Source organism: Nipponia nippon, unplaced genomic scaffold (assembly GCF_047370975.1).
Source record: "Nipponia nippon isolate SJK-2023a ecotype South Korea unplaced genomic scaffold, ASM4737097v1 scaffold_33, whole genome shotgun sequence".
NCBI lineage: Eukaryota > Metazoa > Chordata > Aves > Pelecaniformes > Threskiornithidae > Nipponia > Nipponia nippon.
Genome location: NW_028262351.1, coordinates 1,508,527 through 1,744,167, shown reverse-complemented (window position 1 = coordinate 1,744,167; position 235,641 = coordinate 1,508,527). Strand labels below are relative to the sequence as shown.

At 43.4% G+C, this 235,641-nt stretch overlaps 3 protein-coding genes, 3 long non-coding RNA genes and 1 other non-coding gene across 33 annotated transcripts; 2 read left to right on the top strand and 5 right to left on the bottom strand.

Annotated features, from left to right (window-relative positions):
• Positions 1-39,394: 39,394 nt before the first annotated feature.
• Positions 39,395-54,862, bottom strand: LOC148054152 (uncharacterized). The gene is made up of 4 exons (XR_015707607.1): positions 54,795-54,862; positions 54,522-54,577; positions 49,288-49,361; positions 39,395-40,598 (listed from the first exon to the last, which is right to left on the bottom strand). It is a non-coding gene; the product is annotated as an uncharacterized LOC148054152 (long non-coding RNA).
• On the top strand, positions 44,313-47,087 carry LOC148054153 (uncharacterized). The gene is made up of 4 exons (XR_015707642.1): positions 44,313-44,582; positions 45,616-45,708; positions 45,790-45,910; positions 46,363-47,087. It is a non-coding gene; the product is annotated as an uncharacterized LOC148054153 (long non-coding RNA).
• A 24,766-nt stretch (positions 54,863-79,628) lies between the features above and the next one.
• On the bottom strand, positions 79,629-99,755 carry LOC104022296 (synphilin-1-like). Its single transcript, XM_087770648.1, is given in 7 exon segments — positions 79,629-79,802; positions 81,785-81,909; positions 84,316-84,430; positions 89,330-89,509; positions 94,393-95,249; positions 98,415-98,468; positions 98,768-99,755. Coding segments are annotated over 7 exon segments (2,493 nt in total).
• A 14,335-nt stretch (positions 99,756-114,090) lies between these two features.
• Positions 114,091-226,471, bottom strand: LOC104019864 (5'-AMP-activated protein kinase catalytic subunit alpha-1). Of its 26 annotated transcripts, none has more exons than XR_015707624.1 (12): positions 209,575-209,952; positions 201,449-201,590; positions 197,584-197,677; positions 196,469-196,613; positions 194,589-194,676; positions 193,464-193,688; positions 190,838-191,324; positions 190,309-190,435; positions 180,748-180,933; positions 118,977-119,089; positions 117,424-117,504; positions 114,091-116,415 (listed from the first exon to the last, which is right to left on the bottom strand). XR_015707624.1 is itself a non-coding variant. In XM_087770819.1 (11 exons), exons 1-10 carry the CDS (start codon positions 209,702-209,704, stop codon positions 118,989-118,991), a joined length of 1,725 nt encoding a protein of 574 aa, XP_087626945.1. In that variant the 5' UTR covers positions 209,705-209,952; the 3' UTR covers positions 114,091-116,415; positions 118,977-118,988. The 26 variants fall into 26 exon arrangements, 22 of the variants coding, with proteins under 22 accessions (XP_087626945.1, XP_087626952.1, XP_087626953.1 ...); XR_015707625.1 differs by lacking the exon at positions 117,424-117,504 and having other exon boundaries at positions 114,098-114,249; positions 116,296-116,415; XR_015707626.1 differs by lacking the exons at positions 114,091-116,415; positions 117,424-117,504; positions 118,977-119,089 and adding exons at positions 157,912-159,938; positions 162,636-162,689; positions 165,859-165,953 and having other exon boundaries at positions 209,575-209,951.
• Positions 123,828-127,062, top strand: LOC148054151 (uncharacterized). Of its 2 annotated transcripts, none has more exons than XR_015707644.1 (2): positions 123,828-126,020; positions 126,674-127,062. It is a non-coding gene; the product is annotated as an uncharacterized LOC148054151 (long non-coding RNA). The 2 variants fall into 2 exon arrangements; XR_015707643.1 differs by having other exon boundaries at positions 126,102-127,062.
• Positions 226,472-230,144: 3,673 nt separating the features above from the next.
• LOC104014269 (large ribosomal subunit protein eL37) lies at positions 230,145-232,904 on the bottom strand. Its single transcript, XM_087770839.1, has 4 exons — positions 232,781-232,904; positions 231,885-232,020; positions 231,596-231,680; positions 230,145-230,260 (listed from the first exon to the last, which is right to left on the bottom strand). The coding sequence occupies exons 1-4, from the start codon at positions 232,781-232,783 to the stop codon at positions 230,191-230,193; spliced, it is 294 nt and encodes a 97-aa protein (XP_087626965.1). The 5' UTR covers positions 232,784-232,904; the 3' UTR covers positions 230,145-230,190.
• Positions 230,362-230,442, bottom strand: LOC148054150 (small nucleolar RNA SNORD72). The gene has a single exon (XR_015707647.1). It is a non-coding gene; the product is annotated as a small nucleolar RNA SNORD72 (small nucleolar RNA).
• Positions 232,905-235,641: the final 2,737 nt, after the last annotated feature.

The window sequence follows — 235,641 nt, the reverse complement described above, 5'->3', positions numbered from 1 at the left end:
AGTTATCTCCAGGGACTAAACTGTATGTATTTGATTTTTTTTCCCCTCAGTATTTAAGTTGGTGTATGTGGCAAGGTTTTGGTAGCAAGCAGGTCTGCAGGGGTGGCCTCTGGGAAGAGACCAGGGGCTGCCCCTGTGCTGGACACAGGCGGTTCCAGATGGCTCTGCAACAGACCCACCACAGGCCAAAGCTGAGCCCATCAGCAAAGCTGGTGGTGCCTCTGAAAAGAAACTAGAAATGCCCTACGTAAAACTAACTCACAGAAATATAGGACTAGAATAGACCTGAGAACTCTCAGTACTGGGAGAGAAAATAAACTGTAAAATATGCAAAAAACTTGTGTAAGCAAATTTTGTGGAAGTTCTGAAATCCAACTGACCATCTCCTAGCAAAGTCTTAAACCTTTTTTGTAAACCTCTTACCTTTTTTTGTAAGCCTTCTCTTATAACTCAGCAATTTGTTCTTTGTGTTATTTGAACAATTTTACTTCTGTCCATCCACTAATCTTTTCTCACTTATCAATTCTGCAGTGTCATGATTTAACCTCAGCCAGCAACTAAGCACCACACAGCTGCTCACTCACCCTCCCCCGCCCTGGTGGGATGAGGGAGAGAATCAGAAGGGCAAAAGTAAGAAAACTCATGGGTTGAGATAAGAACAGTTTAATGATTGAAATAAAAAAATAAATAATAATAATAATAATAATAAATAAATTGTAGTGAAAAGGAAAACAACAACAAAAGAAAAAGGGGAACAAAACCCAGGAAAAACAAGTGATGTAACCGCTCACCACCTGCCAACCGATGCCCAGCCCGTTCGTGAGCAGCGATTACTGCTCCCTGGCCAACTCCCCCCAGTTTATATACTGAGCATGATGTCATATGGTATGGAATAGCCCTTTGGCCAGTCTGGGTCAGCTGTCCTGGCTGTGCTCCCTCCCAGCTTCTTGTGCTCCTGGCAGAGCATGGGAAGCTGAAAAGTCCTTGACTAGTATAAGCACTACTCAGCAACAACTAAAACATCAGTGTGTTATCAACCTTATTCTCACACTAAATCCAAAACACAGCACTATACCAGCTACTAGGAAGAAAATTAATTCTATCCATCCCAGCCGAAACTAGGACATGCAGCTTTCTAAAACTCTTGGGAGATCACCTAAAGTAGCTCTGTTCTCTTTGTTCCAGGGCTGTTTCTTGCTGCTGTTCCCCACCCTTGCTTTATAAAAAAATTAAACTAGGATCCTAGTTCCTTCTGAGTTGACAGTCCTTGTGTTTTTCTGTTGGTGTCTCATTACTGTCTAGATGGAAGACAAGGCAACAGTTAAGGACAAAGATCCTGAAACTACAAGGTAGACAATGCAATGCTGGGCATTGCGTTCTTTCATGTCTGGCCACTCTCTTGCACTGTAGAAATTATAATGCATGGCATATACTCAATCCAGTGCAATAAAGAGGGATTTTCCCTCCTTGGAGAATCTCTTACTGAAAAGGTTGCTGAAACAATCATGAGCTCCTCCATCTCTACATTTCTGTAAAAAAAAAATCATAGAATCATAGAATGGTTTGGGTTGGAAGGGACCTTTAAAGATAATCCAGTCCAACCCCCGCCCTGCCATGGGCAAGGACATCTTCCACTAGATCAGGTTGCTCAAAGCCCCATCCAACCTGACCTTGAAACACTTCCAGGGGTGGGGCATCCACAATTTCTCTGGGAAACCTGTTCCAGTCTCTCAGTACCCGCATCATAAAAAAATTCATTGTAAACAAATTTCTTCCTTATGTCCAATCTAAATCTATCCTCTTTCAGTTTAAAACCGTTGCCCCTTGTCCTGTCACTACAGGCCCTGGTAAAAAAATATCTCTCTGTCTTTCTTAGAAGCCCCCTTTAAGTATTAATAAGGACTGCAATAAGGTTTCCCTGGTGCCTTCTCTTCTCCAGGCTGAACAACCCCAACTCTCTCAGCCTTTCTTCATAGGAGAGGTGTTCCAGCCCTCTGATCATTTTTGTGGCCCTCCTCTGGACCCACTCCAACAGGTCCATGTCTTTCTCATACTGGGGGCCCCAGAGCTGGACGCAGTACTCCAGGTGGGCTCTCACGAGAGCAGAGTAGAGGGGCAGAATCACCTCCCTCGACCTGCTGGCCATGCTTCTTTTGATGCAGCCCAGGATACGGTTGGCTTTCTGGGCTGCGAGAGCACATTGCCGACTCACGTCCAATTTTTCATCCACCAGTATCCCCAAGTCCTTCTCCACAGGGCTGCTCTGAAGCCATTCATCATCCAGTCTGTACTGATATTGGGGACTGCCCTGACCCAGGTACAGGACCTTGCACTTGGCCTTGTTGAACCTCATGAGGTTCACATGGACCCACTCCTCCAGCCTGTCAAGGTCCCTCTGGATGGCATCCCGTCCCTCAGGCGTGTCAACTGCACCACTCAGCTTGGCATCGTCTGCAAATTTGCTGAGGGTGCACTCAATCCCACTGTTTATGTCATTGCTGATGATATAGTATAGGTCCCAGTACAGACCTTTGAGGGACACCACTTGTCACTGGTTTCCACTTGGACATTGAGCCGTTGACTGTAACTCTTTGGACGTGGCCATCCAGCCCATTCCTTATCCATCTAACAATCCATCCATCAAACCCATATCTCTCCAGTTTAGAGGCAAGAATGTTGTGGGGGACCATGTCAAAAGCCTTACAGAAGTCCAGGTAAATTACATCTATAGCTCTTCCCTTGTCCGCTGATGCAGTCACTCCGTCATAGAAGGCCACTAGATTAGTCAGGCACGATTTGCCCTTAGTGAAGCCATGTTGGCTGTCTCTAATCTCTTCCTTGACTTCCATATGTTTTGACGTGTCTTCCAGGAGGACCTGCTCCGTGATCTTACCGGGCACAGAGGTGAGGTTCATAGTTCCCAGGGTCCTCCTTTTTAAAAATGGGTGTGATGTTTCCCTCTTTCCAGTCACTGGGGACTTCACCTGACTGCCACAACTTTTGAGATATGATGGAGAGCAACTTGGCAACTACATCAGGCAATTCCCTCAGAACCCTGGGATGCATCTCTTCAGGTCCCATGGACTTGTGTATGCTTAGGTTCCTCAGGTGGTCTTGAACCTGATATTTTCCTACAATGGGAGGGATTTCATTCCCCCAGTCCCTGCCTTGAGGTTCGGGGACTTGAGAGATATAGGAAGAGTGATTACCAGTGAAAACTGAGGCAAAAAAATTGTTGAGTACCTCAGCCTTCTCCATGTTGGTTGTCACTAGGTCTATCTTATTTATCAGGGATGATAAATTTTCTTCAATCTTTTTTTTCTGATCATTGTACCTGTAGAAGCCCTTCTTATGATTCTTCACATTCCTTGCCAAATTCAGCTCCAACTGTGCCTTAGCTTTCCTGATCCCATCCCTACACACCAGGGCAGCATCCCTGTATTCTTCCCAGGATACATGTCCCTGCTTCTATTGCCTATGCATTTTCATCTTGCACTTCAGTTTGACCAGGAGGTCCTTACTCAGCCATGCTGGTCTCCTGCCTTCCTTGACTGATTTCTTACACGTGGGAATCAAGAGCTCTTGCGCTCTAAGAAAAATGTCCTTAAAGAGCTGCCAGTTCTCTTCTGCTCCTTCATTCCTGAGGGCAGTTTCCCAGAGGGTCCCATCAACTAATTCCTTAAACAACTGAAAGTTTGCTCTCCTAAAATTCAGGGTCCTGACTCTACTCTTCACCTGGTCCATATCCCTCAAGATTGTGAATTCCACCAGGGCATGATCTTGGCAGCCTGGGCATCTTGACATCTCTAGTTCTTCCGTGTTGGTGAGCAACAGGTCCAGTTATGCATCTCCTCTGGTCGAGCTGTCTATCACCTGGATTAAGAAATTATTCTCAACGCTCTCCAAGTCTCCTGGACCACTTACAGCTTGCTGTGCTGCTTTTCCAGCAGATGTCAGGGCGATTGAAGTTCCCCAGCAGGATCAGAGCCTGTGAGCATGATGCTTCCTGTAGTTGAAGTAAGAATGCTTCATCAACAGGATCCCCTTGGTGGGCAGCCTGTAGTAAATACCAACCATGAGGTTTCCTTTGTTGGCTTAGCCCCTAATTTTCACACATAAGTTCTTGACCTGTTCATTGCTCTTTTCCAAAGACAGCTCTGTGCAGTCAATCCATTCTTTTAGATGGAGGGCAACCCCCCAGCCCCTCCTTCCTTGCCTGTCCCTTCTGAACAATTTATAGCCATTGATTGCAGTGCTCCAGTCATGCAGTTCATCCCACCAAGTTTCAGTGATAGCAATTAGATCATAGCTTTCTGGCTGCACAGTGGCTTCCAGCTCCTTCTGCTTGTTACCCATGCTGCATGCATTGGGATAGAGGCACTTCAGCTGGACTATTGACCATGTTACCTTTTTAGAGTAACACACCTTAATTCCTTTGAGGCTTTTCACAGGTGTTTCCCTGTTGGTTCCTAATACATCAGCAGCCCCTGGCTCTTCTCTGTTCCTCAAAACTCCACCCCCTTCCCCTGCTAAGTCTAGTTTAAAGCTCTCCTTATAAGTCTGGCCAGCTTGTTTATTTAGATCAGGGGAGTGTTTTGCAAGGTCTTCCTGGGATGTGATCATTCTTTTCTGTTTCGAAGGAATTTTAAATTTTGAGGTCAGAGCAGTGCTTGGAACAGATTTGTGTCACATCAGATTTTTTTCCTTGTTTAAATGCTGCTAATGTTATTTAGTAAAGCATCTGTATTCAGTATGTATCTTGTCTAGTGCTTTACACTTATAAACAGCAACAGTGCAGAACTGGACTGTTTGTATCTGTTTCTATAACTGTACATATACATAGCAATAAAGTCTGCAAGGAAGTTCAGATCATTGGGGAAAATTCCCCCTCTATAAGCCATACTAGAAACTACAAAAACTCAGTGCTACTGTTACCTCAGTATACTTCTAGCTATGTCTAATTTCTGCCATAAAATGCAAGCTCTTTAAATGTTTAAATTGCTAGATGGATGGCTTACTAAGAGGCAGCTAGATTAGCAGCTTACCTGTGAAGCAGAAAGCAGCACAGGGACAGGAATGACAGGAATGACAGGAATCCTGATCATAGTTCTGGTTCTCCAACCCTAGTCCAGCCCTGTGTCCTCATCTGTCTGTTACAAAAGGAGACAGATGTATTTTTATAGGAGGGAACAGCCATGCAGCAGCCCTTTCCAGAGTTAACTGGAAAGCTTAAAAACTTAAAAAAAAAAAGCTTAAAAAACCCCTTAAAAGCACAGATATATTCCACTTGAATCCTGTCTCATCTGAAGAGGCATGAAGGTAGACTATATGAGCTTGGAAAGTTGGAAAGCTCTTCAGATTTACTAATGACAGAAATCACAGAACAAAAACAGTTTATGTCAGTTATTGCCAACTGTTTTCAGGAACTAATCAAAGAATTGTATTTTTAAAGACGAAATGAATGTTTCAGGGAGATTTGTAGGTGTTGTAGTTTAACCCCAGCCAGCAACTAAGCACCACACAGCCACTCGCTCACTCCCCCCTGGTGGGATGGGGGAGAGAATCGGAAGAGTGAAAGTGAGAAAATTCATGGGTTGAGATAAAGACAGTTTAATAGGCAAAGCAAAAGCTGCGCACGCAAGCAAAGCAAGGAATTAATTTACTACTTCCCATCACCAGGCAGATGGTTAGCCATCTCCAGGAAAGCAGGGCTCCATCATGTGTAACGGTTACTTGGGAAGACAAACGCCATCACTCCGAATGTCCCTCCCTTCCTTCTTCTTCCCCCAGCTTTATATGCTGAACGTGACGTCATATGGTGTGGAATATCCCTTTGGTCAGTTGGGGTCAGCTGTCCTGGCTGTGTCCCCTTCCAACTTCTTGTGCACCCCCAGCCTACTCGCTGGTGGGGTGGTGGAGTGAGAAGCAGAAAAGGCCTTGACTCTGTGTAAGCACTGCTCAGCAATACTGAAAACATCCCTGTATTATCAACACTGTTTCCAGCACAAATCCAAATCATAGCCCCATACTAGCTACTATGAAGAAAATTAACTCTAGCCCAGCCAAAACCAGCACACTGACTCATGTCCAAGCCCCATGAGTGGCTTTTATCTGAGAGCACAGTGCAATGCACAGACTGTCCAGATGCTAGTGGAGGGCAACTTTGGACACTGTCAGAGATGAGGTGCTACAAGAGCCTGCTTGATGAAGGAGCTGAGTGTGAAATCCACAAGTCACAGAAGTAGGCTCTTATATCCATGCAGTCACAGTGTGGCTTTGCACTGCTGTACAGAGATCAGGGTTTGAAAACACATATAGATATAAGGCAGTAGTTTGATCAGAGCAGCCTACTGACATAGTAATATTTCCGGTACTGGAGCTGGCTTGACAATAGCTTTGGCATCTCTGTGCTACTTCCTACTATTGTAGAAAGGGAATCAGAGTTTCCAGTAGACTTAGGCCCCCTTCACAGAATCACAGAATCACAGAATTGCAAAATGGTTGAGGTTAGAAGGGACCTCCAGAGGTCATCTGGTCCAAGCCCCTCCACTCAAGCAGGACCACCTAGAGCCGGTTGCCCAGGACCGTGTCCAGACAGCTTTTGAATATCTCCAAGGAGGGAGACTCCACAACCTCCCTGAGCAACCTGTTACAGTTCTCAGTCACCCTCACAGTGAAAAAGTGTTTTCTGATGTTCAGACAAAACCTCCTGTGTTTCAGTTTGTGCCATTGCTTCTTGTCCTGTCACTGGGCACCACTTAAAAGAGCCTTGCTCCCTCCTCTAAGCACTCTCCCTTCAGATATTTAGACACATCATTGATAAGATCCCCCCTGAGCCTTCTCTTCTCTAGGCTAAACAGTCCCAGCTCTCTCAGCCTTTCCTCATAGGAGAGATGCTCCATCATCCAGATCATTAATGAAAATGTTGAACAGGATTGGACCCAATATTAACCTCTGGGGTACACCACTAGTTACTGACCTCCAACTAGACTTTGTGCCACTGTTCACCACCCTCTGGACCCGACCATTCAGCCATTTTTCAGTCCACCTCACTTCTCCTCCAGCCCATACTTCACCAGCTTCTCCATGGCGATCTTATGGGAGACTGTTGAAAGCCTTCCTGAAGACCAGGTAGACAATATCTACTGCCCTCCCCTCATCTACCAGACCAGTCATTTAATCATCTTTTTCATTTCAAATACATTATTAACTTCTCTTATATTTAACAATATTAAAAAGATTAAACTGTTGTGAATGTTACTGCTTCTCCAGTTGATGAATCTGTTGCAAAATTCTGCAGTGGTTCGTGTTAATGTTATGTTTTTAAAATGACAGAAACTTAGATTATTAGTTTCAGTTATGTAATTCTAATAGCTATCATAGCACATGCTACTTAACATGACCTACATATGATTTATTCTTATGGCTAATGATAATTGATTAAGGATAATTGGGACACTAGTATATATTCTGTTGAAAATATATATTTTTTTAGGGCAAATGATTATTCTGTTAGTAGTTAATTATATTACTGTACTGGTTTTGGCTGGGATGGATAGAGTTAAATTTCTTCATAGTAGCTTGTATGGGGCTATGTTTTGGATTTGTGCTGAAAATATTGTTGATAACACACTGATGTTTTAGTTATAGCTGAGCAGTGCTTACACAGAGTCAAGGCCTTTTCTGCTTCTCACACTGCCCTGCCTGCGAGTAGGCTGGGGGTGCACAAGAAGTTGGGAGGGGACACAGCCAGGACAGCTGACCCCAACTGACAAAAGGGATGTTCCAGACCATATGACGTCGTGCTCAGCAATAATAAACTGGAGGGGTGGAGGTTGGCAGGGGCTGCCGTTACTCGGGGGCCTGGCTGGGCATCAGTCAGTTGGTGGTGAGCAATTGTTTTCTTTTGCATCACTTGTTTTTCTTGGGTTTTATTTTCCTTTCTCTTGCTTGCACAAGCAGCTCTTGCTTTACCTATTAAACTGTCTTTATCTCATCTCACAAGTTTTCTCACTTTTACCCTTCCCATTCTCCCCCCCAACCCACTGCGGGGGAGTGAGCGAGTGGCTGTGTGGTGCTTACTTGCCGGCCGGGGTTAAACCATGGCAATTACTTTTTGCAATTTTTCCTTAAAAAAAACTATCCATTCTAAGGTAGATTGAAATAAGGCATTCCATTGGAGTTTAGGGGTTTTGACATGCAATTGACAGTGTGACAAAATCTCAGCATTTCAGTGCTTTATTGATTGAAACAGTGTTTGTGTGATTTTAAATTAATGTGGGTTTTTTTTTCTTTGCATAATGGTTTTCTGCACAGTCATTATAAATTTTGATTATATTTAGGCTTTTTTCTTCAATCGCAAGTTTAGCAATTTACTTTTTTTTAAATGAAATTTGATTTTCAGGTATATTTGTACACTCATCAATCATAACTTTAGAAAATTAAACATTATTTTAAAAAAAGAAAAACAATCCCCAGACCCAAACATTTAGTAATAAAATTGAGAGTTGACAGTACTGAGGCCACTTAGGCAAGGAGGAAAGACTTGTTATATCTTACAGTACTCAACCTCTTACTAATTTTATAGGTTATTACTTGTACACTGAACTGTGCATAGAAAACAAATTAGTAATTTTGCCAAGGATAAGACTAGGAAGAATGAAACTGGAGGAGAAAGCAAAAAGCAATCTGGAACTGCATGCCAGGACTTGTCATAGATGCTATACCTGGAAGCTATGCATGGGACCATTCTTAATTATGTGCCTTCTGTGCAAAGATGGGCTCACACTAAAAGGAGCCTTCCTATGAGACGTTTTCCAAGACAAAAATCCAAATATGTGATACAGGTTGTATTGTCTCATGCTTTGGGATTCAAGACACTGGACAGATCTGTAAATTATTATAAAATGGTAGATCACATTGTAAGTGTTTGTGACTACATGCACATGTTTTTCCTAGTCTTTCAGGATTCCTTTTAAAAATGTACTTGGTGTTTTGTAAATCTTTTATAAGACAACAGCCTATGGCACTGTCGTGGGTTGACCCTGTGCTCACTCCTCCCCATTGGGAAGGGGGAGAGAATCGCAAGAGCAAAAGTGAAAAAACTCATGGGTCAAGATAAAACAGTTTAATAAGGGGAAAAAAAAGAAAAAATATAAGTAATGCGAAGGCAATCACTCAACACCAGCAGAGCAATGCCCAGCCAACCTCTGAGCAATGGCTACTTTGGAAAAACTCCTCCCACCCCCGCAGTTTTATTGATGAGCATGACATTATATTGTATGGAATATCTCTTTGGTCAATTTGGGTTAGCTGTCCCAGCTGTGTCCCCTTCCAGCCTTTTGCCCACACCTAGCCTACTCACTGTGGGGGGGCAGACTGAGAAACAGAGAAAGCCTTGACCCTGTGCAAGCACTGTTCAGCAATAGCCAAAACATTGGTGTGTTATCAACACTGTTTTAGTCACAAATCTAAAAAACAGCACCATACCAGCTACTATGAAGAAAATTAACCCCATTCCCATCAGACCCAGTACAATCTCCACCCCTTATTCCATACCATTTCCATCATGCTCAGTTCCTCAGTATTCAATATATTCTCCCCACCCCCCACTTCCCTGTCCTTTGACATATACACCCCATAGTTAATGGGCCATCTCCATTCAAATGTTCATTCAGTTCATTTAGTCCATGACTTGGGCTCCATCTGTTGCAGTTGTCATTCAGGACAGGAGAGATGGCTTATGTTGGATTGTTAGGCACCAAAACCAGCTGTGGAAGCAAAATAGTTAATGTCTCATAGGCCTTTTTAGGCCTCACTAGTTAAGAAACATTTGCAGCTAATACTCTTGCCAGTCAGCATGATTTAATTAGCATAGGAGTGGATTACTCCTAAAAGGAGTGGATTATTCCTAAATGGATATACTGTCTAGATCCTTCTTATCTAAAAGATCTCAGTTGGTATTTTATTTATTTATTTATTTATTTACCATACGCTGCTTATCTCACACAGTTTTGATGAAGAACGGGTTGTATAACCTAAAGGTATATAAACTCTGTAACTGCCCCATTTGGGGAGAGTTCATAACAGGAGAGGCTGTCACTCTGCTGCTCTGTGTTCTCTCCTATAGCTATAGTAATAAACTGCTTCTGTTCTGACCTGATATGTAGTAAAGATAAGGGCTGGCGACCGGAAGATCACGTGCTGTACGGAAAGAGTTAAGGGTCGACCCTCCCTTGTCTCCGCCCCTTATAACATGACACACCTACTGCTGGGGGTATAAAGCCCGTGTTGGCTGGAGATCTGGTGGGATAACCTTGATGTGTAGTGTTTGCTACACAGTGGTGACCCTGACGTGATCAGGCAACAGCGATGGAGCTCGCGGAACTCATAAAGGTACTAAAGTCGGTAACGACAAGGGTGCTCAAGAGGGGGTTTGCGGCAAGGCGGCGCCGGCCTGCTGCACGTGGTGTGCTGATGGGGCAGGAATCTCCTGGGAATGAAAAGCCAACAAGTTTAGTTTCGGAGGGGACACAGGCTGGCTGGGAAGGAGTGGCCTGTGGGACACAGACGGAACCGTTGTTACTGGGGGCTGAGCCAACGGAGGAAGGGGAGGTGCAGGGAGACTATGGCGCAGTGGGAACAAAGGAGTCGGGAAAGGTGTTCCCGATACAAGTGGGGAGTTTAGAGCGGCCGCCCATGGAACCTTCGGCACCTCCTGCACCGGCGGATCTGCCACTTCCTCAATACCCCTGGGGCGAGTTGCAACAATGTGTGGAAAGGGAGCTGACTGATAGGTTGCTGGATTGGGTCCCGGGGGCTGATGTGGGATCCCAGCAGTATCGTGAACTACGTGAAGGAAGATGGCGGGAAGGAGAAAAAGAAGGCAAAACACCTGAGGACGCCCCATTGTATCCCAGTGATCGACGAGTGCTGGACACACAGAGAGCGGAGCGCAGGACATCGAGGGGGGGTGGTAGGGCTCCCCCGGCACTGTCAGTGATACCTGAGCCACCAGAGGGAACCCCTATCCCTAGGGCAATGGGAAATCAAACTGGTATTCCCTCACAGTGGAGGGAGCCTGTACACGATTACCCCATGAGCTCTGATAGCAGTGAGGGCGAAGGGGGTGACGAGGGATCCTCGATTGTTGCTCATCCGCCCCCGCTTCCGAGACGGACTAACGAGGTTTCAAGGGAACTCGAGGCATTGATCAGCCGATTGAGAGGGGTGGTGGCAAATGCGGAAAGTCTTATGCCAGGGGGAATGCCGAAAGAGAGGGCAAACGGGACGGATTGGCGGATGATTGCAAAAAATTGTGTCTTGGAAGGAGTGCGATTCCAGGCCCCTCCGATTCAAGCATTTCCTATCCGAGCAGCCCCAGGTGGAGGATATGAGTGGCAACCGTTAGATGCAAAGTTGGTGAAAGAATTGGTCACAACGGTGAAAAGTCATGGATTAAATTCCCCAGAAACCCAAGTCCTACTAGACTGTGTTTTTGCAACGCCGCTTGCACCTTTTGATATCATTCAGTTGATGCGGGCCGTATTGACCCCCTCGATGATGGTATTGTTTAGGGAGGAGTGGAGGAATCGGTGCACCCAAGTTGTTATCGAGGCGCAACAGGCCAACCATCCCATGGCAGGAGTGACTTTAGAGCAGCTGATGGGTGAAGGGCAGTTCGCAACTCCTCAGGCACAGGCTCAGCGAATGCGGGGGCGCGATTTTGCTGCATCTTCGAAAGCTGCCCAGGAAGTGATACGCATCATCGCGGCTCTTGATAAAAGGGAGCCTCCATGGGTCCAAATACGGCAATCGTTAAGTGAGCCCTTCACAAAGTTTTTAGACCGGCTGCAAGCGGCGCTCCAGGTTGCTCGACTTCCTGAGCAGGCTAAGGAGGCGATATTGCTTGACTGTGCACGTACGCAAGCAAACCCACAAACTGCAGTGTTGCTAAGACAGTTACCCATAGGGACCACGCTTTCACAGATGATTCGTTACGTGCTGGAACAGGAACAGGTGCAAAGTATGCAACTGGTAGTGGCTGTGGTCCACGCGGCCTGCCGCGGCGCACGACTTACGTGCCATAAGTGTGGGGGGTAAGGACACATGGCGCGACAATGCCCTTCAAAAATAAACACCCCCGGAACAGGGGAAGGAGAGAGAGACCTACGATGCTGGCGCTGTGGGCGACTAGGCCACAGAGCTCGACAGTGCAAATCGGGGAGTCAGCAAAGGAGACCGGGCTGGGGAAACGAGAAGAGGGGATGGCTGAGGGCCGTGCCATCCCCACCTGCCCCAGTGATCAGCTCAACAGGCCCGACGACAGCAGCACAATGTATGGCACAGGGAGTCTCTCCTTCCCCGGGACCAGCACAGTCGCCTGCGGTCCCAATGATGCAATATCCAACTCAGCTGCCTTGGGGAGATGGGAGCGCGCAATAGAGGAGGCTGGGGATAGAGCCTCGCCGTATGTGGCACTCACCCTAAACATGACCACACGACCAGAAGTAGATATTATAGTTACCCCATGGCTCCCAGAGTTGGGGGGAACACCACGCCTCGTGTTAAGAGCCCTTTTAGATACAGGAGCGGATGTTACAGTAATCCCATCACATTTATGGCCAGATGATTGGCCACTCGAACCGAGAGGTTCGCTGCAAGGCGTGGGAGGCATGCAGACCTCGCATCAAAGCAGGAACCCAATGCAAATTATGTTGAAGGATCCGGAATCTGGACAAGCTAGGGTAGCATGGTGTAACCCCGTCATTGCTGAGTTACCCATTGTCATCTTGGGACGATGTTGCTTGCAGAAGATGAATATAGTGCTGCGTACAAATTTATCATAATGGCCACTGCCTGTGTCTACCCATTAAAACTCACCTGGTTGACAGATAAACCAGTGTGGGTAGAGCAGTGGCCATTGACAGAGGAAAAGAGGGCGGCTGTTTGACAATTGGTACAATGAGAACTTGACGCAGGACACATCAAACCCTCTACAAGTCCCTGGAACACCCCCATTTTCGTGATAAAGAAAAAATCGGGAGCATGGCGACTGCTACATGATCTACGCGCAGTTAATGCATGTATATAAGACATGGGCCCGCTACAAGCGGGCCTCCCTTCTCCGGCCATGATTCCACCTGACTATCGAATAGTGGTTATAGATATTAGAGATTGCTTTTTTAGTGTTCCCTTGCATGAAGAAGATAGAGTACGCTTTGCCTTTACTGTTCCTGAGCCTAACAATCAACACCCGTGCGCCAGATATCAATGGAAGGTGTTACCCCAGGGCATGAAAAACTCACCAGTCTTGTGTCAAATTGCTGTAGCTGCTGCGATACGCCCTATTCGAGAAAATTTCCCTACGGTCATCATTTTCCATTACATGGATGACGTGTTATTGGCGTCCAACCAAGAGGAGTTACTGGAAAAGGCACGCGTGCAGCTGATAGTCAGTTTGGAGCGACATGGGTTACACATTGAGCCTCGGAAAACACAGGTAGGGCGTGCAGTAAAGTATTTAGGTACTCAACTGAGGCCACGAAGCGTGACAGCACAATCATTTGAAATTCGGACTACAGTGACAACACTCCATGAGGCGCAAAAATTAATTGGACAACTATTGTGGCTTAGAAACTTTATTCACCTTATATCAAGTCCTGAAAGGAGGAGATTCCCCCCTAGCTCCAAGGCTCTCGCAGTTATTTTACATTGGCAGGACTGTATGGCGCAACTTGGCATCCCACAAAAAATTAAAACAGATAATGGAGCGGCATATGTCAGCAAGAAGACAAAGGACTTTTGCGCGCGCTGGGATATTCAGTTGAGTCATGGCATTCCCTATAACAGTACGGGCCAAAGCATTGTAGAACGCGCGCACCGCACATTAAAAGAGTTACTCGACCAACTTAGGGAGGGGGAAAAGATAAGCCCAGGAACAGGGGTTCCCCCTCCCCTTGACCCTCCCTTATTTCGGGCACAGCGTCTGTTGACGACGGCACTAATTACCTTAAATCATACCATTTGAGGGAACACCTATAAAACCCAGACTGCAACCCAGGCACATTTCCGGCTCGATGAGAACGAAGGGCCTTACCCTTTGGTTCAAGTACGGGACCTGCAAACCCGTGAATGGGGGGGGCCTTATTCCCTCCGTTGCTTGGGACGTGGGTATGCGTGTGTGCAAACCGAGAAAGGGACGCTAGAATGGGTACCCAGTCGAAATATTCGACCGTATAGACATTAATCAATCTATTGAGTCTTATCTTGACAGGTTACCATTTCCCTATGCATCCTGATGGTGTGGGGGAGTAATGAGGGAGCCGCGACGAACTACTGGCTGGACTGGGCAAAATCTATGAACGTAACGGATGCGTGTCTGTATAAGTCTTACCATATATCGATTATTTTACACGCAGCTTCCCCAGCAAGATCCAGAACTACTGGAGCTAAGGGAGGGAGAAATGTAGTAAAGATAAGGGCTGGCGACCGGAAGATCACGTGCTGTAGGGAAAGAGTTAAGGGTCGACCCTCCCTTGTCTCCGCCCCTTATAACATGACACACCTACTGCTGGGGGTATAAAGCCCCTGTTGGCTGGAGATCTGGTGGGATAACCTTGATGTGTAGTGTTTGCTACACTGATATAAATTCTAATTCTGGTTATTTCCATGACAGAATTTGATGCTGTGACTTGGATTCACACGTCCTGCTTTGCCTCGGATGACCACAGACTGCTCCCTGCTGAAACCCCTTGGCACCACTCAGAAAGATATAGGATCTTTTGAAATTGCTACTGGGGCTTTGGCCAAGGGTCATTGTGATGGGTTAACCTTGGCTGGCTGCCAGGTGCCAACTAAGCTTCTCTCTCATAAGAAAATAAGATGAAAAAGCTCTTGGGTCAAGATAAGGACAGGGAGATCACTCACCAGTTACCATCACAGGCAAAACAGACTTGACGTGGGGAAGATTAATTTAATTTATTGCCAATTAAAAATAGAGTAGGATAGTGAGAAACAAAACCAAAACTAAAACCGCCTTCCACCCACCCCATCCCTTCTTCCAAGGCTCAACTTCACTCATAACTGTTCTACCTCCTCCCCCCTGCCCTGAGTGACACAGGGGGGATGGGGAATGGGGGTTGCAGTCAGTTCATAAGCTTCATCTCTGCCACTCCTTCCTCCTCACATTTTTCCCCTGTTCCAGCATGGGGCCCCTCCCATATGTCACCGAAATCAGGAATAAACCTCTTAACACCAATGTAGCATTAAGAAGCAGGCATTGTCTTTATTGCAGCGCTGGATGCACGGGGGATAGTTCCACCTAACGTGCATGCCGTATGTTGCATCAGTCAAAGCTTATATCCCCCGTTACATACATATGCATTGGATTTCCCGGAATTACTATACATATTCATTCTATTTCCTGGAACTAATTATCATATTTGCATAGTCTTTACACATGCGGCCTGAGTCCCAAGGGCTTCCATGGGGGGTCTTTGATGGTCCCTGGTGGTTCCTAGTGGTTATTGAAGAGGTGTCTCTTAGTGTTCTTTTCATGAACTCTGAGTCTTTTCTTCCAGATGTGGTCTTGTCTTCTCAGGTTCCTTGTCTTGGTTTCAATGGGTTTATCTGCACTCCTTCAGGATATGCCAGTCACAGTTGGAAAGTCATGTCCTTGGGTGCATTCTTGTCTGAGGCCCCTGATAACACATAGGATACAATCCTTCACAAACTGCTCCAACGTGGGTCCCTCCCATGGGGTACAGTCCATTAGGAACAGACTGCTTCAGTGTGCGTTCCCCACAGGCCACAGTTCCTGACAGAAAACCTGCTCCTGTGTGGGCTCCTCTTCTCGGGCCACAGTTCCTGCCAGGAGCCTGCTCCAGCATGGACTCTCCATGGGCTGCAGCATCCTTCAGGGCACATGCATTGCTCTGACATGAGGTCCTCCACGGGCTGCAGTGTGGATATCTGCTCCTCTGTGGTCCTCCATGGGCTACAGGGGGACAACCAGCGTCACCATGGTCTTCACCACGGGCTGCAGGGGAATCTCTGCTCTTGTGCCTGGAGCGCCTCCTCCCCCTCCTTCTTCACTGACCTTGGTGTCTGCAGGGTTGTTTCTCTCAAATTTTTTCTCACTCTTCTCTCTCACAGCTGCTGTGCAGCATTTTTTACCCTTTCTTACCAGCATTGCTGATTAGCTCAGCTTTGGGCAGCGGTGGGTCCATTTTGGAGCCAGCTGGAACTGGCTTTGTCTGACATGGGGGAAGCCCCTTGTCTCTTCTCACAGAAGCCACCCCTGCAGCCCCTTGTGATGGTGTGCTTCCCCCCCACACACACCTTTATCTCCCATAACCTTGCTCAGGTGATAATCACCAGCGATGGTCGTAATGGATGCATCTGGCCATGATGGCTGCATTGGGACACAGATAACACCACAATAGCCAAGGACTGTTGTGCAATGCGCCCACCTAATCACAGTGAAGAAACTAAAATCTGTGGTTGGTATGCAAATATGACTATAAGTCAATCATCTTACCCTCATAAATAGCGAGGAGCCCAAGAGCCCTTTGAGCTCTTCTGCACAGCAGCAGGCTGCACGCCAGGATCTCCCCTTGAGTAGGGATGCCTCTCAAGGTTACTCCTCGAGGTTGAGAGATTCCTTGCCACAACAGATCCTCGGTAAGTGACTAATAGCATGCTAAACTTTGAAATCTTAGCTAAGTGATATAAAGGATTGATTGCGCATATATAATCCTTTAGACATAAACCGTTGACCAAGTCTGGGACTAGGATTGGATCCAGCCGCACCTAGACTCCTCTCTGAGAAGGAGTTTAGAAAGCAAGGGGGTCCTTTCTGAACCTTATGACTCAATGGGAGGGTCTCCCTGACAGTCTTGTCTGACTCTGTCCCCTATGCAGTAAATAATCCAGTGTACCTTGCCATCAAATCTTGTTAAACCACTGTCACATTTACCATTGAACCTTGTTAACTCACTGGTTTATATTACTAAAGTATATTTTAAAGCTCATTCTGGATGTCATCTCTAAGCATGTGGAGGAAAAGAAGGTTATCAGGAGTAGTCAACATGGATTCACCAAGGGGAAATCATGCTTGACCAATCTGATAGCCTTCTATGATGGCATGACTGGCTGGGTAGATGAGGGGGAGCAGTGGATGTTGTCTACCTTGACTTCAGCAAGGCTTTTGACACTGTCTCCCATAACATCCTCATAGGTAAGCTCAGGAAGTGTGGGTTAGATGAGTGGACAGTGAGATGGATTGAGAACTGGCTGAATGGCAGAGCTCAGAGGGTTGTGATCAGCGGCACAGAGTCTAGTTGGAGGCCTGTAGCTAGCGGTGTTCCCCAGGGGTCAGTACTGGGTTCAGTCTTGTTCAACTTATTCATCAATGACCTCGATGAAGGGACAGAGTGTACCCTCAGCAAGTTTGCTGGTGATACAAAACTGGGAGGAGTGACTGACACACCAGAAGGCTGTGCTGCCATTCAGCGAGACCTAGACAAGATAGAGAGTTGGGCGGAGAGGAACCTAATGAAGTTCAACAAAGGCAAGCGTAGGGTCCTGCACCTAGGGAATAATAATCCCATGCACCAGTACAGGTTAGGGGTTGACCTGCTGGAAAGCAGCTCTGCAGAGAAGGACCTGGGAGTCCTGGTGGACAACAAGTTAACCATGAGCCAGCAATGTGCCCTTGTGGCCAAGAAGGCCAATGGTATCCTGGGGTGCATTAGGAAGAGTGTGGCCAGCAGGTCGAGGGAAGTTATCCTCCCCTCTGCTCTGCCCTGGTGAGACCACATCTGCAGGACTGTGTCCAGGTCTGGGCTCCCCAGTTCAAGAAAGACAAGGAACTACTGGAGAGAGTCCAGCGGAGGGCTACAAAGATGATTAGGGGACTGAAGCATCTCTCTTATGAGGAAAGGCTGAGAGAGCTGGGTCTGTTTAGCCTGGAGAAGAGGAGACTGAGAGGGGATCTTATCAATGCTTACAAATATCTTAAGGGCTGGCGTCAGGAGAATGGGGCCAGACTCTTTTAAGTGGTGCCCAGCAACAGGATAAGGGGCAATGGGCACAAACTGAAACACAGGAAGTTCCATCTGAATATGAGGAAAAACTTCTTTACTTTGAGGGTGACAGAACACTGGAACAGGCTGCCCAGAGAGGTTGTAGATTCTTCTTCTCCGGAGATATTCAAAACCAGCCTGGATGTGATCCTGTGCAACCTGCTCTAGGTGAACCTGCTTTAGCAGGGGGATTGGACTAGATGATCTCCAGAGGTCCCTTCCAACCCCAACTATTCTGTGATTCTGTGATTTTTGTTTCTCTTTCACTCCATCAGCGACACCCCCTGATACCAAAACCCTGCCACATAAACCCAATACAGTCTGTAGGCTCCTGCAGTGTTCTTGGACTGCTGAATTCCTACTTTTAATACAGGTTAGTCCAGAACCTAACTGTTGCTGGTGTTCTGGTAGGATTTAAGAGAGGTATGCCAGGAAAAGTCCGGGTTGGTTTCTGGTTTTAATATGGTATGAATGTAGAATGAAAGAACTGGGTTCAGGACAATGCTGAAGCCACATGCAGCCACCCTGAACTGCTCACGAGCTACGCTGGCAATGGCTGGAGTAACTCGAATGCAAGGGCATGTGGTGGAGGTTTGGTCCTTGATTGCCAGTTATTCCCTTTCCTGTGTCTGGTTCCAGTATGAGCCTCCTCAGGTTCCGATGTTAATGACCCCAACCTTGAAGAAGACAGTGGGTTCAGGCTAGACGTTAGGACCAGGAGGACCCCTTGCGTGTCTTTTCTCTTTTCCTTTAAGAATACCAAACCAGAAGTTTGAGACTCAGGAAAAATTGAAAGATGAAGTAAAGCATCTTAAGGGACAGTTAGATAAAACACCCAGCAGCCGCTGAAACAGAATGTGGCTTACCATTTGCCTGAAAACATGAAATCTTGCAAATGTACATTGAAGTAGAGTGGGACGAGTGCGAGTGTGTGTGTGTGTGTGTGTGTGTGTGTGTGTGTGTGTGTGTGTGTTTGGTGCATTAAGCTGGACCAGACAGTGAATAAAAGACCTGTGAAGCAGGTCAGAGGGCCTGGGATCCAGGCAGGGGTACCAAGAGGACAGAAGGGTCTGTGCCAGTCCTCGGTGGATCTGTGAATGTGCTTGTGCTTTTGAGTCTAGAGAGTGGCAAGTGTGTGCTTTCACTAGTGAACTTCTATCTATCTCTATCAGCTGAAGAAGAAGAGGGGGACTTGGCTGTCTGTGTTTATATGTTTTATGTGGCTGCTGTTGATGGCAGTACTTTGTCTATGGCTGTCGGTGTCCTCTGTGTGTCCACCCGCATGTGTGTCTATGTGTGTGTGTCTCTGGGGTAGGTGCTCAGCTTCACTACTGGTTAAACGTGCAAATGAGAAAGTGGCAGCTGCATCCCTCAGCCTGGGCAGAGACCCCCAGGTCCCTGGGGCACACCAGACTGGTCTCCAGTGGCCAGACAGGAGCGGTCCTGGGCCAGAGCTGCTGAAAGAGGCAGCTGCTCCTAACATCCTTTAACAGGTTCATAGTAGGCAAGATCTGGTTGAGTTGTGAGTATTCCTGAGATTACATGTATATAATCTGTATGTGATGGGGGGACTGATCCTTTGCTAATATGCTAATAAATTTGTAACCAAACTTCTAGAGCATTATTTGGACATGCAAACAGGACCTGTGCTAGTAAATTCTTGGGTAAATTGGAATAATTGGATTGGGGGAAAAAAAGTTAGCAGAACATTGGAAGGACAACAAGAGGTGTAAATGGCTCAAACTGCAGGCTTAGTGACCTGAATTTGTAGTTTGGGGGATGAAAAGAGAGGCTTACCAAAGCATGTACAAGACCTCCTGTAAGTAACAGATCACTTCTACCTATCAAATTGATAAATGATATTGGATATAGAGCAGGAGGAAACATGAGAGAATCAGGCTAAAGCTGAGCTCGCTACAATTTGAATTTTCAAATTTGTTTAGAATCAGGTAGAAAAAGGGAAATGCACAGTAGCAGAAGAGTCTCAGCTTACAGAGATTTAAACCTGATGGAGCCGAGTAGTAGACCTGAATAATACAGAGGAGATGATTGGTGAATTATGGGGAAACGAACATCACGACTCTGCAAATAATGTACCTAGTAGAAATGTAAATCTCTTGTGGCTCCTGTCATTAGACAAACGCATACCATCCTACTTCTAAACAAGTGGCTGGACAGGTGTATTGGGTTTACGTGGCAAGGTTTTGGTATCAGCAGGGCTGCAAGGGTGGCTTCTGTGAGAAGACACCAGAAGCTGCCCCCATGTCAGACAGAGCCAATTCCAGCCGGCTCCAAGACGTACCCGCCACTGGCCAAAGCTGAGCCAATCCGCAGTGTTGGTAGCACCTCTGTGATAACATATTTAAGAAGGGGAAAAAAAACTGCTGCGCAACAGCAGCCAGGAGAGAGGAGTGAGAATATGTGAGAGAAACAGGCCTGCAGACACCAAGGTCAGTGAAGAAAGAGGGGGAGGAGGTGCTCCAGGCGCCGGAGCAGAGGTTCCCCTGCAGCCCATGGAGGTCCACGGTGGAGCAGATATCCACGCTGCAGCCCGTGGAGGACCCCATGCCAGAGCAGGAAGATGCCACCGAAGGAGGCTGTGAGCCTGTGGAGAGGAGCCCACACAGTCTGTGTCTTTCAAATGAAGAAATAGTCATCTTTTGGTTAAATATCTAGTGAGTCTGTAAACACAGAGATAAAGACAGAGAAAGAAAACATGGAAACGTAGCCTGCTAGTGGGGAATGGCAAAAGCCAGGCCCTGAACATCGCTGTACTTGGTCCCAGACAAGTCTAAAAATGTGAAAAGGAAATGTGATGCAGCAAAGATATGACTCCACTGTTATGAGAGAGAAGGGAAAAGTACAAAGACTCAAAAGAAAGATAGAGCGTTTTAAATTCTTGATCATTAATCATTTCACAGAATCAGAAATGGTTTAGGTGGGAAAGGACCTCTGGAGGTCATCTGGTCCAATATTGAGGTGTGGCCTCACCACTGCTGAGCAGAGGGGAAGGATCACCTCTATGATCAATATTTGACCAGAATATCTTGATCACCTCCCTCGACCTGCTGGCAACACTCCGCCTAACGCAGCCCAGGACACTATTAGCCTTCTTTGTGGCAAGGGCCCACTGTTGGCTCATGTTCAACTTGGTGTCCACCAGGACCCCCAGGTCCTTTTCTGCAAAGCTGCTTTCCAGCTGGGCAGCCCCCACATATACTGGTGCCTGGGGTTGTTCCTCCCCAGGTGCAGGACTTGGCACTTCTCCTTGTTGAACTGCATGAGATTCCTGTCCCATTATCCAGATCATTAATGAAGATGTTAAACAGGACTAGACCCAGTATTGACTGGTGGGTTAACCTTGGTTGGCTGCCAGGTGCCCACCAACTTGCTCTATCAGTGCCCTTCCTCAGCAAGACAGAGGGAGAAAATAATACAGTGAAAAAGCGTGTGGGTCTAGATAAAGACAGGGAGATTACTCACCAATTACCATTACAGGCAAAACAGACTTGACTTGGGGAAGATTAATTTAATGTATTGCCAATTAAAAATAGAGTAGGATAGCAAGAAACAAAAACAAAACTAAAACCACCTTCCTCCCACCCCTCCCTCCTTCTCAGGCTCAGCTTCATCCCTGACCCTGACCTTCTCCCCCCAAGCACCACAGAGGGGATGGGGAATGGGGGGTGCGGTCAGTTCATAACACTTCATCTCTGCTGCTCCTTTCTCCTCACACTTTTCCCCTGCTCTAGTGTTGGGTCCCTCCAACAGGATATAGTCCTTCATGAACCACCCAGCATGGGTCCTTTACACAGGGTAAAGTCTTTCAGGAACAGACTGCATGGGCTCCTCTCCACAGGCTCACAGCCTCCTTCGGTGGCATCTTCCTGCTCTGGCATGGGGTCCTCCATGGGCTGCAGCGTGGATATCTGCTCCACTGTGGACCTCCATGGGCTGCAGGGGAACCTCTGCTCTGGCGCCTGGAGCACCTCCTCCCCCTCTTTCTTCACTGACCTTGGTGTCTGCAGGCCTGTTTCTCTCACATATTCTCACTCCTCTCTCCTGGCTGCTGTTGTGCAGCAGTTTTTCCCTTTCTTAAATATGTTATCATAGAGGCACCATCAGCGTCACTGATTGGCCTCAGTTTTGGCCAGCAGCGGGTTGTTTTGGAGCCGGCTGGAACTGGCTTTGTCTGACATGGGGGCAGCTCCTCTTCTCACAGAAACCATCCCTGAAGCACATTTCCCCAAAAGCTTGCCATGTAAACCCAATACAACCCCTGGGGTACACCACTAGTTACTGGCCTCCAACTAGACTTTGTGCTGCTGATCACCACCCTCTGGGCCTGGTCATTCATCCAGTTTTCAGTCCATCTCAGTCCAACTCATATATGGAAAACTCACTGTTGACTTTTGGGAAAAGCAGGGGTGGAGGGAAGGTGTTGTTTTAATTTGTCTTGGTTTCACACTATGACTGATCTGTAGACAACAGATCCACAATAAATATGCAAGCACACCCACAGAGTGCTGACTACAGCATTTGTTCTTTACATATAACCAACCAGTGCTTTCAAAATTGGTTCCTTCAATATATTTCCCCATAAATAATGTTTCAAGTAAACATCTAGATATGGTCTATGGGTTGTTCTCCTCTATTGTTTTTTATGTCCCTGTTGCACAGAGATTGTTATTGAGAAAATAACGTGGTGATATAAAATGAGCAGAAATTCCACCTCATAAATCACTGGAGAAAGCAAAGAGATTATCAAACAAGTAAATAATGCAACCCACAGCAAATTATACCAGTAAATCATACAAATCAATTTAAATTACTTAACACTGTCCATATACAATTACACTTGTTGGCTTCCGTGACAGCCTTTAAATGTGACACATTATTTGACATGTATGCAATTAGGGCTTTAAATAAATTTTTTTTTCTATTCAATTTAAAATAAAAAATGTACTGTTTCCAAATCAAATGCTACCTTTTTATTCAAGATGGAGAAGTGATATCAAGTTAGCAGCACCATCTCCGCAGTATAATGCAAACCAATAAGGGCTGGTTTTCTTCGATATTATGGACAACCAAATCCCAGGGATTAATCATTTCTGCACACTATTTATGTCCATTTATTATTCCTATTCAATTTTCCCAGGACCTTTTGTAAAACCAGGATCCAGCAAAAAGCAAAAACTCTAATGCAAAATAACATTGATGACATGGTAAATATCAAACAGGATTTAGCTCTTTCCAGGTAGACATGTACTATAACAGAGGCCTAGCATCTCTAGTGTGTGATCCTATGGGAAAGTGACTTAAGGAACAAACTGGTACAGTGCTGAGCACAGCACTGGGAGGAGGGACACTATTAATATGATACTTGAGGCTATGAGAGTCACATAATTATTTTGCCACTGTTCTTTCATTAGGAAATTCAGAATAATAGTGCTTCCTTATTCAACGCAGAGAAGCATTAGAAGTGTTAACTAATTTCTATGAAAACTTGAACATTAAGGACACTAGAAATGTGTTGTTACACTCACTGGGTGAGAATTGTTAGCCTGAGTCCCAGCTTCCTTGTGCTTTTTGGCTATCCACTGGCACTTGAGGTTATCAAGCATCTCCAAGGCTCTAATCTGACAGTTGGCGCATCACAAAGCAGCCAAAATTTCAGAGAGGCACAGAGATGCAAGCCAATTATTTAGATTTCTCTCTCTGCCAACCTCTAGCTTTTCCTTACTTCTACCTGTTAGAATAATAGAATCATTTAGGTTGGAAAAGACCTTTAAGATCATCAAGTCCAACCATTGTCTCTAACCCTGCTGACTCTCCCCTAGTTCACAGTCTACTGTATGACCCTCCCAAAAGCCCTCCCCATGATGTTATTTTCAGGAATTCTCACCTGCTCCTCCTCCTGGTAATTCCACTTCTGCCACAACTGCTGTGATGCTCTCTGTAAGAGAGACAGATGTCACGCTTACAGAAGAAGGGAACTGACAATAGCTTGGGCAGATGAGAAACATGCAAAAATGAGGGATCTGCAAAGCAGTAACTCCTGTCCAGTCAACAGAACCAACCACACTGTAAAGGCTCTAAGTGTCATGAGCTGCAAGGGGCTGCAACTTTGCTTTCAGCTCTGAATCTCTAGAGAATTTGTTCCTTGGCATAGGAGCACATGAGGGTGTGGTGGATTGACCCCATCCAGCAGCTAAGCTCCACACAGCTGCTTGATCACTCCCCTCCTCCAGTGGGATGGGGGAGAAAATAGGAAGAGCAAAAGCAAGAAAATTCATGGGTCAAGATAAAGACAGTTTAATAAGTGAAGGAAAGAAGGAAAAAAACCATGTGATGCAAAAGCAATCACTCATCATCTCCCACAAGTAGACCAATGGCCAGCAAGTCTCTGAGCAATGGCTACCTCCCAGACCAACCCACCCTGCCACCTCAGTTTTTTATTGCTGAGCATGACATTATACAGCATGGAATATCCCTTTGGTCAATTTCGGTTAGCTGTCCAGGTTGTCTCCCGTCCCAACTTTTTGCCCACCTGTAGCCTACTCACTGGGGGGGGCAGACTGAGAAGCAGAGAAGGCCTTGATGTTGTGCAAGCACTTGCTCAGCAATAGTCAAAACATTAGTGTGTTACCACCATTTTAGTCACAAATCCAAAACACAGCACTATATAGGCTGCTATGAAGAAAGTTAACTCCATCCCAGCCAGACCCAGGAATCCTCTGAGAGGCCTGACAAAGGGTATATCTATGCTGTGCTGCGAGGTACAGCATACAGATGCTCCAGATAGCTCTAAGCAAGCTTTCCTTGATGCTACCTTGTGATGCCTTCACTGACATGAACTTGCTGCATAACTGGAAAAAGATAGGTAGCTTCTGTCTCAAATTCTTGAGTTGTCTTCTGTTTTCTACCCTTTTCCCTCACTTTTCCTCTTTATCAGTCATTAAAAGTTAGTATCTTCCTGTTGAGTTCTCACTGTTTATCCAAAGTAGGTTGTCCTGATAGATAGACAGCCCTGATAATTCAAGAATTCCAACTGAATCACTATTACATGCCCAACACCTTTCTCTCTCCTCCATGTATTTGGCAAAGAAACAAAACCCTTCTGACCCCCAAAAGAACAAGATGAGAAAATTAATCACAAATATTTTTCTTAAAAACAATACAGATGTTTTCCTTATACTTCAAAAATTATATTCATGAAGATCAGTTTCACAGTAACTTGGACAATTCCTGTGAATTTTCCTGTAGAGAAAAAAATGCTAGAAAATGCATGCTGAGCATAGCTTTTAAATAACAACATGATTATTTAAAAACTATGAAAAAGAAATTATCTTATCTTTTATACATAAAAACTCTAAACTGATATTAAAACAGGATTATCTAGCCTGGTGATTTTAGCCCTTCTTTCCCCTCACTGTCTATCTGTTGTCCACACACTTTTAAAAAAAGCAACAACAAAGTATTTTACAATTTCCACACAAATACTTTTCCAGGTCATCATGATTCTTCTTGCCCATTTGAGGAATGAAACATAGTTTATTGCATTGTTCCTCAAGACAGAAAGCCCTAAGAAGTGAGACAGCTGTACATGGTAGATCCAGGAAAAAAATCAACATTACAAGTAAATGAAAATAGCATTTGTTGCTATTGCACTGTTCCTTTCCCTTCTGCTTCTGTCTTGTCTCTAAACTGTAGGCTGTTGGAGTGGGAACTGATTGCCTTTTATGCTAAGGCATACAGTTCTTGTTTAATGAACACTAATGGAATAAATGTGAATTATGCACGAAAATTCTTCACGCTCTTATTCCGGTACAGAACGTGAAACCTCAGGAAATAATAATTACTAAAGCAAACTTTTCTGCAGTGACAGCTGTTATCATGGTCATACTTTATGAAGATAGGGTGTCACAACCAGGTTCCATCACAAATACTTCTATGCATAATCCTGTTGGCATTAATGCAGAACTGTTGGATCAGGTCCAGAGATAAGCTGAATTCTGACAATGAGTGATAAATCTATTCTTCACCTTTTAATACTTATTCTTTAATTCTACATGCAATTAAAAAATTGCTACCTTCTGTTGCAGGTGAATTACTGAGAGAAGTCATCGTTTTGGAGTTAACTAAAAGGTTTTATTAATGATTAAACTATGATCAAATGATAATTAATCGATGACTGATTGATAATGAAATTATAATTAAGTGATAATTGAATGGAAATTAAATGATGATTTAACAATTGTTTAATGATAATTAATTGATAATTAAGCAACAGTCAAACACTCTAATTACTACACTTCTAATAATTAAGCTATAGCTTGATATATATAAATGTTGCTAGCATACAATATACTAGTAGAGCTAATGTAAAATGTTGCTTACCTTGCTGTAGATATCAGATGGCGGGTAAGGGATCTCTCAGTCTTGAGGGGTAACCTTGAGAGGCGTCCCTGCTCAAGGGGAGATCACCACTGTACAAGCTCAATTGCCTTGGGGGGAGCTACAGATATTTATAGCGTAAAGTGATTGACTTGTAGTCAAACCCCCCTTTGGTGTATGTGCAGGTGTGCAGCCGTAGCAGTTTTAGTTTTGTCTGCTCCCAGCTCAGGCTGGTACTGTTAGCTCCTGATAAGACATGGCCTAGATTCCTCAAGGTTTGCACAGCAGGGCTGACTTCAGTCAGGCCTATTTGTCAGTGATGCCTGAACCAAAGTACTGTTAACTCAGAGTGGGTGCATCCATTACACCTTAGTAAAAATTCATTCTGTACTTTGTATTGGTTTCATCCTATATACTTGAGATGCAAAGGGACAATAAGGTGGGAAGCTCTAATTTCATGGAATGTGATTTTTGACTCAGGAAGGATGCAAACGTGCCATTCTAACTTAATTCCCCAGAAAATCAGATAAGGTTGAGAGCATGCCATCTTTTGTGGCTGATGTTCATAGCAATATAAGCTCTAATCAAGACACGAAAAGGAAGCATGAGTCTTCTTGGTTTACATGATACATACATACTCTTCCGAGTATTCTGCACAGTGAGCTTTATGGGATGAAACCCTATGCCTCCATTTTGTACAGTGTCCTATATATGCTATTTTGCAGGTGATTGTTCTTTGATCACAGTAGGATCAGAGTAGTTTAACTGTCAGAGCATGCAGAGACACAGTTAGGAAAGCCAAAGTCCGATGGAATTGAATCTGGCAAGGGATGACAAAAGCAACAAGAACAGCTTCTATAAGTACATAAGTAGCAAAAGAAAGACTAGGGAAAATGTGGGTCCATTGCTGAATGGGGCAGGGGACCCGGTGACACAGGTCATGGAAAAGGCTGAGGTACTGAATGCCTTCTTTGCCTCAGTCTTCACTAGCAAGACCAAACTTCAGGAATCTCAGGCCCTGGAAACTGGGGAGAAATGTGAAGAAAGAAAGATGAACCCTTGGTGGAAGAGGATCAGGTCAGGGAACATTTAAGCAAACTGGACGTTCATAAGCGCATGGGCCCTGGTGGGATGCACACACAAGTACTGAGGGAGCCAGCAGATGTCATTGCAAGGCCACTCTCGATAATCTTTGATCAATCATGGCAACTGAGAAGTTCCCAAGAACTGGAGGAAAGCAAATGTCCTTCCTATCTTCAAGGAGGATCAAGGGAACTACAAGGCCTGTCAGCCTGACCTTGATTCCCTGGGAGGGTGATGGAGCAGCTAATCCTGGAAACCATTTCCAGTCAAATGAAGGACAAGAATGTCATTGGGGGTAGTCAGCATAGCTTCACCAAGGGGTAGTCATGTTTGACCAACTTGATAAACTTCCATGATGAAATGACTAGCTTGGTAGATGAGGGGAGAGCAGTGGATATTGTCTACCTTGACTTCAGAAAGGCCTTTGACACTGTCTCCCGTAAGATCCCTATGGAGAAGCTGATAACTGTACTGGTTTTGGCTGAAGTATTTGCTTGGTATTCGAGGTATTTGGTATTCTAGACTCTTCACCAGCTTCGTTGCCCTTATCTGGACATGCTCCAGCATCTCAATGCTGCGAGGGGCCCAAAACTGAACACAGTATTCAAGGTGTGGCCACACTATTTCTGATACAAGCCAGGATGCTATCGGCTGCCTTGGCCACCTGGGCACATTGCTGGCTCATATTCAGCCAGCTGTCAACCAACACCCCCAGGTCCTTTTCAGCCAGGCAGCTTTCCAGCCACTCTTCCCCAAGCCTGTAGCGTTGCGTGGAGTTGTTGTGACCCAAGTGCACGACCTGGCACTTAGCCTTGTTGAACCTCATACAGTTGGCCTCAGCCCATCGATCCAGCCTGTCCAGATCCCTCTGTAGGGCCTTCCTACCCTCCAGCAGATCAACACTCCCGGCCAACTTGGTGTTGTCTGCAAACTTCCTGAGGGTGCACTCCATCCCCTCATACAGATCATCAATGAAGATATTGAACAGGACCGGCCCCAGTACTGAGCCCTGGGGAACACCACTTGTGACCAGTCGCCAACTGGATTTAACTCCATTCACCTCAACTCTCTGGGCTCAGCCATCCAGACAGTTTTTAACCCAGCAAAGATTACGCCCATCCAAGCCACAAGCAGCCAGTTTCTCCAGGGGAATGCTGTGGGAGACAGTGTCAAAGGCCTTACTAAAGTCCAGGTAGACAACATCCACAGCCTTCCCCTCATCCACTAAGCGGGTCACCTTGTCACAGAAGGAGATCAGGTTGGTCAAGCAGGATCTTCCCTTCATGAACCCATGCTGGCTGGACCTGATCCCCTGGTTGTCCTGTACATGCTGCATGACGGCACTCGGGATGATCTGCTCCATGACCTTCCCCGACACCAAGGTCAGGCTGACAGGCCTGTAGTTCCCTGGATCCTCCTTCTGACCCTTCTTGTAGATGGGTGTCTCATTTGCTAACCTCCAGTCAACTGGGACCTCCCTGGTTGACCAGGACTGCTGGTAAATGATGGAAAGTGGCTTGGCGAGCTCCTCTGCCAGCTCCCTCAGTACCCTTGGGTGGATCCCATCTGGCCCCATAGACTTGTGGGCATGCTGGTGGAGGAACAGGTCGCTGACTGTTACCTCTTTGATAATTGGGGCTTCATTCTGCTTCCTATCTCCATCTCTCAGCTCAGGGGGCTGGGTACCCCGAGAAGAAGTGGTCTGACTATTAAAGACTGAGGCAAAGAAGGCATTAAGGACCTCAGCCTTTTCCTTGTCCTCTGTCACTATGTTTCCCCCTGCATCCAATAAAAGATGGAGATTCTCCTTAGCCCTCCTTTTGTTGCTGATGCATTTGTAGAAACATTTTTTATTGTCTTTTACGGCAGTAGCCAGGTTAAGTTCTAGCTGGACTTTGGCCCTTCTAATCTTCTCCCTGCATAACCTCACAACATCCTTGTAGTCCTCCTGAGTTGCCTGCCCCTTCTTCCAAAGGTCGTAAACTCTCCTTTTTTTCCTGAGTTCCAGCCAAAGCTCTCTGTTCAGCCAGGCCAGTCTTCTTGCCCACCAACTCGTCTTTCGGCACATGGGGATGGCCTGGTCCTGCACCTTTAAGATTTCCTTCTTGAAGAATGTCCAGCCTTCCTGGACTCCTTTGCCCTTCAGGACTTCCTCCCAAGGGTCTCTCTCAACCAGGCTCCTAAACAGGTCAAACTCTGCCCTCCAGAAGTCCAAGGTAGCAGTTCTGCTGACCCCCCTCCTTACTTCTCCAAGAATCAAAAGCTCTATCATTTCATGATCACTATGCCCAAGATGGCCTCCAACTGTCACATCACCCACCAGTCCTTCTCTGTTCGCAAACAAGAGGTCCAGTGGGGCGCCTTCCCTAGTTAGCTCCCTCACCAGCTGTCTGCCTGATAGGTCTGTCCCAGGGATGGTAGGGTGCAGTTCCAGTAGTCTATCTCCTTATCAGACTCCCTGATACTCCTTAACCTACTCACCTCCTCTCAGAGCTCTGCCACTAAGCTGAGGAGTTCCTCTACCTGGGCACACCTCCCACAGGTGTACTCACTATTGCCATCCAGTACTGGCTTAAGAGTAGGGCACACCCTGCAGCCTGACACCTGGGTAGCAGAATGTTCCCGTCAGAGCTCTGTCTGGGAAGCTGCATCAGTTGCGGCAGGTGCAGAGTTTAAAGAGGACATAACCTTCTGCCGGGTAGATACCATTGCTCGCTGTTCGAGCCGGCAGAGCTCCCTTCCTGTGTGCCCTTCTGTGTGAACTGATGTGCCACACCCTAAATGATGCACCACACCCTAGCTGACGCACCACTCCTTAGTCACTAGCACTGCTTCGGGGTTTCCTTTATAGGTGGGGTGGGTTTGGTCTTGGTTGCTCCTGGCCCCGCCCAGGTCTCATCAGCTGCTGTTGTGCGAGCTGTGGGCTCCTGGTGTGTCTCTCCACTCCCCTGAGTTTTCCCCGGTTCAGGAAACCCCCCTGTACACTGCGCTAGAGCACTCGGCTGCAGATCATGCCAGTACCAGAGCTGCTCGCCTCGGCGACTGTATAAATGTTCTCGGGGCCCAAAAATGTTCTTGGCAGCCTGAGCTCCAAGCAATTCAGTCTGTTTAAATTACTCTGTTTTTCAGTGTGCCTATGCTAGTCTAGTGTGGTTTGCCTCATATTTCTAGGGTGAGTGGCACTTTGAGAATATTTTCTGTGATGCTGACAAGGCATCTACTTAGCTCAGGATCTAAGGAATGAAAGGGTGAGAAGCAGGGATAGATGTCTTGTGGGGAGAGGAGGGGGGTCGATAGGTCTCTGGTGAACACTCCCCAGTGGACAGGCAGCCTGAGTCATATGATGGGAGAGTGGCTTCACCCACACTATGGTTATAGTCAATCCTGACAAAAGTACAAAGTGGCGCTTTTAGCTCAACTTTGTCTGCAACCCTGCTCAACTTCTGTAAAGTATGGTCTGGCCCAATCAGGCCACGGATGGAAAACCCAATTGGAAATAGAGCGAAATAAAGACATTCTGGTGGCAGTCCAGCTGACAGGTCAGCCTTCCCTCTGACTAATTACTCAACAATTCTTTATCACCAGTTTTATGGCCATTTAGGGTGTCAGTGCAACTTGCGGTAAATAAATGTTAGCTGTTTTGCAGAGTTCTGCTGACGTCTAGCTCATGGCTAAATTATAATCAGGATAACTTACATGCTTTTTACAGATTCAGCCACAATAAAAAAAATGTATTACCAATAGCAATGTTTGCCCACAGCTGGGGCAGCACATATATGCATTGCAACACCATGTTAAGGTTGTTTTTTTTTTTCAGGATTACATGGTACACAGATAGAAACCATTACCAAAAATAACTACAATATCAATGTAGTTATCAATGCCTTGTTTTCACTTGGCAGCAGATGCAGTTTGTGAAACATAGGTTCAATTTCTCCCAAGTGGGTTGCCTGACCTGATACCAGCTCTAGCACCCAGTCTTCAGAAATATTTCTGGGTACAGTAGACTCTGGTAGTGATAAAGGCAAGGACAGAACAGCTCAAATTCATCAGGCAACTCAATGTAGGGTATAGTTATGAATTTCACATGTACTATGGTCAATGAAAAAAAGAAAGCATACTTTCCCCTGATTCTGCCTATACTGCAGTCAGTGAGTACTTATGCAGCATAGACTGCATACTCCACACACAGATCCATGTGTTATATACACATATTAATAGCTGATCCTTTCTATCAGATCTTAAAGTGTTAATTTTTTGAAAATCATTAAATGGTGCTCTGGTTCCAGTAGCATTCTTATTTTGCTGGTGTACTGGGTCTGGCTGGAATGGAGTTAATTTTCTTCATAGCAGCTCGTATGGTGCCATGTTTTAGATTTGTGACCAAAACAATGCTGATAACACTAATGTTTTAGCTATTGCTGAATAGTGTTTGGACAGCGTCAAGGCCTTCTCTGTTTCTTACACTGCCCCCTGTCACAATCCACCCTGTGACTAAAGTCAATCCATCTTTCTCACAGAGTGGCGGTGTGGTCGCCTCTTGCCTCTGTGCCTATAAACAGAGTAATGTTATATTCCAATTATAATGTTGAGGGAATTTTTTGTTAGTTTCCTTGATTACTAGGATTTAGTTAAGTGTAGCTAAGCAATTTTATATGTATGAGGAGGTTTTTGTAATAATGCTATTTGTCTAACTATTCCCCACACCCTAGCGTATAGGAAAATGTTCACTAACAGACATAGTATAACAAAAGTTAACTAAATCATGGTAGGGTGTAACATCTTGTTCAGTATCCCAGTTGCTGTTGGGGACCATCCGAATAAGGTATCCCACCAGTGATGCTCTCCATCTTCCTTCACTCTTTCCAAGACACGGTGTATCTTCTCTGTATCATGATGGACGGTGATCAGGGTTCTTTGTCCATTGTCCCGAATTTGTTTCAGCAACTGACTCAGGTCCTCGTGTTGCAACAGTTCTTTTACCAACGTCAGATTCATTCCGATGGGGGCAGGCGATAAATCTTGATATGACGTATATTTGGATTGCAGCAATTGATGGGTTGCGACAGGAGCTGAATAGTTGAAGTCACATCCTATGATTTTTGGTAAAATTACAAACACAGATATTTGAATGATTATATATATCTACAGTGGTGTTGTCTATAGATACAGAATCACAGAGGGTTCTCATGCAAACACATCCATTTCCAACATATACAAGTACGGTTTCAGGGGTTTCATTAGGATGTATTTCAAAATGACAAACACTTTGTTCAGTGTCAAGAAAAATGTTGACAAATTTAGATTAGGTGTGGGTACGTCAGAAAGGACGTACGCTTCATTCCACGGCCACCCCGTCGTACACAAACCCCACATCTCGCACTTGGTAATCATGAAGTCAAACAATAGTTTGACACCACGTTTATCCCAAAGGCAGAATGCAAGTATGGGTTATGTGAAGGTGAAATTGTACCAACAATCTGGTTCTGGTATCCTATAGCAAGATTTTTCATTGCTTTTTTGGTTTAGAAAAATTGGTATAACCTATTTCAATTTCAGTGGGCTTTCCGTAGGTGGAGCCATTAATCGCTCAGCACCCTATTTTTACTTCTTCCCCTGGTGTGGCTTGAAGTGACAATATTTGGTGAATGCCATTGCTATTGTGAGATATTCCAATTCCTGTACTGTGTAATGTTTCCCATTCCCATTCCTCCTTTAGGTATGTCTCGTTTCCGTGCATAACTAAAGCAGCAAGGTTTAAGTTTGCTTTATCTTTTGGGGGAATTCCAGCACTTCCAGCATAATTTATTAGTGCATGGTCCCAAGGGTCCTGTGTGTGAACTGTCCAAAGAAGTTGTGTCCGCACTGGAAAGATTCTACTTATCCCAATTAGGAGTAAGAACAAATGGGGGTGCATTGCCATTACTGCTGTCGCCATTGATGTAGATTCATTGATGTACTCTGCAAGAGAAAAGAGAGAAAAGTTTTGGTGGGGAAGGCCGAAGGGGTTACCCCATTAGAAAGAAGGAAAAATCCATTGTGCACTAATTCTGTGTTTCGCACCACTGCTGTCAGTAGCCTCCCAGGCGAGCGGGCCACGAGGTTTAATTAGAGTCATGGGTACAGTGCCAGTTTGTGGTAAATTCACCATGACAGGTTGTCCTGGTTGCAATGTTACCATCTGTTTTTGTTCACCTGGAGGTGGAGGTAGAACATCAAGTCTGTCTTTTGCAAAGAATGCTCAGCTCACAGGGCTCCCAGTGGGCCTTGCATTTATAGGCATTTGAAACTTAGAAATTTTTGTATATCCTTCAGTCAATTGCATTTCTTCTGCTACTCCCGCTAAGTAAGCATACCACTTCCTGATGGTGGGTTTCTGTGCAAGTCCTTCAGGAGGAGTGGTTCCCTTTAAAACTGTTTCTACCACTTCCTGATGGTGGGTTTCTGTGCAAGTCCTTCAGGAGGAGTGGTTCCCTTTAAAACTGTTTCTAATAAGTTAAATGGACCTCTGCTTTGCACAGGCTGTCCCTGGTGTATCTTATCAACTTGTTTAACTGCTCGGACTAAAGACAAAAGTCCCTTTTCCCATTCAGCATATCTCTGTTCTGTCTCTTTAAATGCAGTTGAACTAAATAAAATTGGTCCGTCAGGGCCAGTTTGAAATAAATTACAATAAGTACCATGCTCCGCAGAACCCCATTCCGCTATAACAGGATCGCGGGGGTATACTGGTCCCAGTGACTGGTATGTTTTTAATTCTTGTATCAGAGTCTTGACTGCCTCCGTATGCTCTGCATTACATTCCCATGATTTTCCTTTCCGTAAAAGTGAATACAGGGGACGAGCAAAATAGAAAATCCAGGTATGTGTTTTCTCCAGTATCTCAAAGTACTGTCCTTGTTTCAGCTGGGATAGAGTTAATTTTCTTCCTAGTATCTGGTATAGTGCTGTGTTTTGGATTTAGGATGAGAATAATGTTGATAACACACTGATGTTTTGGTTCTTGCTGAGCAGAGTTTATGCTAGTCAAGGACTTTTCAGCTTCTCGTGCTCTGCCAGGAGCACAAGAAGCTGGGAGGGGGCACAGCCAGGACAGCTGACCCAGACTGGCCAAAGGACTATGCCATACCATATGATGTCATGCTCAGTATATAAGCTGGGGGAAGAAGAAGGAAGGGGGGGACGTTCAGTGTGATGGCGTTTGTCCTCCCAAGTAACTGTTATGCATGATGGAGCCCTGCTTTCCTGGGGATGGCTGAACACCTGCCTGCCAATGGGAAGTAGTGAATGAATTCCTTGTTTTGCTTTGCTTGCGTATGCAGCTTTTGCTTTACTTATTAAACTGTCTTTATATCAACCCATGAGCTTTCTCACTTTTACTCTTCTTATTCTCTCCCCCATCCCATTGTGGGGGAGTGAGTGAGTGGCTGTGTGGTGCTTAGTTGCTGGCTGGGGTTAAAACACGACAGTGATTCTTCTATTTTATTTAGGGTATCTGGCGGAATTGCTGCATTACTTGCAATCCACCAAGTACCTAAAAATTTTACTTCTGTGCTTGGTCCCTGACATTTTTCAGGTGGAATTTCAACTTCTGCTCTGTGTAATGCTTGCCACATTGCTGATGCTGCTTTCCCCACCTTTTCAGGGGAGGTCCCTCCAATTAGGATATCATCTATATATTGATACGGTTTTACATCTCGAGGGAGTGAGACTGTTTGTAAAAGTTCAGCAAGTGCAGCATGAGCTGAGGTGAATGTTTGTATCCATCCCTGTGGGAGTCTGTTAAAGGTGTATTGTACTCCTTCCCAAGTGAAAGCAAATTTTTCTTTGTCTTTTTCCTGTAAGGGGACCATAAAAACATATCTTTTATATCTAATGTTGCCATCCATGGGTGTGCAGCTGGTTGTAGTGTGACAGTTAAAGTTGCAATATTAGGAACTGCAGCTGTTAGTGGGGCTGTGTTTGCATTAAAATGCCGGTAATCGATTGTTAATCGCCATCTCCCATCCGGTTTTCTGACTGGCCAAACCGGTGAATTACATGGGGAGTGTGTTCTGGAAATAATTTGTCGCTTTTCCAAATCACTATTACTTCAGAAATTCCAGCTCGTGCCGCAGCAGAAATTGGATACTGTGGGATATTAGCAATCTTTGAATCAGGGAGTGCTGGAGCTGCGCGGAGCAAACGCACTGTAGCTTCCCAATATTTGTTTGGGTTAGGATTAATATTTGAACTGAAGGACCACACGCTGCCGTTCGGCAAATACCAGGTTCGTCTGTTTAAAACATCGAATCCTAAAATGTTTTCATTATGATCTTTAACTGCAAAGCAAATAGACAACATACGTTTCTCACCAGGGAGCCATAAATTAACCTTAGCAATTTGGCAAATAGCACTTGCTCCATTTACTCCGGTAATTTTAACTCTTTGCCGTCCGGGTCGTATACCCAGCTTCTCAACATCCTGTTGTGTTAATGCTGAAATTTGTGCCCCTGTGTCTATTAGAAATTTTGTCAATTGTTGTTGAGATCCAACGGGGATTAAAATATACGGGCCATTATTATTTATCCATTGATAGGATTCCACTTGCCAGATGGACAGACCCAGTTGTCATCCAGGTGCTATTCATTTTTTGATCTCAAATTTTGGGGAAGGAAAGGGTCATCATCTCCTTTCCAAGTTTGAGTGTTTGAAGCGTCAGCAATGTTTTGAATCACATGAAGTAGATTCTGGATAGCATTGGCAGATTGTCTTTGAAGCATACCTTTCAGGATGCCTCATGCTAGTGCTTGATTATATAGTTCCCTCCACCTTGATTGGCAATCAGTGGGCTTTGATTCTTGCGAATTAGTTTGGGATAATTGTTTAATGTGTCTAATGTTACAGCTTGTATTTCTGGCTTCAACAGGAGGATTATCCCATCCTATCTCTCACCCATGATTTATGATGTCGTGCATTAATGTTGCCCAGGTGGGGAGATCTCTGTGTGCCAGAGCGTCTTCCCATTCCTCAGCACCCAATAAGTCATTAAAATCTTTGTCTCTCCTAATTTCATCTCGTTTAGCCACAAGGTAGGGTTTAAGTGCAGCAGAAGCTCCTCTAATTAATGGTTTTATCATGTCAGGATTTACAGCTGCTGATATGGGGATATCAAGAGCACCACAGTCATGCATAGCCTGAACACAGGCAGCTTTTGTGATAGCTGTAGAGAGTTCCTCCAAGGATTTAATAGGTATTGATAAGGGCTCTACTTTCTCCAATACATTTATACCACCAGCCCAGTATGCCACTCTACTTGTTAGCGAGTGAGGATCATTTGATGGTTCTGGACCGGCATTTAAAAAGACACCAGGACCCCAGAATCCGTTGGCTTCATCGCCACTTAATAGGATTCTGTCTCCTCTCGTTAAACACACTCACCACAAATATTCTGTTTCAGTTTCGCCAGGACTACGGTCATAACCTTCTTGTAAATTGGCCATCTGAAGTGGATCAAATGGAGTTGTTTTTTTGGGTACGATCTCCCGGTCCACCCCGAGGTCCAGTAGTTACCTCTGTTTTTATAATGGGTCTGGCTTGGTATTCAGGAAAATCTGGAGGAGGCAAATCATTTTCCCTTGGTTCACTATCGTCAGGGTCACCCCATATGTCTCCATTCCATTCTTCAGGGGATAAAATTAATTTCCTAACCTGTGCGATGTTAGGGGGATTGGAAGCCTGCATTAGCATCATTTCAACCCTATCTGCCATCCTTTGTATTTCTTCCTGTCCTGGTTCCAGCTGGGATAATTTTCTTAGTAGTCGGTATGGTGCTGTGTTTTGGGTTTAGGATGAGAACAATGTCGAGAACACACTGATGCTTTGGTTCTTGCTAAGTAGTGCTAAGTTGTTGCTAAGTAGCTGCTAAGTAGTGCTCACACTGGTCAAGGACTTTTCAGCTTCCCATGCTCTGCCAGGTACACAAGAAGCTGGGAGGGAGCACAGCCAGGACAGCTGACCCAAACTGGCCAAAGGACTATTCCATACCACATGACATCATGCTCAGTATATAAACTGGGGGGAGTTGGCCGGGGGGCAGCGATCGCTGCTCGGGGACGGGCTGGGCATCGGTCGGCAGGTGGTGAGCAATTGTACAGTGTATCACTTGCTTTGTATTACTATTGTATTATTATTGTTTGTTTTTATTATTATTGTTATTGTTACTATTACTACTGTTCTATTTTTATTTTACTTCAGTTATTAAACTGTCTTTATCTCAACCCACGAGTTTTCCCCTTTTACCCTTCCGATTCTCTCCCCCATCCCACCGGTGGGGGAGTGAGAGAGTGGCTGTGTGGTGCTTAGTTGCCGGCTGGGGTTAAACCACGACATTCCCTAATCTGCCGCGCCTGTTTTTTGTAGCTGTTCAATTTGCAGGGATAGTAATAACTCAGCTTTCTTTCTGCTTTCTACTTCTTCTTTCAGATCTTGTTTCTCTTTATCAGTTTTTTTCCTATCCTGACAGGCAGCTTCTAAGCAGGGACCCAGCATTTTGCAAATAATTCCTTTTCCTTTACCGTCTTTTACATGAGCACTGGCCACCTGTAGTTGTTTTTTCACAGCTTCCCAGTCATGCCAGTTATCACAAGCCCATTCATCCGAGAATTTAGGAAGTGGACTTATTCCATTTTTTTGTAAGTAATCAGTGACACTACTTGCCATCCTGCCGACTACACCAATTTGTCACGGATGAGTGGTTAGGCCGCTTAAAAAATCACCATCAAAGTTATTTGCAAATAATGATTTTAATAGAAATCTATAAAAGTGTGATTTAACAGAGTTCGATGGCAAGGTTCACTCTATTACTTATTAAATGAATGGAATATATATATAAAAAGAGAAAGAAAGAGGAAATCGAGCCTGAAGAAAATACAAGGAGGAAAAGGGGAGCCCTCCCATTGAGTCAGGAGGTTCAGAATGGACCCCCTTGCTTTCTAAACTCCTTCTCAGAGAGGAGCCTAGGTGTGGCTAGATCCACTCCTAGTCTCAGACTTGGTCAACGGTTTATGTCTAAGGATTATATGTATTTAGCAGCAGTTTAAGGTTTGTTTGCAGCAAGGAGAGAATCACAAAAATCTAGTAATAACTACTCATTAATTAATCTAGCATCTACAAAGTGATTAAATGAGGTTTACTATAATATTTGAATCTATTCACACACGCACAATAAGCCTAAATACTCATTACATGCGCAGTTAAAGACACCTATTGAAATATGCGCAGTTAAAGGCACCTATAAAAATTCCCCGCTGGGTTTAGCGGAATACTCACTTTAAATGACTGTCTCAACCAGCAAAAGTCAAACCTCGAGGAGCAAGGAGCGCCAGAGATCAGCTCATGCAAACTGAAGAGTTCGCAGCTCTGAGAAGCGTCCCACTCAGAGGGAGATTCTGGTGCAGCCCACTGCAGTCCAGGAGAGCTCAAAGGGTCTCACTTGGTACCGCTGTTTATAGGGTCATGACATGATTGACTTCAGGCATCAGTAAATTTCCACTCTACTTTCACAGCCCGTGTTGAAGATTACTGAAGTTCTCAAAAATTCCAGTGATGCTGGGACAAGATCCTCCTGAGTTACAGCCTAGATAAGATAGGCCCCACAAGGCTGCCAGGTGGTGACTAGTACAGACGAAAAATATGTTCCAAGGTTGTCAGGGCTGCCTCCCTGGTACAGACAGTGCTGTTCCCACCTCAGCCACGTAAGAGTTTTTGATACAGTCAAGGGACGCTTAACCACCAAACTCATTACACAAAGGCCAAGCTTTGATGGGAGTTACTTGAGATTGTAAAGCATCTTCGCTTCCCATGCTCTGCCAGGTGCACATGAAGGGGGGGGGGGCATGTGCACCACCACACCCCCTCAGTGAATAAAGATTGGGGCGTGCACAAGAGGTTGGAAAGGGACACAAGCAGGCAGATGACCTGAACTAACCAAAGATATGTTCCATGCCATAATAACATTATGTTCAGCAATAAAAACTGAGAGGAGGGGGGGAGTTAGGTACGTTAGCCATCTTTTGCTCGAGAACTGGCTGGGCATCAGTCTACCCATGGGAAGTGGTGAGTAATTGCCTTTGCATCACTTGTTTTCTTTCTTTCTTCTTCCACTTCTCCTTCACTTATGCCCATCCCTGTAGGTATTTAAAAGATGGGTAGATGTGGTGCTTAGGGACATGGTTTAGTGGTGGACTTGGCAGTGCTAGGTTAACGGTTGGACTTGATGATCTGAAGGGTCTTTTCCAACCTTAACGATTCTATGATTCTATTAAACTATTTTTATCTCGTCTCATGAGTTTTCTCACTTTTATTTTTCCTTTCCTTTCCTCTTTCCCTGTCCCACTGGGGGTGGGGGATGGGGAGTGAGCAAGCAGCTGTGTGGTGCTTAGCTGCCTACCAGGGATAACCCACAAGAGCTGTATAGATGGTTCAGCTACTGTTCTTGTGTGCAAATTTGTCTCTGAGCTATGAGGACAGCTAGACCATATCCTGATCTTCTCCACTCCAATTCTCAGGCTAGTAATTACAGGCAACCCTTCTCCTGTTCTCAATACAGTTCCTAGAGTTTCTGCGCCTTAACAAGCACAAGACCAAAATTATAATCACAGGATACTGATACAAAAATTCACGGATGCTTCTCCTCGCAGTCCGAATCCCCCAAGGGAGAAACGGAGTATTCAGAGAGTCCCTGAAATGAAACTCAATAGCAACGAAGTTACTATTAAGCAGGTATCCTTTATTGCAGCGCTGGGCAGCACTGGGGATTCTCCACCATAAGTGCTCCACCCATTTGGTAGACTTTCAGAGATTATATACTATAAAATCCTACATATTCACAGGATTTCTGAGAAATCATTTACATAAACATGAGATTTCCTGGAACTTATTAGTTGTCTCCCATGGTGGTCTTCAGGTGGTCTTTGGGGGTCTTCAGATGAAGGCTGGTAGTCGTCTTCACTGTGTTCGCTGATTGACCTTTGCTTCTGCGCAAACTCAGTCCTAGGATCACATAAACGGTGTCCTTCAAGGCTGTTGTCATTCTTTTGTGACTTCCTATCTTGGTTCATTTGTTCTCCCAAGGCCCAGTTGTCTGAGATGGGATTATCCCGGAGCCCCCTTATCTTACAACCATTCTAACTACTCCCTAAATCACAAAGGCCTTTCTTTTGTTTAGTTAAGTGACTAAGATATTTAAAATGTCCTCCTTGCCCCTAGGCTTTTCAGGAGGCATTTTGATGCAGTGGCTTTGTCTATCTTGGCTTTAACCCTTTCAATCCAGGCAACTGATTTTGGATTAATCTAAATGGGGAGACATCCTCTTAGACGCTGTAGTGATCCTGACCGGAAGACCATTGTACATCGAGGAGTTAGTGATCCGCAATACAGTTAAACTGAGTAGGCCCAGGTGACTGTTGTGCTGCGCTATGCTGCACGTACAGCTTGGCCTCCAGGCCTGTGTTGTGCTGTACAGATCCCTTGGCCACAGAATAAACTCAGCAGCTCATTGTACCAGAGGAGCATGCAGGCAGCTCCCCCTTGGTACTGGTGATTATGCCACCCGCGTGGCCTTGCTGTTATCTAACAGTGCAGCAAGAAGACGTCATGTGAACATCCTTTCTGTTTCACAGTGGAAATAATGAATAAATTGTTTTCTTGTAAGAAAAATCCTATAATACCTCGAATGACAAAAAGGGAAGAATCTCTTCTATGGACAGGGTCTTCCCAGCATGCTGTGCATGGATCAGAGGCCTGTTCAGTGCTACACCACCTGGGATTCCCAGCATCTAAAGGGATGTAAGATTATCTATACTAGTGTTGTGGTTTAACCCTGATAGGCAGCTAATCACCACACAGCCGCTTGGTCCCTCCCCCTGCAGTGGGATGGGAGAGAGAATCAGAAGAGTAAAAGTGAGAAAACTTGTGGGTTGAGATAAAGACAGTTTAATAGGTAAAGCAAAAGCCTCGTGCCCAAGAAAAGCAAAACAAGGAATTCATTCACTCCTTCCCATCGGTAGGCAGATGTTTAGCCATCTTCAGGAAAGCAGGGCTTCATCACATACAACAGTTACTTGGGAAGACAAACACTATAACTCCAAACTCCCCCCCTTCCTCCTCCTTTCCCCAGCTTTTATTGCTGAGCATGACATCATATGGTATGGAATATCCCTTTGGTCAGTTGGGGTCAGCTGTCCCAGCTGTGTCCCCTCCCAACTTCTTGTGCACCCCCAGCCTACTTGCTGTGGGAGCAGCATGAGAAACAGAGAAGGCCTTGACGCTGTGCAAACACTGTTCAGCAATAGCTAAAATCAACATGAACTTGCTGAGGGTACCCTCGGCCCCGTCATCCAGATGATGATCTTAAACAGGACTGGACCCAGGACCAACCCCTGGGGTACACTGCTAGTTACTGGCCTCCAACCGGACTTGGTGCCTCTGATCATCACCCTCTGGGCCCAGTCATTCAGCCAGTTTTCAGTCCACCTCACTGTCTGTTCATCCAGCCCATACTTGAACAGCTTGTCTATGAAGATCTTATGGGAGACAGTGTCAAAAGCTTTACTGAAGTCCAGGTAGACAATATCCACTGCTCTCCCCTCATCTACCAGGCCAGTCATTTCATCATAGAAGATTATAAAGTTGGTCATGCACGACTACCCCTTGGTGAATCCTTGCTGACTGTTCCTGATGACTTTCTTGTCCTTCATGTGCCTAGAGATGGTTTCCAGGATTAGCTGCTCCATCACCTTCCCAGGGATCGAGGTGTGGCTGACCAGCCTGTAGTTCCCTGGGTCCTCCTCCTTGCTCTTCTTGAAGATGGGGGTGGCATTTGCTTTCCTCCAGTCTTTGGGTACTTCTCTCAGTCTCCATTATTGATCAAAGATTATCGAGAGTGGCCTCTCAATGATGTCTGCAAGCTCCCTCAGCACTCATGGGTACGTACCACCAGGGCCCCTGCACTTATGAATATCCAGTTTGCTTAAGTGTTCCCTGACCTGATCCTCTTCCACCAAGTGTACTGTGGTGGGTTGAACTTGACTGGCTGCCAGGTGCCCACCAAACTGCTCTATCCCTCCCCCTCCTACAACAAGATAGGAGGGAGAAAATATGACAATAAGCTCGTGGGTCAAGATAAGGACAGGAAGATCATGCAGCAATTACCGTCATGAGCAAAACAGACATGACTTGGTGAAATTAAATTAATTTATTGGCAATTAATAACAGAGTAGGATAATGAGAAATAAGAACAAATTTAAAAACACCTTCCTCCTACCCCCTCCCTTCTTCCTGGGCTCAACTTCACTCCTGACTTCTCTATGTCCTCCCCCTGAGTGGTGCAGGGAGATGGGGAATGGGGGTTGTGGTCAGTTCATAACGCTTTGTCTCTGCCGCTCCTTCCTCCTCACACTCCTCCCCTGCTCCAGCGTGGGGTCCCACCCACGGGAGACAGTCCTTCATGACCTTCTCCAACATGGGTCCTTCCCACAAGCTGCAGTTCTTCATGAACTGCTCCAGCATGGGTCCTTTCCATGGGGTACAGTCCTTTAGGAGTGGAATGCTCCAGCATGGGTCCCCCACAGGGCCACAGATCCTTTCAGAAAACCTGCTCCACGGGCTGCAGCTCCTGCCAGGAGCCTGCTCCAGTGTGGGCTCTCCACGGGGTCACAGCTTCCTTCAGGGCACATCCACCTGCTCCGGTGTGGGGTCCTCCACAGGCTGCAGGGTGGATATCTGTTCCACCGTTAACCTCCATGGGCTGCAGGGGGACAGCCTGCCTCACCATGGTCTTCTCCACAGGTTGCAGGGGAATCTCTGCTCTTGCTCTTGTGCCCGGAGCACCTCCTCCCCCTCCTTCTTCACTGACTTTGGTGTCTGCAAAGTTGTTTCTCTCACATATTCTCCCAGCTGCTTTTGTGCAGCATTTTTTATCCTTTCTTAAATATGTTATCACAGAGGTGCTACCAGCATTGCTGATTGGCTCAGCTTTGGCCAGCGGTGGGTCCGTCTTAGAGCCAGCTGGAGCTGGCTCTATCCAACATGGGGGCAGCTTCTGGCATCTCCTCAAAGAAGCCACCCCTGCAGCCCTACCCGCTACCAAAAACCTTGCCACGTAAAACCAATACAGGTGCGTCTTCCTTGCTCTACCCTTTCTCCCTCGTCTCTGGGGCCTGGGATTCCTGAAGGCCAGTCCTGCTAGTAAAGACTGAGGCAAAGAAGGCATTCAGTACCTCAGCCTTTTCCATGTCCTGTGTCACCAGGGCCCCTGCCCCATTCAGCAGTGGGCCCACATTTTCCCTACTCTAGCTTTTGTCACCTATGTACTTGTAGAAGTCCTTCTTGTTGTTTTCGACATCCCTCAACAGAGTCAATTCCATTTGGGCTTTAGCTTTACTAATCTCATCCCTAGATGCTCGGACAGTATTTCTGTATTCCTCCCAGGTTACCTGTCCCTGCTTCCACTTTCTGTATACTTCCTTTTTGTGTTTGAGTCTTGCCAGGAGTTCCTTGTTCATCCACACAGTCCTCCTGGCATTTTTGCCTCACTTCCTATTTGTTGGGATGGACTGTTCTTGAGCTTGGAGGAGATGATCCTTGAATATTAACCAGTTTTCTTGGGCCCCTCTTTCCTCCAGGGCCTTATCTCACAGGACAGTGTTAAAAGTCTTACTGAAGTCAAGGCAGACTGTAGTAAAGATAAGGGCTGGCGACCGGAAGATCACGCGCTGTACGGAAAGAGTTAAGGGTTGACCCTCCCTTGTCTCCACCCCTTATAACACGCCTACTGTTGAGTGTATAAAGGTAAACTACTGCGCAATAAACATTGAAGCTGAACACCCACATTGTGTGTGCTGGCTGTTCCTTCCCCAGCCCGGGTCGGCTGGAGATCCGCCGGTATAACCTTGACATGTAACGAACGCTACATAGTGGTGACCCCGACGTGATCGGCTGCAGGTAGCAGCGATGGAGCTCGCAGAACTCGTAAAGGTATTAAAATTGGTAGCAACGGAGGTGGGCGAGGATGGGGCGATAAGGAAAAGGCCCACGGGCGACTGCATCCAATGGATGCTACGCCGGGGAGTGCTCGGCACTCCCACAGAAGTTTTCGACACCTCAAATTGGGGAAAAATACGCAATGAGCTGACAGAAGCGATCATAAATAATGTTGGAGGAGCCAGTGACTGGCTTCGCGCCTGGGGAACAGTAGAAAGGGTGCTTAAGAAGGGGTTTGCAGCAAAGCGGTGCTGGCTTGCCGCACGTAGCGCGCTGATGGGGCATGAATCTCCTGGGAACGAAAAGTCAACGGGTTTAGTTTCGGAGGGGACACAGGCTGGCTGGGAAGGAGTGGCCTGTGGGACACAGACGGAACTGTCGTTACTGGGGGCTGAGCCAACGGAGGAAGGGGAGGTGCAAGGAGGCTATGGCGCAGCGGGAACAAAGGAGTCGGGAAAGGTGTTCCCGTTACGAGTGGGGAGTTTAGGGCGGCCGCCCACGGAACCTTCGGCGCCCCCTGCACCGGCGGATCCGCCACTTCCTCAATACCTCTGGGGCGAGTTGCAACAATGTGTGGAAAGGGAGCTGACTGATAGGTTGCTGGATTGGGTCCCGGGGGCCGATGTGGGATCCCAGCGGTATCGTGAATTACGTGAAGGAAGATGGCAGGAAGGAGAAAAGGAGGGCAAGGCACTATCACCTTCTGAGGACGCCCCGTTGCATCCCAGTGATCGACGGGTGCTGGACACACAGAGAGCAGAGCACAGGAAAGGATCTGAGGAACAAGGAGAACCGGCGTCACAGCTGAGAACATCTGGGGAGGGGGTGGTAGGGCTCCCCCGGCACTGCCAGTGATACCTGAGCTACCAGAGGGACCCCCTACCCCTTGGGCAGTGGGAAAGCGAACTGGTATTCCCTCACAGTGGAGGGAGCCTGTACACGATTACCCCATGAGCTCTGGTAGCACTGAGGACGAAGGGGGCGACGAGGGATCCTCGATTGTTGCTTATCCTGTGTGTTTCCAAAGGTCCCCTCTGGGAAGCAGGGGTAAACCCTCGAGGGTTGCAGCCCAACCAAATATGGCAGTCTGATGTTACGATTTATGAACCCTTTAATCCACGTAAGTATCTGCATGTCACAGTTGATACCTGCAGTGAAGTTATTTTAGCCACTATGCATGCTAAACAAAATGCTCTCGCAGTTATTTTACATTGGCAGGACTGTATGGCGCAAGTTGGCATCCCACAAAAAATTAAAACATATAATGGAGCAGCATATGTCAGCAAGAAGACAAAGGACTTTTGCGCGCGCTGGGATATTCAGTTGAGTCATGGCATTCCCTACAACAGTATGGGCCAAAGCATTGTAGAACGCGCGCATCGCACATTAAAAGGGTTACTCGACCGACTTAGGGAGGGGGAAAATATAAGCCCAGGAACAGGGGTTCCCCCTCCCCTTGACCCTCCCTTATTTCGGGCACAGCGTCTGTTGACGACGGCACTAATTACCTTAAATCATACCATTTGAGGGAACACCTATAAAACCCAGACTGCAACCCAGGCACATTTCCGGCTCGATGAGAACGAAGGGCCTTACCCTTTGGTTCAAGTACGGGACCTGCAAACCCATGAATGGGGGGGGCCCGTATTCCCTCCGTTGCCTGGGACGTGGGTATGCGTGTGTGCAAACTGAGAAAGGGATGCTAGAATGGGTACCAAGTCGAAATATTCGACCGTATAAGCATTAATCAATTTATTGAGTCTTATCTTGACAGGTTACCATTTCCCTATGCATCCTGATGGTGTGGGGGAGCAATGAGGGAGCCGCGACGAACTACTGGCTGGATTGGGCAAAATCCATGAACGTAACGGATGAGTGTCTGTATATGCCGGCTATTGGACAAGCCTCTACCTGTCTATTGTTCACCCCCTACTTCACTAGAGATAAGGAGGACAGTTGCTGCCACAAGTCAAACCAGAGCTCCGCTATCCCAGGCTTACAAAACTGGAATGTTAATAACGTCATAATAGGCAACGATACATTGAATATTTCTAAGAGCCACACCAACGCGCTTGACCAACTATCTGATGCAATACAAGTAAACTCCCTTAATTTAGGAGCTATAGCTAACATAGGCAACAGGTTTACCAATATTCCCAAACCTTTAATAACCGGGCTCATAATCTTATTACTTATTCTTGTCCTTGCTATGCTATTACCCTGTCTATTACGCTTAATTATGCATTCTATGAGTCGTATACTAAGAAGTCTTACCACATATCGATTATTTTACGCGCAGCTTCCCCAGCGAGATCCAGAGCTACTGGAGCTAAGGGAGGGGGAAATGTAGTAAAGATAAGGGCTGGCGACCGGAAGATCATGCGATGTACGGAAAGAGTTAAGGGTTGACCCTCCCTTGTCTCCACCCCTTATAACACGCCTACTGTTGAGTGTATAAAGGTAAACTACTGCGCAATAAACATTGAAGCTGAACACCCACACTGTGTGTGCTGACTGTTCCTTCCCCAGCCCGGGTCGGCTGGAGATCCGCCGGTATAACCTTGATATGTAACGAATGCTACAGCAGACAATATCCACTGCTCATCCAAAACCAGTACACTATGCTACATCTTAAATTCTTTTGATATATACACATTTGAGAGAGAGAGAGATAAAGGAGGAGGTCTAAGTTGCAAGGGTAGAAATGAAAAAATCAATTACTGTTAGAAATGGAATTCTGCTATTTCCGGACTCCTTTTTCTCAACTCCTGTGCTCCCTCTGCTCTCAGAATAAATCCATCCTTTTCCCATATCTGCCTTAACAGTCTGCGAGATATTGACTTTCAGCAGCTTGAAAAGATGCTGTTACAGGCGAAGCATGAATTGGCCTCAACTGCCAAGTACTTCTCTGAGAGATAGCAATAGAGATTCTTAAGAGGCTTACTTTCTTTGCTTTTAATCAACACCACATTCTCTTCTCCTTAGTCTGAGTATGGCCTGGTCCTTATTTTAAAGGCTCTTCAGAGCAGGTAACACCTCTCTTAAGCACACCCAATTTCTGGCCTAATAATTTTCTGTCAAAGTAGAGATCTTTCCTTTATTGTTTTTTAAAAAGCTGGAATAGGCTAAATACCTCCCTAAAGATGCCTAGTATTTTTCCCCACAGTGTGGCAAATTTATTTATCCAAGAAAATCAGAAATTCTAAAAGAGATAGTATTACTAATTTTGTAATAGTGAAAAAAATGGACTTTTATAAACAAAGTTTTAGAATAAATTGGAGTATACATAGGCATTTGTTCCCCATATGGATGTGTTGTCTTTTTAATGATGCTTCATGAAATATGTGCATATTTTATGTTTGTTGTAAAGTATAATAAAAAGCAAAGGAGAATGCTTGTTTTTATTGCTACAGCATTGTCCTGGTTTCAGCTGGGATAGAGTTAGTTTTCTTCTTAGTAGCTGGTAGAGTGCTGTGGTTTGGATTTAGGATGAGAAGAATGTTGATAACACATTGATGTTTTGGTTCTTGCTGAGCAGAGTTTACACTAGTCAAGGACTTTTCAGCTTCCTGTGCTCTGCCAGGTGCATAAGAAGCTGGGAGGGACAATAGCTAGGACAGCTGACCCAGACTGGCCAAAGGGCTATTCCATACCATATGACATCATGCTCAGTATATAAGCTGGGGGAAGAAGAAGGAAGGGGGGGACGTTTGGAGTGATGGTGTTTGTCTTCCCAAGTAACCGTTATGCGTGATGGAGCCCTGCTTTCCTGGGGATGAACACCTGCCTGCCGATGGGAAGTAGTGAATGAATTCCTTGCTTTGCTTTGCTTGTGGGCGTGGCTTTTGCTTTACCTATTAAACTGTCTTTATCTCAACCCATGAGTTTTCTCACTTTTACTCTTCCGATTCTCTCCCCCATCCCACTGTGGGGGAGTGAGCGAGCGGCTGTGTGGTGCATAGTTGCTGGCTGGGGTTAAACCACAACAAGCATAAAAAGGAAATGCTTCCTGTTTCTTTTACTTTGTCATCTGTTGCTCGTTATGCATCTGCTTAATTTTATTCATGTGAATACAGCAAAAGTTTCCAAGGTGGATACTTACACTGCAATCTCTTTGGGAATTTTCTTTGTAGATGTTGTCTTTTAAGGCTTTGAAATACATTTTAAATATCTACCTTTAGCACCCTCAGGTCTGTAAAGACATAGCAGACAGTTCTACTGAAAACTTGGGAATATTATCTCCAGTGCTGTCACCATGTTGATGACAGTTTTCCATCACAGAATTAGTTACCCATGAATACAGTTGACTGTTCTCTAATTATTTCATAATATAGTGGGAAAATAACTTCAGAGAAGTTTAGGAAAAGATGTTGGGGAACAGCCACTGACACATACAAGTGCCTTTTAGTTGAGAATAGTCAGTACTTTGCACCTAGCAGCACTTGCACTTTATTTAAAAGGAGTCCATTTAAAATGCTTTCCTATAAATGTATTCCCAGGAAAAATAAGGGATCCAGAAATTATAGACTATGGATTTTGAGGATATTTCTTCCTATTGTTAAGATTTTTATGGAGTTAAAATACAGTTGTGAACTGTAATATCATCTATAAGAAATGCTCTAAAGGGTATTCTCATTATCAAGCATCTGAGAAAGCAATTTACATAAATACAGCTGCCTCAGCCATTCCCTTTACTTACTGTTTTGGGATGTAGATCTTCACTCTGAGATAAAGTTTATTGTCTCCTCTAGGAGTACTGTTAGGCATCATGCTCTAGAAAACAAAAGAACTTGGGTGATTCACCTGGTGATGCCCAGGTAAATAAAGGACCTGGAGAGACACAGATGTAGCCAGCAATCTATTGGGTATTGCCAAGTGAGACCTTCTTGAGCAACATCAATTAATCAGCCCCTGACAGCAGCAAACAATGAGCAATGCAGCATGTGTGCCACAAAACAAGGTCCCAAGAGAGCTTGCAGTAACTCTAATGGATTTACCCAGTTGCATCTTACAAACATTTCCCTCTGAAAACCAGGAAAAAAAGCCTATCAACAGCCTGTTTTACACATGTGCCTTCTGAGTGCAACTCTTATTTTCTACACACGCCTGGCTCAAATTATTGGTAAAGCACGCAATTGTGTAGGGCACCAGCCTACTGAGGACAGCAATGTAACTGTAGTCTTGCTGCTACTTTGTGGATGTCAGGGCAGTGGAAATGATAGTGGTTATTGCTAAGGGAGAGGCGGGAATGCTTAGGACAGCAGCTATTGCTGAGGATGCAGTTCTCCCATCCTCTTTTCCTCCTAGGACCTGGCAGCAGCAGCAAGTCTGGCTTTCAAGAGCTCTTTGCCAATGCTCAGGCCCAGCGTTTTCACTTTCCTGTACCCTTTTCATGCTAAGAACCCTTTTTCACTGGGATGGCAAAATTAACTTTTTCCTGTATTGCTGAGAGAAGCCATATTTACCTTGTTGATATCCCCAGCTCACTTTTTTATGCATGTCTCCAGAAAGGGAAAGATTAAATCCACATTTCAGCAACAGGGAAGGGAACTGAGGGAAAGGGGTTAAATACAGAACCAGGATCACTCCCAGGATTGCCACTCTCTCAATGTGCACTTGTCCTAGTAGCTTGCTTGGGCAATGACTTCTCTTCACCAAAATGGGCAACTCTAGTTGCTGCTGGAGGCCCTCCCTTTTCACTAAATCTGGACCACTCTCAGGAAGTAATCTCTCTCCTTTTTTCTTCTGTACCATTACTGTGCGTGCAATGAAATTTGAGGATCCTGGAGAAGAACCTTTTCTTATGGTTTCGAAACTTGGCACCCAATGAAAATTGGACAGGCAGCTTTGACCTGTGGAGAAGCAATCTTTACCTGGTTTCTTAATGGACCAGAAATATATTTCAGAAGCTGTCATAATTCAGGCACACATTTTCAAGGGAGCCTAAAGGAATTGTGTGACCTATTAGATTCCTTAGAAAACCCGTACATGGATATTATTTGATCAATGTTCTCAGATAAGAAATGCCATATCACAGAGCTCTGGCAAAATTGCTGGCTGTCTTGACAGTACTATAAAAGGCATGAGTTGTAAAGAATGTGGCAGTTTTCTCATCTCTTAAGCTGATTCTGCCACAACTGAATCACATACCCATTAAAAAAGAGCAATCTGAAAGGGATCTCAGGAGGTCGTCTAAGTTCAACCGCCTGCCCCATGGCATTTCTGATGGTTGTTTATGGCATGTAATTTCTGAAAGCTGTTTGTGACCTGTTCTTTAAATCCTCCAGTTATGAGCCTCTTATATCTTCCCCCAGGCCATTGATCCCAGTGCTATCATTACTTGTGGAAAGTTTTCCTAACACATAGTATTCATTCCCTTTGCTACAGTTCCATATTCACTGCTTGTCCTACACATGGTAGACGATGTGTTGAGCAACAGAGAGGGGCAATTTATTCCTATCCTCCTTTTTAGTTGCTTATGTATTGGGAGACAGTTATCTTGTTTTCCCCAATCTTCTCTTAAAAAAGTAAATAATTCAATTTTTCAGTGTTTCCTTAAGGCTTCACGCTTGTGCACATTTGTGCTTCATCGTTTAACATTTCTTGAAGTTTGCTGTCCATATCCACAGCTGAGAAGAAAAGCATGAAGATTATTGTTTTATCTTACTAATAACACTTCCATTTAGGCAACTAGTGTAGATACATGTGTACGGAGCAGGGCCATAGCTTTTTGCATTGCAAAACCCCTGTGTTGGTCCCTATTCTGCAGTTTTTGGAGGTTCTGTGGATATCTACATGTAAGTTTATGTTTACATCTATATTTGAAGCAAGATAAATTCCTTTTAGGCCTCTTCCAGACTTACATGATTTTATTTCGTCTTTTCTTGGAGCGGGATTACTGACTCTGACAAGATATATATAAAAGCTAGCTCTGTGTTCTAACAGATTCAGTTTCCCAAATATACCCAGAATAATTCTTTTCCTTCCTCCTGTATACTACTTGCTAGTAAGCACATTACCAAAACACCTAGCAGTTAATCATAGAATTGTTTAGGTTAGAAAAGACCTTTAAGATCATCGAGTCCAACCATTAACCTAGCATTGCCAAGTCCACCACTAAACCATGTCCCTAAGCACCACGTCTACACGTCTTTTAAATACCTCCAGGGATGGGGACTCAACCACTTCCCTGGGCAGCCTGTTCCAGTGCTTGACTACTCTTTCAGAGAAGAAGTTTTTCTTAATATCGAATCTAAACCTCCCCTGGTGCAACTTGAGGCCGTTTCCTCTTGTCCTATCACTTGCTACTTGGGAGAAGAGACTGACCCCCACCTCACTACAACCTCCTTTCAGAGGTAGTTGTAGAGAGCAATAAGGTCTCCCCTCAGCCTCCTCTTCTCCAGACTAAACAACCCCGGTTCCCTCAGCCACTCCACATATGACCTGTTCTCTAGACCCTTCAGCAGCTTCGTTGCCCTTATCTGGACACTCTCCAGCACCTCAATGTCCTTCTTGTAGTGAGGGGCCCAAAAATGAACACAGTACTCGAGGTGCAGCCTCACCAGTGCTGAGCACAAAGGGATGATCACTTCCCTAGTACTGCTGGCCACACTTTTCCTGATGGAAGCCAGGATGCTATCAGCTGCCTTGGCCACCTGGCCACACTGACGGCTCATATTCAGCTGGCTGTCCACCAACACCCGCAGGTCCTTTTCCGCCAGGCAGCTCTCCAGCCACTCTTCCCCAAGCCTGTAGCGTTGCATGGGGTTGTTGTGACCCAAGTGCAGGACCCGGCACTTAGCCTTGTTGAACCTCATCCAATTGGCCTCGGCCCATCGATCCAGCCTGCCCAGATCCCTCTGTAGGGCCTTCCTACCCTCCAGCAGATCAACACTCCCAGACAACTTGGTGTCATCTGCAAACTTACTGAGGGTACATTCGATCCCCTCGTCCAGATCACTGATAAAGATATGAAACGGAACTTGTCCCACTACTGAGCCCTGGGGAACACCACTTGTGACCAGCTGCCAACTGGATTTGACTCCATTCACTACCACTCTCTGGGCTTGGCCATCCAGCCAGTTTTCTACCCAGTGAAGAGTACGCCCATCCAAGCCATGAACAGCCACTTAATATGTCAGCTTACCCAAAAAGTTTTTGAAGCAGATCCAACAGCAGCTGGACTGCTGAGGCTTTCGTGCTTCCCAGTGTGATACAGGGGATGCCTGCACCATGATGGATGAAGAAGGATGAGCACTCTCACCATTGGCTAGGTAACTATTTTGCTCATAGAGTTATGAGTTCCAAGTTATGAATTAGAGAACTTGTAAGTGAGAAGCCTTGTGAATTAAGTGATGAATTGGCAAATTCCTGTATTAGACTAGTCTGTACAAAGGGTCTTGAGCCCTTGCTTGTTGTGTTTGTTTATTTCCCTTATGAACTCATAAAATAGAGTTTAATTTACAGAGTATGTTGTCCTGTAAATTTGAGAGATCCAAACAAACCGCAACACTGACTTTGATTCATGCCAAGAGGGGTCTGCCTGGAGGATTATAAACGAAATAGATGGAGTTATGGCACCTGGATTCTCTAGCTACTAAATATATAAATATACAGGGTAACACACATCAGCTAGCTGAAGATCAGAGAATCAGCATTTCTCTAATAGGAATGACATTAGAGCATTACCAAGTGTAGGCTTTGGGGCCCTAGGTAGGAGAGAAACTACAAATTGGTAACAATAAAATTAGCAGTTGAATACAATGTGTATTCATCTTCTCCAGAGATAAACCCCTCCAGACACTACTTTTCATGCTTGCATCAAGTTGACCTTTCTTTTGCATTAGCCGTCTCTGAAACTACTTTCTGCCCCATTGTGCTCAGAACTAAATGAATGGTATGTGTAGCTCACTCAAAACACCCAGGTCTTTCCAGCTGTATTCTATCATCCAATTATCTGGGATTGGAGTCTTTGACACTACATTGATTACCTAGGGGATATCTTTAACCACAAATCCTGAACATCTTCTGGCATTGCAATCCCACCTCATTTAGTAATCTCCTATTGCCCTACAGTACTTGTATAATTTGATTTACCATATCCTATAAGAGAATACATTATGCAAACACTGCAGTGTATTGCTCTCCAGCAGAGAACAGAGGTGACTTTTAATTTCCCAATCTCCTTGTCATGGTTTAACCCCAGTTAGCAACTAAGCACCACACAGCTGCTCGCTCGCTCACTCACTCCCCCACCAGTGGGATGGGGGAAAGAATCAGAAGGGTAAAAGGGAGAAAACTCGTGGGTTGAGATAAGAACAGTTTAATAATTGAAGTAAAATAAAATAGAACAGTTAAATAGGTAAAGCAAAAGCTGCGCACGCAAACAAAGCAAAACAAGGAATTCATTCGCTAGCTCCATCATGCGTGATGGTTACTTGGGAAAACGAATGCCATCATGCCAAATGTCCATCCCCCCCCCCTCCCCCCCTTCTTCTTCCCCCAGCTTATATACTGGGCATGACATCATATGGTATGGAATAACCCTTTGGCCAGTCTGGGTCAGCTGTCCTGGCTGTGCTCCCCCTCCCTCCCCCTGCACCTGGCAGAGCACAGGAAGCTGAAAAGTCCTTGACCAGTGTAAGCACTACTTAGCAAGAACCAAAGCATCAGTGTGTTATCGACATTGTTCTCATCCTAAACCCAAAACACAGCACTATACCAGCTACTAAGAAGAAAATTAACTCTATCCCAGCTGAAACCAGGACACTCCAGAACAGAGAATGTCTTTCTTCCAGGATTTGATAGTACTTAGACATTAGTCTGTTGCAAATCCTTTCACAGAAGTTCAGTTTTATCCCCTGCTGTAGCTAGATATTACAGATGGCTACAGCGGGCTCTCCAGTCAGTCAAGATCACTGCATATGCTTTTACCTTTTTGTCAGCTCAGTGTCCTCTAGAATTCAAACTCTCCTTCAAGCCTTTGTCCGCTGTTCTCACACAAGACAAAAATTTCAGTTCAGACATTTTAAGGGTGTAGTTAACAAGCTAGCAATAGCTGAGGGTTGAGACATTTTCAAACATTACATATTTGCTTTTTTAATTGACTATTTGTCCTTCACAAACCATTATATAACCCCTGCTTCTGTCATTAACAAGATCATAGTCAACAACACACTTCACGTTCTCAAAACACAAATTACTAACTTGTTTTGAGCCTATCCACCAGACACAGGATCTGTCTTTTCTTATGCTCACTCTCTCAGTGCTCTGGCAATTACAGTATATGTTAGTAGTATAGGTACCGCTAATATACAAGATAGGAAGTGGCAGGTGCCCCACCCACCAGCTTCCAGCAACATCAGGGGCCTCCCCTCTTCTGGTCATGTGCTCTGTTGTGATTGGCTGGCAGGACCCACCACCCCTTCCAGTTTACCCGGAAGTACATCAGACCCAGAAGGCCCTTCTCCTATATACACAGGGACTGCCATTTAGTTTTGCACGCTATTTTAGAACAGGGTGCCACTATTACAGCAGGGAGCTGCCATTTTGTTAAATGTCATACTGCTTTGTGACTGGCTAATGGCCATTTCTTGACACCATCATACCCATGCGTTCTCAAGCAGCCCTGTGATTGGCTGACAGGACTAGCTGCCCCTCCCAGTGCACCCAGAGGCACATCAGAAAAGGAAGCCCCTTGTCATTACATACAGGGAGGTTGTTACTTTTGACAGCATCATTCCCCACATTTTCATACTGCATTGTGATTGGCTGACAACCATTTCTTGAAACCATCACACCCATGTGTTCTCAGCCCTGTGATTGGCTGCCCACTTCTTTTGGACGAGGAAGTGCTCAGATATAAAACCATATACATTTCTATGCAACATATACATACATAGAAATATACATATACATACATAGAAATATATATATAAAGGAGTGTACATATATATGTACATATACATATATAGTGTATATGTACATACATATATAGTGTATATATACATATATAGTGTATATATATAAAGGAGTGTACAATATGTATAAATGAAAATTTTATTTATACATAGGTACACTATTTTATATATATGTGTGTGTATATGTATTTATATACATTTATACATTTATAAAGCTATAGAAAATAAATAGGTATAAAATGGATAAAACATTCTTTAATAAGAGCTAATGGAATAAATAGTTAAAATTTAAATGTGAATAGAAAGTAATTAAAAATAAAAGGCCAGGTCGGCGTCCCCTAATTTACCAGGCTACAGAAAAAGCCCTGACATGTCTGAAGTTTGGGGGGAACTTCAAGAGGGTGGAGGGGTGCCAAAAGCGGGGGGGGGCAGGGCATGTACAAGTTGGAATATGCCCAAGGGCTACAGACCCCTCCTAGGAAGCCCACCAAAGGGCCCCCAGCAGAAATAACATCATGTGCAAAGAAGGGCCCAATCCTGTGAGCCAAACTCAGAGGCCCCTACATCGGGGCCTGGCACAACAGGATGATCATGCAGGATTACTAGGGCAGACTTTGGACTTTGCACAGTGCTGCAAGACACAGGCAACGCTGTCTGCAAAAATGGAAAACCAGAACCAGATGCCAACTTCAGAAGAACATGTGCATGGGGACAATAAGGAAAAGACCCAAAGGGGATCCCAAAAAAGACCACACAAAACAGAAGAACCAGCCAATGGCCCTATGAACCGCAAACTGGATTTTGAGGTCAGTGTCACACAGAGAGGGCAGGTGATGGCGGGGGAGCTCCCTTTGCCCATGGTTGTGGGAAATCTTACAGCTACCTGTAAGACCGTTCTGGGGTGCAGGCTGGGGCTATTTGTGTTTCCTTGTCCTTAGGTCAATGCTGCAAATAAGAGACAGAAGACTGAACATGCAATCAAGACTGTCCTGTTAGATTGTCCTGATTACTGCAAAAGCAGCAAGATCCAGGCTTTGGGGCAGAGACCGCAGCCCCATGTTCTTAGAGACCACCACAGCTACTGCAGAAAGAGCAAGCGGATCAGTAAGAGCAATGGGGCTGGTGCAGAGCTGATGTGAGCAGCCAGAAAGGTGGCCTTGTTAGAAGGGGAAAATTGCTGAACAAAATAAAATGCCTGCCAGCCTGGGAGCTGTGAGCCTAGGAACTAGGCCTTGTAACCAGAAACATCCTTGAAAAGTGCAGCTGACCTCTTTGAAGTACAGCTGGGGTACCTAGAAACTTGAGACATCTGCAGATGCCATTGATAAGCACAAAAACAAGGAACTGTAACAGCAAGTTATTGTCTGAAAAGGTGAAAAATAGTCTGGAAAAAGGGAAAAACATCCTGAGAAAGTAAGAATCAGTAACTGCCATTGGCTGTTCTAACTGCAAGAACAGGAAAACAGTCTGGAAAAATAAAAATTGGCCTGAAAGAACAGAAAACATCATCATCTATTAGTTGTTCAAGGCAAAAAATAGAAATTAACAGCATCTATTGGCTGCTCAAAGTGGTGGTGTCCTATGCCCTTATGTCTCCAGGATATAAGAAGGACAATTTTTATCCAAAATGGAGTTTCTCTCTCTGAGCACTTCCTGTGCTGCATGTACTTTTCCTAAACAGGTTGAATTCCGCACAAACTTTCTACGAAATCTTGGATTCTCACCAGGGATGCCTGGCTGACTCCAGACTCTCTGACATGGATCATCTTTGAAGTGGGACTCTGTTACTTTATTGGTCCCCCTCTGGGCCCACTTTTGGGGTCAGTTTGGTTTGTCCTCCCCTCTTTTGGGGATGGTTGTGTCCCCCTCTGGGATTGGTTTGACCTGTTCTGAAATCTATTATCCATATAAGTAATCTTTCATAAGTATATCTGCTCTTATATTGTTGATAAGTTTGCTTCACTAATGATAAGTTTATAGTAACATGTAATAGTATACATCTACTTGGTTGTTACTGTTATTGGTTGTTGCTATAATATTGACTGCTGCCATACTATTGATTGATACTATATTATTGATTGCTGATAGTAATTTGTAATAGCTTGATACATATATATATATTCACTTTATTAATCATAGATATACTTGCTAGTGGTGATTTTTGTGGTATTTGTGGTAATCTGTAATAAATTAGAGAAATTTAGAGGATAAAAGCTTCCGTGTTAGGAACCCAAGGTCACGATCTTCTACACACCCGCAGACCAGGTAACCCTTTAGGTTCTGAGAAGAGCTGAAAGACCGTGATTATTATCTGGTACCAAGGAGTAGCCAGCAGGATGCTGGTGATAAAAGGGCTGATGATGGTGCTATGAGAGAGGCTGTCAGAAGTCAGGAATTGGTCATACAAGTGCTAGCTGTGCTGATAAGGCTGTGGCTATTGTTTATAGGACATTGTAGCAAAACACACAAACAAGGCCATTAATTAGTACAGCTAAACCAGTATTTTGGGGGTGCAACAGTAAGCAAATGATTTTAGCACACAAAGACCATGATTATTTTCAAGCACAGAGGAACAGCAGGCAGGATGGTGGTGATAAAAGAGCTGGTGGGGCTGTTAGTTCTGAGGCCTTGCCTTGAAGGCTAGCAAAACAGAAAAAACCTGTTAGAACAAAAACTGCTAATTAGGAAAGTTAAATGAATTTTGTGTTGCTGTAAGTGTCTTATTGGCAGGAGTTTATACAGAATCATAGAATCATAGAATCATTAAGGTTGGAAAAGACCCTTAAGATCATCGAGTCCAACTGTTAACCTAGCATTGCCAAGTCCACCACTAAACCATGTCCCTAAGCACCACGTCTACATGTCTTTTAAATACCTCCAGGGATGGGGACTCAACCACTTCCCTGGGCAGCCTGTTCCAGTGCCTGACTACTCTTTCAGAGAAGAAGTTTTTCCTAATATCCAACCTAAACCTCCCCTGGGGCAGCTTGAGGCCGTTTCCTCTCGTCCTATCACTTGTTACTTGGGAGAGGAGACCAACCCCCACCTCACTACAACCTCCTTTCAGGTAGTTGTAGAGAGCAATAAGGTCTCCCCTCAGCCTCCTCTTCTCCAGGCTAAACAACCCCAGCTCCCTCAGCCTCTCCTCATAAGACTTGTTCTCTAGACCCTTCACCAACTTCGTTGCCCTTCTTTGGACACTCTCCAGCACCTCAATGTCCTTCTTGTAGTGAGGGGCCCAAAAATGAACATTCGAGGTGTGGCCTCACCAGTGCTGAGTACAAAGGGACAATCACTTCCCTAGTCCTGCTGGCCACACTATTCCTCATGCAAGCCAGGAAGCCATTGGCCCTCTTGGCCACCTGAGCACACTGCTGGCTCATATTCAGCTGGCTGTCCACCAACACCCCCAGGTCCTTTTCCGCCAGGCAGCTCTCCAGCCACTCCTCCCCAAGCCTGTAGTGTTGCATGGGGTTGTTGTGACCCAAATGCAGGACCCGGCACTTAGCCTTGTTGAACCTCATCCAATTGGCCTCGGCCCATCGATCCAGCCTATCCAGATCCCTCTGTAGGGCCTTCCTACCCTCCAGGAGATCAACACTCCCTCCCAACTTGGTGTCGTCTGCAAACTTACTGAGGGTGCACTCGATCCCCTTGTCCAGATCATCAATAAAGATATTGAACAGGACCGGCCCCAGTACTGAGCCCTGGGGAACACCACTCGTGACTGGCCCCCAACTGGATTTGACTCCATTCATTACCACTCTTTGGGCTCGGCCATCCAGCCAGTTTTTAACCCAGCGCAGAGTGCACTTATCCAAGCCATGAGCAGTCAGTTTCTCCAGGAGAATGCTGTGGGAAAGCGTGTGAAAAGCTTTACTAAAGTCCAGGTAGACAACATCCACAGCCTTTCCCTCATCCACTAAGCGGGTCACCTTGTCACAGAAGGAGATCAGGTTGGTCAAGCAGGATCTTCCCTTCATGAACCCATGCTGGCTGGACCTGATCCCCTGGTTGTCCTGTACATGCCACGTGATGGCACTCGGGATGATCTGCTCCGTGACCTTCCCCAGCACTGAGGTCAGGCTAACAGGCCTGTAGTTCCCCAGATCCTCCTTCCAACCCTTCTTGTATATGGGTGTCACATTAGCTAACTTCCAGTCATCTGGGACCTCCCTGGTTGACCAGGACTGCTGGTAAATGATGGAAAGTGGCTTGGCGAGCTCCTCTGCCAGCTCCCTCAGTATCCTCAGGTGGATCCCATCTGGCCCCAGAGACTTCTGGGCATCCAGGTGGAGACACAGGTCGCTGACTGTTACCTTTTTGATAATTGGGGCTTCATTCTGCTTCCTATCTCCATCTCCCAGCTCAGGGGCCTGAATACTCTGAGGATGACCAGTCTGACTATTAAAGACTGAGGCAAAGAAGGCATTAAGTACCTCAGCCTTCTCCTCATCCTTTGTGGCAATGTTTCCCTCCGCATCCAACAAAGGATGGAGATTCTCCTTGGCCCTCCTTTTGTCGCTGATATATTTGTAAAAACATTTTTTGTTATCCTTAACTGCAGTGGCCAGTTTAAGTTCTAGCTGGGCCTTTGCCTTTCTAATTTTCTCCCTGCATAACCTAACAACATCCTTGTAGTCCTCCCTTATGGGGACCACAAGGGCCCTTAAATGCAAACTGTTTTTCTGAATGTGGTGGGCCAGTGAACACGCCTCCCTGAGGGTAGAAGATGACCTGCCTGGAAGGAACTTCCCAGTTACTGCAGCCCCTTTATAGAACAAGAGGCTGTCAAACACAATGAGGATGTTTCCCAGGGGAGGCCGTCTACTGCACTCCCAACTCCTGAGGGGGCATTTGAAAGCCCAGCTTTACCCTCATCCTCAAATGTAGCAGGAGTGGTGGAGGAGGCAGCAGACCTCCCCATGGCTTCCATGGAGCATGTTAGGCAGTGGGTCTGGCCAAACCAGAGGTTCGAAGCTAGACAATATGTAGAAGAATATAGATTTGTTAATTGCTGATGACACAAAACTGGGAGGTGTGGCTGATATGCCAGAGGGTCATGCTGCCATCCAGAGGGATCTTGACAGGCTGGAGAATTCAGCTGACAGGAACTTCATGAAGTTCAACAAGAAGAAGTGCCAAGTCCTGCACCTGGGGAGGAACAACCCCAGGCACCAGTATATGCTGGGAGTCACCCAGATGGAAAGCAGCTTGGCAGAAAAGGACCTGGGAGTCCTGGTGGACACCAAGTTGAACAAGAGCCAGCAGTGGGCCCTTGCCACAAAGAAGGCTAATAGTGTCCTGGGCTGCGTTAGGTGGAGTGTTGCCAACAGGTCAAGGGAGGTGATCCTTCCCCTTTACTCAGCACTGGTAAGGCCACACCTGGAGCCCTGTATCCAGTTCTGAGCTCCCCAGTACAGGAGAGACATGGACATGCTGGAGAGAGTCCAACGAAGAGTCATGAAGATGATTAAGGGACTGAAGCGTCTCTCCTATGAGGAAAGGCTGAGAGAGCTGCGACTGTTTAGCCTAGAGAAGAGAAGGCTCATGGGGGGATCTTTTTGTTACATGTGGGATTCAGAAAAAAAGTTAACCACCAAGGACTGCTTCAAAATGTTAATCATCAAGGACTGCTTAGAAGACAGCTACCAAGGACAGAGTAGAGCTAGGAAGAAAGTTAATCACCAGCATGCCGGCAGAAACCAAGGACAGAGGAGAGCCCTGTAAGATAAGAAGGAATCTCTGAATGAAAGAGTGAACTCAGAACAAAGATAATGGGGAGTCTGAACATAAAACAAGAAACTCCCTGAACATTGGGGAGTGTCAGCTGTGTTCTTAACAAAAGACAACAGCCAAATCAGCATGATTAGGTGGAAAAAATCAACGAGGTCAACAAGTGGACAGCTTGAATTTGAGGATAACGACCATCAAGGACCCCTGAAAGAATCCCCAGAATTAAACAGCGCATGCTCCTGTGGGAGGGGAAATATGTTAATGATTTCTGGGAAATAATTGTAATATTAATGACTTTTCTCAGAAAATTAATGAATATGTATGTTTTAAGTTTGATAAATACCTTGCTGGTGTGACCTATGGCATGCACGATAGGTGGAGATATCCCCCATGCATCCAGTGCTGCAATAAAGAATGCCTACTTTCTAAATGCCAAATTGGTGTTAGAAAGTTTTTGGACTGGTTTGCAGTAACATTTTCAATGTGTATAAATACCTGAAGGGAGGGTGCAAAGAAGATGGAGCCAGGCTCTTTTCAGTGGTGCCCAGTGATAGGATTAGAGGCAATGGGCACAAACTGAAGCACAGGAGGTTCCGTCTGAGCATCAGGAAACCCTTTTTTACTGTGAGGGTGACTGAGCATTGCAACAGGTTGCCCAGAGAGGTTGTGGAGTCTCCGTCTTGGAGATATTCAAAAGCCATCTGGACATGGACCTGGGAAACTGGGTCTAGGTGGTCCTGCTTGAGCAGGGGGGTTGGACCAGATGGCCTCTGGAGGTCCCTTCCAACCTCAACCATTCTGTGGTTCTGTGAATTTAGATCTGGTATCACTACACGAAGCTTATGAAACATTTGTTTGGGGTGTAGAGCAAATTTTTGATCATTTATGGCGGCTGTTCAAACCTAATGAGTACTCTCAGCTCTGTCTTGAAGCTGTCAGCATGCATGACTTTATATTCTCCCACTATTAATGTAAACAATATGAATGCTGTGACATTTTTAGACTGGGTCAGTACTCTCCTGCAAAGGAAGAGAACTGCATTTTGATCAGACTTTCTTCTTGACTGTCATTATTGTGAAAGCCATTTGGAGTGATGTATGCAGAACCCTGCAATCTATCCCCCATTCCAAAATTATAGACAAAAAGCAGTCCTATTTAATTGATCTAAATAACAGTGACAATAATATATGTATTACTGAGAGTCTCACAGCTCTTACAGCAGTGAGGGACCTGACAGATGCAGAATTGTTAAGGAGAGCAAAAGAAGTACATGACAAACTGTGGTGATCTGTACACAGGAAGGTCATGCTGAGTGACATCCCCTTGTCTGAGGACCTGCTGCATGTTAATATATGCATCATCCTCCTATCTGAGGGGACTCCACCCCAGACGATTCCAGTCATTTTCACAGTAGCATTCGATACACCCATGGAAAAAGCACCCATTAAATTCAAAAGCTGTCGGCACCCCATCAATGACTGCATAGCCATCCAAGAAGTAGGATCCTACTTGCTATTCACCATCTTGTAATGATTGATGGATTTGAATAGTTTCCTTTTTTGGACACATACATGAGCATTTGAATAGAGGGGGTTGAATATCTCTTTTTCCTCCGACAATAGCCATCTGGAAGGAGGAGTACTACTGTGTTTGGTTTAGGGAACATAAACTGATACATGGACATGCAAGTAGAGGCCAGTGTAGTATACTGAAAGGGATCTATACAGTGATAAACCTTCACCTTTTCACTGTCCTCTTTCTCATAGAATGTGCGACAGGTACTCACCATAATCTCATTCCTGTATGACAGGCAGGCCTCCCTCAAAATTTTTACATCTTGTTGGCAACAGTAACTCAGTTCTTTTTGCAAGTCAAAAATACCCAAAGCTTGGGGAAGGCTGCTTAGTTTCTTTCTGCTGCTCCTTCCCTCTCACACTTTTCCCCTGCTCTGGCATGGGCTCTCCCAACAGGCTGCAGTTCTTCAGGAAGAAAATCTGCTCCAATGTGGGTTCTCCATGAGCTGCAGTTCCTGTCAGGAAAAATCTACTCTCGCGTGGGTCCTCCATGAGCTTCAAGGAATCTCTCCTCCAGCACCACGGAGCACCTCCTCCCCCTCCTTCTTCACTGATCTTGGTGTTGACACTACTGTTTCTCACACATTTTGTTCCCTCCTCCTCTCTCCATCCAGCATTTTTTGCCCTTTCTTAAATATGTTGTCACAGAGGCGTCACAGAGGCATCACAAAGTCCCTTGACTGAGTCTGCTTTGGCCTGCAGTCGGGCCATTGTGAAACCAGCTGGAACTGGCTGTGTCCAGCACAGGGCAGCCCCTGACCTCTTTCCAAAGAGGACAACCTGGCACTCCCCCTCAAATACCAAAACCTTGCCACGTACACCTAATACATTTAATTTGTATAATTTCAGCATTGTAGTACATTTTCCTTGGGATAAAAAAAATTCTTTGGCAAACTTCCTATGACTTCCCTTTGTTTTATTAGAGCAGTTAGTAAAATAAATCCTCATGTATTAGGATCTTTCTCACCAAGCCATAGCAGTCTTCAAATGGAAACTGATCAGTATAATCAAAATAATTGATTATATATTTGGTTGTCATCGTTTAAGCCCAGCCAGCAACTAAGCACTATACAGCTGCTTGCTCACCCTCCGGTGGGATGGGGGAGAGAATTGGAAGGGTAAAAGTGAGAAAACTCATGGGTTGAGATAAGAACAGTTTAATAATTGAAGTAAAATAAAGTAGAATAGTAATAATAGTAGTAGTAGCAGTAATAATAATAATACAATAATAATATACAAAGCAAGTGATGTAGGATACAATTGCTCACCACCCGCCAACTGATGCCCAGCCCGTCCCCGAGCAGCGATCGCTGCCCCCCCGGCCAATTCCCCCCAGTTTATATACTGAGCATGATGTCATATGGTATAGAATAGCCCTTTGGCCAGTCTGGGTCAGCTGTGCCGGCTGTGCTCCCTCCCAGCTTCTTGTGCACCTGGCAGGGCAGGGGAAGCTGAAAAGTCCTTGACTAGTGTAAACACTACTTAGCAACAACTAAAACATTAGTGTGTTATCAACATTATTCTCATCCTAAATCCAAAACACAGCACTATATCAGCTACTAGGAAGAAAATTAACTCTATCCCAGCCGAAACCAGGGCATTGGCATAAATAAATATGTTAATTAAGGATTGCCTAGTCATCTGATTTTGGATGTTGTTCTGTATGACACACCTAACAGAACGTAATTATAGCTTACAAGAAATGGAGTGAATTCAATAAGAGATTGAAGGTTCTCTTTTTCCAAAAGGTCCAAGTGCATTTAATAAAAGGATCATGTCAACTTTGAGGGAATATGGACCGGGTCTTAATAGATCACTGGGTGATTTGAACAGCTCTGAACACATTACCAGTGTTTGGCAAAATAGCAATAAATGGTAATTTGAAATTGCATTTATGCATTTCTTGATTTCTTCATATTTTAAAGCTGAAAAAGGACCATTAAACATTAAAGCAATTATTTCCCCAAGTCAAGTCCTGGTGCTGGACATTGCCTCGTTATCAAATAAACACCAAAAAGACCAATAAACCACAAAAACTGGAAAGATGGAAGAGTGAAGCATGAGAGGTATCTGCATTCAGTGTTTCACATTAACAGTCTTTATTTCCTTTATGCAAAAAATAGAAACAACAACAGAAAAAATATACTTGAAAAAAATCATTGCTTTTCATAGAATCATAGAATGGTTTGGGTTGGAAGGGACCTTTAAAGATCATCTAGTTCCAACCCCCCTGCCATGGGCAGGGACATCTTTCACTAGATCAGGTTGCTCAAAGCCCCATACAACCTGACCTTCAATGCTTCCAGGGATGGCGCATCCACAACTTCTCTGGTCAACCAGTTCCAATGTCTCACTACTCTCATCGTAAAGAATTTCTTCCTTATATCTTAAAGAATTTCTTCCTTATATCCAATCTAAATCTACCCTCTTTCAGTTTAATGCTGTTACTCCTTGTCCTATCACTAGAAGCCCTGGTAAAAAGTCTCTTGGTCTCATTGAGGAGATAAGCAGGCAGAGTCCTGCCTGAAACTTTTACAGTATATGTCATTGAGAAAGGGAAATAAAGAAAGAACTATGACAATATATCCATGCAATAGAAGAAGTACAAAATGTGTTCTGTAGCCCAATGAACATTCTGGAGGTTGCTTGTATCATAATAATTTTCAAACTGTTACTTTTGCTCACCCATGCCTTTATATATAAAGCAAGCTGTATATGTACAGCTTGCAAACAAGTTACATATACACAAATATGATAAAAAAGTTTTGTATATGGTCTAACTGCTACAAATTAAGGCATCCTAACAGTTGCTGTTTTGCTGGTGAGGAGTATGTCTCATATTAGTGTTTTCCAAAAAGTTATATATCAGGCATTGCAAACAAAGTGAGAGATCATGAGATGTGGTTTAGAGGAAGAATTCTTGCAGCTCTGTCTCTTCAGTACATTTTGAATGTAAGATTTTTGTCTTTTGATGTCATCACACCTGGAAAGAAAAAGAAGGAAATTACTCATGGTAACACTAAGAACATAGAGGGATTTGTCTTGTATTTTTTTATGTTGTTTTATCCAGTTTGGTAATTTTGAACTCTGAATTCATCTTTCTCTCTGAGCTTTTTTCTCTAGACACGTGCTACGCACAATATTTCCCAATACTGTGGATTCTTAATGACATTCTTTTATCTCCTATTCTGCAATCAAAACTGGAAATCAATGGAAAGACAAGAAGCTTTATAAGTCACAGCATGAATTAGGACACTGTCAAAATGTTCTGGTAATAATGGACAGAATGTCCAAAAATTCCTAGATCCTTTAATGAAAAGTACAATAGTGATAAAAAGATTCATTACAACTAACATCAGATATTTCCTGTCTGTTCCTGACTCTGCCTGAAAATTAATCATCTGGCCTACATTAATAATCAACAAAGAGAAATAAAAACTTTCAGAAGGTGATTCTTGGGACTTACTTTATGTGTTTGCTTAAGTAGAAGATGGTGGTACAGGCAGTAGGAATAATGGCAAGCAGTAAGTCTTTTTGAGGCAGAGCCTATATGTCTTTTAACTGTAATTTATGTAAAATCTCAATATAAATCATTAAGATTCTGTTAGATACAGAGATGAGGATCCTTTCTCTATAGTAGTAGTATCCATTTCCACACTATGTAAAATTTTTTTCAAAACTATTTATTGTGTATGTGAGCAAAATGTTAGCTTTCCAGTTAAAGATAAACTAAACACTGAACATTTGTTGCATCTAAGTTTCTACAGTTCCTTTCATATGCCCTTGTACTGAATTCCCCAACTTGTTCCTCCTTTCTTCAATTAATCTTTCAGCTGAAGGATTTTAGATTAAGCATCCAGCCCACAGCAACTTTCAAAGAAAGAGGTTAAAAGTCTCATTTTTATTTATTACTGCTTAGCAGTAGAAGTCCTACAATACAATCATGACTAGTTGGTTTGTAGTTGCAAAGGAGAGATCCTGGAGGGAGGTTAAAAACCCACAGCACAGGGCAAAGGTATGTGTATAAACAGTTTGCCCAAAACTCACATATTTGTGAGCCTGATTCTTGTAAACCAGAGTATTGCTCTAATTTATTCCAGTCTACAATCACCACAAAGAGCCAAATATCCCCAAAAGACTGATAATTAGTATGCTTAGATATACTCGTGGTTACTACAGGATTTAACAAAAGCTGACCTTCTCAGGGACCACAGTTGCAGGTCCTAATAAGAGGATGAAGGATCATTTCATTTTAAAGTCCCCTCCATTACCTCAATTATTGTGGCTTGCACACCCAAAGTAAGAGCAAAAGACATAGAATTGAATTTGAGGAAGTAGAATTGGTAAGATTGAGTCTGAGGAGGTAAAACAGGAGCACTGAATTTTTTGCCATAACAACTTTTTGACACTTACCATGCATTACTGTTATCAACACTATGTTTAGTGTTAAGCATGGAGCTATAGTAAAGTATGCTTTCTAAGGTTAAGACAATTTGCATCAATTAACTACTGTGTTAGCTTAGCTTTGCAGTGCTGACAGACATTTGGGTGAGTCCCCATAGCTCTGCCTATGTAGAGGCTGTTCTGCAGCTCTACAGTTGCACTATGATCTTTAAGAGGGTCATTTTTAGCTGGTGCAGCTATCTCTAGGTGATGATGCAGAACAGACATGCCCTTTACAATTGTCCCCTGTGCCTGTTGACCTGAGGGAAACATATTACTAATAATACTAATTACTAACTAAATTTCTAATATCTTCTGGTGCATGTGCCACAACATCTCCTTATGCAACAGGCACTGATATATAATCATAGCAGTTCACAAGAGAACTACTGCAAATTGTATGGGCCTAAATTATTTTTATATGGATTTTATACCATAGTAGTTTGAACCATTACAATTTTATTAGACATAAACAACCTTATTCTAGAGTGTGTATTTGTACTAAAGTTGTAATTTATTCAGCACTAGATCTCGTAGTGGAAATTTCATTATATCAGACCCATTTACTACTTTAGAAGCATGCCCAGCTTACTATCTGACAGAACCCTGATGGTAGATTTTGCTGATTGACCCAGATGCATGAAGCATTTTAGCTGTTGTTAGCTCCAGCTAATACAGGGCTTTGTATTGGTAAGGTGAGTTAGTGCTTACTTTAATGTATTGCAAATTTTAAATGATTTAAAGTGTGGGAAAGAACAGTTCATTGGCATACATGTAAGATGGAAATGACTACAAACATTTGCTTGGAATTGTAATACACAAGAAACTATCCAATCCTTCCAAAAAGGGAAAAAATGTCTCAACCCTTTCTCCACAGCTGAAATTTACTCTAGGATTTTAAGAAAAATAGGGTGTATCTAATTCTAAAAGGATACTGGAAAATTTAATATAATTCCCTACTACTAAGCTGTGACCAATTTGAAAACGTAAACTACAAAGCCTTGATGTAACTGAGTATTTTAAATGAGACAAATAAAAAAACCCAAAAGAAATAGAAGCTGAAAAAGTAGCTAGAAACTGGTGAACAAGAATGTCATTTGATTCCAGGTAGCTTTTATATGATTCTTTTACATTTCAGAACATGCTAATAAAATCCCCTATATAAGGGTCTAGAATTAAAATGTTTTGGGGACTGTGTCCAGTAATAAAACTCCTCAATATAGCCATCTACAAAGGTTTAAAACTTCAAAGATTGTACCATTTTCTTTTGCAAAGTAGCTCTGAAATTATAATTACAGTCTCCCCAGACAATCCAGAGAACATTTCAGACTGTGTCCAGGGACTTGTAGTGCACGTGATGGTGATGTTCTTCTAATATTTAAGTTTCACAGGCTACAGAGCAGCATGTGGTAGACAAATGACAGGCACCCATTTTGCCTATTCAAGAACCATAAACCAGACTTAAAGTACAGCATTCTGCCTCAGGTTCTCTGTACAATTAGAGAAGAAATGTGGTGGGTTTGTTCTCCTCATGAGAGGAAATTTAATTTCCATTCTCATCTGGTACTTGACTTCCATTTGATACCAAAGACTTTTAAACAATTTAGTAAAAGATCAGGCCCCTTTTGTCCTTCTGTGTAAATTTTGTAAGAAAAAGATAAGCGAGTCTGCTAAAAGAACAGGCTACTCTGGTGCAAACTTTGTAAGATAAAGGAGTCTACATGTCAAAGGTCTCAATAGTAGTATCTCCTGGGTTGTAAAGCCTGACAGACTGAAAGCAGGATGTGATAAGGAGGAACTGAAACAATGAGATGAGGAGGGAGGAATGATGTCTGAAGGAATAGTTGCATGTCTGCCTAAAACCAGTTTCAGACAGTTGAGGCTTTAGAAACTTGTCCATAATCTCATCATGCAAATTGTTAACCAATCATTGTAAAGAGAATGAGCTTTGCAGTTTTTGTGTATAAATATATCGTGGAAGTCCTGTTCGGTGTGCATGTTAGGAGGAGAGATCCCCCATGCACCCAGCACTGCAATAAACCAATGTCAGCTTTCTAAACTATCATTTGGTTTGGAGAGTTTTCTTGGTTACTATTTTCGGTAACACATTCAGCAAAGGCTGAATATTCACCCAATGTGAGCTAAAATCCCTGGTGGATTTATGAGTACAACTACTTTTTATACTTGCTTAGAACTGACATCTTGTAACCAGTTCACTGGTAACATCAGCAAAAATCCATCATAAATTTCTGTTTTCCTAGGGATTTAAACGTTCATCTGTTCATCTATTTCCCCTCTCGTTCATCAGTCAATTAATCCTGTTTATGTCAGTTATGAGTAATTTTTGCAAACATGCAATTAGAGAAAACTAAACAACAGAGATGCTAAATATCACCATGCATAAGTGTAACTGTTCACTCAACTCCTGCTCAGGTTTTGGCCCAACACACGGCTCATGCTAAGGCCTGATGCCTGCTGGGAGCATCGCCATTAGGACAAGAAAAACACATATGCGGGACACAATGGACAGGAATAGATAAGGGCCATTCTGCAGCCATTATCACCTGCATCTTGCTAACCTCTGCAACCATCATCTTTGCAGAGTAACTGTCTGGCAGTTTCTTCAGAATCCACTAACTTACAGAAATGGTATAGACCAAACTTCCAAGCTGTAAGGTAAAAATACCTCAGCTTTTACCCAAAACGTGGATCCAACAGCAGCCGAACTGCTGAGGCTTTTGTGCTTCCCGGTGTGATACAGGGGACACCTGCAATGATGATGGAGGAGGAAGGATGAGCACTCTCACTGTCAGCTAGGTAACTATTTTGCTCATAGGCGTGTGAGTTAGTGAATTCATGAATTGATGAAGTAATAAATTAGAGAATTCACATGTTACACCTGTCAGTACAAAGGGGATTGAGACCCTTTTTTTTTTTTTTTACCTAATGAGCTGATGAAATAAAGTTTAATTTACAGAGTATGTCGTTCTGTATCTTTGAGAGATCCAAATGGACCATGACAATAATCACATGCCAAGCACAGTTACACAGACATTCTTCATTCAACATGCTAGAGGAAAGACTGGTGTAGCTGAAGAAATGCCCCTAAGGAAGTACAATATCAAATCAGTTGAAAACATGCATAGCATGGAAGTCTATCAAAACATGCAGACAAATATCCACAGTAACACTAACAGATTTCCTTTTAAGTTACTAAGAGGCTAAACCTGTTACCTCTTCAAGATATGTGCTGTGGTCCTTTGAACTGGTATGAAAGTGTATTTTTTTTCTATAATTTTGATGTTTGACAACAATGACATGCAAATGTGAATTACATTTTACAGTGTAAATGTGCATAGTGTTAGGATTACCGCACCCAACTCTCTAAAATTCTTAGAGAACTATGCAAACCACTCATGAGCTTACTATCTTTGAACATCTTTGAAGATAGATAGTCTTTTTTCTCTATCACTAAAAAAAACTGAATCAGCCTTTTGAAAAAAATTGCCAATATGTTATGAAAATACTTCTATGTTAAATTGACAGTTCAGTTAGACAATGCATGAGTTCAAAGGCTCAAACCTGCAGTCCATATTGTGATTCTAAATAAACTTTAATAAATGCATTTCGACTTCAATCTAGTCTAGTAGGTCTCATTTGAAATTTTCATTTTATTCAACATTCTGATATTACATCGTTCTATCTACAGTATCCATTAATACAGAATACTTACTATTTCCCAGTTTTCTTTTTCCCCTTTTTCTTTTCCATACTCATTTTGCCTCCTCTATGCCTAAGATTTTCCTGTGTTTTTCTACCATTAATTTGTCATACTTTTTACAGTATATAATTGACTATTCCTCCTCCTCCTTTTGGCCTCCTTTATGTTCTTTCTGTCTTTATTTTCATCTTGAAATTATTCTTTCACCTCATATCCCAAAAAATGGATCCAACAGCAGCTGGACTGCTGAGGCTTTTGTGCTTCCCAGTGTGATACAGGGGACACCCACAGGGCGATGGAGGAGGAAGGATGAGCACTCTCACCATTGGCTAGGTAACTATTTTGCTCATAGGTGCACAAGTTACAGTCAATTGGGGTAGAGGTACCGGAAGAAAAGAAACAAGAACCCAGCCAGGAAGTAACCTTTTTGGGAGTCAGATGGATAGGTGGGAAGAAAGCAGTTCCTGCTGAGGTGCTACAAGAAATCTAACAGTTGCCCATCCCTGAGAATAAAAAGGAATTGCATGCTGTGCTAGGGACTTCAGGATTTTGGAGGGCACATATTCTGGGATTTAGTATAATAGCATGACCACTCTATAACTTACTAAAGAAAAATGCAATCTGAGAATGGACTCCACAACATGAAGAGGCCCTGGAGCTTCTAAGGGAAAATGTGGATGTGTATCAATCATTTGGACCCATCCACCCTATGCGGCCCCTCTCACTACATATCCAGGTGGGAGAAGGGATATTGGTGGGGACTATGGCAACAAGGGTCTACTGGTTCCAAGGAACTCCCTATTACTTTTGGCTCCAAATCATGGCAGAATGCTCAGCACAATTACTTGACTTTTGAAAAGGTGCTATTAGCAGCTTATGAAGGGCTAGTAGCAACTGAATCTTTGACTCAGGGAAGAAGCATAACATTACATGTGCCAATACCTATTCTTAAGCCTCTGTGGTAAACCACTACCTTTACATTGTAGCACATAAGACCACTGTACAAAGGTGGGCACTGTATATCCACCATCATGTAACATAGGCCTGACTATGGAGAATAAAGTTACTGAAGTAGTGGATCATATAGGAATGCCTACTGAATACATGGAGCCTCCATGCTCTCCTATCCAGGATGCTCCTGAATTCAACTCCTGTCAGCCAGATGGTGTCTGCTTTACTGACGGGAGTGCTCACAAAATACAGGGTAAACAGCAAGGAATGGCTGTTGCTGTATCTGTAGCTGATGAATATGTAGTAACTGAGCAAATAGAAGGTTCTGCTCAATTAGCAGAGCTCTATGCCATAGTATTAGCTCTTAGAAATGGCACACAGGCCATATACATTGATTCCTATGCTGTATGGGCTGGTGCTACACAATGGCTAGGAAATTGGGCAAAACGCAACTGACAGGTAGGGAATCGAGATGTATGGGGAAAGGAGCAAATATACCAGATTGCCAACTCCCATCCTATTGTGATAGGGCATGTAGCTGCACACCAGAAAAATACTACTCAGGTGGCCAAATGGAACAACATGGCTGTCCTGGTTTCAACTGGGATAGAGTTAATTTTCTTCTTGGTAGCCGGAATGGGGCTGTGTTTTGGGTTTAGGATAAGATGTCCATGATATACACTGATGTTTTGGTTCTTGCTAAGTAGTGCTAAGCTGTTGCTAAATAGTTGCTAAGTGGTGCTCACACTGGTCAAGGACTTTTCAGCCTCCCATGCTCTGCTGGGTGCGGGGGGGGGGGCGGGGGGGGGCTGGGAGGGAGCACAGCCGGGGGCAGGCTGACCCAGACTGGCCAAAGGGCTATTCCATACCATATGACATCATGCTCAGTATATAAGCTGGGGGAAGAAGAAGGAAGGGGGGGACATTGGGCATGATGGAGTTTGTCTTCCCAAGTAACCGTTACACATGATGGAGCCCTGCTTTCCTGGGGATGGCTTAACACCTGCCTGCCGATGGGAAGTAGTGAATGAATTCCTTGTTTTGCTTTGTTGGCGTGCACAGCTTTTGCTTTGCCTATTTAACTGTTCTATTTTATTTTACTTCGATTAATAAACTGTTCTTATTTCAACCCACAAGTTTTCTCCCTTTTACCCTTCTGATTCTCTCCCCCATCCCACCGGTGGGGGAGCGAGTGAGCGGCTGCGTGGTGCTTAGTCACCGGCTGGGGTTAAACCATGACAATGGCCAACCACTTAGCCAGTATCACGATTTTCCTCTACCTTGAGTATTGAATGGTTAGGTAAATGGCTGCATGAATTTTTGGGACACACTGGTGCATATGACCTGTATCAGCATGCAGCAAGACAATGCTGGCCAATTTCTAAACAACAAGCAGTTCAACTAGTGACCACTTGTGGATTTTGTAATGATATGAGGGATTATCTTGTCAGAAGTCAACAACAAGCAGACCTTAGGGAAGGGCAAGTCCTTTGGGGTACTTGGCAAGTAGACTATATCAGACCCATGACACATAGCTCTGAAGGATGGAAATTCATTATGACTGGAGTTGAGATAGTGAGTGGTTTGGGTAATGTTTACTCTACACACACTGCATCTGGATTGGCAACTGTAGCAGGATTAAACTGATGGTTTGCTGTGCACCCAATGCCACAAGAGATACAGTCAGATAATGGTTCATCTTTTAAATATAAAATAGCACAGGAATGGTGTCTTATGCATGGAGTTAAGTGGACTTTCCACTTGCCCTATTGACCTCAGAGTAATGGTATAGTAGAAAGATGGAATGGATTGCTTAAACAACAACTCAAATGGCGAAAAGGTAATGCTAATCGGGGGAGGAACTTATGGGAAGCTGTAGGAGCACTGAACTCACAGCAGGCTCCTACTGGTGATCCACTATATAGAGGTTTTGAACAATCCTCTGTGCTGAACCAACATGAGCAGGATGCTTTGAACACCTTGGTGTGGCATCCAGGAGTTCATGTGAGAATTCAACGCCCATCAGATGACACCAAGTTGGGTGGAAGTGTTGATCTGCTGGAGGGTAGGAAGGCCCTACAGAGGGATCTGGACAGGCTGGATCGATGGGCCGAGGCCAATTGGATGAGGTTCAACAAGGCTAAGTGCCAGGTCCTGCACTTGGGTCACAACAACCCCATGAAACGCTAAAGGCTTGGGGAGGAGTGGCTGGAGAGCTGCCCGGCAGAAAAGGACCTGGGGGTGTTGGTGGACAGCCGCCTGAATATGAGCCAGCAGTGTGCTCAGGTGGCCAAGAGGGCCAATGGCATCCTGGCTTGTATCAGGAATAGTGTGGCCAGCAGGACCAGGGAGGTGATAGTGCCCCTGTACTCGGCACTGGTGAGGCCGCACCTCGAGTACTGTGTTCATTTTTGGGCCCCTCACTACAAGAAGGACATTGAGGTGATAGAGTGCGTCCAAAGAAGGGAAATGAAGCTGGTGAAGGGTCTAGAGCACAAGTTTTATGAGGAGCGGCTGAGGGAACTGGGGTTGTTTAGTTTGGAGAAGAGGAGGCTGAGGGGAGACCTTATTGCTCTCTACAACTACCTGAAAGGAGATTGTAGTGAGGTGGAGGTCGGTCTCTTCTCCCTAGTAACAAGTGATAGGACAAGAGGAAATGGTCTCAAGTTGTCCCAGGGGAGGTTTAGGTTGGATATTAGGAAAAATTTCTTCATGGAGAGTGTGGTTAGGCATTGGAACAGGCTGCCCAGGGAAGTGGTTCAATCACAGTCCCTGGAAGTATTCAGAAAACATGTGGATGTGGTGCTTAGGGACATGGTTTAGAGGTGGATCAGGCAGTTAGGTTAACAGGTTGGACTCAATGATCTCAGAGGTCCTTTCCAACCTTAACGATTCTATGATTCTATGATCACTCAGAAAATGCTGGGTCGCTTTGCAGCACTTTCGAAGGAAAGGATTATGGGAAACTCTGGATACTTTGTGTGAAAGGCAAGGTGCTAACTGCCATACGACTTGCTAACTGCCATACGACTTGCTTAGAAGAATGAATGCTACCTGAGCCTATGAGCTTTTACCTCAGGGTCTATGTGACCTGAAGACCCAACCTAAGCTGGTCCCCACCATCTGAGAACACCCCATACTGACGATAAAACAATAGAAGATTTGCCTTTCAAAAAAAACCAGGCATATAACCACAGCCAGAACAGCAATCAACCAGAATCCACTATAAAACCACTCCACCTGCACAGGACATCGGTTTAGAACAATGAAGATGAACACACCACTGACCATACATCCACACCACCTGCACGGGACAAGTATGTACTGATTCTGCATGGGACAAGTACACGCTGATTACATGAGCAATAGTAACTGATTAGCCAGTCCCTTAACATGAGTAATTTGATTGGTCTACACAACTGTATTGTAACATATATAAACCCTGCTTTCCTCTGTATTGGTGTCCTCCATGCATTAGGCTGGGGCACCGCTATGCTCTTAGCTAATATGAGAGAATAAATTCCCTTGGTAATTCTATGCTAAGCGTTCTTCTCTCCCTTCTTGGCCGGACAAGAACTGACTTTTACATGTGGGAGTGAAATTAATCATTACTGAGGCTTGGATACGATCCAAGACCTAAGTCTTCTTTCTCCCTCCCTAGGAGCTATTGACCTCCTGGATGAATAAGTGAAAGCCTTCATTCAACCTGTATACTACAGGAAGTATCCATCTAGAAAGTACACTAAGTATTCCCTGGAACTTTGTTATCACAGGAGAGAATGTTGGCAACATCTAAAAAGATAAGAACCTTCATGTATCAGACAATTTTAACCCTTGCATTGGGAAATCTGGCATACTATCACATAAATGTAGATGCACTATGCAATAATCAAGTAAACCCACAGAAGTTGGTAACCTCTGCTGTAACATGGACAGTGAGGCCCAACATATCCAAAACCCACCAGTGGGGTAGCAAGAACCAAGGCATCCACCTAACCACCCACACTAACCTTACCTTTTGCTTAAGTGTTAATAGTCCGTATCCAGGAATCTGGACTTGGGTCAGAGAGACTAATACTCGCATTCTAGATGGAGACACTGCCCCACAATATGATCACGAAACCACTTAAGGACCTATTAAGTTTGTCCTCTTTCTTACACGATTGCATGCATGTAACAATATCAGATAATCCCAGCAAGGGATGGCAATGCCCGCTGGGAATGGAGCTGTTGGGATTCATTATGGGAGTCTGTGTGCCAATTAACTATCGAAGTCAAGGCTCATGCACCACAGTGGGCAGTATGAAATTTGACATTTCCCTGATTCCCACTACCACTACTACACCACCAGTAATAGTTGCCCAAGGATTTCCTGAAAGATTTGCAGTTTTTACTTCTGAAGTACGTGAATTTTACTTTAGGATTCGCTGGGACAATGTTAATTTAGTGAAGTATATCCAAATTGCTCACAATGGACAATACCTATATAAGATCGATGACTTAAGTCCTACTGGAAAACCCACACAGTTAGGGATCTTTCAACAGGATTGGGAGCTGCTGGATTGAGCACAGGAGTGTTAAATTCTATGGACTGGGAGATCATTAATAATAAAGTGTCTAGGCTAGGGCAATTAAGCAAATAAGCTATAATTGGTCAGACCATGGATATAGTAAAGGGGATAGACACAACTACTAAAACCCTGATGATTAGTCTAAACCCACGGAAAAAGCTCCAACAGATTTTGAAGGACACGTATACTGGTGTTCACAATTTTGTTTCTAACAACACGTGTTACTATGCAAACCTTTGCTACAAATGAATATGAACAACAAGGCAATTGGGTCCACAGTGGAAATCCTGCTGTGTTAAGGGACCCTATTATTGGGTTGGTGCCAGAGTTGTAAATCCTGGTTCCTCAAAACTGTATACTCAGAGGTAGGAAGCAAAAGTAACCTGCTAAGTGGATCTATTCATTATCGCACAGTGAATAAGAAAATTAAAGAACCCATTTACCAATACATCCCGCTTCCTATCATTGTAGCTAATAGAATATGGGCGCCAGTTCACGGAAGCAAAAACCTACCCTTCTACAGAAATAATGAATGATGAGAGATCTGGACACATGATATGGAGGATTCCCTATCCTGGCAGAACGCGGTGACTTAGGGGATAGGGGGCAATGGCGACAAGTTCCTGCCCAGCGCAGCAGGTGCATCTCCTCCATGACTACCGCACCTTCCCAGGTGCCCATAATAGGTATGAGGCTCTGAAAGTGGACCCGAACAATGACAAGGATGATGGTTCATCTAGGTTGGAGGTGTCGCCAAGGTTAAGTTGGTGTGCGCCCTGCATCAAAACCACTTCCATAAAGAAAAAAAGATGGGTCATTGTCATAGGAGACTCTCTTCTGTGGGGAACAGAAGGCCCAATATGCCGAATGGACCCACTTCTTAGGGAAGTCTGCTGCCTCCCTGGGGCCCGTTAAAGATGTGAAGAGAAAGCTTCCTACCCTGGTACGGCCCTCGAATTATTATCCATTATTGCTTTGTCATGTAGGCAGTGCCGAAGTTGAAATAAGAAGTCCGAGGGCAATCAAGAGAGACTTCAGGGCCTTGGGACAACTGGTTAAGGGATCAGGAGCACAAGTAGTGTTCTCCTCTATCCTTCCAGTTGCAGGGATTGATGAGGGAAGATGCAGGAACAGCCAGCAGATCAATACCTGGCTCCGAGCCTGGTGTCACCGGAAAGATTTCGGGTTTTTTTATCATGGGTCGGTCTACATGATACCAGGCCTGCTGGCGACAGATGGGGTACACCTGTCTCAAAGGGGGAAAAGGATCCTAGCACAGGAGTTAGCAGGGCTCATCATTGAAAGAGCTTTAAACTAGATTTGAAGGGGAAAGGGATAAAACCAGGCTCACTAGAGATAAGCCTGGGGGTGGCACACCAGTGTTTGAGGGACGGTGTGCTAGCGAGGTCCTTCGGTCTGTTCCATGATGTGCTGAGTACACTGGAGCACATATGAAATGTCTTTATACTAATGTGTGCAGCATGAGGAATAAACAAGAGGAGCTAGAAGCTTTGTTTTGTACAGATGACAAAGGGAGTCAAGATCACTGTTTTGCATTTGTGAGAGTATAAATGTAAATGCAGAGTGAAGATACCACTTAGAGAAAATGCCTTTATAACATAAATGCTTAGAGGTACAAACATAAAAACAAGCATATTTCAAATGCAACGAGGTATTCTGTAATGACAGACTGATACTGCACACTCTTTCCGTTGTAAATATAGTACAAAACATCTCTCTGTTTATACCAAAAGGGAGAATAAACAATAAACAGATCATTTTTACCTTTATTTTCAAGATACCCAGTCTGCAACTAAAAACTGTATTACCCACATGCTGCTTGCATAAAATGATATGGTCTCCACTAAATATGGGATTTTCAAAAGTTATTTTCATGGCCTGTAGTAGTCCACATGATATTGGTAAAGATTAACTTAGTTTATTTTTACCCGAACAATACTATGACATCGTGAAACAGGATATCTGTCTTAGAATAAAAACCCCAAAGTGAATGATAGTCTGCTTTGTTAACGGCCCATGAAGGACTGCTTAGTGTTGCCAAATTTAAGTGAAACTAGGGGAAAGGTAATTCCGGCAGGGGGAGATCACGACCACTGACTCAAAGACTACCCACTCAAGAAACCCGCCGACCCAAAAGGTTAAGGAAGTAAAAGTCTCAAAAATCATAGCAAGCATGCATAGTAATTTACATGGTAGGCGAAGAGTTTTAACCAATCATTAAACAGAATAACAATGAATATGTATTAGATGGTTAAATATGTTAAAACTTCGTGTATAAATAACTGTTTACACCAACAGTGTGCTGGTTTGTACCATGCACCCAACTTTGGGCAACGCGCACCAGGTAACGGACCCAAGTTTTTGGGACAACAAACAAACACTTGATCATGTACTTAAGTGGGAACCAAGAGTTAAGTTAGTGCTAATGTTTTCTGAGAGTCTCATCTTATGAGGCAATTAACATGCTTAGTCACAGTAACTCCACCCACAATAAAAGCAAGCAATTGCATACTTCATGTTTCAAAATACCAGATTCTTTATAGATCATTTATTAAAAAGCATACTAAAATACTCAAGCCAGCTCCTATGAAGAAAAAAACAGAACATCATAGGATATTTCCTGAGTAGCCACTGTGGACTTTGGGAACCTTCCAAGTCCAAAATAACCTTCCAACTACTATTTCTATTATTCCTCCCAGCATCAACATGCAGTACTGTAACTGGGAAGAGCCATTCACTGTATATAAATGCATGCTATGTGGACAGAAAATATGATCAGGAATGATGTTATTCCAAGCTATTCAAGGGGAAAAGGGAGAGGATTGCTTACATATATATAAAGATATGGATATTTCACACATACCCTTTTCCACTCTCACTCCCTTCATGTACATTCACAGTAAACTGACACCAAGACAGCACCTGAAAAACTGAGTTGTTAAAGGAGAAGGGGCAAATGGTTGAGAATAAGAAAGCATGGAGAAATAAGGGAGAAATATGACTTGTCAAATATCACATACAGGAAGCAGAAAACAGGCACTGGTGATAAACTGAAGAAAAGGAAGAGTGTTTTAAGAATGATCCTTCTGTTAAGAATTAAACACTTACTCCTTTAGTTGCTTAGTTAGCTTCACAACTTAGGAGGCCAATGACATACATGTCTCCACAACCACTAAGTAGCGGGAACACATAGTGTGCCTGTGTCGCTCAGCATTTTGTGAGGGTTTCTCTCCTGCATGGTTTTGCATAGTGACGTTTGCTCCATATTCAACTAATGTCTGTAAAGATACAAAAGGAAACACTGACAGCTGTAAGTGTAAATCTCTGCTGCAATTTTTGTTTAACAATAAGAACTGCTGGATACAAAACACTATGTTTGAAAATTTTGGTCTAAGATGACCATTTTTAAAAATCAGTCACCCTGACAAGTCCGTCTGCAGCTAGAACTTGCAACACATACCACTAAAATTATTGCTTAGGTGCAAAGCTAACACAGAATAGTGTGTTATCCTTTAGGAGGATTATAAAAAGGCTATATTTTTCCTTCCTCTTCCTTCTCTGTTCTACTTAATTAATTTTCTGTTAATTTGTTTGTATAGCATAGCATGACATAACATTCATAATGTGATCAGGACCACCAAATGAAAACAGAGCACTTGCATTTGGGCACCTATTGATTCTCTCTTGAGCTACAACAATAAACTTTTTCAGATGACCCTTTCTATGTATGACTGAACATTGTGCTAACTTTGTACATGGTAGCCCCAGAAAAGGAGACACAAGCACATGCAATTCAGAAGAGTCTATGCTAGATAAGATCAAGGCCCAGGGCAGCACTAACACATTACTAGCCAGTTTATAGAGGGTGGTGCTGAGCTATAACTGCTTATAAAGTGTGGTGTCTGCTATTCTGGAGATCTCTGCACTTCAATGCATTGCAATGCACCTTTAGAATCTGGTTTTAGGAATGTCTTTGCTACAATATTTGCTGATTCCTTTTGTGGTTTAGCTCTTGATTTCCTACCACAGCAGAAATCCCTGGGTTTAAAACACTCAGCATAGAAGTCTCAATGTCCTGATTCTTTAACCAAGGGATGTTTGGATATAAAAGGTATGGCAGAAACTTTCCAACAACTCCAGTAGGTCAGACAGGCACAGCTTTCTTTTTGCAGAAAGAAATCTGTACAATGACTTTTTCAGTCCATTTTTTTTGATGCTGAAGGAAGTCTCATTGCTTTCTACTTGCTTGGTTTCCCCCTATTCTATTTAAAAAAAGATACTGAAATATTTGTCAGCTTCTAGTCTTGGCTTTCTGCCATGTGATTATATACTCTTTTCTCTTGTCTTCTCTAATGATGAATTTGTTTCTCAAATATCTTTCTGCAACCTCCTGAAATAATTTTTATTATTTGTTCTCCAAACAGCTTTCACTCAAAGTGATGACAACACCAAATATTGAAATGTATTTCTGTGACTAATGATTCTAGTGACTCTGATGGACAAAGGGTATAAATGTTGTACAGTTCATTGCAAAGTAGAGATGCTCAACCTAGCCATCCAGTTCAATCCTTCAGCTTTTTTTGGTATGTCTACATTGAACACTGGTACTGTAAAGAGGTTCCCGAACTAGCTTATTCAGATCTGACTCCCAAAAGCACTGTAGCTGTGTTAGCCTCAGCAGCCCTGTACAACGGAACTATTTTGCTCTCAGTGGCCAAGCTGATTTTTTAAGAACTAGGTAGAAATTATCATCACACTGTATTGTTTAGTATAGATATATTGAAAGATTACAAGTCTGGAAAGGATGACTTGCTCAGGTGGAAATCTTTTAACAGGGAACAAACCTTATATGTTAGACTTCCTCTAAATTGGAGAGCTACAATTCTTTATTGGAAAAAAGAAACAGAAAGAAAATGTCAGAATAGTAAGAAGGCTGATATCAGAGTAGGCATATCTATTCTGGTTGTCCTTTCATAACATAAAAACATACACATTGGTTGCTTATGTATAAACAAAATAATCATGTTTTCTTCTTGCAATACAACAGTTACTTTAGGTTTACAACAGCGTAAATGGGAATACAAATAAAAAATGGAGCTTTTGGTATTTCAGTTGGAGTCCTACTGGTTTAAAGCTCTTCTTTCTAGTATATTTTAAAGTATCACTTATTTTTCCTACTTTCTATATTCATTTTAAAGGTTGTTACTATTCAAGTTTGACTGAAAGTAGATCTCTGATGTAGCTGTACTTAGTACTCTACCTGTATGCATCCCAGATAGCCACGTTGAGCAGCTATGTGAACAGCAGTATTTCCATCCTGGTCAGCTTCATCCAGTGAAATCCCTTGTTCTTGCATAAACTGAAGAAGCCACAGAAGGATTTTTTTCCTAGGAGGAAGAGGAAAGAGAAGTAAGAATAGGTAAGAAACAATAGGTAAGAAATAATGAAAACCTAAATGTACTAGAGGAATGCTGGTAGCATCACCTGTTACTAATACTGTCCAGTAATTCCTGTTTTAAGCCCTTGCTTTCATTCTCTCAACTTTGTCAGACTGATTAACTGGACTACAAATGGAAGGATTAGCATGGTGAAGAGCACTGACTGTACAGCTAATCCTAGGCCCATTACTTGATATTCACTAAATTAGCTGCCCTTCCCAGCAGAAATTAGGTTTTCTGAATAGAAAACTATTGGGTGAGTGAAAAAGACACAAATTATCCCTGCAAAAATGACATTAGACAGGGGAAGCCAAACATCCTGATGTGCAAAGAAGTGCATTGTTAGGCATTTGTGTGCTTGAATGCTCCTCCCCATTGTGGTCCCCAGCAAGTGGCACATACAACCTGTCCTAAGCCCTCAGTCATGCTGTAGCTCTGGTTCCCCTGAAGCTCTAGACTCTGGAGCTCCAGACATAACAAACACAGCATTCTCCACCCTCTACCTCTTACCTGTGCAGTTCTTGCTACTGCAGCATCTGTGCTGGAAAGAAACTACAGCTCTGGGAAGCTCTTAGTCAGGACCTACTAAGGCACCTAGGATTGCAGCACCATCTCCTTCCTATGGCATAGTACCGGTGCCAGAAACAGCTGGTCTGTAATATGCCATACACCAAAAACCTTCGCTTGGCATGGGAGTCCTGGAACAGGAGTTGCTTCTTGCATGACCCCATACTTAAAGAGGCCCTTGCTAGGAGGTATGCAGAACAGGCTACAGACTGGCATTAAGCCTTTCTCCTCTCCCATCACATGAGCTTTATGTGGTCCCTCTCTCATGGGACAACAGCAGATGAGAGAGGGATGAAGAACACACTACTGTTGAGCTGTATTTGGAGTCTGGCCATGATTGTGGTTTGACCACCTTTAACATAAGAGCTTTGAAATAAACTCCCTTTTGCTGCCCATTCTAAATGATATTTATTGAAGAAAAATATGGCATGTATGCCCAATACCTAGGGAAATAATGGATAGGCTGACTCTGTTAGAAAATGATTCAGTAACATGTCTTTCCTGTAAAAAATATTACTCTTGTAATTCTGCCAAGAGCATTGTTTACATGGACTATATTTTGTGTAAGTAATGGTAAAATAAATTAAAGTTTCTAGGATAGTGCCAACCACACATCTGAATTTTTCAACATTTTTTTCTTCTTAACACAGTTGGGTAATATAGTCTGGCTTCCTTTCAGCCTCAACAGTCTTTCAAGATTGCAAGATATCTGTAGATAATAAAAAAAGGATAATTGACATTACAGGTGACGTTTCTTTGGCATTCAGCTAACTATGAAAATCAGGCAGCAATTTTTATATCACCTTTTAAAATTTCATGGGTGGCTAATTGTAGCTGCTGTTTCTTAACTGATGGAGCTTCCCTCCTGCTCTGAAAAGAAGCTAGATAAAGTGTGCTAGAACTGCTCCTGGCAATAGACAGCATAGCTCCACTGAAAAATTCAAAGCTTCACTGCATTTAGTTTGTGTAAACATCTTTAGAGATGAGGATAAAATTAAGCTAATTCAAATGGAGACATAGAATCATAGAATCATTTAGGTTGGAAAAGACCCTTAAGATCGAGTCCAACTGTGAATGTAAATTCACAAGCTTTCTCTTCAAAACTTTCTTCCCAGTAGCAAACACTGCTTTCTCAAACCCAGTTCTGACTAGACTCTCGGCTTCCTTATATTCAGTGTTCACAGGTTCACAGACCAAACTAGTCACAGAAAGCAGGGCAGAATCAATCAGTATCTTCAGCAGGGTCCTAATTTGCACCAATAACACATACACAATAGGTGGGAGGAGGAGAGGGAATGAGGGTGTCCATGTTGTCTCAGGAAGCACCAGGAGAAGGGGAGGAGTTTCCAGCTCCATAGCCTTCCACACCTGCCTCCTCTCTTTCCCTCCCCCTCGAGTAAATCCATGCTTGGACAGAGCCAATTAAAAGCAGAAAGATGTGACAATAGTTGTATGGTATTGAATAAGACAACCTCACTTGTACAGGAAAGAAAAAGCTAATTTTCTTAAGATGTGTGGCTTGTTCTCTCTTTACCAAGTAAGAGAAAAAAAAATAGCTTTAGCAACAAAAATAGTGATTTTTCTACTTCAAAAAAATGATTTAAGAGGGAAAATACTGAAAAAATACGCAGATTAAATGGGAAATTATCTTGCTATATTTGAACTAATTAAGAATTTCTGTATTTAAGAGCCACAAAATGCTTATTTGTCTATAAAGATATTTTAAATAGAAATTCTTGTATGAACATCTCAATCAGTCTCTTTGAAAAAGTAAATGAAAGCCATACCTGACCATAGAAACCTGCATAATGAATAAGGCTTGGGTGATCTTCTGAGCAACTTAATTCTGCAATAGTTTCTGTTTTGCTCACCATCCACTGAACACACTCCAGCTGACCATTCTAAATAAAAAAAAAAAAAAAAAAGAAAAAAAATTAAAAATTCCAGTTGTTTCAGTTCCAAACATATCTACTAAACAGGGAAATGCTTATCAGAACCACTAATATGTTATGACATTCTGGTTTGTTCTTTTATCCCATCTCATGTAATGCACTTGTTTATCCTGCTGCCCTGGACACCTTGGCTATTGATAACATTCTGTCAGTTTGAACTTAAACTTGCCATCCATTTTCCAGCTTTTCCCACCTAAAACTATAGTTGTGTTGTAGAAGTCATTTTTTAGCTCAAATAAGGATCCAAAGATCTGTTGAAGCCTTATACTGCAAGCTGTGAACTTTCACCTAGATACACTGACCATATGCTGAAGTCCTACCTAGCTACATGAAGGAAGGCCCTGAAACCGGTGCAAACCAGGAAGATAAGGTAGCCGAAACCATCAGCAGAAGCTGCAGCTAATCAAGATAAAGAATGACCTGCCTGGAGACAGGGAAAGGATCCAATAAGGAACAAGACAACCCCAGATCCAAATATTACTATTGGACCAAACTGTTGCATGAGGGGAGGGGAACATAGACTGTAAGGGTATAATTGTCCAGGGATCTCTTTGCTTGGGGTCCCTCTCTGGAGGCACCCAGCTCAAGCTGCTCTTCACCGCTGTACCACTCAATAAATTTGCCTGGCGTACATCATGTTGGAGACTCTGCTTCGGGGAAACCTAGGGTAGAGCCTGAAAGGAGAGGAAGCACCCAAGGGTGAGTGTGTGTGTGAGCGAGGAGTCAAAAAGGGGCACCCGTCAGCTCAATGGAGCTGCCCACTGTGAAGGGACTCCGGTCCTAGCAGTTAAAGTCTTGGGTGGTGTGTGTGCGACTCCCTGAACAGTGTGTGAATGCTCAGGCGGCTGCTGCTCCCTTAACAGTTGTGTATATGTATTGGTACAGAATGTTTGCTGAATGGCACCACAGTGGACTCCAGTTCAAGAGGCAGTGAAATACTAATACATACTCTTGAATTGTTCAGAATAAAAACATAGTTCTGCTTCCATCACTTGTACAGCAGGGCTCAATGACTAAATGAAACCATTTGCTGGAGCAAAGGAAACAGGCTCTCTCCCTACAAACTAATCTTCACTGTTCAATAATTAAATGTATGCTTTCTAGGTTATTATTATGTATTACTATGTATTATTTGCAGCATCTGAACACCTAATCCTCATGGATTAAGACCTACCTGTAATAGATATTGTACAAACACAAACAAGGAAAGGGTTCTTGTCCCAAACGTCTTTTACAGCCTAGGCTCCAGATTCCCAAACGGCTATGCACACTTGTAGCAGTTTGCAAGTTACTATGAAGTGGGATGTGGATACTGCAGAAAGAGATGAACATTTCCTTCAGAGCATGTTTGTGGCCCAGTGTAAAGGCAAGAGTTTTTAGCAGCTTCTCTTGCTGCAGTGTCCCCTTTCAGCAATGGTACCTGGGTAAAGGCAGTTTGGCATAACTCACATTCTGTCCTGCTTTGCTACTGTCATCTTCATAAAGGTGATGTTATTCTTTATAGCTAAAACAAACATTTCAAGTGCTCAGTCAAAACCTCATACAGGTCAGCACAAAAAATGTAAAAAGTTGTTTGCATGCATAAAATGAAAAAAGCTGTCCTGGAAAGGAAAGAAATTTCCATTTCAAATTTCAGGTTTATGGTTATATAAAAAAAAAAAAAGCAAGAAGAAGAAGGAAGTAATGAATGGGAGAAATAAATAGAGCAAAATTCATTTGATATGTCTTATTCCTCACATATATTGCGCGTGTATATACACACATAAATGCACACCACTTTTAGTTTGCTTACTTTCCTCTATTTGTCTCAGTTTCAAAAATGAAGTAAACAAATAAAACCTACTTGTGTTCTTTTAATCACTCTAGAAAAATCTTAAAGTCTGCGTTCAAATATTAGTAAGCACAGTTAACATTATATATTAGTTGCGTCTTCCTTTATATCACAACTGAGTAAAATATTTTGGTATTTTTAAAATTAAGGTAATGAATTAATAAAATGAAGTACTTGCTAAATAACAGAATTTTGCTAATTTGCAGAGGATTTTTCCACAATTACTTAAAATAAACTGTCAATATGGCAATGTGACTGGCCATAACAGACCACTCCATTTTCACTCTCTAGCTCATAGTTCAAGCTCAGAAAGAGGTTCTAAATTAAATGAGTTTGCTTTAATTAATTCATTCCTTACTGGAAAATGTCATGCATCATCACTGCTGAAATCCTCTTCTATGGAAATTTATTTTCCTGCATACAAATTTTCTTTCATTCTGATACTCATGATTCTTATGGAACATGGATGCATATTCCATATAGCATAACATAACTGGAGTTAAACCAGTATAATTTAAGAACAAGAAGAATAACACCCCTTCTATCAGGGTCCAAAACATTTTGGGAGTAAGGACCAAGAGCTATGAAGTTTAATTAAGCCAAATAATTTTAAGGCTCTCACATAGCATTTTCAATGATCCAGGATAACTCCAGCCATGCAGATCATCATTAGAAACACCTGGGCCTGAGCACCCTCAGTTATATGGAGAACTCCATTATATTTACACACTTTTCCAGAAATGTCAAAGCATGCACAAATGGTATAGCATTTAAGGAACCCCTTCATCTATTGTTAAAAAGCCAGCCTTTCTGGGGAAAAAGACAAGAGATGTTACTAACTTCTAAATACATCATCTACATAGGTTAAAATAAAACAAGAGAGAAAACCATTTCCAACTAAAATTTTAAGACAACTTTTAACTGGCAGACTGTAAGTATTCAAATTGGACATGGGCTATGGAAGCTAAAAACCTTACTTTTATAATAGCAGTTCAGTAGTACAGTTAGTTATCAGTTTAATTTCTTATTCATATGGCCTGTTCCAAAAAAAAAAAAAAAAGTCCCTGAATCCTGCACTAAGTCATTAGAATGGCTGTCATCTTTCAAAGATGCAAAATGGTTTCCTGCGGGTGGGAATCCACCAGTTTCTGAAGTTTCCCAAGAAGAAAATAACAATAATCCTGAAGAAACAGAAACTCTTGTACTCTAGTATTATATTTCACCTCTTCTTAAGGTACTTAAGTGATTAAGAGGAATGGCATTCAAGCATTCAATCTTACTTGCTGAAGACCCAGAATTAGTTTGGTTAAATTGGATGAGCAGACAGTGAAGTGGACTGAAAACTGGCTGAACAGCCGGGACCAGAGGGTGGAGAGCAGTGGCACGAAGTCTAGTTGGAGGCCAGTAACTAGCAGTGTACCCCAGGGGTACACGGGGGTAAATCCTGGGTCCAGTCTTGTTCAACATCTTCATTAATGATCTGGATGATGGTGTCGAGTGTACCCTCAGCAAGTTTCCTGATGACACAAAATTAGGAGGAGTGGCTGATACGCTAGAAGGTCATGCTGCCATCCAGAGGGATCTTGACAGGCTGGAGAAACGGGCCGACAGGAACTTCATGAAGTTCAACAAGAAGAAGTGCCAAGTCCTGCACCTGGGGAGGAACAACCCCAGGCACCAGTATATGCTGGGAGTCACCCAGATGGAAAGCAGCTTGGCAGAAAAGAACTGGAGGGTCCTGGTGGACAAGTTGAACATGAGCCAGCAGCGGGCCCTTGCCACAAAGAAAGCTAATGGTATCCTGGGCTGCATTAGAAAAAGTATTACCAGCAGATCAAGGGAGGTGATCCTTCCCCTCTGTTCAGCACTGGTGAGGCCACACCTGGAGCCCTGTATCCAGTTCTGAGCTCCCCAGTACACGAGAGACATGGACATGCTGGAGAGAGTCCAACGAAGAGTCATGAAGATGATTAAGGGACTGAAGCGTCTCTCCTATGAGGAAAGGCTGAGAGAGCTGCGACTGTTTAGCCTAGAGAAGAGAAGGCTCATGGGGCAATCTAAATGTATATAAATTCCTGAAGGAAGAGTGCAAAGATGACAGAGCCAGGCTCTTTTCAGTGGTGCCCAGTGACAGGATTAGAGGCAATGGGCACAAACTGAAGCACAGGAGGTTCCGTCTGAGCATCAGGAAACCCTTTTTTACTGTGAGGGTGACTGAGCACTACAACAGGTTTCCCAGAGAGGTTGTGGAGTCTCCGTCTTGGAGACATTCAAAAGCCATCTGGACATGGACCTGGGCAACTGGCTTTTGGTGGTCCTGCTTGAGCAGGCGGGTTGGATCAGATGACTTCCAGAGGTCCCTTACAACCTCAGCTATTCTGTGATTCTGTGAAATTATCAGCATTCCAGTACACCCATTTTACTATAGCACAGCAACACCATACATTTTCACATTTTCCTACATAATACGTTTTTTCCTGTAAGCTTTGACATTTATTTTTGCAGTTTCTGACAAGTTGTTCTGCAACATGTAAATGTTAACTTTGATGCGATTGCTCTAGACAACCAAGAACTTTCGCCTTCAGATGTGGAACATTGACAAAAGACAGTTAGAAATGATCAGAGTGTTTTCATGCTTTGTAAACATGTTCTCAGACTTGTCTTTCAAGATTATATAAGTATCTGTAAAAAACCAAGAAAATGTTATGTTCTCTAAAGAAACAATTGTGTCTGAATGAAATAAAAGTTCCTTGAAATATAACAAATGTTTTTAGAGCCAGTTAACTGATTTAAAAGCAAATGTATATGCACTGACAACATATAAATTGTCAGTGTTGCTCAGATGACATATCTTGCATACTAACCCATTATTTTTTTTAATATGATAACAGTCAACTGTTCTTTTTCCTCTAATTTAACAGAGACTTTGAAAAATAATACCCTGTTGGATGTATTACTGCCATCACAGAAAGAGACTAAATCACCCTTATGTCACATTACAGTAGAGACTAAGTCACCTTTATTGCTAACCCAGCTGGAGTTAGCTGCTCAGTGTTTCGTTCATTCAAACAGTCTTCCCCCATCAAAGAATTGAGATGCTGCATGCATTCTGCATGTGCCTTTGATGCTGCTACATGCAACAGATTGTTGTCACATTCATCATGTATCTTATCCAGATTATCTGCTGCTAAGTATGGCTGTTCAAAAAGAAATGGTTAAAAAAGTCATTATATTAGTTATAATTAGGGATAAAACATACATAGAACATTAAGCCTCACAGCCTAAGATGCAAGCCAAAGTCAAAGATATTTTCCCATAGGCATGTTCTTTTATAACTCTCAAAAACAGGAGCTTTTCACTTCCTTATACAGTATCTGGCTACTATTAGAGATAGGATAGAGAGGTAGGATGCTCACTGGCTTGAGTCACTGCGTAGTTTCTCTCTTTCCAATGCAATTGTCATATAACTATTGTCGTATAAACTAGACCTGAAGGGGGAAGGGGATAACATCAGGCTCGCCCATGACAAGCCATGGGACGACATGCCAAGGTTAGAGGGATGGGGTGCTAGCAAGGGCCCTCAGCCTGTTGCTCTGAGATGTTCTAGGTACACTGCAGCACACCTGAAGTCTTATGGAGATGAGCCTTGGGTTCCTGAGGTAATAGCAGCCAACAGGGAAACACCAGGGAAATACCTCAAAGGAATTAAGGGGTGTTCCTCTAAAAAGGTGACATGGCCAACAGCACAGCTGAAGTGCCTCTACACCAATACACGCAGCATGGGCAAGAAACAGGAGGAGTTGGAAGCCACCATGCTGCTAGAAAGATACGACCTACTTGCCATTACTGAAACTTGGTGGGATGAATCCCGTGACTGGAGCATTGCTATCAATGGCTACAAGCTGTTCAGAAGGGACAGGCGAGGAAGGAGGGGCAGAGGGGTTGCCCTCTACATCAACAAATGGATAGATTGTGAAGAGCTATCTCTGAAGAATAGCCACGAGCAGGTTGAAAGCTTATGGGTAAGAATTAGAGACCAAGGCAACAAAGGGAACCTTGTGGTTGGTGTTTTACTACAGGCCGTCTGATCAAGGGAAGCCTATTGATGAAGCCTTCTTACTCCAGCTACAGGAGGCATTGTGCTCGCAGGCTCTCATTGTGCTGGGGGACTTCAACCACCCTGACATCTGCTGGAAAAGTAGCACAGCGAGCTGTAGGCAATCCAGGAGACTCCTGGAGTGCATTGAGGATAACTTCTTAGGCCAGGTAATAGACAGCCCTACCAGAGGGGATGCATTACTGGACTTGTTGGTCACCAATGCAAGTGAGCTAATTGGTGACATCAAGATTGGAGGCAGCCTGGGCTGCAGTGATCGTGCACTGGTGGAGTTCACAGTCCTGAGGGATATGGGACAGGCAAAGAGTAAAGTCAGGACCCTGAATTTTAGGAAAGCAAACTTCCAGCTGTTCAAGGAGTTAATCAACAGGACCCCCTGGGAAATGGCCCTCAGGGACAAGGGAGCAGAACAGAGCTGGCAGATCTTCAAGGATGCTTTCCATAGAGTGCAAGAGCTCTCGATCCCCAGGTGTAAGAAATCAGGAAAGGAAGGCAAGAGACCAGCATGGCTGAGTCAAGACCTTGACCTTTAGGGCAAGAAGGAAATGCACAGGCAGTGGAAGCAGGGACAGGTATCCTGGGAAGAGTATAGGGACGCTGCCCGGTTGTGTAGGGATGGGGTCAGGAAGGCCAAGGCACAGCTGGAGCTGAACTTGGCAAGGGACGCAAAGAACAATAAGAAGGGCTTCTATAGGTATGTCGGCCAGAAAAGGAAGGTCAAAGAAAGCGTACTCCCTTGATGAATACGACTGGCAAACTGGTAACAACGGACGAGGAGAAGGCTGAGGTACTCAACAATTTCTTTGCCTCTGTCTTCACTGGCAACCTCTCTTCCCACACCTCTTGAGTGGATGGACCTCAAGGGAGGGACTGGGTGAGCAAAGTCCCTCCCACTGTAAGAAAAGATCAGGTTTGTGACCACCTGAGGAACCTGAACATACATGGGACCCGACCAGATGCATCCCAGAGTCCTGAGGGAATTGGCTGATGCAGTTGCCAAGCCACTCGCCATCATATCTAAAAAGTCATGGCAGTCAAGCGAAGTCTGTGGTGACTGGGAAAAGGGAAACATCACACCCATTTTTAAAAAGGAGGACCCTGGGAACTATGAACCAGTCAACCTCACTGCTGTGCCTGGGAAGTTCATGGAACAGAACCTTCTAGAAGCTATGCTAAGGCACATAGAGGACAGGGAGGTGATTCGGGACAGCCAGCATGGCTTCACCAAGGGCAAATCCTGCCTGACCAACCTAGTGGCCTTCTATGATGGAGTGACTACATCAGTGGATGAGGGAAGAGCTACGCATGTCATCTATCTGGACTTCTGTAAGGCCTTTGACACGATCCCCCACAATATCCTTCTCTCTAAATTGGAAGGATATGGATTTGATGGGTGGACTGTTCGGTGGATAAGGAATTGGCTGGATGGTCACATCCAGAGAGTAGTGGTCAATGGCTCAATGTCCAGATGGAGATCAGTGACAAGTGGTGTCCCACAAGCTCAAGAAGTGGGCCCATGTGAACCTCATGAGGTTCAACAAGGCCAAGGGCAAGGTCATGCACATGGGTCGGGGCAACCCCCAGTATCAATACAGTCTGGGGGATGAAGGGACTGAGAGCAGCCCTGAGGAGAAGGACTTGGGGGTACTGGTAGATGAAAAGCTGGACATGAGCCGGCAATGTGCTTTTGCAGCCCAGAAAGCCAACCGTATCCTAGGCTGCATCAAAAGAAGCGTGGCCAGCAGGTCGAGGAAGGTGATTCTGCCCCTCTACTCCACTCTCGTGAGACCCCACCTGGAGTACTGCATCCAGCTCTGGGGTCCCCAGTACAAGACAGACATGGACCTGTTGGAGCAGGCCCAGAGGAGGGCCACAAAAATGATCAGAGGGATGGAACACCTCTGCTATGAGGAAAGGCTGAGAGAGCTGGGGTTGTTCAGCCTGGAGAAGAGAAAGCTCCGGGGAGACCTTATTGCAGCCTTTCAGTACTTAAAGGGGGCTTGTAAGAAAGATGGGGACAGACTTTTTATCAGGGCCTGTTGCGATAGGACAAGGGGTAATGGTTTTAAAGTGAAAGAGGGTAGATTCAGACTAGATATAAGGAAGAAATTTTTTTACGGTGAGGGTGGTGAGACACTGGAACAGGTTGCCCAGAGAGGTGATAGATGCCCCATCCTTGGAAACATTGAAGGTCAGGTTGGACAGGGCTCTGAGCAACCTGATCTAGTTAAAGATGTCCCTGCTCATTGCAGCAAGGGTTGGACTAGATGACCTTTAAAGGTCCCTTCCAACCCAAACCATTCTATGATTCTACGATTCTATGACAACAGTGCAAGATCTTGTTGTGTAGCTTTACATCTCTGTACTAGTCTGTTCCACAAGGTAACTGTAAATACACCTATATTTTCACAATATATGTGTATTTTGCATTTGGTTCCTTTTCTTTTTTTGGCATTATATTGATGAGTAATGGAACAGAAAACATCCATTACTCCTAAAAAATGTTCATTTTTAAATTTGCTCATCATATAAGTGACAGCTTGTGCTGAGCACAATATAAAATGTAGCTATAACACAAAAGACTCATTTCCCATTTTTGGGTGATTTTTATCTGCTTTTATTTCTTATTGAGCACTAATATATTATTCTGTCTAGTCTTTGAACAAGTCTGCCTATCTTAATAACGTACCTTTGTGCTTGAGTTAGACTGGTAAACAGAAAAGCTAAACAAACATCTATCAAAAGTTTTTATACATACACTGTGCCTCCAACAACCATTCTGAGTGGAGATCACATGCTCTGCATCATTGTGTTAACTTGCATGTAGTTACTTTGGAAACCATCATTGACAGTGTCTGATCACAGCACTAGAATTAACTGAAAACTTCATATGGGTCAGATGCCAATGAGGCTTTTGAGAAATCTCCTGCCTGAGAATGCTGCCACAGCAAGCTGGCATAAACACTCCTAAATAATAATCAGAATACAACAGAAGCCCCTTTTTTACAGTCTCTAAATAACTACTTCTCGTCAGTCTCTAAATAACGACCAAGGCAAACTACCAATAACTGAACAAAGCAATTCACAAATGTGAAAAGAAAAACTCAGTTAAGATTTAAATTCAATATTCAAGTTTTAAAACTTGTATGACTTCAGTTTACTGCATAAACTAGCAATCTTGTCCACATTTACATAAAACTAACATCTTGGGTTTGCTACATATGTGATTTAAAGATGAAAACTTTCCATTTGGAAACCAATATGCTCAATTTCTAAGGTGCATAGAGCAGGAGTGCAAAATATGCACTTGTCATGGTTTAACCCCAGCCAGCAACTAAGTACCACACAGCCGCTCACTCACTCCCCCCCACCAGTGGGATGGGGGAGAGAATCGGAAGAGTAAAAGTGAGAAAATTCATGGGTTGAGATAAAGACAGTTTAATAATTGAAGTAAAATAAAATAGAACAGTAGTAATAGTAGTAGTAATAATAATAATATAATACAATAATAATATACAAAGCAAGTGATACAAGATACAATTGCTCACCATCCACTGACCGATGCCCAGCACGTCCCCGAGCAGCAATCGCTGCACACAGCCAACTCCCCCCCAGTTTATATACCGAGCATGACATCATACGCTATGGAATAGCCCTTTGGCCAGTCTGGGTCAGCTGTCCTGGCTATGCCCCCTCCCAGCTTCTTGTGCACCTGGCAGAGCATGGGAAGCTGAGAAGTCCTTGACTAGTGTAAGCACTGTTTAGCAACAACTAAAACATCAGCATGTTATCAACATTATTCTCATACTAAATCCAAAACACAGCACTATACCAGCTATTAGGAAGAAAATTAACTTTATCCCAGCCGAAACCAGGACAGCACTTCATCAGATTTGCTGGCTCAATAAACCACATCACAGAAATCTCTTATTCTATGTGGTTTATGAAAAAGATGATACTTACCAGTAATGATATTTGGCCTTCCTTTACAATGTTTAAGATGCTCTTAATTTTTTTCAACTCTTCATTCCTCTCTTCTGCCCTCCCTGAGCTATTCCAGTTCATATTCAGTTCATTAACCTGCTTGCTTTCTGCCACTGTCATCTGCAGGTGAAAAGTCCTCAGGTGGAAGTTTGGCATAGTCGTCTCATTTTTACGAGTCTGAGGATCAACAAATGCCATGCTGAGGAAGCCCTTGCCCTGGTTTTCAGATTTATGGACTGAGCTACACTTTAAGGGCTGTGAAAGCTCTAATTCTTGTGTTAAACACTTGCGTTGATCAAGTACAATGTGCTGCATTTTTCTCAGCTGAGAACCTTTCACAGGGGCCAGAACACAGAACTGTGTCATGCTGGCAGCCAAGTTCTCTGTGCTCCCTGCAGAGCAGGTCTTGCCACTGAGACCATTCACTGTTGAACACACACCCAAAAGATTTTTCTCAGGAGCTACCTTTGTAAAAGGAACAAGTTGCTGGCCTGATTTAATAAAAGGCACATCCAAAATTTCATCCATATCCAGGTCATAGTGCTCTAGCTCCCCAAGTAGAACAGCGTGCTCAATGTTTTTACTTTTAAAGCATTGTTCTCCTGGGCTCTGGTCACCATTCGGAGATGCAGACTGAGAATCGCCACCTTTCTGGTATTCTTCCTTCTGGTTCTTTTAGTCATCACTTTCATTATTCTCAGAGCTCTCTGGCTGGTGCTTTAATGGAGAAACCCTCTTTACTGGTCTGAATTTATTGCACATATCTGCAGTTCCTGTTGGATTCTGTGCATTTCCAGCAAGAGTTGAGACTTCGCAGTTCCAGTTGCTGCTGGAAACTAGAGAAATAGAGGAATGTGATTTAGAACTGCTTATTATTACCAGACATGTTACATGACACAGCATATTTTAAAGATATACTTAGCCAAACACTGGGAACAAAAATTACATGATAGCATGCTGTATTCACATCTAAGCAGATTTAATAGCAACTCTATTACAATAGCTAAAGAATTTGACACTCCAGAGAAGAAACTTTCAAATAGGACATACATTGTAAACATCTACAAAGCAGTAAGAGCCTAGTGGCATTGAAGCTTGCACTGCCAGACTATGCTAGTTTGCACTCTGCTATTTTTATTGCATGGAGACGCATCAGAAGACTAGAATGATTTTCTGGGAGGTCAACACCAGGGTGGGTGAAAATTTTTTCTCCTGGTTTTTTTTTTTTGTGGATTTGTTTAACAATAGCAACAAATTTTTTTTGTTTTATTTTAAAGGTCTGTTTTCTCTGGAAGATGGATTTTTCATGAAAGAACTGGAAATCCTGTTTTAATCTGAAAATTAAACCCACTTATTAAGGTATGATGTTTTATTTTCTACTTCTCTGTTTGTTGGGATTCTTAGTTAAACTTTCCACCCCTTCAAGTACATATATACTTACATATAAATAGCTCTGGAACTTCCAGTGCATTATCTTCAGTGTACTGCAGGATATGGAGTTTGACCAGTGAATCTGACTTCCAGAGGAAAAATGGGAGCTCAAGTCACCTGACATCTTTCTCCTAATTAACTTCCACTCTGCCCCGAAGGCAGCTAAACACCACACAGCCATTGGCTCACTCCCTCACAGTGGGATGGGGGAGAAAATGGAGAGAAAAAAAAAAAGGTAAAACTCATGGGTTGACATACAGATAATTTAATAGGACAGAAAAGAAAGGGAAAATAATAATAATGATAAAAAAATATACAAAACAAGTGATGCACAATGCAATTCCTCACCACCCACTGACCGATGGCCAGCCAGTCCCCGAGCAGTGGACGCCTGGCCAGCTTTTCCCCTAGTTTATATACTGAGCATGATGTCATATGGTATGGAATAGCCCTTTGGCCAGTTTGGGTCAGCTGTCCTGGCTGTGCCCCCTCCCAGCTTCTTGTGCACCTGGCAGAGCATGAGAAGCTGAAAAGTCCTTGACTAGTGTAAGCACTACTTAGCAACAACTAAAACATCAGTGTGTTATCAACATTCTTCTCATGCTAAATCCAAAACACAGCACTATACCAGCTACTAGGAAGAAAATTAACTCTATCCCAGCTGAAACCAGGACAGTATCCACCCCTTATTCCATACCATCTACGTCAGGTCCAGGTCGCACACTTTCCAATACATCCCAATTAATCACCACCACCTTTCCTGTCTTTTGATATACACACACAGATATCATTCCCTTAGTCCATGGGCCATCCCTCTAAAATGTCCACTGAGTTCATTCAGTCCATGACTTTGGGCTTCATCTGCCATAATAGTCTTTCAGGGCAGGAGAGATGGTATGTGGTGTTGGATTGTTGCATGCTGAAGCCAGTTCTGGTTCCATCACTGCTGCACTCTGCTTGGTTTCAACAAAGTTCATTCTTCATTAATCTGGGTGATTCTTACTGTAATACCGTTGATATGGCATATAGCCACCATAGAAGTGATGACATACAGTATTATATAGCAATTAACATTATACAGTTTACTTAATTGGCTATTCTCACCCAAAATCAAATCCCCTTGAGGTACACATCGGACTTCCGCATCACCCACCAAGTGCACCCAGGTCCTTGAGCAAAAGCAATCCCACGAATGGGTTTGCCTTTGCCCGAGGTGGGAGTAACACAGACTGTCTTCCCCAGCATCTTTTTTGTGTGCAGTACAGGGACTTTATCCCCCTTCTACAGTACATAAAAGTCTTGACTGGGCAGGGCCAGCTGGATTGGCAGATCCCCTAGTGTTGACTAACCAGGTAGCTTTTGCTAAATGTCTGAACGTCCCAGCACCCATTGCTCTCAGTGTAGTCTTTAACAGTCCATTGTATCGTTCGATTTAACTTTAACTGCTTGTCTTGCTTGATTGCAGCGCATGTTTCGCATTCATGGATAACCTGTGCAATAGTGTCCATGGTCAAGTCCACCCCTCGATCACGAGCCCATCTATATATTGCATCTCTTCCTTGATGGCCTGAGATGTCATGGGCCCACAGAGCTAGAAGTAATTCACCCTTATGTTGCCAGTCCAGATCCACCTGAGCCACTTCAATCTTAGCAGCCTGATCCACCTGCTGGTTGTTTTGATGTTCTTCAGTGGCCCGACTCTTGGGTATCTGAGCATCTACATTGTGGCAATTAATCACGGACTCCGTGTATGAGTTTAGGCGAAGACAGGCGAAGACAAGCGAAAACAAGTGAAGACAAGCGAAGACGACTTTATTTTTACAATATCTATCCCTTTTATAACATGATCTAGTGTTCACGAGCAAGCAAAACCCATTTCATTGGCTACTGTCTTGTGTCCACGCGTCCCCTCAGCGTTACTTATTGGTTCTTCAAGCTGGTGCATGCGAATTCCTCTTTCAGGGATGTATCCAATCTCATCCTTATTTTTCTGCCTCTAAGTTTCACAAACTTGTTTGTAACAAGCCTCAAGGCCACAGCTGCATTCCTGTGAACCTGTTTGTAACAAGCCTCAAGCCACAGCTGCATCTCGTCAAAGTAAAACACTATCTCATTTATTCCCACAATTCCCTCTTTTTGTTTTTCTATCACAAAAGCTTGTTTAATCATATTTTATAGCATTTTCTGTACCCAAGACACTAGACAAGAAACTATCATTATTATAGTGCAAAATATTAGTAACAAGAAAAAACCCATTTTGATTAGAGACATTATCCACCCGCCAATTCCCCAACTTGTTACTAAGTGATTCAGCCAACCAAATCCGTCAGTGACTTGTAATTTGCTAACTTCAAATCTTTGATTGCTTTATGGATTGATTCGGAGTTATCTGATAAGTCATTCCCCATCAGTCTTCTCGGAGTTCAGTGTCTTCTGCTGCTCGTTCCTGTTATCCGATGCAAGAGCCGGTCTTATGTACCTTGCAGGTACCCACTTAGGTCCTACATCTGTTGAGACACAAGCATACCCTCTGCCCCAGGTTAGTAGATCAAAAGGACCTTCCCAATTACCTGTTTGTAGCGACTTTGTAAAAACCTGCGCCTTCTGTGGTGTGGCTGTTAAATCTTTTGATTGAAGAGACAGAAAATGAGAGATAATAACAGGAATATTATTTTCAGACATATTCAGGTAGTTTGACACATACACGGCTTTGCTTAGTCTGTCTGCTGGAGTGGCTCCTGGCGTTCCCCCTTTTTGTTTTTGCAGGTTCAATTGTTTGTTGCAAGATTTTCCAGCCCAGGTATTTCCAAGGCTCAGTTTTTTGCACCTTTTCAGGGGCTATTTCAAGTCCATATCTGTTTAGAGCTCGTCATATCTCTTTTTCTTAGTTGTGCACAATCTCTTTTAAAATGTCCAGTTTTACCACAGGAGAAACGTGATTTCTGTACTTTCATTGCGGTGGCAAAAGCTGTAGCTAATGTTTCCATATTATGGGACATTGACCCCACCTTCTGAGTAGCTTCTATCATATCCATTAAGGAGGGATTTTTTAGAGGCAAAAGCACTTTTTTACAGTCCATATTCGCATTTTCAAAGGCTAATTTTAAGAGTAGGACCTCTCTTGCTTCTGCATTTTCGATTTGTTTTTCCAAAGCCTCTTTAAGACGATCTAAGAATGAGATATATCCCTCTCCTCTCCCTTGCTTTATTAATGTAAATGATTTTGTCGCTCTTCCGGCATCCGGCACTCTTAGTAATGCCTGTAAAGCAAGGTCTCTGCCTTGTGCTAATATCTCTGGTCGTAATCGTGCCTGTAACGTTGGGTGATTTAACGGCGGATCCCCCATAAGTTGTGGGAGTCCTGCCCCTTGTAAAGGGTCGCCTCGTTGTCGCTGCATATTGATAATTGTGGCGTTTTGACAGGCGGTACGCCAGGTGCTTTCAAAGATCACCTTTTGCGTTGGGGTCAATATAAGATTAGTAAGCTTGCATATATCAAATGGTACTATTTCATTTGTAAATATTCCCCGTAGCAGGGATTGTGTAAAAGGAGAACCCAGTCCATGCGTGGCAACTGTTTGTCGTAGATCTTTTAAAACATTATAACCAAAAGGTTCATGTTCATCGGGGACATTTGCGTTGCTGCGTATGACGGGACACGCTATCGCTGAACAAAAAGCTGTATCCCCCGCTTGCAATGCTTGGTTTTTAATCTTTTGCCACCTCGCAGGAGCGGCTGATGCCCCCCATTCCTCGGTCGGCAATTGATTATGGGTTTGTGGAGTATCGGCATTAGAAGCAGTAGAGAAAGGCAGTAAGAGTGCCGACGCAGAAGGGGCCGGGGGTGGAAGGGGGAGTGGAGGGGTACTGGTTGCAGGGATCGGAAGGTCTAGCAGAGGTGTTGAAGCCATAGGAGCAGGTGAAGGAGAAAACGGCGCAGAGAGTAGCGGCGGCGCGGTGGGGGGGTGGAGGGTTGTGCAGCCTCAGCACCCGCGAGCAAGGGCATGTCGGAGGACGAACCCAATGTCGGTGTTTCTGGCGTGCCCTGCGGGGTTAGCTCCGGAGCGGTAGCAGAAGCTGCAGCCTTTCGGTCTGACTCTAATTGTTCTAAAGAGTCTTTCAGTAAACTCCATGTCGTCAAAACACTTGTGGCATTGCTGTCCCCCCTGGTGGCCGCTTCCCATAACACTTTTCCTGCCTCCTCCCAAGTCTCCACCTGGAACGCGGTCGCTGCGTTCGCTTGTTGCCCCGTTTTTTCGCAACCAAGTTAACAACAACCGAACCTTCCTTCATCATAATTTATGCCCCTTTTTGCAAGGATTCGCAAAAATATACGCAAAATAGATTTTTCTTCCGAGGACATTTGCGCCCCCATTTTCCCATCCCCAGCTGCTCACGTCTTTTTCCCGAGGCGATTAGTTGTCGACAAGCAGCTCTCTGGTCCGCTGCAGTATAGTTCAGCTCTCTGGTCCACTGCAATATAGTTCAGCTCTATGGTCCGCTGCAATTAAGTTCAGCTCTATGGTCCGCTGCGATAAAGTTCAGCTGGGCTTGCCACCAGCCGCTCTCTCGTCCGCGGTTCTTAGGACCGAATCATGTCATAGGACCAAATCACGTCGGGGGTCAACATTTCTGGCAATTAATCACGGACTCCACGTATGAGTTTAGGTGAAGACAAGCGAAGACAAGTGAAGAAGACGATGACAATGACAATGACAATGGCAATGACAATGACAATGGCAATGACAATGGCGATGATAATAACACTTTATTTTTACAGTCTATCCCTTTTATAATATGATCTAGTGTTCACGAGCAAGCAAAACCCATTTCATTGGTTACTGTCTTGCGTCTACGCATCCCCTCAGCTTTACTTATTGGTTCTTCAAGCTGGTGCACGCGAATTCCTCTTTCAGGGATGTATCCAATCTCATCCTTATTTTTCTGCCTCTAAGTTTCACAGACTTGTTTGTAACAAGCCTCAAGGCCACAGCTGCATTCCTGTGAACCTGTTTGTAACAAACCTCGCTTGTCTTCGCCTGAACTCATATGCGGAGTCCGTGTCTCATTCCCTTCAATACTGATATTTTCAGCCATCGTCCTCCATACCAGAGAGGCTTGAACCGCTTGGCTTGCTTGATTGCAGCGCATGTTTCGCATTCATGGATAACCTGTGCAATAGTGTCCATGGTCAAGTCCACCCCTCGATCACGAGCCCATCTATATATTGCATCTCTTCCTTGATGGCCTGAGATGTCATGGGCCCACAGAGCTAGAAATAATTCACCCTTATGTTGCCAGTCCAGATCCACCCGAGCCACTTCAGTCTTAGCAGCCTGATCCACCCGCTGGCTGTTTTGATGTTCTTCAGTGGCCCGACTCTTGGGTATCTGAGCATCTACATGACGTACTTTTACAACCAGGTTCTCTACCCGGGCGGCAGTATCTTGCCACAATGTGGCAGCCCAGATGGGTTTGCCTCTGCGCTGCCAGTTGCTCTGCTTCCATTGCTGCAACCACCCCCACAGGGCATTTGCCACCATCCATGAGTCAGTATAGAGAAAGAGCACTGACCACTTTTCTCGTTCAGCAATATCCAAAGCCAGCTGGATGGCTTTCACCTCTGCAAACTGACTCGATTTACCTTCTCCTTCAGCAGTTTCTGCGACTTGTCATACAGGACTCCATACAGCAGCCTTCCACCTCCGATGCTTCCCCACAAGACGAAAAGACCCATCAGTGAACAGGGCATATTGCTTCTCATTTTCTGGCAGTTTATTATACGTTGAGGACTCCTTAGCACGTGTCATGTCCTCCTCTGTCAATATTCTGAAATCTTTGCCTTCTGGCCAGTCCATGATCGCTTCCAAGATTCCTGGGCGACTGGGGTTTCCTATTCGAGCCCGTTGTGTGATCAGTGCGACCCACTTACTCCACGTAGCATCAGTTGCATGATGTGTACAGGGGACCCTCCCTTTGAACATTCAGGCCATCACCATCAGTCAGGGTGCCAGGAAAAGCTGTGCTTCAGTACCAATCACTTCCGAAGCAGTTCAAACCCCTTCATATGCTGCCAATATCTCTTTTTCAATTGGAGTATAATGGGCCTCAGATCCTCTGTATCCCTGACTCCAAAAACCCTAGGGGTGAACCTCGAGTCTCCTCCGGTGTTTTGTGCTAGAGGCTCCAGGTAGGGCCATTCTCCCCAGCTGTGGTGCAGAGTACATTTTTTACATCTTGCCCTGCCCGGACTGGCCCAAGGGCTACTGCCTGAACTATCTCCCGTTTAATTTGTTCAAAGGCTTGTCGTAGCTCAGGGCCCCATTTGAAATCATTCTTCTTCTGGGTCACACGATTAATAGAGAGGGCTTACGATCAGACTATAATTTGGAATATGCATTCTCCAAAAACCCACAACGCCCAAGAAAGCCTGTGTTTCCTTTTTGCTGGTTGGTGGGGACATGGCTGTTATTTTGTTGACCACATCCATTGGGATCTGACGACGTCCATCTTGCCATTTTATTCCTAAAAACTGGATCTCCTGTGCAGGTCCCTTGACCTTACTTTGTTTTATGGCAAAACTGGCCTCCAGAAGGATTTGGACTACTTCCCTTTCTCAAAAACTGCTGCTGCTGTGTTGCCCCACACGATGATGTCATCAATGTATTGCAGGTGTTCCGGAGCCCCACCCTATTCCAGTGCAGTCTGGATCAGTCCATGGCAAATGGTAGGGCTGTGTTTCCACCCCTGGGGCAGTTGATTCCAGGTGTACTGGATGCCCCTCCAAGTGAAAGCAAACTGTGGCCTGCACTCTGCCGCCAAAGGGATTAAGAAAAAGGCATTAGCGATATCAATTGTGGCATACCACTTGGCTGCCTTTGACTCCAATTCGTATTGAAGTTCTAGCATGTCTGGCACGGCAGCGCTCAGTGGTGGCGTGACTTCGTTCAGGCCCCGATAGTCTACTGTTAGTCTCCACTCTCCATTAGACTTTCGCACTGGCCATATGGGACTGTCAAAAGGTGAGCGAGTCTTGCTGATCACTCCTTGGCTCTCCAGTCGATGAACCAATTTATGGATGGGAATCAGGGAGCCTCGGTTGGTGCAGTATTGCTGCCGGCGTACCATTGTGGTAGGGATTGGCACCTGTTGTTCTTTGACCCTCAGCAACCCCACAACAGAAGGGTCCTTTGAGAGACCAGGCAGGGTAGACAGCTGTTTCATTTCCTCCGTCTCCAAGGCAGCTATGCCAAAAGCCCACCGGTACCCCTTTTGGGTCCTTGAAATACCCTCTCCTGAGGTAGTCTATTCCAAGGATGCACGGAGCCTCTGGGCCAGTCACAATGGGCTGCTTCTGCCACTCATTCCCAGTTAGGCTCACTTTGGCCTCCAATACAGTCAGCTGTTGGGATCCCCCTGTCACTCCAGAAATACAGATAGTTTCTGCCCCTGTATAGCTTGATGGCATGAGGGTACACTGTGCACTGGTGTCTTCTAAAGCCTTATACTCCTGTGGGTCTGATGTGCCAGGCCATCAAATCCACACAGTCCAGCAAACCCGGTTGTCCCTTTCCTCCACCTGGCTGGAGGCAGGGCCCCTCTAGCCCTGGTCACAGTGTTCATTACTCACTTCTTTTAAATACGAGTTAGGAGTTCCTTCATTACAATCAGGAGTAAGATCAGCTCTTCTACCCTGTCTGGGGAACTGCCCACTGGAAACTGGAGCAGCAACTCTCCTGGGAGAACCACCTTTTGTAGTTGGTTTTCCTTGCAACTCATGTACCTGTGCCTCTAGGGTCGAGGTAGATTTTCCATCCCACTTCCTCATATCCCCTCCATGGTCATGCAGGTAAAACCACAGGGTGCCCTGTGGTGTGTATCCACTATATCCTCTGTCTTGAGCAGAAGAACGCTGACTCCTAATAGCTGAGATACTGGTCCATACAGGTGGAAAGTAGGACCTATCCTCTTTGAGTTGCTGGAATTCCCAGGACAGTTTCTCCATAGCCGAGACGAGGGAGGAAGAGAGACTTAGTATTGCCGGAGTTGGCCAGCCAATTCATCCACCGTTTGTCCCTCTCCGTCTTCACAGGTCACTTTTGCCATTGAGTTGGCATATGATGCTGATGCGCTCCGTACCAACTTCCGCCACATGGGTCGTGTGCACCTGACTTCATCTGGATCTTTGGATAACTGCTCGTTGTTCAAGTCATCATAAATCACCTCCAGCACAGCTAATTCCCTCAGGTACTGGATACCTCTCTCCATGGTGGTCCACTTGCCTGGGTGACATATAACATCTTCCTTGAAGGGATACCTTTCCTTCATGCCTGCCAGGAGTCGCCTCCAGAGGCTGAGGGCTTGTGCCCCTTTTCCAATGGCTTTGTCAATGCCCCCTTCCCTAGAAAGGGATCCCAGCTGCTTGGCTTCCCTACCCTCTAATTCTGGGCTACTGGCCCCATTATCCCAGCATCACGGCAGCCAGGTGATAATGTGTTTGCCTGGACAACAGCTGCAATCTTTTCGCATATCTTGCAGCTCACTCAGGGATAGGGACCAGGTGGTTTCCCTCTCGTTTATGAGTTCTGCCTCTTACTCCTCCTGTTCTAGTGATGGCCCTTCTTCAGAGTAGTCTGCCTCCTTGCCGTCAAGACTGTATGCTTCTTCCTCCTGTTCCCTCTTAGGAGGAGCTTCCTCATCCCTTTCTAAACGATCTGACTTCTGCTTCCAATATTTCTTCTTGTGTATAGGGGCGACTGATACCGGCATGGGTTGGTTCCCTGGTTTATCCGCAGTTCCTGTCACAGGGGTTGGAGTAGCCGCATTGCCTATCCCCGAGGTTTGAGTAGCCGCAGTGCCTGTCACCAAGGTTGGAGTAGTGCCCGTCGTGGGGGTAGATCTCTGGATGGTATTATTATATATTTGTTTAACCCTAAACAAGACCTGAACCACGTTCAGGAGACATAGCAATAGGAACATAGAATCATAGAATGATAGAATCGTTAAGGTTGGAAAAGACCCTTAAGATCATCGAGTCCAACCGTTAACCTATCACTGCCAAGTCACCACTAGACCATTTCCTCGAACACCACGTCTACATGTCTTTTAAATACCTCCAGGGATGGAGACTCAACCACTTCCCTGGGCAGCCTGTTCCAATGCCTGACTACTCTTTTGGTGAAGAAGTTTTTCCTAATATCCAACCTGAACTTTCCCTGGCGCAGCTTGAGCCTGTTTCTTCTTGTCCTATCGCTTGTTACTTGGGAGAAGACACCGACCCCCACCTCACTACAACCTCCTTTCAGGTAGTTGTAGAGAGCGATAAGGTCTCCCCTCAGCCTCCTGTTCTCCAGACTAAACAACCCCAGCTCCCTCAGCCGCTCCTCCTAAGACTTGTTCTCTAGACCCTTCACCAACTTCGTTGCCCTTCTTTGGACATGCTCCAGCACCTCAATGTCCTTCTTGTAGTGAGGGGCCCAAAACTGAACACAGTACTCGAGGTGCAGCCTCACCAGTGCCTAAACATGCTGGTTTAAACATCCCAAGGATATTTAAAATTCTCAAGAGCTGTTTTAACTAGCCTGAATGAGAAAGGGAAGGTGAAGGAGCAGGGGAAGGTGTACTCCTCTGTCTCTTTCATAGATTGATTCTCCGAGGAGAAGAGGTAAAAAGTGTAATTATTAATAGTTTCTTGAGAGATGGCTCCCAAAGTATGGGGATGATGGCAGCGCTGAGTACAATTTTATGACCGATAAGTTTATCATACCATAAGCCAGTGTTACACAGTATAGCAAAGCGATAACTTTAATCCAACTCCCAGGGATGATAAACAGCAGAACAAGGAGTGTATACAACAAGTAAGGTGTTACATAACACAACTCTGAGAGCAAGCCCAACAACTCTAAGAGCAAATAACTCAACATTGCCACCAACGACTATTAAACTAATATAATGAATGCTTATCACAAATTTGTTTTAACACACTCTGGTCAGATCTCTTGTGGTCTTGAACCCTTCGAGCCCCACTTTGGGTGCCAAAAAGGACTGGTGTGGTTTAACCCCAGTAGGCAACTGAGCACCACACAGCCACTCGCTCACTCTCCCCCCTTCCCCAGTGAGATGGGGGAGAGAATCAGAAAAAAAAAGTAAAACCCATGGGTTGAGATAAAGTCAGTTTAATACGAGAGTAGAGGAAGAAAAAAAGAAAAATAACAATAATGATAAAAGAATATACAAAACAAGTGATGCACAGTGCAATTGCTCACCAGATGCTGACCGATGCCCAGCCCGTCCCCACGCAGCAATAAAAATAAAACCTTGGGGTTTTGCTTTACTATAAAACCTGGAAAGTACACATCATTGTTTCCTTCCAGTTCATACAGATGGAGCTGGTGGCACCCTCTCAATGCATAGAGAACATGGGTCGATATAAAGACAGAGAGATTGATTACCAGGTACCATCACAGGCAAAACAGACTCGACTTGGGGAAAATTAATTTAATTTACTGCCAATTAAAATAGATTTGGACAGTGAGAAACAAAGACGAACTTAAAACGCCTTACCCCCAACTCTTCTTCCCAGGCTCAGCTTCTCTCTTCCCAATTCCTCTACCTCCCCCCCACCCTTGGGGGGGATATGGAATGGGAGTTGTGGTCAGTTGACAACAGTTCCTCCTCACACTTTTCCCCTGCTCCAGTGTGGGTCCTCCATGGGCTGCAGTTCCTGTCAGGAGAACCTGCTCCAGGGTTGGCTCCTCTCCACCTTCTATAGTTCCTGTCAGGGAATATCCACCTGCTCCGGCATGGTCTTCTCCACAGGCTGCAGGGGGCTATCTGCTCCAGTGCCTGGAGCACCTCCCCCCATCCTTCTTCTCCAAGCTTGGTGTCCGAAGGATTGTTTCTCGCTTTTTCTCACTCCTCGTGCATCATTTTGCCCTTTCTTAAATATGTTTTCACAGAAGCGCCACCAGCTTTGCTGATTGGCTCAGCTTTGGCCTGCTGTCGTGGATGGAGTGAGAGTGCACTTTGCTCGTAAGAGAGAAGCAACAATATACTTTATTGATATAAAACAGTGAGTTAACAAGGTTCAATGGTAAATGTGACGGTGGTTTAACAAGATTCAATGGCAAGGTACACTTAATTATTTACTGCATAGGGGACAGGGTCAGACAAAATTCAGTGAGACCCTCCCATTGAGTCATGAGGTTCAGAAAGGACCCCCTTGCTTTCTAAACTCCTTCTCAGAGAGGAGTCTAGGTGTGGCTGGATCCAATCCTAGTCCCAGACTTGGTCAATGGTTTATGTCTAAAGGATTATATATGCGCAATCAATCCTTTATATCACTTAGCTAAGATTTCAAAGTTTAGCATGCTATTAGTCACTTACCGAGGATCTGTTGTGGCAAGGAATCTCTCAACCTCGAGGAGTAACCTTGAGAGGTGTCCTTACTCAAGGGGAGATCCTGGTGTGCATCCTGCTGCTGTGCAGGAGAGCTCAAGGGGTCCTGGACTGTCCACTATTTATAGAGTAAGATGATTGACTTACTTATAGTCATATTTGCATACCAGCAAGACGTTTGGGTCACTGCTTCAGACAGCCCTTGGCTACTGTGTTGCCATCTGTCCCCAAAGTCCAGCATAAGCTGGATGCACGACCCCCACTGGTAGTTATGGCTTAAGCAGGGGAGGAGGGGAGCACACCGCCAGACCTGCAGTGGGTCCGTTGCTAAGCCTGCTGGAACTGTCTGTATCTGGCACAGGGCAGCCCCTGGTCTCTTCTCACAGAGGCCACCCCTGCAGCCCCCCTGCCACCAAAACCTTGCCACATAAAACCAATACAATTGCTGAGGGTTAGCAGAGCTACAAATGGTGCTTCTGCATTCAGTTGTGTTGAACATTTGATAATTCCATTAGAAATGAGGCAGGTGTTCCTCAAATATGAATACTACAGTAGTTGCATGGAATAAGAAGTCCTCATAATGGGCTAGCCTGAGTATCATCCTGCCACAATGACGTCTGTTGGTAATAGGAAAACAGCAGAAAAATGAACCTTTGGCTGTACTGGAGGTTATTCTAAATGCATTTCTCTTCTTTTTCATAATTTATTTTTAGCCTGTTTTCTGCCATGTTTTCACAGCATTAATAGATTTTTCCTTGAAGCTTGAAATGTTCATATGCACATTTTCCATTCTGCCTCTTAAATGTACCCCTTTATATGCCTTTCCCCCTCCCCTCCACTCTTTTCTGTGCTTTTACATTTCAAAACATAAATCAGAACTACTTAGCTTCCCTTTTCTCTGATAAGCAAAAATTGCAAAAGCCCAAAAGATGTGAATAGTAAATGAAAGTGAATTTATGCTAGTTTGGAATTTTTGAGAGCTATTGCCCACAGAACAAATGTAACACTCTCAGCAGTACTGCAAGTATGCCCACATCAGTCAACTCATAACACTATTTTTGAGGAATATCTCTTGAAACAGGGAAAACAGTTCAATCTGTAACCCACTGAGTTTCTGTCCTTCCTATAGGAGTTTTAATGAAATTACTAATCATAGTATGGTGACTGGACATAAAAAAGCAATCACTAACTCATTCTACTTAATCCTGAGACAGTCATCAGACAGTAACAACCCTGAGATACTTTTCATCTGAACCCAGATGAAAGGCAACATAGTAATCCATGATATTTTCTTTGAGCTATCTAGACACTGCAGCTTCATTTATTTTCAGATATTTTGCAGCTCATTTGATACACTTGCCCAAAGGTGAAAAGCTGTTATATTTATTTCTTGTTAAATTGCATTATTAAATGTGTAGAAAAGAAGCTTGAATGCACCAGCAAGCAGCTCCGGTGCCGGCACGATCTGCAGCAGAGCACTCCAGCGCAGTGTACAGGGGGGCGTTCCTGAAGCTGGGAAACCTCAGGGGGAGCCAAGAGACCCGCCAGCAGCGGCTGACAAGACCTGTGCGAGGCCCGGAGCAACGGCAGCCAAGCCCCCCCCTCCCGTATAAAAGAAGTCCCTAGGGAGCACTAGCGACTAGGTCGTGGCACGGCAGTTTGTGCAGGAAGGGCGCTGAAGCTCTGCCAGCTTGACCACAGAGCAATAGTATCCAACTCAACCGGCAGAAAGCCATGGCCTCTCTAAACTCTGCACCCACCACGACTGACACAGCTTCCCAAGCAGAGCTCTGACGGGAACATGCTGCCACCCAGGTGTCAGGCTGCAGGGTGTGCCCTACTCTTATGCCAGTACCGGATGGCACTAGTGAGTACACCTGTGGGAGGTGTGCCCGGGTAGAGGAACTCCTCCGCTTAGTGGCAGAGCTCCAGGAGGAGGTGAGTAGGTTGAAGAGTATCAGGGAATCTGAGAGGGAGATATAGATTACTGGAATTGCACCCTAACTTCCCTAGGACAGGCCTGTCAGGCAGACAGGATGCATGATATGGAGGACTCCCTATCCCTTCTCCACCTGGCTGAACCTGCTGACTTAAGGGATAGGGGGCAATAGCAAGAAGTTCCTGCCTGGCTCTCATGGTTTAACCCCAGTTGGCAACCAAGCACCACACAGCTGTTTGCTCACCCTCTCCCCTCGGTGGGATGGGGGAGAGAATGTGAAAAGCAAAAGTAAGAAAACTCATGGGTTGAGATAAGAACATTTTAATAACTGAAATAAAATAATAAATTGTAATGAAAAGGAAAACAACGGGGGGGCGGGGGGAGAGAGAGGAACAAAACCCAGGAAAATCAAGTGATGCAACTGCTCACCACCTGCTGACCGACACCTAGCCAGTCCCTGAGCAGTGATCACTGCCCCCCTGGCCAACTCCCCCCAGTTTATATATGCTGAGCATGACATCATATGCTATGGAATAGCCCTTTGGCCAGTCTGGGTCAGCTGTCCTGGCTGTGCTCCCTCCCAGCTTCTTGTGCACCTGGCAGAGCATGGGAAGCTGAAAAGTCCTTGACCAGTGTAAGCACTACCTAGCAACAACTAAAACATCAGTGTGTTATCAACATTATTCTCATCCTAAATCCAAAACACAGCACTATACCAGCTACTAGGAAGAAAAATAACTCTATCCCAGCTGAAACCAGGACAACAAGAAATAGCATAGCATTTTATGTCTCTCTTTTAGTATTCCAAGCAACAGTGACTTGATCCATATAGGTCTTTAGTTCAGTCTAAAATATAAGTTTAATGGAGGATTTAGAGAAATGTTGGACAACATTAGTACTTGTACATGATTGATGCAGTGTTCTATATATATTTTACAGTTCTTAATTATATTATTTGGTGTTTTAGTATTAAAAACAGATGACAACCTATAGCTTTAGTATTATGCATGCATAAAAGATGGATATATACCCATATATACTGTCTGTATTTGTGATTGTTGAACCTCTATACCATAGTAAAATGCATTATTCATTTCTTCCAATAACCATGAAACAGTAGAAAATTATAGGTGCAATCATTTGAAAAATGCACATTCACAATTTGCTTGTATTCGTCTCAAAGTTCAGGCTGTAGATGTGTAACCATTCATTTTACTATTCTCAGTGATGTGTGTAAGCCTCCTGAGGATTCACATTTATGAACTTCCTGCATTGTCATTGATATTTAAAGTAGATCAGATAGGTCACATGAAATAAAATTTGTGACATAGAACTTACTGATATAAGAGGTAGTTATAAAATATCAACGCTCAACCTTATTGTTCATTCAGCTGCTGTATTTTCACTTGTAAAGTCATAAATTCAGTTTGCAGTGGACTTTTTTCTAGCAATCACAAATATCATTCTGTGTGTGTTTTCTACAAGAAGTCACTCTTTGAAATAGAAGTGTCTTTTTTTCTAAAATCTTGCAGGAAGTAGAGAAAAAAGATGTGTATCTTTTAAACTTACTTTGTTAAGCAAGCTTTTCAGGTCAGATTTCACATTTCTAAAATGAGAAATTCCTGTTCATTCCTAATGTTTCTGCTCAATCATAATTTTCCAGGGAAAGTTTTGTCATATACAATCTCCTGATCTGTATGTGAATGTATTAATTTAGCCTGGGTATAGTGCTATAATTCAAATACAAATGTATTCAAAGACTTCTTTGGGTAGCTCTGCTTAAGAAAATATTTTTATAGCATAGGGGAGGTACAATGAGCTAGTTACTAGCTGTCCAGTTTAAACTTGAGAGTTTGTATATTAGTTGTTCCAAAATATATCAATGACGGGTTTACAGTTATGCATGTTTTATTTTATTACTGATTGATCCAGATTGTGATTCTAGTCTAATTTATTCCTATTCATAGCTCGATAGGAAATGTAATCATTCCTTTCCTTGGTTCAGTTGTTTTTGTTTAGTTTTAGTCCATTCATTGATCTCATATCCTTCATGTTTTTTTCATGTGATGGGGAAGAAAGTTAAACCCATGTTTTAAGTTCAGATATATATATAATGTTCCCTAAGTGTATTTTAGATTTGCAACTGCAATGTGAAAAATGTAAGTTTCATCAGGACCAACAGACACACAAATTCTTTTCCCCTAAAGGGGGTGGTTTAAACCAAACAGGATGTTTGAAAAATTACAACACTTAAAAAATCTTTTAGAAATATTTGTGAATCACAATTTTTCTAGGCATGGACCTTCTGAATGGCAACATAATACGTAATCCTCTTTGAGGGAAATTGCTTCCATAAAATTGTGAAAATGAAAAAGTAGCCAATGTTGTATTTACCTCACCATAATTCCACAGAGAGTAAGAAGAAAATAATTCTCTTTTTTGTTTTGAAAACTATATGTCATGTGTGTTAATAAAAAGATAGTAATCTTTTTTTATTGTATCCCTCATTCACATCTGTGGAATGCTCTTAAGTGCCCTGTTCTGGCTGAGAGAGATGGTGATTTGGAGCCAGTGCAGCTAATGCCAGAACTGCTACTTCATTCATTGACGAAAATACAAGGATAATCAGTGCCTAATGTTTTCTAGACACATAAGTAGCTTTTCAAAGATCTGAACTGGGAAGTGCACATGGTATGGAATAGCCCTTTGGCCAGTCTGGGTCAGCTGTCCTGGCTATGCTCCCTCCCAGCTTCTTGTGCACCTGGCAGAGCATGGGAAGCTGAAAAGTCCTTGACTAGTATAAGCACTACTTAGCAACAACTAAAACATCAGTGCACTCCTGTTTTCCTTATATATGCAAATACACAACAGTATTTTCTATTCATAGAATCATAGAATGCTTTGGGATGGAAGGGACCTTTAAAGGTTCAACCCCCCTGCAATTGGCAGGGACATCTTCAACTAGATCAGGTTGCTCAGAGCCCCATCTAGCCTGTCCTTGAATGTTTCCAAAGATGGGGCATCTACCACCTCTCTGAGCAACCCGTTCCAGTGTTTCACCACCCTCATTGTGAATAATTTTTTCCTTGTGTTTAGTCTAAATCTACCCTCCTTTAGTTTAAAACCATTACCCCTTGTCCTGTCGCAGCAGGCCTTGCTAAAAAGACTATCCCCATCTTTCTTGTAGGCCCCCTTTAATTCTAGTGGGCCTATCCGCTGATTCTGAAAAAACACATGGATCTTAATTAGATCCAGTTTCCTCAGCATGGAAATTACTGCTTAAATGGTCCTGCTGTATCTTTAGAGAATTTGAATAAGCCTTAACTAACTTTCAGGCAAATGGGAAATTGAGTAATCTTACAGAAGAGAATGTGATTTAGTAAGTATTTTGGTGATGGGCTCTGTCACCATTTGAATTTATCAGTTAGAAGGACACATTAGTGTCTTTAACATTTACAGTTCTACAGAAGTGCCTAATTTCTTATGGAAACTCTCCCATAAGCCCCTTAGGAGTAATGGTGATTCTTTGTGTGAATCTACAGTCAAGTAGTCCCTTCAGTGGAACTGGTGTAATCTCTATGAATTGTAGTTTTTGTGCTCAGAAACTGACCTGAGATGCATATGAAGCAAATTGCTTTTTTATGGTGTATTTGATATTGAAACTTACAGCTTGCTGGTAAAAGAAGCACTTTCACATCAGAACTCCATCTGAAGTTGAACATAAACCACTTGACCAACTAGTTCCAACTAGAGTCTTTCTATCTGGAGACATTGTTAAAATCTTGTTGCCATCTGATAAACCACATGTTTTTAGAAAACTGGTCCTTTCTAGCCTGATGTCACAAGAAGGTCTTTGTGTGTTAAATGAAAAAGAAAGTATTGAGTTATAGGAAACAATTCTGTATTCTATTGTCTTCATAGATATTTTGTGGTACTGAATTGCTATGAACTAGATTGATTTGTCCTTTCAAGCTGCATATAATTTTTTTTTGCAATAATGTCCAGATTCATCCCAATTAACTGAGATGCCTAAATTAGAACTCGTGTACGATTCCTCTATCATAGATAGCTAGAAATTGATAGACAACATGAGAAAATAGTCCATCCCACCAAAAATCTGAATTTTCTATGGATGCCTGTCTTTTATATTCACTATGGAACAAACCTACTGTGATTAGCTTCCTAATGTAGATGTCTCAGTTGTCTAAAGAGGAGTGAATCAATGCCCAAGGTTCCAGTAATACCTCAGTTTTGCATCTTAGAGTGTATATTTCTGTAACAGTTCAGTGATAGAATACTTGCACTATCTTTAAAGTGTTATGCCCAAAAGTACTTCCTAGCTAATCTTGACAGCTGAAACTGTCACTGATTTGTTCTGAATGGTATTAAAGCTGTCTTCTCTTCCTGTAACTGGGACAGATCCTACCTGGAGTGTTGTTGCTTGTTCCAATGTATGTGTATGGGGGAAAAATAGGTAGTAAAAGAAATCTTCCTTTGTTGGAAAACTTGAATAACCATCTTACAACATTGCCTAGCCAATTGCATTTATTTTCAGTAAAGTGACTACACTTATACCTTGGTGTGGTGGGTTGACCCTGGCTGGATGCCAGGTGCTCACCAAAGCTGCTCTATCACTCCCCCTCCTCAGCTGGACAGGGGAGAGAAAATATAACAAAAAGCTCATGGGTCGAGATAAGGACAAGGAGAGATCATTCACCAATTACCATCACAGGCAACACAGACTCGACTTGGGGAAATTAGTTTAATTTATTACCAATCAAATCAGAGTAATGAGAAAATAAAAACTAAATCTGAGAACACCTTCCCCCCACCCCTCCCTTCTTCCCGGGCTCAACTTCACTCCTGACTTCTCTACCTCCTCCCCCCAAGCAGTGCAGGGGGGATGGGGAATGGGGGTTGGAGTCAGTTCATTAAGTGTTGTCTCTGCTGCTCCTCCTCATGCTCTTCCCCTGATCCAGCTTCCTTCAGGGCATATCCACCTACTCCAGCGTGGGGGGTCCTCCATGGGCTGCAGGGTGGATATCTTCTCCACCGTGGACCTCCATGGGCTGCAGGGGGACAACCTGCTTCACCATACTCTTTACCACAGCCTATAGGAGAATCTCTGCTCTGGCGCCTGGACCTCCTCCACCCCCTCCTTCTTCACTGACCTTGGTGTCTGCAGAGTTGTTTCTCTCACATATTCTCACTCCTCTCTTCCAGCTGCTGTTGCACAGCAGTTTTTGCCCTTTCTTAAATATGTTATCACAGAGACGCTACCACCATCGCTGATTGCCTCAGCTTTGGCCAGTGGCGGGTCTGTCTTGAAGCTGGCTGGCACTGGCTCTATCAGACATGGGGGCAGCTTCTGGCATCTTCTCACAAAAGCCATCCCTGTAGCCCCTCTGCTACCAAAACCTTGCCACGCAAACCCAATACGCTTGGTCATATGCCAAGACTGGTGATGTGCTTTATAGATGCATAAAATTATGTTAATAAAACTAGAAATTATAGTGCTGTTATCTACAAACACAAACTTTCCTATGACAGTACTGTTTACTTTAACATTAAGCATTATAATGTTAATGCTATATTATGTGCCCACTTTTAAAACAACATCTAACTAATTAATGTTTCTGCTTACTTGTCAGTTGCAGATAACTAAATATTTGCTTGTGAAGCTAAGCCACTGTCTGCCAAACATTCTCAGTTAGATTTATTTCTTTCCTTAGTAAATAGATGTATTCACATTTTCTCATTTTATTCTTTTACACTCTCCTAGGACTAGAAGTAGAAATGTTACTTCTTATAATTTTTAGTGAAAAAATGGAGATTGTGTTATTTGGACATACATGCTTTCAATAATTGCTGCTAACAGATTGTACTAAACATGACAGCTGTTCCTGGTAGACCCAATAGTCATTACTACAGAAGAGTTCAAGAGTGCAGTACAGGCTATCTCAGTGGAGGTGGAGGAGTTGGGGGAACTGGAAATGAAGACAATAGTTCAATGATGAGAGCTTAGTCCTTCTCTCTGTATGATAAGCAACTCAGGCATTACAATTTCTGTATCTTAAATTACAGTCCCTTTCAGAGGTCCTCCTGAGTGATATGGTGGCAGAATTTCACTTGTGAAGGCCAGTGGCTAGGAACCAGAATTTGAAATTAGCTAAAAGTTATCAGAAATCAGTCATTTGTTTTTATCATGCTTCCTTGTTGCATTGAGCAGAAATGTAGTAGGTTTGGAGCAAAAATTAAGCTACTGCTGAGTGAAAAAACACTTGGTTCCAAATCAGTCACTATGTAATGGTTAACCATTTATAGTTTTTCACTAAGCCCCATCTGTTCATCTTTATCTATAAAACTTCCTAGTTTTCACTCTCTAGCTCACTATTTAGTTTGATAGCTTTGTGAATGACTTACCCCTTGTTCAGTGAAGTTAGAGCAGAATATATAAAAAGAAAATAGAATGCGTCTTTTACAGTTTTGAAAGGCTCATCTGTGTTAATATTTTTGTTTTTCTTTATCCATTACCTTTGAAACTTTGAGATCATTGCCCAAATTTTTTCATCTGTTTGAGAGTGATTTTTGAGTCATTCAGCCTCTTTATATGCTTGAACAAGAGGCACTTGACTGTTCCTCTCAGCTGCAAACATTTCCTGTTACCCGTTTCCAATTTTTCCTACTGTTGTCACACATGTCCTGGTATTCTGGTGATATTTCCATACAAGAAGGCTGCTTTTTGGCTCCTTTGTTTCCTTCCACGTGTCCTTAATTAATAGTGACACCCACTGAAGTAGCAGAGTACTTAAAATCTTGGGTTTTAAGGGAGTCGCATGTAATGGAACAGAGGAGTCTGAGTAGTTGTCTGGAGAATAGAATCCTGGATGGAAAGTAACGTATGAAAATGAAAAGTTTTTTCTGACTGTTTTAGTAATTTATAGCGTGGAGTCCAATCCAGGAGTTAGATTTAAAATTTAGCAGTAGGACATCTGTGATCTAGTTTCCAACTGTAGTAGCAAGTCATTGTGGCCAAAAGACATCCAAAAAGTTCAAAATACTATTGCAGTATTTTTGAATGTGGTGAAGGAAAGCACACTTGTTTAAAAACTAACCTTACCATCTGTGGTGTTTCAACATGGAGGGCATCAGTTATAAATTTCTGTACGTTCATTAAAGATCTGATTTTTCTTTCCCCCTTCTGTAGCTTCTTTATCTTCTGCAGCTATTTCCACCTATACAAAGTAAGTGTAAATGAGAATAAAACATTGGTAAGTCAGAATGGAAGAGTTCTACATCTACTTTGTACAAGTATAGTAAATTACACAGTGTATAATTCCATGGAGTAGAAGACAACAAAGTGTGCTTGTTTATCTGTCTGGTGTACAGTTCTGGAAAAATAGCAGTTAAGAGAGGAATTGATATGTTCTTTCAGAGCCAACATACACAGCAGTCCTAGCAGAGTTCTGACTGTTACTGTTTCTGGTTTTGGTAAAAGTAAATAATTACAGTAGATGGTACTAGATCACAGAGCTCTTCAGTAAGACTAATTGCTAGGTGTCTGATTTGGTATGTGAAAGGACCACATACTTAGAATAAAAATTGTTCAAGCGGCAGAAGTTTTTAAAAATTTTCACAGTGAGTCTTCTCCATCTACAAATTTGTGACTTTTACATGTTCCTAATGGCTTATAGATATTTAGCTGAATGACAATTAGTAAGGGAGCTGTGTTGATCTGTTTGTGGTTTTTTTGACAAATCAGTCAATAGTAATAAAAAAACCTGTAAGATCAATTTCAAAACATATTAGCAACCACATAAAAAATAACAACTTTATTGATTTCTCAGATAATTGTCCTGGAAGACTGGTAGGAGCTTAATGATCCAAATGTGATGTCAGTCAGTGTTTGGCAGGAAGTAGTACTCAGCAGCTTAGGTAAGTAGAATGAAAGTAGAAGTGGAAGCAAGTTAAGTAGAACTACAGGATATTTTCTGCATTTGACTAGTTTGGTGCCCTTTAATAAAAAATGGCCAAGAAGAATGAATGGTGCACTGTTTTGTTTTATCTTCCCTCAGAGGTAAAAATCTGTTGTTTTTTTAATATGGAAAACTATTAAGTAAGGAAGGAGCATACAGAAATTATTGGCTAAAGTTACTTTGTGCTCCCTGTGTGCAAGTAATATAATAGCATGTCATAGAGGAGAGGAAAGGACGCTGCTGCAGTGTGCTCAGTAGGAACTATACCTCTCTGCTTGATACTTCACTGCTTTTCCCACTGGTGCGTGTTGGCAGGTGGATGAGTGGCAGAGAGACCACATTCCATATCTAGTACAAAAGTTAAGATTGTTAGAAATTGAAGTAAAACACACCTTCTGCATTTTTTATAGTTTAGCTTTGGATTGTGTCAAAGGCAGTAACTGTATGTTCCACTTCAAATGTGTACAGAATGTCTAGTACAGCTACTATGCTAGTACATTTTCTCTTTTTACTAGTTCACTACAAACAGTGACATTATAAAAATAACTTATGGTAACAGAGCAGCATGTAATCTTGCTGTGTATTCTAGTGCAGTTTCTGTCTGGTCTTTCCCTCCATTTATACATGTATGTACATATGTCATTTACAGGGGAGTTGTTTGATCTGGTTCTGATCTGCATGTCAGTGAGTCTTAAAGCCCATAGAAAGAATTAGCTGGTGGGAAATGTCTGAAACCATTACCTTACAAGCTAGAGTACAATGAAGTAAGCGTATTAATATTGCATGACTGTAGAGTATTTCATATTAAGAGCGAAGAGCCTTGTAGTAGTTCAAAGGGAATACTAACATAAACTAAACAAATGCAGCAAATCAAACATCCCTTTTTAAACAGATCAGCTGACCTCTTATTTATTTTGATACTTTCATTAATATTAAGCAGACAGTGCATTTTTTGTGCAGTACTTGAATCACATATGCTGTTACAGTTTTAAAATAACAAATATTAATTTCCAACTCCAAAAGTTTCTCCTTCAAGGCTAATTAAAACAAACAAGCTTATTTTTCTAGGCCCCATTCTGACATGCTCAAGTGCATGCATTCCGGCTTAATGCTTTGAGTCCAGTTTTCTTTATGCTTGAATCTTGAAGGAAAAACAGAACTGTGGTGTGGAAAGGATGGTTTTATGAGAAATTTGGAGTGATTCCCAGTGAGCTTATCAGATGTCTTCCAAGTTGTGTTACAGTACAAATAACCTTTCAGCTAGTCAGATCACTCAGTGATCACTCAGTAATCTGACTGAAAATTGATTTATTTTTGTTAGGTTGTTGTTTTCTTTAGGGAATGAAGAATTTAAATCACTCTCTCTAATATTAAAAGTAATGCTTGTTCATGAGAGCACTAAATAGAATAATATTTAGAAATGCAAGTAGAGGAGACTGTAAGGAAGCACCTCCTAACAGACAGATACTCCTTGACTCAAGGTGGGTAAAGTCTTAGTCACATAGGGATTAATAGCAAAGCTTGCATGTACTTTAGTGGAGCTCAAATGTCATCATTTGAGATATACTTTGCTTTTGGAATAAGTAAATTATGTGGAGTACTATTCAGTGTGCTAAAAAGCATGAGGAACTGACTTTTAATAAGCATTCTTTATCCTCACTCTGTACCTCCTGAAATGCAGGTTACTTGCAGACTGCATATGGTCAATCACTGTAATTGTTAAAAATACTTGATGTTAAAATGCCTCAGGTTGTAAAGAATTTTCCATGCAGTTTATAGGTGTAGAAGATAAAGCAGGTGAACCACACACTATTACCTACCTCCACATGACTTTAATCTCCCTTAAGACTCCATAGGAATGCTTTATATCCAAGGTTGGATGAATCTTGAGGTCTAGGTAGACCTCTCTTGGGAGAGATCTGTTTCTGTTTAGCTGGAAAAAAATTACATTTATTCTCATCTAAAATGAATTTTGAATGTGCATTTACTTCATTAGAAACAGAACTGGGCTCAGTATTTGTGCCTCTCCAGGACTGTGGGTGGATTGTTTTTGTATGTCTGTAATGCAGAGATTTTTTTGAAGTTAAATTTAAAAATAGCATCTTTTGGTTGTTGGAACATCATTGTGCTTTGCTGCATTCCCTCTTCCTGTCCTATCAGTGTAACTTGTGTAATGATGGTACTTGTGTGCTGATTAAATGCAGTGCTTTTACTTTGACTCGCTTCAGAAGTACTATACTATTATAACTTGCTGCTGCAAACTTTTGAACTCAGGAAAACTTCTGAATAAATGTGATAAGGGACAAGGGAATCCCAATCTCAGAATTCATTTCTTCACTGAAGTAAATCACATCATTTTTCAGCCTCACTGCTGACTTTAATGTTTCTTACAATAAATTGTTATTTCAAATTAATCTTTACAATATCTCCCCTCTCCCACTGAGCCTTCCCTTTATATTTTTATATTTTAAAGTTGACTGGACAGATAATTACCTTGCATGATAAAAGGAAAAAAAAGTAAATAAAACAAACGAGTGCAAAAGAGGTGCTCAGTCAGTGAGAGAAAATCCAGACATTGAGCAGGACAAGGAATAGAAAGAATGTTATTTCACATCATTAGAAAAAAAAACACCTTTGGGAGCCCTAGAAGTTAACAAAATTGGTTGAACAATGCACTGCAGACTGCATTAGAGTCTCTGTCCTGGTTTCAGCTGGGATAGAGTTAGTTTTCTTCTTAGTAGCTGGTAGAGTGCTGTGGTTTGGATTTAGGATGAGAATAATGTTGATAACACATTGATGTTTTGGTTCTTGCTGAGCAGAGTTTACACTAGTCAAGGACTTTTCAGCTTCTCGTGCTCTGCCAGGTGCATAAGAAGCTGGGAGGGACAATAGCTAGGACAGCTGACCCAGACTGGCCAAAGGGCTATTCCATACCATATGACATCATGCTCAGTATATAAGCTGGGGGAAGAAGGAAGGGGGGGACGTTTGGAGTGATGGCGTTTGTCTTCCCAAGTAACCGTTACGCGTGATGGAGCCCTGCTTTCCTGAGGATGCCTGAACACCTGCCTGCAGATGGGAAGTAGTGAACGAATTCCTTGCTTTGCTTTGCTTGCGTGCGCGGCTTCTGCTTTACCCATTAAACTGTCTTTATCTCAACCCATGAGTTTTCTCACTTTTACTCTTCCGATTCTCTCCCCCATCCCACCGGGGGGGAGTGAGTGAGTGGCTGTGTGGTGCTTAGTTGCTGGCTGGGGTTAAACCATGACAGTATCACAAACCCTTATATGACTTAACACTGTCAAAATAGTGTCACCATACATCAGGTTGTCATTTTATTTGAATGCCAAAGCTAAAGTGGAATGCTTCAATAGCAAATGAACCTCAGTTTGAGCTGCAGTGTCTCACTTTACATTCTCAAGTCATCTGCTTGAATATTTATTGATTATACCCAAGTAACTTCCCCCTTAGAGTTAATGAAGAGAATGTAAATATGAAGGAGAAGCTGGGGTTTTCTAAGAGCACATGTACGTATAGCATAAAAATTAAATTATTGCTCATGCATGTGACTTAAAGATGAAGCTGCAAGATTTCTATGTATTTGGTGCTTTGTCCTTATATTTTGCCTGTATGGCCTGTAGAGAGGTGCCATCTGTATTTGGTGAATAAAGATTTTTAATTGTCCTGTGGATCACCTACAAAGCTTCAAATATGACCTCTTCCAGATTCCATTGCAGTGTATTCACATCATGTGTATTGTTTAATTGGATTACTCTTGTACTGTGGAGTTCCATTCATAGATAAGGACAAATGTAGAGCGACTACACAATCCATGTCCCAAAGAACATATAGTCTTAGTGTGAGGCCCACAGCTAGACCCCAAGGAACATAAGAAGCAATGAGACATGTGACAGCTGAAAAGGCAGTAGTCTTAGCCCAAACTAGCTGTGTTAGGACCCACTGCCCATGCTTTCTTGCTTTCATTCAATAGTGCAGCTTCCCTATCCCCTAATTATGGCAGTGCTCCTGAATATATTATGGTGCTTTCCTTATACTGTGTAGTAAATAGGGTTACAAGGCCAAATTAATTTTTCATAGAACGCCATTATTACGGTGGAAAGTGAGAATGAAGAAACTGAATTCAAAGTCCCAGATATTTCCTACTGCTGACAGAAAATGTGCCTTCCTGAACTGTGGATTTTAATTGGGTGTTGAGCTTTTTTTGTTTTATGCTCTTAATATTTCTTAATGTTTGTCATAGAATAAAACTTGGACACTTAGCAGGTTTCAAGCATTACTTGAAACAGATACTCATTTGTACTGTATACTGAAATTAAAGCTGTAAAGCCTTTCCTTCTGCCTGTGAAGCCTGTTTGTCTTGAGCTACTGTAACAAGAAAGGGTAATATGTTTATTTTTTTCTCAGACCTGTAATTATAAAATGTAACATTATTCTCTAATTAAAAAGCAACTGTCATGGCATTCTGGGATTTGAAGCTTAAGTCCTTAATATTAACTGTGCTTAAGGAAACATAGTCTTGTCAGTGACTATAAAAGTATTTACATCTGATTTACTTTATATTTGCTTGAAAGTTTAAGTAAATCCCCAAATATTTTGGTATAGTAGTTTTGCGATGTGGAAAATAACATCCCATGTGACATTTAGCAGGATTTTTTAGTTACAACTGAAGTAGTATTTAAGTGACAGCAGATCTTTTTATTGTTATTTATTCTTGCTATTTATGTATCCATAAATAATTAAAATTATGCAGTCTCAATTACCAGTGTTTAGTTGTTTTGTTTTGGCTTAATAAAGGACATTTCCCTTTTGCTCCCTCCTTGGATTTAGTCTTTCACATCCAGCACTGAGACTGTTCTTGGCTGAGTTACTGGATCATATTCCTTTCTGAAGCTACCAAATTCCCTACAACCTTGTTACAAAGGGGTCACTACAAATCAGTTGTGCTTTTTTTACTCCACAGTTTTGCACTGAGCAAACAGAAAACTCATTCCCACACTGAATCTTCTTCATCCTCATACTGTGGCATGCCAGCCCCTTGGGTTTGTTGTTGTGACTGTGAGGCTGTGTGTTGAGACACATCCGAGGCTTGAACTAGCTTGAAAAAGAACCCTGTGAAAAATTTAAGCATTTCACCTGTAGGTAATGCATGCCATCAACATAGAGTGTAGTTTTAGTTTTCAGAAATTGTCAGATTTTTTTCCTATATCTAATACTTTGCTGCTTTTTTCTCTTTTATTGTGAATTACTTTCTTTGCCTCCTTTTTTCCCCATTCACCTAATTGTATTTTATATTTGTCAATAACATGGTTTCAGTCCAGAAAACCGGTTTTAGCTGGAAAGGAAAATAGCAAAGTAAATCCTCTGTTTTGGAAAAACAAGTGTTGTTACTGTTTGAAAAGGAGAAGGATGATTCTTTTGTTTTGTTTTGTTTTGTTTTACAATCTAATCACTGTTTAGTATCTGTTTCAATACACACATATGCAAGATATTATACCAATAATACTATTACCACATTTCTGTTTGGTAATTTTTAGTTGATGATTTCTCCTAATGGAAATGTCTCATGAAACAATAAAAACACTTTTTCTTGAGTACATATGGATGAAGTATTATGAGGTATTCTCTTTTCAGCTTTGAATTCTAAGAGCAGACAGGCTTTCTTTTACCTGTATAAATATATATGTGTGTATGTCTCTCTCTCTGCAAGCTGAATTGCCAGAGAGGAATCACCTTTATCTGGATTAAAATTTTACAGAATATTTAGCATCCAGCTTCCAAAACACAATTAGGAAAATTGATCAGTAAAATGTCATAGAGCTTTCTGCTAGCACACTAGGGACAATCATCTGTATTGCTCTGGTTTTTGATGCTGGAAATATGTTATTCATCGCTTGTCAACCATTGCTGGCAGTTGCTATTTCAGTTGCAATTATTTTTACATTGAATTTGACCAGTTCTGTCATGATTTGCTTGTGAATGCTATTCAGATTGTTTATACCTCTGGTGATATGCTGGATTTAGCCATTGAAAAGATCTCAAAATAATCACAGCTCTGAGTACTAGCCTTACCATATGGTTTGCATTATATATGGTGTGGTTCTACTATGTTAAATTATATCAAGAAGTGCACCTCTTGAATAAGACTCCAAGTATAGTCATGGGAAATCTTGTTTGGTCATAGTATTTGTTCTCTGAGTCGCTGTCCGGTTCCAACACATCAGGAAAAGACTGAAAAGCTTATTATAGGGAATAGAATGCATGAGTCTCTTTCTTACCCTTTCTTTATGCATAACTGAAGACTATTTTCAGAAAGAAAAGTTTTCCATAGAGAAAATGTGTTTGTGTTGGTTACTGATTTTCTCTTCAGCCCTTCTGTGTCTTTATGTTTTGAGAAGACAGAAGATACCATTTTGGGGAAGTAATGTTACATGACTGTGGACTGGCATGATGAGTTTTGTGATTCTTCAGGTGAAATGCAGTCCTTTAGTCAGCCACAGATGGATGTAGCATTTTTTTGCCTCTATGGCTTCTTGCATATTCAGCAGCACCAGCTGATGCAAAGGAGTACAAATTTAACAGCTAAGGGAAAATATTCTCATTTAGTGGGAAAAATGTTGCAGAATGTATAAGTTTTACAGAACATTTCCTCCTTCTACCATACTTTAATTGACATAGGTCAGCTATTGATAACTATTTTGCCAGCTCTTGACTTCTAGCTAAGCAGCAGGAAAATGAGAGATGTAGTAAGATAAGGGCTGGCGACCGGAAGATCACACGCTGTACGGAAAGAGTGAAAGGTCGACCCTCCCTTGTCTCCGCCCCTTATAACATGACACGCCTACTGCTGGGAGTATAAAGGTAAACTACTGCGCAATAAACGTGGAAGCTGAACACCCACACTGTGTGTGCTGACTGTTCCTTCCCCAGCCCGGGTCGGCTGGAGATCCGCCGGTATAACCTTGATATGTAATGAACGCTACATAGTGGTGACCCCGACGTGATCGGCTGCAGGTAGCAGCGATGGAGCTCGCAGAACTCGTAAAGGAGGTGGGCGAGGATGGGGCGATAAGGAAAAGGCCCACGGGCGACTGCATCCAATGGATGCTACGCCGGGGAGTGCTCAGCGCTCCCACAGAAGTTTTTGACACCTCATATTGGGGGAAAATACGCAAAGAGCTGACAGAAGCGGTCATAAGCAATGTTGGAGGAGCCAGTGACCGGCTTCGCGCCTGGGGAACAGTAGAAAGGGTGCTCAAGAAGGGGTTTGCGGCAAAGCGGTGCTGGCTTGCCGCACGTAGCGCGCTGATGGGGCATGAAGTTCCTGGGAACGAAAAGCCAACGGGTTTAGTCTCGGAGGGGACACAGGCTGGCTGGGAGGGAGCACAGCCAGGGGGAGGCTGACCCAGACTGGCCAAAGGGCTATGCCATACCATATGACATCATGCTCAGCATATAAAGCTGGGGGAAGAAGAAGGAAGAGGGGGACATTTGGAGTGATGGCGTTTGTCTTCCCAAGTAACCGTTACGCATGATGGAGCCCTGCTTTCCTGAGGATGGCTGAACACCTGCTTGCCTATGGGAAGCAGTGAATGAATTCCTTGCTTTGCTTTGCTTGCGCGCGCGGCTTCTGCTTTACCCATTAAACTGTCTTTATCTCAACCCATGAGTTTTCTCACTTTTACTCTTCCGATTCTCTCCCCCATCCCACCGGGAGGGAGTGAGCAAGCGGCTGTGTGGTGCTGAGTTGCTAGCTGGGGTTAAACCACGACGGTTTTTTTTGGCGCCCAATATAGGGTACAAAGGGTTCGAGATAACGACAGATTTAATTGGAATGTGCTAGATCGAAGTTATAGCAGGTATTGCTGTTTAGCTATTAATCGGCAGGTTTCTGTGCTTGCCACGGGGCTGGCTTGCCTTACTGTATATTAGAGTGTAATGCTCGTTAGTGGCTGCTTTTTCCTTTCACTGCTTGCTGTACTGCTGAAATGCTTATCATCTTACTCCGCTGTGCCTGGGAACATTTTGATAACAGCAATGGCTATGTGCCTGGGCTGGCAGATGGCCAGGGCATCTCTGCTGTTTTTCTGTACTGCTGTACTGGACAGGCTGGAATTCCAGTGTGAACTCGAGTTGAAGGGGTGGCCTGTGGGGCACAGACGGGGCCGTCGTTACTGGGGACTGAGCCAACGGAGGAAGGGGAGGCGCAGGGAGGCTATGGCACAGCGGGAACAAAGGAGTCGGGAAAGGTGTTCCCGTTACGAGTGGGGAGTCTAGAGCAGCCGCCCACGGAACCTTCGGCACCTTCTGCACCAGCGGATCCGCCACCTCCTCAATACCCCTGGGGCGAGTTGCAACAATGTGTGGAAAGGGAGCTGACTGATAGGTTGCTGGATTGGGTCCCGGGGGCCAATGTGGGATCCCAGCGGTATTGCGAACTACGTGAAGGAAGATGGCGGGAGGGAGAAAAACAAGGCAAAACACCATCACCTTCTGAGGACGCCCCGTTGCATCCCAGTGATCGACGGGTGCTGGACACACAGAGAGCAGAGCACAGGAAAAGATCTGAGGAACAAGGAGAACCGCGTCACGGCTGACGACATCTAGGGGGGGTGGTAGGGCTCCCCCGGCACTGCCAGTGATACCTGAGCTACCAGAGGGACCCCTTACCCCTGGGGCAGTGGGAAAGCGAACTGGTATTACTTTGCAAGATGCTCGCTCTGTGATTGTTGCTTATCCTGTGTGTTCCAAAGGTCCCCTCTGGGAGGCAGGGGTAAACCCTCGAGGGTTGCAGCCCAACCAAATATGGCAGTCTGATGTTACGATTTATGAACCCTTTAATCCACGTAAGTATCTGCATGTCACAGTTGATACCTGCAGTGGAGTTATTTTAGCCACTATGCATGCTAAACAAAACGCTCTCGCAGTTATTTTACATTGGCAGGACTGTATGGCGCAAGTTGGCATCCCACAAAAAATTAAAACATATAATGGAGCAGCATATGTCAGCAAGAAGGCAAAGGACTTTTGCGCGCGCTGGGATATTCAGTTGAGTCATGGCATTCCCTACAACAGTACGGGCCAAAGCATTGTAGAACGCACGCACCGCACATTAAAAGGGTTACTCGACCGACTTAGGGAGGGGGAAAATATAGGCCCAGAAACAGAGGTTCCCCCTCCCCTTGACCCTCCCTTATTTCGGGCACAGCGTCTGTTGACGACGGCACTAATTACCTTAAATCATACCATTCGAGGGAACACCTATAAAACCCAGACTGCAACCCAGGCACATTTCCGGCTCGATGAGAACGAAGGGCCTTACCCTTTGGTTCAAGTACGGGACCTGCAAACCCGTGAATGGAGGGGCCCGTATTCCCTCCGTTGCCTGGGACGTGGGTATGCGTGTGTGCAAACCGAGAAAGGGACGCTAGAATGGGTACCCAGTCGAAATATTCGACCGTATAGACATTAACCAATTTATTGAGTCTTGTCTTGACAGGTTACCATTTCCCTATGCATCCTGATGGTGTGGGGGAGCAATGAGGGAGCCGCGACGAACGACTGGCTGGATTGGGCAAAATCCATGAACGTAATGGATGCGTGTCTGTATATGCCGGCTATTGGACAAGCCTCTACCTGTCTATTGTTCACCCCCCTACTTCATTAGCGATAAGGGGGACAGTTGCTGCCACATAGATAACTGGTCTCATAATCTTGTTATTTGTTCTTATCCTTGCTATGCTATTACCCTGTCTATTACGCTTAATTAGGTATTCTATGAGTTGTATATTAAGAAGTCTCACCATATATCGATTATTTTACGCGCAGCTTCCCCAGTGAGATCCAGAGCTACTGGAGCTAAGGGAGGGGGAAATGTAGTAAGATAAGGGCTGGCGACCGGAAGATCACGCGCTGTATGGAAAGAGTGAAAGGTCGACCCTCCCTTGTCTCCGCCCCTTATAACATGACACGCCTACTGCTGGGAGTATAAAGGTAAACTACTGCGCAATAAACGTGGAAGCTGAACACCCACACTGTGTGTGCTGACTGTTCCTTCCCCAGCCCGGGTTGGCTGGAGATCCGCCGGTATAACCTTGATATGTAACGAACGCTACAGAGAGACAGTTCTGTTCATGTTCATCGTCAAGGGGAGAGGACAGTAGCAAATATCCTGTGTGTTTACTGCTGGTCCTTCAGGCCAGGTTACCTTTTCATATTCCTCGAAAACTTGATGGGGACAATGAATCATAAGAACTGGAGTTTACAGTCAGATGTTATTGAAACAATCACAAACAGTCTTCCAAAAGCATTGGCTTTAAAAAAAAAATTAAATCAAACTATTTTCATTAAAAAACCCCACTATTAAAACTAATTTTTGAAATGTGACAAACTTATGTTGAGTCCTAAATCTATTATATTTAAATTAGCTAACCCACCCCCTCCCCCCAACTCTGCTCCCTTCTGAATTATTAAAGCAAAATGAATCTTTAAACTGGTGGGCACTGCTGGCTAAGTACCTGCAATTGGAATTTGTTGAAGTGTCAATCAAGTTTTTGACAACAATAGCTCTTTCTGTACCTTCATAGAGAGTATTTATCATGTTTCAGTTTATTCAGCTAATAAAATTCAGTTAGTTCATTTAAAGTTGAGAAGTATTGAGGGCATTAAAAAAAGAAAGTATGTTTTCATCATTCAATTTAGAACTAAAAATTAGATTTGAAAGGATAAGATTTTTCTTCTGAAATTTTGAGATATGTGGTAATCAGGAAGCTATGCTTCCTTTCCTGAATAAATCAGTTCTAATCACAAAATAAAATATTTAGGTCATCTTTTCTATTCTCCCTTATTATGTGGCATGTTTAGGATAGTTTTATTTATCTCATCCATTGTTTTTAAACATGCTGCTGTTTTTTTTATCCATTTAATTCCAATTAAAAACTCAAACTCAGTGAAGTTGCTTTGGTTGGTTTCTAGGATATTTCTATGTGATATGGTCCATATATGATATGGATATGGTCCACCTTTAAACTTTTATATTTTAATTCTCATTCTTACCTCATATGTGTACCACCTTATGGAATGATACTGGGTAGATTCTGCAGTCCTATAATTTGTGTAGGACAGCGCATATGCGGTTGGCATTTATTTTGCTGCTAAAACTTAGTAATTCAGTTTGAGGTAGTATCAATAGTCACAGTGATAAAGTGGCAGCTAATTTTTACATCTATGGAGGGACACTTAGCAAGATTGGTAAGTTATAGAGCCCACCTCAAGAAGAGTATTATCCTAAGATTATTTGTTCTGTCTTTTTCTAAAGGGACAGCAATGATAGGAAAGCAATGAGAACTACCCAAATTGCTTATTGTGAGACCATGTTTTGACAAACATCTTTTTTTGCAGAGAGTGTATGACCTGAAATATTTTAGTGTATTGGATAGTACCATATCTTCACTTTTTGAAGAATGAGACAGCAGTATGAGTGTGAACTGAAAGCAATTCTTCCACAAAATAATCTGTTGAAGATGGTTTCAGTTCTTACAGTAGGAGGCATACAAAAGTCTAAAATGACAAAACTCAAATGCCGATTAAAATGACTGGGATCTGAAATTATGGATCTCTGAACCTCTTAATGATCACATCACTCCCTAAAACAAGAGAATGAAGTTCCCTCTCTTGTCAGATTTGTTAGTGTTATTGTTCTGTTTCAAAAGAATTATGTTTGCAGTTAGTTCTGGACAGACATAAATTCTAAAGTTTAGGTTCCCTGTAAGTGCAGTTATTACTTGATTTGATTGTACTATCTTATATAATTATATTTTTTAACCAGTGGACAAGCATTTCAGTTTTCTGAAAAATGTTCTTTAAACTATAGCCCAACTCTGTAACTTGTTGTCCTGGTTTCAGCTGGGATAGAGTTAATTTTCTTCTTAGTAGCTGGTATAGTGCTGTGTTTTGGATTTAGTATGAGAATAATGTTGATAACACACTGATGTTTTAGTTGTTGCTAAGTAGTGGTTACACCAGTCAAGGACTTTTCAGCTTCCCATGCTCTGCATGGCGTACAAGAAGCTGGGAGGGGGCACAGCCAGGGGGCCTGACCCACATTGGCCACAGGGCTATTCCACACCATATGACGTCATGCTCAGTATATAACTGGGGCGAGTTGGCCGGGGGGGAAGGGATTGCTGCTCGGGAACAGGCTGGGCATCAGTCAGGGGGTGGTGAGCAATTGTGTCGTATATCACTTGCTTGGTACATTATTATTGTATTATATTATTATTATTATTATTACTACCACTACTACTATCATTCTATTTTATTTTACTTCAATTATTAAACTGTTCTTATCTCAACCCAGGAGTTGTCTGACTTTCACCCTTCCAATTCTCTCCCCCACCCCACTGGGGGGGAGTGAGTGAGCGGCTGTGTGGTTCATAGTTGCTGGCTGGGGTTAAACCACGACACTTGTACCAGTACTGAATTTTTATATTGGTAATGACAGTGATCATAGTTAAAAGATTTCAGATATTTTCCTTGTGCAAATTCTCTAGAAGCCCATTGCTTGCTTTAATGGTGGTATAATTACACCCAGGGGGAAAAAGTTAGCTGCCTGTTGTGCATTCTTTTTTTTTTTCCTGTTTTCCTCACCTAGTTAATCTTACAAACACTACCTTCTGTGTCCTCGGGCTAGCTTCTGTTCAGAAATCATGCATTCCTTTTCCATTTGAAGCAGGTTTCGAGGCTATCCTGCAACAAATCACAGTTTCATTTCCTGTTCCTCAGTACTCTCTGGAACATAAACTTGGCTAGGTTTTAGGGAGATCTGTACTGTGTTTCACATATACCATTAAGCATGTCCTTGCAGCCTTGTGCCATACTAATTGTTTTGCCCCATTCCTTTGCCTTGTTCTAATCATTTGCAGTATAAAGATTTTAGTAGCTCTGCAGAACCCATTTCGTCTCACTTGCTCACTATGGTTGACACTGGAGGGGATGTTTTGTATGATTTGGCTCAATGTAAGTTGTGCCTGTTCAGTGACGGTCACTGAGTGTCATATAGATACATAAGCAAAGCAGGACCTTTTTTTCTGGGACTTCTGCTTGTAAAAGCAACTTGGTTGTTAGTGTCATGATGGTATAGATGACAGAGTATTTTCATACAAGTAAGATATAATGTCACCCAAATATAGCACGTTAAAGCACAAACCTTAAAAAACATGCTGAAATTCTATCTCTGTGTTAAGAAAGTTGTCGTGGTTTAACCCCAGCCAGAAACTAAGCACCACACAGTTGCTCACTCCCCCTGCAGTGGGATAGGGGAGAGAATCACAAGGCTAAAAGTGAGAAAACTCATGGGTTTAGATAAAGACAGTTTAATAGGCAAAGCAAAAGCTGTGCACGCACGCAAGCAAAGCAAAGCAAGGAATTCATTCACTACTTCCCATTGGCAGGCCAGTGTTCAGCTATCCCCAGGAAAGCAGGGCTCCATCACGCATAGCAGTTACTTGGGAGGACAAATGCCAACACTCTGAACGTCCCTCTTTCCTTCTTCTTCCCCCAGCTTTTTATTGCTGAGCATGATGTCATATGGTGTGGAATATCCCTTTGGTCAGTTGGGGTCAGCTGTCCCAGCTGTGTCCCCTCCCAACTTCTTGTGCACCCCCAGCCTACTCGCTGGTGGAGCAGTGTGAGAAGCAGAAAAGGCCTTGATGCTGTGTAAGCACTGCTCAGCAGTAACTAAAACATCCCTGTATTATCAACACTGTTTCCAGCACAAATCCAAAACATAGCCCCATACTAGCTACTATGAAGAAAATTAACTCTACCCTAGCCAAAACCAGCACACTCTGAAAAGACTGTGGCTCATAAATAAGGCCCCACTTGGAGCAGATACACCCCTATTTAAAGAAAGGATTTAAAGAATTTAAAGAAAAAAATGTTACTGAACAATCTTTTACCTTCAGTGACTTAATGAGAAATACAAGTTTGGTTTTCTAGCTCTTGAAGCTTAAAACTGTGAGTGTGCTTCTCAGTTCCTTTAATAACTTTTGAAGAACAACTGCCTTAAGATGAGTTTTGTGGTTGGGGGGGAGTATGAAGATGAATAATGACTGAGGTTTTGTCTGCCAATGAATAACAACACCTGCAAAAAAGTGTTTGCTTCAAAATCCTTATGTTAGGATATTCTTAACTGCATACCAGTGGTTCATACAATGATTTTGTTTAGACCCACATAGCTGACTTTTCATTATTCATAAACATATTTCTTGCCAGTTGTCATATGAATAAACTGGGGCTGGTATTTTCTTTCCTTCAGGCATTTCCTTTTGTTATGTACAAGTACTAGAATGATTAATTTGCTTCCATAATAATACTTAACACTTCTGTAGTGCTTCAGATAATTCAAAAATACATTATCACCTTTGTTTATCATCAGCTTCATTTAGAATAGCTTCATTTTCCACTTTCACTTCTGTTGTACTTGTCTTTAGGGATAATACACACCTTCCAGCCCTTTCACCATCTTTGTTGCCCTCCTCTGGATGCATTCAAGGACCTTAACATCCTTCTTAAACTGTGGGGCCCATAACTGCACACAGTATTCAAGGTGAGGACGCACCAATGCTAAATACAGAGAGATAATCAGCTCTTTTGACCGGCTGGTTATGCTGTGTTTGATGCACCCCAGGATGCTGTTTGCCCTCTTGGCCAGGGCACGCTGCTGACTCCTATTGAGCCTGCTGTCAACCAGCACCCCCAGATCCCTTTCTGCAGGGCTGCTCTCCAGCCACTCCTCTCCCAATTTATACTTGTGCCGGCCGTTACTCCGTCCCAGGTGCAGAATCTGGCATTTGGACTTCATAGAATCATAGAATGGTTTGGGTTGGAAGGGACCTTTAAAGGTCATCTAGTCCAACACTCCTGCAATGAGCAGGGACATCTTCAACTAGATCAGGTTGCTCAGACCCCCTTCCAACCTGACCTTCAATGTTTACAGGGATGGGGCATCTACAACCCATCTCGGCAACCAGTTCCAGTGTTTCACCATGCTCATTGTAACAAATTTCTTCCTTATGTCTAGTCTGAATCTACTTTCTTCTAGCTTAAAACCATTGCCCCTTGTCCTATCACTACAGGCCCTACTAAAAAGTCTGTCCCCATCTTTCTTATGAGCCCCCTTTAAATTGTTAAATTTCATCCCATTAATCATTGCCCAATGCTCCAATCTATCTAGGTCCCTCTGCAAAGCCTCCCATCCCTCAAGAGAGTCAACAGCACCTCCCAGTTTGGTATCATCAGCAAACTTGCTAAGGGTGCATTCAACTCCTGCATCCAGATCATTGATCAATATATTGAACAGAACTGGCCCTAGAATTGAACCCTGAGGAACACCACTGGTGACCGGTTGCCTGCCAGATGTAGCCCCATTCACTACAACCCTTTGAGCCCTGCCCTTCAGCCAGTTCTTCACCCAGCGCACTGTAAACCCGCTCATCTCACAGCTGGACAACTTGTCAAGAAGGATGCTGTGAGGGACAGTATCAAAAGCCTTGCTAAAGTCCAGAAAAACTACATCCACCGCCTTCCCTTCATCCACTAGGCGGGCGACCTTATCATAGAAGGATATTAAATTAGCTAAACAGGACTCTGCCTTTGTGAACCCATGTTGACTGTGCCTGAGGATTGCATTGTCCTTTAAATGCCTTTCAATAGCACCCAGTATGATCTTCTCCATGATTTTCCCAGGAACTGAGGTTAGACTAACAGGTCTGTAGTTTCCCGGGTCTTCCCTCACGCCCTTCTTATAAATTGGAATAACATTGGCTAGCTTCCTGTCAGCAGGGACCTCCCCAGACTCCCAAGACCTTTGGTAGATGATCGAGAGGGGTCCTGCCATAACATCTGCTAGCTCCTTCAGTACTCTGGGATGAATCCCATCAGGCCCCATGGACTTGTGAACATCCAGCTGGTACAGCTGGTCCCTTACAATATCAGTGTCCACAAATGGAAAGTCACTGTTCCCCCAGTCGTGGTCCTCCGACTCAGGAGACCAGGCAGCTCAAGGTCTATCACTGATATTAAAGACTGAGGCAAAAAAAGCATTGAATGCTTCCATTTTTTCTTCATCCCTATTTGTCAGGTGACCATCTTCAACAAGTATTGGTCCAATGTTCTCCTTAGACCTCCTCTTACTATTAACATACATAAAAAAGCCCTTGTTGTCTGACACAACACTGGCCAGTTTCAGCTCTACTTGAGCTTTGGCCTTTCATGTCTTCTTCCTGCATATGCAAGCCACGGCTCTGTAATCTTCCTGCGAAACCTGACCTCACTTCCAGAGGTCATACAATTTCTTTTTCCTCTTGAGCTCCACAAGGAGTTCCCTGTTCAGCCAAGCTGGTCTTCTGCCCCACTCGCTTGATTTGCGACACCATGGGATTGCCTGCTCCTGTGCTTCTAAAAGGTGGTTCTTAAAGACCGACCAGCATTTGTGGACTCCTAAGCCTCAAAAGCAGATTCCCTGCTAAATAGCTGCCTGAATAGCTTAAAGTTTGCTCTCCTGAAGTCCAGGGTAGCAATTCTGCTGACCTTTTTTCTCATTACACTGAAAATTTTAAACTCGACCATTTCGTGATCACTGTGGCCAAGACAGCCACCTACCATCACATCTCCCATGATTCCTTCTCTATTCACAAATAGCAAGTCTAGGAGGGCATCTTTCCTAGTTGGCTCACTGAGTACTTGTGACAAGAAGTTATCATCTTCCACAAACTTCAGGAATTTCCAAGATCTGCTTGTCACAGCAGTATGATATTCCCAGTTGATGTCTGGGAAGTTGAAATCTCCCATAAGGGCAAGGGCTACCGATCTAGAAATTTCACCTAATTTCCTGTAGAATAACTCATCAGTGCTAACATCCTGGCTGGGAGATTGGCAGTAGACACCCAAAACGACATCCTCTTTGTTTTCCACCCCCCTAATCCTCACCCAGCGGCTCTCAACCACATCATCCCCAACTGTAAGGGCTGTACAATCAAACCTCTCCCTTATGTATAGTGCGACACCTACACCTCGCCTGCCCTGCCTATCCCTCCTGAACAGCCTGTAGCCCTCCATCCCAGCACTCCAGTCGTGGGACTCATTCCACCAAGTCTCACTAATACCAATAACATCATATTTCTGGGAATGGACCAACGCTTCCAGCTCATCCTGTTTGTTTCTCATACTGCGTGCATTGGTGTACAGGCATTTCCAATGTGCTCCTAAGCCCTCCGTGCTCCCAGAAGCAGCATAAATGTTCCCACTAGAGTTGCCACCCTCAGCTGATTGCATGCCAACCCTTGGCTTACCTTCTGCAATCCTGTTGGTATCCCCTTCCCCCACTGATTCTAGTTTAAAGCCCTCTCAATCAGTCCTGCCAGATTATGTCCAAAGAAGCATTTTCCCCATCGCGTCAGGTGGATCCCGTCAGGGCCCAGCATACCTTGTTCCTCGAAGACTCTTCCATGGTTTAAAAATCCAAAGTTTTGGTGGAGGCACCAGTCCTGGAGCCAGGTATTGATATCTTGGGCTTGCCTGTTTCTTCCAAAGTCTCCCGCCATTACTGGGAGGATTGAGGAAAACACTACCTGTGCTCCTGAATTTTTTATCATTCCTTCCAGGCTCCTGAAGTCTCTTTTGATTGACCTTAGACTTTTTGCTGTATGCCTATATTGAACCTCTGGAAGGACTGAGTGATGTAGGATCAAGTTTTTATGACTTCCAGTTCAAGCACCACATAGCTATCCTTCCTTAATAATTGAAATGGCTTCTTCATGATATGCAGAGTATAGGAGACAAATCATGTTTAGCTTTTATGATTGTATTGGGTTTGCATGGAAAGGCTTTGGTAGCAAGGGGGCTGCAGGGGTGGCTTCTGTGAGAAGATGCCAGAAGCTTCCCCTATGTCCGACAGAACCAATGCCAGCCAGCTCCAAGACAGACCCGCTGCTGACCAAGGCTGAGCCAATCAGCGATGGTGGTAGCACCTCTGTGATAACATATTTAACAAGGGGAAAAAAACTGCTGTGCAGAGGAAGAGAGAGGAGTGAGAATATGTGAGAGAAACAACCCTGCAGACACCAAGGTCAGTGAAGAAGGAGGGGGAGGAGGTGCTCCAGGTGCCGGAGCAGAGATTGCCCTGTAGCCCATGGTGAAGACCATGGTGAGGCAGGCTGTCCCCCTGCAGCCCATGATGGTTAACGGTGGAGCAGATATCCACTCTGCAGCCTGTGGAGGACGCCATGCTGAAGCAGGTGGGTGTGCCCGAAGGACGCTGTGACCCTGTAGAGAGCCCGTGCTGGAGCAGGCTCCTGGCAGGACCTGTGGACCCGTGGAGAGAAGAGCTCATGCTGGAGCAGGTTTGCTGGAAGAAGTTGTGACCCTGCAGAGGACCCACACTGGAGCAGTTTGTGAAGAACTGCAGCCCGTGGGAAGGACTCAAGCTGGAGAAGTTCGTGGAGGACTGTCTCCTGTGGGAGGGACCCCATGCTGGACCAGGGGAAGAGTGCGAGGAGGAAGGAGCGGCAGAAACAATGTGTGATGAACTGACCGCAACCCATTTCCTGTCCCCCTGCACCACTCGGGGGGAGGAGGTAGAGAAATAGGAATATTATATATAGGAATAGTATAATATAATAATTAGGAATATAATATAATAATATAGGAAGCAGAATGAAGCCCCAGTTATAGAAGAGGTAACAGTCAGCAACCAGCTCCTCCACCTGGATGCCCACAAGTCTATGGGGCCAGATGGGATCCACCCAAGGGTACTGAGGGAGCTGGCGGAGGAACTTGCCAAGCCACTTTCCATCATTTACCATCAGTACTGGTCAACCGGGGAGGTCCCAGCTGACTGGAAGTTAGCTACTGTGACTCCCATCTACAAGAAGGGTCAGAAGGAGGATCCGGGGAACTACAGGCCTGTCAGCCTGACCTCGGTGCTGAGGAAATTCATGGAGCAGATCATCCTGAGTGCCATTATGCGGCACGTATGGGACAATCGGAGGATCAGGCCCAGCCAGCATGGGTTTATGAAAGGGAGGACCTGCTTGACCAACCTGATCTCCTTCTATGACAAGGTGACCCGCTTAGCGGATGAGGGGAAGGCTGTGGATGTTGTCTACCTGGACTTAAGTAAGGCCTTGAATGGAGTCAAATCCAGTTGGCAGCCAGTCACAAGTAGTGACTGGGGTTGTTTATCCTGGAGAAGAGGAGGCTGAGGGGAGACCTTATCACTCTCTACAACTACCTGAAAGGAGGTTGTAGCGAGGTGGGGGTCGGTCTCTTCTCCCAAGTAACAAATGATAGGACAAGAGGAAACGGCCTCAAGCTGTGCCAGGGGAAGTTTAGGTTGGATATTAGGAAAAATTTCTTCACTGAAAGGGTAGTCAGGCATTGGAACAGGCTGCCCAGGGAAGTGGTTGAGTCTCCATCCCTGGAGGTATTTAAAAGACATGTAGACGTGGTGCTTAGGGACATGGTCTAGTGGTATACTTGGCAGTGCTAGGTTAACGGTTGGACTTGATGATCTTAAGGTTCTTTTTCAACCTTAATGATTCTATGATTCTATAAATCGTGAGTGAAGTTGAGCCTGTGAAGAAGGGAGGGGTGGGGAGAAGGTGTTTTAAGATTTAGTTTTCATTTTCTCATTACCCTACTCTGATTTGATTGGTAATAAATTAAGCTAATTTCCCCAAGTCAAGTCTGTTTTGCCTGTAATGGTAATTGTTGAGTGATCTCCCTGTCCTTATCTTGACCCATGAGTCTTTAGTCATATTTTTCTCCCCTCCCCCCCCAGCTGAGAAGAGGGAGTGATAGAGTGCCTTGGTGGGCACCTGGTATCCAGCCAAGGTCAACCCACCACAGATTGTTATGAGAGACTTACTTTACTATGCAAATTAAAAGTTTTTAGTATTCTAGCAACTATTTTAAAACATTTCTGTATGTTTTTGACTCTTTAGCAAATAATATATTTCTCTTTTCTTAATTAGGTCTTTACTACTGTTCTGACTTACACAAAATGTCCATAGAAGAATAATGGAAGCCCCTGAATACCTCAATTTGGATGAAAGAGATTTTAATGATGATATATCAGTAAGTACAAATCTTATTTCATTTATTCAAGTTGAGACAATCTTAGATATCTCAGTTCTGATATAACAAATAACAGTATTGGTAGGAGCAAAATTTCTTTTTGCCTTATATATGGAAATGTTTAAATAGGTTGAATCCACAATAAAAATAAGGTCTCTTGTAAGAGAAGTCTCCTGCTTCTTTCACCCTCTTCATATAAGTTACTATTCTGCCCTTTCCCACAGCAGCCATCTTCAAGTCCAGCAAGGTTTTCTAAATAGGCCTGATGTAGCTACTTGTGACATTCTAGAATGCAGAAAAAGGCAGAAGGACTTTCAGGATTTCAAAGACAGCACTGATCCTTCGTGTTACACCTAAAAGAATTGCAGCTGTAAATGTAAGCAAAAATACTGCTCTTATAAGTTAGTTAAAGTTAGCTAGTGGTTGTTATAGGAAACACTGATACAGTATATTCACTTATTCTTAATTATACTTCTACTGCCAATGTTTTATGTGTAACAGTTGCTAATATGTTGAACATCTGGTTAACTAGGGACTTGAATACATGCATTAAGTTCACCATAATAAGAATTTACTAATTCAATTTTCAGGTCACTTTTACTGTCAAAGACAGTATGCCCTGATCTCCCTCCACATTTTTTCTAATTTTATTGGTTTTGTTGTTTTTTTACAAAAAGAGTCTTGTTTTCCCTTTGGGACTCTTGATTCATTTTAAAACATTCCAGATGCTTTATTCACAGACAGATTCCTTTTGGAGAGGATTTTATTTTTACTTATTGTAACACTTAATTTTTATTAACGAGGAATATGGCGAATGCCCAAGATACTACAAGACAACGAGCCAATCTTGAGAGGATACCTTATTCTGGGCAACTTTCTTCTTATTACTCTTATATGCTAGATCATGTCCTGGTATCTCTTTCTATACTCGGTTTTGTAAAACTATAAAAAATAATAGATGTAACCTCTCCATGTCTCTGACCATTGTGACCGTTACTGCATACTGGTGGGTTTAGGTTACTCACTTTTCTGCTGAACAACTCAGGCTGCTTGTTTTAATAGCTGTCCTCTGATTTGATACTGAACCTTAAATTAAAAACCAGCACAAATTATAGAGGTAGCAGTTTTACTCTCCTGCTTTAACAGGTAGGGGAACAAAGAATTTGTTGCCAGATGCAAAATTAACAAGAGAATTCCTGGTTATTCTAGTATTGTACTCATCTCTCAGTGTACATAATTTATAGATACCTGGCCTTCACATTTTACCACTAGGCTGCTGTGGAAAGAGCAGCTGCATGGCACTGATGTTCAGAATTTAAATTGTTCCTGTGTACTGGGCCTGGCTGGGATGAAGTTATGAAGTTAACTTTGTTCATAGCAGCCTGTATGGTGCTGTGCTTTGAATTAGTGGCTAAAACAATGTTGATAACACACCAACGTTTTGACTATTGCTGAGAAGTGCTTCCACAGCATCAAGGGTATCCATCCTCGCTGGGTAAAAAACTGGCTGGATGGCAGGGCCCAAAGAGTTGTGAATGAAGTTAAATCCAGTTGGCAGCCAGTCACAAGTGGTGTTCCACAGGGCTCAGTATTGGGGCCAGTTCTGTTTCATATCTTTATCAATGATCTGGACGAGGGGATCAAGTGCACCCTCAGGAAGTTTGCAGATGACACCAAGTTGGCCGGGAGTGTTGATCTGCTGGAGGGTAGGAAGGCCCTACAGAGGGATCTGGACAGGCTGGATCGATGGGCCGAGGCCAACTGTATGAGGTTCAACAAGGCTAAGTGCCGGGTCCTGCACTTGGGTCACAACAACCCCATGCAACGCTACAGGCTTGGGGAGGAGTGGCTGGAGAGCTGCCTGGTGGAAAAGGACCTGGGGGTGTTGGTGGACAGCCACCTGAACATGAGCCAGCATTGTGCCCAGGGGGCCAAGGCAGCCGATAGCATCCTGGCCTGTATCAGGAATAGTGTGGCCAGCAGGACCAGGGAGGTGATAGTGCCCCTGTACTCCGCACTGGTGAGGCCGCACCTTGAATACTGTGTTCAGTTTTGGGCCCCTCACTACAAGAAGGACATTGAGGTGCTGGAGAGTGTCCAAAGAAGAGCAATGAAGTTGGTGAAGGGTCTAGAGAACAAGTCTTATGAGGAGCGGCTGAGGGAGCTGGGGTTGTTTAGTCTGGAGAAGAGGAGGCTGAGGGGAGAGCTTATTGCTCTCTACAACTACCTGAAAGGAGGCTGTAGTGAGGTGGGGTTCGGTCTCTTCTCCCAAGGAACAAGCGATAGGACAAGAGGAAACGGCCTCAAGCTGCGCCAGGGGAGGTTTAGATTAGATATTAGGAAAAATTTCTTCACTGAAAGGGTAGTCAGGCACTGGAACAGGCTGCCCAGGGAAGTGGTTGAGTCCCCATCCCTGGAGGTATTTAAAAGACATGTAGACGTGGTGCTTAGGGACATGGTTTAGTGGTGTACTTGGCAGTGCTAGGTTAACAGTTGGACTTGATGATCTTAAGGGTCTTTTCCAACCTAAACGATTCTATGATTCTGTGATTCTAAGACTTTCTCTCCAACACCCTTCTCCACCAAAATAAGTAGGTTTGGCATAGGCTAGAGGTTGGGAGTGGACATAGCTGGGACAGCTGACCCCAACTGACCAAAGGGATATTCCATACCATATGACATCGTGCTCAGCAATAAAAGTTGGGGAAAAGGAGGAGGAAGGGGGGACATTTGTGGTTATGGAATTTGTCTTTCCAAGCAACCGTTACATGTGCTGAGGCCCTGCTTTCCAGGAAGTGTCTGGACATCTGCCTGCCAATGGGAAGCAGTGAATGAATTCCTCTTTGTACTTTGCTTGCGCATGCAGCTTTTGCTTTCCCTATTAAACTGTCATTATCCCGATCCACTAGTCTTTTTGCCCTCCTTTCATTTTTTCTCCCCATTGCCTGGGAGAAGCGAGTGAGTAAAAGGCAGGGTGGGTGTTTGGCTGCTGGCCCACCACATTCCTTTTTGGCACTCAATATGGGGCACGAGATAATGACAATTTTGATCTGAGCATGCTATAGCTGTTGTAGTTGTTAATTCACAGGCTTCTGTGTGGGTCATGGAGCTTGCTTGCTTTACTGTATAACAGAGTCTAGGAATTGTTAGTGGCTGCTTTCAGCTCTTGTTGTTTGCTGTGCTGCTTATCTCTCTGTCTTGCTGTGCTTGGGAACATTTGATAAAAGCAATGACCATGCACTTGGCCCTGGCATTGATGCCGGTCCTGTGTTGGGTGGGCTATCTTGTAGAGAGAATGAGGGATTGCACCTCCCTCTTTTCCTCTGGCTTTGTTGCACAAGCTCCTGAGGTTCTTGTACATGCTTATGTAAGCTGTTTGATCCTGTTATCTAACATCATTGGCTTTTTGTTAGGTGTGTGGAACCTGGTTTCATTCTGGCATAAGAAGAAACAATTTTGGGTGAGGCGATACTGAAACGTGCTCTTAAGCAGTGGATCCCTGGGTGGCAGGGTGTGTGGAAGGATTTGGGCAGGTGCCTAGTGCAGTTATCACCTCCAATAACCTGGGATTTCATGCCTGAACAAGCATGTAATCCCTTCGAACTGGCACACCACTTGATGGAAGGGTGCCTTGTCTACCCTTATGAGACCCAGCAGCTCTTAGCACTGTATTGGGGCTTGGCCTGTGCCTATCGAGCCTCCATTCAGCACCATCAAAGGAGCATGGTTGAGACAGGGACTCAAACCACATCTGAGGACACCATGGATGAGACAGGGACCAAAACCCCAACTACACTAATCACTCTGGTAGTGAAAAAGAAACGCTGGGTGCAGAGGTTGACAGGACCATACCATCGATTAGTAAGGGAGGAGGAGGAGGAAGGGTCTGACCAGGAAGCTGGTCCTTTGGCAAGGAAACAGGAGGAAGAAGTGAGAGAAATCACCCAAGAGGCGGAAATATCCCAGTCCCTAACCCTGGATGAACTTCAAGATATGTGGAAAGTTTATGACTGCCAACGAGGCGAGTGGATTGCTGCCTGTTTGCTCTGATGCTGGGATACTGGGGCCAACAGTTAGGAGTTAGAGGGTAAGGAAGCCCAGCAGCTGGGATCCCTAGATAGGGACTGGGGGAGTGACAAATAGAAGAACGGCGACAATCCGCAGTCCCTGGAGGCGGCTCCTGTTGCATGTGAGGGCAAGATATCCATTCAAGGAAGATCTTGTAAATTACTGAGGGGAGTGAACCGCCACTGATGGAGATGTCCAGTATCTCTGAGAGGAACAGTGGTGGTGGAAGTTGTCTACAATAACCTGGACGACAACCAGGCCTCCAAAGATCTGGATGATCCAGTGTACACAGGCCTCCAGTGTACACAGACCATGTGGAGGAGGTTTGTCCAAAATGCACTGGTGTCATATTCCAACACAATGGCGATGATGGACTGACCATACCTCAAGATACCAACTGTGGAGAGACTGTCCAGCTGGCTCCGGCATTTTGTAGAGAATCTCTTGTCCTCCTCATCCCCACAGGATAGCGTTTTGGTTGTCAGGGGCACTCCACAGGGTCAGCCTCTCCTTGCCAGAGGGAAAGGAAGTCCCAGGCACATGCCACGTGATACCCTCTGGTTCTTCCTGTGTGATCAGGGGGAGGACATGAGGAAGTGAGATGGTGAACCCAACTCTAAGCTAGAAGCCCGCGTACACGAACTGAGGGGGAAGACAGCTGCTAAGAAGGGTCCTTGCAAGAAGGCTGTCAATCCAGCTGCTGTTCAAATGGTAGAAGGCAACCAGTGATCACCCAGACGCAGAAGGAAGGCTGAGAATGCCTCTCCCTTTGATTTTGGTGAAGGGACTTCTGGTTTGACATTGTGGGGGTTTGGTGGGTTGACCTTGGCTAGCTGCCAGCTGCCCACCAAGCCGCTCTATCACTCCCCCTCCTCAACAGGACAGGGGGAGAAAAAAGCAATGAAAAGCTCATGGGACAAGATTAGGACAGTGAGATCACTCAGCAACTACCGTCACTCTCGTCTCTCCCAGCTGCTGTTGCACAGCAGTTTTTGTCCCTTCTTAAATATGGTATCAGAGAGGCACTACCAACATCGCTGATTGGCTCAGCTTTGGCCAGCAGTGGGTCTGTCTTGGAGCCGGCTGGAACTGGCTCTGTCTGACATGGGGGCAGCTTCTGGCATTTTCTCACGGAACCCACCCCTGCAGCCACCCCCGCTACCAAAACCTTGCCACATAAACCCAGTATAGGGGGTCAGATAGTGAATACTCCGACCAGGAATAGAGGGTCCCTGCCTCTGGCCAGACAGAGGAAAGGGATGACTGGGTTTATTGGACTGTGTGGATTTGATGGCCTGATGCATCAGATCCATAGGAGTATTAGGCTTTGGTGGACACCAGTGCACAGTGTACCCTAATGCCATGAGGGTAGAAGGGGGAGGAACCCATCTGGATTTCTGAAGGGACAGGGGGATCCCAACAGTTGTCTGTGTTGGAGGCTGAGGCGAGTCTAACAGGGAACAAGTGGCAAGAACATCTTATTGTGACCGGCCCGGAGACTCCATGTATCCTTGGCATAGACTACCTCAGGAGAGGGTACTTCAGGGACCCAAGACGGTACTGCTGGGTCTTTGGTGTACCCACTGTGGATGCAGTGAAGATTAAACAACTGTCTACCCTGCCCAGCCTCATGGAGGATCCCTCTGTTGTGGGCTTGCTGCGCATCGAAGAACAGCAGGTGTCAATTGCTACCATGATGGCACACTGACGACAGTATCGCACCAACTAAGGACTCCCTGGTTCCCATCTATGAGCTGATTCATCGACTGGAGAGCCAAGGAGTGATCAGCAAGACTCACTCACCCTTTAATAGCCCCATATGGCCAGAGCAAAAGCCTGATGGAGGGTGGAGGTTAACAGTAGACTATCACGGCCTGAACCAAGTCACGCCACTGCTGAGTGCTGCCATACCAGACATGCTAGAACTCTAATATGAACTGGAGTCAAAGGCAGCCAAGTGGTATGCTACAACTGACATTGCCAATGCGTTTTTCTTGATCCTTTTGGCAGCAGAATGCAGGCCACAGTTTGCTTTCACGTGGAGAGGTGTCCAATACACCTGGAATCGACTGGCCCAGGGGTGGAAGCACAGCCCTACCATTTGCCATGGACTGATCCAGACTGCACTGGAACAGGGTGACGCTCCTGAACATCTACAATACATCAGTTACATCATCTTGTGGGACAACACAGAGAAAGATGTGTTTGAGAAAGGGAAAAGAATAATACAGATTCTTCTGAAAGCTGGTTTTCCCAGAAAATAAAGCAAGGTCAAAGGACCTGAACAAGAGATCCAGTTCTTGGGCCTATGAAGAAAGGCTGAGAGAGTTGGGGTTGTTTAGCCTGGAGAACAGAAGGCTCTGAAGAGACCTTATTGTGGCCTTTCAATATATAAAGGGAGCTTATAAGAAAGATGGAGAGAGACTTTTTAGTAGGATCTGTAGCAATAGGACAAGAGCTAACAGTTTTAAACTGGAAGAGGGTAGATTCAGATTGGACATAAAGAAGAATTTTTTTACAATGAGGGTAGTGAGACACTGGAACAGGTTTCCCAGAAAAGTTGTAGATGCCCCATCATTGGAAGTGTTCAAGGTCAGGTTGGATGGGGCTTTGAGCAACCTGATCTAGTGGAAGATGTCCCTGCCTGTTGTGGCTTAACCCCAGCTGGCAACTAAGCACCACACAGCCACTCACTCATTCCCCCCTGGTGGGATGGGGGAGAGAATCGGAAGAGTAAAAGGGAGAAAACTCATGGGTTGAGATAAAAACAGTTTAATAGGTAAAGCAAAAGCCACGCCCACAAGCAAAGCAAAACAAGGAATTCATTCACTACTTCCCATTGGCAGGCCGGTGTTCAGCCATCCCCAGGAAAGCAGGGCTCCATCATGCATAGCAGTTACTTGGGAGGACAAACGCCATCACTCCAAACGTCCCCCTCTTCCTTCTTCTTCCCCCAGCTTTTTATTGCTGAGCATGACGTCATATGGTGTGGAATATCCCTTTGGTCAGTTGGGGTCAGCTGTCCCAGCTGTGTCCCCTCCCAACTTCTTGTGCACCCCCAGCCTACTCGCTGGTGGGGTTGCGTGAGAAGCAGAAAAGGCCTTGACTCTGTGTAAGCACTGCTCAGCAGTAACTAAAACATCCCTGTATTATCAACACTGTTTCCAGCACAAATCCAAAACATAGCCCCATACTAGCTACTATGAAGAAAATTAACTCTACCCCAGCCAAAACCATCACACTGCCTATGGCAGGGAGGTTGGAACTAGATGATCTTTAAAGGTCCCTTCCAACCCAAACCATTCTATGATTCTATGAAGAAAATGGAAAGGTGGGCATTGTCACTTCCCTATAGATTTGATAAATAACAACTGCGTCTCCATCAGCTAACAAGAAAGAAACACAAGCCTTCCTTGGCTTCGTGGAATTCTGGAGAATGCATATTCCAAGTTACAGTCAGCTTGTGAGCCCTCTCTGTCGAGTAACCCAAAAGAAGAAGTATTTCGAGTGGGGCCCTGAGCAAAAGCAAGTCTTTGAAGAGATCAAATAGGAGATGGTTCGTGCAGTAGCCCTTGGGCCTGTCCATACAGGGCCAGCTGTGCAAGATGTGCTATACCACCGCCGGGGAGCATGGTCTCACCTGGAGCCTCTGGCAGAAAATACCTGGAGAGACCTGAGGTCAACCTCTAGGGTCTTGCGGGTATCGAGGATCTGAAGCCCACTACACCCTGACTGAAAAAGAGATACTAGCAGCATATGAGAGGGGTCGAGCCTCTTAAGAAGTTGTTGGTACATAAACATATCTCCTCTTGGCACCACGATTTCCTGTGCCACACTGGATGTTCAAAGGAAACATTCCCTCTACGTATCATGCAACTGATGCTACATGGCGTAAGTGGGTAGTGTTGATCATACAATGGGCTCAAACGCAGAACCCCAACCGCCCAGAAATCATGCAAGTGATGATGGACTGGCCAAAAGGCAGAGATTTCAGAGCAATGCCTGAAGAGGTGACTCATGATGAGGAGGCCCCACTGTATAATGAGTTATCAGAAGGTAAAAGGCATTATGCTTTGTATACTGATGGATCCTGCTGTGTTGTAGGAAGCCATTAGAAGTGGAAAGCTGCTGTGTGGAGACCTACATGACAAGTTGTTCAAGCCATTGAAGGAGAAGGCAAGTTGAGTCAGTCTGCAGAAGTGAAAATCATCCAGCTGGCCCTAGAGATTGCTGAATGAGAAAAGTGGCCAGTACTCTATCTCTATACTGACTCATGGATGGTAGCAAATGCTCTTTGGGGGTGGCTACAGCAGTGGAAGCTGACCACCTGGCAGCGCAGAGGTAAACCCATCTGGGCTTCTGCATTGTGGCAAGATATCACTGCCCTGGTACAGAATCTTGTTGCAAAGGTAGGTCATGTTAGATGCTAACATGCCCAAGAACCGTGCTACCGAAGAACATCAAAACAATGAGCAGGTAGTCCAGCCTGCTAGAATTGAAGTGGCTCAGGTGGATCTGCATTGGGAATGTAAGGGTGAGCTATTTGTAGCCCGGTGGGCCCATGACACATTGGGACATCTAAGGAGAGAGGCAACATACAGATGGGCTTCTGATCGAGGGGCGGACCTGACCATAGAGGCCGTCACACTCATGAATGAGAAACATGCAGCATAATTAGGACCCCTCTCAAAAATCTATCAAAGGTCTTGGGAGTCTGGGGAGGTCCCTGCTGACAGGAAGCTAGCCAATGTTATTCCAATTTATAAGAAGGGCGTGAGGGAAGACCCAGGGAACTACAGACCTGTTAGTCTAACCTCAGTTCCTGGAAAAATTATGGAGATTATACTGGGTGCTATTGAAAGGCATTTAAAGGACAATGCAATTCTCAGGCACAGTCAACATGGGTTCACAAAGGGAATGTCCTGTTTAACTAATTTGATATCCTTCTATGATAAGGTCGCCCGCCTAGTGGATGAAGGGAAGGTGATGGATGTAGTTTTTCTGGACTTTAGTGAGGCTTTTGATACTGTCCCTCACAGCATCCTTCTTGACAAGTTGTCCAGCTGTGAGATGAGCGGGTTTACAGTGCGCTGGGTGAAGAACTGGCTGAAGGGCAGGGCTCAAAGGGTTGTAGTGAATGGGGCTACATCTGGCAGGTAACCGGTCACCAGTGGTGTTCCTCAGGGTTCAATTCTAGGGCCAGTTCTATTCAATATATTGATCAATGATCTGGATGCAGGAGTTGAATGCACCCTTAGCAAGTTTGCTGATGATACCAAACTGGGAGGTGCTGTTGACTCTCTTGAGGGACAAGAGGCCTTGCAGAGGGACCTAGACCCCAGGCTCACACTTATGTACAGGTGGTGCACAGCTAGGCTTTGCATACTCGGGAATCAGGACTTTAGGGCTTGTAATGGAAAGCCCTGCACAGTTGTTCAAGCACAGTCAATAACTGCAACTGGTTGATTGATTTCCTGTTCAGTTGATGAACTCACTTATAATTCTCTTTTTTTCTCTCTCCATTTTCAGAATGAAACAAAATGCAGATGGCCACTAAAATACTCATAGGAAGTGTTAGATTCAGACAGACATTTTGTACCTTTCAAGGTGTTAGTGTCAATATAGGTATTGTTTAAAATTAAAGGGAAGGATAACATATGAAGTATCTATATAAAATGCTATAAATAATACATAGCACAAATAACCTAACTCTAAAGGTGCTGATGACAGCTCTTAAGGGAGAAGTTCAGTTTTCTGGTGTTATTTCTCAGAGACACACTGACAGGCTAATCTTCTCTTTCCTACTCTTTTACTCTGGAGCCACTTAAATTGACACTACCATCGAGAGAAATCTTCCTATAACCTCAGGCCGAGTGTTCTTGCTTTATTTGTTCTTGATGTAGCTAGCTATTCCCAAAAAAAGTGCCCAGAAAAAGGGTGGTATTACAAAGTTATAAATGATTAAGTGATCATAAAATAAAGTTATTAAATTTTAACTTATTTTGATGTGATTTGAATATTAATGAAGCACTTTTTATTTTCCACTAGCAATTAAATTGCAATGGGGCTGTTAGATGGCTTACAGTAATAACAACACCCGGAAACAAATTAGTTATAATGAAGGAAGGTGTCCGTTTTCACTATGTAAATGACAACAAGGAGCTGTGAATTTAAGATCAGGACACAGTCACTGGGGTCTTGATCCAATGCAGGTGAATTTGATGAGTTTTGATATGCTCCAGTTGGAGCAGGACATGGTCATTAGTGTTTTGGGGGTGTCATGGTTCTTATTTCGTGAGAATCATGCTGTCCCCATGTGTCAAAATTTGCCCCTTGACTCCACTTCAGGAGAAGTTGAAGGTATTCTCCACAACAAAAATTTAACAAGTAACTTTTACATTTTAATTTATTTTTTTAAAGTTATTTTGTATATACATTTCTCTGCTGGTACTCCTGAACCAATATTTCTTCTTTTTGGGACTTCTGGGATATAAGTGAGTCTTCAACTCGAGTGGCACTGCATAGAATGGCCTTGATTGATGTTTTCTTTCTTGTGATTGTGTTTAAAATTCATTATGTTAAAATTTGAGAACCATGTTAAATTTAAAAAGGTGACATTTGTATTCACTCAATTTTTGTAGTCCAGTATTACATGACTAGCAAATGTTTTGTATGATTACAGAGGTTCAGTTTTTCCTTAAATTGATAGCGTCTATTGAAGAAAATTGGGAACATCTGCATTTGCATGGAATGCTTGTTACTGCTCATTGTCTCTTGTTTGCTGTTAATACTGTTCTTCCATCTTACAAAGTTTATAAGGGGTTTACTGAAATTAAGTAAGTCCCTCCCATCATAGAAGAAGATTAGGTTTGAGACCACCTGAGGAACCTGAACATACACAAGTCCATGGGACCCGATGAGATGCATCTCAGGGTCCTGAGGGAATTGGCTGATGTAGTTGCCAAGCCACTCTCCACCATATTTGAAAAGTCACAGCAGTCAAGCGAAGTCCCCAGTGACTAGAAAAAGGGAAACATCATCCCCATTTTTAAAAAAGGTAAAAAGGAGGACCCTGGGAACTACTGAGCAGTCAGCCTCACCTCTGTGCCCGGTAAGATCATGGAACAGGTCTTCCTGGAAGACATGTTGAAACATATGGAAGACAGGGAGGAAATTAAAGACAGCCAACATGGCTTCACCAAGGGCAAATTGTGCCTGACTAATGTGGTGGCCTTCTATGATGGAGTGACTACATCAGTAGACAAGGGAAGAGCTACGGATGTCATCTATCTGGACTTCTGTAGGGCCTTTGACACGATCCCTCACAACATTCTTCTCTCTAAATTGGAGAGATATGGATTTGATGGGCGGACTATTCAGTGGATAAGGAATTGGTTGGATGGTCGCATCCAGAGAGTAGTGGTTAACAGCTCAATGTCCAGATGGAGATCAGTGACGAGTGGTGTCCCTCAGGGTTCCGTATTGGGAACTATACTATTTAATACCTTCATCAACGACATAGTGGGATCAATACAGGCTGGGGGATGAAGGGATTGAGAGCAGCCCTGAGGAGAAGGACTTGGGGGTACTGACAGATGAAAAGCTGGACATGACCTGACAATGTGTGCTTGCAGCCCAGAAAGCCAACCGTATCCTAGGCTGCATCAAAAGAAGCGTGGCCAGCAGGTCGAGGAAGGTGATTCTGCCCCTCTACTCCGCTCTCGTGAGACCCCACCTGGAGTACTGCATCCAGCTCTGGGGTCCCCAGTACAAGACAGACATGGACCTGTTGGAGCAGGCCCAGAGGAGGGCCACAAAAATGATCAGAGGGATGGAACACCTCTGCTATGAGGAAAGGCTGAGATAGTTGGGGTTGTTCAGTCTGGAGAAGAGAAGACTTCGGGAAGACCTTATTGCAGCCTTTCAGTACTTAAAGAGGGCTTTTAAGAAAGATGGAGAGAGATGTTTTACTAGGGCCTGTAATGACAGGACAAGGGGTAATGGTTTTAAAGTGAAAGAGGGTAGATTCAGACTAGATATAAGGAAGAAATTTTTTTACGGTGAGGGTGGTGAGACACTGGAACTGGTTGCCCAGAGAAGTTGTGGATGCCCCATCACTGGAAGTGTTCAAGAGATTCTTATTGTAGTAGCTGAGGTTTCTCAAAAACTCTCTGAATCTGGCCATCAAGGAGAAAAGTAAGGCACAGGAAGATTTTAGAATAGAATAGAATAGAATAGAATAGAATAGAATAGAATAGAATAGTTCAGTTGGAAGGGACCTACAACGATCATCTAGTCCAACTGCCTGACCAATTAAGGGCTGACCAAAAGTTAAAGCATGTTATTAAAGGCATTGTCCAAATGCCTCTTAAACATTGACAGGCATGGGGCATCGACCACCTCGCGAGGAAGCCTGTTCCAGTGTTTGACCACTCTCTCAGTAAAGAAATGCTTCCTAATGTCCAGTCTGAACCTCCCCTGATGCAGCTTTGAGACATTCCCATCTGTCCTGTCACAGGATATCAGGGACAAGAGATCAGCACCTCCCTCCCTCTCCACTTCCCCTCCTCAGGAAGCTGTAGAGAGCAATGAGGTCGCCCCTCAGCCTCCTTTTCTCCAAACTAGACAAGCCCAAAGTCCTCAGCCGCTCCTCCTAGGACTTGCCTTCCAGCCCTTTCACCAGCTTTGTTGCCCTCCTCTGGATGCATTCAAGTACCTTAACATCCTTCTTAAATTGTGGGGCCCAGAACTGCACACAGTACTCAAGGTGAGGCTAAATAAAGTAACTGCAATCAATTGAGCAACAGTCTTATTTAAACTCATTTGCATCAGATAAGTGAATTACTTCTGCAGTTGGTCACATGGGATTGACTGTGTGTTAGAAGCAAATTAAACTTTGAATGATGAAATGTCAACAAAACCACGAACAATGTATGACCATTTCTTTCTTGTGTGGAAAGCTGATACAGTTTTATATGTAGTTGTTTTGCTACATTGAACAATAACACACCAGCTAAAAATATCTGTCTCTCTGAAACCATATGGTGTTTAGATATTCTTCTAAAATTTTCAGTTATGCTAGCCCTAAATGCTTTTTTCTGTTTTAGTTTCCAAAATACTATTTTTAATAGTTCTTTTGTATGTGTAAAGCCATTAATCTTTCACAGACATCATGATTTTCATTTGTTTAAGTGGAGATTCCTATAACACTCTAAGCATTAGATTAAGGAAGGCTTGGTATTAAGTAACATTTCTGTATGTCAGAATTTGCAGCTTTATAACACTGGATCATGTGCCTTATTGAGCATATTCCACAAGATTATAAGAAAAAGATTGCTCTTTAGAAAGATAAAGATGCCATCTTTTTTCTTTTCCCTTTTAATATTGAATTCAGAGAATAACATATTGATCAATATCAGGTGTATCCCATCACATCAAAGTAATAATGCACATTTGCTTTAATTAAGTCTAGGCTAGAAATGAGCATGTAGTCCGATATGTCTATGCACATGCATCTCTCTCAAATTAGATCTCTATGTGCAAATATTCTGCATTGCTTTTGCATATTGCTTTGTGAAAGCTTGAATTCTAATTCTGTTAAGCATGAAGTATTTTGCAATATAGGTCCTGCAATAGATGCTCAGGTGGGCAAAGTGAGACCCTTGACATTTACTGTATAGCCCACACCTATTCTCACCTTTGATATACCTGTGCATCCCATGGAAAGAATGGGTATATAAAATGTATTCATGACTTGAATAATGGTGATCTACAGGAAGGAGAAATCTTAGGTGGGGGAATGCTTTGCCATAGCTTTGAAAATCTGATATCCTTTGATGTAGGACACAAAAGCAGATGCCGCCTGCTTTTTTTTCATGCTACTTGAGAACACTATCAGACTGCCAGAAGTACCCTCAGCTTCATAAATCCAGGCTATGCTTACAACATCAAGTCATCTTACTTTTTACCTTTTAAAATTAATTACTTAATATAGATATTTTTCTTTCTTTCAGTATTCCATAACTTCTTTTAAGACCATCCCAGAATTATACAGAACGTGTGAGTCACAAAATGAAGACAGGTCAGGTATGATGCCTGCTTCTGTCTACCCGTCATTTTCTAAGCTGCTTTTTACCATGTACAACTTGGCAACAATTGCTTCTTGGCAGTTTTCTGTTGTTTTGTTTTTTCTCATTTTTGTACAGCTTTCTGGAAACATGACTTTTTTTTTCAACAGATGTTACTTCATTAGAAGGAAAAAAGTTCCAAAAAGGGAACACTTATTTGTCTCACAAATACTGTAAACTTCATGAAGTTATGAGCAGTTAAAGAATGCTACTGTACCCTTATGTCAGGGAGATGGGCTCCAGCATGCATATCAGAAATTAATACAAAACACTTGTTTTGTATATTCTTTTGTCATTATTATTATTTTCCTTTTTTTTCTGTCCTATTAAATTATCTTTATCCCAACCCACGAGTTTTACCTTTTTTTTTTTTTTTTTCGATTCTCTCCCCCATCCCACTGGGGGGCAGTGAGCAAACGGCTTTGTGGTGTTTAGCTGCCTGATGGGTTAAACCACAACAGTCTTTTTGGTGCCCAACGTGGGGCTCGAAGGGTTGAGATAATGACAGATCTGACCAGAGAGTGTTAAAACAAATTTGTTATAAGTATTCATTATTAGGTTAATAGTCACTGGTCGCGATGTTGATTTATTTGCTCTCAGAGTTGTTGTGCTTGTTCTCAGAGTTGTGTTATGTAACACCTTACTTGTTGTATATGCTCCCTGTTGTGCTGTTTATCACCTCTGGGGGCTGGATTAAGGTTATAATTTTGCTATACTGGCTAACACTGGCTTATGGTATGATAAAATTACTAGTCGTGAGACTAATCTGGTATTTGTACTCAGCATTGCCGTCATCTCCGTACTTCGGGAACCATCTCTCGGAAACTATTAATAATTACACTCTTTACCTTTTCTCCTCAGAGAGCCAAATTATGGGAGAGACAAGGGGGGACACTTTCCCCCACTCCTTCACCTTCCCCTTCTCCTTCAGGCTAGTTACAATAGCGCTTGAGAATTTTGAATATCCTTGGGATGTTCAAACTAGCATGTTCCTATTGCTACATCTCCTGAATATGTTTCAGGTCTTGTTTAAGGTTAAACAACTAATTAAAAGAACCCAGAGATCTGCCCCAAGGCTGGATAGTTATGAGTGGCAGGGTTTGTGGGATAGTATGGGCAAGTACCTAGGGCAGTGGGCACCTCCAGTGTTTTGGAACTTCACCCCTGAACAAGTGCAGAATCCTGAAAAACTAGTAGAATATTTGGAAAAAGTATGCTGTCACCCTGGCAATTCCAGAGAGACACAAATCGCTGCAACGTGCTGGGGCTTGGCCCATGCCTACCGAGCCCTGTTCAACACTATTCAGTACCCTCAAGGGGAAGAGAAGGCCTCTGGATCTGATGACAAAACAACAGGCACTGCAGTTACTCCAACCCCCGCGACAGGCATTGTAGCTACTCTAACCCTGGCGGCAGGCATTGAGATTACTCCAACCCCAGCGACAGGCACTACAGCTACTCCAAGCCCTGCAACATGCACTGCAGCTGAACCAGAGAACCAACCCGTGCCGGTATCAGTCGCCCCTATACACAAGAAGAAATATTGGAAGCAGAAGTCAGATCGTTTAGAAAGGGAAGAAACTCTTCCCCTACTAAGGGAAGAAGTGGATGAGGTAGACTACTCTGAAGAAGGGCCATCACTAGAACAGGAGGAGTAAGAGGCAGAACTCATAAACGAGAGGGAAACCACCTGGTCCCTATCCCTGAGTGAGCTGCAAGATATGCGAAAAGATTGCAGCTGTTGTCCAGGCAAACACATTATCACCTGGCTGCCGTGATGCTGGGATAATGGGGCCAGTAGCCCAGAATTAGAGGGTAGGGAAGCCAAGCAGCTGGGATCCCTTTCTAGGGAAGGGGGCATTGACAAAGCCATTGGAAAAGGGGCACAAGCCCTCAGCCTCTGGAGGCGACTCCTGGCAGGCATGAAGGAAAGGTATCCCTTCAAGGAAGATGTTATATGTCACCCAGGCAAGTGGACCACCATGGAGAGAGGTATCCAGTACCTGAGGGAATTAGCTGTGCTGGAGGTGATTTATGATGACTTGAACAACGAGCAGTTATCCAAAGATCCAGATGAAGTCAGGTGCACACGACCCATGTGGCGGAAGTTGGTACGGAGCGCATCAGCATCATATGCCAACTCAATGGCAAAAGTGACCTGTGAAGACGGAGAGGGACAAACGGTGGATGAATTGGCTGGCCAACTCCGGCAATACTAAGTCTCTCTTCCTCCCTCGTCTCGGCTATGGAGAAACTGTCCTGGGAATTCCAGCAACTCAAAGAGGATAGGTCCTACTTTCCACCTGTATGGACCAGTATCTCAGCTATTAGGAGTCAGCGTTCTTCTGCTCAAGACAGAGGATATAGTGGATACACACCACAGGGCACCCTGTGGTTTTACCTGCATGACCATGGAGGGGATATGAGGAAGTGGGATGGAAAATCTACCTCGACCCTAGAGGCACAGGTACATGAGTTGCAAGGAAAACCAACTACAAAAGGTGGTTCTCCCAGGAGAGTTGCTGCTCCAGTTTCCAGTGGGCAGTTCCCCAGACAGGGTAGAAGAGCTGATCTTACTCCTGATTGTAATGAAGGAACTCCTAACTCGTATTTAAAAGAAGTGAGTAATGAACACTGTGACCAGGGCTAGAGGGGCCCTGCCTCCAGCCAGGTGGAGGAAAGGGACAACCGGGTTTGCTGGACTGTGTGGATTTGATGGCCTGGCACATCAGACCCACAGGAGTATAAGGCTTTAGAAGACACCAGTGCACAGTGTACCCTCATGCCATCAAGCTATACAGGGGCAGAAACTATCTGTATTTCTGGAGTGACAGGGGGATCCCAACAGCTGACTGTATTGGAGGCCAAAGTGAGCCTAACTGGGAATGAGTGGCAGAAGCAGCCCATTGTGACTGGCCCAGAGGCTCCGTGCATCCTTGGAATAGACTACCTCAGGAGAGGGTATTTCAAGGACCCAAAAGGGGTACCGGTGGGCTTTTGGCATAGCTGCCTTGGAGACGGAGGAAATGAAACAGCTGTCTACCCTGCCTGGTCTCTCAAAGGACCCTTCTGTTGTGGGGTTGCTGAGGGTCAAAGAACAACAGGTGCCAATCCCTACCACAATGGTACGCCGGCAGCAATACTGCACCAACCGAGGCTCCCTGATTCCCATCCATAAATTGGTTCATCGACTGGAGAGCCAAGGAGTGATCAGCAAGACTCGCTCACCTTTTGACAGTCCCATATGGCCAGTGCGAAAGTCTAATGGAGAGTGGAGACTAACAGTAGACTATCGGGGCCTGAACGAAGTCACGCCACCACTGAGCGCTGCCGTGCCAGACATGCTAGAACTTCAATACGAATTGGAGTCAAAGGCAGCCAAGTGGTATGCCACAATTGATATCGCTAATGCCTTTTTCTTAATCCCTTTGGCGGCAGAGTGCAGGCCACAGTTTGCTTTCACTTGGAGGGGCATCCAGTACACCTGGAATCAACTGCCCCAGGGGTGGAAACACAGCCCTACCATTTGCCATGGACTGATCCAGACTGCACTGGAATAGGGTGGGGCTCCGGAACACCTGCAATACATTGATGACATCATCGTGTGGGGCAACACAGCAGCAGCAGTTTTTGAGAAAGGGAAGTAGTCCAAATCCTTCTGGAGGCCAGTTTTGCCATAAAACAAAGTAAGGTCAAGGGACCTGCACAGGAGATCCAGTTTTTAGGAATAAAATGGCAAGATGGACGTCGTCAGATCCCAATGGATGTGGTCAACAAAATAACAGCCATGTCCCCACCAACCAGCAAAAAGGAAACACAGGCTTTCTTGGGCGTTGTGGGTTTTTGGAGAATGCATATTCCAAATTACAGTTTGATCGTAAGCCCTCTCTATCAAGTGATCCGGAAGAAGAAAGATTTCAAATGGGGCCCTGAGCTACGACAAGCCTTTGAACAAATTAAACGGGAGATAGTTCAGGCAGTAGCCCTTGGGCCAGTCTGGGCAGGGCAAGATGTAAAAAATGTACTCTACACCACAGCTGGGGAGAATGGCCCTACCTGGAGCCTCTGGCAGAAAGCACCAGGGGAGACTCAAGGTCGACCCCTAGGGTTTCAGAGTCAGGGATAAAGAGGATCCAAGGCTGGCTATACTCCAAGTGAAAAAGAGATATTGGCAGCATATGAAGGGGTTTGAGCTGCTTGGGAAGTGATTGGTACTGAAGCACAGCTCCTCCTGGCACCCTGACTGCCGGTGCTGGGCTGGATGTTCAAAGGGAGGGTCCCCTGTACACATCATGCAACTGATGCTACGTGGAGTAAGTGGGTCGCACTGATCACACAACGGGCTCAAATAGGAAACCCCAGTCAACCAGGAATCTTGGAAGTGATCATGTACTGGCCACAAGGCAAAGATTTCGGAATATCGCCAGAGGAGGTGGTGACGCATGCTGAGGAGTCCCCACCGTATCATAAACTGCCAGAAAATGAGAAGCAATATGCCCTGTTCACTGATGGGTCTTGTCATCTTGTGGGGAAGCATTGGAGGTGGAAGGCTGCTGTATGGAGTCCTGTACGACAAGTCGCAGAAACTGCTGAAGGAGAAGGTGAATCGAGTCAGTTTGCAGAGGTGAAAGCCATCCAGCTGGCTTTAGATATTGCTGAACAAGAAAAGTGGCCAGCGCTCTATCTCTATACTGACTCATGGGTGGTGGCAAATGCCCTGTGGGGGTGGTTGCAGCAATGGAAGCAGAGGCAAACCCATCTGGGCTGCCGCATTTTGCCAAGATATTGCTGCCCAGGTAGAGAACCTGGTTGTAAAAGTACGTCATGTAGATGCTCAGATACCCAAGAGTTGGGCCACTGAAGAACATCAAAACAACCAGCAGGTGGATCAGGCTGCTAAGATTGAAGTGGCTCAGGTGGACCTGGACTGGCAACATAAGGGTGAATTATTTCTAGCTCTGTGGGCCCATGACACCTCAGGCCATCAAGGAAGAGATGCAACATATAGATGGGCTCGTGATCGAGGGGTGGACTTGACCATGGACACTATTGCACAGGTTATCCATGAATGCGAAACATGCGCTGCCATCAAGCAAGACAAGCAGTTAAAGCCTCTCTGGTATGGAGGACGATGGCTGAAATATCAATATGGGGAGGCCTGGCAGATTGATTATATCACACTCCCACAAACCTGCCAAGGCAAGCGCCATGTGCTTACAATGGTGGAAGCAACCACCGGATGGCTGGAAACATATCCCGTGCCCCATGCCACTGCCCAGAACACTATCCTGGGCCTTGAAAAGCAAGTCCTATGGCGACATGGCACCCCAGAAAGAATTGAGTCAGATAACGGGACTCATTTCCGAAACAACCTCATAGACACCTGGGCCAAAGAGCATGGCATTGAGTGGGTGTATCACATCCCCTGTCATGCACCAGCCTCCAGGAAAATCGAACGATACAATGGACTGTTAAAGACTACACTGAGAGCAATGGGTGCTGGGACATTCAAGCATTGGGATACACATTTAGCAAAGGCCACCTGGTTAGTCAACACCAGGGGATCTGCCAATCGAGCTGGCCCTGCCCAGTCAAAACTCTTACGTACTGTAGAAGGGGATAAAGTCCCTGTAGTGCACATAAAAAATATGATGGGGAAGACAGTCTGGGTTACTCCCAGATTTTCACCCTTCCAATTCTCTCCCCCATCCCACTGGGGTCGGGGGAGTGAGTGAGCACCCGTGTGGTGCCTAGTTGCTGGCTGGGGTTGAACCACGACACTAGTCTATCAGTCATGTGAATTTGCTTATTCACCAGTCAAGTCATAAGGTTTCATAACGTAACCCGTAACTCTTAATATCGTGCACCTATGAACAAAAGAAAAGAATTAGTTACCTAGCTGACGGTGAGAGTGCTCATCCTTCCTCCTCCATCACGGTGCAAGCATTCCCTGTATCACACCGGGAAGCACAAAAGCCTCAGCAGTCCAGCTGCTGTTGGATCCACTTCAAAAGCTTTTTGGGTAAGATGATGTTTTATACCCTCCAGCTTGGAGGTTTGGTCTATACCATTTCCATAGTGGATTCTGAGGAAACTGCCAGACAAAAGATAATGGCTGCCGGACACAGCAAGCTGCAGGTGATAATGGCTGCATAATGGCCGAAATGCATAAAGAGCTGAAGCTCTTCCTGGCCACCTGTCCTGCCTAAGTGGTGCTGTCCCTTTGACCTAATGGCGCTGCTCCCAGCATACATCAGGCCTTAGCATGAGCTAGGTTAGCCAAAATCTAAGCAGGAGTTGAGTGAGCAGTCACAGCCATATCTTAATCAAATGCCTATTCAGTAAGCATTTAAGATCTATTTCTGAATTGAATGAACAAATAAAAATGTAGCATGGTGATGTTTTACATTTTTTAATATATTTTAGTCACTGTAATTATAATTATTTTGAATACTCAGGAGATGTTAAAAAGTGTAATTTTGTATGTGTGTACGTGCATGCACAGATTAAAAATTCACATATATACAAAAATATATTCAGGAAGAACCTTGCAACAATTAATGAAAACTCAATAATACAAGTACAACATGGTAATTACGTCTTTGAAAGGGATAATTAATTTCTGCAAAGACCGTAAGTGTCCTCTTAAAGAAATAAAAATATTCAACTGAAAGTATGATTTGAGCTAAGTAATTTTTCTACAGTTCACTTTCTATTTCAAAAATCACTATGCTTCTCAAGCAACATTATTTCCTTTAAAAATGTGTTATTTTGAAAATAGAAATCAGATATGAAAAATGCAAAGATGATTGATTTCAAATGGTTTCACTTGTCTATGAACCTATTATTCAATATGTTTTTGTCATGCAAAACGTTATCAAAATCAAGTAAAAATGACGTGTTCCCAATCCTGAATTCTCCGGGAATTCCTCAGTTGACCGTTTTTTCCAGTCCAGTTAGGAGGCGACCATCTCTACTATGTCTCCAAGACAATTAGAAGAGTGCAGTCCCAGAGCACATCAAAGAAACAGCCTGACTTAGTTTCTCTGAATTGCCCATGAGGAACCAACAGCCATTTTTCCCTAAAGAAAGATGAAGACCAGGCAAACAAATCTCCTAAGTTACGCCTCTAAGTTAACATAGTGTGAATACCCACCACAGCATCTAAAATCCAAAAAGAATAAAAAGGGAGACTCAGGCAATGCTGTCCTGAAAAATTGGTTCACTAAGAACATACTTCAAATGGCAGGTCATAATAATTAGGAAAAACAAATTAATTCCCTTTATCAGATTAGCCTTACTAGGAAAGGAAAGGCTAAATGCAATACACTTCAGACGTACCTATTTCCAACTCCCACCATTTTACTTTCGGTAGTGTCTGTAGTACAGTACTTAAGATAAGCAAAGGCCAGTTTCAGTCTCAACTGAATTTTCTTTCTTCTGGTAAAACATTTAATAATAACTAAGCATTCAGGGGCTTGGTTGGTATAGCATTTACTTTCATCTAATCTGAAAGTGTTTAACCCATTCACCTATGAAAGCAATATGAATGTTTCTACTGATTTCATTTGACTACAAATCAGATACCAGGTCTATCACACAAACGCAAAATAATAATCCATCTCTGCTTCATAGGAAACTTCCTCATAGAAAAAGTAATCTTAATCAAAAATAAAGACTTCTGATAACAGAGAACAGTTCATGCTAACTGGAAGATAAAAAATGTTAATGAATAAGGACTGAAATAGAGTTTTTTAAAAATCCCTTTTTCTTTTACAGTTAAAATAAAAGCTCATTAATTAATGGGAAAATGTAGACATTGACTTGTAAAATTATGAAATACAGTAACATGAAAGCAGTTGTTTGAATGTAGTTAAGCATGTTTACATTACATTTGTACATAAAATTTTTTAAAATCAACTTTTGGCTTTCTTCTCCAAAAATATGGATGAAGGAACAACTCAGGTCATTGCTTTTTCCATTTACAAAAGAAAAAAAACTTCAATTCTTTTTCTTTTGTAGGCTCCCCCACTGCTTAAAAAAACAAAACCAAAGCAAACCCAACACAATAAATAACACTAGTTCTTAAAACAGTATGGCAACCCATAAGGCTGCCCTATCGGGCTCGACAAATCTCCTTCTCAGTAAGTCTCTACTGCGCCTGAAGCAGAAACAATCACTACTGTTTTGGCTGCCAAAAGAGCTTTCTCCTTCTCTGCGATGGCAGCACAGACTGCCACAATTACATCACTTTCAAAGTCATAGTCTGGAACTGATTCTTGTGCAAGCTTTTTCTTTTGCCAGTGCTTGCACTGCCTCAGTCTTTGTTGCCTTCTGCTGTTCATGTAGCTTTCCTGCCCAGGAAATGTCCTCTTTCCATACTTCAGGGTTCATTGGAAAGATGTGTAAGGACTCCTGGAAACTTCAGATTGCCTAGAAACAGAATAGGGAAAAAACCAAGGACTAGAAACTTTAAAGCCTACATATTTCATCACAGAAACTAACAGAAAAAAATTTATGTACATCATTCAAGCAAAGACAAAATGATTTTACTCCAATCTGTCTTTAGTGGAACAATTCTCCCTCAGCTGTAAAGTTCAATAGCAGCATTACCCTCAAACAACTGTGCATACAAGTGTCCGAAAGTACCAATAATACATGAACAAATCAGGTACCTGGCTACAAAGGCACAAATATGAGTCCACATGTCAAAAATAATATTGTAATTAAAAGGCCACTGCAGTTAAGCATAACAAAAAATGTTTTTACAAATATATCAGCGACAAAAGGAGGGCCAAGGAGAATCTCCATCCTTTGTTGGATGCGGAGGGAAACATTGCCACAAAGGATGAGGAGAAGGCTGAGGTACTTAATGCCGCCTTTGCCTCAGTCTTTAATAGTCAAGCTAGTCATCCTCAGGGTATTCAGGCCCCTGAGCTGGGAGATGGAGATAGGAAGCAGAATGAAGCCCCAATTATCAAAGAGGTAACAGTTAGCAACCTGCTACTCCAACTGGATGCCCACAAGTCTCTGGGGCCAGATGGGATCCACCTGAGGATACTGAGGGAGCTGGCAGAGGAGCTTGCCAAGCCACTCTCCATCATTTACCAGCAGTCCTGGTCAACCAGGGAGGTTCCAGATGACTGGAAGTTAGCTAATGTGATGCCCCTCTACAAGAAGGGTCGTAAGGAGGATCCGGGGAACTACAGGCCTGTCAGCCTGACCTCGGTGCCAGGGAAGGTCATGGAGCAGATCATCTTGAGTGCCATCACACGGCACATGTGGGACAACCAGGGGATCAGGCCCAGTCAGCATGGGTTCATGAAGGAAAGATCCTGCTTGACCAACCTGATCTCCTTCTATGACAAGGTGACCCGCTTGGTGGATGAGGGAAAGGCTGTGGATGTTGTCTACCTGGACTTTAGTAAGGCCTTTGACACTGTCTCCCACAGCAGTCTCCTGGAGAAGCTGGCTGCTCACGGCTTGGATAACTGCACTCTGTGCTGGACGGCTGGACGGCCAAGCCCAGAGAGTGGTGGTGAATGGAGTCAAATCCAGTTGGCGGCCGGTCACAAGTGGTGTTCCCCAGGGCTCAGTATTGGGGCCAGTTCTGTTCAACATCTTCATTGATGATCTGGATGAGGGCATTGAGTGCACCCTCAGGAAGTTTGCTAACGACACCAAGTTGGCCGGGAGTGTCGATCTGCTGGAGGGTAGGAAGGCCCTACAGAGGGATCTGGACAGGCTGGATCCATGGGCTGAGGCCAACTGTATGAGGTTCAACAAGGCTAAGTGCCGGGTCCTGCACTTGGGTCACAACAACCCCATGCAACGCTACAGGCTTGGGGAAGAGTGGCTGGAGAGCTGCCTGGCAGAAAAGGACCTGGGGGTGTTGGTTGACAGCTGGCTGAATATGAGCCAGCAGCCAATGGCATCCTGGCTTCCATCAGGAATAGTGTGGCGAGCAGGACTAGGGAAGTGATTGTCCCTTTGTACTCGGCCCTGGTGAGGCCGCACCTCGAATACTGTGTTCATTTTTGGGCCCCTCACTATAAGAAAGACATTAAGATGCTGGAGAGTGTCCAAAGAAGGGCAACGAAGTTGGTGAAGGGTCTGGAGCACAAGTCTTATGAGGAGTGGCTGAGGGAACTGGGGTTGTTTAGTCTGGAGAAGAGGAGGCTGAGGGGAGACCTTATTGCTCTCTACAACTACCTGAAAGGAGGTTGTAGTGAGGTGAGGGTCAGTCTCTTCTCCCAAGTAATAAGTTATAGGACGAGAGGAAATGGCCTCAAGTTATGCCAGGGGAGATTTAGATTCGATATTTGTGGCAATTAAACACAGACTCCGCGTGTGAGTTTAGGCGAAGACAAGTGAAGACAAGTGAAGACAAGTGAAGAAGACGACAATGACAATGACAATTTATTTTTACAATCTATCCCTGTTATAATATGATCTAGTGTTCATGAGCAAGCAAAACCCATTTCATCGGCTACTGTCTTTTGTCCACGCGTCTCTTCAGCGTTACTTATTGGTTCTTCAAGCTGGTGCACGCGAATTCCTCTTTCAGGGATGTATCCAATCTCATCCTTATTTTTCTGCCTCTAAGTTTCACAAACTTGTTTGTAACAAGCCTCAAGGCCACAGCTGCATCTCATCAAAGTAAAACACTATCTCATTTATTCCCACAATTCCCCCTTTTTGTTTTTCTACTACAAAAGCTTGTTTAATCATATTCTATAGCATTTTCTATACCCAAGACACTAGACAAGAAACTATCATTGTTATAGTGCAAAATATTAGTAACAAGAAAAAACCCATTTTGATTAGAGACATTATCCACCTGCCAATTCCCCAACTTGTTACTAAGTGATTCAGCCAACCAAATCCATCAGTGACTTGTAATTTGCTAACTTCAAATCTTTGATTGCTTTATGGATTAATTCGGAGTTATCTGATAAGTCATTCCCCATCAGTCTTCTCGGAGTTCAGTGTCTTCTGCTGTTCGTTCTTGTTATCTGGCAAGAGACGGTCTTACGCACCTTACAGGTACCCACTTAGGTCCTACATCCGTTGAGACACAAGCATACCCTCTGCCCCAGGTTAGTAGATCAAAAGGACCTTCCCATTTACCTGTTTGTAGCAACTTTGTAAAAACTCGGGCCTTCTGTGGTGTGGCTGTTAAATCTTTTGATTGAAGAGACAGAAAATGAGAGATAATAACAGGAATATTATTTTCAGACATATTCAGGTAGTTTAACACATACACGGCTTTGCTTAGTCTGTCTGCTGGAGTGGCTCCTGGCATTCCCCCTTTTTGTTTTTGCAACATGGATTTGAGAGTGCGATGTGCGCGTTCTACTATGGCTTGGCCTTGTGGTGAATGAGGAATTCCAGTGCTATGTTGAATTCCCCATCGATTAAGAAATTGTGTAGATTTATTACTAACATATCTGGGACCATTATCTGTCTTTATGCGGTGAGGGACACCAAGGGCAGCAAAGGCTGATAGCCAGTGTCTAATAACATCTTTACTTTTTTCCCCACTGTGCACAGTAGCCCATACAGCTCCAGATAAAGTGTCTATAGAAACATGGACATTCTTCAAGCGACCAAAGTCCATTATATGGGTGACGTCGGATTGCCAAAGCTGAAGTGCCTGTAGGCCCCGTGGGTTAACCCCTGTTGCCTGAATAGATGCAAACTGTTGACAGTCTGGGCAGGCACGCAAAATTTCCTTTGCCTCTCCCCACGAGAGATCAAATTGTCGTTTTAATGCCCTTGCGTTTTGGTGAAAAAAGGCATGAGAGAGCCTTGCTTGTTGTGTTTTTTCCGGTATAGGTTGTGACCAAACCGGTGCTGTTAAATGATCAGCCCTAGCATTTCCTTCTGTTATGAACCCGGGTAACCGAGTATGACTTCGTACGTGCATCACAAAATATGGATGCTGCCTATTATTAATTAACAGCCACAACTGTTTAAACAGGCTAAACAGGTGTTCATTCGGGACATGTTTAAGCCATGCTTTTTCTAATCTGCAAACTACATTGCAAACATATAAAGAGTCAGAAACAAGATTTATAGCCTGGTTATTCCATAGAGTAAAAACTTGTACCACTGCATAGAGTTCTACCACTTGTGGAGATCCTTGTGTATGATACACCTTTTCCTGCCATTGTTCGTTATCAAACCACACAAGGGCAGCTTTTCCGGTTTTTGCAGAGCCATCTGTAAAGATAGTGGGCCCGTCTATGGGATAATTTTGACATAATGGTATTCTCTGGATCAGAACTTCTGAATGTAATCGGATGAGTTTGTGAGCAGGATAACGTATATCTATCTTTCCTGGAAATCCTTCCAATGCTATTTGCAATGGGAGGCTATTTGCTTGGCACCATTCCAGATATTCCCCTGTCAATGGTATATAAATATGTTGTACTTCTGTGCCTGTTAATTGGACCGCACGCTTTCGCCCTTTACAGATAATACCTGCTAGCATTTCTAACTGAGTAACAATTGTCCTTTTGGGCTGGTATGACAGAAAAATCCATTCCAAAACAACCAATGGATCTGTTAGTGTGGGTACCCATTGGCTTAACAATCCTAAGGCTTGGTAATTGTGGGAGAATATATAAAGTTGCAGGGGTTGATCTTCTACGCGACGGTGTGCTTTTTGGTTTTGTATTGCTTGATTGAATTCTTGCAGAGCCTGTCGCGCGTCAGACGTCAACTGACGTGCAGATGCAAGGTTGTTATCTCCTTTTAGCAATTCAAAAAGAGGAGCTAGCTGTTCATTTCTCAGTCCAAGATATGGCCGGACGCAGTTGATGGTTCCTAACACTTTTTGTAGGTCATTTAGGGTTTTGATGTTCAGCTTAATCTGTATCGATTGGGGTTCAATTGTTTGTTGCAAGATTTTCCAGCCCAGATATTTCCAAGGCTCAGTTTTTTGTACCTTTTCAGGGGCTACTTCAAGTCCATATCTGTTTAAAGCTTATCGTATCTCTTTTTCTACTGCTTGTAACTCGATTTCCGGTCTTCCGGCTATTAAAATGTCGTCCATATAATGGTAACACAATAATTGTGGATACTGCATCCGAATTGGCGACAAAGCACGGGCTACGTATTGTTGACAAATTGTTGGGCTCTTTTTCATTCCTTGCGGTAGAACAGTCCAATGATACCTTTGCATGGGTTCCGATTGATTGACTGCTGGCACAGAGAAGGCAAAGCGTTTCGCATCCTCCTTTGCAAGGGGAATGGTAAAGAAACAGTCTTTTAGGTCCATAACCAGGATGCTCCAATTGCGAGGAATCATTGTTGGTGATGGCATCCCAGGCTGTAAAGCTCCCATATCCTCCATAACTTCATTTATTTTCCGGAGGTCATGCAGTAATCGCCATTTTCCACTCTTCTTCTTGATAACAAATACTGGCGTATTCCAAGGGCTAGTGGTAGGTATTATATGTCCTTGTTCCAGTTGCTCCTGCACTAGATCTTTCAACGCTTGGGCCTTTTCAGTAGTCAGGGGCCACTGGTCCACCCACACTGGTTCCTCTGTTTTCCAGGTTAGTTTCAGTGTGGGTCGATATTCGGCCCACTGTTCAGTGGCCCCTATTAAAAATGTGCAGCAGAAGTAGACGTAGTGGTGGTAATAGTGGTCCCCCAGGCACTTAGTACATCTCTTCCCCATAAAGTTAGCGGAGCCAGCACTATGTAAGGTTTTGTAGATGCTACTTGACCCTCAGGAGTAATGATTTGGCCAATATTAGCACTTTGCTTGGCTATCGTCGAGCCACCAATACCTGCTATGGCACCGTGGGCGGAGACCAGTGGCCATGTTTGCGGCCAATGAAGAGCAGAGATAACGGTAACGTCGGCTCCGGTGTCGACCATGCCTCTTATTGTGATTTGAGGGGGTTTTCCATGATGCAGAGACAAGGTGCATACTAATAGTGGTCGGTCATTCTGTATTTGTTGTGTCCAAAAGATTTCTGGCGTGCCCTGCGGGGTTAGCTCTGGAGCGGTAGCAGAAGCTGCAGCCTTTCGGTCTGACTCTAACTGTTCTAAAGAGTCTTTCAGTAAACGCCATGTCGTCAAAACACTTGTGGCATTGCTGTCCCCCCTGGTGGCCGCTTCCCATAACACTTTTCCTGCCTCCTCCCAAGTCTCCACCTGGAACGTGGTCACTGCGTTCGCTTGTTGCCCGTTTTTTCGCAACCAAGTTAACAACAACCGAACCTTTCCTTCATCATAATTTATGCCCCTTTTTGCAAGGATTCGCAAAAATACATGCAAAATAGATTTTTCTTCTGAGGACATTTGCGCCCCCATTTTCCTGTCCCCAGCTGCTCACCTCTTTTTCCCACAGATATTAGGATAAATTTCTTCACGGAGAGTGTGGTTAGGCATTGGAACAGGCTGCCCAGGGAAGTGGTTCAATCACAGTCCCTGGAAGTATAAAAAAATGTGTGGATGTGGTGCTTAGGGACATGGTTTAGAGGTGGACCAGGCAGTTAGGTTAACAGATTGGACTCGATCTCAGAGGTCCTTTCCAACCTTAACGATCCTATAATTCTATGATTCTATAAAATCATTTTTGTTTTGATGGTTTTCTATCCCACTTTTCTCCTATCATCAGACGTATGGGAAGGCAAGAGCAGACAGATATGGTTTAAAGGAATACAGAAAAGGGATGACTGGGATTTAAAGTATCACTGATACTTCTCCTTTTAAATTAGCATGTAGTCATTTCATATACAGACCTAATAATACAGTAATCCTAGCCCCATGATAAGCAGTTTCTGTAACAGGTTTGTGGTTGCAAACACACCAGTTCAGGCAAAAGCACACAAACAAACTCCCAGCCTGGAGAGATGCTCTAAGAAAGAACTCCTATAATCTTATAAACCATGTAGTATTAATACAATTATTTAAGTATAACTGATACTATCTTTCAGCTCAATTGGGAAAAGTTCCGCAAATACAACTACTCAGCAAAAGCTGTTAAATATAAAAAAATGCGACCGTCTAATCCAGTAGATGTGATATTCGGCAATAAGAAGAAATTGCTACAATACTGGAAAAATGCTAGTCCAAAAATAACAGCTGTGTGGGATTTATCGTTATATTAACAGCAAAAAGGTCAAGACCAACCTTATCTACTCAGACTCGTGTGTATGTGCACACAGGCATGTGTGTATTTCACATTTATGACTGTATGGTCAGTTAAGGAAGTGGCCACCCGAGTGACCAAACTCTTGCACGATGATATACAGAAGCCTTCCTGTGGGGTAGAAAATCAGTGATGATACGGATTTGGATTATATTTGGGAAGAGTTCTAGCAACTTGCATATAAAGACTTTAAAGACACGAACAACCATCGAATGCCATATTCTATTGTAATTTATAAATACTCAAAGCATGCAAATTAATTTGAAAAATCACAACTTTTCATCTGCATTGACAGAAACTGCCAATTCATCCTTCTGCTGGCACAGATTAATATATGAATTCCATATGACCTGAACTCAGCAGACAAGAGATACAAATCAGATTTAAGAAATGCTGATTATGCTATCAATATTACTGCTGTTGTAATAGGCAGCCTTTCAGCTCCAAGAAAAAAAAAACAACAAATTTTATTATTGGTCCCCAGCCAGCTCTGAAGTACAGGAGCATGCTGAACTTTAAACAGAAGGAGGAGTGCAGTTTAATTCTTGCAAAACAGTGTCATTTTATTCAACTTTGCTAGCTTTTAATTTCCAGGGATAGATAAGCTACAAGTAACACTAAATGCTCTTTTTTTTTGTATTTCTGTTGAAAAAAAATATAAACAAACACCATCTGCTTTTAAGCTTTCCATGAAAGAGGCCTCCTAATTAAAACCTGTCTATACAGTTATGTTCATGCATATTAAACATTTTAGGGACATGATTTAGTGGTGGACTTAGCAGTACTAGGTTAACAGTTGGACTTGATGATCTTAAAGGTCTTTTCCACCCTAAATGATTCTATGATTCTATGATAAACACAATAATCAAATATAGATTAATCTAAGACAACATTTAATAAGCTGAGCTGTCTTGATTCATACAATACCGCATAAAACAATCATCTTTGTTATTTATCAGAAAAAAGATTTTGCATGTGACATTATTATAAATAAAAAATAAATAAATTTTAAGTGGTGCAAAAGATCAGAGGAATTAGTTTTAAAGCAGCAATGTAATACTGAAAAAAGCAGAACTGTTATCCACATAAAATTTCATGTTGCCACTGTAACTGCTTCCACAGTCATTAATTTCTATTAAGACAAAAGAAAATAACAGTACTACTTTTTAATTCTCCTGCTAATAGAGATGTAAATCTCCTTCTCTTACTCCAACTTCCTGCCTGGCATTATAGGAAGATGTGGTGACACTAGATAACCTTGATAGTTCTAGCCTCATTTTAACGGGCAGCTGTGGTCTCAAAGACCCTGCATGTAAGGACAATGGGATTTTAAATCAGTATGTATTCACACATTTGCTTTTGCTTCCATAGGGAAGAGTACTATAAAAATCTACTGCAAGACGTTCTCACTTGCCAAGTTACAATATTTGAAGAATTTATGTTTTTAAAATATTTTATATTTTTTTCTCACTATAGGGTATTCTGCAGCAATCAATCAATCATCCTCCTTCATTTGTCCCATGAGCAGAATCTCTTCTGCTGGTTTGCAGAGCCTTTAAGTGTGAAGGGCAGTTTTGTTCAGACTACACTTTATATAACATGTTTTTATAACACATGGACCTAGTAATTGTCACTATGCAGTGACCCTCTAAAAAAGGTAAGGGATCATAAGACATAAGACAGGGATAAGAGACATTACCAGGAAGCTCCCTAGGCTGGTACAACCATCCAATTATTACCCGCTATTGGTTGTTCAGGTTGGCAGCAATGAGGTAGCCGAGAGAAGTCCAAAGATGATCAAAAGGGATTTCAGAGAACTGGGGCGATTACTTGAAGGATCAGGAGCGCAGGTAGTGTTTTCCTCCATCCCTTCAGTAGCAGGGAGGAATACGGAAAGGAACAGGAAGACCCATCTCATTAACATGTGGCTCAGAGGCTGGTGCCAGAGGTGGAATTTTGGGTTTTTCAATCATGGAGCAGTTTACATTGCACCAGGACTGCTGGAGACAGATGGGGTTCACCTGTCACAAAGGGCGAAAAGGATTCTAGCTCAGGAGCTAGCAGGCCTCACTGAGAGAGCTTTAAACTAGATTCAAAGGGGGAAGGGGATAAAACCAGGCTTGCTAGGGATGAGCCTAGGGGTAGCATGCCTGTGTTGGAGAAGAGATCAACAGCCCAACTGAAGTGCATTTACACCAATGCACGCAGCATGGGCAACAAACAGGAGGAGCTGGAAGCCATTGCGCAGCAGGAAAACTATGATGTAGTCGCCATCACGGAAACATGGTGGGATGACTCGCACAACTGGAGTGCTGCAATGGATGGCTATAAGCTCTTCAGAAGGGATAGGCAAGGAAGGAGAGGTGGTGGGGTAGCCTTGTACGTTACAGAGTGTTTTGACTGTCTAGAACTCAACAACGGTAATGATAAGGTTGAGTGTTTATGGGTAAAGATCAGAGGGAAGGCCAACAAGGCAGATATCCTGGTGGGAGTCTGTTATAGACCACCCAACCAGGATGAGGAAACAGATGAAGCATTCTACAAGCATCTGGCTGAAGTCTCACAATCGCTAGCCCTTGTTCTCGTGAGAGACTTCAACTTACCAGATATCTGCTGGAAATACAACACAGCAGAGAGGAAGCAGTCTAGGAGGTTCCTGGAGTGTGTGGAAGATAGATAACTTCCTGACACAGCTGGTGAGGGAGCCAACCAGGGGAGGTGCCCCGCTGGACCTGCTGTTTACGAACAGAGAAGGACTGGTGGGTGATGTGGCGTTCGGAGGTCCTCTTGGGCACAGTGATCATGAAATGATGAGAGTTATCGATTCTTGGAGAAGTAAGGAGGGGGGTCAGGAGAACTGCTGCCTTGGACTTCTGGAGGGCAGACTTTAACCTGTTTAGGAGCCTGGTTGAGAGAGTCCCTTGGGAGGCAGTCCTGAAGGGCAAAGGAGTCCAGGAAGGCTGGATGTTATTCAAGAAGGAAAACTTAAAGGTGCAGGAGCAGGCCATCCCCATGTGCCAAAACACGAGCCGGCAGGGGAGAAGACCGGCCTGGCTGAACAGAGAGCTTTGGCTGGAACTCAAGAAAAAAAGGAGAGCTTACCACCTTTGGAAGAAGGGGCAGGCGACTCAGGAAGACTACAAGGATGTTGTTAGGTTATGCAGGGAGAAGATTAGAAGGGCCAAAGCCCAGCTAAAACTTAAACAGGCCACTGCAGTTAAAGATAACAAAAAATGTTTTTCCAATTATATCAGCAACAAAAGGAGGGCCAAGGAGAATCTCCATCCTTTGTTGGATGCGGAGGGAAACATTGCCACAAAGGATGAGGAAAAGGCTGAGGTACTTAATGCCGCCTTTGCCTCAGTCTTTAATAGTCAGACTGGTTATCCTCAGAGTATTCAGGCCCCTGAGCTGGGAGATGGAGATAGGAAGCAGAATAAAGCCCCAATAATCCAAGAGGTAACAGTCAGCAACCAGCTCCTCCACCTGAATGCTCACAAGTCCATGGGGCCAGATGGGATCCACCCGAGGATACTGACGGAGCTGGCAGAGGAGCTTGCTAAGACATTCTCCATCATTTACCCAGCAGTCCTGGTCAACCGGGGAGGTCCCAGATGACTGGAAGTTAGCTAATGTGATGCCCCTCTACAAGAAGGGTCGTAAGGAGGATCCGGGGAACTACAGGCCTGTCAGCCTGACCTCGGTGCCAGGGAAGGTCATGGAGCAGATCATCCTGAGTGCCATCACACGGCACATGTGGGACAACCAGGGGATCAGGCCCAGCCAGCATGGGTTTATGAAAGGGAGGTCCTGCTTGACTAACCTCATATCCTTCTATGACAAGGTGACCCGCTTGGTGGATGAGGGAAAGGCTGTGGATGTTGTCTACCTGGACTTTAGTAAGGCCTTTGACACTGTCTCCCACAGCAGTCTCCTGGAGAAGCTGGCTGCTCACGGCTTGGATAACTGCACTCTGTGCTGGGTAAAAAACTGGCTGGACGACCAAGCCCAGAGAGTGGTGGTGAATGGAGTCAAATCCAGTTGGCGACCGGTCACGAGTGGTGTTCCCCAGGGCTCAGTACTGGGGCCGGTCCTGTTCAATATCTTCACTGATGATCTGGATGAAGACATTGAGTGCCCCCTCAGTAAGTTTGCAGACGACACCAAGGTGGGTGGAAGTGTCAATCTGCTGGAGGGCAGGAAGGCCCTGCAGAGGGACCTGGACAGGCTGGATCGTTGGGCCGAGGCCAACTGTATGAGGTTCAACAAGGCTAAGTGCCAGGTCCTACACTTGGGTCACAACAACCCCATGCAATGCTACAGGCTTGGGGAGGAGTGGCTGGAGAGCTGGCTGGTGGAAAAGGACCTGGGGGTGTTGGTTGACAGCCAGCTGAACATGAGCCAGCAGCGTGCTCAGGTGGCCAAGAGGGCCAATGGCATCCTGGCTTCCATCAGGAACAGTGCGGCCAGCATGACCAGGGAGGTGATAGTGCCCCTGTATTTGGCACTGGTGAGGCCGCACCTCGAATACCGTTTTGGGCCCCTCACTACAAGAAGGACATCGAGGTGCTGGAGCGTGTCCAAAGAAGGGCAACGAAGTTGGTGAAGGGTCTCGACAACAAGTCTTATGAGGAGCAGCTGAGGGAACTGGGGTTGTTTAGTCTGGAGAAGAGGAGGCTGACGGGGAGACCTTATTGCTCTCTACAACTACCTGAAAGGAGGCTGTAGTGAGGTGGGGGTCAGTCTCTTCTCCCTAGTTACAAGTGATAGGACGAGAGGAAACAGCCTCAAGCTGTGCCAGGGGAGATTTAGACTGGATATTAGGAAAAATTTCTTCACCGAAAGGGTAGTCAGGCATTGGAACAGGCTGCCCAGGGAAGTGGTTGAGTCTCCATCCCTGGAGGTATTTAAAAGACAGGTAGACATGGTGCTTGAGGACATGGTTTAGTGGTGGACTTGGCAGTGATAGGTTAACAGTTGGACTTGATTATCTTAAAGGTCTTTTCCAACCTTAATGATTCTATGAGGTTATGCAGGTCATATTTACCCCCAAGGCTTGTATTAGGCCTTTATGTTACATCTAACAGATACTATCTGACCTATTTTAAAGGATGGCAATCAGCAAAGACATATATACATTTGTAAGTAATCTTTTTTGGTATTTAATGATCCTTACATACAGATTTTTTTCCAGCATCCAACATTTTATTGCAATTTATGTCTTATTTCTTGTACTACACACAGTGAATACAAATAATTCATTTCTACAGAAACCTTTCGTATATTTAGAGACACTCATTATGGAATTTAGTATATTTAAAGACTCCTCATTACCTTTCTCCTCTTTAAAAAAAAAATCCATTTCTTTCAGATATTTTCATACTAGTTTAATAGTTTATATGGTTTAATCTGCATAGTGTCTTTATTTTAAACTGTTGTGCTGAACTTTTATAGAAAAGATTTCTGTTCAGATTATTTCTTCTTTTCAAAAAGATTTTCTCACTGAAAATTTCTTTTCAGCAAAAGTAATTCTTCTGCCTTCAAGAATGAGGTGAACAATGTTTCGCAGTTCTTAAGTTTACAAAACCATTTTTTTCAAAGGCTCTGGTGCTTTCATGTTTTGGAGAAAGGACTTGAAATATAGTAGGCAATTTTCCAGATGTGAAAGACTTTTTGCATTAAACCTATTGGAATTTAAGTTATAAACTTGTGGGGGTCTTTGTTCCCATTTGGTACACGTCTGTGAGATGGCAGTAGCTTAATTCTCCTACGCTGGATGTTTGCCACCACAGAGAATTTATGCAGAGCAGATGAGGATGCATCACCCCCAGGGGTGACTCAGCACACATCCTCCCTGCAGTGCAGTGCCTGATGGCTGGCACAAGAGGCCAGAGGACATGAGCCTGAACCTGGAGGCATGAGAAGAGAACAGGAACATAATGGCCTGTGGCAACTGATAGGGGGGGAAAACAAACAAAAAAAAAAAACCAACTCCTCAGTTTCTTTAGCCCTGGGCACCCATCTCTGTACAGACTAGAGTTTCAGAAAATTTCCATCAGCCACCATGTCTGCATCAAGTTTCTCTTCAAGGTCTATCTTCCTCACTCCTGCAGCTTCCTTCTTCCTCTTCTTTTGAAGAAGATGAAGTTTCTATTCTCCTCTTCTTCCTTTACACCTCAGTGAGCAAGACACTGCAGCATTCTCTGCAGAAGTCACTGCTTCAGGCTGGCTCTACCATGTAGAGATTTGTACACTATGCTCTACTACACATGTAGGAATAATCCAGATTGATCAAGGGAACAAAATATCTATCCCATCCTAGAACTTGACATATTTAGCCCAGCAAAATAAAGCCTGAATCAATATAAGTGCCCTTAACTTGTAAGTCAGGAAAATCCAGGAGGATGGAAGACGTACTTTTCTATTACCAAATTATACTGTTAAAGTTATTACAAAGATTTTTAAAATAATGGTAAAAACAACTTTTTCCCCAAGCCCAGTTTGTCATAAACCCTGCATCTGTTTTAGCTAATGCTTTTAATTACAAATTCTAGACATTGAGAAGGTAAACTTCACTGGCATGGTTAAAGCCTCAAAAGTTCTGAGCAACTGAAAAGAGTAACTAACAGGAAGCACCAGCTAGTCAGTCAGGAATGCTTGCAAAAACTAAGTAGCCCTGCTAGAAATGTAGCAGAGAGGGTATTTAAACTTTTGGAGACGTGCTTGCTCTTCTGCTTTGTTGACTGAAAATAAAAATCAGACAGCTCTGAGTAGAAGGTATTTTCATGCATTAAATATTTGGTTGGGTATCAAAATATATTTATGGCTTCTAACAGTGGTTAAAAAAAATGGAGCATGCTATAGTAGCTGGGGACTGCAGGACTGACAGGACCTCTGGGGAAGCTAGTATTACCAGGTATTACCTATAACTGGGTAGGATTGTTTAAAGTTGTTGAAAAAGAATTTAACAGAACCCCACTTTATCTGACAAAAAGTTTTATTTTTGCTCTAACTTAATACTTCCCAAATACTATACGCTAGAGTGTGTATGTGGCTGGCATGTAGTTCAGGATGGAGTCAGCAGGACAGAAATATGCCGTCACATGTTTTATTTTTAAAAGAAAATAACGTCTTATCAAATCCTAATAAGGAAAGCAGTACCATTTAAAGTATGAAACAAAAACTGCAAATGGAGTAACAAGAAATTCTAGGCCAAAATGATAAAACAAATAGCTATTTTTAAAACTGCATATATAATGATAAAGTTAAATATTCCATCACTGTGCTTAAGTAATTGACTATAAAATAATCCACACTGTTGCGCTTAGAAGGAAGATTATCACAGCAGTGTAATTATATATTTTAATCTCTCATAAAACTATAAAAATAAAATCTGAGTTATTTATCCCCTCAAGTTGACAGGAACATAATCTGAAGCACAGACTTGATTGCTTTTCAATGGAAAGCCAACCATCTGTTTACAAAGGCTATAAAATGCCACTACATCTTTTAATGTTACTTTTGGTTACCAAAATCTTTGTTTCTATATACTTACATTAGTATCATTTTGAAAAATTCTCTCAAATTCAAATTAGTTGTTAGCTGGATTCCAATAAAATGCAATAATTCCTCTCTTTGCTAATACATAACTCCTATCATCACGTAAAAGAGCTGACACTATTTCTTTCGTGAGAAATAAAAGGAAAGGGCTGATCTGAGGATTCATATTGTCAAGGCTTGATTCCTTTTACAAAACGTAGTATCACGCTTATAGACTGCTAAACCATTAACTACTTAGTAACAATACAGTGAACTGCATTCTTCAAAACATCAAACAAAAAGCATGCACAATTGGTTCACATTTATACAAAATTAACTGGGCAGATGTAATCTTCAATACTTCAGATTTGACATGAAGGCCCCAGCCCACAATGGGGTAAACTTAAGTCACAGAATAGTTGAGGTTGGCAGGGACCTCTGGAGGTCATCTGGGTCAACCCCCTACTCAAGCAAGGCCACCTGGAGCTGGTTGCCCAGGACCACATCCAGATGGCTTTTGAATATCTCCAAGTGTCCTGGTTTCAGCTGGGATAGAGCAGGACACTCATTCACTTTCAGATGGTCTTTTTTTTTTTTAATGCTGCTTTTGTTTGGGTTTTTTTTGGTTTTTTATGAAAGCATGGGGCTCACTTTGTGGCATGGGAAGAAGATATCAGTGTGAAATTGTTACTGCTTAAGTTGTCATCACCAATACAGTAAGTCTCATTTGTAAAAACAAACATTTGAAATTGAGAGAAACATGTAGTCAGGCTTGCAATATTTCTACAGTTTCTACACTCACATTGCAGAGTTTACTCAGGTGTGCTCTTGCAAATCAATTTCTAGAATTTAAGGAATTTCTGCCTCTTACTTGGGGCACAGAAATAAAGTTCTGCCTGCTTACGTATAAGTATTACTGTTGACTTACGCTATTTACTAAATTCAGTAAAAAGAGCAAACAGCTTTTGTAAAAGCTAAATAAAAAGGGGCTAATTTATCTCACTTTCTGTCACAAGTTTGACAAAACCAAACCAAAACAAATCTTTCTTTTCATTTGCAAGAAATGAATATATTATGCAGCTCGTATAATATAGATTAGATTTGTTTGGAAGCTGTATTTTAGACCAGGGAAACTTGAAATGAAAATACAGTAAATTATTTTTATGTGGGTAGTGAAGACAGACTTGGGGGGGAGATGAAACAAAGAAACAGAAGAAGCTGCTCTTGGGAAGGGTAATAATTCCCAAATCTCAAACATTACTAAAACCCCTGACATTTATGCTTTATTAACTTTTCTTTGTTAAAAATATAATGCATTGAAAAATTAGAAAATCATAGAATGGTTTGGGTTGGAAGGGACCTTAAAGATCATCTAGTTCCAACACCTCTGACATGGGCAGGGACACCTTCCACTAGACCAGGTTGCTCAAAGCCCCATCCAACCTGGTCTTGAACACTTCCAGGGAGAGGGCATCCACAATTTCTCTGGGCAACCTGTTCCAGTGCCTCACCACTCTTATAGCAAAGAAATGGTAATGAAAGGCTAATGGGAAGAGTATAATTATGACTTAGATCACCTGGTCAAAAAGCCTCCACAGGTTCAATAGTTATTAAATCATTTAACCTTTTAAGACTCCTTAAAAATTGCTTGGTTTAAAAATAAATAGTGAACATTATCTGCAGCTTAGAATAACTCCCCAACCTCTTCTTTGTACATGAGAACACCTTCATCAGAAGACACTTCAATATGCCTTAAAACACACAGAAAGGCAAAAAAAAGTAGAAATGCCCAGTGTTAAAGCACTGGAGATGCCAACAGGAGCTTTCCCACCCCTGGGCTCCCTACTCAGACAAGAGATACAAAAACATTCAGAGGGCAGACTACCCAATGGTAACTCCTCCTCCCTCTCTCTTTCCACCAACAGACAATATTCTGTTTCCCAAAAGAGCATGTGTGTTTGTACATGTTTGTTTAATTGCTCCTTCCCACACATCCCAAGAGTACACAAATGTAACACTTCTTCCACATATCTGCCTTTTCTTTCTGTTCTGACAGAAAGATCACTCATTCACAAGTCATCTTCATAACTGCCTATTGATCAAGCTTCTAAGTCAGAATTTCCTAAACCACGTCTTCCACAATATTAGACCCACTGGGATAATCAACCCAGTTCAACACCTATTTCTGGCAGTCTCCCCATCTTCCTTCCTATCCCACAAAAAGACTAAAATATAGATCAGAAATTGTTCTCTTCAGCACCATTTTTCTTCTTTTTCTCTCTCAGCTTAACAGGTTTATGCACACACATTACACTGGGTACATATAAACACTCCCCGAGCAGCTCCCACAAAAGCTGAAAACCCATAGAGGGCTGCCACCTCCAAAACAATTCACCCATGCCACTCCTGAGTTTACCAGTGGACAAAGAAAGCAGGCTGTACAAATTCTTCCCCCTAAGAAGTCCATTATTCTTCCTCCTCAAGAAGCACTGAGATCCATTTTACAAGCACAAGTCAGTCATCTCGCTTATCCACAGAAACAGACTTACTGCATACACAGACTAACAAAACCATGGTGGGGATGTAACACCATCGCTGCCTTCCCTTACCAGAAAAAAAGCTAATGGACTAACCAAGCATAAAGGCGGTAATTACTATTCTAGCTAAGTAATAGTGGATCCACTTGTAAAAGTCATCTTTCATTATATTAATTTTGCCATGCACATTACCTTAGAGTCTCTTTTCCATAAGAAGTGAAGTTGAATTTATTACTTTCTATTCTTTCCTTTATTTAGCCTTATTTATATCTTGCTTCTTCCCAAGTCTGTTTCCTTCCAAGATCCCCTTCTTCTCTCCACTCCACAAGTAACACCAAGACATCACCTTGGTTTCCCTCTAGTGCTCAGTCTTTGTTTTTCTTCTGAGTTTCTTCAATGGAACAAATACCATCCACATCAAATCTTTCTTTAACTGTTATTATGCTTTGATATTCCAGGAAACAATCTACATTAAGTATTTAATTCTTCACGAGTCTGCTTATGTTGTATAAAGGTACTTTCAAAAAAACAGACCATGTAAGTCTAAAACACAATTAGAACAACCACTTTCCACCAGAGAGAATAAACATACCATTAGAGGGAACTTGAGGAAGCAGACTGAAACAAATGTCAACTATTCCACCTGTTCAAGTAATAAAAGCCTCCCACTGTGAGTTTAGCCTCTAATATACGTGAAATCTTTTTTAAAAGAAAGATCTGCCTGAAAGTTGCGTGCCCTGACAACACCATACTACCATAATTGCCCAAACTCTACAGAGTGTGCTAAAGTAATTGACAGAAAATACAAGTTAGAACTTCTGTTAAGCCTCAGATATGTGTTAACACCAAAGCAAGTAAAAAGCCTCCTGAAAGTTGCATTTTAATTTCTTGTTACAAACCGTTTTGTGTTTCTCAGTAGCTCTCATAAGTGCTTCTGATGAGATACAGTTCTCATTAAATTTGCAAAAAACCCACATGTTGCTACTTATGGATGCGTTAAGTTTTTGTATTGTTTCCTAACTGACAGAAAAAGGGAAACCTTAGTCTTGGAGACTGAGTTTTGTCTTAATATTTTAAGATCACCAAAAATTACCTGCTGCTCAAAATAAATATACAGCAGTCTATCTCCCTGCCCTAAACCATATATACAACAGATTATTTGCTGCCATTCAAGAGATTTATTGCATTTTACATAATACACAAAAGCAAATAAATCAAAAAGAACACCAAAATACAGAAAAAATAAGGGTCTTCCACAATATACAACATCAAAAGCAAAATACAAGGAGGGCGAAGGTGGGAAGGGAAATATGAGCGAAATACATATATTAAACAGAAGTTGATCTTTAAGTACAGTAAATATTAGCAATTACCAGATGTAGAATGAAAGCATTTAGAAATACTACTTTCTCAAGCTTAAAAACACAATCTCAATATTGTTAGGAAAATCTCATTCTCTATTGTACTAATTAGTCTTTATAGTATGAGAGCACACTGTCCTGGTTTCAGCTGGGATAGAGTTAATTTTCTTCCTAGTAGCTGGTATAGTGCTGTGGTTTGGATTTAGGATGAGAAGAATGTTGATAACACACTGATGTTTTAGTTGTTGCTAAACAGTGCTTACACCAGTCAAGGACTTTTCAGCTTCCCATGCTCTGCCAGGTGCACAAGAAGCTGGGAGGGAGCATAGCCAGGACAGCTGACCCAGACTGGCCAAAAGGCTATTCCATACCATATGACATCATGCTCAGTATATATAAGCTGGGGGAATTTGGCCAGGGGGCACCAGGGGGCAGTGATTGCTGCTCAGGGACAGGCTGGGCATCGGTCAGTGGGTGGTGAGCAATTGCACTGTGCATCACTTGCTTTGTATATTCCTTTATCATTATATTTTCTTCCTTTGCTGTCCTATTAAACTGTTTTTATCTCAACCCATGGGTTTTGCTTTTTTTTTTCTCCGATTCTCTCCCTCATCCCACGGGGGGGGGGGGGGGGGGCAGGGGGGAAGAAGGCAAGCGAGCAGCTGCGTGGTGCTTCGTTGACGACTGGGGTTAAACCATGACAAGAGCGCAAAAGCTTACATTGTATGCTGCATAGTCATGGTAAAGTAAGCGTGAATAAAGGACCCCAGCTCATTGCAAGGAGGACAGCCCCCATCCCAAAGAATAAAGGATACCCCAGGCTACCAAGATAACGCCAGCATCCTAGCCCCTCTAATGCCTATGTGAAACCCTCCCATTATCTGGCATCATAGATAAGTAACCATAGCAAGACCAACTCCAGGGATGTTTAGATCAAGAAAGAAGCAGGTGGATGATGATGCCATAGAATTATAGTTGCTTTGCAAAACAGTAGTATGCGTGTTAAGTAGCGATTGGTCAAATCATGTTGTACCTGAACGCTTGAAAGGTATAAGAACCATGTGTAAAATCACATTCAGGGTGCCTCAATTTGAATGGGACACCTCACACGCATGAATAAGAGAGTAACTCTTGTAATTCTATACTTTGTGGTCTAGCCTCTCTCCTCGGTCAGCATGGGCCAGTTGTAAAATTTTCGTGACAATATCCCGAAAAGAACGGAATAGACCTACCTTTCTGTAGGCCACTATTTTTTTAACACTGGGAATAAATCAAAGTTAATAAAAGACTCAATTCATGTATTCTGTGTTTTAAGCTATTAATATTAATGTAACTAACTTATGTAGCTACTGCATCAAAGGTATTGACAGCAGCATGCTTAAAACTAATTTAGCTTAATTTGGTTTTAATTTAAGTCACCTTTAAAACACTTCAAAATTTTATTCAGGAATTACAGAACTCAAGAACACAAAAGGATGTACAGAAGTGAAACACTGCCCCTCTGAACAGTGTCACCATCAGACTGAACAGTAAAAAGAGGAAACTATTTAAATATTTGAACAGAAAGCCTTTTCTCAAAGAAAGTCTTTTCTTTATTATTTTTTTTTTTAAATCAGACCACATGCACAGTGTTTATTATAAACAAACTTGCCCGCTTTAAACTTCTAAATTGTTCTCTCTTCCAGACTGCCCAAGGCACCCTTTTTTAGGCTGAAATTTCTTAACACAAATAGTTTAACAGAACAGGAGCATACACTGACTTATTTTCTTGATACAAATAATTCTATAATAACATCATCACTGGTCTGGGACAACGAATAAAGTGGAGATGCTCATACAAGTAAAGTAAGGATACAGATTTAGATGTCAAGCATTCTGAAGATTTTAAGACGACTATTCTTGGAACTGTCTTGGAGACTATGTCTTAGAACTCTTTCCCTCCTCTACCCCTCCCCCACTCCAAAGTTACTTTCTGCTTGAAGCATAATAGGACAATGGAACCATCTGTGCAATATCCTTCCAAAATCTCTGAAGTCTCAATACTCAGTACTACTACTAGATGATGTTCAGAGTAGCTACCTGAACCTGACTTTCCAAAAGAATTAGACATAATTACAGTGCATTAGCCATTTTGCATTATTTGCCTAGGCACTGTATACATGCAAATAAGTTTACTCTTAATAACAGAAAAGTAAGATTACCACACATTTACAGGAGAGGAAAAAGCTACCAGAGTAGCTAAAAAGCATTACTTACAGTATGGCTTATCTCATGGTAACTTATTTACCCTTTCAACTTTCAGGTACAGTCAGTTTTTCATCTCCCTCCTTCTATCTTTTTTTTTTTGTTATGTGAATGCACAAAAATGAGACTGAATACAGGCTTAATTTCACAGCTACCAACACCACCAAAGAAAACAACTTATTTAGTACCAGACAATAAAAGTAGAATGAAAGGAATGATCAATTTTTCAAATATGAAAAAAGTGAATGCAGCTGCTAGCAAATTACCTAGTGTTTAGAGAAGGGATTAAATTACTATTTAACTATTATTCAGTCAATGAAAAAAAGTAAGATAGTATTAGTACCTCCTATTTTCAGCCAAACTTGCACCTTTGTCCTTCAGCTACTTACTTTTCTTTACACAATCTTCTAAAAGAATTTCCTTTCTTCTCTTAGTTGCATGCACCCAGTTATCATAGTTGTCATCGTCAACCAGATCCTTGTCATCCCTAGCTTCTGCTTCAAATTGCTGGGAAGTAGCTTTTGAAACTTTCTCACCAATCTTTCTCTTCCACTCAAAAGAAGCTATTTGGAGAACTAGAGAAAAACATATTTTCAGCAGTTGGGTAGTTTAGTTTTTAAGTACGTAGGAGAAAAAAAAAATGCAACTCACTTATCTTGATTCTAAAACAATAATATGTAACAGACTGCCACCCATCCACACAAATTCTGCCCATCAGTTTCACTAGAGGTGTTAGTCAGGCAATTATAATTTCAAGCCTAGCTAGAATATATTCTCGAGCAGAAACACCACCCCCCCCCCCAAAAAACAAAGCAAAACCCCACACCACAAAAACAAAGCGAACAAACAAACACACACAAAAAAAACCTACCACGGAGCTCTGACACACCAGAAAGCCTTGTAACATTGAAGCCAACACACCAGAAACCAGACAAAAGGAAAAAGGAAACAACTCGGTCCAAGGTGAGCAACGTATCACAGGCATGGCCACTAGCCCAAACCACTACGAACTGCAAGGGCCATGCAGACCTCCCGCTGCACAGCCCTAAATGCCTTCGGCCCGGCCGCCTGCGGGGAAGCTTCCCCACACGGCCGCTCCTCGGCCAGCGAGGCACCCCCAGGACGGGCGTCTCCGGCGGGGCACGGCCCGCCACTCACCACGGCCAGGAAAAAGGCCCAGCACAACCGACAGAGAGGCGGCAATAAACAAGCAGCTAGGTAGGCTAAAAGAGACGGCATCCTGCGTCAGCCCCGTCCCGCCCCAACACCCCTACAGACCCCCACGGACCGAGCCTTGAGCAGGGACCTACAGCAAGAGACCATTACCTATTGCTCTCCTCCGGGCACTTGTCTTCCGGCTAGAAGGCACACGCGACCTTTGACCTCCAACCGGAAGGAAGGGGAAAAGCGAAGCGGTAGTAGCGGAAAAGGGAAGAAGGGGGGAAGAAGAGCTTCTCCCCGCCCACTTGGCGGAAGCAGCAGGGCCCATCGTCTCCCACGGCGCGAGAGACAACCACCCCCGTTAGCCCCACGGGGCATGGCGGGAGCTGTAGTCCCGGAGGTGCCGCTGGGCACGCCGGGAGCTGTAGTTCTCCCGGAGACGGCTGGGGCGCCTTGGGCTCCCGCCCTGGAGGGCCCTCGGATGCGTATAAATGCAAGTCAACTCCAGCTTTAATGAGACAACTGGGACGCGTACGGGCATTGCAGGGGGAGTGCCAATTCGGTTTTTGCAGGGCCTAGCTGCCCTGTTCTATGCTGTAAGGCAGGAGACACGGCTTTGAGGATTTTAATCACATAATTAAGTACAGAAGAAGTACTACTTGTGGGAATGCAAGGGGGTGATAATATGCAAGTCTGGGTGGTTACCACCTGCTAGTGATGGCTCAACTATGAAGGCAAGTACCACAAGGGGAGAAGTGAAGGAAGATGGGAATGCCACGTATCACACAAAACTCTGACAACATGCAACTGTTATTCGTAAGAGCAGTCACCTCTTCACAAGGAACAACTGTTAAGAGCAGGAAATACTACAAGGAAAAATGACCAAGAATGAAGATGAGGTTGGTGTTTTTTCCTAAAAGGAAGAAAAAGAAAAGACCAACTAGAGGGTTTTAAACTGCTCCCTAGTTATAGGGGCAAATATCAAGGTAAAAGAACCATCCATGGTGCATGAAAAGAGCAAAGTGCAAGATGCTAGATAAGGCGATTGACCATAGGGCAGTGCAAAAGGAGACTTTCCCAGTGTTCCTTCCACCTCAAATTCCATTTTGCTGTAAGAGGATTTATAGGATATAAGGGAAAATAGTCAGTCAGTCACCAGGCTAGCAGTTGGTGGTACCCAGCCTGCCTAGCTGGGAATTCTGTAATAATTTTAGTTGTCATGTTGCTGCTTATTCTAAAATAGTAATTACTGTTGTTTTTAAAACAAACGTAAGTTTGTCTATTAATTTATAACATATATAACACTAGAAGACAGCATGCACACAGTTTCAAACAAGATGGTTTAGTATTTCATGTTTACTTAGTTTTAAGTTTTGACAATTTAAAAAGTTTAGTTATAAACAAGCATTTGAGCTGTTCAGCTTTGTCCAAAAAAACCAAACCCCACAATACAGGAAGTAAGCACATCTTTATTAAAGAACAGGACTTTATATCTTACAATAGCAATCAACTGGTAAAAATAAATTTTATTTCCAAGTTTGTATTAAACACTCATATCAAAATAACCGTGAAAGTTTTTTTTTTTAAATATTGCACTACCAAGATGAAATTTTTATCCATTACCTAGTGAGTTATATTGCACATGGACAATTGGGTTTATCTATGTTTTTAAAAAAATTACAATACAAAGGCAAGATAATTCAATGTACTCTAACTGGAGTAATCTTGGGAATATAGAGCAACATACTTGACCAATTTGTATATTTGCATAAGCTGCCTCCTTACAACCCTGGCAGATTTCTCAGTGAAGTTTTGTTTCACAGCCTATTGGCAGATACTAGTGCAATGCTAAAAAAAGGTCTGCAAGATCAGTAGGAACATCTGAAGCAAGCAGTTTCAACAGCAAGATCTACAAAGCATAGGAAAGTTACACAACAGACAACTGTTCTGGATTCAAATAGCTTATCAGTCCCCCTTTCTCCCTCTCCCACACTGTATAAAAAAAAAAACCACCAAAAAAACCCAATTCTGTTCCATCAGGAAACTTTTGGCCATCAAAACTGATTTATCATACTAATAAAATTTACTTTATTTAAAACTGCATACTATACACTTCTGCCAGAAACTTACTTTAACTTCTAGATACCAAGACAAAGTAAAAACCATGGTTGCCTTAATGCACAAGAGGGCCAAAAAAAAGTATATAAAAATTAAAAGCTATTTGCACTTTGACACCTTGCATTTGTGGTCAGCATTCCAAATTTGCAAACTAGGAGCAGATACCATTTGCAAATATTTAGTTTAACTTGTTGTAGAAATTATTTTTAGCTCAAATAAGGATCCAAAGACCTGTTGAAGCCTTATACTGCAAGCTGTGAACTTTCACCTAGATACACTGACCATATGCTGAAGTCCTACCTAGCTACATGAAGGAAGGCCCTGAAACCGGTGCAAACCAGGAAGATAAGGTAGCCGAAACCATCAGCAGAAGCTGCAGCTAATCAAAATAAAGAATGACCTGCCTGGAGACAGGGAAAGGATCCAATAAGGAACAAGACAACCCCAGATCCAAATATTACTATTGGACCAAACTGTTGCATGAGGGGAGGGGAACATAGACTGTAAGGGTATAATTGTCCAGGGATCTCTTTGCTTGGGGTCCCTCTCTGGAGGCACCCAGTTCAAGCTGCTCTTCACCGCTGTACCACTCAATAAATTTGCCTGGCGTACATCATGTCGGAGACTCTGCTTCGGGGAAACCTAGGGTCGAGCCTGAAGGGAGAGGAAGCACCCAAGGGTGAGCGTGTGTGTGAGTGAGGAGTCAAAAAGGGGCGCCCGTCAGCTCAATGGAGCTGCCCACTGTGAAGGGACTCCGGTCCTAGCAGTTAAAGTCTTGGGTGGTGTGTGTGCGCGCAACTCCCTGAACAGTGTGTGAATGCTCAGGTGGCTGCTGCTCCCTTAAACTGATCCCAAACCAGTTCCACATGAGGAATTGCTGCAATAAAAAAAAAATCTGTGCATTTGTTATATTGCACAAAGTGCAATATTTAACAATTTCAAAATAAAAGGGTAACAAAAATGAGTACACTGATTTATTCAGTACATCAGAACCAATTCTTACAAGGCTAAAAAAATAAAAAAAAAACCCTTAAAGTAGGATTTGCAGCTGGTCCCTCATGTTGACATCTGGGGTTAAACCACAACAATCTCAATCTCAGGAGTTTAAACCCAAAGCTTTATTTAAGAGAAATCTTCCACTTTGCAATACAGTAATACAACCTTACATTACAGGGACCATGTGTGACACTTGAGGATAAAGAACTGAAGTTGTAACTTGTACCTACATACTAGGCAGACCACACCATTGCCCAGTTCAGAACACAGTTACAGCAGCTCCAGGGCTTAAGCAGCTTTAAGTTTCTTCAAATTCTGTGTTGTGCATATTCATAACATGAATTTCTGAACTGAAGCCAGTTGGCCTGGATTAGACTGTTCTTACAGCTGTAGCTAGGAGTTTTCAGCTAGTTATTGGCAAGAACCCCCATTCATTTTAAGAGTCTAAGTTTCACTGTTCATAGTAATGCCTTGATTTCCAGTCTTTAAATGGGAGAACAATCTTCAGAGTAAGTCAAAGTTTATTTCGAAGAGAACACTCATTCTTGAATATAAAACTAAATGTTTTATGATGTACAGTTTTTGTTTAATGTTTACAAGTGCTAGATGAAAATGGAACTGTGGATAATTACATCCAGTTTACAAGAGACTAAATGTTTTTGTGCAAGTACTAGCTATTTTAACATTTAAGGTTCAATTTTCTTCCTGAAACATTGCAAAAACCATAAATGCAGAAGGATTTATGTCATTGGTAATGGCAATCTACCATTGAAAACTTTAATATTAGCAGTCAAGTTCTCATGATCAGTTTTAAGTGTTCAACTGAAAAGTTAGACTATTAATATCACAATTTAAATGGCAGAGTGGCTTGGGAAAACCTAAACATGTAGTTTCAACTGCAAAGTGAATTCTATATAATATACACTAAGTTCGCATAAACAGCTGTATCAAAGTATTAACATATATTTTAAAAACTGTAAATTTTAGATTCTGGAATAGCATGCAAGAGCCCTTAGGGCTGTGCTCTTAACTACATGCACATGTTTATAAGGAACAGGATTTTCAGCATGCAGTAGCAGTGAGGAGCTGCTGTGCTGCTACTACACTAAGGTATGAGCTACTGAATCTGCACAGATCAGGAACCTGCTGACAGTTCTCCTTCACAGAGCAACATTTTGTTTCAGCCCACGGGGTGCCAAGTCTTCTCAGCATTAAGTCTCTCACCACTGTTGTGGTCTCAATTGTTCTACTTACAGCCCACATAATTTCACCCTTAGTGCATTACAGAGCACCTACATGCATTTCCAACTAATGGTTGGATTTGCATGCATTTAATCAAATTTATCCGTTATTAAAAGTAGTACATTATAATGCATTAAACTATTCTTTATTATTTACTGTCAAATAAGTGGGAGGAAACACAGCAGTTTTAACACATTACCGTTAAATGTCGAGAATTCTGATCAACTGAGGCACAATTGTAGATGGTAACCAACAAGTCATACTTAGGTCATTGAACTAGTAAGTGTACATTTACTTACAGTGCATCAGATGTATGCCTTACCAATGAAAAAAACAAGAAGGTCCATGTAACTTAAATGTTATATGAAGTCTAATGTGGAATCAGTGTTATGAACACTGCCCCAAGGGCATGTGACTTCCTGTACCTGCATTATACTATTGGACAGCAGACAATCAGAATTCACTCCAGCTTCAAAATAATATACATAACTGCCCATAATCATTCCAATCCCTCTGCAAATTGCATTCTGTGGCTAATTTTCAGCACCTTAGTTAATTTAACTCGATTATAACTGGAAGCACCTGACTATGATTTAGGCATGCTTATTGCTGTAAAAGAAATAAGCCCATCTTCAAAAATTATTGTGCAAGTATTTTAATAAGATTTGCACACATCTCAAAGAATTCTATTGTATGACTCCCTGGTCTTGGATTTAAGTCAGCTTTAGAAAAGTCAAGTGAAGAGGTCACTGATGGGATAAGGGATATATCTGCCAATTTTCCCTGTGCATCAGCATCTGAATCTTTTTGACAGGATCTACAGTTGCTCACAGAAGCTGATCTCCGTGGAGTTGCAGTCCCAGATTTTGCTTCAGTAATTTCATCTGGGAGGCAAGTGGAGAGAGGAGGAAAATTAGTTCTCAGTATCAAATCAGTCATAGGAACAGCAAACATCTTCCCCCTTCTCACACTTCTAATCTTGTTTTTTAAATCTTGATTAATACATAAGCAGCTTTTGCAAACTGTATATAGTTGATACAAAATAAAAGCTTATACATATAGCAACACAGAATCAAATGTCCTTATGCAAATTATTCTTGTGCTCTGAACTGTGCTCCAGGACTATCTGATCTAGTTTAGACCAGCACTCACCATATTTTTCATGAACTAGTTTCAGCAGCTAATAGTTCAATTGATTTAGTTTACTTAAAACAGAAACAAGATAGCATCATAAGGTTAAGTCAAATAACAGTTCAAACATTTTGTAGATAGTTTTTCTAGTATCTATTTTTATTATATGTTTTCTTTCTATTTGGTTATTTATACTTTGTTATTTGCATTTTTATTATATTATAAGTCATTGATGCATTAATTGCTAGCATCTACATTAATTTATCCTTCATTTTTGGGCTGCGGCAGTTTAAGTTTACTTCTAAGATGGAAGCATTTCCTCCTCATACTGAAGGTAATGTTCTGCTGAAGTATCTCTATTCTTACTTTAAATACTCAACATTAGTTTGACTCACACCTGGCACCAGAAAAAGTTATTTTAGGAGAAATTAGTGAACACAGGAGAGATTGCCTTTTCACATCAAAGCTACTTTAAACTACAGTTTGGTAAGAGGAACAGAGAACAGTTAGCTGTGGCGGAGGGAAAGTCAGATCAGCTTCGCTATTGGAAGAGAGATGCCAAATCCATATCCTTGGGCTGTATTTCCTCAAGAGTTGAGGCCAGGACTGCAGCAGGTTGCCCTCCCCCAACCACATGGCTCTAAGCAGTCATCTCCTCTCCAACAGGGATGGTATTTGTCCTATACTGCAGTAGGTCAGTACAGGAAAGTGATTCATCCCCTGTATCAAATACTACTGGATCTAAGCAAGCACTCGTATTGTCAGAAGGGACAAGGCAAGAACTGCAGTGCCAAGTCAGATCACATTAAACTGCCACGAGACAGAGCCTTAGCCATCCTATACTGTAATCCAGCCATATTCCAGTAAATCCTTTTTCCATGCCACATGTTTTCCTAGGCATGTCATGTACGCTACTGGCTGTAGGTAATTCTGCTTTAGTCTACTATGCCCTTGAACAAGCATTATAGCCAGTCTATATTAGCGCCTCCATTTTCAGGAAGGCATCCAACTTTAAGTTTGTGCTGGTTTTGGCTGGGATACATTTTCTTCATAGTAGCTAGCATGGGGCTATGTTATGGATTTGTGCTGGAAATAGTGTTGATAGTACAGGAATGTTTTAGTTACTGCTGAACAGTGCTTACACAGAGTCAAGGCCTTTTCTGCTTCTCACACCACCCCACCAGCAAGTAAGCTGGGGATACACAAGAAGTTGGGAGGGGACACAGCGGGGACCAGCTGACCCCAACTGACCAAAGGGATATTCCACACCATATGATGTCACGCTCAGCATATAAAGCTGGGGGAAGAAGGAAAGGGGGGGAGGTTCGGAGTGATGGCATTTATCTTCCCAAGTAACCATTATGTGTGATGGTGATACCTGCGAATATAGATAGAAGCTCCTGAATACTCCCCTTAACTATTCACGAAGACTTGCTTTTGTTTGGTAAAGACACTTGTAAGATAAGCAGCTCCTGAATACTCCCCCTTTAGACAGCTAGGCCTTGGGAGAGCAGATATGCGGAGCCATGAGGATAAGAAAGTTGTAAGATGACCATTAGACCAGAAAAAACCGACCTTGAAGGACATAGTATACATGATCCCAGAACTGAGTTTGCGCAGAAGTAAAGGTCAGTCGGCGAACACAGTGAAGAAGACTACGAGCCTTCATCTGAAGACCCCCAAAGACCACCTGAAGGCCACCACAGAAAATGATTGCGCATGTGGATCGGACATTTGCATATGTTAATAAGTTCCAGGAAATCTCACGTTTATGTAGACAAATTCTCAGAAATCCTATGAATGTGTATATTTTCATAGTATATAATTACTGAAAGTCTATCAAGTCTTCGGAGCACTTATGGTGGAATTATCCCCAGTGCTGCCCGGCACCGCAATAAAGAATGCTTGCTTTCTAAAACTCCAAAATTAAGTTTTAGAGAGTGAATTATTTTGCTGCTTTCCAGTAACAATGGAGCCCTGCTTTCCTGGAGATGGCTGAACACTTGCCTGCCGATGGGAAGTAGCGAATGAATTCCTTGCTTTGCTTTGCTTGCGCGTGTGGCTTTTGCTTTACCTATTAAACTGTCTTTATCTCAACCCATAAGTTTTCTCACTTTTACTCTTCTAATTCTCTCCCCCATCCCACGGGGGGGGGGGGGCAAGCAAGCAGCTGTGTGGTGCTCAGTTGCCGGCTGGGGTTAAACCACAACAGAGTTGTGTGCTGTGTTACTGTCACTCTATAAAATAGAACTTTCTATAGGTCAGTCCAACTGCTTTCAAGACTTCACTTATGCAAGCATACAATTCCCATCTCAAATTATGTCTACTACTAGCATTGGTGGGTTGGACTTGGCTGACAGCCCCTCATTCACTCCACCCTACCTCAGTACAGTGGAGGAAGAGAATTAGAAGGACAAAAGCAAGAAAAATCATAGGTTGAGATAAACAGTTTAATAAGGCGGGGGGGGAAGCAACACAAAGGCAACCACTCACCACCTCCTACAAGCAGACTAATGCCCAGCCAGTCTGAGCAATGGCTACCTTCCCCAAACCCCCATCCCCTCAATTTTTTTGCTAAGCATGACATCATACAGCATGGAATATCCCTTTGGTCAATCTGGATCAGCTATTCAGGTTGCATCCCCTCCTCTTGTTCACCCCTGGCCTACTCATTGGGTACAGCACAGTGGGGAAAGAAAAAGACTAGATACTATGCAAGTACTGTTCAGCAATAGCCAAAACATTGATGTGTTATTAACACTATTTTAGTCACAGATCCAAAACACAGCACCATACAGGCTGCTATGAAGAAAATTAACTCCATCTCAGCTAGACCCAGTACAGCAATGTACAGCCCAAGTCAAATTCACATGCCTAGATGCTAAGCTTCACCTTCACTAGGAAAATATGTTCACATACTTACTTCAGATCTAAATTAATGTTTAAATTTGGGGGTGAGGCCCCAAAGGCAGTTTAGGTTGATCCAAATCTCACCTCCCACAATCCTTACCCTTTTACACCAGTGGTATTAGTGCTGGTGCAGACACAAAGTGGAGCAGTTCAGGAGTTGATATAGCTAAAAACTGGTTATTTAAGGGATGAAGCACCTAACCATCTGGTCACAGGTACACTAGACCAGGAAGGCATATTAAAAAAAAAAAAAAAAAAAAAAAAATCACACACTAATTCGAATCTAGCTTGGTTTAAACTAAAAGGGCAACACTTACAAGTAAATTAAGACATGTTTGCATTTAGAATTATTTCCCTTACAACTCCATTAACTTATGTAAGTCTTCACATACCATCAATGCTACGGAAGTCCAGTAAGTATGTCCTGCTGTCCACCTGATACAACTGTAGACTCATTTTGGAATATGCACTTGTCACTGGATTCTTCTTTCGAACACGCAGATAGTATGGATTTACAACCTAGTACAGAAGAGATTTGAGTTAGTAACTAGAACTGCTTGAGAAGCACTGCATATTGTTTTTCTCATTTCAACTCACTGGTATTATCAAGTAATTTTGGCTTACTTGTCAGAGCATTTTTTTTTCTTCTAACAAAAAAAACCCACACCAAAAAACCAAACAAAAAACCCCACTCAACACAGCCCCAGTAGAAAGGTTAAACACCTTAGCAAGATTTTTCCTATCAGCATAAATAGCGTCCTCCAAAACCCTTCCTGCACAGCAAGCACAAGCAGTCAGCACAGGCACATGAGATTATTTTCCAGCACAGGAGAATGTAGTTTCAGACTTCTAGGCTATGTAATTACAGAGCTCAAACAAAAATTTACTGTTGTCTGCTGTAAAGACCCTTTATTCTTTTACCTTCCATTCATAATCCAGTTGTTTAATTGCTCGACAAACTTCAGCCATGATATCATTAGGTCGACTCTGACTCCGTATTCCCAAGTGCCACTTAGCTCTTCTTACACCTTGGTGCTTTGACTTCTGTGGATTCAACTCATCAAGTGTATGGCGGGGAAGTGGTGCTTCAGCTACTAAGAATGGCACTCTTTCAGGATGAGGGCGAGACAGATGGTGATCATCAAGAAAAGAATCCGGTGGGCTTGTAGCCAAGTAGAAGTCTTTGGCCTCATTCATTATTCTTCTATTATCTATAATGAGGTGATAAGCAACCACTAAAGGGTCCTGATGATTTTGGCTGTATAGACAACTTAGCACTTCCTCTTCAGTGCATTCAAACTTCTCACACACTTCTTTTAAGGCTTCATCATCAATCATGGTAGAACTATATGATGGGTCTTCAGGAAACAAGTATTTGGGAAGGTCCTGCTTAAACCATTCATGTTCCCTAGATTTAAAAATAAACAAAGTCTCTGTGTGTGTGTGTGTATCTGTAAAGCAAGCCTTTTTAGTATAAATTATTTTAAAAATAAAATTATTCTTAGTCCATACAAAAAACCCACAGTTGTCAGTTCAAGTCCCCTTCTGTGCAGCACAACAGTACATAATGGAAAGTAATCACCTCCTTCACAAGATTTTGCTAGACATTTTGCAGGAGACTGAAAAAATCCTCTTTCCTGTAATGGTTTCAACTACCTGATCTCCAAAAATATCTTTGTGTAACTCATCAACCAGCTTTTTTTTATATTATATATATATATTTTTTTTTTTTTTTACTGCCACTATCTTAGTTTTGAGATATTTTCAACTGAAACTTGTACCCTACCCACTTGAGTTGTCCCTCCCCAAGTACATACATAACAATACATAACAAATTGAAGAAATCTTGATACTGAATAGTTTCTTTGGTAGATGTTTGGACAAGGATTTTTTAACATTAAAGTCATATGCTCCCCACCCTCAACAAGCTGCCTATAATTTTTTTCATTCAGAAAACCCCCTGCTGTCTCTTCAAGACTTAAAGAGTTGAGGGAAGGCTGTGGAAGAGTCAATTTATACCTCTTTACTACTATATCCATGTGCTAGTATTCATAAGGGGGAAAAGGAAATATACAGAAGGAACCAAATAAAGTTGCCCAATCATACAGAAAAAAATAAAATTGTTTTGTGTGCCTAGAGTAAGCTGCTTAACTAGCCAAAGGATATGGCATGATGCTAATTTTAAAAGTATCCTAGTCTATAGCATAAAGACTCACTACAGATTTAAGAGCAGTTACATGGATCAAGCTCTAGTCAGTATGAGCTTGAGAACATGCCTCAGCACAAATGCATTAAGCAAAATGCACTTTCATCATAAGCAAGCAGTTAATTTGGAAGTAGAAAAAGCTTTTCCTATATTACTACAAAGCACAGCCCTAGCTGAATAACTGAGTCAAGAGTAGTATTTTGTTACTATTCATTGCAGTGGGCCTCTTCCCTTGCACGCACACACACCCCCCCTAGAAAAATTAAGGTATTCAATTAAACTGTGAGATGACGTCTCATGGCTAACAGGACAAAATTGTTTAGGATTCAAAATCCATCCATGCTCTATAGTCAATGTTTTTCAACATCTTTTTCACAATCACTTCTCTTCTGGACTTATTTAACATGACTTAGATGAGTGGATAGGAACTTAGCTTAAGTTTTACAATGCTTAGTTCTCACAGTGCTTTGATTTCTGCAAGAAAGTACTTCCCATTGTAATGAAGTAGCAAGGGATGTGCACACCACATTTTTTGTTCTACTGAAAGAACACAAACATTGCCAACTTACTAGCTTCCAACCCTAAAAGGGGAAGCATTTTCACTAAGGTAGTATTTCAGAGCTTTCTCCTTAGAGCTTCTTACAAAGGAAACAGGAAAACCTAACTAAGCTACTGCATGAAGGACAGCTTTATCAGCTACCATTTTTTATTTATTCTACCCACTGTGTACTTGTCAAAGCAATCACCCTCTCCAGAATCCTATCTTGGAATCTGGAGCCCATGATGGCTATCTGTAGCTAGCAGCTTTAATTTATCAGTATTCTATGTAGTAATTGTCACTCATACACAGGCTCATGCCAGGGTTTTGAAGCTAGAATAGAAAGTGCCATCTTACACATGGAATATTCAGCCTTAACAGATGATTTTTCAATGTCTGCAGAAATATAAATAAAAGCAGTAGTTATCAGGTTAGAGTCATAACTTCCCCTCAGACATTTACAGTACAGAATAGTGGCTCTTAAGAGCAAAGATGTTTTTTTCCCCAGAGAAGTCAATACAGTGTATTTCTGCAAACCATTTTGCAGATAAACAGGTTTGCTTTAGCAGTCTTAAATCTAGAGTTTCTCAGAATTTCTATATGCAACATATATTTGTTTTACTGTTACCTCCAATAGATACTGGCCACTGGATATCAGAGCTGAAGCCAAACAACCAGAAGCTGAATTTTTCATCTCAGACTATGAAACAGGGACAAGCTATATGAATGATTTCTTTGTTCTGCATATTTTCACTGAGATTACCATTCCAGCATCTGCGATCAGACATTGGTTAATGTTTTACCTAATGTTTCTGATTGTTGCTCTCTTCATTGGATCTACTTGCAGCATGTGTTTCAGAAGACTAATTACAGATGGATTCAGGTACTGAGGGGTATAAAAGATACCATCGCATATCTTCTTAAAAAGGGTTGGCACATGATCATCATCAAATGGAAGTGTTCCACATAACAAAGCATAGAGAATAACCCCACTGCTCCAAATATCTACTTCTGGACCTGCATATAATCTGGGAAAAAGTTAGCTATTAGCGATTTGTGCTTAATACATTTAAATAGATTTTTTTTTTCTACTTCCTTACATTGTATCACATTTATAGTGTGTGAACTTGGAATGACTCATCTGCAATTACTATATCATTTCAGTGCTATGCCTCCCTTGAACTCTAGTGTCCTTCCCCTTCAAATATGTAACAAAAGCTAGGGCACAAGTACTTAGTTTTCCTCTCTATTGAATAAAAATAATCCACAGATACAATTCAAGACAATGGTGAACTGAAAGAAACTTGCACCTACTACCAAGAAAGCCCACGTTAAACATTGTTATCACTGTCCAAGTGGAATCTATGCAGTCATCTATCCTCCAAATCTTGGAGGCTGAGAAGTTTAAGACAAGTCCATATAGCAGAACTTGTCACATCTTCTATGCTACCACCTGAATAAAACATCTCTTGCTGATTGGAGCCCAAATGTATATTAGGGTAGGTAGCTGAAAGCAGCAGATTTGACAGTCACCAAGTCCAAAACAAAAGGGGACGTTACCTTCAGACTGAATCTCTGTTCTGCAGCAGATATTTCACTGCTACTCAACTTCACAGCAGACTGCCTGTATTTCTATCTGTACCTCTACTTCTAAGATCTGAGCTGTGAGATTTTTTTTTAAACCAATTTAGGCACACTGTACACACTGGATTTGGGACATTAGACACCACCTCCACTTTACAGGAACTATTCAAAGCTAGTTCATCGAAGCCTTAAATACTTATGAAAAATTATCAAGACAATTAAGAGTTCAGCCCACAGTTTCTCAGCATCAAGCTTGTCAATTGCACTAGTTTTGCAGCCTTTAGAATTAAGCAGCAAAATGACTGAAGTACATGCACACATGCATCCAATAGAAAAGAAACTACCTTCCTGAAATTACTTCTGGTGCAGCATAGTTAGGGGAACCACAGCTTGTTCTTAAAAATTCTCCATCTGACATCATATTTGATAGACCTGAAAGTGTATAAGAGTAACTACTAAAGATTCAGAGAGCAAAATTATTTCACACTGCATGTACCACCTAAAACAAATCACTAGTAATTCAAATTACAAAGTTGACTAATTTATCTCAGTAAGGTAGCAACATTGTTTGGAATTATTGAAATTTTTGAGAATGCCACATGATCCTGCGTTTAGTTTACCAGAAATTTGAGTAACATCAATCCAAGACAGAAAACAGTCCATTTTGGATTACACAGGCATGACAGAGAACAAAGCTGCTTTAAGGGAGAGAGCAGTATAGCAAGATCGGATTTTGGTCATTAACAAGAAAGTGTCTTAAAACCCACATTTGCTTCTAAATGCAAAAGTGGAAGATGTGACCACAGAATTGCCTAAATTCTGTAAGAGGTTACATAGAATAAGGGAACTGAGGAATGCACGCAGCTTCACCACAATTTAGACACCTACACTGCTTCAACTGGTTCCTCAATCACTGCGGTTTAGCATAGCTTGATTTTTAGATACTGTTATGATTAAAGCATACTTTAGAACTAGGCCATCTTCATTCACCAGCCCTCAGCATACCCTATGATCAATAAAGAATTACCACTTCTAGAATAGCTGTGGAAAATATCTTCTAGCTTCCTCAGTGGAGGCTGCATAACCAAGATTACTACAGGCCAGAGAACTCAGTCTCAGAGAAGGAATTATGCCCTTTTAGGGGGGGGGGGGAGAAGAATATGAAAGAACACAACTTGACCAGCTTTAATATTCTAATATACAAAAGTTTTTATTAATGTCTTGTTTAATAAGCTTGTCACAATTAACTGAGTGCTACAGCTTTGCTGATACTTGAGTTATAGGAAGATATAAGTTACTGTACTTCATTTCTTCACCAGGTAAGCCATTTCACCCAAAGCATTTTCTATTTCTACACTTGAGAAATCACTATGAATCCCAGCACCCACATACTTGAACACCATACTTTTAAGATATACTTAGAATACTCAGCATTACCTAGCATCTTTCAGAGACCTCCAAGTGCTTTACAAGGGCAGGTATTATCTACTACACCTACAAGAAATACATCATGATGATGTAGCAGTATGGATACCTTACTATGCTTATATGGTCAGGTTTCCTGATTCATATAGTTCCAAGAACTAGCTACCAGTCTTCTCAGCAGCTGTGTTAAACAGCTAGTATAAACAATTAAGCTTTCTAATTGGTTAGTTAGCTATATTAGCAAAAAAGCACAGGAGTTTGCAAAATTAACTGTTCTTATTTTACCTTTTATGCTTTAATTACATTTTTTCAATCACATCTTTAGAGTTTTTTAAATTAATTTAGAGTAATTTCATAGGAGGAGTAGTGTATTTTACTAGAGCAATGTGGTTCTTAAATATGATGAACTGTCCTTGCACTGTACTTCCAAAAGAGTTAAGCATCTGCATTTTAAAGATGGAGAAACAGGCAATAAGAGAGTCAGTTTTGAAGTGGCAAGGTGGGGAACTAAGTCTATTTAGCATTTCAGAGAAAATATTGTTAAGCAAGACCAAACAAGGCAGTTCACAATTTTACCCAGTCACAGAAAATACCTGACTTGGAGAAAGCTTTAGAAGAACACAAATTCCACACATGTGCAAGAACACCATTTTGTTTTACATTCATACTCTTCAGGTTTTCTTGTATTATGTCCCACCACCAGGATATACAAGTATACACTTTTTATTATTTCCCATAGTAATTAACAGGATCTAAATAAAACCAGAAATGTGATCAGATATAAAATAGCAATGCTTACCAAAGTCAGCTATCTTTGCATTCATGTATGCATCAAGCAGCACATTTTCAGGCTTCAGATCTCTATGTACTACCATATGCCTGTGACAGTAATCCACACCAGAAAGGATTTGCTGGAACAGACGTCTACTTTCCTTCTCATCAAGCTAGGACAAACAAAGGTTTTAAATAATTTTGAGACAGTGGAAGATAACTTGGTTTTCCTCTATATGAATTAAAGGAAGTTTTCCCATGAGCTTAAGTTATCATTCATAGTTTTGATACTTTATACAGCAGATGATCAGAACTTGTAGCAGAAAGCTTCATAGCTTACATCATTTTGTTTGTACCACAGCTCTAAAATGACTAAACCAAAACAATATCCGCCAACTGAAGAGTCACTGAAATTTCTCAATCACACTTTTGAAATTGGTTAGGCAGATGTTATATACTCAGTAATTAGAAATATTAGCACCCAAACATTAACTTTGTCTAATTAGAATATCAATGAACTTTTATCTTTAAGCACAGTGTAATATTTAAGTTGACAAAAGCTGCTGACACTCATTACAGAAGTGATAAATTTTAGATGCTACTTATGCTCCTATTAGCAGCTAGCCCTAAATAACAGACTTAACTGGGCATTTCCTATAAACACACCCTAATCCATGTCAAAGTTTGCTCAGTCTAACAGCTAACTAAAAGTATCCTGGGCTATCTAGATGGTTTGTCAGAAATGACTTTAGGACTTTCACAGAAACCATTCTATTAGTACAAGAGGGTAATAAGGGCACAACGGTAGCTTTCCAATAATGTTATACTGAAGAAAGTTTTCAGCTACTCCAACTGGATACATATCCATCCAGTTTGTACACAGTAACTGTAAATTAACATATCAGTATCATTTATTCTTCAGTAGAGTGGAAAAATGCTACTAAGTCATACATAAAGATCTGAAATGTCTTAACATATAACCATTTTTAGTTTCAAAACAAGATGTAGTCATAAAGTATATTTTAATTGCTAACCACAAAATTAATGCTGAATACATAAAAACAAACCTTCATTTAACAGGAATGTTGCAAAAGCAATAACAGAATGCAAGTCATTGATTTGTAGAGCTGGACTACTTCTTACCCTTCCATTTTTACAGATATAATCAAACAGTTCTCCTCCTGAAACATATTCCATCACCATGAAAATGTCAGTTGGTGTACTGATGACCTGGTACCTGATAAGAGAAGTTACATTTAGTTAAAACCGAAGTTGTGCAAAGAGTCAGATAACTTTTAAAAAAAATTGTCATGGTTTAGCCCCAGTCAGCAACCAAGCACCACACAGCTGCTTGCTCACCCTCCCCCCTGGTGGGATGGGGGAGATAATCTGAAGAGCAAAAGTAAGAACACTCATGGGTTGAGATAAGAATAGTTTAATAATTAAAATAATAATAATAAATTGTAATGAAAAGGAAAACAATGAGAGAGAGAGAAACAAAACCCAGGAAAATCAAGTGATGCAACCACTCACCACCTGCTGACAGACACCCAGCCAGTCCCCAAGCAGCGATCACTGCCCCCCAGCCAACTCCCCCCAGTTTATATACTGAGCATGACATCACATGGTATGGAATAGCCCTTTGGCCAGTCTGGGTCAGCTGTCTTGGCTGTGCTCCCTCCCAGCTTCTTGTGCACCTGGCAGAGCATGGGAAGCTGAAAAGTCCTTGACTAGTGTAAAGCACTGCTTAGCAACAACTAAAACACATCAGTGTGTTATCAACATTATTCTCATACTAAATCCAAAACACAACACAATACCAGCTACTAGGAAGAAAATTAACTATCCCAGCTGAAACCAGGACAAAAAGTATACTTTTATCAGCCAATTTACAGCTACTGGAACAATAATATTTTTCAGAAGCTATTTCCTTTCACTATGTGATGCCATCATTGCCAAGACTAGCAGGGAATGTGTATTTCCCACCAGGAAGATTAGTCTTCATACTTTCAGAGGACTATTCTTAGTCCAAACGATTTCTATGAAGTCATTTACAGTGCTGCCTCACAGACATCGTAGTGCAGTGAGGAAAGAATTCAAAAGGACTTTGCTAGTGTCTCAGAAGCATACACCTTTCAATCTTAACAGGAAAAAAAAAAAAACTGCCTTGCCATAAATAAAAAAAGTGTACTTCAAGACTTGAAAAAATATTCATTATTATTAAGAGCAATTATCTTTTACAAAGAGACCTAAATTTGTCATTAGTGTTTAAGAGTATTGTCATCCTGGTTATTGTATTTTTATCATTATACTTTAAGTTTGAAAAAAGCTTTGAGGTTTTGAACTAACTAGCTTATGGCCAAACGCCCCACTTGAGATGGATATGTTTTCTACATATCCTTACCTAAAGGTTGTTTAATTCCCCCTCCCCTTACAGTAGTCAGAAGCGATCAATTTTTAATGTAACAAGAAAATGCACACTGATAAACCTTCAGTCAAAATTCAGATACTATATTGAGAAGATGGGAGGTAGCAATTGAATGAAAACAAATGTTTCAAGGTACTACACTTAAGCATACAAATATCCCAATTGTAAAAAAAATAACGGAATTCACACATACACTACAGAACTGAAGTGTTCTTCAAAATGCTGATTCTAAGACAAGGGGGAAACCAGACACGCTTCAGCTTACTGAGACAAGTTATTCTAGAACTGCATAGACAGCAATGAGTTCAGGCTATCCAGGTGAATGTATGTGTGCACATATATATGCATGTGTGTATATTTTAACAGCTTAATATTATAGTGTAACATTCCAATAACTCAAACAGTATTCTGAGGCAGTTATCAACATGAGATCTTCAAAGTTAACTTTATCTAACATCTTATAGTCCAAGACGCTTTACCTTTACTAATTTTCTCTCAAATACCTTGGTTGAAAGTATATCATGTACTTGAACATTCTGAAGCCATGGCTAAGACACTCTACAGAAATAGTATTTTAATCCTTTTAATCCAAAAGTTACAGTGCAACCTCATTTCTAACAGCATTACTGTTAATGACCTTTCCCACAGTTGTGAAATCAATGAGCTCCATGCTTCAGGCAAACACGAGCAACAGTTTTAGTTTAGATCTTTGCAGTGATTTTCCATACTCTGGATAGTGAGATAGTGAACAATGCTGGGAGATAAGCCTCTCGCCATCACTGAAAAGAATGAGCCATTCTGCACCTCGCGTGTTTTCAGCCTCTTGGAAGACTCAGCCATGCTTCTCTATAGTCAGTTCATTTTTCTAGTTATGGAAAAGGAGGTTGTGAAATAGTTACATACCTATAATATAAATAAGGTTATCAAACCACACAGCATAGATAACCAGAATGCACAGAGGCAATTTTATATAGGAAAACAAGATGCATTCTATCACTAGAGGTCAAAAACCACAAGAAGAGATGCTCCAAATGTGGTTTTTTTTTTTTTTTTTAAATATGGTATAGAAAGAAGATCTTATTGAGGCAGGCTTGCAACTGTATATACTGCTAAAGCATTGTATGAAGTTTTTAAAGCGCGGCAATGTTCCAAATTAGACATTGTCTAATTTGTAATATTCAGCTGAAGTAATCTGTTTACCTTTATCCCAAATACCTTGAGCTGCTATCTAGCAGTTCCCCAATCCAGCTAATAGCACGAGCAGCATGATCCCAGGTTACCAGCAAGTCTACCTACACAACAGTATCAATTATAGCTCAAATGCTATTTACACACAGGCTAAATAACCCTTCTGCTTTGGAAATGCAGGCTGACCAACTGAAAAGTTGGGATCCATCAATTTTTCCATCATCTACATCTCCACCATGCAGGAGAAAAAAATTCTCCCCATAATTCCCCGAGAAAGAAATTGTCACCTTAAACCTGTTAAACTGACTTAAAATTTTAGCAGCACCAGAAGTACACATTCCTGTTCCACTCCCATATCTCAGTTGGTACACTGACACTTCCAATTTTATTTTGGCTACAGGTATGTGCTTTGGACTCATTCATGAATTCTAACTGGCAGCACTAGCAGTTCTGCAGCCAGACAAATCAGCTCAGTAGTCTTCTGAAAACTGACCCACTGAAGAAGTTAGTGTGATGACCTAACACAATCTGATTTAGCTCCAGTATAAGCGCTGTTGTCAAATGAAAGGAGCACGTAGGGATGGCATCTGTCAATGGCAGCATGATCTTAAGAAAATACTCTGCCAATAAACTAAACTCCAACATTATGATTAACAGTGAAAGTCACCCATGCTCTAGATGTGCAAGTTCACTTTATAGGAAAAGTAAAAAGTCAACAACATTTATAATTTATTTCCTCAGACCAGATATAAGGGGTCTACTCTGAGACATATCTAATTGTACTCCAAACTCTGCTAATGAACTATTGATCAAACAGATGTAAATAGGCACACTGTAAATATCACATTTATTTAGACAAGTGGTAGCAGCTACATTGAAGAACTCCAAAATATCAGATCACATTTAACAGACTGCACGTCTTTCATTCAGAAAAAACTTGCAGAGCAGCATCTACATAGGGAAAACATAGGTCACTGACCAACACATCCCTAAAAAATATTTTGAGTAAAGAAAACACAATAAACTTATTATAGAAATGCCCTTTACAGTCTTGTTCTTAACTCAGTTTCTAAGCAGAAAAAAGATCAAATAACCAGAAAAAAAGAATACAGAAGCAGCAGCTAAAAAACCCCGAGATGGATGTTACAATAAGTATCCATCATGCCACTACCTTTTATATACCTGCCCAAAGAATTTGTAAGTAAAGATCTCATGGAAGATCAGTTTTGTGGAAATGCGTTACAGAGTACATTGAAAATGGTTGCATACTTGGAAACTGGTTACTTTCCAAACAATATACTGGTAATAATATTGCCCTTTAAACATGTTTCAGATCAGTGAGAGCAAGAGATTACTGCTTAAATAGATTTGATTATAGCAAGCAGGACTTACAGCTTAATTATATGAGGATGTCTGAAGAGTTTGAGGTTCTGAATCTCCCTGCGGATTTTTCCTACAACATCAAGGCTGCGAATCTTCTGTCGATTCAGGATCTTCACTGCAACTTTATGCCCAGTTAACTCATGTTTGCCAACTGCAAGGAACAAGGAAGTCAGTATTTAGTCAGAGTTCTCAATTGCTCTGTAAAGACATTAATTGGACCATTTCAACTATAGCCAAGAAATACCACAGTTAAGATGTTAGCATTCCACATATCCCCATTATCTTTAGGGAGGTTGAAAACCAGATGGCACATCATTTCTTCTGCCCTACCCCAACTCCTCCCACAATTCCATAATTAGAAGATGAATTGGATATGTAGGAACAAACCTTAAACCTAACCCTCAGAAGTCTTGCAGCATGACTACATTTTTGCACTATTGCAAACAAAACATTTTGCATCCCAAAACACTGCCATCCTTTCTAAATCAGGAAGACCATTTTCTTTCCCTGTACAAGTCACTCCAAGCTTTTGGCTCACTTGGTAACCTACTCAGACGTGCTCTCCTACAGCTCTTCTACTTTACCTGCAAGGATCGCTCTTAAAGAGGTCACTGCTATCCTTCCCTCAAGAAGCCCATTTCAGCAATTACTCTGAATTACTGCTGATACAAAGATCGGTGTTCTCCAAACCCCCTTGCTTTCTAACTTTCCTCACCGAGGTGGGAAGGTAGGTGCAGCTGGGTAAGGAAACCGATGTAATGAAACTCAATAACAGAGTGTTATTAAGTAGGCATTTTATTGCAGCACTAGGCATTCTCCACCATGATTGCTCCACCGATTTGGTAGACTTCCAGAAATTATATACTATAAAGTCATACATATTCACAGGATTTCCCAGAATTCATTTACATAAACATGAGATTTCCTGGAACTTATTAACATATGCAAATGTACAATCCACATGCACAGTCATCTCCCATGGTGGTCTTCGGGGTCTTCAGATGAAGGCTCATAGTCTTCTTCACTGTGTTTGCTGACTGACCTTCATCCCCTTGCAACTTTATCTTCCATGCATTTGTTCTCCCAAGGCTGAGTTGTGCTTGTCTGAGATGGGATTATCCCGGAGCCCCCTTATCTTACAACCATTCTAACTGCTCTCTAAATCAAAGGCCTTTCTTTTTGTTTAGTTAAGTGACTAAGATATTTAAAATATCCTCCTTGCCCCTAGGCTTTAAGTCTTTCAGGAGGCATTTTGATGCAGTGGCTTTGTCTATCTTGGCTTTAACCCTTTCACTGCTAAAAGTATTCGATCACTTTACTTGAAAAATAATTATTTATCTCTCCTTAGAGCAGTCTGACCCTATATAAGCTCCACATTCTGTGCAGTAAACACCAGGGCTTTATTATATAAAGTGGCAAAAGTTATATGAAATGCACAAAATAAAATCCAATAGTAACTCTGAGAAGCAATGCAAACATGCAACCTCTTACATTTCTCAGTTTCTTTCCTACTTATAGGAGAGTTTCATTTTTCTTTCAACAGGGGAACTTGAAAGTGTAAAACATTTCCTAGACAGTTACTCCTCTTAAATGCCTTAATTTTGCAGGTGCTATTGAAAGTAGCCACAACATAGTTGCTAAGAATATTTTTCTTAAACCCAACATTGGATCACAGATAAGCCACAGAAGGCAAGTATCTCTTCCACTAGGAGGCTTCACTATCTGCATTGGTTTCTACATGCAGTGATTTAACACTACAAATATCATTACTACATCACTTTCATCTGACACCCTGAATCCTACTTTCTGAAGACAAGCCAGATTCCAGGGACACCTACATGGTTCATCCTCGTCCACTGGAATGGACATTGGTAACAGACCTCTGCTGAACATGGTACTCATTCATCTGGGTGCCTCTCCTCACTTGAAATTAAACTAAGCCCCAGGCTTCAAGCTTTATTTAAATATATCCATGGGAAGCTGTGATAAACAGCGGTGATCCACAAAAATCTTTCTGCATTCAACAGATAATTTTGACAGGATTAGCAAACACCTATCAATCTGTAAATCTCATTCCCAACACAAGACTTTCCTGCTGCCTTTGGCCTCTATATTGAGCTGAAAACCAATGCAAGTGAAAAGAAATTCTTAGCAGAGAGACAGAAATAACTATAAGCATCTCTGAGTGATTATTCTTAAAACAAAAAAGTGGCCACTGTGTAAAATAAGGCAGTTTGTCTAAACTCCTATAGGGAAGTAACTAAGTAGTGGATCATCCAAGACCCTGAACCATCATGATGCAGTGGTGAGATGTCTTTTGTACCTGAGAATACAGAAAGGCTCCACCTGCAAGGTGAAAGAATACATCCCCTCATTTGGAGAAGCCATTACCTAAAAGGGTCACAATAACCAAAGTGCTAGACATGCACATTCACACTGCTGAGGAATGCAGGACAAAGCTGACATTCATCACAAGTTCTAGAAAGACCACAAAGCAGTGATAGGCAAGTGCCTAGGACTGTAAAATCACATCACTTATGAGAATTATTTGCTTTCAATCAGATCTACAATTAAGCAGTTACACCCCCATTTTTTTCTTCAGTTCAAATGCGATTGAGGTTTTAAGGAACCCAAATTATATCACCTATATCCAAATCCTAAGGAGTAATGAATCACTAACATAAAACACTAGAAAAGCAACTATTCCATTCAAATTACAAAGTCTTTGCCTATCAATAATGTGAACTGAGGAAAGCCAGAAGTATTTAGAAAAACATCTTTAATCAGCAAGTTAAAAATTTAACATTAATTTATTAGTAAGAACAGCTTCTTAGAAACTAACCAAAAATCACACATTAATTTGCGTATTCCTTTGGTTTACAAAGTATTAAACACCTCCTTAAATGTAAGTAGCATATACATTTGCGCAATTCTACAGCTTAGCATATAAATATTCAGTTCTAACATGCATTGTGTTATAAAGTTTCATTTATCAGCAAGTTTGTTTCATTTCTGATTTGTCAGTCTACCTTAGATGAAAACTGGAATTAGAACTTGGAAAAACATTAGAAGGTCATTTATTAACTACAACATTCTATGTTCAATATGCAAGGCACATAAGAAAAAGTTTATCAAAACACATTTTTCATTCAAAGTAATTAAACAGTAACATTTGCAGTTGACTAAAACCAATTCTAGCCATCACAACCTTCAAGATTGTGTGCATCAAGCCTTGATTTTATTCATTGATTGGGAGGAAACAAGCTTTTCTGCTTCTTCAGCCATTTGCCAACTTCAAATAAGTTACTGAAATGAAAACATACTGTGGTTTTGCACAGGTGCAAAAAGATCCCAAAAAGCCTGTTCACTTGCTCAAGACTTTTCAAATTGAATTGCTATTTTCTTCAGTAATTTCCCCCCCCATTCAATTTATTATATCAAATTTAGCTTTTTAAGATACAAGATTCCATTAACCATCTACTTCATGAAATAAAACTGTCTTCTTGGATATGATCCACTGAGTATCCATTAGCACTGTTCAGCTACCACAAGTCATATACTTTAAGTCTTAAACGATGTATTCTTTTCAGAAATCTTTCAGTCTTCCCAGACAAAAGTAATCTTCACTTTGCTGCATAATGTAATAGCCAACACAAGTTTTTCCACATACATTTAATATAGAGAGTTGTCATTTTTTTTTCTACTGTAAAGTGGCTTTGCAGCTTTGTTATTGTTTGCGTACTATCACATTAGAACTAAAACTGTTAATTCCAAGGAGAAAACATACTGAACTACTACTATAGTTTAAGTTTTCACCTACATGCCATAAGAACTTATTATATGATGAAGCAGTTCAAGGCATCTGGTATCAGCAAAACAGCAGACGCTAACTGGTAACAGACTACTGACTACTTTTGAATTCAGTATAAAGACAGAACTAAAAGCAAGACCTCAGATGACAACATCATGTAGAAAAGAAGCCAGTGTTATCTTTACAAAAGCTACTTTATTACCTCTTGACAGAGGTTTTACCTATGAAGGGGAAGGCTCACAAATAAGAAGTAATCAAAATATATTTGTTAGTCACCCTAAGCCTCAATGAGCTTTCAGTCCTTCAAAAGAATCACTGCAAAAAAGTTCCCTTTACAGACCTAACATTTCCCTATATTTCTTTATTCTTTGATAATGCCAATTGCCTTTAAGCTTCACTATGGCTATACATAACATCAAGATTTCAAAGACAGTCTCTAAGCAGCAATGACTTGTTTTAACTGTTCAAGTGCAGGAGCAACAGTCTCTAAACTCAGTTCACCAGGTCTTCAACTGGAAAAGAAAACAGATCATGAGGCCATTCAGAGTAAATACATTTTTATGAAATAGAGGTACAAGTCATGAAGGCTGTAGAAAAAACTGAATAAGCATATGCTGTGTTTAATGAAGCATTTCTGTCATATGCCAAAAAGCCAACCCAACGGTCATAGGAAGGTAGTCATTAAAAATAAGAGCTAAACAAATGTTTTCACTAATTAACAAAAATTAGTTAATGCTGTGCAAAGGCATATTGATGCACAACAACATTAGATAGCAAACTTATCTTCACTGTCCATTCCTGAGTCTCTTATCACTGCCTTAATCAAGAAGACCTATTTACATCAGTTTTGCAGGCTATACAGACCAGGGTTTTTAACTTAGTTCCACAGACTGGAACAAATACCACATATTTACAATCTTAATTAGTACCCTCATTTTCTCAGTACCAACCACTGGAAGCCTGACTACTCTTCCCTTTATGAAAGCTAACTTTATTTCAAAAAAGCATCTGGAAATAAAGTTTGCATTTGGTTTCAGCAGGAAACCTGCTTTTTTTTTTTTTTTTTTAAACACACATAACTAATTTAGGTTCAGTACTCTCTCTTACCCCACAGCTTTTTACTTCTGGGGTATTTTAGCTTTGCCTGGATATTGGCTAGAAACAGCTGTCTTTTCCATGACTGCCCATCTGAGGCACAGTCAAATTAACTAAATCAGTAGTTAATTCAGGCTAGTACAGCCAGATGAACAGTTAAACTGGAAAGACATCACATCAGTAACAGTTATCTGGGAGGGTAAAAGGGTAAGTAGCAGGGTGAAGTCATCTGACAGCTACCTTGACAGAAGGAGACCTTTAAGAATTAAATAAAGCACTGGTTTTCCAACTCATCTTTTGGGGCTGCCACCACTGTTAAAATTAAAGACCCACTTTCAAGAAGCCATATGCCTGACCCTCTACATCACATGAACTCTCAAGGAAAACCCTAACTGAATAAAAAAATTTTAAGAAATTGTTACATTTTTTCCTTTTATTGTCAATTGATGAAACCATATCAGCCAGAGAAGGAAAATGCTGAGGATTACAGGAAAACAATCACAGATCTGGTATTAAATGAATAAAATGTGTGCTCAGGAAGAAAACTAGTGCATCACAGATAACATATACCCTTTATGAAGTACAGCTAGAGCAAGACAAAACCAACATAGTACATCATCTAGGGACAAGATAATAAAACTTAAGCAATTTGTTTATAGAAACAGAGCATTAGTCCATGAACACTAACACTTGCTTCCAGTTCCTAAATAAATTCCCAGACCACTTAAGGAAAGCAATTCAGTATGCAGAATGATGCTGCATTTTACCACAAGGTGAATTCTCCCACCACTCTTCAAAAAAATTACGTTCATACATGCATGTGTGTACTCTTCACGTGATCAGTAACTATGAATCAGCCTAAAGGAACACCCAACTTCAACCAAATAAGGTGGACAGAGGGGTATTACGGCATTAGAGCAATAATTGAAAAAAAAAAAGTTGTCAGTTTTAAGTGTTTCAATAAGGCAGATTATTAGCCCTTCAAGCTAACTGTATTTGATGAAATATTAATAGGAGTGACATTTAATAACGTTAAAATTATAACAGTAGCTCCACCAATTGACTATCTTTCAAGGTTTCAACTGTATTAGCAAAAATGTGTCTGAAGTTAAAAACAGGAGCAGTAGCACAAACAGCATGCTCTGAAATGTAAGAGGAAACATATTGGAACATTTATGGGTATGCCAACCTTAGTTTTGTGCAGTGCACTGGAAAAAAATAATCTTTGACTCCTCCCCTCAACCATGTAGTCCCTCCATGAGGAAAGAGAACCTGATGCCTGTCTTCTCCCTTATCTCATTTCCTCTCTGTTTAAGGAAGCACCAAGTTATCAAAGAAAGGAATGGTACTTCAGCTGCCAGTTGGGGGTCACTGCTCCCCAGTGGCCGGGGGGTGGTGGTGTCACTTTATAAGCCAGCCTTGGGGGAAAGAAAAAAAAAAAAAAAAAAAAAGGAGACTCAATGGGCTTTACTCTCAAAATATTCTTCCACTGCTTTCCTAGATATTCTTAGAGTCAAATATATTCCTATTTTCTATAGGATGTCAGAAGCTCCTTATTAACAAGCAACTTCCAGGTAGGATCTGATTCTACTATTACACAGAGCACCATCCATGACATCACTGTTTCAATTTGTAGAGGGCAATCTATGCTCTTCACCCACTTTCTTCGATCATACAAAGAGATGCCCATAATCTGATGCTACTTCTGGGAGGAAGAATTTAAACAAAGGGAGGTAAACTCGAAATGAAATATGATAACAGACTGCTGAAACATCAGCAATTTCTTCAGAACATGCCAATAGTTGAAAGAGCTTGTACAGAGAATATAAAATAAGAACATCTACACTGAAAAAAGATATAACATTAAAAGCCAGCTAGCACATTAGATACAACAGGATAAGATGGGGTTTTTTTACTGGCTATACTGGTACATGAGCAATCCATTAGGTTAACCATAAAAAACCCCCACAACTTATTTTAAGAATACAACCTGAGTCTAGTCTAACTCATTTGTGAAACAATGTTTTCAATTTGCTTACCCCAATATTTCAACAATTTTCACAAACAACACAGCAGGAATAGTTTAAAATAATGCAGAGTTTTTTTCACCTGTGGTGAATGGCATCAAGGGAGATTTTAGTTCCTATTTTATTTCTACTAGGCTTCGAGTTTGCTGCATGGCATCTGCACCCCTACTGGGAAAAATTGTTTAAGTCTAAGCTGAAAAAAACTTTGATAGCCACTGGTCAACTGTTTTTAGCACAAAGTCTTTCAATGTCTGCGTATCAGCTGTGTTGTCAGTTAATCCAATAATCTGAGGCCCATCTTTTTATGTTTATTTCTCCCCTTGTAGAGGGAGAAAGCTTGCCTTCCTTATAAGGGCATCAAGTAGTAGTATTTGTACAACAAGACGTACAGACAGCTGAAGAATTAAGACTGCCTACTTTCATTACACATCCAGTGATGTTTTAAATAAGTGCAGCATAATTAGCTTCCAGGAATTAATTCCATAAATACAGATGAGAAAGCTTCTGCTCCTCCAGCGATTACTTCCCTGCACCCCCCCCCCCCCCCCAAGAAGTCAGCTAATACAGCTCCTCTTTCCTGAAAGACGTTCACAGCATACCAGGCACTATTTCCACAACACCACAGTCGGTCGGCGGCATTCAGACCGTAGCCCCAGGCCCCCACCCTGCAGCCACCGCGGCTGGGGCCGATGCTCTAACTAACGGCCCATGAAACGCCTTCTCGCGACTGCCCCAACTACACATCAGCCCTGCAATCACTCCCCCCGGCCCCTCTCCCACCGCTCCCGTCGGCCCACAGTGCTAGCGCCGCCACAGCCCAGTGACTCACTCGGCCCGGCGGATACGGCCGAGCAGCGCCCAGCAGCTGAGGCCTCCCAGCACCGCCCACGGTGAAGCTCAGACACACCCCACCGCCCCTCCCCCAAAACACTGAGCAGGAGACGGAGCCAGGTCAAGCCCAGGCTAGGGCGGCGGCCCAGCCCCCACACGCCCCCCAGCCCCGGTCAAGCCTCAACGGCCGCCTGGCCCCAGCCCTAGGGGACCGGCCGCCGTGAGGCGGCAGCAGGCGGCCGCGTCCCTCAGCCAGCAACGGAGACTCCGCTGCTCAGCCCGACACACCCGCCCGGCGCGCTACACCCTGTAACCCGACTGAGCCGTGCTGCTCCACGGGACAGGCGGCAGCCCTACTCCCTACCACCCACCCTTGACTTTGCCGAAGGTACCGACACCGAGCGTATCACCCAAGATGTAGTGCCCGATCTTCACCCGCCCGTGCTCGTGCTTCTGTTTATCCGCCGCAGCCATCTTGAGCCAAGGGCCGAGTCTGCGCATAGCGCACACCCGCGCCGCAGCGCTGGCGGAACAATCACGCAGCCCTCGCCCGCACCGAAACCCAGAAGTGAACTCCACACTTATTGCCTTCCCGCCCTCCCTGGGGACAAACTATTGCGGTTCGGGGGGGAAGGGCTGAGTCGACTCAACGGTGCCCTGAGGGTTGCGGCTCCTGCAGGCAGGTCCTGTCGGCGGGGCGGGGCGAGAAACAGCCCCCGAAGGCTGCAGGGCGGAGTGTGGGGGCCGGGGCGTTTTTACACCACCACGTCCCCCGAGGAGCACTGGAGATTCACCCGGATTTCGGAATTGGGGGGGGAAGGCGGGCACAGGACGCTTCTCAGCGGCGGTGACGGTTCCCCTCAGCGCCGGCGAGGGGCTGGCCTGGGCCCCCCGGTGTTAGAAGCGGCACCGCCTCGAAGCTGAAGCTTCCCCGTGTTGCTGGCTGGCACCGCCATCACCTTCGGGGCCTGTTCCCGCAGATAGCGAGAAGCTAGGGCTAAGCACTCCCCACAGCACGAGTTGTCCCTCCTGATGCCAAAGCGAGGAGATGTGTCGAACATACGCATACTTTTAATTGAGAAATCACACTATCACAATGAGATCGCTAGGCTGTCTGCATTGCCACAGCTACGGGGTGCCATGCAACGTGCTGCTGCGTGCTCTCCACAGGCAGGCCTTGCAGCACGCAGCAGCTCTCGCTGGGGCAGCAGCTGAACACCCACATGCAGGCAGGGTTTCAGGTGCTAATAATGTGGTGTGTTGCATATCACAATTTAAAGGTCCATTCAAGATGCAGTTGTTGCTGATACACTTGGCTCTGCCAGTGGTACTGAGAGGGCTGATGGCCAGCAAACCCATTTTGCCACGCCACGTGAGGAGTGGCATCCAGGCACAGGGAGCATACTGTTTCCAAACCACCCATGTGGTCTGAGGCAGTTTAAGATGAAGCAAGCTGGTGAAGCCATGTTTCTGCCTCCCTGCCTTGCTCTGACATAAGCAAACACTAGTCTGTGTGGCAATTAATCACGGACTCCACATATGAGTTTAGGCGAAGACACTTTATTTTACAATCTATCCCTTTTATAATATGATCTAGTGTCCACGAGCAAGCAAAGCTTATCTCATTGGTTATTGCCTTGCCTCCACGCGTCTCTTCAGTGTTGCTTATTGGTTCTTCAAGTTGGTGCACGCGAATTCCTCTTTCAGAGATGTATCCAATCTCATCCTTATTTTTCTGCCTCTAAGTTTCACAAACTTGTTTGTAACAAGCCTCAAGGCCACAGCTGTATTCCTACGAACCTGTTTGTAACAAGCCTCAAGGGCACAGCTGCATTCCTACGAACCTGTTTGTAACAAGCCTCAAGGGCACAGCTGCATCTCGTCAAAGTAAAACACAATCTCATTTATTCCCACAAGTCTGATCCTTCAGTAAGGTAATTCAGGAGCATAAGCTGCCAGAAGAACAGTTCTATTAAAAAATGAGTATTGGTATCCTATGACAGAAAACAGCCACTCACAAAAAACAGACACATCAAGTCTCTGTATTTCTAATCAACCTTGTAAATTAAATCTGTTTGTTAGTTCTCCCCCTTCTCCCTTCCTCTACCTAGGTCCAAATCCAGATCCTATTGTGGGAATACGAAGAGAAGTAGGACCCTCTTAACTCCTACTACCTTGACCAGATAACCTGTCCTCCAGTTTGTCTTGCCAACTCATTCATTCACATTGCATTTACCGCAGTATCCTTCCTTCCATTCATGCATTGTGTGCTTTCTACATACCAAAGAGTGACAATTGGATGGATATTTTTGCATGGAGAGATCATCGACTCAAGAGGAAGGTTACTGGCAACTCCCATCCTTTCACCTCCTTTCCCCAGTTCTCCAGAATAAGTGAATGATATAAACTAAAATGCTTTCTCTTGCTTACCCTAAGCATGGCCCCTGAATATGTTTGCAAACAGATAAATATATTACAGAAACAATATAAAGATTTTTAAATGTGCAGACATCAGGAAGTTAAAAAACATTTTTTTCTAGTAATGGTCCTAAATCTGATTTAGAGAACATTCAGTATTACTTATGTTACAGTCATGAATTTAACAGGAAGTTGGAAAACAGAAATTCTAGTCCCTGGAAAATCTTTATATTTTGAAACCTCCCTCTAACCTAATGGGATAAAAAATTAAAACCCATCGTTCATTACTATGGAAGAAAAGAATCTGAAAGATTTCATAGGAAATATAAAGAATCTTTTTTTTTTTTTAATTTTATAAAACCAATTAATTTGTTCAGCTGGTGCCAAAACATAGTCTGGTAAGCAATGTAGGGACTACTCATAATATCTACCCTGTTAAAATTTGCATGACATAAAATAATATTGTAAATGGTAAAATAGTAAAAACAAGGAAAATAAAACTAATACTTAATTTTTATTTGAGTAATTTAGAATTTTCATTTCAAACATTTTCATGAGGATCATCTTTGAGCAGAAAATTTGAGAAGCTTTCAGCCTGCACTAATTGACCGGTATAAAGTTTTGATATAAACATAATAAATTGATATTAAAAGATTGTATCTAGTGCAGGAAAAGCAGGTACTACTGTTCCTCACTAAGCCTGCATTAATGTGTAAAGGTGCCAGATCTTTCACTTCTGAATTCAGATATTTTAATTATGCCCTTTCTGGACATCATCTAAAGAGAAGTATCCCCACAGAAATTTTAATTAGTATCACAACTGATGCTCAGCATCAGTAGGCTTGAGAATCATGTTGTCCTGCAATTTTTTGTTCTCGTAATTGGAGAAGAATAGAGAGTACAGAAATCTGGCAATTTCTCTTTATCCAGATTTGAGCTCTGTAGCAGAACTTCCTGTCTTCTGCTGCTGGACCCATCGGTTCCTAACAGAGCCTTGGCATATGTACAGAAAGAGCATGGGGGGGGGGGGGAAACATGCAAGCATCAGACTTTGTACCCATCTGTATCCATGTGATTTCCTACAGTTCTGCTTAAATGTAAATGGAATCCCCTATTTTTAAGGAAAAACAGAACAAGTTCAGAGCTATTAGCTTCCACAAACATGGCTTTTAATTTACTTAAATTTCAATTCTAAAATAAAATGAGGCCTTAGCTTTAAAAATGCTAACATTAAAAGGTATTTGACATTGACTAACATAAACTCACCAACTTTTTACTTTGTGGCATATTTTATCCACCAACACTCTGCCTCCCATATCCCACAGCAGAAAAATAGTAAGCATCAGGGCCAGACATTTTATTGAAAATGTTTTCCGTAGAAGGCCGGTTAGTAGATTCACATCTGAGAAACCTCCAGTGGTGCCCTTGAAGAAACTACACAAGACAGAACCAAGAACAGTTGATAGAAGCCACAGAAATATAAAACCAAGCATGTAAATAAAAACAAAAGTTCAGTTCCAAGAGTTTAATGCTGCTCAGTAGGATGTGTTTGAACCAAGTGATAGCTGGGACCATCTGCAATTACTTGAGCCAGCAAAAAGCCTGAAATAGTCTACCAGTATTTCCAGGATATATGGAGAATATATAGTAAGAATGCACCTATTCGATAAAATAGCTGAAAACAGTTCCTGTAAGTGTACCTGAGCAGATGACAGGATTCCAGTGATTAATTACATTTCGAATTCTAAAGAGAGGTCAGACCTTTATAGGCCCTAGTCCATAACAAACGTAACAAGGCATGCAAGGCTGCATGGGCTTTTTCCCATGTTAGCGCTTACTGTTAGTAAAAACAAAATACAAGCTGAGACCACTAACACTTTTTTCTTCAGTTATTGATCTGTTGGGAAAGTACATTATCGCAGTCAGGTGGGAATCAGGGTTTGAGTTTTGCTTTTATTTTTTTCCTTTTCTTTTTCTCCCTTCATCTTCCTGTAAAACGCTTGTATTTACAAAACAAAGTGACCTAATACTCAGGTGAGATACAGCCCCCACCCACTAGTCAGTGACTGCTCTTGCTTTCTTCCAGGCTATTGTAGACTGACTGGGTTAAGTCCAGTACAGAAGAAAGGTAAAGTTGAAGTATCTCTATAAGAGTACTTAGCAAGGGGCACTGGCTCCAAGTTAGAGGCTATGTCTAATGTCTCAAGCATTTCAGCAGTTATCTAAAGCATCGAAATGCTTCCATTCTGCACAGGATCCTATCTATGGCTTTGTGGAAAGGCTAATCTGTAACATTGTAGGAAAAGCAGTGTATTTTTAAAAATACACACTTAGGATCTACAGTTTAGTACTACACACTGATTTGATTTAACTGCTTTGGCAAATTGAAAAATAAATTATATATTGGTCCATGCATGTTAGCTAGCTATTTATTCACCATTTTCTCGTGTGAGCATCACCCAGTAGGCAACATGCTTTCTGTTTTAACAGGTCCATTCCCTTTTGTGGCCCCTTTTGTTTTATCAAGATTCTCCTCTTCATACTTTCTAGAAGGTGCTTATGGATTTTCACAAGTTTTGATTCATTGTTCTATTGCAAAGTGTATGAGCTTTCATGTGTTAATGTGTTCTTGCTGTGTTCCTTTTATGGTCTTTCCTCATTATATGTGGAAGAGGGAGAGTGTTATAGTCAGGGTAGTAACTAGTGATTTCAGAAGATGTGCTTTCAAATACCTGTCCTGTTCTTGAAGACGTGGCATCCCCAAAATCTTAGTCTCAATTCCTCTTTTGTAACTCCTATCTGGTAATCTGCTTCAGTGCAGTATTGCAACAACTGTAACAGCGATCGCTTGAAACAGTTGCAGTGGTATTTACTGATACAGTAGGCAACATACTGTACCTTGTGCCATGACTGCAGTACACCAGTCCCTTTACATACCACAGTTTAACAGTAGCAATCAAACAGGCAAAGATCTGTACTAAGTTCAGCTAATTATTATTTTGCATATACACCATTAGAGGATCATTAGATAAGTTTACCATAAGAAAAGAAACAGGATTAAATGCATTATTTATCCCAACTTTTAGAAAATTCTGTCCTTTGTCCTCTAGCATCTTTCCCTATACATAAATATAAGATCTCTATTACCTACATATAAAATACCTAATCAGAAAGCATAGTCCCCAGTTTGCTGGCACCCAAGAGATAACACTACTAAGAAAGCAATGCTCTCTGGAAAGTCCTGGAACTTTGATCTCCCCATTAGTCAAGAAATATGACTTTGTTTCCATGAACGAATTGCATTTTTGCCAGCTTGCCTACAACCTACAACCTGACTGCTGCCTTAACATGTTCATTAACCTGTTTACCTCATGAAACACCTAAAAAAATATTTAAGTTGGAATTTACCTTGCTTTATCTACATGTGTTCATGGATGCAGCCTATGCCAACTGCCCCATGAGGTGGGGGAGTTTGTTTTACTCAGAATATGTATAAACAGCATCACTTAGTCAAGTTATTTGATATTTTGAGTAAAAAAGCCTCCATATTTATAGTGTAAGGCCAAGACCTCAAAGGTTCTCATTTAGGGCTCTGAATCAAATTTTAATAGAGCAGAGAAGCTTAAGAATCTAGTGTAGTAGTTACGGCTTTGTATAGGAAAGTAACTTACTCTTAGGAAAGGTTTTCAAATCATTGTCATGAATCAAATCATGAACCTTTTTCATGTAAATTCACGAGGAAAAGTGACTAACACCCTTCTTCTCCCAACATTTTCTTCTTAGAGCATCCCATGACATATCTCACCTCTCCCCTTTCCAGGGGTTACAAAAATCTAGTGGGTTTTGTTTGCTTGTGGCATTGTGGAAAAAGTAGCTAGACTGATCTCCATACTACAGCAACAGAAGAGTTATTCTCAACTCATAGGTAAAGTGAAATTAGCACCACTTTATGCTAGCACATTGGATGGCAGAAACAGCTGGGGGTCAGAAAGTGTGAAACACCTTGTTCAGCTGTTCCTGCTGTGAAGTCAACAATCTCACATTGACAGAGGTGTAGTTCATTCACCCTATTGGGTTTGCTAGTTCATACACACAACCTGCCTAAAGCAGGTACTGTTTTTTACATGTCTTTGCAGGAAGTACAACGGTACTAGAAATCTAAATTACCTTTGAGAGACTGCATTAGTTTTATTAACTGCAAAATACAATCATTAGTACTGGTATAGGCATTCGTTCTTTCTTACCCTCAATAGCCCATGCATAAGAAAAAAAAAAAACACAAACACAAAAAAACCCCACTCTACTATAAACCCAGAACTCTGGATTTAAAGTAACTCTCTGGTTAGTTGCCTGATACCTATGGCTCGCTATGCATTGAACAGCTGTGTTAGGTCTTGTCATTCTTTCAATATGAACCAACTGTACTGGGTTTGCGTGGCAAGGTTTTGGTAGTGGGGGGCTACAGGGGTGGCTTCTGTGAGAAGCTGCTAGAAGCTTCCCCTATGTATGTCTGTCCTGGTTTCAGCTGGGATAGAGTTAATTTTCTTCTTGGTAGCTGGTATGGTGCTGTGTTTTGGATTTAGGATGAGAACAATGTGGAGAACACACTGATGCTTTGGTTCTTGCTAAGTAGTGCTAAGTTGTTGCTAAGTAGTTGCTAAGTAGTGCTCACACTGGTCAAGGACTTTTCAGCTTCCCATGCTCTGCCAGGTGCACAAGAAGCTGGGAGGGGGCACAGCCAAGACAGCTGACCCAGACTGGCCAAAGGACTATTCCATACCACATGAAGTCATGCTCAGTATATAAGCTGGGGGAGTTGGCTGGGGGGGTAATGATCGCAGCTTGGGGGACGTGCTGGGCATCGGTTGGCAGGTGGTGAGCAACTGTACAGTGTATCACTTGCTTTGTATTATTATTATTTGTTTTTATTATTATTGCTGTTGTTACTATTACTACTGTTCTATTTTTATTTTACTTAAGTTATTAAACTGTCTTTATCTCAACCCACGAGTTTTCCCCTTTTACCCTTCTGATTCTCTCCCCCATCCAACTGGGGGGGAGTGAGCGAGCAGCTGTGTGGTGCTTAGTTGCTGGCTGGGGTTAAGCCATGACAATGTCCGATAAAACCAATGCCAGCTGGCTCCAAGATGGACCTGCCACTGGCCAAGGCCAAGCCAATCAGCAACAGTGGTAGTACCTCTGTGATACCATATTTAAGAAGGGGGAGGGGGGGAAACTATGCAACAGCAGTCAGAAGAGAGGAGTGAGAATATGTGAGAAAAACAACTCTGCAGACACCAAGGTCAGTGAAAAAGGAGGGGGAGGAGGTGCTCCAGGTGCTGGAGCAGAGATTCCCCTGCAGCCTGTGGTGAAGACCATGGTGATGCAGTGTAGTAAAGATAAGGGCTGGCGACCGGAAGATCACGTGCTGTACGGAAAGAGTTAAGGGTCGACCCTCCCTTGTCTCCGCCCCTTATAACATGACACGCCTACTGCTGGGGGTATAAAGCCCGGGTCGGCTGGAGATCTGGGGGGAATAAGCTTGATGTGTAGTGTTTGCTACACAGTGGTGACTCTGATGTGATCAGGTAACAGCGATGGAGCTCGCGGAACTCATAAAGGTACTAAAGTCGGTAATGACAAGGGTGCTCAAGAGGGGGTTTGCGGCAAGGCGGCGCCGGCCTGCCGCACGTGGTGTGCTGATGGGGCATGAATCTCCTGGGAATGAAAAGTCAACAAGTTTAGTTTCGGAGGGGACACAGGCTGGCTGGGAAGGAGTGGCCTGTGGGACACAGATGGAACCGTTGTTACTGGGGGCTGAGCCAATGGAGGAAGGGGAGGTGCAGGGAGACTATGGTGCAGCGGGAACAAAGGAGTCGGGAAAGGTGTTCCCAATACAAGTGGGGAGTTTAGAGCGGCTGCCCACGGAACCTTTGGCACCTCCTGCACCAGCGGATCTGCCACCTCCTCAATACCCCTGGGGCGAGTTGCAACAATGTGTGGAAAGGGAGCTGACTGATAGGTTGCTGGACTGGGTCCCGGGGGCCGATGTGGGATCCCAGTGGTATCGCGAACTACGTGAAGGAAGATGGCGGGAAGGAGAAAAAGAAGGCAAAACACCTGAGGACGCCCTGTTGTATCCCAGTGATTGACGAGTGCTGGACACACAGAGAGTGGAGCGCAGGATGTCGGGGGGGGGGGTGGTAGGGCTCCCCTGGCACTGTCAGTGATACCTGAGCCACCAGAGGGAACCCCTGTCCCTGGGGCAATGGGAAATCAAACTGGTATTCCCTCACAGTGGAGGGAGCCTGTACACGATTACCCCATGAGCTCTGATAGCAGTGAGGGCGAAGGGGGTGACGAGGGATCCTCGATTGTTGCTCATCTGCCCCCGCTTCCGAGACGGACTAACGAGGTTTCAAGGGAACTCGAGGCATTGATCAGCCAATTGAGAGGGGTGGTGGCAAATGCGGAAAGTCTTATGCCAGGGGGAATGCCGAAAGAGAGGGCAAACAGGACAGATTGGCGGATGATTGCAAAAAATTGTGTCTTGGAAGGAGTGCGATTCCAGGCCCCTCCGATTCAAGCATTTCCTATCCAAGCAGCCCCAGGTGGAGGATATGAGTGGCAACCGTTAGATGCGAAGTTGGTGAAAGAATTGGTCACAACGGTGAAAAGTCATGGATTAAATTCCCCAGAAACCCAAGTCCTACTAGACTGTGTCTTTGCAACGCCGCTTGCACCTTTTGATATCATTCAGTTGATGCGGGCCGTATTGACCCCCTCGATGATGGTATTGTTTAGGGAGGAGTGGAGGAATCGGTGCACCCAAGTTGTTATCGAGGCGCAACCGGCCAACCATCCCATGGCAGGAGTGACTTTAGAGCAGTTGATGGGTGAAGGGCAGTTCGCAACTCCTCAGGCACAGGCTCAGCGAATGCGGGGGCGCGATTTTGCTGCATCTTCGAAAGCTGCCCAGGAAGTGATACGCATCATCGCGGCTCTTGATAAAAGGGAGCCTCCATGGGTCCAAATACGGCAATCATTAAGTGAGCCCTTCACAAAGTTTTTAGACCGGCTGCAAGCAGCGCTCCAGGTTGCTCGACTTCCTGAGCAGGCTAAGGAGGCGATGTTGCTTGACTGTGCACATACACAAGGAAACCCACAAACTGCAGTGTTGCTAAGACAGTTACCCATAGGGACCACACTTTCACAGATGATTCGTTACGTGCTGGAACAGGAACAGGCGCAAAGTATGCAACTGGTAGTGGCTGCGGTCCATGCGGCCTGCCGCGGCGCACGACTTGTGTGCCATAAGTGTGGGGGGCAAGGACACATGGCGCGACAATGCCCTTCAAAAATAAACACCCCCGGAACAGGGGAAGGAGAGAGAGACCTACGATGCTGGCGCTGCGGGCGACTAGGCCACAGAGCTCGACAGTGCAAAGCGGGGAATCAGCAAAGGAGACCGGGCTGGGGAAACGAGAAGAGGGGATGGCCGAGGGACGTGCCATCCCCACCTGCCCCAGTGATCAGCTCAACAGGCCTGACGACAGCAGTGCAATGTATGGTACAGGGAGTCTCTCCTTCCCCAGGACCAGCACAGTCGCCTGCGGTTCCAATGACACAATATCCAACTCAGCTGCCTTGGAGACATGGGAGCGCGCAATAGAGGAGGCTGGGGATAGAGCCTCGCCGTATGTGGCACTCACCCTAAACATGACCACACGACCAGAAGTAGATATTATAGTTACCCCATGGCTCCCAGAGTTGGGGGGAACACCACGCCTCGTATTAAGAGCCCTTTTAGATACAGGAGCGGACGTTACAGTAATTCCATCGCATCTATGGCCAGATGATTGGCCACTCGAACCGAGAGGTTCGCTGCAAGGCGTGGGAGGCATGCAGACCTCGCATCAAAGCAGGAACCCAATGCAAATTATGTTGAAGGATCCGGAATCCGGACAAGCTAGGGTAGCATGGTGTAACCCCGTCATTGCTGAGTTACCCATTGTCATCTTGGGACGATGTTGCTTGCAGAAGATGAATATAGTGCTGCGTACAAATTTATCATAATGGCCACTGCCTGTGTCCGCCCATTAAAACTCACCTGGTTGACAGATAAGCCAGTGTGGGTAGAGCAGTGGCCATTGACAGAGGAAAAGAGGGCGGCTGTTTGACAATTGGTACAACGAGAACTTGACGCAGGACACATCAAACCCTCTACAAGTCCCTGGAACACCCCCATTTTCGTGATAAAGAAAAAATCGGGAGCGTGGCGACTGCTACATGATCTACGCGCAGTTAATGCATGTATATAAGACATGGGCCCGCTACAAGCGGGCCTCCCTTCTCCAGCCATGATTCCACCTGACTATCGAATAGTGGTTATAGATATTAGAGACTGCTTTTTTAGTGTTCCCTTGCATGAAGAAGGTAGAGTACGCTTTGCCTTTACTGTTCCTGAGCCTAACAATCACCCGTGCGCCAGGTATCAATGGAAGGTGTTACCCCAGGGCATGGAAAAACTCACCAGTCTTGTGTCAAATTGCTGTAGCTGCTGCGATACGCCCTATTCGAGAAAATTTCCCTATGGTCATCATTTTCCATTACATGGATGACATGTTATTGGCATCCAACCAAGAGGAGTTACTGGAAAAGGCACGCGTGCAGCTGATAGTCAGTTTGGAGCGACATGGGTTACACATTGAGCCTCGGAAAACACAGGTAGGGCGTGCAGTAAAGTATTTAGGTACTCAACTGAGGCCACGAAGCGTGACAGCACAATCATTTGAAATTCGGACTACAGTGACAACACTCCATGAGGCGCAAAAATTAATTGGACAACTATTGTGGCTTAGAAACTTTATTCCAATATCTGAGGCAGAAATGACTACCTTATATCAACTCCTGAAAGGAGGAGATTCCCCCCTAGCTCCAAGGACTCTTTCAAGAAACCATCAGGAGATTCTTAGGACAATTATGGAGCGGGCCCAGCATTGGGGTCTCGCTTGATTTACACCTGAACAACCGGTCACTGCCCTGATTTACATGACCGATACCGCTGGCCATGGTTTACTAATTCAAAATAATGGTGAAAAAGGCTGGCCTTTTGCTTGGTTGTATCAAGGCAAACCAAAGATGGCTTTAATTTCTTGGCCAACATTATTATCCCAGCTTATTCTCCGCTGTCGGAGGCAAACTCAACACTTAACAGGGAAGGACCCGGAGGTCATCGCATTGCCCTGTTCTTTGGCACAGTAGGAGTTGGTACTTCCACAAGTGGGGCTCCTGCAAGCGGTGATAGCTGAATTTACGGGTCATATTGAAGGTCTAAGACCACACCCCTGTGGGGAGATAATCCAGGTACTCCATTTTTTGCCAGCTAGTGCCATAGTTGAACAACCCACCGGAGGCCGCACGGTTTTTACCGACGCATCATCGATTACTGGGAAAGCTGTCGTTACATGGCAGGAGGATGGTCAGTGGACCCACATTAGTTATCAAGATCAAGGGCAATCCGTGCAGTATCTTGAGGCCAAAGCGGTATGGATGGCTCTCACTCAATGGCCCGAAGAGGCCTTGGATCTAATCACAGACTCTTGCTATGTATATAAGTTACTGAAGAAGTGCCGATGGGCACTTGGGGCAACGTCGGAGATTGCCGGAATGTTGCTCACCGCACTGCAAATGAGAACCGCTCCTGTCTGTCCTATCCACGTTAATAGTCATAGTTCCATACCGAGTTTTCTTTCTGCTGGGAATGAAGTAGCGGACAGCTTAGCGAAGAGCGTACTGGCGGTTGAAGAAACTTCTAACCTAAGGCGAGCTTTCCGCCTGCATGAGCTGCTCCACTGTGGAGCTCGCGGTTTAGCTAGGCTCGCTGGCATTACGTTGCAAGATGCTCGCTCTGTGATTGCTGCTTATCCTGTGTGTTTCCAAAGGTCCCCTCTGGGAGGCAGGGGTAAACCCTCGAGGGTTGCAGCCCAACCAAATATGGCAGTCTGATGTTACGATTTATGAACCCTTTAATCCACGTAAGTATCTGCATGTCACAGTTGATACCTGCAGTGGAGTTATTTTAGCCACTATGCGTGCTAAACAAAACGCTCTCGCAGTTATTTTACATTGGCAGGACTGTATGGCGCAACTTGGCATCCCACAAAAAATAAAAACAGATAATGGAGCGGCATATGTCAGCAAGAAGACAAAGGACTTTTGCGCGCGCTGGGATATTCAGTTGAGTCATGGCATTCCCTACAACAGTACGGGCCAAAGCATTGTAGAACGCACGCACCGCACATTAAAAGGGTTACTCGACCGACTTAGGGAGGGGGAAAAGATAAGCCCAGGAACAGGGGTTCCCCCTCCCCTTGACCCTCCCTTATTTCGGGCACAGCGTCTGTTGACGACGGCACTAATTACCTTAAATCATACCATTCGAGGGAACACCTATAAAACCCAGACTGCAACCCAGGCACATTTCCGGCTCGATGAGAACGAAGGGCCTTACCCTTTGGTTCAAGTACGGGACCTGCAAACCCGTGAATGGGGGGGGGCCTTATTCTCTCCGTTGCCTGGGACGTGGGTATGCGTGTGTGCAAACCGAGAAAGGGACGCTAGAATGGGTACCCAGTCGAAATATTTGACCGTATAGACATTAATCAATCTATTGAGTCTTATCTTGACAGGTTACCATTTCCCTATGCATCCTGATGGTGTGGGGGAGTAATGAGGGAGCCACGACGAACTACTGGCTGGACTGGGCAAAATCCATGAACGTAACGGCTGCGTGTCTGTATAAGTCTTACCATATATCGATTATTTTACACGCAGCTTCCCCAGCAAGATCCAGAACTACTGGAGCTAAGGGAGGGGGAAATGTAGTAAAGATAAGGGCTGGTGACCGGAAGATCACGTGCTGTACAGAAAGAGTTAAGGGTCGACCCTCCCTTGTCTCCGCCCCTTATAACATGACACGCCTACTGCTGGGGGTACAAAGCCCAGGTCAGCTGGAGATCTGGGGGGATAATCTTGATGTGTAGTGTTTGCTACAAGGCAGGCTGTCCCCTTGCAGGCCATAGAGGTTAAGGGTGGAGCAGATATCCACCTGCAGCCCCTGGAGGACCCCACACCAGAACAGGTGGATGTGCCCAAAGGAGGCTGTGACCCCGTCGGAAGCCCATGCTGGAGCAGGCTCCTGGCAGGACTTGTGAACCCGTGGAGACAGAGGAGCCCATGCTGGAGCAGGTTTGCTGGTAGGACTTGTGACCCCGCAGACGACCCACACTGGAGCAGTCTGTTCCCGAAGGACTGCACCCTGTTGAAGGGACCCATGCTGGAGCAGTTCATGAAGAACTGCAGCCCATGGGAAGGACTCACATTGGAGAAGCTCGTGGAGGACTGTCTCCTGTGGGAGGGACCTCATGCTGGAGCAGGGGAAGAGTGTGAGGAGTCTTCCCCCTGAGGAGGAAGGAACGGCAGAAACAATGTGTGATCTATGTAGCATTCATTACATATCAAGGTTATACCGGCGGATCTCCAGCCGACCCGGGCTGGGGAAGGAACAGTCAGCACACACAGTGTGGGTGTTCAGCTTCCACGTTTATTGCACAGTAGTTTACCTTTATACTCCCAGCAGTAGGCATGTCATGTTATAAGGGGCGGAGACAAGGAAGGGTCGACCCTTAACTCTTTCCGTACAGCGCGTGATCTTCCGGTCGCCAGCCCTTATCTTTACTACATTTCCCCCTCCCTTAGCTCCAGTAGCTCTGGATCTCGCTGGGGAAGCTGCGCGTAAAATAATCGATATGTGGTAAGACTTCTTAATATACAACTCATAGAACGCATAATTAAGCGTAATAGACAGGGTAATAGCATAGCAAGGACAAGAACAAGTAACAAGATTATGAAACCAGTTGCCTATGTGGCAGCAACTGTCCCCCTTATCGCTAGTGAAGTAGGGGGGTGAACAATAGACAGGTAGAGGCTTGTCCAATAGCCGGCATATACAGACACGCATCCGTTACGTTCATGGATTTTGCCCAGTCCAGCCAGTAGTTCGTCGCGGCTCCCTCATTACTCCCCCACACCATCAGGATGCATAGGGAAATGGTAACCTGTCAAGATAAGACTCAATAGATTGATTAATGTCTATACGGTCGAATATTTCGACTGGATACCCATTCTAGCGTCCCTTTCTCGGTTTGCACACACGCATACCCACGTCCCAGGCAACGGAGGGAATAAGGCCCCCCCCCATTCACGGGTTTGCAGGTCCCGTACTTGAACCAAAGGGTAAGGCCCTTCGTTCTCATCGAGCCGGAAATGTGCCTGGGTTGCAGTCTGGGTTTTATAGGTGTTCCCTCGAATGGTATGATTTAAGGTAATTAGTGCCGTCGTCAACAGACGCTGTGCCCGAAATAAGGGAGGGTCAAGGGGAGGGGGAACCCCTGTTCCTGGGCTTATCTTTTCCCCCTCCCTAAGTCGGTCGAGTAACCCTTTTAATGTGCGATACGCGCGTTCTACAATGCTTTGGCCCGTACTGTTGTAGGGAATGCCATGACTCAACTGAATATCCCAGCGCGCGCAAAAGTCCTTTGCCTTCTTGCTGACATATGCCGCTCCATTATCTGTTTTAATTTTCTGTGGGATGCCAAGTTGCGCCATACAGTCCTGCCAATGTAAAATAACTGCGAGAGCGTTTTGTTTAGCATGCATAGTGGCTAAAATACCTGCAGTGGAGTTATCAACTGTGACATGCAGATACTTACGTGGATTAAAGGGTTCATAAATCGTAACATCAGACTGCCATATTTGGTTGGGTTGCAACCCTCGAGGGTTTACCCCTGCCTCCCAGAGGGGACCTTTGGAAACACACAGGATAAGCAACAATCGAGGATCCCTCGTCGCCCCCTTCATCCTCACTGTTATCAGAGCTCATGGGGTAATCGTGTACAGGCTCCCTCCACTGTGAGGGAATACCAGTTTGCTTTCCCACTGCCCCAGGGGTAAGGGGTCCCTCTGGTAGCTCAGGTATCACTGGCAGTGCCGGGGGACCCCTACCACCCCAACCCCCAGATGTTCTCAGCCATGACGCCGGTTCTCCTTGTTCCTCAGCTCCTTTCCTGCGCTCCGCTCTCTGTGTGTCCAGCATTCGTCGATCACTGGGATGCAACGGGGCGTCCTCAGAAGGTGATGGTGTCTTGCCCTCCTTTTCTCCTTCCCGCCATCTTCCTTCACGTAGTTCGCAATACCGCTGGGATCCCACATTGGCCCCCGGGACCCAATCCAGCAACCTATCAGTCAGCTCCCTTTCCACACATTGTTGCAACTCGCCCCAGGGGTATTGAGGAGGTGGCGGATCCGCTGGTGCAGAAGGTGCCGAAGGTTCCGTGGGCGGCTGCTCTAGACTCCCCACTCGTAACGGGAACACCTTTCCCGACTCCTTTGTTCCCGCTGTGCCATAGCCTCCCTGCGCCTCCCCGTGCCTCCCCTTCCTCCGTTGGCTCAGCCCCCAGTAACGACGGCCCCGTCTGTGCCCCACAGGCCACCCCTTCAACTCGAGTTCGCACTGGAATTCCAGCCTGTCCAGTACAGCAGTACAGAAAAACAGCAGAGATGCCCTGGCCATCTGCCAGCCCAGGCACATAGCCATTGCTGTTATCAAAATGTTCCCAGGCACAGCAGAGTAAGATGATAAGCATTTCAGCAGTACAGCAAGCAGTGAAAGCAAAAAGCAGCCACTAACGAGCATTAGACTCTAATATACAGTAAGGCAAGCCAGCCCCGTGGCAAGCACAGAAACCTGCCGATTAATAGCTAAACAGCAATACCTGCTATAACTTCGATCTAGCACATTCCAATTAAATCTGTCGTTATCTCAAACCCTTTGTACCCTATATTGGGCGCCAAAAAAAAAATGTCATGGTTTAACTCCAGCTAGCAACTAAGCACCACACAGCCGCTTGCTCACTCCCCCCCGGAGGGATGGGGGAGAGAATCGGAAGAGTAAAAGTGAGAAAACTCATGGGTTGAGATAAAGACAGTTTAATGGGTAAAGCAGAAGCCGCGCACGCAAGCAAAGCAAAGCAAAGCAAGGAATTCATTCACTACTTCCCATAGGCAAGCAGGTGTTCAGCCATCCTCAGGAAAGCAGGGCTCCATCACGCATAACGGTTACTTGGGAAGACAAATGCCATCACTCCAAACGTCCCCCCCTTCCTTCTTCTTCCCCCAGCTTTATATGCTGAGCATGATGTCATATGGTATGGCATAGCCCTTTGGCCAGTCTGGGTCAGCCTCCCCCTGGCTGTGCTCCCTCCCAGCCAGCCTGTGTCCCCTCCGAGACTAAACCCGTTGGCTTTTCGTTCCCAGGAGATTCATGCCCCATCAGCGCGCTACGTGCGGCAAGCCAGCACCGCTTTGCCGCAAACCCCTTCTTGAGCACCCTTTCTACTGTTCCCCAGGCGCGAAGCCGGTCACTGGCTCCTCCAACATTGCTTATGATCGCTTCTGTCAGCTCATTGCGTATTTTCCCCCAATATGAGGTGTCGAAAACTTCTGTGGGAGCGCCGAGCACTCCCCGGCGTAGCATCCATTGGATGCAGTCGCCCGTGGGCCTTTTCCTTATCACCCTATCCTCGCCCACCTCCGTCGCTACTGACTTTAGTACCTTTACGAGTTCCGCGAGCTCCATCGCTGCTGCCTGCAGCCGATCACGTCGGGGTCACCACTATGTAGCGTTCGTTACATATCAAGGTTATACCGGCGGATCTCCAGCCGACTGGGGCTGGGGAAGGAACAGTCAGTACACACAGTGTGGGTGTTCAGCTTCCACGTTTATTGCGCAGTAGTTTACCTTTATACTCCCAGCAGTAGGCGTGTCATGTTATAAGGGGTGGAGACAAGGAAGGGTCGACCCTTAACTCTTTCCGTACAGCGCGTGATCTTCCGGTCGCCAGCCCTTATCTTTACTACAGATGAACTGACGGCAATCCCCATAGAAGTATTCTATAAGCAGCTGGGAGAAGTCTCACAGTCTCTAGCCCTTGTTCTCATGGAGGACTTCAACTTACCAGATGCCTGCTGGAAATACAATACAGCAGAGAGGAAACAGTCTAGGAGGTTCCTGGAGTGTGTGGAAGATAACTTCCTGACACAGCTGGTGAGGGAGCCAACTAGGGAAGGCGCCCCACTGGACCTGTTGTTTGCGAACAGAGAAGGACTGGTGGGTGATGTGACGCTTGGAGGCCATCTTGGGCATAGTGATCATGAAATGATAGAGTTATCGATTCTTGGAGAAGTAAGGAGGGGGGTCAGCAGAACTGCTACCTTGGACTTCTGGAGGGCAGAGTTTGACCTGTTTAGGAGCCTGGTTGAGAGAGACCCTTGGGAGGCAGTCCTGAAGGGCAAAGGAGTCCAGGAAGGCTGGACATTCTTCAAGAAGGAAATCTTAAAGGCGCAGGAGCAGGCTGTCCCCATATGCCGAAAGACGAGTTGGCAGGGAAGAAGACCGGCCTGGCTGAACAGAGAGTTTTGGCTGGAACTCAGGAATAAAAGGAGAGTTTATGACCTTTGGAAGAAGGGGCAGGCAACTCAGGAGGACTACAAGGATGTCATGAGGTTATGCAGGGAGAGGATTAGAAGGGCCAAAGCCCAGCTAGAACTTAATCTGGCTACTGCTGTAAAAGACAATAAAAAATGTTTCTACAAATACATCAGCAGCAAAAGGAGAGCTAAGGAGAATCTCCCTCCTTTGTTGGATGCAGGGGGAAACATAGCGACAGAGTATGAGGAAAAGGCTGAGGTCCTTAATGCCTTCTTTGCCTCAGTCTTTAATAGTCAGACCAATTGTTCTCGGGATACCCAGCCCCCTGAGCTGGAAGACAGGGACAGGGAGCAGAATGAAGCCCCCATAATCCAAGGGGAAATGGTTAGTGACCTGCTACAGCTCTTAGAAACACACAAGTCTGTGTGGCTGGATGGCATCCACCCAAGGGTACTGTTGGAGCTGGCAGAAGTGCTGACCAAGCCACTTTCCATCATCTATCAGCAGTCCTGGTCAACCGGGGAGGTCCCAGATGACTGGAGGTTAGCAAATGTGATGCCCATCTACAAGAAGGGCTGGAAGGAGGATCCGGGGAACTACAGGCCTGTTAGCCTGACCTCGGTGCCAGGGAAGGTCATGGAGCAGATCATCCTGAGTGCCAGCACACGGCACATACAGGACAATGAATTGCTCAGGCCCAGTCAGCATGGGTTTATGAAAGGGAGATCCTGCTTGACTAACCTGATCTTCTTCTACAACAAGGTGACTGGCTTAGTGGATGAGGGAAAGGCTGTGGATGTTGTCTACTTGGACTTTAGTAAGGCCTTTGACACTGTCTCCCACAGCATTCTCCTGGAGAAACTGGCTGCTTATGGCTTGGACAGGCATACTCTTTGCTGGGTAAAAGAACTGGCTAGACGGCCAAGCCCAAGAGTGGTGGTGAATGGAGTCAAATCCAGTTGGCGACCGGTCACGAGTGGTGTTCCCCAGGGCTCAGTAGTGGGGCCAATTCTGTTCAATATCTTTATCAATAATCTGGATGAGGGGATCGAGTGCACCCTCAGTAAGTTTGCAGATGACACCAAGTTGGGTGGGAGTGTCGATCTGCTGGAGGATAGGAAGGCCCTACAGAGGGACCTGGGCAGGCTGGATCATTGGGCCGGGGCCAACTGCATGAGATTCAACAAGGCTAAGTGCCGGGTCCTGCACTTGGGTCACAACAACCCCACGCAACGCTACAGGCTTGGGGAGGAGTGGCTGGAGAGCTGCCTGGCAGAAAAGGACCTGGGGGTGTTGGTGGACAGCCGCCTGAACATGAGCCAGCAGTGTGTTCAGGTGGCCAAGAAGGCCAATAGCATCCTGGCTTGTATCAGGAATAGTGTGGCCAGCAGGACTAGGGAGGTGATTGTACCCCTGTACTTGGCACTGGTGAGAGCACACCATGACAACTACCTGAAAGGAGGTTGTAGCAAGGTGGGGGTTGCTCTCTTCTCCCAAGTAACAAGTGATAGGACAAGAGGAAACAGCCGCAAGTTGCACTAGGGGAGGTTTAGATTGGATATTAGGAAAAATTTTCTTCACCGAAAGGGTTATCAAGCGTTGGAACAGGTTGCCTGGGGTAGTGGTTGAGTCACTGTCATGGTTTAACCCTAGCCAGAAACTAAGCACCACACAGCTGCTCGCTCACTCCCCACCAGTGGGATAGGGGAGAGAATTGGAAAAGTGAGAAAACTCATGAGTTGAGATAAAAACAGTTTAACAGGTAAAGCAAAAGCCACGCACGCAAGCAAAGCAAGGATTTCATTCATTACTTCCCATCTGCAGATAGGTGTTCAGCCATCTCCAGGAAAGCAGGGCTCCATCATGCGTAACGGTTACTCGGGAAGACAAACGCCATCACTCCAAACGTCCCCCCCTTCCTTCTTCCCCCAGCTTATATACTGAGCGTGATGTCATATAGTATGGAATAGCCCTTTGGCCAGTCTGGGTCAGCTGTCTTGGCTATACTCCTTCCCAGCTTCTTGTGCACCTGGCAGAGCATGGGAAGCCGAAAAGTCCTTGACTAGTGTAAGCACTACTCAGCAACAAGTAAAACATCAGTGTGTTATCATTATTCTCATCCTAAATCCAAAACACAGCACTATACCAGCTACCAAGAAGAAAATTAACTCTATCCCAGCTGAAACCAGGACAGTCACCATCCCTGGATGTATTTAAAAGACATGTAGATGTGGCACTTAAGGATATGGTTTAGTGGTAGACTTGGTAGTGTTAGGTTAACGGTTGGACTTCATGTTCTTAAAGGTCTTTTCCAACCTAAATGATTCTATAATTCAAATGTACTCCCAAGTCATTGACTTCTGTATCATACAACCTACCCTTATTGTTTATACCCACGTAATTAACTCTGATCTATTTGTGTGTCAAGTTTCTACACTGACCTTCCCTGACTATTTGGGTAACTTCTGTCTCAATTACAGCAGATCTCTAGTCCCTTCCTGTCTGGCAGTATGTGTGCTCCAGGTTTGGGCGTTTCTTTTTACCCCAGAAGCAATGATCCACTGAATAGGCAATGCTTTTGCAGACCTTTCAGAGCCACAGAACAGTGAGCAATGGCTAAGACTGGGAATCCCTCTATTCCCTCCCAGAACAGCACTTAGAGCCATTATTCAAGTTACTATTTTTGAGATAAAATCTGACTCTCTGTGCTAGGGCACAATGAAACTCGGTCCATAGTGCCAATATTCCATTTCTCTTGCAGAGAATGTTCTTTTGAGTAACACATAGAAGCCTCTCTAAGTTCAGCACAGAGATAACGGTCCTTTTAAAGGTGGAGGTGCTATCAAATGAAAAGTCAGTTAAAGGATTATTTTAAATGAATTGCTTCAGTGCATACCATCAAGAATTTGTGTGCGTAAATATATGTATTTTCAGGAATCCCATATTTCACTGAAGTAAAACATGTATAAAAGGTGACTTTTCTGGATAAGACCATTTATTTTAACAAATAGATGAGTCTTTACGATGAACTGGAGGCTGCAACAGCTGCTCTCTTCGGCTTCGGCATGGTTCCCTCACGGAATCCATTCCTACAAGTAGAAATATGGTTACCACTTTTTGAAAGGGTGGTTTCTGCTCCAGGTTATTTTCTAACAAGTAATGTTTTAGATCAAGTTCACCAGCTTTTTTCAGCTTCTCTCAGTAATGCACTGAAATCACTATGGACTTCATACGTTTAGACATTTTTAATAAGAAACATCATTGACAAGCTGTTTGGAATAAGCAGTATGGTTTTCTCTCTCTTCTGCTGAAGTAAATTTGACTTCTTCAAACAAGAAGATTTCAGTAACTGAATAAACACTGCAAGACTGAATCAGATACAGCACACCCACTGAAGGCACTCCTTACTTTATGTTCCTACTAAGCAACTCAGCAAAAGATTTCACATTTGTTAGTACTGAAGTGCAAGTCAATTTCTTACAGAAATCCTCCATGTCTCCAACCAGAGATTAAGACAGGCATGACAAAAGAAGAGTCAGCCCCAAGCTTGCTTTTGGATATGACATTTCTACTTCAGCAACACTTGGTGGAAATCAGGCTGCAGTTGCACACTGTAAGGTATTTTCTGGCTGCTGCTGGGAAAGACTGTGCTCACCAAAAATCCCAGATGAATGGATCCCTCAACTACACCTAGGTCCAGGACTTAAAAGATTCCTACTTTTCACTATTAAATCCAATCTACAGTTTTAGGAAAAGACTCTTGAATTGCTTGGTATTTTTCATCCAGCTTTCTGGTGTATTAGGACAGAAGTTACAGAGCTCCGTTGTAGAACATGGATGTCATACAAAAGAAATTCTTAATGAGTTTCACAGTACAGTACCTCATAAGTGCAACTCAAAGCTTTATAACACATTTTAGAAACCTGTAACTCAGAACCTGATGTTACAGTTAGTTACTGCTAACTGAACTCCAAATTAGAGAGTGACTACTGAAGTATTTCAATCCTGAACTTTTTTTGTGGGCAAGAGGGGATTGGAACACATTTCAAGAATTCTCTTTTACAAAAAAACACACTTCAGTGCAACCAGCAGTTTCACTGACTCACAAATAGAGGCAACGCTACACAAAGCATACCTTTTCAAATGTGGGCATTTTATTACAGTACCCTGTGTTCTGTACTATCTACACTTAACAGAAACATCAGAGCTTGCTATACATCCTATGTATTAACAATGAGTGAGCTTTTTATAATTGGCAGCATATTCCTTTGAAGATATAAGGTATCATTTATTTCCACAACATATTTAACCATACCACATTAAGTTTACTAAATAAGAGTGTTAACTTTGAATGACAAATTTTATAATTGAGTGAAATCCATGCAAGATTTCACATTACACTAGTTTGTAATAAAACGTCATACCTGAATCGACGGTAGACCCTTTTCAGGTGCCTCATGCGACCAGTACCAGTGGTGTTGCGTCTTTTAGCCTTTGCACTCCAGTTATCTAGAACACAGAAGTTACTGTTACTCATCTGCACAAAATAATTAGTTGCACAGTATGTTTGAATAGCACAACTATTCAATCTGACAGAAGCAAAAGAAAAAATTCACTGCAAGATGACACAGTATTCTTCCTTGATTGGAAAAAAGCCAGACTATTGAAGATGACAAAGAAACACAAGTTTCTAAACTCAAGCCTGTTACTTACACTTTCTCTTACGCTTAGCAGGGTAACCACATTTCCCACAGGTAGATTTCTGCAGATGGTATGCCTTGGACCCACATCGACGACACAAGGTGTGTGTCTTATTTCGTCGCTTACCAAATGACGAGGTACCCTTCGTCTGAAAAACATTTCAAGACATTGCACGTTGTAAACATCACTAGCACGTGCAAGTCATAACTCAAAGAATAATAAGCTCCTCTAAAAAACACGCACAAATTCAAAGTCCAATAAAGATGTCAGAGGCACACTGAACTCTGAAACACCAACTCAGTTTCGCCTATAGGTATCCTTCATTTTTAGAAATCAGTTCCTTACATCTCTTCGCCGTTCCTACCCCCCCACCCAGTGCTGAAATAAAACGAAGCCACCGAGTGGTTATCTGCAACTCCCTTCTCATCTCCCCCAAATTCATCAGTGATAAACAGTAAGCTGCTTTTTCCTGAGGAAATGTATTTATTTCACGCAGATCAGCCGCACGCTCAACACAAGAGGCTTTGGCGACCAAACCCCCTCTTGCTACGTTATCTGAAAGGCTGCCTCATCTCCGGGGAGAGCACCAGCCCGGCCAGGCCCGCAGCAAGCACGGAAGAGACCCCGAAGGAGGCCCCGGCGGCAGCACAGCCCCGCACCCCACCGCGGCCTCCCTGCCCAGGACGAGACGCCCCGCGCCCCCACCCGGGCCAGGAGCGGCGCCCACCGCCAGGCGCTCAGGCCCCGGCCCCGGCCCCGGCTCCGGCCCGCAGCGCCGTCCCGCCGCCGAGCCCGGCCACAGCAGGGCGCAGGGCCGCCCCGCGCCCTAGACGAGGCCCGCGACCCCGCAGAGCCCAGCGCGACAGCAGATGGTGGCGGATACCCCGCACCCAAGTCCTAGCGCTCACCATCTTCTCCGGGCGCCAGCACCAAAGAGGCCAGGACCCGCCCCGCTTCCGCTACGGCCCGGCAAGCGCTTCCGGGTGCGCGCCGGGAGTGTCCGGTTGGGTGCGGCGGATGGGTCCGGTCCGGTGGCCCGGCTGGGGAAGGCCGGTGCGGTAGAGAGCGAGTGCTCTCCTTGGCTTGGCCTCGCCCCAGGTTGTGCTCAGGAGTCCCCTCCGTGTGGTGGCCCCTTCCCGCCAAGCCCGGCCTGCTGGGACAGACCGGGGTCCCCGAAAGCCCTGGTGTCCCGTGTGAGACCCTCGGGGGGTAAATATGTCTCTACCTGATCAAGAAAATATTTAGCACACCTAAGTTGCCTTACTGGCACATAATTCTTAACTCTAATGCGTCTTCTCTGTGATAGGGCCCATGCTGCTATTCACAGGTACCTACAGCTCCACTTCAGGCTGCAGAGTCAAGTCCTGGCCCTATTTCCACATTCAGTGAAAACTATTTTAATAACTGAAATTCAGGGACAGGGTATTCTTGGCTGTAATACATACTTTCAAAGTGAACTGCCTTAAAAAATAGGCAGCCCCTACTGCACACTCTGCTTGTCCATGTCCCCCCCAGCCCCCCACATGCCACATGACTGCCTGCAGTCTAAAGCATCACAATGGACATCATTAATGCAAAATCGTTTTTTATTCAGATGCACCATTTAAATTCTCACATGCCAGCCTACCACGCATCTTCAGTAGACTCACAATCTATAGGCAATTTTATCTTAGAAGCGTTAATTTTGGGGAAATAACATGTACAGAGAGAACTTGAAGAAATTTGTGTTTATCTTATCACCAGTTCAACACCTACTTGTCTCAAAGTCAGAAATTGATGATAAAACCAATTTATGTAACCTTGATTGTAGAATTATATGACCTTGTCTAACAGCTCTTGATAAAAGTATGTATTTATCTGGCAGGCTAGTTCTCATTCCTTCTGCTTCTGGTTTACTGAAGCTGACTAAAAATGCAGTTATTCCAAAATGCAGCTGTCTGGGCCTGCCACAAGCCAGCAAACTGTGAGGAACTCTTCCATGATGAACATGTGGACAGTTGAACCTCTGTAACATGGAGCTCGTTGTCCAAAAAAAGGCATCATCCCGTGGCACAATCCCCAAAGCAATTAAGCCATGTCTGACTGCTGCATTTTTACTCCTAGACAAACCAGCCTTGTACGGTTGTCTCAATATTAATTTATCCTCAATTGTTTCCTGAGCATGGCCTCTCACTGAATTCCTTTGGCGCTGATTTATGTGCTGGGAGGCTTTTGACTTCTGCTAAGGTTGAGGGATGGGGCAAAAAGCCATTTTGTCTTTAGCTGCATTGTTTCTAGATACACAAATGTATGGCCCAGGCTGTTCACTCAGCTCTTTCATTTTGATTGGCAATTTCTATCCCTGGAATAACACCTAAGGCAGAGGTATTTGCTCATATTCATTTTACCTCACCTGAAAATCCAGACATTTAGTCCATCCATGGTCCCGCTGTAGTTACAGGAGAGAGATAAATGGTTCCAAAGGGTAAATCATCCCATCTTAAATTAGGTGTCTAAAGTAGGCTGGATAAATCATCCTTGAGAGGAACCCTTCTCCTTCCATTAATTCTAAGAGGAGCCTAGACAGCCCCCTTAGGCTAGGCACATAGATGGCTGAAGTTAGGTAAAATGAATTTTGCCCTGACTGACTTAATGAAAATATTTTTATAGCAATTCTGTCTTCCTTGCCAAAAATCAAAAAAGAAAACTCAGTGTCCTATGGATGAAATGCCATACAGAAAAAAACCCCCAATTAATTCAAAGTATGAATACATCCTACAGGCTGGACTGGGACATATTTCTCCCAGCAACCTTGCTGTGTGTCTTTTAACTAGTGCCTCCTTTCCTCTTTCTTTCTTGTTAGATCTCAGAAATCTGGAAGATGCTGTGAAGACATTGGACAGATGCCATGGCAACAGCCTCCAAAGGAAGTATGTTGGTTTGGCTGCCTGCAAGGATATGCTGCCAGAGGAATTATTCTTGTCCTTTGTGGGATAAAAATAATCTTGTTCATTTACATGTCTTCAAACCTGTTAGGAAAGAAAGATTTTTTTTTTATATATCATCATGCAATCGTCTTTAGTATTCAGGAGCACTGGATACTTTTAGGGTAGGGAATGGGCAGAGCTTTGGCTGTTCCAGTATAATCCCAGAAGCTCTTAGCCCCCGTGCAGGTCACAGGTGAGGACAGAGTTCACTGCCAATAGTGAACTCCAGCCTGCTCAAAATCCACAGTCTCATGTACTAGCAACTGCTGAATGGCACCAGCCTAAATTCAGCACTGGCTAATTCACCCTTCTGCTTTGATGCATAAGAAGTAGTCCAAACGATTTAGAAGATGACACATCTGGATTTCAGGACTGTCTTTTTGATGTAGGAAACAGCAGTCTGTCACTGCAGCCTGTGTCCCATCGCAGCTTCCGGCACAGCACTTTTGGTCCAGCCAGGTCCAGTGATGGGAGAAACTCTTTGTCATGCCAGCAAACACTGTGATCTTATTAAGCATCTAGATCAGGGTTTATTGAATACTGTGGAGGCGGGTGCCTTTCTGTATCACCTAACACCATGTTCTGCAGCCTGTCCAATCTGGTTGGGGTTGAAAAACTGAAGCAAAATGCAACACTGGACATGCCCATCCATTTTTTTCTTCCATCCCTCTGGGGTACAAGCCCCTCTGCCTCAAGCTGATCCCATCCAAGGCCCATAGACCTTCCTGACCTCCTTGCTCTGCCCTGGCACTTTGCTGGGGAAGAGGAGAATTGCCTACTTCCAGGCCCTCCCCACAACTAAA

Excerpts from the sequence above, each read along its gene's own strand:
- LOC104019864 (XM_087770815.1), bottom strand. The coding sequence starts at position 209,704 with ATGCGCAGACTCGGCCCTTGGCTCAAGATGGCTGCGGCGGATAAACAG. Across the intron at positions 197,678-201,448 it reads CATCCTCATATAATTAAGCT|GTACCAGGTCATCAGTACAC; the intron begins GTAAGTCCTGCT and ends TTCTCTTATCAG. Across the intron at positions 190,436-190,837 it reads AACTGGATTATGAATGGAAG|GTTGTAAATCCATACTATCT; the intron begins GTAAAAGAATAA and ends CTTCTGTACTAG.
- LOC104014269 (XM_087770839.1), bottom strand. Across the intron at positions 231,681-231,884 it reads TGCTAAGCGTAAGAGAAAGT|ATAACTGGAGTGCAAAGGCT; the intron begins GTAAGTAACAGG and ends TCTGTGTTCTAG. Across the intron at positions 230,261-231,595 it reads AGGGTCTACCGTCGATTCAG|GAATGGATTCCGTGAGGGAA; the intron begins GTATGACGTTTT and ends TTCTACTTGTAG.